At 33.6% G+C, this 245,084-nt stretch overlaps 2 protein-coding genes across 5 annotated transcripts; one reads left to right on the top strand and one right to left on the bottom strand.

The window, feature by feature from the left end:
- Positions 1-28,720: 28,720 nt before the first annotated feature.
- Positions 28,721-61,957, bottom strand: LOC118186468 (uncharacterized). Its single transcript, XM_035356572.2, has 3 exons — positions 61,833-61,957; positions 41,752-41,909; positions 28,721-40,518 (listed from the first exon to the last, which is right to left on the bottom strand). The coding sequence occupies exons 1-3, from the start codon at positions 61,930-61,932 to the stop codon at positions 40,240-40,242; spliced, it is 537 nt and encodes a 178-aa protein (XP_035212463.1). The 5' UTR covers positions 61,933-61,957; the 3' UTR covers positions 28,721-40,239.
- Positions 61,958-62,559: 602 nt separating this feature from the next.
- On the top strand, positions 62,560-181,967 carry LOC118186463 (coiled-coil domain-containing protein 6). 4 transcript variants are annotated; one of them, XM_035356568.2, is made up of 8 exons: positions 62,560-62,987; positions 63,499-63,648; positions 87,729-87,961; positions 90,074-90,231; positions 106,730-106,886; positions 144,867-144,970; positions 155,004-155,077; positions 161,547-161,666. In XM_035356568.2, exons 1-7 carry the CDS (start codon positions 62,775-62,777, stop codon positions 155,045-155,047), a joined length of 1,059 nt encoding a protein of 352 aa, XP_035212459.1. In that variant the 5' UTR covers positions 62,560-62,774; the 3' UTR covers positions 155,048-155,077; positions 161,547-161,666. The 4 variants fall into 4 exon arrangements, with proteins under 4 accessions (XP_035212459.1, XP_035212458.1, XP_035212457.1 ...); XM_035356566.2 differs by lacking the exon at positions 155,004-155,077 and adding an exon at positions 179,191-181,967 and having other exon boundaries at positions 62,562-62,987; positions 161,547-161,695; XM_035356565.2 differs by lacking the exon at positions 155,004-155,077 and adding an exon at positions 179,191-181,967 and having other exon boundaries at positions 62,562-62,987; positions 161,547-161,699.
- The last annotated feature ends 63,117 nt before the right edge of the window (positions 181,968-245,084 follow it).

Genomic DNA, 245,084 nt, shown 5'->3' with positions numbered 1-245,084 from the left:
GCACTTGGTTGAAAATATCCAAGTCACCCCTCTGGAATGGATTAATATTCATAATTATCCTTCCAGAATTATAATTTTTGCATTACACACTTCATTATTCATCAAAATGCAGATGGATAATGTTATGAAAATAGTAACTAAAACAATAAACTTTATTCGTGAACGAGGTCTGACACATCGAAAATTTTTGCATTACTTGAAGAAATTGAAAGCGAGTACAGAGAATGATTACTGTAACGAAGGAAGGGAGTAAAGTCGAGGAACTGCACTAAAACGGTTTTTTGATTCAATAAATGAAATCAAAATTTTTAATTTTGGTTAATTTTTATTCGTTGTTGTCAAAAGGCCAATGCTCTCAGTTACAAATTTTTGCAATAAAAGTAATCATTTCGCTTGAGAGATCATTTAAATTATTACATATTTCGTATATATGTAAAAACTTTTAGTGAAATTATATGTAAAACTGTAGTATCGTTTCTATAATGTAACTTAAAATGCATGGAAAATCGAAGTTTTGCCAGAAAAGTAAGGTTATAGAGAAAAGTCGGGTTATTTATCACGTTGGCAAGAAAGAAATTTAGATTTCTTAGGCTGCTATCACACGTCACCTTGTTTCGAAAGAACAACTGTTTGGAAAAGTTTTTCTGCTTTGTCACAACAGCCAATCACCACAGATCGCTTTGGGGTTAACACAGGGGAAACTGGTTCTCCATTACAAACAAGCTAACAGCATTCGACGCTGATAGCTGATTGGTTGAAAACGAACAACTTGCAACTTTTTTCGAAAGGAAGGAAAAAGTTGCACGTCTTTCTTTCAATAGTAAGGCTGCTATCACACGTCACCTTGTTTCGAAAGAACAACTGTTTGGAACAATTTTTCTGCTTTGTCACAACAGCCAATCACCACAGATCGCTTTGGGGTTAACACAGGGGAAACTGGTTCTCCATTACAAACAAGCTAACAGCATTCGACGCTGATAGCTGATTGGTTGAAAACGAACAACTTGCAACTTTTTTCGAAAGGAAGGAAAAAGTTGCACGTCTTTCTTTCAATAGTAAGGCTGCTATCACACGTCACCTTGTTTCGAAAGAACAACTGTTTGGAACAATTTTTCTGCTTTGTCACAACAGCCAATCACCACAGATCGCTTTGGGGTTAATACAGGGGAGACTGGTTCTCCATTACAAACAAGCTAACAGCATTCGACGCTGATAGCTGATTGGTTGAAAACGAACAACTTGCAACTTTTTTCGAAAGGAAGGAAAAAGTTGCACGTCTTTCTTTCAATAGTAAACCAGGCAGAAAAATTGTCCGAAACAGTTGTTCGTGTGAAGCAAATGCCGTGTGATATGGGCTTTAGTGTGAAATAAAACTCGGCTTTATCTGTATATAAAATTAACTTTAATAGGTCAAATAGCTTCCATTCTGTTTTGCCATCTTTCTCGAAGCTTTAGGATTCGGCACTCATAGAACCTTTGTTCTTTATCAGTAAAAAACTCAATCAAGTGCGGTTTGAGGTCATCCTTATTACTGAAATGTTTTCCAATTAAGTTTTACAAACTTCAAAATGAATGATATTCCGATTTTGCAAAGTTGGGGCTGTGTAGTAGATGCGACAACACTTCCCAACCAAGCTCTAATAATTTCGTAGTTGTTGCTAAAAATGTGTGAGGCCTCTCATTATCAAGGGAAAATACGATTGCTTTGCAATTTTATAATTCTGTCCTTTCCTCTTTGATCCTTTCCTCCACCAAGTTGTCGGTAGAAAACATCAAATCAGACTACCCTCTACATTTCTCCATTCTTCACTGAATAATCAAGATATAACAACAATAGCTTTAACAGAAATTATAAACAAGGTATTCAGACAAGACGCTCCATCCGAAGATAGCTTAGAACAACTTTCAATTAGAACTGACAATTCTATTCCAACTACGCCAGATGATATTCCCTTTACACCTAGAGAAATATGCCACATTATTAAGAATCTTTCAAAAAATAAAGCGCCTGGCCCTGATGGCATTACTAACCAAATCATTAAACTAATACACTCTATTGACAATAATCTGTTTTCAGATATATGTAATAATTGCCTTAAATTAAATACTTTCCCAGACTGCTTCAAAATAAGTCAAATTGTATTATTCAATAAACCGGATAAGAACCCAGATAATGCAAATTCATACAGACCAATAAATCTTCTCCCTGCCATAGGAAAAATACTTGAGCAATAGCAGGGCGTTTGCGGCACGACTTTACGATCAATAACTCCATAAGAGATAACCAGTCTGGCTCTACTCGTAATAAAAGTACAACAAACGCAATAGACAATGCTCTCAATCAAATAAATATTAATAAATCTGCAGATTATCACTCAGCGCTTATTTGTCTTGACCTTACGAAAGCTTTCGACTCTTTATGATGGTCAGCAGTCTTACAAGCACTGAGAAAGTCAAACTGTCCAAGAAATATATGCCTAATACTACAAGACTTCTTACAAGATAGAAAAAGATTACTCATTCATAATAACAAAATAATAGAAAAAGTTCAGCAACGAGGTTGCCCTCAAGGATCATTCATCAGCACTGATCTTTGGAATATAGCCTTTAATTCTATAACATCATACATTTGGCCAACTCATACCAAAAGCATAGTTTTGCTGATGATGCATCATTTGTTATATCAGGAAAGAACAGAAGGGAACTGGATAGAAATGTCAATGAAACACTTACCCTATTCAATATACAATATTCAAAAATCAAACTCAAAATTAGTGAAGGAAAATCAAAAGCAATGATATTTCACAAGAAATTACAAAATATCTCAAGATTCCCTGCTTTCAAAAAAGATGGCAAAAGAATCAAAATTGTTCGAAAACTAAAATTCCTCGGCCTTGTCTTATTATAGACAAGAAATTAAATTGGATTGAACATATTAAGTACATAAGAACAAGAACATCAAAATTATCTAATAACCTTCGTAAAATTTAAGGATTAAATTAGAGCGTAAACCCTCATATTCCAAAAATTATCTTCCGAACAGTCATACAAAAAATAGTTTTATATAGAGTTGAAATTTGGTCTGATCCAATGACAATAAAGAAACAAAAGATACTACAAGCAATTCAACGACCATTCCTTCTTCGAATTACAAAATCATTTAGAACTACTTCAAATGCAGCCCTTTGCATACTTGCCGGAATCTCGCCACTATATATCACAGCACAGACAGAAAATGCAAAGGGTACAATTCTCAGATTAAGAAAACCAGTTAAAATCTTAGAATTCCTCGACCCTTCCAAATACGAATCATCAATAAATCCATACAGCAAACATTCGGCAATAAACCCAAGAATCTACTGTTCAATAAAACCACTTCCTACAAACTATACGTATCCAATAATTTATACGGATGGGTTCAAAAATGGAAACAGGAGTTGGAAGTGTATGCGTTATATTAACAAATTCAAATGAAAAAAGTATACTCAAAGAACGTTTAACAAAGGAAAATAGCACCTTTCAAGCTGAACTAATAACAATAAAATTAGCAATAAATTATTCAATTGAAAATCCAAGTCTATTCCCTAGAACAGTGATGGCGAATCTATGGTACGCGTGCCACAGTCGGCGCGTAGAGCATGATCAGCCGACACGCGACTAAAATCTTAAATTCTTAATCAATAATCACAATAAAATGAAACTATGTAATTTAAATAAGTGTTTTAGTCTGTTCTTGGACGTTTCACTTACTTATCGCATAATATCACTGGCACATGGCCTAAGCCTAGATATAAGATTTTCATTTATCGCCATAGAAATGATATACGTATTTATTGGTCCAATTTATGATGTTTCAACTATTTGGGCCAATCGTATTACATGGCAAAGAATACGCCAAAGTTGAACAACTTCAGATTTATTACAGACTGCCGGTGAGTTTTAATACTTTCATTGTTAAATAGATTCCAGTTCTCAGATCTAAGCATTTTGAGGTTACTTATGAATAATTCTAATTTAATATCTTAAACGGAATGGCGCACGGCCGTTCCATTTTGAACACGCGACCCCAGAAAGGTTCGCCACCGCTGCCCTAGAACCTCATGGGTTAAAGCTCATGTAGGCATCCAAGGTAATGAAGAAGCTGACTCAGCTGCCAAACAAACCATTGCAAGTGAAGACACACAATTTATTTCTCATCTATGGCCTAAATCATACCTAAAATTTCAACTTAACAATATAAAATTTAACATATGGAAATTGGAGAAACAGGCAGAAGACTGTATCAGTTTAACCCACAAGTATCTGAAAACTGTATAAAAGCTAACCATCATATTAACTGGATTCTCACAGGACATGGTCCATTCCCCACATACTTTCACCAAAAGAATATTCAACAACAAACTGGTGTGTATGTGGGGAAATAGGAGATCCAGAACATTATATTAGTACATGCTCCTTTACAAGAGCATTACACATCAGAATCCCTAATACAAACATTAACGCTTTCATAAAATTTGCAATAAAAAATAAATACTTCCGGAGGAAAAATGGAAAAAAAAATTTATTTTTCATTAAGAGGATAACTCTGTTTTAATTAACCAGATCAATGTTATGGTTTTTTTTAGGTTTTTTTCCCATACGAACACCATTTGATTTATTATTAATTATTATTTATTATATAATTCATTGTTATACGCTAAATTATTATTATTATTATTATTATTACAAAATTTTAGTGCAAGTAACATTAGTATGAAATATTCTAAGTATTATAAAACTACTGGATATGTATCCAAAGTATGTAAGTGCAATGGCACCGACTGTTAACATTTCTTGTAATCTCTTTATTCATATGTTCTTAAATTGCGTATTATGTAACTCATATGCCTAAATTTTAATAAATAATGGGAGTTCAATTGGACTATACCCATTTACTCATAGGAAACATTAGGTATCCTTTTGCACTTCTACATAAACATGAGGTAGTAAACATCTGAATTGATAGTTTGATTTCTTAGAAGCGGCTCAAAATACACAACACCTTTATAATCCCACCAAATTGATAGCATGATCTTTTTCTGATGCAGTATAGCTTTTAGTATGACTTGTGCTGATTTATCACGCTTCGAATATGATATTTTTCGGTTAAAGTTATTGTAGAGATCCTTTTTTCATCACCAGGGATAATTCGTGTTAAAAAAATGTCGATTGCATTACGTTTCAAATAACACACAAATACTGATTAGGTAAGTTACGTGAATGTCTTTCAATTCATGCGGAACCCAATATCGAGCTTTTTAACAAATTCAAGACATTTTACATGATTTTCAACTTTAATGTGTTAATTTAACTTTTGCAATCTTTCGCTCAGTTATATGACGATTCGATTCAATTATGGCTTTAATTTAATCATCATCAGCTCCAGAAGGTCGGCCAGAACAGTATTCATCTTCAACTAAAAGATGTCCAGAATGAAATTTTTAAACCAATTCCGACACATGCACCCTGTTAAACAAGAAACACCATAAACTTCACATATCTCTTTGCGAACCTCAGCCGCTTTCTTGCCTTTATGAAAATAAAAAAGTAAAATATATGGAAAATGTTTATTTTTGCACCTCATGTTAAAAGCGACCTTAAACAAACAATTCTAAGCAAAAATATCTGCTGCCAAATCTCAAAAGATAAAAAAAAAATTCTGAAATTGACAGACGAATAACAAAACGAACATAACGCTATCTATCTTTCAAACCGAAATTACTTTCTTGTCAACCCCATAGCATTGAGTTAAATTGCTGTCTCACTAAATTGCCGAGATATCGTCAAGCTGACTCTAGTTTTTGTTGCCAATTTTGGCGAGAAATCGCCAATATTCGACAAACTTAGCGAGCATTTGCCGACATTTTGTTTCCGTCCCTGTATAATTGCAATTAGTACTGGACTTGAAACTAATAATAACTGTAATTCATCCATATATGTGACTAGAAACGTATCTGGCCCTTATTACATAATTTTAACCGCATATGCCTTCCACTAATTCCCAGAAATAGGAAGTATTAGAGATTTCTACTCAGACGGGGAAAATCTATATAAGACCGGAGACAGCTTTAGCTCCCAGTTATTATTTTAGAGCTGACATCGGTGAATTGAGATCTCCATGAGAGCTTCGCTTTTAGATACACAGTGCATTGAGTTCTGTTTACATTCTCAGCAGTTTGAGTTGTAATTACTCATTGTACTCTGTCATAGATAAGAGTTGCACGAGCACTGCAGAGTAATACGAGTGCTTTTATGGACTGAAAAGGGTATCTTTTAGGAAATAAATTTTATCAAGCTATCATCAGTTCTGTATGAATTCCACCCATTACGAACCCGTACGCAGGCAACAATTTTTCGTGTCAGACGTGGGACTGAATGCCAATGACAAGAACGATGGATGAACAACTAAGCTATTTGGCAACAGTTTTTATTGCATTCCAGGAAGAGATGAAACGAGACAAGAATACGTGTAACGGGCCATCAAATCATTCAAGAGAATATAGCAGCTGGCCAAGAAAGGCTTGAAGGAGGTCAAGAAGAAATGAAAAAAGAAATTACTGCCATAATGGAAAACAAGTTTGAAGCTATGGAAGGCAGAACAGACACGGTTGGAAATAAAGTTGAAAAACTGAAGAAAGAGTTCCTGCTGCTGAACAAAAAATTAGAGAAAGAGTTTGGGCTGCCGAACAACAAATCAATTACAGAAATTTTGCTGCAGTTGCCAAGGAAGCCGACAGCTTAAAGAAATCTATAGCTACTGCAGGGAGCAATTCTGACAAATGTCAGAATTATGACATTGTCTAGCCATGTCTAAATGACAAATTGTCTAAATGACATTGTCTAGCTATGTCTTCTCATCCCTCTCTAAAGCTATCCAAGTGATGGAAAGACCTTCTGGGAAGTGTACAAGATTCAGTTTTCTATAGTGGCAGACGCAAATGGATGGGATTTCCAAGCTAAGACCTGCCATCTAGCTGCTTCTCTTAGAAAGGACAAAATGGATATTATCCAACTAGAGGTTAGGTTTCCAAGCTCTATCCCGTGCCTTAGAGGTGCGATTTCAGGAGAAGTGTTTAAAAGGATGTTGAATATCTGAATATTTGGTGTTTTATACTTTTTTAAACTTTAACTTTGACTCATGGTGCCGAACACACTAACTCAAATATATATATATTCATATGAACATTCATATATCATATCGACATTCTTATAAACATTCGTATAATGGTAGTACAATTTAACTTTTAGGTTCGCGTTGTGAGTAACCTATGCAAAAGGAAAAATCAATAACCTAAATTCAATAAAACTCCATGTTTCTTTAAAGCCTCCCGGCTCAAACAAATGGAGGGACATGACAGACCACAGTAAATTACACACTAAATTAAACAAATAAAACATAGAATATATATCAAACACATTTATTAATTTCTAGAATATTCAGACATATGATAAATAGGTAAACTGATCAGTCCTCTACAAATTAACCTTAAGATGTAAATTAACATATATATCATTTTAAATCTTATACTCATGTTAAGTGTAGGTGTATTAATTTTTTTAACATTCCATAACTCTCAATTTAGGTGGTTGTACCAATTTTCTAATCATTCGTTTACAGGTATATTTAAATAACTTGTCATTACTTAAATCTTCAAATCATTTCGTTTACAAGTACATTAATATAACTACTCATTAGTTAATTCTTCTATTTACTTCGTTTACACGTATATCAATATAAGTATCATTACTCGATTACAGTTCAAATAGAAAAGACAGAAAAAAAATCACTCACAGGGTGAGGTTCATACATAAAATTCATATTTTCTCACGTGTGCCATCATCGACGGATAAATACGGAGTTTTAAATAGTTCAACAGATAGTCCTGCTTATTTCGTTGACTGTTTAATACGGAGTGTTAATACGAGTAGTTCAGCAGATCGTTCAACTCATTTCGTTGACCATTCGGAAGAAATCCACAAAACCCAAATCGTGGTGCTTGCCGGATACAGGTCAATGATACACACTGCATTCAGGAACACTTCAATCAAGTCAAAACCCCAGGAAAATACTGGTATCAGGTAGCTTTTTTTTTAAATCAGAAACACTCTTAATCAGGAACGCTAACGCTTGAACAAAATCAAGACCCAAGGAAGATACAGGTATCGGGATACATCTTTTAAATCCGGAACAGACTTTATCAGGAACGCTTCAATAAACCAAGAACAAAAAGCCTTGAAAGGAACCAAATTGGAAAGCTTAAGCTACCATATAACTCAAGACAATATCATAGTACAAGCATGACAAAAATTTTTACTATTTGAATCCATAGCTGAAAACAGAAATTTCATGTATAGCATAATTAATAGCGTAAGAACTCATAACAGCCGAAAGGAGTGCGAGTAGCACAGGCACTCATCGACCTGTCGAGGATCGTCATCCCGGTGAGATTGGCCAACGTAAATGACAAGGCAAAAGTCGTTAGGAAAGGCGAAATACTTCCATCATGTACTCTAGTGACCTGCATTACACGAAACAGTAGTCCTACAGGTTCTGTTACTTCAAACAGCATAACACTGAAGTTTTGCAGAATGCACATCTAAGTGATTAAGAGAGGCGTGCTGCAGAACTTGTTCAAATTCAAGATGGTTTCTCGCCCAAGTCTTCTAACGTAGGTCGAATTAATTTGGCATAACATACAGTTCATACGGGGCATCATAAATCAATCAAGAAACATCTAAATCTTTATCGATTACTTAAACAGAAAACAGTAAAAAGACTTCTAAAGAGCTTGCGAGCAAGCGATGTTATCGAGCCTTCAGCAAGTTCTTGAGCCTTTTTCTATCGTTCTGGTTCGACTATATTTTCCATTAACTACCGTCGGTTGAACGAGGTCACGGAGGAAAACAGATTACCCTCCTCCTATTATTGACGACATTCTGGTCATGCTTTCTGGAAGGGGGTGGTTTTCGAAACTTGATTTAAAGAAAAAGTATTGGCAGCTCGATACATACCTTGATAACCGAGAAAAGGTAACATTTACTACAGGAAAAGGACTTTGGCAGCTCAAGGTGATGCCGCTTCAATTATGTAATGCACCGGCAACATTCAAACGCTTTATGAATACCCTGCTGACAGGTCTTTCCTATCTCATATAACTGACGACGTCATCCTCATCGAGAAAAGTTTTGAAGAACATTTAGACAACATTAGGAAGCTTATTCAGAAATTGAAAGATGACAATCTAGAGTCCTCCCAAATATATATTGTTCTGATACAACGCAAGACCTAGAGCCCCTCGTTCTAGGTCCATCTGGGGAACTGCCTCTCGGGGTTTTGTTCCTGAGAATCTCGTACATGCTAGCGCAAGCACTGGACAAAGCAAGAAATACAATGCGAAAATAGAAACGCTAGGCACCTTTGCCTCCCAGCACCACTCCACCGGCAATCATTTAGTCGACTTAGTGTTCTATCCAATCTGTCAGTCCCCGTCACGAGAATTGAATGGGCTCAAACCCCCCGATGACTTGGTCGGTGATCTCCGATCTGACTCCACAACAGCCGAAGGAACGGACACGACAGTACCAGTACGGTCGCTGCCAAGAACGAACCAACGTCCGAATGAATGGGAGCTCTAGTCCTGGGCCAACTGATTTTATATCTTCGTGGTTGAAACTGCCTAGGTATAGATCCTAGCCAGTACTTCCCAGGAATTCTACTAAGTTAACCTTTCGGGGGCGGGAGAATTTTTTCAACAGAAAGTGACTAGCCTTGGACATGTTATCTCCGACGAAGGTTTGTGTTCAGATCCAAAAAATATCGGCATTTTAGGACTAAAGACGCCCCAAAATAATATGCATTAGCTGAGGAGTTTCCTGGGCCTTTGCAGTTACTACGGGATATTTTTCAAGGATTTTTCTTGTATCGCAAGTTTTTCTTGTATCTCTTTCATAGACTGGCAAAAAGCAAGCAAACGTTCTTGTGGACAAATGAACTTCGGGCCTCATTTTAAAAACTGAAGGAAGTTTTAATATCTGCTACAATCCTGACGTATTTTCAACGTAACAAACCAGTTATTCTTGATAGTGTCGAGTCTTGGAAATGTTGCGAGCAATATCGGCGCTGCTTTGACCCAGCAATAAACGGTTATGAACGTGTCGTTGCATACTGGAGCAAAGGTCTATTTATAACCGCAGAGAAATTATTATATCAACCACGAATTGTTTGCCATAGTTAAAACCGTAGAACCTTTCCACCATCAACTCTACGGCAGAAACATCCTGCTCCGTACAGATCATGCATAAATGACCTTGATCTTAAATTTCAAGAATTTCGAAGGCCAAATAGCCAGATGGATACTGACACTCCAGAAATATAACATCACTATCTGATCAGGATACTCCAGGAACTGGATCTCTCCAGGAATATAACATCATCATCATAGAACATCATAAAACGGAAACTCGGACGCCCTGTCTACATGACCCTGCCCATAAAGTTGCCGATATTGTTCCAGGGTCGAAGCGAAATACGAGCTGTTTAATCCAGTCGCACGTCAAGTTACAATTTCAACTTCGCCTGATCGAGACCTATGAAGTGATGAAGTCAGGAAAGATCATTTGAAAGACCGTGACATTGAACCCATAACTATCTTAACGGAGTTATCAAATAGAAAACCTACCTAGCAGGACATTTCGATCTATAGTCATACGACAAAATATTGTGCTTTCTGAGATTAACTTATTTGAAACGATATATTATTCGAAACGACGTCTTTTACCGAAAGTGTGAATAGGATTATGGAAAGGCATTCAGTTGGCAGTTGATACTTCCAAGATCCCAGACGTCCTTAAAGAAATACATAGCCGTGCAACAGGAGGACACTTTAGAATAATAAAGACTTTGCTTAGAATCCGAGAGCGCTTCTGCTGGAGTAAAGCAAGGGCTGAAGCACAAAAGTGGTACTAATCGTGCGACACCTATGCGAATCAGAAACGATAGACAAAACGCAGCTGACACAAGCTTCAATGTTACAGTATAGGAGCGCCTTTTGAACGCATCACCTTTGACATCCTGGAACTTCTGCCAGAGTGCTAATGGCAACAAACACATCATCGTTGTCAGTGATTGCTTCACAATGAGACCTGAAGCAACTTCTATTCCTGATTCAGAGACTGTCACAGCAGCAGAGCCAATGACACCGCATTCATTTACAGGTTTACAAAGCCTTTTCAGTTACATTCCAATCAAGGAAGGAATTTTATCTTCATTGTAATTAAAGAGCTCTGCAAACTACTCGGCATACCCAAAACCTAAACGACATTTTCACAACCACGGTCAGACGGCACTGTAGAGTGGTTTAATCGAAACGTCCTTAACAACCTCTGATCCTTAACAAGTGATAGTTTCCGGACAGAAACAGGACAGCGAACAGAATTTATCTCTTTCTTAAGGGCCTCCTATTGTAGTGCCGTCCACGAGACAACTGGTTATTCCCATCCCATATGCTCTTCGGTCTTGACCTTCGTCTGCCTTGTGATCTCTTGTTTGTTGCCCTTTGAATGCCCTTCATCGCCTGAGTAGTATATTCAAGATATCCGAGCACGATTTAAGCGATGCACAATTCTGCATGACAGCGAATAAACGTGACGACAAAAAAGATGGTAGATCCGATACGAACAAGTGCTACAGAACGTAGATTCAACGAACGTGACAAGGTGGGGGTCCAAAATCCAATTCCACATAAAGGACTTCTCTTAAACTACAGTTATCATGGCACGGTCCTTACCCAGTACTAAACAGGCTAAACGACATCGTAGTTCGGATCCTAAGCCATCAATTTCTAAGGCTAAAATCTCTCATTAAGACAGGTTATCCCGTTACTATGCCCATAGTGTATCTAGTGTAAATACTAAACTAAGACCATGGACCTATTTGTATGCAAATTTTTTAATTCATGCATTTGATGATTGATTACATATTTTATTTGTTGCATATTATTTATTGAAATTATTGTTTTAGTATTGCATTGATTTGCCTTAGTTCTATGTATGGTTGTAAGTTCTATGTATTCCCCAGGACATGCAATCCTTGAGAAGGGGGCAGTGTTACGAATTTCGCATATATGTATATAATTTTAGTGATGTTATGCTTGAAACTGTAGTATCTATCATATATCATAACATGAAATGTTTAAAAAACGAAGCTTTAGCGGAAAAATAAGGTTACGGGAAAAGACAAATTAACATTGAGGTAAATGCCTATATCGTTAATTTGGCGAGATATCCTGCTCCTGGATAACTGTAATTGGTATTGTAATTGATCTCTATACGTAACTGTAACCATATCTGTGCCTTATATGTAGCTTGAACCATATATGCCTTCCAGTAATTTCGAGAAATGGAAGGTACTACAGATTTCTCAGCGGTCGGCGGAAAAACTATATGAGACAGGAGAAAGCCTCACCTCTCAGTTGTTATTCTGAGTATATACACTTCGCAGTATTTTCACCTCGCACGCCACAATCCACTGGCCAGAATACAGACGTGTGTAACTGGATAGTTGACATCCAACAAAAAGCTGACGACCTTGTCAAAAGCCATCGTAGAGTGTTTGTCGGATTCAGCTCCTGCGCCTTCTATCCTATTTTAGAATACTCAGATGCTTCAGTTGTCAAACACTGGGACATTTGAGCTACTTTTGCAAATCATCGCCAGTGTGTGTCACTTGTGGGCAGTCCCATACCACAGACAAGTGCACAGCGCGAATACCCTACTATTAAACTGTGAGGAAAGTAACAAAGGCACAGTACATGAAATAACGCAGGCCGCAAGAGCCAGATTATGTCCATCTTACAGAGTTGAATTTCATCGGCTGAAGACCTTATTCCAACATTAAACGCAAAATGTAGCACAGAAAACAGCAGTTCATTCTTAAGTCTTAAAACACTACAGGATAATCTGCAAAGATGCCCGGCTGCGACGGACAACGCTACCGAACCAAATTATTCTTGAACATAAGTTTGATATATCCCTGCTGCAAGAATACTATGCCATAAATGGAAAAACTTCCAGTTTGAATTCGCTTAAGACCTTCCAAACGACTAAAAATTTAGCGGCTACCCTATTCAGCGGCCTGATCAATCCTCTGTTAGCATACAAGGATGATTATGCCCTGACTGGTTTGTATTCCTCTCTCTCATGAGGTCACGTCATTATTCACAGAACTCGAGCAAATATTTTGTGTTTCACCGCAAAAGACAAGAGAATTACAGGCAACTTCAATGCTGCCAGCCCGCCTTGGGGAGCTCCAGCAGAAAATCGACGAGCAATACCATTGCTTGATTTTATTACATCGAATAATTTAGTCGTAATTAATGCAAGCGATGGCCCTCCAAACTTCTTAATTATCAGGGCCCAAGGGTGGCCATATATAACTTTAGCTACAGCTAGCATTTATTCTTCAGTTCATGACTGGGCAGTTAGTCAACATCCCTCGCTCAGTGATCCTCATTTCACCGAGTTCGTAGTTCCCCAGAGACTCGCAGCAAGTCACTGAAACTATATGGAAGACGAAATTTATTAATCTCCTACACTTCGGCAATGCTCCACATGTACAAAGGATAGCCTTATACGTAATATCATTCACTCAGTCTGCGATTAAGTCTTAAAACTCGTAAATATCATTCACTCAGTCTGCGACCAAGTCTTAAAACACCGCAAAAATGTTATCTGGAGTAAAACACCGTGGTGGAATAATCAGCTGATAGCCGAAAGCAGCGAAGTAAACGCCCTAAGGCGCTGAATGCAAATATGCTACATTCCTGAGGAAAGAACTATCCTGGTCATGACTTTTAAAAAGCATAGGGCTGTGTATAAGCGCCACATTAACAAAGCCAAACTTGCCTCATGGAAAACTACTGCACCACAACACTTAAAAAATATGGTGCCGCCTTTAAAATCGCGCGTGAGAAAGTGTTCAAGCCAAACAGCCTCGCCCTTGCAATTGAAAATGGCACGAAGTCCCCCAGACAAGTTACTGCTCATATCCTTAGCAGCATTTTCAAACAAGACGCCGTAGTTTACAACACTCCGGCACAAAAAGAAAGTAGACTTAATGTCTCCCAATATTTTCAGTCAAATTTACTAGATTCAGAGCCATTTCCGACAGACAAGGAACTCAGCAGTGTTATCAAAGCTCTGAATACTAATAAGGCCTCTAAGCCAGATGGCATAGATAATGTTATCATTCAGGCAACATTTAACACTCATCCTGCACTTTTGTTCGCCTATATTACGGCATGCTGGAGGGTGAGGCATTTTCCTGCTAGCGCAAAGATTGCAGAAATAGTCCTATTCTTAAAAGGGCAGAAGGACCCCAATATAGCATCATAAAAGAGGCCAATCTGCTTATTATTCGCGCTCGGTAAAGTTTTGAAAAGAATCATAACTTCAGAGGCTACAGCATCACATAACAAGAAGACCACTGAACAGCCGCCAGTATGGTTTCATTGCAGGAAAATCCGTTGACCATGCTTTAAATCACCTTTTTAGCACAATCATGCTCAATAAAAGGAAAGCATGCACTCACATAGAATTTCAATTGACATTCAGGGTGCCTTTGATCGTTGTGGTGGCATGATGCTCTAAAAAGATTGAAGGATATGGAATATCCAAAAGTACTCTACGATTTAGTTTACAGCTACCTAAGCGCCAGGTACGTTCAGGCCACAACAGACGAAGGCGTCCACTTATCAAGTATTAATAGAGACTGTCCGCAAGGATCATCTAAAACCATTTCTTTGGAACCTCGTTACGCGTGCCCAATATGCGTTGGATGAGTTCGTCAACTGGGCAGGAGATCACAAACTCGCAATTTCAGCGGTTAACACGCAGAGACAGTTGATAAACTACGGAAGAATATATAATCGCATCCCAGGAATTAAAATAGGCAGGATTAACATTAAAATCGTTCAACACCTAAGATACCTAGGTGTAATTATAGATGACAGATTCATGTGGCACCAACACATTTCCTACACTAAACAAAGACATCATAAATAATCAAATAAATCATCAAATTTAATTCTCAGTGCTACAATAGCCCAATTGGGATAGCTTTGCAAATACTTAGGATTTGGTATTCCGCAGTTGCAGAAAGAGTAGCATTGCGTGGGGCCTCCATGTGGGGCTCACATATGAACATGCACATGATAACTCAGATCGATCAACTCAGATCGATGCAACGACCATTTTTACTAAGCAGCTGTCGGGGATACCGCAAAACCCCCACTAATGCCCTGAATGTGCTAGCTGGACTGCCCCAGTTCATCTCGTGATACAAACACTGTGCAATTGTTCGGACACAGAAATTAAAATGCAACACAACACTGTGGAAGAGACTATGAATCGAATATCTCGTCAACACCCTGGCACCCAGCGAAATTTAACATTCAAGTTGAATTGAAACCTTCGACAGCACTGGAAAATCATGCTTTGTATACAGATGGCTCCAGAGAGCAGGTGCAGATGGAGAGCAAGGTACTGGCTGCGCTTTCTGTGAAATACTAGGGAAAAATATAATCTAGACATGGTGACGAAGGTTAAATTCCAACAACTCAGTCTTTCAATCCGAGCTAGTTGCTCTTAGAGCAGCTATACAATTCAGCAACCAACCAGAATACCCCTTATTTATATATAGTGACTCAGCCTCCAGTCTCCATGCCATCCAGGGTCAATGATGCAAAATAAAGATAATGAAGAAGATTCAGAGATTACTGCTTTCCTTGCCGGAGGAACAAGAGATGAAAACTCAAATGGGTTCGTGTAAATACTGGTGTTTTTGGTAATGAATTGGGCCAATGAAACAGCAAAACAAGCAGCCATGAACAGTCTTCATGGAAGCCCTAAGCTAGCTTATAAAGGTCGCAACAAATTTTTAACTCATGGTACAGTGGCAGACTACCTGGAATGAAGACTGCGGAGAAAGATGAGTGTACAAATATATCCCTAGAGTCAGCAGGAAACTCAAGAGCGGAACAGCGCGCAATTCCTCACTCGTCATGGCTCTTATTTGAGGTATTTAAACCGTTTCGGACTTCGTGGGAATGATCAATGCATCTGCGGAGCAGCTAAGGACTCAGATCATTACATCTTTAATTGCCCGGAAACAACCAGATTTCACCTTCGGAAGCCAGCTAATGAGCACTGCTACGCTTGGGCCCAAAATACTTTTAATAACCTATATGCCATTAAGCGTACATGCACTAACATTTCACTTTTGATTTGCAACAATTCCGAGCCATGCTATAATTCCCGCTCTAGTGCCGTGGTTGCATGACCTGTTGCCTTTCAAATTTTTGCCAGTTACATAGAACTGTATTCACGTATCTTCTCATCTCGTGTATGTTTTCCTACGGCTTCAAGTTCGTTCATCAGTTCCTCTTCGTTTTCAGTTTTCTTTCTTAAATGCATCACTTGCTTTCCCTTGCAAAGACAAATTTTGGGAAACTTGATCTAAGGCTATAAGAAATGATTAATCGTCGATGGGACTTAAACAGGACGTCACCTTTCCTAAGCGGACCGGCTGACCCGCCGGCGGAGTAAAGAAAAGAAAAGAAAAATAAGTTTAGATGACCTTTACATTGCGTTGTGTTTAACGTTCTTCGTAGTTTGAAGTGGTAATTATTGATTGTGCTCTGCCATACTGAGAAGGGCTATACGAATCTTTTCGTGAAAAGTTGTAACGGTAATGTTGTCCAGAACTGTAATGTATTTTATGGGGGGAAATAAATTTTACCAAGCTAACATCGGTTCTTAATGTGATGGAGTCCGTGATGAAAATAGTTTCTACCAAATTTTCTCAAAGGTAGAATATCAGAATTTAAATGTCGTCAAGTTCTAATAATAAATAAAGAAGTAAGGTGCTTAGTGGTGTTAAGGGGGCTCATACACCTTAAACCCCTTACGATCTTCGAATATGCGACTGTTGCAAGAATTTGGATATTTTATTTATTTTAAAAGCAATTACTTCCAACCTTTTACAGCTGACTACGTAATATAGCTGCTTTTGAAACTATTAAGCAGAAAGTTTGTGTTGCCACAAATATTTTTGTAATTTAATCCTCTTTGTGACAAAATATTTCGCCATGTTTCCACCTTACGCGCATGATATTTTAAAAATGGCTAATGGTACATCCTTGAAATTAGATGGAATTCTTTATATGGGCACTATTTTCTAACTGAACCAAAAATCTGATGAATATTTTAATATTAAAAAATTTTATGGACGAAAACATTACAGATTTTTTTAATAAAATACATTTTATAAACTCAACTCAAAATAAAATAAAAATTTAACATGACATTTTTAGAATTTTAGGTTCACAGTAGTTTCCAAATGTTATAAAAGTTATATATTAAATATGGAATTAAATTATGCAACAGAATGTTTTAAACTGTGCGCGCAAGGTGGAAACATGACGAAAAATTTTGTCACAAAGCGAATTAAATTATTAAAATATTTGTGGCAACACAAACATTATGATTGCTATTTCAGAAAGCAGCTATATTATGTAGTCAGCTGTAAAAAGTTGGAAGTAATTGCTTTTTAAATAAATAAGTTATCTCTATTCTTGCAACAGTACATATTCGAAGGTCTTGTTGGTTTTAAGGTGTATGAGTCTCCTTAAATAAATATATTAGAATTATTTAAAATAAATGTCAGACTGAAAATTTAACACACCGCTCTCAATGTGTTTGAATCGCTAAATGCAACCAAAAAACAATTTTCTGCATCTACCAACCTTTAGATTTCAGATTGAAAATAAATGTAAATGTTTTTTCTCCCCTTGTGTTATTATTATTATTAGTGTTTAAGTATGTTTTGACAAATATTTGTGAAGGACTGGGCATCTGAAGAAAGTAGAAAAGAAATTTGAACCCAAAGGAACATAATTTTAGCGAGGGAGAGAAAGAGAAAATTATAAATGTAAGAAATAAAAACTAGGTACAGAGAAAACGTTATACAAATACACAACTGAATATTATTGAAACTAAGTTTCAAATTTCCTATTCGAAGAAAATTAAGATTTTAAAACTGAAATGCATAACATCAGGCTTTAAAGAAGTGATATCCATACATCAAGAAAAAGCACAGTGTAATATATGGATTCACTCCCATAAAAAAGAAAGGACAAAAAAAAAAAAAAAAAAAAAAAAAAAAAAAAAAAAAAAAACCAGTTCGACCTCGCCAACTGCTTTCAGATCGTGTATGTAATTACAGCACACGATAACTAGCATTATATATTTATTACTCAAAATCTCAACTTGTTAGTTGTTAGTGGTCATACATGCCAGTGCTTTCTTCATACACGGGCGGTGTACTAAATTAAGATAATATGCAAATTATGTCTATTTTTACGACAAGTTCTGAACCAGAGTACTATTATACCCCCGAAGAATTACGCAAATATTCTGAGTCGAATACGTAAGCCTACAAATGCGTGTCTTCAGAGTTGTGATTGTGGTGGGAATATAAGCGCACGAGAGATTTTCGGCGATATGTGTGCTTGTATTCACTCATGACATTCGCCGTGTTCTCGCAAGAGTTGGATAAATTTTATGAGGTATCATTTAAAATGAGTAGTCACGGCCATATGGATAATGGATTGAGATGAAGAACCGTCGGTAGATTATTAAGCACACCAAGGTCCACCAGCGGCCGAGGGGTAAAGTCGCTGAACACTGGTAGTTCGGTCCGAGGTTCGAATCCCGCGAATGGGCTGGCTGCATGGGCGTTTCCGTGGTTTTCTCCATGTGTAATGTGTATACGAGCCAGTTTCCCTTAGAAAGTCCTCCACAAAGGCAGACAGCCCTCGAGGCTTTGCCATAATTACACACACATTAAGCACACCAATCACCAGTGCAGGTGGCTACAGAGCTCAATCTAATGCCCAATGTCATCTACAATTTATTGAAATAATTTCAGGGCACTAGATCCATACCCTGGAAAAGGTTGACCATGATTCACAACGATGAATGAGAATCGTTATACGGTACCTTCAGTGAGACGGCACAGGACTGTTACTTCACGTGAGCTGTATGCTGCCACTGGAACCTAAGTTTCACGGTCTACAGTCGCCTGAAGGCTTTGTGAGCGAGATCGTGTATGCCAGAAGAGCTGTTGATTGCGTCGCGCTCATGATCATAAGCACAAGTCAGTGCGTTTAGCATGGCGCAGATAACATGCGTCTTCGACCAGACTTCAGTGGGGCACCGTGCGTTTTACAGATGAGTTCAGATTCAGCTTAAATACTAATTCTCGGCGTGCCGGTATCTGGAAAAGCTCTCCCTCATCAGGGAAACAGATAATTATAGTTGTGAAGCTGTAAGGGTTTGCGGCAAGTCTTATATAGGGCGGCCGCACGCTCCTACACATCTTAGACAAAGGTTCCATGACTGCTATGAGGTACACAGAGGAGACTTTAAAGTCTCTATGTTCGACTTTTCAGATGCGCAGTTTGCTCTGTCTTCCTGTTGGATGACAACGCTCGTCCACATAGGGCTCAGCTGGTCGACAATTACCTAGAAAGTTAGGATATTTGCTGCAAGGATTGATCTGTAGGTTTAAGATCGCCTGATTTTAACCCTACAGGCCATGTCTGAGACAGTCCTGGGAGGACAAATTAATCTCGTATCATCTACGAGAACTATCCTGGAGATTAAAATGCCTTGCCTTGCTATAGGAGTGAGATCGACTGCCACAGGGACTCTAGACATCCTTGCACTATTGAGCTTTAGTGATAATCGTACATATACAAAAGACTTTTTCGTTTAAATGACTTTTGTACTTAAATTACTTTTGTAAATAACATGACTTTTGTATACTTTGACACCTCTGTGTTATAAATAGATATGCATACCAAATGTCATTAAAATCTGTCCGTTGGTTTTTCAGAAATTCGATATTATGTTGGGGTGCAAATAAATGGTTTTAATTTTTGCACACAAGTGTACTACTTGAAATAATAACTCTTTTACGAAAGCACGCAACCCGCTGGGATTGCATCTCATGACAAAATGCCTTATCACAAACATAGCAACCGGTTTACCAAAGTATGGCTGCAGACCTTTTTCGGGTACTTGAATACAAGTATTCTGCCTCAATTACAAAAAATCAGGGAACTTTCCCAGTTATCCCTAAAAAGTGTTCTTGGATTCAACATGACGAAAGTAGAAGTTCCTAACTAAACTAAAGGGAACTCTTCTGAAGAATCACGAGTACGAAGAAAAAAGAGGCAGCACTTTCTCTGTGTGAAGGCAAGTCCTCAGACTTTTTATCCGAATTCTATTTTGACTGTAGCACCGGACTTTGGCTAAATAGACAAGATAAAACAGACCAGTTAAAACAACATAATAAACAGACTGATTTTGAAGATTTCTCTGCCTGTTACCCGTTTACTTTTACTTACGCACAAGCTGAAGAAGGTAGCGTGAATGTAGGCTGTAAGTCATGTCTGGCGACTTTTTCCGTCGCAGATTCGGAGTCATAAGTTTCATTTGACATTACTTCTTCACGTAGTTACCTATTTTCATACCTATGAACGAGTTTAATATTCGCTCATGAAGATATTTTCTCCTCGTCGCACACACTGCTGAGAGGAAGAATTAGTAAATTCTAAATTGAATCCAATGGGAAATACAGTATGTCATTTTGCTTCAAGTCATGATGTCGACCAACCAGTGATATTTCAGTAAAAAATAGCTGGACAATTTGAATTCCTGCCAAGTTCTCCAGTATTCTGCCAACATGACGTCAAAATCTAGGGACTTTTAGCAATTTTTCAATATTTCACTTCCTTCGATGTCCTGTTCTACAACGAACTCGCGGATATCATTATGTGACTTGTGTTACTTAGGTTTCTTGTAACCAAATATGTATTTAAATTTCTACTACAACGTTTCTAAATTTCTAATACGGCTGCCTCGAATTTCATAGCATTTACTAAAGCGTTTTTTAAATCCTTTACAACCGCCATTCGCCATTCCATTTTCTATATCTCAGAATCCTGGATACCATTGATGAAGTACTGTAGGGACACGATTTCCCTTGCTTCTACAGGACAGTCCGAAAAGGCGATATAAGACAGCCTATAAACATCCGTGGTGAGCTCCTGGAGTGTTCCCGTGGGCTTCTGGTAGCGAGAATTTAACTGAAGTCTGCTACAGTCTTTTAAATGCTTCTTGCCAAAACGCAGCTCCAACGCACCGGAGAGAGCTTCGAAGTCAAGCCTCGGGTTTTCGGGCACAGTTTGAAAGATATTCGCTGTGTGTGCTCCCAGAGAAATAACGAAATGACAGGCCTTTGCTTGAGAATCCCACCTGCTTCCATCCGCCACTATAGAGAATCCAGTCTTGTGCATTTGGCAAGCAACCATAGAATGAGCAGCTGTTCCGTTTGAAAGACTTTCAACTTTTTCTGTTAGTTAAGCGGCTTTTATTAAAAAAAATATTTGAATACAAAATTTTGATATAGTGGTGATATAAATGTTATAGAGAATTTTTTACACTTTTACAAAGAATGTTACATTTTACACAGATTTTTCTGTGAAGTATAACAGTTTGTTACAGGTATAACGTAGATGTGATAAATGATTTCGACCCTGTAAAATTTTTGGCAAATTAAAGCAATGTTATATAATATTTTACCAAGAGTAATGCAAAGTTGATGAGCAGAGTTGTTAGTGAATACCTTTGACATAAGGTCTGATATTCTGAGAAGATAAGTGTATTCTGAGATTTCTTTCTAAAAGTGTAAGAAATTCTCTATAATAGTTATATCATCATTATATCAAATTTTGTATTCATAGATTTTTTTTAAATAAAAGCCGCTAAAATAACAGAAAAAGCCGAAAGTCTTTCAGACGGAACAGCTGCTCATTTTGTGGTTGCTTGCCAAGTGCACAAGACTGGATTCTCGATAGTGGCGGATGGAAACAGATGGGATTCTCAAGCAAAAGCCAGCCATTTCGTTATTTCTCTAGGAGCACATACAGCGAATATCTTTCAAACTGTGCCCGAAAAACCGAGGCTTGTCACTATTCTGAGAAAGTATTTTGTAAATTCTGAGAAAAATTAAAGAATTTAGGGAAATTTTTTTAACAAATTCCAATAATGTTACAAAAACAAAAATGAAACTAAAAAGAATAACTAAATAATACATAAATAATAAACAAAAAATAACAAACTAAATAATAAACTAAAAAATAAAAGTAATAAAATAACATTACAAAAGTAAAACTATTAAGATTATTAGCCCCTTTTGTGACTCCTACTTACATTAACAGCTAAAAATTATAAATAAAAATGAGAATTATACTGCTTTGAGATTGCCGCTGTTTATAAGATAGTTAATTAGAGTCTGAAGTTTCTGGCGAAGAAATTTATTCGTGAGAATCTGGAGAAACAATGCACAAGCATTATTTGTTGTATAGGGTCAAAAATATAGATCATTCGTTATTTGACACTAAGACAAGGAGTGGTATAATGTACCTGGTAATCCAAAAATGCAACCGTCTGTGTTAGGTAGCCCAAAAGGCCGAAATAAATAGGCCACAAAAGGTCCATGAGCTGTCAGAAGATAAGCCACTGCACTATTTGTAGAAACTAATTTATATGAGGGATTGGGTAAGAAGGTAAATGTTCTTCCAGCGACTTCTCGCAACCATACAAATTTCCATTGACATAAAAACCTTTTCTAAACGAAATTTTGAGTAAGAAATTGGATTAGGCAAGGAAATAAGGAGGTCTTTCCATCCTACCTGAATAACTTTACAGAAGAACGAGAACACATGTGTAGGAATTTAAAGGCATCCAAACTGTTTTCCGCTGTCAGAATGGAATTCTTCAAGCTATCGATTTCCTTGATAGCAGAAACTGTCATCGATTTGTTGCTCGACAGAAGAAACTATTTTTTTAATTTCTCCATTCCAAGCATGTCTATTCTGCTTTCCATAGCGTCGAATTTGTTTTCTATTATGGCAGTAATTTCTTTTTTCATTTCCTCTTAACCTGCTTCACTCTTTTCTTGAATTGACACCATGGCCCCTTCCATCTTTCTTGGCTCGCTTTCATTCTTTCTTGAACTGACCTGACGGCTCCTTTCATCTTTTCTTTAACGGACTCGACGACCCCTTCCATCTTTTCTTGAAATGCAGCAAAGGCTGTGAATAGCTGTCTTAGGTCCCAATCACATTAAGTTTCGGCTACACGGGACTTGACGTCGAAAGGGACAATTCTTAGAACCCGAACAATTCCAGGAAACACTCCTAGCTAGGTTTCCATTCTCACTTACTATAAAGACTTTAACGCCAAATAGTAATCGATTATCGCTCAAATTGGGATCACGTGATCCTTCAGAAGCAGAACTTTCGTCTGATTGGTTGTCTCTACCCAGGACCCGAGACATTTTCGGTCAGGTTTGAAAAAATCCCTCCTAGCCGCAACACCGCTTCCGTAGCTAGGGACTTCGCTTCGAGCGGGGCTCTTTTTTCTAGGAATCCTCCCGGTTAAATCAGTGCCTCCAGAATCTCGTTTCTCAGAAAAGTCCCGTCTAGCCGGGACTGTAGCCAAGTGTGATAAGGGTTTTAGTTGCACATCCATCGCTCTTCTTACCGGCATCCAATCCCGTCTTTGACAATAAAAATTGCTACGCGCGTATGGGTCCTAACTCAAATTTCTTTTATCAAAAGAATCTCTTTACAATTCTGGAACTTTTCCCAAAAGTACTTGCACAGCTCTTCTCTGTATGGCAGCGCACAATCAGCAGTTACTACTTCAAACTACTAAGACTGTTAAACACAATGCAATACAAAGCGCATTTAAACAATGAAGCTCGCACGGAGATCTCTCAATACAACGAACAAAAAACTGCGAATTGATGCTCTCTCCGCTCTTATACACGTTCCCCTCGCTGCCGAGAAATTTCCATTGCCTACGTTTTCTTGAAACTACACAGTTGCAGTTACGTAGGACCGGATATGGTTACAGTGACATAGTGTAAGATCAGTTAGTTTTACAGAGGGATCGGACTACACTGTGACCATCCGGAGATTTATCGCCAAATTTGGAGACAAAGATTAGTCGCCCAAAACCATCGCCAGGTTGGCGGCGAGATAGCCATTCATCTCCACGTTAAATGGACTTGCCCCTATAACCTTATTTATCCGGCGAGGCTTCAGCCTCTTGAGGCCTTTCATGTTACATTACACAAGAAATATTAAAATTTTCCATGTAAATTCACTAAACTGATTTACATATATATAGAATTCGTAATAATACTATTTTTCATTTGCAAGGAAGCTAATGTCTTCACGAATAAAGGAGATCTTCTATCTTTAATACAGTACAAAGTCTGTAATCCGAACATCCATTATCCAGACCTCAAAGCCACAAACTTTTTTGTATGCTTTACGCATGCGCGTTTAGCACAAAAAAAGAAGCAACTTAAACAACTTACATTGAAAGAAATGTTTATAAAGTAAACAAATAAATATTAAGCTTTTTTTTGTAAATTTTGCTACCCTTTAGATCATAATTGCTCTTTATTTCATTAATTACTGTTTCATATTTTTAATTGTATAATTTCTGCATGCCATCTTACCAGATTTAAATTGATGATCTATAATCCGGAATCGCCGAAGTCCCGACGAGTCCGGATTACGGACTGTGTACTGTACCTACTTATTACTACCACACAAATTTATTTCCTCGCATTTGCTTCATATTCCAAAGATTCTATCCAAGTACTTCAGCTCATCAGCATCTCGAGAGATCGATAGGGAGGGTTACCACCTAAGGCTGACTCTTCATTTTACTTCTTCTTATCTTTTTTTATTTCAGAATATCGAGTAATATAATGCTGGTATTTTTCCTTTTGATTAATTAAATTTTTGCTCGGGGAACTTAAATTTCAATCATTAATTTTCCCCAAATTAATTCGGATTTTCCTTAAAAACTATGGAAAAAACTTCCTCACATATTGCTTGTACAAACGTTTCTCATGCTACCCACAGCCAGACACCTTTCTCGTTGACTTCTGACTCCTGTTTCAGCACTCCCTGCCACTCAGAGCAGACCATCATGCCCGTCGTTAGTACCTTCTCTTCAGCACTGCTGCAAGTCCATTAGATTTAACCAATACCATTTTGAACTCCTGCAACATTCTGCTTTCGTATTTAGAAATACTCACTTAGCCTTACGAATTTTTCAAAACGCTTACAATTGTTACTGATTGATATGCTATACAAACTCGCATGCTCGCAGTAAAATAACTTACGCATTCGATGGAGATCGGGCATTCAGCCGAGGAGCCCGTGAACTTTTCATGTGCAATGTGTTTGCAAGTGATAGAAAAATGTTGATGTTAGTATTAAATAGACGGGACATACACCGAGATTCCGTAGGAATTGAAACATTTAGCATATATAAGTGAAAATAAAATAATTTTAAATGAGTGAGAGGTGCAAAAGAAAAATAACATTTTTGCTACTCTAATGCAGAGATACTGTTGAATCTTGGTCACGAAAAGTCACGTGGGTAGTACAGTGCTTAAATTGCGCCGGAGCCCGGCTCCGGTATCTCTCAGTTTTTAAGATAAATTACAATTTTAGCCGGAGCATACCGAGGCCCTAAATAAGATGAGCTCCGGTATTTCTTTTTATAAAACTGAACCACAATTTAAAGGGAAAAAATTTAGAATTCCTAACGTTTTAGTTTAACAATAAGCAGACGTTGCAATGTTCTATTTCCCTAGATATACGAACTCGTGAGAACATAGACGTTTAAGTAAAGTTCCTTCACTCACATGCGGAAACCTTTCTCTTTAAGAAGGACAATAAATTTGGGGCAGTTTGTTCAGGAACGCGTAAATTTGTCGCCATGCCATCGTATCCCGTGTATTGTTATCGATGCTTATAGTTAGTTATCCTCGCAGGAAGGAAAATTTGTGTTCTTAAATGTGCGTTAAGTGACAGCGAGTACAATAAGAGTGAAATACTGAGATAAACTGCTCAAGCACGTCCTATACATCGTCCTCAGACAGTATCCATAAATGGGGGGCAGTGCAATCAGCAACTTTACATTCATCCTTAGGAGTCACATTCAGGACTCATTTTACCCCTGACATGCATCTGCTTGATGGCTATAATTATATCAGCAGAGAGCCGCGGTCAAAGAGAACGTTCTCTCCCACCAAGATTTCCCTCATTTTTTTGTATTCACCCACTCATACTCTCCTTCTGTTTCGCCCTGGAAATTTCATCAGTTATACTTTAAGTGTATTTAATTTTTGTGATGATAAAAGAACCCCTTCTCAGAGCTTAAACTGGGCCGAAGCACACCGGATTTCGGTTCCGATGCTTCTTAGTTTTTGTACTAAATCATAATTCTAGCCGGAACGCACCGGAGCCCTGAATAAGAAGGTTGCGGTACTTCTTTTATGTAATTGAATAACAGTTTCAGTAGAAATTTTATCTCGAAAATTTTATTTTAACAATAAAATTATATTAAAAATCGCTTATTAAAGTTCAATTTATCTCTTTACATTTTATTTAATTTTAATTACTTAATTACTTCGATCTTTAATTATTTCAATAAATTTATTATTAATCATCTAATAATTATCAATTGAATTATAATTAATTATATATTAATTACGGATTAAATAATTTATAAGCATTAATTAAATAGCTATTAATTAACTTGATAACAATTAACTATTTAATTTAAAAATTATTAATGAGTTTAATAGTCATTTTATTTATTTATTTACTCTTGTTCCTCTTTTTTGCTGACGGTCTTCCATAGGGCTCCGACACTTCTAATCTTAGAAATTAAGCCCTGAGGTAGTAACACCCCGAAGTGCTAACCCCACAGAATGCTTCCTAACTTTTCGCTTAAAGTCCGACGACTTATCCTTTCCGGGCACGCGTTCTTGCGAACAAAGTTTGAATAGCAGTCTATAAGCGCAGAGAGACAGACTATATATAGGGTAAATCGGTGAATAAAGTGGGGTTAATTACCTAAAGCAAGGTTCCTAAGTTGACGCATGGCATATGATCTTAGATTAATGTTTATACCAATATGCTCATATTTGAAGTTATCGACACAATTTACTTGGTCATTATTTATAACTTTAGAAATTTCTATTGAATTTGTGGATAAATGATTGTTATCAAGATGATGCAAGTTACGATTACGATGTAATTGTTTATTGTGAACGAACGGGGTCTCCCGTTATTTTTTGTAGAAAATTATTTTGGAAAGTCTGGAGCTTATTAAAGTCGGTGTTGGATGCCGTGCTGCATGCCGGTGAGGGCGTAGATGAAAATTCGTCTTAATATTGATGCTCTAGATGCGTCTTTTCTTCACAAGGTCCAATGCTGATGTCTTTAACAAAAGATAATTGAGTTTTCTTGAAATTCCTATGGTTTTTCCGGTTGCAACTAAAATCCGTACACTCCACGTTAAGGTGGTATTAAAAATGCTAACGCTGCTATGATACTTCTTTTGTGGCAGCTTTAGCAAGAATTTTATCTTCTTACTATTTTCCGGATTACGGACTACCACACATACCTTAAATGACCCCAATTAGGCACTACCATGCATAAATTTCCTCATAGGAGACACCAATTTCGGTAAACTACAGGTATTGAAGGTAGAGACAATGAGGCCTAAAATGTGGACTTTTCATATGTGTAAATATATATTGTATTTCATATCTGATCGCGCATGCAATGTATAAATATTGCATGGGCGATCACTCTTTTATACATTTCATACTGAGAGTGCCGGGCGATTGCAAAATGCTAAGATTCGCATCTCTTGTTTCGTTCACATACTTAATCATCCCTAAAAGTTTCATGGCGACTACCATCGGTAAGTCATATAGCTTTTCTTTTAAATAAATACAAATTTAATACTCATACCACACATGATCATTTCAGTTTTAGGATCAAAATGAGTCTGATCAAAATATCCATATTTGTCGCTCAACATATTACGCTTCCATTCTCTATACCCAATGGCAGAAGAATTACACAGATAACATCAGTACTTAGACCTTCTATTATGCCTGAAAAACATAAACTGCTTTTTAGCCCTTAGAACGCCAATGCCTTCGCTCACCTGCTTACTTAAAATTCCAAAACGGATGAAATTCTATTTGAGATTCACAATAATTTCTCTCCCCCCCCCGTATATTAACGAACAAAGAGCTATGAAAATTTCAAATGATATGCCCTATAAAGTCCTCCCAATTCCTAACGAAACAGCTTCCATTATCCGATGAGTGTCTAAGTCACCTTTAACCTAAAGATAAGGAGCTTCAAAAGAATCATTTTAGGTCCAAACTGTCTACAATAAAAATGAACTGATATAATGCATTTGGGGAAACTGCACTTTTGGCTATTGTGTACTTTAGGAGGAGGATAGAACCAAAGCATGCGATCTCGGCCGTTCAAGCAGCTATTGGTTGTTTGAATAAAAGTCTGTTTCAGGCATTTCAATCGTTAGAGAGTTAAAAGCTGAAAGCTTGAAGCACTAACTGGAAAATTAAATGATACTTAAACGACAAAACGCTAAATATATTTAGAAAAAGAAAATATGATAACAACTACACCAACACTTATTATAAGTTAATATTTTTATTCAGTATTAAAACTAAATTGTTCCCAGTTTACAATTTTTTTCGGTCATAAAGACACAAATACATACATTTTCATATCGTTAAAAACAGTTTCATAATCTCCATAATAATACAGTTTTTAAAATACACTAATTTAAGATCAGTATTTATTTAGAAATTACAAATAAAGTGTTGAAAATGGCATAGTTATGTTTTAGTAAAATATAATATATAGGTTGCTCTGAAAGTTTTGAGAATTCAGCTTTATGCAGCTGAGTCTTTCTACATAAAATAACTTATGTTTTCAAGGTAAAGGAGCATCTGATGGTAGCATGTGAAAAAAAAAGGATTTATTAACTACTGCAGTTTCTCGAAAAGACCATTTAATTTTTGTCTAGCTGATATTTTATTGAAAAATTTCGTGGAAGTCAATTATGAGCACTTTTGTGCTAAGATTTTTATGACTTTAAAGTTAGACTAAGCAAAAAGCGAGTCTCTTAAAATGTTTGTGCGGTGTTTTTATGAAAATTTCTCCTGAAGACGCAATTACAGGTGGTTCAATCAATTCAGACAGGGGTAACATTTCTTGCAAGATGACAACTGCTGTGGCCGACTAGCCAAAGACTAAACAGATCAAACCATGATGCCCACCGAGAAGTTACCAAGAAATAACTTGTGCTCAAATTCAAGACATTCCAATATTGAATTGACAGCCATTAAGAGTATTCTTCATAAAGAAGCTAGGAAGTTTTCAAAACGCTGCAATCTCATCCTCTGATAATCCATCAAAAAGTGATCAATAAGCAAAATGCCTGTCTGCTATATGAGTTTTTCCTTTAAAGATTCTCTTATCAAGGTCAAGACAGGATGAAATGCTGGGAAGAAAATTACATGCTCTTTCTCCTCTAAAAGTGAGCATAATATCACTGCAATCAAAGAACAATGACATAGAATAGCACATCATATAATGATAAGAATTAAAACCGGAAACTGAAATGTCAGGAATCCTAGTATACCATTACAATGTGACAATTCCCTCAGAAAATACAAGTAGTTTAATTTCTAATTGATTCAGGGGTTCGGGTTCTTGGCCCCTAATTTTAAAATTAAATCAATTTAAAGTAAAAATAAATAAAAATTACATATAAAATAAATACATATTTTAAAATATATAAAAATTAAATATATTTTTAACAGTAAGAGATTATGTGAAGAAAATGTAATAGCAATTATTTTGATATTTATTTAGTTTAATACAAATTTTCAAGACTTTCAGAGCGATTCTTTTAACTAAGACTTTTTACAAAGCATAAGCTTTCATGTCCATACTTTAACAATAACACCAAGCTCTGTTATTCATTTTACATTACTACATAAATAGGTAATATAATTAAGAAATTATGATATATTTAAACAAATGTAATACACAATATTAATTATCAGTATACAGTTTATCAGTATTAATTATCAGTTATACTGAAGAATAAAAGTTTGAAAACAAATTTATACATATGACATAAATTCCTAATTCTCTGTATAAATGAAACAGGATTTTAAAACAGTTTATCCCTGCCCAAATGGCAAACAGTATCGATTTAGTGATTTTGATGTACCAAAATATGTCATTACTCAGACTATAAATCACATGTAATAAATGAATTTATACTAACAAGAAAGAAATAATATTTGCATATTACGAAGGCCTAATAATATTATGTGCATATAACTTAATTTGAAACTAATGATGATATTTTCCTGCAATTCCAGATAGAGAACTTAATTACAAACATAACCCCACTCACAAAAATTCTGTACAAATACTCTGTTTTGAAAATTTTTGTCCCATTACGTTATGGATTAGAAAGAATATACCCATGAAAGTTGACCAACATTTACAAAAAGAAAGACAGATATATAATAAAATTTATATAGCAGTAATAGCAGATATTCACTGTATTTAAGATCAATGACAATTACAGAAAATGCCATATAAAAAATACAGAAAATATCTTAATACTAACTTTACCAAATGAAAAATCAACAATTTCAATAGCAATACTTATTATATATTTTTTCATTATATAATACTTAGCAGATGTGTTTTTTGGACTTTAAAGCAAAGAACAGAAGCAATTTTAAAACAAATAATTATTTTATAGCATGTGTAATTTTAAGTGTGTAATGTTACAAATGATTAATTTACAACAGCACTCGCATCATGAGTCACCTACAAAATTTCAAATCACCACTTTGGTAGAATAAGGCCAAACTTGTATCACTAATATATTCCTTACCCATGTGGACCATGTGCTACTTACCTGCAAAGTTTCAAATTCTCAGGTACAGTAAATTTCAAGCCCACCAGTTGAGGTAGAGTGAATAAAAGCATTGAATAATAGTAGTTTGACCCAGGTTCAAATCTCAATGACTAGACTGTATGCATGTTTTTTTTTTTTTAAAGTCTTCCCCATGTGCAATTCAATGCAAGCCAGTTTTCTTCATGAAATCTTCCATGAATGTATCATTCAAACAAATAGCCCTTCAGTGCTTACCCATAACTAACTAATCAATCAGCTTATGAGCTTTAAGACTTTTTTTCAATACAATATTTTACATCAGAACTAATAATTATACATATAATAGATAATATAGAAATTTTCGAAGCTCCCAATTTTCTCCCTAAAATGCTCGGGACTAAATCGCCAGGAAAAAAGAAAGACAGTAATACAGCATGCATTACATAATGCTTTTGTTAACAAAGTGCTGACTTTGTTAACAAAAAGCAGATTTTGTTAAAGCAGAATTAAAGAAGGACACCACTACTATTGAAAGACGAAGAAAACTAGCATGACTAGAATACAACATTTTATGCAACATATTAAAATAAATTAAAGTTGATAAAATAAAATTACCAATAACAATATGTATCCATATATATATATATATATATATATATATATATGGTTAAAACTGATTGGATGAAATATATTCAATGGCATTCCCTCCCATATATATACACACACACACAAAAGAAAAACGAAATACAAGCTGATGGTAAATGCACTAAACCCCTTGTCCTGATCCTTTCATTGTTAGTTCATTGGGAATTCATAACTACTGGATCTAATTTTTTATTCCATAGAATTTTCATCTTCTAGCACCCTGACAACTTCATTACAATGCCCTGTCATGAAGATACCCGCACCTTTAAGCAAGTCAGTAACTATTCACCAAGTAAAGATCTTCACATGACCATGATAAAGGTTACTTTCTTCATGATATAAGCTGAACTTCTTAAAGAGTATTATGCATTTTCATGTTTTCATATCAGGGCACCCTTTTGTCTTAATGAATAATGAGCAATCGGTAAAAAGATGCCAAAACCTTTTGCACATTGACTGCACTTGTCAGACCATCAACCCACGGTTACTTCAAAGTTCACAATAGACACTGAGTCTGTCTATCACAAGACCTACTCTGAGCAATATAGTTAATGCTGACTATTTTCGACTTTCAAAAATTGTCACCCAACAATGTGGCTTAGCACCAATAATATATAACCGTGATGTCACAACACAATCATAATACCTTTCCCTCAGTTTCATGGAGACCTGATTCATTTTTGATAAGCTTTTTTAACTTTTGTAAAGAACAATACATATAAGTTAACTGTTATTTATTTCTTTTTCTGCCACATTTTGAAAAATGATTAAAATTTGGGATCTGTCTAAGGGGTGTAGCTAGGGGGAGCAAGAAGGAATATCTATAACTGAGCACAGTATCCAGATGGTACCAAATTTATAGTACGAAATTTTAAAATATATCTTCCATTCTTAGCAAACAAGAAAGACTCCAAAATCATCAGCTGTCCTTGGGTGCCGAAATTCCTAGCTATGGCACTAGCTGCCTTCAGTGGAACAGTCTTAGTAAAAGGATCACTGGATGTCTGTGATTAGCTTGGTAAATGCAGGATTTGTAAGTGCATCCAGATTCTTTATTGAGACTATGTATCAGTTTATCAGCAAAGTCTAGTTCATGAATTCATCAACATAAACACAAATTAAACCTAGAAATAATCCTAGAAAAATCAGTCAAAATAATGTGTGTCTTTATTAGTCTAACCCCAACAGGCCATAGTAAATAGAGCAAAAAATTACAAACTTATAACATCAAAATGAAAAACAAGCTTAAAAAGGCTATAAAACTGTTCAGTTCTTTTTATTTATTTATTTTGAGTAGTGTGAGTCCAAAAAAACAAAACATTTAAATACAAGACATTAAACACATGAAAAAAACAATTGCATACACAAATTTTGAAACCATACAAGATGGAATAAAAAAAAAATTACAAAATTATATCAAAATCAAAAACAAATTATTTTCTATTTAAGTGAACAAAAAAACAAAACATAAAGACGGAAGCAATCAAACGTAAGAAAAAATAATAAGAAATGAAAATATGACCTAAAAACAAAAAATAGGAGTTTTTATTGTCGGTAAAATTAGAGCAACAACGGTTTTGAAAAAAATCTTAATTCAACATGCCCAGTAGCAAATAATTGTTGTTAAGCTTAATATGTGCTAAGTAATGAAATCTTGTTAACTATGAATTTTAAACTGATTTAATAATAATAAAAATTAAAAAGAAAGAAGCTTTATATGTAACATTAAATATAGTGAATTAAATATGAATAATTTCTAAAAGGAAAAAACATCAAATTACATGGATTATAAATCCAAAAAGAAATGCTTCAAAAATGTCATCTGCCAAAAAAATGTATGACAAGTTATGTTTTAGTTCACTTCAGTTCAATGTATGTGAAAATTTGCAGTGCTTTGTATAAAAATAATGAAATTGTTGTAATGTTTATTGTAAAAAGTTGTAGTGCTTATTGTAAAAATATTTACAAAGTTATAATAAATTTTGAAGAATAAAGAAATAAATTCGACGAAGTAAAAAATAACTGAAGAGTGAGGTATTAAAAATGTGATGATAATGGGACATTGTCTAATAACTGTGAGCAGTTTTAGAGAATGAGAAATTTAAGAAAAACATTACAAACTGTAGATAACCTAAAAGAGAATTAAAGGGGGGAAAAAAACGTTGCCAAATATTACAGAATATAGAACTCACTCAAGAAGGCTTCCTTGAGAGTTCAAAGCTGAAGCAGCCCCATTTTGTTAATTAAAGAAAGAAATTATTATTTTAAGAATTAAACTTTATGTATTTTTTCAGAAACAGGCTGATGTTTTCACTTCTTTTGTTGCATCAACCCCCTGATGATGACACAGCGAAAGATGTAAATTTCTTTCTTTCCTTTTACATCTTTGGTTTTGGCCTTTTGTACCTTTTTCATGAAAGTTCGCCACTATGCTTCTGGCTTTTTTGATTTTGCTTATGGTTTACTCTGAATTGAATATAAAATGGTTTTTAAAAATGTATTATTTTATTTTCGATTTATTTTGCATTATTACCATCACTTGTTGCTTCTTTCAGGTAGAAAATGAATTAGGTTTCGAACTGCTTTTTACTTGTAATGTTTTTCAATTATATATATATATATATATAAATGAAACATCATGTAGTAGTTTTAACTTTGTGGAAATTGTATAAAAGAATATAAAACCTAACTGAAAATTACTGTTCAAATAAAAATTGTCTTATGACACCTTATTTGGCTTTGTAGTTGGAGAGTCACCAGTGGGAAAAAACAGTGTAGAGGAAGTAAAATACTATTTTCGGAGACCTTCTACTTCTCTTGATGTTGAAGGCCTAGGGTAGTTGCGGCCATTTTAGTTGTCATCTTGATGATGATGATGTGAGCAGCATCTTACAAATATTTCTTGTAGAGTAGAATGTGTGGTCACACACATTTTATCATCATTATTTTACCAAGACATCTCGAAGCTGCTAACACTCTCAAACTGCTTGGTTTTTCTGATTCATTAGCGACCTGTCTATCAGGTTAAAAACCTCAACTGGTTCATTTATTATAAATTTCTTACCATCTGGAGATGGCATTTCAATCGGCATAGTTTCCCTTTGGAATTGCCTCCAGCTAAATAAAGCTATTATTACCAAGCTCTTAATAGTGACTGAAAAGAAGCACATTCAATTCAGGAATAGATAATTTCTTCTTTTGTAATAAATATCAATGTGTTGGCATCCTCTCCAAAACAAAGCCATTTTGTCACTATTAAATATTTGTTCAAGCAAATATTCTCTCTCCTCAATTATTTCTACCAGATGTTTTAGAAATTTACTTGCTAAACTGCATCTGAACTTGCATCTCACTTGTGACTTTGACAATACCATTTTCTATGTCAGATCCTCAATTCAATGAAAAAAAAGTTTCTTCACCTCTAAAATCAAGTCCACACATTTCTTGTGTCCTTCACTATCACATCTTTCATGCTTTCAACAATGCGAACTTCACCCTCAACATCTTCTATGTTGAAATAACTCAATTTTTATCCCAAATTATTGTAAAAATAAATTTTCCCTCTTGATGTGGGGGAACCTTTTTTCTTTTTTACTTTTTTTCTAAAATAATAGTGTAAAAATAGTTTCAGATTACCAACATATTCACTTTTTGATTTAAAATCTACTTTACAAATAAATAAATAATTGACACCAATGCTAATAAACTAACTCAGAGAATATGGTTTAAATGGAAAAGTACAGTCAGGGAAAGGAAAAATTGTTTATGGAAGACTACTAAAGTTTCTAGCTGGTAGGTTAGTTATTATGGCTTTTTCATATGTACATAACTGCAAATTTACATAAGTAATATATTATGCAAGTCCGGGAATAACTGCAATCAGGTAAGATGTTCTACTTTCATGCAAGATCACATTTATCAGAAATACATCCCACTTCATAATCTCACTTAATTTAATGCAGGCTTTTGATATTCAGAGCTGGTAATTCTCTTGACAACATATAAAATGAGAGCTTTTAGAATTTTGGACCAGAAATTTCTTCTATCCTATTGACAACTGTATTTTTTATATACTCAACTATCCGGAATTGTCATCTATCTGACATCAAACATAGTCTAGCATTTCCTGTGTTATTTGTTGTTATATTAACACTCCTCAATTAATATTAAGGCTGTGCTTGGTGTTTTCCAGAGAATTTATTATGATGTATCTTACAGCTGACAGACTAAAGTAAAGACCAACTTAAAAAAGTACCAATCCTTTAAAGTGTCCACATTTTCCTATTTTCACTGTATAAATTGTGATTTACACAAGTTAGGCACTGGAAATGGTATAAATTTTTAAAACTTGTACTTAAATTCAAATTTTTCAACACAACTTCTGAGACTTCATAATACACCAGTACCCTGCACGGTTCTACTTGCATAAATATTTAAATCAATGTCCATCAAACCTTACCAAACAGACAAGTGAAGTTAACATACCAGTCTAAATTAAGATGAAAAAGGTCCTCCAAAGGTTAAAAAAACATTTTTACTAACTCTTTAAATTTAAAGGAAGACACCATTTATGTTTACAAATAAAATTCACCACTTATGGTTATACAAAATAACATAAATTGAAATTAAAATTCAGGTAAAGTAGTCAGAGACTACACAAAATAGTCTAATTGGTGGTCTAAGGTGGTCAAAAAATGTTAATCGTGGGTTTTTTACATCAGCTAGGAAATCTGCTAAAGCTATTACAACTAAAAACATACCTTTGGTATCCAAATCTCTCAAGAACCATGCCTGGTGGCAGCATGCCTGCATAATTATTACTCTGCCATCCCCCCAGACTCCAAGGTTCTACACAATTAAAACTGTACAGTTATTATTTCATGACACACATTCTGAGGAACACTAGATTATATAATTTGAATTTCCAAAGTATAGAAAAGATTTCATTGAAAGTGAAAAAATTAGCAAAAAGGGAATCATCAAAAACTCAAATTACTTTTAAAAAAGAAACTTTATATACATTTTAAACAACTTTTTTTCTTTAATAAGGAAATCTAGCATTTACCATTGATTTCTGAAATTAGAAACACATGCTAATTTGTAAGATAGTATAAGTTTTTTTAATTGTATATTTTCATTTGTATGTTCTGCATTTAAAAAATTATAAACATATTATTGCTTTCATCATGCATTTTCTCAACTCGTGGGACTATAAATAAATCAAATAAGTTATAAAAATAAAAAAGAAATAATAAGTTAAAATGTAACAAAATAAAAACGAATAATAACAAAAATAGCAACAAATAAAAATAATAAATAAAAAGATAATACATATTTTGATAATTACAGATGAATACAATTTTCTTTAAGTGATTTAAATTAAAATAATAAATAAATAAATAAATAAATAAATAGAAATTTTGAAGGTTATTTTATTTAAAATATATTCAAAAATAAATTCATCAAACAGAAGAAATATAAAAATAAGCTAAAGTGATGAAAATGAGATTGATCATCAGATATCCGAAAAAAAATCAATGCTAGAAATGGTTGTCTTCATTTAATTTGGATAAATGCATAATAATAATGCACATAAAACAGAGATTATTTTTTTAGATTTCAAAAATACTTTTTTAACCTGCTCTACAAATCTTTGAAATTAAAAAGTTAACTGCAAACTAAGATGTACTGTACTGACTCACTATTAACTTAGCATTTTCTTTAAGAATACTAATGATTTTCAGTAATAATGCTAATGTTAATATAATGATTTTCAGTAATAATGCTTTGTTATCAATGATTAACATACACTTATCTTCTACCAAAGCAGAAAAAGTAAATTCTTTTGACCCTTTCAATAGTTCTAGAAAATCACAGAGCTAACAATGAAAATAATGCATGAAATAAATATATTAACACACATATGCAGAAAGACACATATTATATGCAGACTGATATTACATGCAGATTTTTATATATTATATTACATTTCTGCATAATAATTCCCCCCCCCCCCCCAAAAAAACTTATAAAATAAATCTATTACAACTAGCTTAAATCTGCTTTTATATATATAGATACACAGGACTAAATAGTTTTAAATTGACTTTTAATAATACATTTTCAAATATAGTTAAGCATTAGTACAATTCAACAATAACTAATACCTATATTTAATAAAGATGCAGACTTGAGACTAGTTGTAGCTATACACAGTTGTGAAGTAAAAGCACACACATTAAAAAATGCGTATACAAAAAGATGCATTATGACACAATATAAGTACTGTGTAAATTAAAAAATTAATCACAAACAATATAAATATTAAGTGTATAATGATCAAACATAAATAAAATTTCTAATTAAAACAGACATGTTTAACAGTGTTAAGCTAAAACATAATAATCAGAGTATGTAACAAATAGGAACTGCTGAAACACTAATATAAAAAAAATGCAAAATTCTGTTAATGATATGAGAAATGAAGATCACTTTTTTTTTTGACATTCTTAGCAAAGAAAAGAATTATGAAGAATTCCGAAGGGTTAAAAAAAATCTGACATTTTTTATGAACTTTACATTAACTTCACTACAATTCCGCTGAATGAATTCGAACAATGTAACAGAGTTGAAATTTTACAATGAATAAACTAATGATTTGATCAGAAAATATTTTCCATGAACTCTGCATACATAAATGTACATTTTAGATGAAACTATTAAGCTTTATAAAAATTATTATAGGTAACATTTATGTTTATACATAAATCAGACAGAAATGACTAACTATAGCTTTTACATACAGGTGCTAGGAAATGGCATAAATCAAATTGCTTCAAAAATGAAAAAAAAAAAAAAAAAAAAAAAAAAAAAAATGAAAATTGCAACAAATCATAAAGAAAAATCTAATGCATGGATGGTATCAGTTCTTAGCAAAGAAATGTTAGTTCTTGACAGTAAAAATTGCCTTAAAAATAATAATTCTTTGTTTCTTGATATAATTCTTTGTTTCTTGATATAAGTCTTGTTCTTCTTAAAATATAAATAATAAACAGAGAATTGGCTTTATTTTCAACAAATTGTACAAGCCAGCTTTATCTCTTAGATCTCAAAGTCATAAACTGTTTCTTAATATAAAGTAAACACATAACTCATATGAAGGCAAAATTATTAGATGATAAATCAAAATGTATTTATGATAAAATGAAAAAAGTGTACTTACAATATAGAAAATGAAGCAGCAATCCATATAAAAAAATAGTAAGTTGTATGCAATGATGCATTTAAAACTGTAGTCACAACAAGATAAAATGATTATAGCAAAGGAAAGAGAACAAAGGAAAAAAAGTATATTCTAAAAAAAAAAAAAAAAAGTAGCAATGCAACAAATACAGAACCAGTTACTTCTCTTGAAGTATTAAAAAATATTTGGTAAAGATATGCAATATTAAGTTTTAATAACATTTGTTTAGAAAATCCTATTTACAAAAATAATAATAATAAAAAATTCAATGCAGAAAACAAGACAAATATTTTGTACTTTTAAATTAAAGCTGAAAATACAGATTTATGAAACTCTGTGCACAATTAGAAATATATATATTCAAGTTCTATGCTAATTTGCTTTTCTCTTATTTAATATTATGCTCCTCAAGAAATGGAAAATGTATTCTATAAATATGAATGAATTTTGGGTTCAAGAATTAGTTATCTTTTCAAACCATTCATATGCAAAAGCTGGAATGAATGATTTGAAATCATTTCCATACCATTATTATAGTGCTTCCAGTATTGTATAAACATTTATTTTCTCCTTATCCAATCTTTATATCCATGAAAAGGTGGCAAATCCAATTTTCATAATATGCTGGTATTGGGTACTTGCAAAAGTTTACTAGATTGTAAATGAGAAGAAATTAAAGTAAATGGTAATTTCTTTTCATTTGTCTTTCTTTTTAAATAGAGATTTATAAATTTGATAAGATCCTAACATTCTACAACGGAACTTGGTGTATCTGTGCCACTATAAACCTATTTAACAACAACAACAACAAAAAATGCTATAAAAATAAAATCATCTGTAAAACCAAATGATTTAAAAGTTTAGAGATGATGAATTTGTTAATGACATTTAGGAAGACTGAAAGATTTTAAGAATGATAAGTTGCAAGAATTTCACTAAAAGGTTCTTAACCCAAACATTGAAAGAGTTGGAAAATGAACAGGCATGGTTATTTTCTGACAGGTAAGTAAACAAGCTGAACTTCTGCAAGAACCTAATACATACTAAAAACAAAACTGATCAGCTCACAGAAGTACTAAAAGGCTGTTGTTCATAACAGCTAGAAATTCTGGAATTTTAGTTCTGTTAATTAGATCAGAGTATAAAAATTAAATAAATTGTACTATTTAGATATAAATGCATTTCAATATGCACACAGAAAGTCTGTAGAGCTATTCTTATCCTTAAAAAGAAAACAGATAGTATAATTATAAAGATATTTGATACACTTTCATATCAATAATGGGAAATATGTATCCATAAAATAACATTTTTATTTCTAGTGCCTCAGAAAGTTAATTCCATAACAGAGTTTCAAAACTTTTAAAAAATGAAAAATATCTATACAGGGCCATTCCCGTCATTAAGATCACATAATTTTCATCTGGTGTAGTGGATTTTAGAGCTGTATTACCATAGTTACATAAATATTTATTACAACATGATCGACAAAGGAAAAGTTTCACTCGTTCTCCAACAGTATTACAACCTTCCTGACAAGTTTCCTCGCAGCTTCGTTCCACAGACCAAAATATATACTCACTAGAATCTGTAGAATATCTAAATAAAACAACCTACAGGGAAAAAAGTTAAACTTCTTATATCAAAAAATCAAAAGAATTTTATATTAAATCATTTTTATCATAAAAATTAAACTGATTATCCAATTATAAATAAAATGAACAATTTGTTCATCACGTATAATATTGCTTACAAATTTTGTGAACAACATTATTACATGACGTAACATTTGATATACTAAAGGTAATAAAAAGCAGCAATGCAAAAAAACTTTATTCCTGATGATCACCTTCAAATATAATATTAATAAAAGGAGTTAAAATACTAAACAGATGTTACAAATAAGTTCTTCAAACTTTCTTATGAAAATATCTGCAAGTATCAAAAACAAATTTTTCAATATGTGCTTGGAAATTTATAAACTTCAAAAATTATCTAGCATATAATTTTTTTCACATGAAGTTAACAAAAGAGATATTATGCACTGGAAATGCATGATCATTATGTATCAGAGCACCTCAATCAAGACATAAGTCCCTTCTCCATTCATATGCTAATTCGTATGAATAGAAAAGGGACTTGTATCATGACTGTGAAGCTCTATTTTCTGGCTCTCTTGAAAGAGTGAGATCACATTTAATTGAAATAAGCTTTGAACATTTGAATGATTATGTCCAACCTCTTTTGGATTAGAGCAGTCTTATTTCAGAGCAAGTTAATTTAATTCTGAAAGCAAATTCTCTTTTATTTCTTCACAAAAAATTTACTAAAATAAAATGGGAAAACTCTAAAATAGTGAAAGATAGTGAATACAAAATTCATCTACTTCCTTTAACTTCCTCAGTTACAAGTTTCCTTCTGCATCTCATATAACTCTGATTTTTAACACTCATTGGCATTCTTCCTTCAACAAAAGGTGGTTCAGAAAAATTTTTAAACTAAAACAAAAAACTCAATTTTTCTAATTTACTATACTAGATGTAGGAGGATTATATGTAGAAATGTCTGCTTACCATAAACAGCAGATTTTGCTTTATGGGAGAATGTAATTGCAAACATTTGATAAAAGTGTAAAAGTAAATGAAGAAATTAAACCACCTTTTCTCGAGCAGACAGATTGAAGGTAAAATTTCAAGTATAAATATTAAACAAAATGCAAATGCGAGTTTTTTGAAAAATATTAGATTAACAATTACATGAATTTAGAGGAAAGCACTTCGTTTCTACCTATTTACTATTTTCATACTTAAAGGTAAACAACATTTTTAAAAATATATATTTCTTACAGAACAAAACATTTGATTTGGCTTGCATGATCTTTGGTTTTCTGTGTTGTTGAGTTTCAGATCACGACATGATTCTCCATCATTTAACGTGCTGCAGTGATAGCATGATAAGTTATGCGGTGGCCGAGAAAGATGACTTCCAGCTATAGCCTCAGTTTCTGAAAGAAAAATTTAATTCAGGCAAAAATACTCATACAAAATAAGAAACGTCTGAAGTTTTCATCAGGCCAATAAAGTTAAATTAAAAGCTACAAGATCCTAAGATAGAGAGATCTTAAATAAATCTGAAACAAGTAATATTTCCTCAAAAATTACAGGCTGGATATTAGATTTGAATTATATGCAACAATTCTGGCTTCACTTATTCAGTTATCACATCACTAATGTAATACAAACATTTTCAAAAACCAATTTTTAAATTTTATGCAATAATAAAAATAATATAGAGAAATTTTCCCCCTTCCTAATAAAATAGTGGATTTCACTGAACCAAAGATTAAAACAGTGCACATTTTTTTTAAAATTTTTTTTAGAAAATTAGTCTGCACTAAAATATTATTAAACATCACAGAAAGTCAGCCTATGGTAAATTACAGTTTTATGGAACTATTATTCACACAAGGTGAAAGATTATTTTTCAGTGAACTTATTACAATGAGACAAGTAAAATAAAATGACATAACAGAAGTAATATCCCTTATGATATTTCAAACATAATCAAATACTTTATAACAAGAACATGGATTACATTACTCAATGAACAGAAAAACAGATTAGCACATCAAAATATTTCATTTATAAAAATTGCATTTTGTATATGGCATTGTGTGATTATGGATTAAATTTGTCTTGGATTATTTAGATTATGACAAAGCAGCCTAATGTCACTTCCCTAAGGAGATGGATGCTTTCGGGTGGAACTTTTTAAGGGAAACTGGCTTGCATGCATGTCATGCATTGGTGAAACTACACAAAATTTCCTTCAGCCATGCTTTAGAACCAGGTCAAATTATCAGTGCCCAGTAGTTTTAGGGTTTGGCATGTAGAATCTAACTTTTTTTTTTAAATAACTGCAACAACACTAATAACATTTTATTAATTTTTTAAATTTCATAGAATTCTTTGTGCCTTAAAGGCATCATCTAATAATGATGCAAACTTTGATGTTAATAAGACCACAGAATATTGCAAATGCATTTTATTCATTAAACCAATTTTTTTAGCAGTTTTACTAACTTGGCAATAATTTTCAACTTCTTTTGTTTCTGATTAAAAGTCCGAGAGGATGGCATGTATTCATTTCTGGTTATGAAGTATAAATATGCATTTCTGGCACAAAATGCATACAGTCATATTTTCCCACAAATATTTATCATATTTTCTAATTATTTAATAAATACGTCAGCTTACAATTTTCTTAAACACTTCAAAGAGACTGATGTTAGCAAAACCTAATACTTAAAATCTATTTGAATGGTGAATTGAGATTTTACTGAACTTTAGTATCATTCTATTTCCCGTATTTTTCTATTTCTAAAATTAAATGGCATCAATTTACAAGCAAACTGTACTAAATATATGGCATGCCCTTAAACAAACTGTCATAAATATAATTAATTCTATTTTCCTCCAATAAATAGCTTTAAATATTGTCTTTTGAATTTTATTTCTCTGTACCTTCTATGATAATAGTTTCTTACATGCATGTTATTCCTTTTATATAAAGCATAAAGCTTGATTCATTTGGAGAATAACATCTATTTCATAACTCCAGATTTTTTACATCACTTAAAATATGAAAAAATAGCATATAATATAGTACAGTCTGAGTACAGGATTATTAGCAGATATATGTACATGCCCAAAATGTGTTAATAGTGCAGGCTATTTAGTAAGAGAATTTACAATAGATAAATTTAACATGTAATACCAGAAAAAAAAAATCCTAGAGTGCTCCTCCAGATGCAAATGGGAAGCATTTTCTTGAATCCAGAGATTTCTGCCTCCCAGTTACACAAAAATTCTTCTGTCAATGAATAGTTATTTTCCTAATTCCCTCTGTTATAAATACTGAAGAAGACAGTGTGTGTTACTCCAACATGATAATGCTTTATATATGTCCATTTGTTATATTATTGCCACTCAACAAACTATCAGGTATTCCAGAGTAAAAAAAAAAAAAAAAAAAAATGGTACAGTGCTGCATCTCCCATTCTAGTTGGCTGATTGAATAATTCTGAATATTTTTCACATCTCAAAAGCACATTATAAGATAAATGTTAGATTTATATATAGTGTTGATCTAACAAATGAACATACACAAAAAATTTTTCCAAGCTCTCATATTAATTTTGAAATTTGCATTTAAAACTTCAAATTTTCTGAAATTTTTCCTATGACACATAATCCAGACCTCAAAGCTACAAACTTTCTGCGCAAGCGTTGCGCCTAGGCATTTACGCATGCGCATAAGACCTTTACGACTGCGCATATGCGTGTGTGCATGCGCATAATACATTTATGCATGCACATTTAATGTATAATGGACAGTATAAGCTAAAATTATCTAATTATCTATTTCAGTTAATGTCGCAGATTGCGTTGTTCCTTAATCTTCGAATTGAATCCGGCTTATTATTTTTTGCAGACTGTTAGAGCAATTTTATAAAAGTAAGCTTGAACTTTCGAATATGTCAAATAAAATTTCCGATATATATTTACTAATACGTAAACGATCTACAAAGAGAAAGTATGTTTCGATGTCCATCAAAGAAAAAGTGGAATTGCTGCAAAAAATGGATAAAGGCATATCCTTTTTCTCTAACCATTCCGAAATCTGTTTTGTTGGAAAATATGACCTACTGTAACCCTTTTTCTGCATCATCTCTCCTTCTTGAAATGATTCTAACTTTTACATAAGTTATATATAGAACATCTAGTTTAGTTCTTATTTTAAAGGGATATAGTAGTTACTTTGTTTTTCACTGCCACTGTTGGTATTAAGAACGGATTGTTTCAGCCTAATTAAGATGCACAAACGAAACTTGATGTTATGTCATCTGGAAAGCCGAGTAGTGTCGTTAGCTGATTGGTTGCCGTGAGATGACGCCATGTCTACTTCAGGTATAAGTATCTCGCTTCGCTCTGGCTCATTCCTTCTAGTTCCTGTTTTCTTGGCTCCTTGGTGTGCAGTTTCCAGCCCCTATTGGAAGACGTCTTGCAATGCGTGCAGTCCGGTGATAAGTGCCGTGATTCCAGTCTACAAGATGACTTTTCCTGGATAAGTTCCGTGGTTCCAGTCTACAAGATGACTTTTCCTGGATAAGTTCTGTGGTTCCAGTCTACAAGATGACTTTTTCGGTGATAAGTTTTGTTGTTCCAGTCTACAAGATGACTTTTCCTGGATTCTCAAAAGAGGCTACGATGTGAGTGACTGCCGTGGGCGGCATCCATGTTCTTCATGAAGGCGGCATTTCATACAAGTTAGCGGCAATGTTTTTCTTCTAAGCTGTGATTCCTTGTGTTTAACTACAGTGAGCGGCGTTAGGCCAGTTTTAAGAGCTCTCAAGGATTTAATTTAATTTTAAGGTGCCTTTTTGACCATTAAGCATGGACTTATTGATAGTGTAGCTAATTTCATTAAAACCGCATAATTTCTATTTAGGATACGTTTTTCGCGTATTGAATGCCAGTATTTTGGAGATCAGGTAAAATATTATTTAATATATGAAATTTTTTTAAAATTGATTGTTATATTTTTTTCCAAGTTTCTGATATTGTTTAAATTTATTCATTATGTTTTTATTTATATATATTGTTAATAAATTGGTTAAGTTTAAAAACCTTTTATTGTCTTCAATGTCTGCACAACACATAACCTTAGGGAGCTTCTATTGCTACTGCTGCTAAATGTTTAATTTTACAACTTTAAACTTTGCTTTTGCATCATGTTTATCAATTTCACGCTGCTCTGGTGGGGGGGGGGGATCGTCGTAGTATGCAATGAGCTGGAAGTTGCTCTGTCAGCACTATCTTTATCTTCAGGGCAGATGTTTTTATTTTATTCAGCTTATAATTCCTTACTGATTGTAGTATTTCATCTCGATGTACTCCGTCTTTGATATGATTTAAATCAAATTCCTCATCATTATAAATATCACGAGTATACATCAAATAGTTTTCTGGTTGCAATTTCCCAATTGCAACTATGTGTAATGTATGCTTTACGCATGCGCGCTTTGAAAGAAATGTTTAATAAAGTAAACAAATAAATATTAAGTTTTTTTTTTTTTTTTTTTTTTTTTTTTTGTAAATTTTGATACTCTTTAGATCATAATGGTTCCTTATTTCATAAATTACGGTTTCATATTTTTAATTTCATAATTTCTGCATCCCATCTTACCAGATTTAAACTGCTGATTTATAATCCGGAATCACCGAAGTCCCGACGAGTCTGGATTAAAGACTTTTGACTGTATTAAGAATTTTTTTTTGTAAATTTTATACCCTTTACATCATATTGCTCTTTATTTCATAAATTATGGTTTCATATTTTTAATTTTATAATTTCTGCATGCCATCTTACCAGATTTAAATTGATGATCTATAATCCGGAAAAACTCCCCACTCCGGAATCGACGAAGTCTCGACGAGCCCGGATTAAAGACTTGTACTGTACCACATATTTTTCATGTGTTAGGTCTAAAATATGACAGTCTCGGCCTAAGCCGAACATTCTTTCAAGAGCTCCTCATATCCATTTACCTTTTTTTATGAGAAGAAAATAAGATTACAAATACAGTCAAAAGTCGTTGATTCGGACACCCATAATCCGGAATGATCTATAATCCGGACCTCAAAGCTATAAACTTTCTGCACATGCGTCGCGTGGACGCATGCGCATAGGCATTTACGTGTGTGCGTAAGACCTTTACGGCTGTGAATATGCATGTGCGCATGCGCATAATACGTTTACGCATGCGCGTTTAATGTATGACGGGCGGTATAAGCTAAGCTAAAATTATCTAATTCAGTTATTGTTGCAGATTGCGTTGTTCCTTAATCTTCGAATTGGATCCAGCTTATTATTTTTTGCAGACTGTTAGAGCAATTTTATAAAAGTAAACTTGAACTTTCGATTATGTCAAATAAAATTTCCGATATATATTTACTAATATGTAAAAGATCTACAAAGCGAAAGTATGTTCTGAAGTCCATTAAGCAGAAAGTGGAATTGCTGCAAAAAATGGATAAATGCATATCCTTTGATTATCTAATTATTCCGAAATATGTTTATCAATTTCACGCTGCCCTGCGGGGGGGGGGACAAGACGGCGTGCAATGAATTGGAAGTTGATCTGTCAGCATTTCAGCATTATCCTTATCTTCAGGGCAGATGTTTTTATTTTATTCAGCTTATAATTCCTTACTGATTGTAGTATTTCATCTCGATGTACTCCGTCTTTGATATGATTTAAATCAAATTCCTTGACATTAAAATTCGTTTCCGATAGTGAAGAACGTGACACAGAGGTTATTGAAAACGAAAAAATTTCGATTGACAAATTAGTCGGTATTCTCAACACAGCAATTATAGGTCTTGAACAGTGGAACTTTGTAACTAAACAAGAAATTATGTCCGTTTAATAGAATTAAAGAGAAAGTATTATCACATGAAACGAAGCAACTTAAACAACTTACATTGAAAGAAATGTTTAATAAAGTAAACAAATAAATATTAAGCTTTTTCTTTTTGTAAATTTTGATACCTTTTAGATCATAATTGTTCTTTATTTCATAAATTACGGTTTCATATTTTTAATTTTATAATTTCTGCATGCCATCTTACCAGATTTAAACTGATGATCTACAATCTGGAAAAATGAATAATCTGGAATTGCCGAAGTCCCGACGAGTCCGGATTAATGACTTTTGACTGTAATTGAATAATCATTTTGGGATTCATACAACTTGAAGCTTTGTAGACATGAGTAGTAGTCAGGCCATGCTAGCAAACACTGTGAAACATTTTTACTGATTTCAATGACTCCATTAACACATACATATTCAGTACCAAAGAGAGGATTATAAATCTCTCTGTACTTTTTTATGAACAGCTTAAAAGTATTTTTAAAGCTCTATTTTTCATTTCATGGCTAATGAGAAATTATTTAGACATATTCATAGCAGCATTAAATGAAAAGTTTTTCCATATGATTATGAAAATTAAAATACAAGGTGTGGCTATTAATATCCAAGACTGACGTCACAGCATGAAACTGATCACTTGCCCCAGAGAGGCACTGCTGGTATCTGGAAAGTAGTACATCTGCACCTACTCCCCGCAGCGCGCATCAGTTGTAGACACGAGCTTGGCTGGGAAAGACGCGTGGAAACGTATCTGATGAAGTGTTGTTGTCGAAGTGGGAAAATGGTGTTGTGGAAGTGCTGAAATGGAACAAAGGGTGAACATCAAATTCTACTTTAAATTGGGAAAAGGTGTGACAGAAACACATGTAATGTAGAAGCAAGTGTATGGTGAGTAAGCATTGTCTTGTTCCCGCATATTTGAATGGTATGGATGATTTTGGGACGGCCGTGAAAGTGTTGAAGATGGTGCCCACACTAGAAGGCCGATTTCCCTGCATACGCCAGAAACAATTGACACAGTTTGTGAGCTTGTAACAGCGGATTGGCGACTGACTATTCAAATGCTGGCCAGTGAACTCAACATCGACAAAGAGGTGGTTCACCAAATTCTGACACAAGACCTAGGGAAACACAAGGAGTGTTCCAGATTTGTAGTGCACTGTTTATTGGATGATCAAATGGACAGAATGGCGGAAGTCAGAATGGACACGTGTGGTGAACTCGTTGATAATGCTAATGCTGGCCCTGCTTTCCTGGATTCAATAGTGACAGACGAAGAATCATGGTGCTATCAATACAGCCCTGAAACCAAGAGACAGAGCACAGAATGGCAGTCTCCCAGCTCCCCTAAACAGAAAAAATTTTGATTTCAAAAATCAAAGGTCAAAGTCATGTTAATCGCTTTCTTCGACAGCGAAGGACTTATTCATTATGAATTTCTCCCACCAGGCACTACTGTTACAGTACAATTTTATGCAGAAGTGCTTGCTCGACTCCGACAAAGAATTCATAGAGTACGTCCCTGTTTTCAACAGAATGAGAGTTGGTTTCTGTTGCATGAACAATGCCCGCCCCCACATTACATTGCTAGTGAGGAGGTTTTGGGCTAAGCATGAGGTCATGGAGCTGCATCATCACCATATTCTCCTGACTTGGCCACCGCAGACTTTTTTTGGTTTCCCAAACTTAAAACTTTGTGGATGTTTAGGCATCAAGAAGAATGTGACATCAACATTGAAGAGCCTTCTGAAAGAAGACTTTAAAAGTTGTTTCCACACCTTATACAGACGAGCACAGAAGTGTAATACGGCAGATGGGGATTACTTCAAAATATATTAAAAGGTTATGCTTTTCACATCATCTGTTCTGGTGTTATTAGAGCAATCCTGGAAATTAATAGCCACACCTTATATGATAAATCATGCATTTGCATGTTCTTTCTTTTTGATGGATATATTGATTTGATACATAGGAAAATTAAATTTTCTACGAAGAAGATAAAATTTGCCATAGAGTAAGAATAGAGATAAAAAAGTAATCACATTAGTAGCATGCACACTAGTTCACATGAAAATCAGCCGGTATTACATGACAAAAGCAAGGTCAGTTCGACACTTCAACTATGGCTGTGAGAAATTAATTATCAGAGTTCAGGCAGCATTATGTCTTATATCTGGCTGCTTAACTAAGAGAGTTCTCCACATGCTATAAGTGTGTAAACAATCACAACATTAAAAATCTGGCTTGGGAATAGCTAATGGGATTTAATTAGGAAACATCCATTGTCTTTTATGTTCATTATCATTATAAAGGAGTCTGAAAAAAATAATATATCACACTAAAGGATAAACACAATTCTCGCATGAAGACCATGTTGTTTAAGTTTCCCTTATTTTTATTCACAACCCAACTCGTACATAAACACATTAGACTGAAATATGATCCAAGTATAATTAATGAGGTAATCCAAGAATAAAAAATAAACTAACCTAGTAAGCAAAAAATTTCTGTTACATTCAGAATTCTAAAGACTTTAACATAAACTTTTATCACAAGGCCAGCCAGGAACAAAGATATCAGACAATTGCAAATGCATGAGTGCCAGAGATCACATGATCATTTTCTTTTCAACAGACTTATTTCTCATCTCCAGTCAGCACACAAACAAGAAATGCTTCTGTGTTATGTCACTGCAACAACAAATTACACTTGACTTAATGATAAGTTGTTTTTTTCAGAGTGTGTGAAACCCAAACACCTGCTGTTATTCACTTTAACAATATGCTTCAAATGTTCTTGAATGGTCAACTAAGATGTATTAAAACCTTCTAGGTCAGATATGCATCTTACACGTTTGGTGTTTTTGTGCCCGTAAAGACGGCATCACATGCCATGCGACAAAGTGAAAAATTCTATCATTGAAACTGAATTCGTCGCTACTCTCACGTTGCTTTAAATTAAACAATTATTTTTGTATTTCTGAATATTGCTAAGAGATAGCGCAACTCATTCTCGTTTCTTCATAATTTTATCAGCGAGACCCACACATAGCGATCGACTTACCATAAGCACACGAATTATTCTGAAAAACTTAATTACATAAAATAGATTTTACATCGTAAGGTACAGGGTAAAGCATTCTTTGCATAACCCAACATTACACATTGGGCAACTCATATTTGTTCTTTTTTCTATGCTCATTTGTGTACAATGAGCACAGCTACATCTTGATTTTCCAACTTTTGAAAGATAATCCCCAACATTCAGAAGATTCAAAGTACTTTTTTAACCCAGCAGTAATTTTTTAAACTTTCTTGTGGGACATATATGTCCTGTTACATAGTAACAACATATAATAGGGTGAGGCAAATAAAAAGTGGCCCGGAAAACAAAGTAACTCTGTTCTCCAGGCCACTTTTATTTGCTCCACCCTGTATAAACATGCGAAAAAATCTCATTTATTATTAATCATATCAAAAAGTTCTATTTATTTCTGTTAGCAATATATTAAAAAAGCTAATTTAAATATGCCATAAAATTCATGGTTTTGCAGATTTTTTCTGGTGACTACAGTATAGCAAAAGTTGCTAACAGTGCTGCTACAGCTCAGCAATGCTTCAAATATCAATTAAAGCTTCTTTTATTTCGGTGATGGAGGATTGAAAATAGTAATTATAATGACTATTTTACAATAAAAAATTGCTATATACACCCAATAAAATTATGAAAAATTAATTAGATCATTAATTATTTGTTCCTAGCACATACGTAAATCGGTAACTTTGTTTCTTACAATTGTACAGATTGGTAACCATTTGTTTCTTGCCTATGCACACATTAAATCGAATTTCTGACCAAGACCGTTACAAAAGACAGGTACCCATTACTTTCGGGCCCACATTACATCACAACATATAAATAAAATAAATGGTTAAAAATTATATTAAAAACTGCACTTTTAAAAAATAACTGAACTTTTTTGCATAGCTTCAGTTACAGTAAACAAATGAAATTTTTCAGTGACTTTTAGTAACCCTTTTTGCGATCACCAACTAGTAGCTCGCCATTATGTTACTAAAACATGATGCCCTAAGATCACCAAATGTGGCAATACGTGTTCTGTGCTGGTTTTTGGAGCGAGTGCGTGTTGTATGGCAACCTTTTTGACTTTGAAAACTCTTTTCCTGGAGTGGTTTAATTGCTCTTTGGTTTGTGTCGTGCCTGTTTTGAAATGCCTTATGTTGCAATGAGAGACGTGGTTGCAAGAGGGTCTGGAAGATCATTTTTAGTCGCTGTGCATGATAGAAGTAATGAAACACTGATACAGTGTAGTAAAGAGTGGATTGAGCCTTGTATAACTATTTTTTTGGATGGTTGGAAATCTTAAAAGGATTTAGGAAAAGAAGGTTTTGAACACTTATTTGTGAACCATGGTATGAATTTTCTGGATAGTGTGTCTGGCTGTCATATAAATACGATAGTGATTACGTGGCAGTATGTTAAAGGCGGTATGAAATTGGTATTTCTGCTTTTCGAAAAAGAATTCATTCATGATAAGTGCATTTTATTTTATTCTTATTTTGTAGAATGTTATGTTCTTTTTTTTTTTTTTTTTTTTAGTATGAATTTCTGTAAAGCGAGGTGTGCGTACTTCCTAGATTCGTTCGTTGCCTAGATTGTGCAATTCACAGATTTTTTTTTTAAAGTTTAAACAGGATGCTGTGTACATGGTATTCTTTGAAATTTATTTTTGCTATGTTAATTTATTAAAGCAAGGTGTGCGTAGTTCATAGATTCGTTCTTTGTCTAAATTATGCAATTTGTTGATTTTAAGTGAAAACATATCGCTGTGTACATAGATTCTTGTCAAATATTTTTGGTTAGAAACTTTACATTTTTGCTATCTAAATTTTTGGGGGTTTTTTTCGGATTTTGAGCTTAGATTAATTAAATTTTGAGCCTAAATTAATTGGATTTGAGCTTTCAGATTTTGAGCTGTTTAAAATGTGGTTTTCGCATATGCGAAAACTGGGTTTTTGAGATACATTTTAGGCTTAAAGTTCGAAATGTAGATTCAGAAGCGTATGTATACATGCACGTATGTATGTATGTACATACATACATATATAAATGCATACATGTACATATCCATATATAAATTTCTGGACCCGGTCCCCTATATAACAGAACAGTACCAAAAAATGTCTTCTGAAGTCCGAGTTGTAAACTAAACACACACACAAAAAGAAGGTTCTATAAAAGTAACACTTTGGATTTCCCATATTTAATTACATCCATCCAAAATGTTCCAATTCTAGTATTTTCAGAAATGGAAAATTTACCCATTCACATAAATTAACTGCATTTCCTGGAGAAAAATCTTTTGACATATGGATGGCAGCTTTTCTATTCTTTCAATCTGATCATAAAAGAGCTTGTTTCCCAGAGAAAGACAGGCATACATTAAGAAGTCAAAATCAGTTTTCAAGGCAGGTTCATTAGTAAAATATAATTTTCAAGATCTGAAGAATTCTCTACTAAAATTGTGCTTTAATTACAAAAAAGAAGTGTCACAGTCTTTTTATGTAAGGATTTTAGCTAGAATTAATATTTATCTCAAAAATTTAGAAGTACTAGAGATGGACTTTGGCGTAACATAAGCTTTATTTGTATAGCATCCTGTATCTGAATCAATAAAATTCAACTTATGATCTACCTTTAAATGGTCAAAATTCTTCCTGCTTAAGCACTCATAGGTTTCCCAATTATCCAAATAAACTGTCCTTCCTGACTCGATCCACTCCATAATAATGCCCAATAATTTACTCTCATTCTTATACACTACCAAAAACAACTTGCCAATCTCTCCAAAAGCCCACTGTTCCTCAACAGCATGCCCTTTACTGTATTTCTGCTTTCCAAATTTATTTTCATCTATTTCGACTATCTTCCAAATACCCCCTACATTTTCCAATGGCAACAAATTTAATCTAAAATAGTTTTGTTAATAAATTACCTCGTATCCGTTAATCTATTCAAAGCCAAAAAAATACTCCTCCTGAATAGCCTGTCTTTGTTCGTCTGATAATTTTGTATTCCAAAAACAATATCCATCCCAGGAATGTTTTAAGGCATGGGTCTCGGCCTCAAAGGAGCCTGGTCTTGTTCTTGATTCGTGTTCAACAAGATCACAATGCAAATAATTTTAATTGACAAATGTTATGGTTGGGCATTTTCTCAAACTACGAATTTCCAACTATATGCTAATTGGCAACAGTGGTAAGATTATATTATTATGTCATGTCCCTCGTCCGTGTCTAGGCCTAGTCCTACCACCACATACCATCATTATTCATTTAGTTGAAAAGTGGCAGTCAGTTGAGTCAGTCTGTGCCTAGGTTGGTAAGATTGTGAGACAGGCACGTTTCTTATAGGTTAGCAGTTGTACGAGTATTTGACAGTGTATAATATTGTTTAGTTAAAAAATCTATAGGTGAGAACAAAATTATAAATACCTATTTTAAACTATCACAATTACTTTTAACATTTATTTGATGGAAAAGAAGAAATCCATTGATAAATTACAAAGCTGAATACAAATTCTTCACCTACCTCTACTACTATATCCAACAATACACCTGAAGTTGAAGAACAGGGAGAGCAAGAAACCAACTATTTAAATGTTCAAGAAGCAGCAATAAGACCTACTAAAATAGGTACAATAACTGGTGATATTATGGACATTTCAAATATTTTTCCTGAAAGTACAGATCCAGTTAGGGCCTTCATTATACTGACAAGAAATTTACAGTCATATTGGGTTGAGAAAGGTCCATCAGTTTGTTCCAACAAATATAATGATTTTAAAAATTCAGAACATACATACAATGAACGAAATGATAAAACTAAAATTAGATACCTTTCTGCAATGTTGTTCATGAAAGAGTTATGTAATGATGAGATTGTAGACTGTGAATGGCTAATATAATCTCCATCACAAGTACAAGTACACCGTTTCATATGTAAATTGTTTTCATCTACTAATTCTACATTCAACACTATTGAATTCAATGACTGAAGACATGCAAATATGGCTACTTCACAACACGAAAACTCGTTTGAACACCTGAAGCCTAATGTAACGATTTACTTCAATTTTGTCTAAAATCTCTACAATTTCTTCTCATCATCAACCCATTGTTGGGATATACTAATTAAATTTGGATTCTGATAAAAATAAAAATGTATTGAAAAGCTTATTAAGAACATGCTGATCTGCATGTACAATTGAAGCTTTAGGCAAAGGATATGCAGAAATTGTCATGAGCCTTGAATGATGAATCACAGGCAACAGATACTCGATTTTCTGAAAAAAAATTTAAACGCAAGATGAATGAATTGGTAACTACATTTTTAACTATCTTTTAGAATAACATTTTGACTATATTGACAAAGTGAAAATATTCAACCAAAGTAAAAATATGGATTTCTCGAAAGCATTCAAATTGTTAAAATCTTTAATGGCATATATAAAAACCAAGGGAATATTCTTTATAAAACAGTATCAAAGTGTTAACAAGCACGTAAGAAAATATAGTGCTAGGATAACTTTCCTTGAAGAAGATAAAGACACAGACATATCTTTTGAAAGCTACCACAGCCAGAAATTTTAAATAGAAACCTATTTACTAATAATCAACTATCTAATTTACAACATACAAACACGCAATAAAAAAATACGAGGAAGTATTTGAACTGTTTGGGTTTTCTGAAAATAATTGTAATTTAGATGAGAGTGAAATTAAAATAGCATGCCAGAAAATATCGAAATTTAATGAAAGATGTTTATGGGAGAAAATGAATTTGGAATGTCAACATTTCAAATTATATCTAATCATTGAAGGTAAAAAACTGAAGAAAAAACAAAGAGAAGACATGGAAAAAAGGAAGATTCATAAGATATATAATTTTACAAATGCTGATAATGATGAAGAACAGTTGATGGATGAGGAGATTAGGATTGATATTAACACACCCTATACATACATGTATGAAGATTGCTATTTATATTTCTGGCCTTGGCAATAGTACGTGTTGCAAGGTGACTGCAGAGGAGTATGATATTTTTAACCATTACTTCTTCAGAATGTTTTGCCATTTTAGCATGATTTTTATTGTTTACAGTAAATCGAAAAATTCAGCTTGCACAAAAAAATGGAATTGACTCATGAAAATTTGTGTGCCATTATTTTCCATAACTTTCAACATGAATTATCAAGAAAAGAGTGCTTCGATGAATTTAATTCATTATACAGCGATAATGCACCATCCTACAGCACTGTAAAAAACTAGTAAAATGAATTCAATCATGGTGGACATTCGCTCCAGGACGAATTCTGAAAAGATTGTCCAAAATCAGTTATTGTGCCAGAAAATATTTCCATGCTGTGTGTGAACTGATAAAGCAAGATCATCATGTGACATACTGAGAAATTGAAGCATCTTTGGACATTAGTATGAGTAGCATCAATAAGACATTAACATTAATTAACATTTAATCATAAAAAAGGTTTTTCTGCATTGAATCCCGCATAATCTGGCAAACACTCAAAAGAAGATTCACATCATTTGGTGAAAGGAAATGATGGAAAAATACTTTCAATGTGCATCAAAGACTGTGTATAAAATTTATGCACATGATGAATTATGGATCTATGCATATACGGCAGAAACAAAAAAGCAGTCAACTATATGGGTCTTCCAAGATTAGACAAATCCAACAAAAGTTGTTTGCGGAAGAAGCACATCGAAGCAAATGGTTGCTGTTTCTTCAGAATTACTTTCACATGGCAACAGTGGCATTACAACAATGCAGGGCAGTGAATTCCAAATGATACACAGCCCATTTGTTTGTAAGAAAACATCAGTGATATTAAAAAAAAGCAGAAAGCGGCAAATCATTCTTCATCACGACAATGCAAGCTCTCATGCATCAGCTGAAACAAGGAATTTTTGATGAGCCAAAACATCTACCATACATCCCTGATTTGGCACCCATTGACTCCCCCCCCCCCGCACATCAAAAATAAATTCCTCGGTGGTCATCGATTTGCGACACCCGAAGAAGCGATTGATGCATTCAAAATACAGTCAAAAGTCGTTAATCCGGACTCGTCTGGACTGGCGATTCCGGATTATAGATCATCAGTTTAAATCTGGCAAGATGGCATGCAAAAGTTATAAAATTAAAAATATGAAACCGTAATTTATGAAATAAAGAACAATTATGATCTAAAAGGTATCAAAATTTACAAAAAAAAAAAGCTTAATATTCATTTGTTTAGTTTATTAAACATTTCTTTCAATGCAAGTTGTCTAAGTTGCTTCATTTTATGTGATAATACTTTCTCATTAATTCTATAAACAGACATAATTCTTCTTCAGTTATAAAGTTCCGCTGTTCAAGTCCTATAATTGCTGTGTCGAGAATACCGACTAATTTGTCAATCAAAATTTTTTCGTTTTCAATAACCTCTGTGTCACTTCCTTCACTATCAGAGGCGAATTACAATGACGAGGAATTTGATTTACATCATATCAAAGACGGAGTACATCGAGATGAAATACTACATTTAGTAAGGAATTATAAGCCAAATAAAATAAAAACATCTGGCCTGACGATAAGGAAAGTGCTGACAGATCAACTTCCAATTCATTGTGCACCGCAGAGCAGCATGAAATTAATAAATAGATTTCGAAATGGTTAGAGAAACGAAGGATATGCCTTTATCCATTTTTTGCAGCAATTCTACTTCTTGTTTAATGGACTTCGAAACATACTTTCCCTTTGCAGATCCTTTACATATTAGTAAATATATATTAGAAATTCTATTTGACATAATTGAAAGTTCAAGCTTACTTTTATAAAAGTGCTCTAACAGTCTGCAAAAAATAATAAGCCGGATCCAATTCGAAGATTAAGGAACAACGCAATCTGCAACATTAACTGAATTAGATAATTTTAGCTTAGCTTATACCGTCCGTTATACATTAAATGCACATGCGTAAACATATTATGCACATGCGCACACACATATTCGCAGCCGTAAAGGTCTTACGCGCATGCGTCAACACGACTCATGCGCAGAAAGTTTGTAGCTTTGAGGTCCGGATTATGGGTGTCCGAATTAACGACTTTTGACTGTATGCCTGTTTTGGAGTTACCTCAACCGGAGTGGGAAAAATGCTTCGAAAATTCCTTAAAATGCATTCAAAAGAGTATTGATCTTCATGAAGAATATTTCGAAAAATAATAAAATCCATTTTGACAATAAATATTTGTTTTTTCATTATTAGGCCAGAAATATAAATAGCAACCCTTGTATAACGTGACTATTCACAGGGTTTTCAGATATTGATTATAGTTATGAGAATTTTCTAGTTGAGGATTACTAACATGAGTGGTAAGCATTCATTTTCAAAACTCAAACTGGTCAAAAATGAATTGAGAAATCATATGACTCAATTTTGCTTGAATAATGTAAGTTTGATTAGTATTGAAAATGAAACATTATCAAAATTTGATTTTGAAGACATAATTAATGATGTTGTGAATTTAAAATGTAGAAAACGAATTTCCTAATAAAACTTCATTTTATTATGGATTGCTTTTATTAAACCTTACATTTAATGAAATAAAAGTGACATGGGTGGGGGGGCCTACTTTTGCATAAGGACCCAGAGCCTCAAGAAGGCTTAAGACATTCCTGATCCATCCTCAACTTACTATTACATCACCTATGCTGAATTGACTTTTGATTTCTACATTTCTTCCTTCCCATAAATTTCTTACAAATCTACAAAAACCTGCATGACTTTAAATTTTTAACTTTAAATTTCATTACAGAATTACACTTCTCAAATACAGCTGCCCAGACGGTATTAGTGATTAGGAGAGCCTACTGCAGTACTCAAGGGCCAGGGTTCAAATTCTGGAGAAGGCATGGTTTTTAACTTAATAAAAGACAACTATGAAGCAGCCTATTAGATAGCTGCTACTTCACAGACTGCCTATTAGGTGCCTTCATAATAAAATGACTAGCACTTCTAGCCTTACAAGTGGTCAATACTGAATAAGCAAGTGCCCACCATTAAATTTTTTTTTTTTAAATTCTCAAATATAACCCTTTCCTTTATTAACTCTGCTTCTCTTAAAAATTGCAAAAACCAATTACAGACCCTGACACATAGAAAATACCCTATTTGCTATCCCCCATTTTCCTAAAGTCATCCTCCCATTCCAAAATTTAGAATTTAAATTACCCTCTAATACTTCCTGAAACTTTTCAGCTATACTTAAAGCAGAAGACGGTAACAGACAGCAGACAGAACCCAAAATAAAATGAAATAAAAGTAATCAAATACAAGCAGTTTACATCCAACAAAGAAGAAAGTTCATAATTCCAGAGTATGCAGCTCCAATGAAAAAAATGGCATCATTCAATTTAAAATACTTTGGACTGTGACAGAACTGAAAAAATGGAGTATTCTAGAATTCGCTGGTTTACTAAAAATGAAATAGTGCAAAAAAGTGTGCCAAATATAAGAATCAACAATGTGATCCTATACTCAAGCTGTGTCAAATATTTTAATAAGATACAAGAAAATTTTTGTTTGCTAGTTATGTATAAATGTTAAACATGTTTCCTAGTTAAGTATAAATAAAATTTTAGTATTTTCTGATTACCCACATCCCTATTGAAAAGTTGTGAGCTAGTTGGCAACTTTGGAAACAAATGTTTATTTGGGTATCTTTTTGTCTAATTATACGAGGGTTGGAACTTTAATAGTGGCAACACAGCTGAAAAAACGCTACGCAACAAAACCAAATAATATTGCATATACCACAAGTGAACTACATATCTACCTTACCTCTCAGCAAAAAGACTCTTCCTGCCTACGTCACGCGCATGTGGAGTGACGCGAAGAATGGATCCTTGTATTAGCTCGCGGTCTAAAGTAAGTGTTGTCAGGATGTTTTCAAAAGAAGAACAACGATGTTGGATAAAAATTGAATGTGCCAGAGATCGTACAGCACGACAGTGTCATCAAGGGCTTCATGAGGCTTGCGGGGAATCTGCATTGCCTTACAGAACCATAGCAAGATGGGTGAAAGCATTCAATGAAGGATGGCAAAACGTGGCAGACATGCTGTGGCCAGGTCGTCCGAGTGTCAGCGATGCAGACGTGCAAGCTGTTGCTACACTAATGGACAGTGATCGCCGCCAAACAATTCATCAGCTGGCCGGACAAACAGGATTAGCACATACGACTGTGCTGCACATTCTGAAGAAACGCCTGTCCATGAGAAAAATTGCTTCACGATGGGTTCCACATCAATTGACGGAAATGCAGAAATGGCTATGATACAATGTTGCCACTTGGAGTGCTATGAGCACGAAGGAGATGCTTTTTTACGCCGTATCATTATGCTGGATGAGACTTGGGCTCGATCGTACCAGCCAGAACTGAAACGCCAATCAAACGAATGGCGTCATCACGGGTCACCACCACGTTCGAAATTTCGTCAGAACCACAGCAATGTGAAAGTTATGGTGATTCTCGTGTACCACTGTGATGGTGTCATCCTAATGCATACCGTTCCCCCACAGCAGACTGTCACTGCGCACTATTACTGCTCATTTTTGGAGCACAATCTCCAACAGCTTTGAGAAAAAAACAGCGACACTTTCTGCAGAACGCTCCTCGCATTTTGCATGACAATGCTCGGCCACATGCAGCGCAAGCTGTGACTGATTTGTTCAAGCGATGGAGCTGGGAAGTGCTTTACCATCCGTCATACTTCCCAGATCTAAGCCCTTGTGACTATGACTAATTTCCTAAGATGAAGGAACCACTTCGTGGCACTCGCTTCCAAACTGTTCCTGAGATTCTTGCGGCAGTAGACCGGTCCATTCAAACTATCAACAAAACAGGTGCTGCTACAGGTATTCTGCGACTTCCATATCGTTGGAAACGGGTTGTACACAATGCTGGCGACTATATTGAAGGACTGTAAAGCATGGTAACATGAATCACTTTTGTATTCCTTGTAAATAAACAGTTGCTACTATTAAAGTTCCAACCCTCGTACAATGTATGCAATACTGCTTTTATTTTAAAATTCTTCTTGTTCCGTATAAGATACACACAGTTCTCTCTTTTTTGCACTGTTGTTCTCACGTACATAGTGATCCATTTTTACTAAAAAAAGCATCAGAGACTTGCACACACTTGGCAGAAAAATCCTAAAATGAAAGGGGGGGGGAAAGGTATATCATGCTTTTAAGCAAAAATATTATGTGCCACGCATGCAGAAAGCCAAGTCCAAGATTTCACCAAAGATTAATAAAACACTTCTTTGTTAGATGTAGTACACTGCTTTCTTAAAATGCTGAAATTTCCATAGAAAGGATTGTAATCTGTAATTCTACTAATGAATATGTCCTGAATAATAAAAGATTTTCTAGGAAGGGTTTTTTTTTTTTTTTTTTTTTACCCACAAAAAAGGAGTTTTGGGATATTTTTTACAATGGTGAGAAAGCTGAATGAGACTCAGCAAATTTGTCAAAACTGTATTTTGTATTTTTCTATGAGATAACTAAAAAAACTAATCTCCAAATTTTGGCAGAAAGCTGCTAATAATAACTGAGTCCCCTTTTCTATCTAGTCCCAGAATAAGCATAGCAAAACAGATAATGTATCATACTTTATTATCTTCTCTTTGTTAGCAGCAACTATTTAATAAAGTTACACTGCATACAAATTTCTTAAATTTACTAAAACAGATTTCTGTAAAGATTCTAAAGATATTAAATACTTCAGCAAAAACATTAAATGTTTAAATAAAAATTAAAGCTACATGTAAAAATAAACACATATTTAAATACACAGCTTTTTCAATCAAACGATTTCATAATTTTGATAAAAGTAATAAAATTTTAAATATTTTTTTATGAAACCGCATGAATTCACATTAAAACATTTTGGCAACACATTTAAATACCAAGACTGATGATATTATTTAGCATGAAGTCAGGGCCGTTCCTATTGGGGCTGCAGTGCGTAAAAGTACGCGGGCGGTTAAAATTAGAAAGGGCCGGACTTTCGGGATACCACGACAACTATTTTAAATTAATTAAATTGATTATAAGTACTTGTCATGTGTAAATATTTTTTATACAATTTGTTATATGTAAGTAATTAGTTTGTATGAAATACAAATTTTATTAATCATTGAGCTTTTTTTTTTTTTTCTTTTAAATTTAGTAGCGGGAATCCTAGAAAAGTACGAGGGCAGCCAATGGCCTAGGAACGGTCTGCATGAAGTTTTTCATTAAATTACACAGAAGAGAAAAGCAAATTTTGCTTACGATTGAATAAAAGAAATACTGTAAATGCACTTAAACTAAAAGTTAAGATCACAGTTTGCAGTAAGAAAGTAAGCAAAAGCTGAACTACATTCAACTTCATATTTAGACACACAACGAAAACAGATAAATTGTTTTGCACCGACTAAGTCTTTCTACAGGCAGAACGAAAATCAAGCTCAGATGGCTCAGATACATTTCAAAGGTGAAATGAGAAAAAGGCAGTTTTAGATAAATTAAAGAGAACAGCGATAAATTCTCTACTTTAAGAGTAAATTTTGAGAAACATAAATGGAGCTTTTTGGCAATAGAAGGCGTTGACCGTACCAATGGATTTCTGAATTCAGAATTACGGGTTGCTACTTTTGGCAGGACTCTCTCAGAGGTGAAAACGGAATTTTTTAGCCAAAGAGAGTTGAAGCCACGGAGTATAATGATACATCTATTCTAACCTCCCTGCTTGCAATGTATTAAAGAATCTTGTGCAGTTGGATTCGGTTTTGCCATGATAAGCGTTGCAATTTGGATTCAACCCCAAAACATGTCCCGAAACCACCGAAGTCTTCATTTTGTACTTAAAAACTAACATTATTCTATGGATATCAGTTTTAGGGAATTAGGTTTATTCATTATATATTAGAATTATCTAGAGATATTTACCGAAAGAAAATTGAATATTTTCATACTTTTATTCTAATCTCTCAGTCAGTATTAATTAGGTAAACTATAAACGGCAACAGGTTTGATGCTTAGATCAGAAATTTTCGGGTCCCTGATTGCGTATGAGGGATATAAATTTATATCTTTCCCATTGTCGTGATTTCTCTTTCTTATATATGGCTCTATGTTGTATTATAGATATGTTTCATATTAAGGTAATCTTACTTGATTTTAGAGCTAAATTCATAAGTTGGCGCTAAACGCTGCGTGTTTAAGTTCATTAAAATGGCGGATAGTGCTAGTGAAAGCGACAGTAGCTCAGTAGACGGAGGAATGTTGATTCCTTCATCTCCGGCTACTAGGGAACAGTTCCAGAAAAGAATAGAATCTTTGCAGCAGGAAAATCGAGTACTGAAGATGGAACTTGAGACGTTTAAATTGAGGGTTAAAAGTTTACAAGAAGAAAATAAAGCTCTTAGGCAAGCCAGTGTCAACATAGTAAGTTACCTCGTGTTGATAGATATAACTAAAATCAATAATATGTTTTTAAGATCAGTGATCAGTAAAGGATTTTTCATTCATAATATTTATAATATTTGTGTTTGAAATTGAACTGGCAAAGCATACCTAGCGTTCATGTTCTTGTTCAAATAATTGTTAAATTTATCTAGTATTAAATATTTAAAGTTGTATAAATGAAAATCATTGGTAAAATCTTAGTATACGGTGCAGCCTTGGCGTGACTTTGAAAATTATCGCCAACACTAAAAATGATCCAAAGAACGTCTATATATATACTATACACACGTAGTGTAATATATACTATATACATAGTATATACTATGTTTAACTGTATATTTTCTTTGAATGAGCGGTTAACTACTCGTCGTATATGTCCCGCTTTTACTGCTCATCATAAAGTCGCCAAATCCTGTGTGCACCGGATACTAGGATTAAACCGAAAATCATTCCCATTCCGATTTATTAACGTTTCTAAAATTTATTTCAGCAAGCTAAAGCCGAGCAAGAAGAGGAATTTATAAGTAATACTTTGCTGAAGCAGATAAAAACCCTGAAGAAGGAGAAAGAAACGTTAGCTCTAAATTATGAACAAGAGGAAGAATGTCTTACAAATGACTTGTCCAGAAAATTGAATCAGGTTTGAATTTTTCATGTGTACGTAGTACTTTTTTTAATTAGTCAGTAAAATATTAAAAGGAGACATTATTTTATGTTAAAATAAAACTTCATGTTATTCTATGTGTGGCATATAGCAGTACTAGTTTATGGGTAGAGTAAACTTGTACCCCTTGTATTATGGCGAAGTTGTTGTTTGATTTATCGCCAAGTTGCTGTTTCATTTATGGTAGCCTGAATAGTTGAATGTTATGGAAACCCTACTGTGACGTAATCAGGTGCATGATTCTGGGAAATTTTGAATCATGGGATGTTTTGTAAGCGTTTTTGTGATGTGTGTTGGTTTGATTCTTTAGACGGTAGGATGTAGTAAGATTAATTTGAAGTTTCTATACGATTTGGAGCGAAAGGGGAAAAGAGCTTTAATTGACTGGTGTGTAACTGAAGGTTTACTTAGTAGTTAAGTGTCCTGTATGTAGGAAGGATATGCGTCTAGTCGAATGTATGAACCGTTTAGATGGGTTTGTAGGAAGAAAGGTTCAGATGGTCACTATGTGAAGCATTCGATCAGAAAGAGTACCTGGTTTGAAAAAAGTCATTTGAGTATGATTGATATTTTGACTTTGACATGGTTCTGTGTGTACGAAGCGAACTCGAAAGTCGTGGTGACTATTTGCTTTTGGTAGTGCTTAAATGTATAACATGTTTTTCCTTTTTGTGTTATTTTATTGTTTGGTTTAAAATGTATTTTATTGAGATTGTGCATTTTTTGTTTGCCTATATTGTAGAATTTGGTGCTCCTTTGACTTTTTAAGTGAAAATATATCGATGTGTACATGGACAAAGTAATAGGAGTGTGCAATGCAAGTTTGTGCAATTCTGGGATTTTTTTAAGTGAAAATAGTTCGATGTGTACATGGATAAAGTTAAAAGAAAAGTGAAAATAGGTCAATGTGTACATAGATACCGGAGTCAAAGAATTACGCAAAATTGATATCCGTGTTTCGCCAAGGGGTACCCTAAACGATACTTTTACCCTAGTTTATTGTTTAAATGTAGTGAATACTGATTTCTGGGTTAATCTTTGTATTATGGTAACTTGGTGATTTTTTGGTGAAAATTTGGTGACCAACCCTGCTACAGCAACCTGCTAGTTTTTGTTTGGACGCCATTTTGTTTTCGCGAAGTAAAGACTTTTTTTTTAACTCAACATTTTTTTCCCAACAATCTGCTAGCTGAATTACGCTTATGCTAGAACTTTTATGGAACAAAAGTGCTTAATAATGAAGAAGATAAGGTGCGAAATTGGGAGAAAGTGCAGAATCACAAACTGCTTGCCACATTTTTAAGAATTGCACATACACGGTATCCATGTACACGTCGACCAATTTTCACTTAAAAAAAATATCCCAGAATTGCACAAAAATGGCATTGCGCACACTCTTGACTTTATCCATGTACACTGCTAAAGTCCTTGCTAGTAACCTTTATCGCCATACCAAAATGTCGCCAAACTACCTGTTACAATATTCCAAAGATTAGCCATCATCAGTTTAAATCTCGTAAGATGGCATGCAGAAATTCTAAAATTAAAAATATGAAACTGTAATTTATGAAATAAAGAACAATTATGAACTAAAGGGTATCAAAATTTACAAAAAAAAAGCTTAATATTTATTTGTTTACTTTATTAAACATTTCTTTCAATGTAAGTTGTTTAAGTTGCTTCATTTTATGTAATAATACTTTCTCTTTAATTCTATAAAGAGACATAATTTCTTGTTCAGTTACAAAGTTCTGCTGTTCAAGTCCCATAATTGCTGTGCAGAGAATACCGACTAACTTGTCAATCGAAATTTTTTCGTTTTCACTAACCTCTCTGTCACATTCTTCATGTCTTTATCCATTTTTTGCAGCAATTCCACTTTTTGTTTGAGGGACATCGAAACATACTTTCGTTTTGTAGATCCTTTGGGAGCTCCAGCACCGGAAATTCTATTTTACATAATCGAAAGTTCAAGTTTACTTTCGATTATGTAAAATAGAATTCAAGTTACAAAAAATAATAAGCCGGATCGAGTTCAAAGATTAAGGAACAATGCAATCATCACCATTTACTGAAACAGATAATTAGATAATTTTAGCTTATACCGTCCGTTGTACATTAAACGCACAAGCGAAAACATATTCTGCGCTTGTGCACACGCATTTCTGCGCGGTCGTAAAGGTGTGTCAACGCGGCGCATGTGCAGAAAGTTTTTAGCTTTGAGGTCCGGATTATGGGTGTCCGAATTAAAGACTTTTGACTGTATTATACCTTTCTGTTTTCTCCCCACATAGTGATCTGTTAAAAAATCATAATTTCTCAAACTTGTCACTGCACACCATTATGTAAAGTAACCAGATTAAAATCATTATCTAACAGCAAATTTGGTGTGTACCTTATACTTCATGTTAGTCACAGTCGTGGCTTTAAGGGGTGATAGAACATATGAAGTGGCAGCTACACAAAGCCAAAATAACAAGTCAAATAATTGCACAAACTTGTGATCCATCTATCGCCAATTTTCGCCAAACGGTTCCCATAAATATGCTTTTACCCTATTAAAGTGTAAATTTGTTGAATGCATGCTTTCGTAAATTCATTTCTGTATTTTACAAAATACTCCCAATAACTGTTTTAGCAAATCAGTGGACTTTTTGTTATCCTTTGCATAAAGATGTTACCATTAAGATTGCTACCCCAAATCATTTTCTATCGTATCCTTAGATTAAAAATGTGCTCTTTCATCTTTTGAATTTTCCTTATCGCTAAGTTGTATTAAAGAGTACTGATTTTTGCATTCTTACTTTGTACTTCACATGAAAACTACTCAGACAGCAAACAAACTGTATTTAAAAATTAAATAACCAAATATATGTATGTAAGATAAAAATGTATGAATCAGAATTATAATATAACTATAAACATTAATTCTTCCTCTCTATTCTAAAATCGTAATAACTTATCTGCATTGAGTCATTCAAATTAATCATGCGATCTTACGTAACCGTTAATACCAGATGCCTCTTTACGACCAATCACCAAATTGTAAACCAAAACTTTTCTCTTCGCGTGCTTCCATCTTTCATAACTACGCACTTCAGCTTTTGCTCTCTACTTTGTCAAGATGTAATTTCGCTGGCTTGCTTTCTGTCTCAACAATATCAAAAATGTAAATCTGTGGAAAGGCACGTGATTGTGGCCACAAATATCAGTTGAAAATAAAAATGGAATTAAAACTGCCTCGACTGCCAAGTTCTTTAAATACTACGCAATCAAATTCTTCTTCAGTATGGGTCTAATCATGCATCGACACTGCTCCATTATTTCCTGTGCTTTTATCATGACAATTAAGCCGGCAGGATAGTTTCCTGCAGCCTGAAACCTGAATGGAAAATTTAATTTAGCTCTTCAAATCATCGTTTTGTGATAAATCCAAGATAATGTGAAAGAAGTGAATCATCAAGTTTGTTTTTTCAGTGTGTAAAAAAATAACAGATCATTCTTCTGCTGTGGTGTTTTGCAAGTGCTTCAAAAAATAATCTCGTGTAGTGTTTACAGATTGAAAGTAATCTCTCGATAAATTGAGAAGTTCGAATGCCTAGTGAAAAGGAATATTGAATTTGCTTCGTCGATCTCTACAATATTTAGAAAAAAAGTGCTTTAAATCATCAGTGAATTAAGCATTACAGCGGGTTCAAGATCGATTTGAGTTAGTGTTTGCAAGTATGTGCGACAGAAAATTATTTGCACTCTCACTTTTTCAACAGCTCAAAAATTATTACATTAGTGTGAATCTAGCTCAGGAACTAAATTATTTAATGTGCTTCAGATTCTATAGTTTTCATTTCAACTTTGGTTAAAATTTCTGCAATTTGTTTTGAGAAAATCTGTAATTCTTGTTCATTAATTTTTCTAATTTTTCATAATTATGTGTGAGCAAATTAAGTAATTAATTTTAAGCTATTTTAAATTACTCATAGGGAAGGATATTAAGATAAGTTTGTATGTTTTGGAATTTTGTTGAGAATTTTGAATACGAATTTTATAATTATTCTAAAAATAAAGGTGTAAAAAATAAATGAAATTATTACAGATAAGTAATATGAAATTATGGTAAATGCATGTTAAATTTATGGGTGATTGCATGTTAAGTATAGTGTATGTCGAGGGAGTACTTGTTCCTTCAACAGAGGCCTGTAATTACCTCTGTACAGTTGTTCCTTTTACCCTCTTCATGCAAGATAATGTTGGAGGCTCTCATTTTATGAGTGTGTTATATTATTATTATTATATTTTTTTATTATGGAATGTATTAGTGCAGTTCTGAAAGGCCAATTACCTTAATGCAAGGAACGGAGGCCTTTTCAAGTAACTGTCTAGGCACCCTGGGACACTAGTGCAGAGAACACACTGGTTAGCCTATTGATAGATATGTTTGTTTAGAAGTATTGCGAGGCTTCCAGTTTCGTAAAATCAGGAATTGTAAATGAAAGATGATAACGGTGAAACCATAAATTCTGAAAATATTAATCCTATTATTTATGATGTTAAATTATAATTTATCAGTAACATTTAATTATAAGTAATGATTATGTAAAAGTTTATTTTGTGATATTCTGCGATAACAAGAACCTTCCCTGAGGAATTATGATTATGTGAACTCTCAAATAAAAAGACTTTTGGACTGAAATGCTGAAAAATTCAATAGGACTCTAAAAATTAAAAATTTATTTAAAAAAAATTGATATTTATAAATTATACTTTACAGGACAAAAATTTTATGATTTACTTATTTTTATTTATTTATTTTTTATTTATTTATTTATTTTTTTACATTTGCTAGTGTTTTAACTCTTTCTCTTTAAAAAGGCTTCTCTGTCGCTACGCCTTAAGCCTTTTTCTTTTTGAAGGGGGGAATATGTAAGATAAAAATGTATGAATCAGAATTATAATATAACTATAAACATTAATTCTTCCTCTCTATTCTAAAATCGTAATAACTTATCTGCATTGAGTCATTCAAATTAATCATGCGTAACCGTTAATACCAGATGCCTCTTTACGACCAATCACCGAATTGTAAACCAAAACTTTTCTCTTCGCGTGCTTCCATCTTTCATAACTACGCACTTCAGCTTTTGCTTTCTACTTTGTCAAGATGTAATTTCGCTGGCTTGCTTTCTGTCTCAACAATATCAAAAATGTAAATCTTCTGTGGAAAGGCACGACTAGAGTGCCAAGTGATTGTGGCCACAAATATCAGTTGAAAATAAAAATGGAATTAAAACTGCCTCGACTGCCAAGTTCTTTAAATACTACGCAATCAAAATCTTCTTCAATATGGGTCTCATCACGCATCTACAGTGTTCCGTCTTTCCTTGTGCTTTTATCGCATCATGCATCGACACTGCTCTGGGTTTTTCTATGTGCTTTTATTATGACATGTATATACAAGGTGTGGCTATTAATTTCCAGGACTGCTCTAATAACATCAAAACAGATGATGAGAAAAATGTATCCTTTTAATATGTTTTGAAGTAATCTCCCATCTGCCGTAATACATTTCTGTCCTCGGCTGTATAAGTTGTGGAAACAACTTTTAAAGTCCTCTTTTGGAAGGCTCTTCAAAGCTGATGTCACTTTCTTCTTGATGTCTTCAACATCCACAAAGTGTGTTACTTTGATCACAGTTTTGAGTTTGGCAAACAAACCAAAAAAAAAAAATGTCTGCAAGGGCCAAGTCAAGAGAGTATGGCAGATGATGCAGCTTCATGACCTCATGCTTGGCCAAAAACCTCTTCACTGGCAACGTAATGTGGGGGGCTAGTGTTGTCGTACAACAGAAAACAACTCCCATTCTATCGAAAACGAGAACGTACTTTTTTAATTCTTTGTCGGAGTCAGGCAAGCACTTCTGCATAAAACTGCCCTGTAACAGTAGTCCTTGGTAGAACAAATCCTGCACTATCAAAGAAAGCAATTAACATTACTTTGATGTTTGAAATCAAAATTTTTCTGTTTAGGGGAGCTGGAAAACTGCCATTCTGTGCTCTGTCTGTTGGTTTTGGGACTGTATTGATAGCACCACGATTTGTCACCCGTCACTATTGAATCCAGGAAAGCAGGGTCAGTGTTAAGTACTGTCGATGAGTTCACCACACGTGTCCATTCCGACTTGCTTCTGATCGTCCGATAAACCAGGGGTGTTTGTGCTCCGGGGAAACCCTGGAATTCCGGGGATTTTGAACTTCGATACCCGGAAATTCTGGGGATCGTCGTTCAAAAGGAAGTAAAAATAATAATGAATTATTTATTTTGATCTGGGTAATTTTGTTTGCTTTGAAAGCAGAAAACGCAAGGTCAGTGTGTGTGGTGAAAACTTTTCCTTTCTTTCTCCAAAGGCAGTGATAATGCGTGGAAGCTTCTGCACCAGTAAATATTACTTTGCTAGGTAGATGGAATTCTGGAAATTTTCTGTTTTACTGCAGCTTTTCATATTAAAATAGATGTCATCAAACAAATCTTAAGTATCTATCAAAACATGAAGCAAATTTTTTTGCACAGTTATTAGCTGCGTGACATGTGTCACCATCAATATCTAATAAGTAGAGTGCTTTGTTTGATCGTAGTCTGGTTTCAACACCCTTTTTTTTTTTCCACGCATGGTGTTACATGAGTCCATTAATACACTAATTAAGTTTGCCCATGGAATATTATTATCTTCAATAGTATTAACAACCGCTTTAAAAACAGCTTCTGAATTGCACGATTCCATCTTTAGAGATGCAAAATGATGAACTACAACTTCATTTTGATTGTTGTCATAAAACTGCACCAATATTGCCAGTATACTTTCTTGAGCATTGCTAGTAGTTTCATCCAAATTTAGAGAAAATGGAGTCTCCTTTAAAGTTTTAATGATATTTTCCTTAATAGTTTTTGCGAGCCCATATTTCATCTTATAACATGCAGTAGTCCTGGACATTTCCAACAAGTTTAGTGCCGTCTGATCGCGGCTCAACTGTTTGCAGAGTTCAATTAAATTGGGAGCTACATTGAAAGAAAGAGGATTCTCGGCGATAAACGAATTTATTAATACCTCTTGCCGTGCTTTTCTTGTCACTATATCCAATGGCCGAGCATCAGTCTCCAGTAGGTCATCAGTATTTTTTGAATTAGCATAATTACTTAAAGTCATTGAATGTCTAATGCAGTTTGAATGTTTTATGTGTGTCACAGTTTTAGAATGATTTGTGAAAGCCTTGAATCCTTCCCCACCATACTTCAGCAGTGAGTTACAAAAAACACAATATGCTTGTCCAGCAACATTTACTTTCTTGCACCATGTGCCGATGGTATCCCCATTACCATCTCTCCGTTCAATCCAATTCCACCTAAATGCATTCCGGACACCTTCTTCTAATTATATAATATCACTATTTATATGGAGAAATTTCATAGTGAAATTCTGTTGCGTACATAAATAAAAAAATATTTCAATAAACGAAACGAAAAATTTACATGTGCATCAATAAATGAAACGAAAATTTTACACAGCGGAGGAAAAAAAGTTGAGAAGCGATCAATGACAAATAGCTAATACGGCAAAAAATCCCCCTTCTCTACTTATTGGCGCCACGCCAGGAGAGATAAGACCTTTGAGCCCAGAGTCACGTGATCGCACATCTGGTCGAACGAAGTTTCTCCCTTTTTTTCCTGCCGCGCCTACTTGCCGAAAAGAATCCAGAAGAGAATGTCCGAGAATCGGGGGAATGAGTCGTAACTCGCAATAAGGAAAGAACAAAAAAGAAGTTTTTTCCCCCTTTTCACGCATTATCACTGCCTTTGGAGAAAGAAAGGAAAAGTTTTCACCACACATATTGACCTTGCGTTTTCTGCTTTCAAAGCAAACAAAATTACCCAGATCAAAATAATAATTCATTATTATTTTTACTTCCTTTTGAACGACGATCCCCAGAATTTCCGGGTATCGAAGTTCAAAATCCCCGAAATTCCGGGGTTTCCCCGGAGCACAAACACCCCTGGTTTATCGGACGATCAGAAGCAAGTCTGAATGGACATGTGTGGTGAACTCATCGACAGTACTAACACTGACCCTGCTTTCCTGGATTCAATAGTGACGGGTGACAAATTGTGGTGCTGTCAATACAGTCCTGAAACCAACAGACAGAGCACAGAATGGCAGTTTTCCAGCTCCCCTAAACAGAAAAATTTTGATTTCAAACATCAAAATAATGTTAATTGCTTTCTTTGATAGTGCAGGATTTGAATAAATTTTACAACTGATGCACGCTGCGGGGAGTATGTGCAGATGTACTACTTGTCACTGACTATAGAACCTCTCTTAAGATTGATTCCCTAGATGCAGTGCAGACTATTAAATATGATTTAATGGCTTCTAAAGAAACCTCATGTGAAAAATATGGCTCAAAAAATCCAATGACTGATCCAATTCACAAAGATCTCTTACTGAATATGAACAGAAGTTGGAAAACATATCAAGAGGACTTAAAAACATGTATTTCAGATGAGTCACCTATAAAAGTCTCTGAAAAACCTTCTACATTAGCAGAAAAGCAAACTGCTTCTACCTCTGCATGTGCAGTTCTCGAGGAAATTTCTTCAACTGTAAATGAGGAAAATAAAAGTCAACCTTCCTGCAATTATGAAGTTCACCACAAAAGAAAGACAAGCCCACAAACATCAGAAAATAAAAAACAGCAGCAGAAATTAGATAATTTTTTTTTAAAGTATTAATTCAGGTAATTTAAAATATTTACATAAAATGTAGTGGTTTATATGTTTGAAAATTTATGGTTATTAATTTTGCAAAAAAAAGTAATTCATTGAACTTTTATAATTAGGTCATTCAATACTTCATAATTGTAATTTTTCATTTCTCCCCCCCTTCTCGAAACTCCAAAATGTCCGTAAAAAATCCCCTGAAACTTTTACGGTAGTAAGTCTGTAAAAGTTTCAGGGGATTTTTTGGGGTCCCACGAACATCCCTGGATAAATGGTGCAGGACAAATCTGGAACACTTCTTGCGTTTCCCTAGGTCTTGCATCGGAATTTCTCAAACCACCTCTTTGTCAATGTTCAGTTCACTGGCCAGCATTCGAATAGTCAATCGCCAATACACTGTTACAAGCTCGCGAACTTTCTTAATTGCTTCAGGCATATGCACAGAAATTGGCCTTACGGTGTGAGCGTCATCTTAAACACTCACGGCCATCCTGAAAATGTTCGTACCATTCAAATATGCAGGAACGGGATAATGCTTGCTCACCATGCACTTGCTTCAACATTGCATGTGTTTCTATTGCACTTTTGTCCAGTTTAAAGCGGAATTTGATGTTCACCCTTTGTTCCATTTTAGCACTACCACTTTGACAATAACACTTCACTAGATACATTTCCATGCGTCTTTCCCAGCCAAGCTCGTGTCTACAGCTGATGCGCGCTGCGGGGAGTATGTGCAGATGTACTACTTTCCAGATACCAGCAGTGCCTCTCTCGGGCAAGTGATCTGTTTCATGCTGTGACGTTAGTCCTGGATATTAATAGCCGCACCTTGTAGTTACTTCCTTTAAAAATAATTTACTTAACATTCCGGCATATAACTTGCACCTTTCAGACCACATTTTTAAATTTTGAAGTATATTCGTGTGATATGATGTGCACCCCTTTTTATTATGAAGAAACTTGAAAGATACATGTACAATGCTGTTATCCTTTGAAGTTATTCATTCAAAGACTTTTTTGGGCTTTCGAACAATGGTATACTGAACTGGGAAGGGATAAAGGGAATACCATGTGTGGGGGAGAAATGTTTGAAGATGTAAATAGAGTTTGCTTGGAGGGTGGATTGTTTGCAATGCAGGTGTGCAAAAAGATGTCATTCTAAGGTGTTGAGAAAAGGAAAGATATAATTTGGGGTATGAATTCACGAAATTAGGAATCGGGTGTTTTCTCTTTCTGTAGTCATTGGAAGCCGAGATTTTGAAGTGAACAATACCGAAGGCTTTAATAAATCACATTTGTTTTAGTTGAAATACTTGATCTGATGTTCCTTTTAATAGAAAATATGGCTTCAGCCAAATGAAGCAAACAGTGTGCTGGTTTTAAATCCAAAGTCATTCAGTTTGTGTAAGAAAATTGGAATCATGCTGCAGCAAAAGTGTTTGGTGTTGCTAAAAGTTCTATACACGAGTAGAATAAAAATAAAATCACAATATTTAAAATGCTAAAGAATAAATATGCTTTGCATTTGGAGAACACAATAGAAAAGCATTATGCATTCTCTGCAGGGAAAGTGTGCGTCGCACATCTAGTGTCAGACGGCACTTTAACACCAACCACAAGATTGTCACCGAATTTGATGAAGCTTAACAGAAGGTGTTTATTGAAAGGAAACTGAGGAATTATAATTACCAGAAAGTTGGTTTTTGTAATTATCTTTCCAAAACAAACTATTTAACAACGGCCAAATTTCACTGTGCCTGACAAAACATGGTAAACCGCTCTTCGATGGGGAATTAATCAAAGAGGTCATGTTGTCTGGAAGTAATTCCCTTTTCCATAACTTTCCAAATAAGAATAAAATTAAACCATGCATCACTGAGATGACACTTAGCAGAAATACTGGTAAAGATCGAGTTCTGCAGATGGTAAGTGATATTAGTCAGCAGCTCATTACTGACAAAAGGCAGCTGGTTACTCAATGTGTTTGGATGAAAGCACAGATATGAATAACCATGCAAGGCTAACAATAATTTTGTGTTATGCTGTTGGTGATACGATGAGAGTAGAGCTGGTTAAATTGGCATCTTTGCCTGAAAGAACACAAGGAATAGGTATTTACAATGCTGTGATGGAAGCTTTTTTGCAACAAGACACAAGACCAGAAAAATTAGTTTCAGTTACTAGTGATGGTGTGCCTTGCATGTTCGGAACAAAATCTGGTTTCATACAGTTCTCTTTGTTAAAGCAAAACATCCATTTATGCAGTTTCATTGTCTCATTCACCAAGAAGCTCTTTGTGCCAGGGACAGCTGCAAAATATTAGGTGATGTCAAAGATGTCGCCAAAATGGTGAATTACATCATAGCTCGAACTCTTAAATGTTAACAGTTTCAAGCACAGTATAACACTTTGCTTATGTACAATAATGTCGACGTTGAGCAGAGAACATGTCTTAGATTTGTAAGCTGCTTGGATGAAATTAAGCTGTTTTTGAATGAAAAAGGGCAGGATTATCCGCAGTTCACTGGTACGCTCTGGCTTAGCAAAGTTATGTTTTTTATAGATTTTACACATCACTTCAGTGTACTGAACAAGCAACTGTAAGGCTTGGGGGGAAATGGCAAAAGGGATGTTTTGCAATATAAAATCATTTGAAAGAAAACTGCATTCACAAATTTGGTCATTTATTATTTATTGGAAATGCTAACAGAAAAAAGTTTCTCTCCCCCCCCCAAACATCCTTAATAAGTTTCAAAGTCATAGACGTGCACTGGTTTCACTGTACGATCACCAGTCACAGATCAATGGGCAAAAGTGGTTTCCCCCCCAATTTGTACATTTTTTGTCTCTAAAATCATAATATTTGATTTTTAGAGTTTTTAGTTAAAATATGAAAATAATATTGCACGCATCAAAGGCTGTTATCAATCAAAATTTTTTCGTTTTCAATAACCTCTCTGTCACTTTCTTCACTATGGGTAACGTTATTTTGTGGATCTAGAACAATACAATCAGATTTCACCCTCCGTTTATTGATTGATGATTGGAGCATTGCCATCACAATGAAGAACTTCTGCAATATCATCTTCATTTATTACCCTTTTCCACATTTCTTTTGAAAGTCCATTAATTGAAAAATTTCAACTTTGGTTTGCGATATCCAAAAACCTTCAAATTCACGGCTATCATCTTCATCATCCTCATCATGAAATATGGTAGCTGATCATAAATTATGCCAAGCATTTTTTAAATATCTGGAAACACATCCTCCCTCGATCTTGTGATGCTCCGCACAGCAGATTTTATGCTAAAATATTTCAGAAATTCTTGAAACGTCCTGCCATTATTCAAGAAATTTAACATAGGTTTTAAAAATGCCACTTTATGTTTGCATTTCAGTGCACACATTATTACTATATCCATAGGCTGAATGATGGATGTACAATTTGGAGGAAATAATAATTAGGATACATTATCTTTCATTAAAACTGTAAGTCAAGTATGAGCCAAACAGTTGTTTACAATCAGGGCAATTTTTGCATCATCAAATAAAGAAACCGAATTCAGATGTTGCTGAGCCTCATCTATGAAATGATTTTGAAGCCATTCATTCAAGAACGTTTGTGTCATTCATGCTGTTTTATTTTCACGATATACAACGGGGAAATTCTTTACTCCTTGCTCTTAAATTTCATTACATTTTTCATGCAAAGACATTTCATATTTTGGCACGTTGTTTTACACATTCATTTGACATATCCTTGGCCTCTTCCACTGAGCATTTGCAACTGACCGGAGAGGAATTTCATGGTCAGGAATATCTTCAGTTCTAAGCAAATCCTTAGGGCATAAAGTGAATTGCGATGTTGCATACACTTGCTTAAAAGTTGGTAGAAACCATCCTCTGTCACAGTCATTACAACTGCCAATATATTGCACAAATCACCTCTCTTCTTTTTGACATCCAGAATAGGTTCGTACAGTAATTCCCAAAGAAGCAGTAGGAAATTTTTTTTCCTGTATTTCCAGATTTCTTTTAAAATTTATTTTAACTTCAATAGCATTTTCACTTTTGAAACAAAAGGTGCACAAAATATCCATTTCATCACCTTTACTAGCAAGACCACAGAAGGTGAATTTTTTGACAATACTTTTTACGTGCAGGTGCATTACTCGTTTCCTTTAAACACACACAACAGGTATCGTAAACGGAAATATCTTCGATAAGCATGTCTTCATCATGTTGGTTTAATCCACTATCAATTACAATCTCATCCAAGGTTTTTTAAACAGGCTATTTTTCTTGTATAATCTGATTAGTTTCATCTATTTCCAAACTATTTGGACATTTTCTGTTACTTTTTCTAGCTGCTCCTCTGTATTTATATACGAATTGCAGATGTATTTCATATTTTGCCGGTTTCTTATTTGGCATTCTATAGAATGCCTAGGAAATATGTGAAACATGAATCATTTCATACATTGCCAGCTAGTTTTAGGCATTATATACAGTGCCGGATTTCAAACTTGCCGGTAACGAATTCATTTACAAATAGATCTGCTGCTTCAGAATTAGCTGAAGCCTTTTCACTTGAAATTTTTAATTGCCTTATAACATTGCAATATTTAAATTTGGTTAACAGACTTGTCGGATATGTGCACTCATTTTTTAATTCATTTCTTCATGAAATATTTTGGCTTGAGAAATTAACAATGTATCCATCAGTGGTACGCCCTCGCTGCGATGCTATCTGACCCATTCTGTCATTAGTTATAATGACCATCATTTCTAGCATAATGAATAATTTTTCTGTTATTCATTCCTGCCCTCAGGGGGCTCACTTTGGTGAGTACGGGTGTGGCAATCCTGAGGTACCCTGGCCCTTCAGGGGATCATCTTCTTGGTGAGACGGGTGTCATGATCCTGGAGCCCCAGTGATCTATCCTCTTTTCCGTCTCCTCTCCTCTTGGCTGGAACTTTTTCCCTTCCCTCTCCCTTGTGGTTTCTCTCTTCGGAGTTTAGGGCTCATCACGAAAAACTGGAACAGCTCTTGTCTCTAGTTTTCAAGTGGCAAGAAAACTGCCCACGTGTTTGCCGTGCGTGGAGACTCGTGTCGCTGGAAAGGAGGGTCCTGGTAGTTGAGGGGCGAGGTACTGCCCCAACATACTGCTTTGGCCTCTGCTTCAGCTAAACGGGAGGCACCGTAGTCGTCCTCAAGGGTGTCAATCGGCTGGTCACTAGTCCTTGTGTCAGTTGCTTGGGGTCAAGCTGTCGGGAGTACCTGCTTTCGGGGAAGCCAACTGTGGGGCTACAGTTTGCATATAGGTCCAGCTAACCCTAACACAGGAATCTGTGTTCCCTTGTTGGGCTCCGTGGTGGGCGGGGCCGTCAGACCCGAATTTTTTCTCTTTCAATCATGGCTTCTCTATTTATTCTTAAAAAACCCGAGTCGAATGAAACCAACCAAGATATCAAGATTGTCGACAAATCTATTAACAAGAAGATCCATACTGAAGCAAATGCCAAAGATATTGAAATTGTTGACAAAACCATTAGCAAGAAGATCCGTACCAATGCAAATGCTAACGAAACTACTGAAAATCCTCGCTTTCTTGTTGTCTCTAGTTCTTCTGGTGAACTGCAAAAGATGTCTCCTTTTCTCGTAAGCAAATATATACATTCATGTATAGGTGAGCCAAGTAACATAACGCGTCTCCGATCAGGAGACCTACTTATTGATACCATATCAGCCACCCAGTCTGCTTGTCTTTCTCGACAAACCAAATTTGGAGGTCCCCTCACCTCACTGGATTATCCCTCAAATGTACTTTCTTTGATGACATCCCTCCAAGTTGTCACTACTCAAACAAATTTTGATATTGTTGTTTCATTTGTTTCTCTGTATTTGCCTCCAAATGAGCACATTGATCAGCAAGATTTAAATGATGTTATAGAGCAGCTGCCTGAGCCCTTTATCATAATAGGAGATTTTAACAACCATAGTCCGCTCTGGGGTAGTAAAGATGCAAATTCCCGCGGAAGACAAATAGAGCAGATGATCGAAGATCATAGCCTTTGTCTCCTGAATAATGGGCAGGATACTTACTTCCATGAGCCTTCAAGGACATTCCACGCTCTCGACCTTGCCATCTGTTCACCATCTCTGTTGCCATTTTGCACTTTTAGTGTCAGAAATGATCTGTACAGCAGCGATCATTATGCCATTTTTGTGTCTCTTGCACGAAGAGGAGCAAACCCCCATGTCGAGATTCCCTTGGTTTATACTGGACAGGGCAGACTGGGAACTTTTCTCTTCCGTTGCAGAGCTGGCAGATGAAATGGTAGAAGATGCGCATATCGATGATGCTGTTGAAGCTGTTACTAATACTATTATTCAGGCAGCTGTACTTTCTATTCCTAGAACGTCAGGAAAAATACTAAGATATACGAAACCATGGTGGAATCGCGACTGTCATGAAGCACTGAAGAAACAAAAAAAAGCGTGGGGAATTTTTCGTAGATATCCTACTCTGCGAAACCTCATAGCATTTAAAAGAGCCAAAGCAAATGCATGAAAGGTAAGAACGCAATGCCAGAGGGATTCCTGGATTACGTATGTGTCCTCAATAACATCCTCTACGCCTAGTAAGCGGGTTTGGGAAAGAGTTCGAAAAGCATACGGAATATATAAAGACCACTCACTTTCCTTTCTGGAAAAAGATAGCCGAGTCATTAGCTCCATAGAAGAAATTGCGAATTATATTGGTGAGACATTTGCTGTCGTTTCTTCCAGCAGAAACTATTCACCTGCATTTCTCTCTGTCCAGCAGCACTCAGAAATAAATCCCATCGCATTCAACTCTTCCAAATCTGAGCCTTACAATAGAGACTTTACTATGCTTGAATTAAGGAAAGCTTTGTTGCAGACACATAGGTCTTGTCCGGGTCTGGATGGCGTGTATTATGAAATGCTAAAGCATCTGTCCTATAAGTCACTGACTGCCCTTCTCACACTTTACAATAGAGTGTGGAAGGAACATACTTTTCCCAGTACATGGAGGAGAGCTGTTGTAATTCCTATTTTTAAGCCAGGGAAAGACCTGAGGAATCCCTCCAACTATCAGCCAATTGCCCTTACCAGTTGTGTTTGCAAATTATTTGAAAAGATGGTAAACAGCCGCCTAGTCTACTTCTTGGAAAAGAATAATATTATATCGCCTTATCAAAGTGGTTTTCGAAAGGGGAGAACGACCGTAGATAATATGCTTCTTTTAGAGACATCTATTTGAAAAGCCTTTGTCAGAAGAAGTCACCTTGTCTCAGTATTCTTCGACATTGAGAAAGCTTATGATAAGGCATGGAGGTATGGTATATTTTGGGATCTTCACGAGAGTGGCTTGCGTGGCAACCTACCAATTTTGATTCAGAATTTCTTGAACGCTAGGACTTTTCAAGTAAGGATTGGCTCTGTTTTGTCGGATATATTTGAACAGGAAGAGGGTGTGCCTCAAGGCTGTGTGCTTAGTGTAACCCTGTTTATTTTAAAAATAAACTCTGTACTAAAAGAACTTCCTCCCACCATCTTGGGATCCCTATATGTTGATGATCTACAGATTAGCTGTCGAGGGGCAGACATGAGATACATAGAGACGCAATTGCAGATGGCTCTGAATAAGATCCAGGAATGGTCAAACAAACAGGGATTTACTTTTTCGAAAGAAAAAACTGTGTGCGTGCACTTTTGTAGGAAGCGAGGTCTCCATCCTGAGCCTGAGTTATATCTGAATGGTACAATTATTCCAGTTGCGCCCGAAGTAAAATTTTTAGGAGTGACGTTCGACCAGAAATTGTCTTTCCTTTCTCATGTTTTAAACCTGAGAAAGAAGTGTTTAAAAACACTAAATATTTTTAAAGCGTTGGCAAACACCTCCTGGGGTGCAGAGTGTTGCTCTATGCTTCGCATTTACAGAGTCCTTGTTCGCTCTAGACTGGACTATGGCTCAGTTGTTTATAGATCCGCTCGGTCATCAGTTTTGTTAAAACTACATCCTGTTCACCATCAAGGCCTGTGGATTTGTTCAGGAGCTTTCAGGACTTCTCCTGTCCAGAGCCTGTATGCTGACTCTAACGAACCATCACTTTATCTGAGGCGTGAACAATTGTCCCTTTTGCAATATTTTAATATTCTATCCCAACCTGAACATCCCAATAAGCTGTGCTTACTTGATAATATATGTAACACTTTATTTGAAACACGTCCATCCTGTGTTCCTATGTTTCCTTTAAGAGTTCGCCCTATCATTGAGGAACATTCCCTCTCTGATATGCACCCCCAAGCAGTACAGAATTTTGAAATCCCACCTTGGGAAAATTCACGGATTCAGCTTCTTGATGTTTTCAAACATCACGTGAAGGCAAGCACTAACGAGATCGTATACAGACGACTCTTCGCTGAGCACAGGCGCAAATATAGCAGTTATCTTCCAGTCTATACAGATGGATCCAAGTCTAAAGATCATGTTGGGATGGCATTTGTAATTGAAGATCACATGGAGGGCAGATGCTTGCTCTGTGCTTTCTCTGTCTTAACATCCGAACTAACTGCGATATATTATAGTCTTTTGTACATTTCAAGGCTCTGTCCCAAAAAGTTTATAGTTTATACAGACTCGTATGCGCTTAAATCATTAGAAGCTTTTTCTAACACTCAAAATCCAGTAATAGTGGATATTCTGAAGTTACATATAAACTTAACAAGTCGTGGATATGAAATCCTGTACTGCTGGGTTCCCGGGCATGTGGGAATAAAAGGGAATGAGCTGGCAGATATCACAGCGAAATGTGCTGTTGAACTTTCAAGTCGTCTCATCCCTTTTGGAGACATCTGTTGTGTTGTGAAAGAGAACATCCGAAAAAAAAAATGGCACAAACTTTGGGATGTTCAGCTTCAAAATAAGTTAAGACAAGTAAAGCCTAGAATTGAGCATTGGCAATTAACTAAAAATCGTAAAGAGAAAGTTCTTTTGAACTTCCTCTTTACGATTGGTCACACTAGAGTGACACATAACTACATTTTAAAAGCTGAGAATGAGCCTGTTTGTTCAAATTGTAATGTTTGTCTATCTGTCCGTCATATTTTAATTGAGTGTCCCTGTTTTAATAGTCTTCGTCAGAAATATTTTAATAGCTGTGACTTACCTCTCGACCGTTTAATCGGAAGAGAGGTCAATTGTAATTTATTTTATTATTTAAAAGAGACTGGCTTTTATTATCTAATGTAATTTGTTTTGAAGACTGTGTCTTGATTTTTAATGCGTGCTTTTAACTTGTTTTTATATGACTTCATCCTCTGGATGTGGTACATTTGTCTACTTGTTTTTATTTATTGTATTTTAATTTCATCATTTGTAATCATCCCATCCCGTGTTTGGCGTGCCATAATCATCTTTGGTTTTCGCGCCATAATCTCTCACTCACTCACTGTTATTCATTCCAGTTGGGGAGTCAGAATCACAAAAAATTAAAAAATTTGTTTTTCTATTTTCTTATGTCATATGCAGTTGACTTTCCAATGTCGTACTTCTTGCATAATTGTGTGACACTTATACGCTTATCCTCCCCCCCCCCTTTTTTTTTTTTTTTTTTTGTTTGTTTAATGGACTGAAACATGCTTTCACTTTGTAAATCTTTTTGAATCTCTGATTTAATTGAAAGTTCAAACTTTAATTTTCATAAAATTGCTGTAATAATAACAGCCTGCAAAAAGTAATAAGCTGGATCAAATCAGAAAGTTAAGAACAGTGCAATTTGCTATATTAATTGAAATTCCTTGGAAATCAATAAAGTATAATTTTAACCTAGCTTAATAGCGTCCGCTATACATTATTGGCTATGTATTATGAGATTGGCAACGAAAGACGAGTTCTTCTAAATTTTGTCTTGCTTCTATCACGCATTGAAGCAGTTAAACCTGAATTGTATTAATTTAGTTATTTATTATACTTATGTCTATTTTTTGCACATGCTTAAGGCTTATCCGAGTACTGAATAAATAAATTCGCACATATACTTAAGATATCAAGAGCCGGCACTAGATAACTTACCGTCTTCTGGGGGTCCTAAAATTCTACTGTCAAATGCCTCTTCAAGTTCTAAATTTTTGCCAGCCCTGAATTCTGAGTCCCAGTGCTTTCCCTAAATTCTAAAAATCTTGTCATCCTTTAATTTGGAATTTGGTTCTCTTCCGTATTCCAAAAATTTTGTCTTTCCTAAACAGTGGCACCGGTTCTGGGTTTATGTGAGTAACAAATCAGCTATTCTTAATTCAAATAGCACTAAATGTAATCTTTTGGACTATGAGTATCATAAAACCATGAGCACGCAAGCCAAAATTACGAACAAGAGAAGGCGCACTGGGTATGTCATACCCGAAAGCAATTAACACGTTTTAAATTACATTAATAATATAAATATGAGTGTAAATGTGGATTAACATAAAAAATAATAAACTTTAGAATATTTTAAAGAAAATAATAAATGAATTTCTTAACATACAATTATTTTGCACATCTCTGGCAGACTGAACACATATGCTCTATACAAATACCGATACAGTCAAAAGTCGTTAATTCGGACACCCATAATCCGGACATCAAAGCTACAAATCGACGCATGCGCGTAAGACCTTTACGGTTGCGAATATGCATGTGCGCATGCGCAAAATACGTTTACGCATGCGTGTTTAATGTATAACGGACGGTATAAGCTAAGCTAAAATTATCTAATTCAGTTAATGTGATGCAAAAGCAAAGTTTATAAAATTAAACGTTTAGCAGCAGTAGCAATAGAAGCTCCCTAGGGTTATGTGATATGCAGATATTGAAGACAATAAAAGGTTTCAAACTTAACCAATTTATTAACAATATATAAAAGAATAAAAACACAATGAATAAATTTAAACAATATCAGTAACTTAGAAATTATAATATAACCATCATTATTATCAAAAATTTCATATATTAAATAGTATTTTACCTGGTCTCCAAAATACTGGCATTCAATACGCGAAAAACGTATCCTAAACAGAAATTATGCGATTTCAAATGAAATTAGCTACACTGTCAATAGGTCCATGCTTAATGATTAAGAAAGCACCTGAAAATTAAATTAAGTCCTTGAGAGCACTTAAATCCGGCCTAACTCCGCTCACTGTAGTTGAACACGAGGAATCATAGCTTAGTAAAACATCGCCACTAACTTATGTCGAATGCCGCCTTCATGAAGAACATGGATGCCGCCCACGGCAGTCACTCACATTGTAACTTCTTTTGAGAATCCAGGAAAAGTCATCTTGTAGACTGGAACCAAGGAACTTATACGGGAAAAGTCATCTTGTAGACAGGAACCAAGGAACTTATTCAGGAAAAGTCATCTTGTAGACTGGAACCTCGGAACTTATCCCCGGACTGCACGCATCGCAATACGTCTTTCAATAGGGGCTGGACACCGCACACCCAAGAATTAAGAAAGCAGGAACTAGAAGGGTTGAGCCAGAGCGACGCAAGATACTTATACCAAAAGTAGGCATGACGTCATCTCACGGCAACCAATCGGCACGACTCGGCTTTCCAGATGACGTAACATCACGTTTCGTTTTTCCATCTTAATTGGGTTGAAACACTTCGTTCTCAACACAAAACAGTGGCAGTGGAAAAACGAAGTAGAAGTAACTATATCCCTTTAAAAATAAGAACTAAGCCTAATAAATATTTCAAGGAGGAGAGATGATGCAGAAAAAGGGTTACAATAAGTCATATTTTCCAACATAATGTTGCAGATTGTGTTGTTCCTTAATCTTCGAATTGGATCCGGCTTATTATTTTTTGCAGACTGTTAAAGCAATTTTATAAAAGTAAGCTTGAACTTTCGATTATTTCAAATAGAATTTCCGATATATATTTACTAATATGTAAATGATATACAAAGCGAAAATATGTTTCGAAGTCCATTAAACAAAAGTGGAATTGCTGCAAAAAATGACCTAACCATTCCAAAATCTGTTTATCAATATCACGCTGCTCTGCGATGGGGGAGTGGAACGCGGCGGGGCACAATGAATTGGAAGTTGATCTGTCAGCACTATCCTTATCATCAGGGCAGATGTTTTCATTTTATTTGGCTTATAATTCCTTACTAAATGTAGTATTTTATCTCGATGTATTCCGTCTTTGATATGATTTAAATCAAGTTCCTCGTCATTATAATTCACTTCCGATAGTGAAGAAAGTGACAGAGAGGTTATTGAAAACTAAAACATTTCGATTGACAAATTAGTCGGTATTCTCGACACAGCAATTATAGGACTTAAACAACTTACATTGAAAGAAATGTTTAATAAACTAAACAAATGAATATTAAGCTTTTTTTTTTTTTTTTTTGTAAATTTTGATACCTTTTAGATCATAATTGTTCTTTATTTCATAAATTACAGTTTCATATTTTTAATTTTATAATTTCTGCATGCCATCTTACCAGATTTAAACTGATGATCAATAATCCGGAATCGCCGAAGTTAATGACTTTTGACTATTACATTTCTTGCACAGAAACTGTCTTTTTGTCCTTGTTTTTAGGGCACTCAGCGCATCTTCTGTAAATGTTTTTCATGTTTTTAGATGGTGTTTCCATGTTGTAATCTCCTGAAATTATTTATTCTTTTAGTTTCAAAGGGAGCATGATTTGCTGCCGCCGTTGATTTGAGTAATCTTCCACTTTCGAATAACCAGTATTTCCTAGAATTTTAAAGATAATGATTTTAGAACTAGTCCTAACATTCGTTCAGAATTTGTTTTTCTTCCATGCCAAGCCATTTTTACCAACATAATTTTCATCATTTCATTGATTTTCTAATTCACTATCTAATTCAGTGTCTGTTGATGAATTACAATTGCTGTTGTGTTCTTCATCTATTAATTCTTCCTCCTAATCTCTAAACGATTCATCATCTGTTAAAATGGTTTCTAGAATATTTCTCAACCTTTTCCATTTCATTATCATAACTTAGATTCCATTCCATGCTGACTAAATAAGAAACTGAGGGTGAAAATCTGAGACGCTAGAAAGCGTGTGGGTGTCACATACCCAAATAGTATAATTCCTAGAAAAATATTCGAAGAATCATTCCATGGATTTCCCAGCTTCATTATTGTGACCTTAAATTCAGCTACAAAAGGTTTCGTCCATTTCCAGGAAAGGGGTTATGAGATAAGGGACAAAGAATATGCCCGGGTATAAGATATCCGGCGTGCATGCTCGCAGGTTAACACAATCTATTTTTAGCATATGGAAAGAAATTTCCGTTAAAATTTTTTCTCATCAACATTTCTGGAGCATTTTAACTTAAAACTGTAATTATTGCCAAGCGTAATGTCTGTCCATGTAAAAGGTTACAGTACTTTTTGCTCTTCAATTACGAATAGGAAAAATTTATTTAGGCATCGCTGCATGAGTCATTATTCAAGTTGTCATGTATTGATAAACGTGCAGTGATGAAAGAAAAATAATATAACGATTCGCCACTTTATGTCAGGGATATGAAATGTTAATGTAAAATCAGTAATGTTTGTATGTAGAATGTTTTCGTTTGAGATGTATGCTAAATAGATTCTTAGTCAAATTATTGATGATGCAAATTTATGCTAAAGTGATCGCTTCTTGAATAATAAGGTATTTTATTTAGTGCCGCAGTGAAATTAAGAATTGAAACTCTCTACGTTTTATTATGGGGGAAAATCAAATGTACATGCTTAAAGCATCCAAAAAGCAAAAAAAAAAAAAAAATCTTAAAGAAAAAGAAGAAAAAAGTGGTTTGCTGCCAGATTTTAGATCATTCCGGATATTTGATGTCCGGATCTCGACTTTAAGAAATACTTGTGTGAGAGAAATGAAAATAAACTTCAATTGTTGATTGTATTTTCTCCGAGTTGAAGTGCAAGATGATTTTCTGTGTGCTTAGTAAAGAATAGATTTAAATTCAGTATTAGTGATGACATGTTGGAAAAACTTGTATTGGCAAAAACAGCCTTTATTGTTGTGAGTGAAATTAAGGTGTTTCTTTCAAGAAGGACCTCTTCTGTTAACAGTTATTGTATTGAGAAAAATGAATTCACTGTCTGTTAAAAAGTACAAATAATAGAAATGCTTTTTTACTTATAATTTTTATAATATTTAATGCATTTAATAATTAGTGACTGCACTTTCATATATTTGATGCATTTAAAGTTAGTTCACTATTTCACTAAAAATATTTTTAATTATTTAAAATTTTTATTTCTGAAAAAATCTCATAATTTCTTTTTTTTTAAGAAGTCATGTTTTAAATTTCGTAGGTTGGCAGTTCTGTTATTATAATCAACTAAGTAAAGCAATGAAGATGATAGCCTAACTTTTTATCAATTTCAAAGCAGATGGTCAAGTTTTAAATATCACCGAGAATGCAATACAAACTTAATATTCCTGCTGTAAAACAGCAATGAAAGTAAGTAAAATTTCAAGCAGTAGAAGGAATAATAAACAAATGAACATCTTAAGCATTGCAAAGGATTATGAATTATGCAAGTTAGGATAAATTACACAAATTCCTTGGCTTTGAAAGTTTCTTTTACATAACTTTTTATAAAAGACCTATAGTAGTATTTTTTCTCATTAAAAAATTGTGGAAGAAGGAAAGCAAAAGGTAATGTTTGTTTTGCAGTGAGCAACCTAATAATACAGGGTGGGCAGAGAGTGTTACTAAAAAAGAATTTCATTCATAAGCAGGAGTTTTACTTTTTGTGAAATGTGAGAAATTGCTTGTTATTCTTTCCTTATTTTCAAAAATATCACTAGAAGTGGGAAAAAAAGTAAGAGAATAACTGGAAAATTTTATAAAGAAAAGTATTAAAAAATGGAAAAGAGGGATGGAAAGTGGATAACAGCATAGAGGTTTTAAACATCTTGATGCATTTTTCCAGCCATATTAGGCCTGAGAAAGTTGCATTACTTTTATTACTGTTATGCGATAACAACAGTATTGTAAAATAATAATTATGAATTTGCAGAGGAAAGGTTGGAAACTGAGCAAATAGAAATGATAAATATTGCAAGGAAGACATCATGCAATATTCATCATGAATATTCTGTGTACATTATTTGGCATAACAATAAATTAGCATATGTTCTATAATAAACTATTATTTTTTTAAATTTTCCTTTTATGTATGGATTTTTTTTTTTTTTTTTCCCCTTTTAGCTGAGACAAGAGAAGGTGCAGTTAGAACAAACCTTAGAACAAGAGCAAGAAGCTCTTGTAAATAAGCTTATGAGGAAAATAGAGAAACTTGAAGCAGAAACTCTTGGAAAGCAAAGTAACTTAGAACAGTTGCGACGTGAGAAAGTTGAACTGGAGAACACTCTAGAACAAGAGCAAGAAGCCCTAGTTAATAGGTTGTGGAAAAGAATGGATAAATTAGAAGCAGAGAAGAGGTATACTTAAGAATTATGTGTATATATTTTATCTATTTATCTTACTGCATGGTTTTTTTTAACGAATTAAAAAAATTTTATTCTTTGTAAACTATGTTGCGAAAAGTGGTTGCAGATTATCATACACTGAAGTGACAGGTCATGGGATACATCCTAATATTTTGTTGGTCCTCCTTTTGCCCAGCGAAGTGCAGCAACTCAACGTGGCATGGACTCAACAAGTCGTCGGAAGTCCCCAGCAGGAATATTGAGCCATGCTGCCTCTATAGACGTCCATAATTGTGAAAGTGTTGACGGTGCAGGGTTTTGGGCACAAACTGACCTCTCGATGATGTCCCATAAATGTTCGATGAGATTCATGTTGGGCGATCTAGGTGGCCAGATCATTCGCTGGACTCGTCCAGAATGTTCTTCTAACCAATCGCGAACAATTGCGGCCCAATGACATGGCACATTGTCATCCATAAAAATCCCATCATTATTTGAGTATGTGAAGTCCATGAATGGCTGTAAGTGATCTCCAAGTAGCTGAAAGTATCCATTTCCAGTCAATGATTGGTTCATTTGCACCAGAGGACCAAGTCCATGCCATGTAAAAACAGCCCAGACCATTATGGAACCACCACCAGCTTGAACAGTGCTTTGTTGACAACTTGGGTCTATGGCTTCGTGGGGTCTGCGCCACACTCAAACCCTACCATCAGCTCTTACCAACGGAAATCGTGACTCATCTGACCAAGCCATGGTTTTCCATTCGTTTAGGGACCAACCGATATGCCCACGAGCCCACGAGAGTCGCTGCAGGCGATGTCGTGCTGTCAGTAAAGGCACTGTATAGTCGGTCTTCTGCTGGCATAGCCCAAGGAAGACAAATTTTGCCGCACTGTCCTATGGGACACATCCCACATTGATTTCTGCGGTTATTTGACGCAGTGTTGCTTGTCTGTGAACACTGACAACTCTACGCAGACATCGCTGATCTCGGTCGTTAAGTGCAGGTGGTCGGCCACTGCGCTGTCCATGGTGGGATGTTATGCCTCAAATTAGATACTCTCTGCACACTCTTGACACTGTATCTCGGAATGTTGAATTTCCTAACAATATCCAAAATGGAATGACCCATGCGTCCAGCTCCAATTATCATTCCGCGTTCAAAGTTTGTTAATTCTTGTCGTGCGGCCATAATCATGTCAAAGCCTCTTCACATGAATAACTTGAATACAAATGAAAGCCCTGCCAAAGCACTTTGCATTTATACATTTTCTATGCGATACTACTGCCATCTGTATATTTGCATATTGCTATCCCATGACTTTTGTCACTTCAGTGTACGTATGAGTGCAGTATGCTCATATCTTCTTGATACTATGATCTGTTATAAGAAGTAAGCTCATCATGATCAAAATCGCAATAACAACCTTGTGTTTCTTGTACATTTATTAAAACACTTAATCGATTTCGTGAACTTAAAATCATTCACTAAGCATGCTAAATCTTTGTGAATATGAAAAGCCTCAAGAAAATCCAATTCACCAATGGAAGAAGCTTTTTGGTTAATTTTGCAGATCCAAAAGTAAAGTTATAAGTCAAAATTATGATTAAATTTAAGAGATCCTTAATTTCGTACATCTGGCATTTGTGCCACTTTTCTGTGAATTTGGAATTCAAACCGCATAGCTGGTAATGGGAATTATCACAAATTAACACTATAAGCAACGAACAATCAGCCACTGCAGAATGGAAATTTCGTATGTCAGTTGGTCGTCTTGCTAAGGCCATGCTTTGACCTGCTGTGATGAAAGCATGACCTTCAGGAAGATGGCATTATAATCATACACTAAATTATAACATAATTTCTTAAGTTTTTCATGAAGAAGAGTTCAATAATGTTTTTTCTGTGATCAGCTCCCATTAGGTTATAAAATCTTCAATCTTCTAATTATTGTTAGTTGTGCTTGTCAATGCGAATTTAGTTATTTGTTTGATTTCAAAACAAGGAAGAGATAAATTTTCAGTCACTAAAATGTTAAACTTGCTTTATAATACATTCTGATGTAAATATGTTATGCAAATTATTATGTAATTATTGCTTTCTATATATGTGTGTACTAGGATGCTGCAAGAAAAACTTGACCAGCCAGTATCTGCACCACCATCTCCAAGAGATATTAATAATGGGGACCTTGCTGCTAATCTAACAATGCATGTTCAGCACCTTCGGAATGAAGTGGCCAAACTAAAAACTCAGTTATTGAATGCCCAACAAGAACGTAAATATATTCAAACTTTTATTTTTATGTTTATAATTCTCTAATATTGGTTGCTAAGTGCTTTAGGCTGACTGACAAGATAGTGCAAGTGTTCACTGAAACACATTTTGGCACTTTAAAGTGTTTCAAAATAAGCAATCATCATATCTTTATGCAGTATTCCTTCATGGTGCTATTCCAAAGCACACTTCTTCTCTGACCGACCCCTCATGACATTTATTTTCAGTAACCCTACTGAACATTAAATTTTAACTCTTTTAAAAAATATACTTTATGTATCTTCATGAAGTTAAGATGTAAACAGAGTTGGTGAAGCCAGACGTGATGAATGGCTCAGTTTTCACATAATGATTTTTTTCTTTTATCGTCTCTTGTCACTCTCTTATTTCAGTGCAGTATAATTGGCATTGATGATGCCCTCGACCATTTTTTAAATTTAAAACAGTACAGTAGTTTATTATTCTATTTGATGCATAAAAAACTTAGCATATAAACTTCCACTGATACTCCTTTCTTATATATGAAGTAATTTAAATTTTCCTTTCAATTTGTATTTTTTCCTTTTGTGTGTGTGTTAGAATTTTTTTTGCATTGTTGTTTTTGTTCTGAAAGTTATCTGTTTACATTGAGGATAAGATAATACGGAATACAATGAATGTAATATTATTTCTTAAGATGAAAAAGGTATTTAATTTTAATTATAAATTGCTTGAAATTAGTTTTTTGTTTATTGAAATTAATATTTTTTTGCAAAATAAAACTTTATGAGAAAAGCGGGACTTATGTTGTATCAATTCATAGAATTCAACTTTTTGAATTTGTTTTAAACGAATTCTATCAAATTGTCTTGATAAACACACAAGATTTAGAAACTAAAAATCAGATAGTTTTTATGTTGTACGTTAATGACTGGTTGATGATGATCATAAAATATGAATAAAGTATGTTTTTTAAAAAGTCATATTATTTATTATTTCATAAGCTAAAATGAATTTAGAAAATTTTAATTGTTAACAAGCTATTTAAATAATTTCTAGAGTTGGGTACTTCCTTATTATTACAATTTTATAAAGTTATTACAAGTTGGTTTCAGGATTATTGCTAATTCCATGATTACTTCACATATATTTTATGGCTGCCATGTTTTGCAGTTGTTTTTAATGGGCTTATCAGAAGCATTTTTTCATTCCAAGGACTTTTGCCACATGAACTCTGCAAGATGTAAAACTGATGATACTGATGAACTGTTCCTCATTGATTTTTTTTACTGCAACTCACTCTTCCTCTTCTCTGGAACTGTGTTCACCTGAGACAATGCATATATAAACGGATGAAAGTCAATGGAACAGTGTGTTCCTTCAGACAACTATTAGACTATCAAAAACTTAAGATTGTTTTGTGACTGCTGGTTATTTCATCTTTCCGAGAATTCGTTAAAAAATACTATTTCCATGGAAACTCTCAGTGTGGCCTTTCATTTTCTCAGAACTTGGTCGATAGATTAGGTACAGCTGTATTCCTTCCCCCTTTGGAAGAGCTTTTCTCGAGTTCAGTCGAGAGAAAAGTTAATCTCACTACTGCACTAGTTCGCAAAAACACACGCACAGGAGGTCAAGATTTCTATCCTCTAAATAATATCCTCAAAGCACATTTATAGTGGAGCACAGCTGCATTCAGTAATGTCACTAATAGACAGTTCACATATATGTGAATTAGGCATTACCCTTAGAGGCGAGAACTTAGTAAATTCAAGTGTGGGTTCTTTAGTTTTGAAATCACAATTCATGTTCAAACAAAACACATTTAATGAAACATTAATACATCTATAAGATCATTCATCTATTAATACAGCATCTTTAACATTGTTTATCTATTCCACAACATCTTATATCTATTAACATGACAACTGTAACATCTTACATCTATTAATACAACATCTATATCATCTTGCATCTATTAATACAAAATCTATATCATCTTACATCTCCTCTCATAAAACAAAGTGGCGAGAGTTCTATCAATTTCACTCGTGCAGTCAACAGCTAAAATTTAGACAGCATGCGAGGAAAAATATTAAGCTGTGGATTTAAAATCCCACATTCGGCCTTCCTGCTATGCATCAACCTCGACATTATTTTACTCTTGGCATCATAAATCATTGGCCATCTTACATCATCGTTGTCTTCGGTAAAAGAACCATCACCATGAATAAGCCGAAACCTGAAAAGAAATACCAATGGTGATAGGAAGATTGTTTGCTTGAAAGGAAGCATCTTAATTGTCCTTCATCTTTGCGACTATAACATCGTCAACAGTTCTTTTTATTTTTCAGGAATCTTCATATTACCTAATATTGCTTTAGGAAATCTTGTTTTGGGAACAGAAGGTTCTTCAAAGAAAGATTTACGTCTCATATATATAGTCCTTATCTTAGATTTAGTTGATTCGTAAGTTGAAGTCGCACTAGAAAATGCTGTTGGAACAGCATCAGCATCACCTAGGTCTCCATAATGTTCCCAATCATCAGCATCAAGAATTTCTCACAATTGACAAAATTTTTCATCAGTGATACATATTTTTCTTTTCAGTTCTGCTTGTTTAGCAAATAATCTCTTCTCCATCATTTTTCTCATACGATGCTTTTCAAAAGGTAGCTTTTCTTGCATTTTCAGTTTAACGTGTTGAACTTCTTTTTCTTTCTCAGACAGGATTTTATTGTCAGTCCTCATCTGAAATTTTGCAGCTTCTACTTCATTCTTTGCTTCTGATAATTGTTTCTGTAACATTTTTGCAGTCTGTTCTGATACAGAAACTTTTCTTTCCAAAGATCTAACTTGTTCAGGAGCATCCAAATCCATTTGTAAAATAGTTTTTTCCTGCTTTAGTTGTTCTTTACCTATAATTGGTAAATGTCTGGTCTGGGTCTCGAAGAAATAGTTCGGTCATCTTTTAAAATAACATGCATTTCAGTATTAGTAGATTTTCTTTGGCTTGTGTTCCCTTAACTTTTTCAGGCGTACCAGGATCCAGTTCTTTAGCTGGAAATTTCACTTGCTGTTTACTCTTTGCTACTGTTGATATTCCTGTTTCACCAGAATTATCTTCAACCAGTTTCTCAAATTCTGAATTCTTTCTTTTCCTAGAACTCTTTGGTTCTGAAGTGGGTTTTTTTTTTTTTGGAATCATTAATTTTTCCATTACTCTCTTTGATTTCCTGAACTTTCTTAGGTGGATTTTTTTCTTCTTCATTTAGGAATTGAATTCTTTCTTTCCTCTACATTTTGCAATTTTCCTTTTCCATGTTTAACATCATTTTTTTCTTCCCGAGACTCCTCTTCCTTTAATTCATCTTCAACAACATCTCTTTCTTCTATAGGTTTTCCCTTTTATTAAGAACATGATTTTCAATTAAGTGTTTTACTTTGGACTTAACATACTTTATTAATATCCAAACTATTATCTAACTCATTTTCTTGATCAATACTTATATACATTAAACTCAATTCAGTTTTATCTTCTACTTTCATAGATATCCCGCTCTTGTTTATAATGATTTCCACTTTCGAAAGCAATTTATTGCCAATAACAGCATTTTCTTGCATTGTTCCTTGAGGCACAACATAAATATTTGATTTAATTTCACAATCATCAATTCTTATGGAACTTTTAAAATAACCAATAGGTTTTACTTTATTGTTATCAATACGTACTAGAATCAGTTTGGAAGAATTAATATTAGGTGAACCAATTACTTTATAAATGTTTTCCGATACTATATTTATATCACTTCCTGTATCAATGAGAGCTTTTACTTCTACCTTATCTGTCGATACAATTTTATGCATATCATTTAACTGCTTCTTTACAAATATATGATTCACTCTGGCAAGATCTTTTATATTCAACTTATTTTTTGTACATTCTGCACCTATGTGTCCAAATAAATTACAACGAAAGCATTTTTTTCCCTTGCTCTTATTTTTGCAAAAATTCTCTGCGTGACCAAGATTTCCACAGTTGTAGCAATGAATATTTGTTTTTATTTTACTTTCAAAATGGTCGCTTCTGGTTTTAGAATTAGGCTTAACAGATTTGTTTTTATCATTATCTAATTTAATTTTTTTATATATCTTAAGTTTTTCCTGAAATTCTGCCACTGTTTTACAACCATAAAGAATAGCTTTATTAACTGTAGAATCATTTATACCATTAATAAGATATTCAAATAAAGCAGCGTTTTCCATATTACCTTTGGAACATAGATTTTTAATTACCAAAAAATATTCAGATAGAGATTCTTTTTCCTGCATTTTACGTTTTGATAATAATTCATGTAACTGAGCAGAGTTATACTGAACACCATATTCATTTACTAATAAAGCCTTAACTGCATTCCACGAATTAATTTTCATTTCACTTTCAATAAATAATTTTGCTTTACCAGTTAAAGATCTTTTGGCCAATATCAGTTTCTATAATTCATTTAGTTTTAACAAATTAGATACATCTTCAAAGTTTTCAATAAATTTGTCAACCGAATTATACGGATTACCATTAAATTTAGAAATCAAACTTTCAATATCATTAAAATTTATATACATATTTGAAAACTGTGATAATGGAAATTGAGCTGATGACTTACTAATATTTTGTTTTAGCTCATGATCTTCATCAACAGCAGCAAAAGAAGAGTCGTTGAAAATTCGAGCAGTTGATGCATCGATTTCACTATTATCAGAAGTATTTCTTCTTTCATCCAATATTGCTTCATATTCCTCTATTTGTTGTTTGTAATTTGATCTCGATTCTGACACCAATTTTGTGGGTTCTTTAGTTTCAAAATCACAATTCATGTTCAAACAAAACACATTTAATGAAACATTAATACATCTATAAGATCGTTCATCTATTAATACAGCATCTATAACATCGTTTATCTATTCCACGACATCTATAACATATCTATTAACATGACGACTATTAACGTCTTACATCTATATCATCTTGCATCTATTAATACAACATCTATATCATCTTACAGCTCCTCTCATAAAACAAAGTGGCGAGAGTTGTATCAGTTTCACTCGTGCAGTCAACAGCTAAAATTTAGACAGTGTGCGAGGAAAAATATTAAGCTATGGATTTAAAATCCCACATATATATATATACATACATCTTAATATGCTTAACAGGCAACAAAAATAACTTGTATACTAATCTGGTATAATGTTTACACATTATAAAAAATACATATTCAATAACCGAACGGGAACAATCAAACCCTAGGCATATAGTGCTTCCTCCAGATGACTCAGCCCATCTGTGTTTATTTAGCCTCCCTGGACAGTAAACAACCTCATAAGTTCCAAGGCTGCAACTGTACTGTAAAGATAAAGAACACAATAAATCCTATGTATTTTTAATAGGAGCAACACATAATATACAAATATGAAGTACTACAACAAACAAAGCAAACAAAAAGTATTGTACTCAAAACAAGTACTTGCCTCCTATTGGAACATAATTCAGATGGAATCGCAATTTATTTGGTGCATTTTTGAATTTTCGAGCCTTCATTATGTCAGTGGGTTTTCTACTTATGACTAAATATTTTGTTCATGTCTTTAAAACTGCTTTGCCAGTTATCTGTTTGATTTCGATGTTCATTTGCCGATTCTAGGATAGCACACCTTGCATGGAAACGCTCCAGGGGTCTTCCTACACTCCTTTCTTTCCAAGTTCTTTCTTCCGGGATTCATGACAAAAATTTGTCCCCGCGGACCAGCGTCCTTTCCTTTGAAAAGTTTTGCTTTCTTCGTAAATCTAAAGAAGCCCATTCTGTTTGTGGGTTGATGACTGCTTTTGTTATCTTGGTTTGTCCACTTCTTGACCTGTTTTCCGAACAGTGAGGACACTTCACCCTTTCTTTGCTTTGGGCCTTAGCTGACTCAACAGGGAAACTTCCCTTTTTCATCTGTGCGAAATCCCTGACTTTCACCTCCCTTTTTTTTGTTTGGGTTAACGGCTGCATTTTGTCGGGACATCTTCACTTGTACTGCATTATCGTTACCAAAGATCTTTACATTATGCTCAATCAACTAAGCTGTTTGATTACCCAATAAATAGTACTCTTGATTGGGGTCTTGGCTAATTACTGATGCGTTGGTAATTACCTTCCCAAAATTCTCTCAAGTTCTACTTGTGCCAGAGGCAACCGAACCGGTTGCATGTCCAAAGGTCGCAGGTTTGAAATTTTTGTTTATGTACAAATTTTTTAAGGGCCATCTATTTACTTATTTGGTTGTCAGATTAGATGTAGAAATTACATTGTTTCGTAAAACTGTTCTGTTCATTACTTGTATTTTCTTAAAAGTCTGAGTTGTGTCTCCCACTGTCAGTTCTGCTCTTCAACAGTAAATAAAATTGCTGCACAAACAGTATTCTGAAACCTACATTAGCGTGCAGTATTCTGAAATCAGTGAACCAACTGTTGAAATATATTCTTTTCTTCTATTTGCGACCTTTTTATATTGCGCTTCTCTATATTGCCCTCCCCCCCTCCAAAAAAATATTGCATCGTCTAAATACTTTTGTTGATATGAAATTTTATTTAATGGTGATTTTCATATATTAGGAAAACAAGGTAAATTGTGTCTTTCTTAGAACAGGGTTTGTATGGTCCTTAACACCTTGACTGCCATGTGCATCACTGGTGATTCACAGTGACCTTAGTTTTTGAACAGGGTTCGTAACGGTCCTTACAAGTGCTTATAAGTCCTTATATTTGAAAATAAGATATAAAGGCCCTTATAGGTGCTTACTTTTTCTTTAAAATCCTTTGTTTTTTGTGCTTTTTTTAATCCTTTCTTTTAATGAACACGCATTTTTTCCCCGTAACTAATAAAGCCGAAACTAAATAAACAACTTTTCTTCCTTATATGCAACGTCAGATGGTGAATCATACTCCCGGAAATTGCTCCCCCCCCTTTCTCTGCATTATCGTAACCTATGGTGCGCGCGAGAGTACAGACAGGTGCACTTCATTCAATTGGTCAAAGAATTGCGAAAACGGTAGAAAATTCCAGTACATTCGGTATTCTTTTCCTTCCACCCAAATAATACACACGTTTGGATTTCTATCAAGATTTTAATAATTTGCATTCTCGTTCGGCGGGGCAGTTCTTTTTCGTGTTTATTATGATTGTTATGCTTATATTATGAGCATATGCATGAATATTTATAATAATATAGTTGCAGTAACTGCTGAAGTATAAATAAACTTCCAAAAATGGGTGTGTTTTTACACAGATTAGCTTTTTAAGGAATAATATTCGGAGTGGCTTAACCCATTAACCGCTAAAACTACAAGGAACGTTTCTTTTCTCATGAAAATAATAACAAATATTAAATTAAGCATTTATAACATAAATTTACATTGAAAATAAAAAAAAAATGCTCTTACCTGTGGAAAAAGCGACTGTTGTGTTCGCGCAACGTCAGCGGAATAAGACTACGGATGTTTAGTGAGTAGGATTGTACTCGTCTGATGTTTCTTTTGAGTGAAGCGCAGGATTACTTTTTAGCTGTATAACATTTTATAAATCTACAAATCACTTGTAAATAATTTAATATTAAAATGTATATTATATTTCTTTTACAAATACAGATTATTTTAATTGAAAGATTCAAGCATGAAAAGCTTGATTACAATCATGATGTAAAGCTACATTACATACTTTGCATCTATAAACAGTCTGGCTGGTACTTTTTACAACAAAGTCTTTTGTTATCAACGGACTTTACGATACAATGTCTACCATCTCCATGCAATGATTTTACTGAATTTACTAGGTCTTCCTGTTGCTGATCTATTTCTGGCTAATTCTACACTCTCAATAGGAATTTGCAAAAGGAATAATGCATTCTTGCGTCTGAAATCTAAAAGAGACTTATACCCAGTAGTAAAAAGTGGTGATATTTAGTAAGTTTAGATACAGTCTCACCACATATAATTTATCAGTTTGTCAATTTGACTATTGTCAAATGCAAATTCTGCTTAATATTCCTGTACTGCAAACGTGATATCGATTCTCGTACAACAGGAACAGAAATGTCCTTATCAAAAGACCAATACATTTTTTCTTGGGGTAAATAACGATATCCTGTAAGCAATAATATTCCAATAAATCTTCTCAAATAGGCTTCAGATGCAATAAATTCCGGCCTTTTTTTTTTTTTTTTTTTTTTTTTTTTTTTGGCTGAGTGTATATATTGTCTGTTCAACGAGAAGAAAGTAAATGTCTAAACAAAAATCGAAAATCTGTGCACTAGTTTTACCTTGTGTTTTGTCTTTTATAATTTCTCTTCTATCTCTTTCTTCATGTTTTTCGTGAGACATAACTAACAGTTCCTTTTTTATCCACTTCAAGATTTCAGTCTTCTGCTTTTTAAATTTTTTAGTATGACTATAACTGCTTTTAGAAAGCTGAAACTTATTTCTTACGTGAATTTCAACTTCCCCAGCAGTATCATTTGGTAAAATATCATTATTTAAAACATTGCCATTTCTTTCTTCTTCGTCACTAGCCTCTGCAATTTCTGGGGGAACAACAACAATATCAATTTCATTCTGGTCATTATTAACATTATCATCATCTGGCATTTTTAAACAACATTTTTAATCTAGGCATTTTTAAACAACCAGAACATCAAAAGGAATGAGTGAAAAAGGAGATTGACTACCCGTTTCTTGCTGATGTTGCGTCAGCGCAACACCTGTTTCCCCTTCCTTCCCAACACAAATATAAACATCTGACTGATATAATGTTCTGATAAACGGTGACCTTGACTAAAAATAGATCACTTATAAAGACAGCGATTCTTTCGTTAAATGTTTTCAGCAAAAATACCCGGTCAAAAATTTTGCTTAAATTTTACTTAAAGTATGATATTAATTATTATAAACAAAATGATTGTTGAAGGCAAATATTTTATTACAGAAATAATCTTCATAATATTCTCTACACAAAATCATCTGCTGGTATAAAATATCTTTGGTAGCTATATTTATATACGCATTTATTTTGACCGTTGCATCAACGCAACACCAGCGGCTAATGTGTTAAATAAAAGGAAAGTAATCGAATAGTCAAAATAATCCCCCCCCCAAATACATTATTCAGTACGGAGGTTGGGAGGTTCTCCTCTTTCTCTGCAAAATCTCTAATATTGAAGCAGCAGACTTTTTTTCTTGTCACTGTCTAATCTGGATTGAATAGGACTAAAACTTTTTGCAGTCTACACAACCCAAGCGAAGATTGATTCTATTCCGGAAATTTAAGGCAGTCTGTTAAAAATTAGAATCAGAAACACCCCAGATTAGTTAGTCTCTTTCTTTTCCTTTATTTAGTTCTTTACTCTCCGAATACCGGCAGCTGTTGATTCCAATTGCGTAATATCACATGTGGAAAAATTACGATGCACGTATTGAGCAATAACATTTGCGGTATTTTGCAGAGATAATTAATTTTGGTGTTCAGTCTGAGATTTGTTTATCAACACTTAAAAGAGTTTTACTGTGCTTTCTAAGCAGAATATTTCTGAGTTCCATTGGTCTATTTTTATATGGTGCACATATCGAAATGTCAAAATCATTTATTTAGCTGAGAAATCTAAAGAACAGCTACAATATCCTCGCACTCCTCTTCTTCCAGTCACTATCCAGAATATTCGGCAATTTCCAAGTATGCAGGTTAGTTAAGCTTTTACTGTTAAAGGATGACTACATGAAGCAATTTCCAGTCTTCTGATTTCAGAAATGTGCCTCTTTTTTACTTAAATTACTTTGCTTGGAATATATGTTAAGGGAAAACTGTTATGCAATGAAAATTTATAAAATGTTCAGAATTTTGATTTAAGTTAAATTATTTAAATATTAATATGAGTGTAAAAAATAAATTGTATTTATTATTAGGTGCCAAACGAATACAATTAATATGGCTTATTATTTATTTTCTATATTTTGAACCGAAATTTTATCATTAAATCTTGTAATATAATTTAGTTCTGCATAATTTTTTTCCTCTCATTGTAAACTAATTCTGTAAATTGAACTGTCATTTAAAATTTAAAAAAAAAAAGTTAATTGTTTTCCATGGTTGAGGTAATGCTCATTCTCTTAATAAATATTGCATTGCTCATATTTTAAATTACAAGTCTAATTTTTCTTTTAAGGTTATGCAGTTGTGTATAATGTAATTAGACGGATCCTTATTTTTTCCTTAAAATGTGCTTGAAAAGTGCTTATAGGTGCTTATTTTTTTAACTAAAATGTGGCTACGAACCCTGTTGAAGTCATGCGAGTCACCTGTGCTTTACGGACTGGTTTATACAGTTAAATTACTTCTACAGCCTGGTCTTCTACACCTCTAGAAAGTTGCTCTATTCTTGGTTTCTGGCTTCTGAAAGCTGTTTTCCATAACTTCTTATATGATTTTAACCCTCTGAGTGGCCAGGGTTTTCGCTAATAAAACACAAAATTTCCCAAAACTACTATGAGAACTTTTTTTTTTTTTTTTTAATGTAAAAACTCTCCTGGTATTTCATACCTGGATTTGTTTTCTTTTGATATATTGCCTTAATTTCTTTGACATACTTGAATATGCACGTATATATACGTTCTTACAGATATCACAAAAAATATTCTATGCTGTGTATTATACCGCTAGCTTGTATAAGTAAGTGCTATTTATGCCTAAGTAAGATGACAAAATTATAATTAAAGGGAATTTTGTTATTTATTGGAAGAGTTAAGATTAATTGTACATTTTAAGATGTTCATACATTCAGTAAGTTATTCGTTTTTGGTTAAAATTACATTGTAATACATTAATAAATACAAAAGATTTGAAGTTTAGAATCATGTAACTGAAAGTGAAGTGTGAAAATAAACAAAACAATAATGATTTCAAATGAAAACTAGATGCAGAGCTGATTCTTAGGATAAATGGGTTGAGAAAACACTATAGTTAAAAAATGGTCTCATAGGCTATTTTACCAGATTTTGCTGTGGCAGTCAATGTCCTTATGTCAGAAGTTCTTATAGATTTTTAGTCCTTAAAAGTTCTTTATTTCAGCCTAAATCAGGAAAAATCCTTAATTTTTCTCATCTGATATTTCTGTGTTTTTTATGACTGCCATTTTATCTGTGAATTAATATTTTGGAGGAATAATTTTCAATTCTTTGATGAATAGCAATTTGATGGGTTGTCATTTCAATTCTTTCTTTTTTCTTACTAGGCCTTGATTGAAACATTAATATTTCAAAATTATTTCTTTTCAGAGAATGAAAAATTCATAAAATATTACGTCAAAAATATTGGATTTCTGTTGTAATGCAGTACTAAATTTGGCAATTTCAAGATCAGACTATGCAAAAAATTTTTACCTGGATATTTGCGAGTTTTTCGACTTATAAATTTGTAAAACTTTTCATGAGGATTCAACAGGAACTTGCCAGTTAAAATTTATATGTTTTTTTAACATCAATAATACAATATGTTACTAAATTTATCCATGCAATGTGCCTTAATTGTTAGTTTTATTTTCATCATGTGCTTTGATAAGCTTTCCTTCTCTATTCAGGATTTGCATAGTTTAAAGGTAAGAAAATTATAAAATAAAATTAGATGAAGAATATAAAATTTAAGACTCTAATTAAATCTTAATATGTTTTGCATCCGAATCATATTATGAATACACCAGTTCTTTAAAAATTGTTCTTCCACTCAATGTATAAACCTTCCAAAAACTCTAAGCGGTAATTTTTCATATTTTGAGATTGGCAACTGCGGTTTAAATGCAGTAACTGGAAAGATGATGCTTATTGATGTATGCTGCAGTTTGTTAGATAAAGTTTGTTTTCTTCTCAGAAAACAATTAAATATTTAATAAATACATTTCATGATGAGCAGGTTTTAGTTATGATGAATTTTCATCTTTCTATGGTTTTCTCTCTCTGTAAGTTTAATATGCTTTTAAACTTTATAATACTGAATATTGAAGAATAATTGTTAGTAATAAAAATGTTCTTAAGCTATGTTGGTTGAAATTATATTTCAATAATAGGTTAATGTCCTTTTAGCTAGACGTCAGTAATGCGAAATGAAGCGTGTGCTCATTTTGATGAATTATTTGTGAACTGAACTTATTTAGGTATGTACAGTCGATTCCAGTTAATCGGACCACATCGGGAAGCAATCGTTTTGGTCCTAATAATCGGCCGGTCCAATTACATGAACATGTCCTATGTTGTAAGACGGGACGTGCTATATGTAGCAAACAGTAAATGTACATGTAAATCATGTACTAAAATGTAATTATGAACTTTATGATGTGGTACACATGTATGGCAAACATACATGTACAAACAAGAACTACAGTCGAACTTTTTTTCATTGAGAAAATTAATTTAAAAAATAGAAACGCATAAAAGAAAAACCATCGTTTCATCAGTGAGACATTATAGTATGTTTCTGCTTTGTGTATGAGATCACATGTATCCAGAAACATCATGTTCCAGTTTTTCAGTAAGCATCAAATGCTGCTGCTGGCTTCCTGGCATACGTTAATTAGCCAAAGAGCACAAAGCAAGATCGAGGTTGTTATTTCATTCATCTAGCTGCTGAGCACTGTGTGTTTCACATGCTTTTAAGAAATATCTTAAATTGTGATTCTACAAAAAAAAGTAAAACATCCATGTACCCATTAATTTATAGTATTTTTTCGCAACTGGTATTTTTTTTTTTTACCATTTTGCAGCTGAGGATGATGGTTTGGTAAAACCATTAAAACTAGTCCTGTGAAAATTTGAAAATATAACGCTGATTTTTGTTGTTGACTTCTAAATTAATATTTTTTCAGCGTGTTATATTATCTTAATTTATATACCTTTCAAAAATCATACACAGATGACTTTCCTTCTATTATTTCGTCAAGGGAATGTAATACATTTTCATGTTCACCATTTGTCATTGTGACTTTTTGATACCTCATGCTAGAAGGGCTGATATTCTTAAACATATGTGTGCACAAGGACAGTGGGGGGGGGGAGAAAAAAAAAGAATTCTTCAATGGAAACAAAGAACCAAAGCGTTATTATTGCAGAATGCCTGTTCCCTGTCTTTTTACTGGAGCACAACCTGCCAATAAATACATCGGATCATGCCACAGCTTTATTTAGAAAAATGTTTCCCAATAGCAGAGTTGCCAACTCTCCCAATTTAGGCGGGAGACTCCCGATTGTCGACCGCTCTCCCGCCAACCCGATTTACAATATATTTCTCCCGACCTTTTCTTATTCTTAAAATTTCTCACGATTTTATGCAACTTGACTTAATACTTTGTTATATGAATTTTAAAAAAAAAGTGCTTTTGGACGTCTGAAAGCAATTGAGTTTTCTCTACATTATATCTAAAACAAAACCTTGCGAATCAGATAACTTCTGCTTTTTGAGTAAGAGCATTATACGTATCCAGAAACGTCATTCTCCAATGGGCGTCGAGCTCCACTGCGTGTCAGTTGGCATATATTAGCCAATGAGGACAAAGCAAATTGTTCTTTAGTTATTTCGTTCATTTTGTCCTGAGTTTTGTGAGTACATATGCCTTAGGGAAATAGTTTTAGAAATTATCATCTTTTGTGACATCTGAGGGAAAAGTGAAACACTCGTGTACGTTTCAGAAATCGTACACAGTTGACTTACCTTCCATTATTTCCTTAAGGAAATATAATTAATTTGCGATGTGCACTGCCTGTCGTTGCAATTTTTTGATTTCGCATGGTGGAAGGGCGGATGTTCTCAAACATGTGAGTACACAAAAACACATGAGTTGTATTTAAAAAAATGAAAAATTTAATTTTTCTTCGGAAACAAAGGACCAAAAAGTTACTAATGCAGAATGTCTGTTCTCTGCCTTTTTTACTGGAATACAACCTGCCAGTGGACGCATCGGATCACACTGCAGCTTTATAGAAAAATGTTTCCCGATAGTGAAATCGCTACGAAATACTCAAGTGCAAGAATCAAAACAGGTGCAATTGTTAAAAAAATGGGTTTGAAAAATAAATCTTCAGTTATTGATTGCATTAAAACAGCTCCGTTCTGCCTCTCTACGGATGGAAGCAATAATACCGATTCAAAACTGTATCCAATTGTTGTTTCTTTTTTTAATCCAGAGTCTTCAGAAATTGAGTGCAGTTTACTTTCTGTTTTCACTTTAGAAGGACATTTGACAGGCTTTAATATAGCACAGCTAATTATTAAAACTTTAAAAGAAAATGCGGGCCCTCTGGGTAATTGTTTAGCACTTGGTGCCGATAATGCACACCAGTATTGGTAGGCTTGGAAGACTGGTGTTGCAGGCATCTTAAGAAAGGAAAATTCAGATTTGCAGATTATGAGGTGCACCTGTCACTTCTTAAATTAACAGCTGAAAAAGGGGCAGCTTCTTTACCAATAAATGTGGATGAACACATTGTTGATATTTATTATCTTGAAAGGAGTTCTAAAAGGAAGGAAAAATTGAAACAGTTCCAACAGCTGCATAACAGCAGTTTACAATTAGAAAACTTGGATGAAGTTATAAAATCAGCTAGGATTGACACCCAGTGGAGTTTAATTGGAAAACTGAAAGCTGCTGATGGAATTTTAAAATATAGTGAACTGTCTAGAATTGTGTTGGCCATCTTGACAGTTCCCCATAGTAATGCAGAGTGTGAGAGGATTCTCAGTGTTGTTGCGAAAACGAGTATTAAATTTAGATCTAATATTAGTGATGACACATTAGGAAAACTTTTATTAGCGAAAGCAATTATTACGTGGCAATTGCTGTGAACAAAATTATGAAGTTTCTTTCGTAAAGAAAGCAAAATCTGCCACTGTTTATAACATTTGTGCGAAAACTGATTAAAGTGTCTTCCCCCCCCTCTTAAACGATGCAAGTAATAAAAATGTTTTTTATGTGCAAGTTATTTTTGTGTTGCTTGCATTTAAAAATTAGTTACTATTTAAAGTTAATTCATTATTAAAAACTATATTTTTATCATTTAAGAAGTCTTTTTAACATCATGAAAAATCTCCTGATTTCTTAAAAACATCTGATTTTCGAGTGTCATAGGTTGATAAGTATGCAATAGCCATGTTAGCCAATGTCTAAGAAATATTCAGATACAAGGATAAAACTGGCTGCAATTGTTAAGGAAATGGGTGTGAAAAATAAATCTTCATTTATCTGCATTAAAACAGCTTCATTCTGCTTCACTGTGAATAGAAGTAATAACACCGATACAAAACTGCATCCAGTTTTTTCTTTTTTCTTTTTTAATTCAGAGTTTTCAGAAGTTGAGTATAGTTTCCTTTCTATCTGCATTTTAGAAGAAGACTTAACGGACTTTAATTATAGCACAGCTAATTATTAAAACTTTAAAAGAAAATGCAATTCCTCTGGATAATTGGTTAAGCACTTGGTGCTACCAATACACCTGTAATGGTAAGTTTGAACACTGGTGTACCGCATTTTTGAAAAAAAGTTCAGATTTCCAAATTATGAAGTTTCCATACCTGTTACCTCTTGCATTTAGCAACTGAAAATTGGCAGCTATTTACTAATAAATGTGGAGGAATGCATTGTTGATATTTACTGTTATCTTGAAAAGACTTCTAAAAGGAAGAGAAAATATTTGGAATATGTATGTACGTGCTGGTTATCTTTAGAGATAAGTTTATTTAGAATCCTCGACCAATGGAACTACTTGCATTTAAGAATTAGCAACTGCACTTTCAGATATTAATTAGTTACTATTTAAAGTTAATTCATTGAAAAATACATTTTCCTCTTATGTATTTTTATCATTAAAAAATTCTCTTGATTTTTGACTATCGTAGGTTGGCGATGTTCTCTAGGTTTCTTAACAACTGGCAGTTCTGTGATATTGTTTGGGCCATTCCCCTCATGTTCACCAAGGAAGTCTGAGATTTTTATGTGATATATTGCAGAACTTTATCATTTTTATTGTAAATGTTTTTGGGGTGGGGGGTGCTAATGAGGTTGATAGTTTTATATGTTGTCTGTTATAATTTTGCTTGCAATGTAATGTGATACAAATGTTACTCAGAAATTTGATCAAAAAGTACAGACTTGTTAGTTCCAGCTGTCATGAGCTGTATATCTTCAACTATTACTTTTTCATTTGCTTTGGTGGCTCAGTACTTTTTAATATTAATTAATGTAATTTGTTTTTATCTTTGCCTTCATAATGCTGGTTGCATGCATCTGTATTTGTCTATTTTGATCAGAGGAATTTGGGGTGACATTTGACTTGTGTGATATGTATATTAATTTAAATTGCATAATTATTAGTGTAAAACAATAATAATTAAACAATTTTAGAAATTTAAAAAATATATTTTCTGTCCTTATGTTAAAAATCTTTTGACAGATTCAGAAAAAATGGCTCAGTTTGCTATGGAAGAAAGGCATGGCAGGGAGGAAAATATGAGGCTTCAGCGAAAACTGCAGATGGAAGTAGAACGACGTGAAGCTCTGTGCCGACACCTGTCAGAAAGTGAATCTAGTCTTGAAATGGATGAAGAAAGGTAGATATTCCTTACAAATCATACTTTCTCTAACCCCCTCCCCCCCTTTTTTTTTTAATTTGCAGTATTTGAAAAATGCAAAGTATCATTACGGGGCATTAAAATATGAAAAATAAATCCTTATTTTAAATTGGTAAACATATCTGTATAAGTATATTCAGTGTTCTTGTGGTAATGCCTAGATATACATATAAATTTATCAGGTTTGACCTTTGAATTTACTCTTCACAGTTCTGTATGTAAATGGTGTGCTGAAGGTAGATAAATTTGTTTTATCCTATGAATTCAGAAGATATGTTTCTTCATTGATAATGAAAATGATAATTTGAAGCATTCTGTTTTATTTTCTGGAATAGTTGTATTCGCAACTAGTAATATCGATTCTGATGAAATTTAACAGTGGAATAGAAAGAATGTAAAATATAGGCCTATTTTTGCATCAGAATCTTGTAGTTTTTCTGTGACTATAGGGGGTAAAAGCAAGTGTCATATGTAGATGAATGCTTTTCTTTATGTAATTACTTGGAATAGAAATTTAAAATGTATAATAATCGTACTAGTGTAATGATCATGTGAATAATAAAAAACTGTCGAAATATATCTGAATCAGCATAATAATCGGCCATTATTTCTTTGCGTTTAAAATTACAACAAATTGTTTAATTTTTGCAAATGATGTTGCTTATAAATTAATAAACTGTTAATTTAAAATTATTATTTAAAAAATTTGTATATGGACATAGGTGGTGCCTAACCAGGAAAGTGGTTAATTATGCTGACTGCCGTAAAATGGTCTTGGGTTCAAATCCCAGGGAAGGTATAGATGTTTGTAACCATATACTGTCTGTGTGGCAAGGGGGTACTCAAAATACATGACGAGATAAAAGTTTTCTCAAGACCTTGGTGGTAGGGAAAGATGGGTGTGAGCTCCTGGGGTATCCTTTGAAACTGGTGTAAAACTGCACAAATAGTATGGTGGGACTATACCTGTAAAACCAATGTTGAAATTCTGGTTCCTGCCCAGTTATGCTTATATGCATAGGTTACTTGCAGTTAATTTGAGTCCAGTTGATTAGATTTAAGTATTTTTATTTTTAATCTTTTGTCTGATGAAATTCCATCTTGTGACTTCATGTGCAAATTGACTTGATTTTACCAACTCGTAAAGAGTGCAATTAAGTTCGTAAAAACATGAAGTTTGTAAATTTGAAGTTTTGTATGTACATGAATTCAGATTTCATTTTCCATGATGTGTTTCCTTTTCTTACACGGAATATGGAATTGGGTCATGTTAAATTTGTTAGATGAAAATAACTATGTTAGTAAAAAATTATGAATGTCGTAGGAAATCCTGACAATAAATCAGTAAATAAAAAGAGTATTTTATGATGTTGAAGGGAATGGGTGTAAAGTCTATGTGCATGTGAAAATTTAAATCTAGTAATAAGAGACAAAAGGATAAAATTAATACCTACTCTGACGATAGATAATGCAATTTACACTATTAACGGAATAGTAGGAAGTTAGTTCTACACTTTGAATTCTAGTATGTGTGCTGTTGCTGTTTACAGATACATAAATGTCAAAATGCTCTTTTTTTTCCCCCTCAGGTGGTAAGTTCTTTACTACAACATTGTGTTAAGTTTCACATCGAATTTTAATGTACTTTTAACGTTAAAATATTTGTTGCAGGAAGTTTTAAATAATGTTTTATGATTTACTTATTTATTAAATCTAACAATATCAAGGCTTTAGAAAAAAACCTGTTCAAAGTGAGAAAAAAAAAACCATATTAGAAGACTAGATGTCCATCGAGGTTTGTATCCAAGGTTAGAGTTGTGCAAATTTCAGGTCATAAATGAAAGTCATTCGATTAAGACTGAATACAAAAATAAATAAAAATAGATTATAAAAAAATGTGAATGCTATTTCTTTTTATAGAAAAATTCATATTAAATAAATAATAACTTTAAACAAAAAAATATCAAAAATTATTTCCAACATAATTTAAACATCATCTTGAAAGATTGCTGTTGAGCTGATACTTGAGTTTTATGTCCTACAGCCCTAAGAGACATTTAGCAAGTTACTACCACATCTGAAAATTGCAAGACAATCTTAAGAAGGTTTAAAGAACCTTATTATGTTTAACTAAACTTTTTAGCAGAAAGGACTTGTGCTGCACATAAAAAATTACTTGTGGCAATAAACTATAAGCTGGCTCAACTAAATTTACCAATGTGTAAGTTTAAAGCAATCATTTATGAGAGAATGCAGAAACTGAGATGATTACTTTTAGATAGAGATGGCGAGAGTAATATGTCGAATAATGATTATTGGAGATGTTAATTCACAAATTTGTAGAACTAATTTCAAATGTTTATATGTACAACCTACTTCTCCTGCTGTAAAAGTGCAAATGATGAAAGAGAAGCTTGTGCTCAAGCAACAACTAGAGACAAGAAGTAAAGCTCCTGGTGCCATCTGTTGATAAAAAATGAAAACAAGTATGAAATAATTCCCTTAGAAGCACTGAGGATAAAGATGGATTTAATCAATTGTTAACTAGAACTAAAAGTTTTTCTATGAATGTGAAATGTTTCTACAAAATTTAATTTGCCAACAGAAGATGTTTTTTGAATAATTTTGGTTGCAGAAAATATAAAATGTGATTTTTTTTTTTTACTAATAATGTCGGGCAACAAAGGATTTTTATGTGTTTCTTTTTTCTTGATATATGCCTCATGTTCTTTAGTGAGCAAGTTTAAAGCTCTTAGTTTAAAAAATATAACTTAAAGTATATTTGCAAAGAATCATGTATACACCCCAGGAGTTGATACCTGGAGTACAGTCTTCTTAGAAGATCTGAAACTGGGATAAAGATGGATTTAATCAATTGTTAACTAGAACTAAAAGTTTTTCTATGAATGTGAAATGCTTCTACAAAATTTAATTTGCCAACAGAAGATGTTTTTTGAATAATTTTGGTTGCAGAAAATATAAAATGTGATTTTTTTTTACTAATAATGTTGGGCAACAGAGGATTTTTATGTGTTTCTTTTTTCCTGATATATGCCTCATGTTCTTTAGTGAACAAGTTTAAAGCTCTTAGTTTAAAAAATATAACTTAAAGTATATTTGCAAAGAATTATGTATGCACCCCAGGAGTTGATATCTGGAGTGAAGTCTTATTAAAAGATCTGAAAGTTGAAATGTGTGCAGTTTTACAGCTAATCAATGGAGAGGGAAAAGTTTCAACAGAAATTTTATGATCTCTTAAAATGAATGTTTTTTGATAAATAGGAAAAAATAAGTTGCCAGTATTTATTCTCAAGTTTTATCCTACTTGGAAAGTTTTCATATTTTAATTTTAGTTCAGGTTAAAAATAAGTTATTTAGTGATTAATTCAACATATTAGAATTATTTGAAATCGGTGTCAACGTAAACATTTAATATTTAACACATTGTTCAATAAGTCCCGGGCAACCAAAAGATGGCGTTAGTAATATCAACTTTACTTTATTGTTCGAAAGAACTAACCTTCAAATGACACGTGTCTAATTTTATAGGCATTTGGACCAGAAACAGCGAAGCTACTGTGGTGAAAGTGACACTACTTGTGCATTTGGTAGACAAAATGGAGAAAAACGAATTTCGAGTGTTGATCAAACATTGCTATTTAATGGGCAAAAATACTGTGCAAACTCAGCAATGGCTTAAAAAATGTTATCCATACACAGCTCCATCGAAAACAACCATTTGCCATTGGTATGCTGATTTCAAGCACGGTCGCACAGATACAAATTATATAGCACTCTCGGGTTGGTCAAATGAAGCAGTCGCTCCGGAAAATGTGAAACAAGTGTTGAAAATCGTCATGAATGACTGCAAAGTGAAAAGTTCGTGAGATTGCTGAGATGGTAAACATATCAACTGGAAGCGCGTGTATGATTTTACATGAAAAGTTGGGAATGAAAAAAGTGTTTCCCAAATGGGTGCCGCATGTGCTCACAATGGAACAAAAGCAACAACAAGTCGATGATTCACAGAGCTGTTTGTCACTGTTTACTCGCAATAAACAGGATATTTCTTGCGTTGATATGTGACAATGGACGAAAAATGGATCCCCTATTTCACTCTGGAGTCAAAGCAGCTGAATCACATGTAGCCGGTGAAAGCCATCCGAAGCATCCAAAAACGCAGCAGTCGGCTGGCAAAGTCATGGCGTCTGTGTTTTGGGATACGCAGAGAATAATTTACATCGACTACCTTGAAAAGGGAAAAATCTATCGATAGCGCCTATTACAGTGAGTTATTGGTGCGTCTGAAGGACAAAATTGGGGGAAAAAAAGATAGCACATGAAGAAAAAAATCATCTTCAGGCAAGACAATGCCCATGCCACAAGTCAATGCAAACACTGGTTGCATTGAACAAGTTGGGCTTCACTCTGCCTCTCCACCCACTATACTCCCCAGATCCAGTCCCCAGTGACTACTGGCTGTTAGTTGATCTCAAAAAGATGCTCCAGGCGAAAAGATTTGGCTTAAATAAGGAAGTCATCGCTGCCACTGAAGCTTATTTTGTGGACAAGGACAAACGTTTAACAAGCTTAACAGGACTTAATGTTTAATGTGACTTATTGAATGATGTGTTACCTATGAATATATTAATTACAAAGTGTAAACAGCAAAAAATTCTTTCTGATATTAACCTTTAGATTTCAGACAGAAAATTAATATAAATTGGAATATTTTTTCTTTTGTGTCATCATTATTACTTTTTCTTGTTCTTAAGTTTTAAAAAACTGATAAATATTTAGTTAGTAAATTTTTTAAATTCAGTTAAAAATTTTGTTTTGCTAATAAAACCTTTTCATTTTAGTTTTAAAATAAAAATTGGCCCATCCTTAAATCATAAATAGTTTGAGAACACTGTTCTGCATCATTCACATCAATACTTTCATTACCTGTGTATTCTCTTTTGAAATAGTTTCCAAATATTCTTCATTTTCCTTTAGAAATCATTTGCCATTAATAACAAAATAGAAATTTTGGTTAAAATAACATCTGAATTAATGTAATTAACTGCATCCACAGTAGTAGGGTACTCTTTCGTTATTAGGACCAGAATCAGAAATGCATGTATGTATATATGTGTTTGTGAGTACACACACACATACATACATATGTACTTATATACATATCCATGCATACATTTCTGAATCTGGTCCTAATAAGAGAAAAATATTTATTTCTTAGACTAGAAGAGAAACACGTAATGTGACAATCAAAATCGTAAAAAACAACCTTATTTAGCGTAGGTATAATGAAACACTCAATCGATTTCGAGGGCAGCTAAAGGTCCCTCCTCATCAGGAGAAAGAAATACATAGAAAGAAGAAAATAGGAATCACAGAAACACGTGGTGCTTATCAGCACTGCACGTGGTTATAACTAGATTTTTAATCAAAGTTGCACTGGCCGCCTACTTTTACTGAGCCAGGCTGTCTGATCAAGCATAAAGAAATATTAGCGAAGTTAAAATAGGGAGCGAGGGGCAAATGCACATTACGCTCAAAATCTGAACTTCAAATAATGGAAAGCAACCACTGAACGGATTTTTATACCCTCTGGTAGTACCAAGTGCGAGGAGGTAACGCCATCTATCGGCAAAAATAATTGAATTAAGACAGTAGAATTTTAAAGGCATTAGGAAGGACTGGATTGGACTTCAAATCATTAACTAAACTTTCTAAATCTTTGTGAATGTGAAAAGCCTCAAGAAAATCCAATTCGCCGATGGAAGAAGCCTTTTGGATGATTTTTGCAGACCCAAAATCAAAATTATGGTTAAAAGTCCAGCTATGATACGCTATTGAAGACTTGTTAATTTCCCCTTTTTTGACATAAGATTCATGTTCCTTGATACGAAACTTCAACGCTCTTTTTGTTTGGCCAATATATCTTAAACCACACTGACATGATATACTATAAATTCCCCAAGAATTCAAGACAGAAACGCAATCTTTTAGAATCGAAGGGTGAATTTTATTAATAGGGAATAATTTCTATTTCCACATTAGTACAAATTTATACATATCTGTTTAGTAATTTACTTGTTTTGATAGGCCTTTTTCACTTCACTGTAGGATTGAATTTTGTAACAGATAATAAACCAGTATATGATTTGAAAAATTCTATTTTTGAGCATGTATCAGTATTTATTCAGTGTTAATTTTCAATATTGGCACAAAAAATTCCATGCATTTAAATCATTTTCAATTAGATTACTATTTTTTAAGAATTTGTAATTGCATCTTTCTCAATAACAAAAAAGGAAAATTGCAAAAATTCAACAAACTTTACACTTGTGTGGAATTCAAAATTCTGAAGTTTCATTTATATCATTTAATATCCCTTTTGTTTAATAAGTACATATATAATTTTCTTGTAACTAGTAAATTTTTGTTTCTAAAAGCATTCAATTATAACTTATCTGAGAATTTTTTAGCAAATGATAAATATGAAGTTAAAATTGGTATGCACTTGCTGGAATTTTTTTAATAAGGATAATCAGTAAAATTTTTTAAATAGATCAAATGCCCTGAATTCTTAAAATTGTAAGGAATAAGAAGTTTAATGTATCGCCTTATTAGAAATCAAAACCAATGTAGCACATTTGTTGTATTAAAGTAAGATTTAAAATTTTCAGAATAATTTCAGATCTTTATTAAAAGGAAAGTAACATAACTAGGGTGCAAAATGCATTAAAAGGGATTTTTATTTTTAGCTTAAAAATTTTTCTACTGGTAAAATTATAACTAGAATTAGTAGGAAATGACACCACATATTAGTGAGAAAAAGGGGGGTGAATGTTTATTTAGTCATCTGGAATTGTATTTGACTACAAATTGTACGTACTTCTTTCTTTTAGTTTAAAATTAATGTAACAAACACGTCTGTTTCAATTAAAATAAGATTTAAAAATTTCAAGATATTGATTTCAAAATATAAACAAAAGTAATATTAATTGACAAAGTATTTTATCTTTAAAAATGAATATTTCTTTAGTTTATGATAAATAGAGCTTAGTTTACACATAATGTATGTTATATAACAGACAGCAGCTTTAGCAATTTTCTGTGATAATTGCAAATACCGTAATTTCCGGAAGAAACGCCGCGGCGTTTACGTGTTTAAAACTTATATTTTCAGCGGGTGCGGCGTTTAGGTGCACTAAAAATAAAATATTTCCTATGATGGTCATTGTATATAGTTTGGATGGCCTTGTCATTGTGCATAGACTGGTGCTGTTCCCACACAAAAGACCACTCAATTGCTTTTCGCGAACGTTATTTTGTTTACATTCTTTCCCTTGAATGGACCTACATGCCTTATTCACCCTAAACGAGATTTCAGAACAATAACATTCTTCCCCCTTTCAAATCAACATTCTCATCAGTTTGAATAGTCTCTCTTTTCTGCCATTCAATGAATCTTCCAGGACCCATCCTCTCCCCAGTCCTGCCTTTTCTGCAATTTTTTTCAAAGGACGACTCCACCTGCCTCGAAATAAGGAACTCTGACGTATTTCCCCTTCAGCATGAATGGATTTTTCTTGGCATTCTGCCAAATACAGATCCCATCAGTTTGGGTACAAGTACTTGTTGGATAGTTTTTAATTAGGGAGCGGAAAAGTTTTGAAAATGTCTCTAAACGGCACAGAAGCTATACATTTCTTACCTTTAATTTATTTTTGAGTTATGGTTTCATTTCATGCCTTTTTCTTAACTGGTTGTCATATATCAGGACTTAGGTTGAGTTTTTGCATCTATACGGCCCACGACGATGTCACGCGGAATTTAATCTATTGCGGCGTTTCTGTGTAATTTTAATTTTTTCCCCACCATTTTTCTCGAGTGCGGCTTTTACGCTGATGCGGCCTTTCTTCCGGAAATTACGGTATTTCCCTTTTTGTGTGTGTGTGTGTGCGTGTATGCATTTTGGAATAGGTGGCAAAAGATTTCACAACACAAATAGAAAAAGCACATTTTAATTCAACATATTATACACATTCTGCAGAAAATATTCATTTAAAAAAATGAATTACAAGATAAGTCTGAAAATATTGAGAAAAAATAGGTTAGTTTCACTCTGTTATTTTGTACCTGAAACACATAATATATTTCATTCCTGCTACATACATAAATTTTTCATAATGTTTTCAATTTCTATTGCTTAGTTAAATTATTACTTGAAAAATTATCATTTAACTTTTTGCAGTAATTGTTTAGAAAAATATTTGTTAACGATTGTATGATATTTTTTCAAAATAATCTGAGGGTCATAAAGTAATTTTACACACTGTAACTCGTGGATTAGACGAAAATAAAAATTTTTGCTCATATTCGTCTGAAATAAGTTACTTAACAATAATGAAATTATATATAACGGCATCTAAAATATCGGGATGAGGATACATTAGTCTATCAAACACATTTATCCATAAGTGAATATTTTAATAATTTTTGAACGCTAACTGCTTATCAATAGTAATGCTGGATTTACATACATCACATTTGAACTTTTAACTATATATGTCAAAATAGGTATATCCAATTTTATGTCGTGTATATCACTATCATCAACTGTTCAGTCCATGAATGTTTGAACATCAGTGTCATCAAAAGCTTGTTCTTTGGTGTCTTTAAAATCTGATATATGAAGAGGAATTTTTCCAAATTTTGAAGTACGAGGGCTATCCAGAAAGTAGGTTACGTTTTGGAATAAAAAAATAAACAAAGTATAGGAAACAAATTTTATTATATACAGATGAAGGCCACACTCAAATACTACTTTTCTACATAGTCACCATACAAATTAAGGCATTTATCATAGCGATGTACGAGCTTGGAAATTCCTTCGTCGAAAAATTCGGCCGCCTGCGCCTTCAACCACTTTGTTACCTCCTCTTGCAGCTGTGCGTCGTCATCAAAACGTTGCATAGCCAGCCACTTCTTCATTGCTGGGAATAGGTGGAAGTCGCTCGGTGCCAGGTCGGGACTGTACGGCGGATGAGGAAACAACTCCCACTTAAAAGATTCAAGAACTTTACGAGTGACATTTGCCGTGTGGGGCCGGGCGTTGTCGTGAATCAACAAGATCTTAGAGCTCAACATTCCTCTGCGCTTGTTTTGAATTGCTCTTCTGAGTTTTTGGAGAGTTTGGCAATACCTTTGAGAGTTTATTGTAGTGCCTCTTTCCAGGAAGTCCACCAAAATTACACCTTTTCTGTCCCAAAAAACAGTCGCCATCATCTTCCTTGCCGACATTGTTTGCATGCATTTCTTGGGTTTTTGGGGAGAACTTGTGTGCCCCCACTGCATTGATTGCAATTTCGTTTCACAGTTCACATGTTTCACCCATGTTTCGTCACCAGTAACGATGCGATCGAGTAAAGAGTCACCATCCTTATGGTAAGCGTCCAAAAAGTTCAACGCTGCAGCCATTCGCTGTTTTTTGTGGTCCTCTGTCAAGATTTTTGGAATCCATCTTGCACAAAACTTGTGGTAACCAAGCTTTTCGCTGATGATTTCGTGCAACAAACTTCGCGAAATTTGTGGAAAACTCAAAGAAAGTTCCGTTATTGTGAAATTTCGATTTTCACGGACTTTAGCATCGACTTTTTCGAGAAGTTCGGCGGTCACTATGCTGGGTCTCCCACTTCGATCTTCGTCGTGAACATTGGTTCGGCCATTTTGAAATCTTATGACCCACTGACGCACTCCACCTTCAGTGATGATGTTGTCCCCATACACTTCACGAAGCTGCCGATAGATTTCTATCGGTTTACAGTTTTTTGCAGTCAGAAACCTTATTACTGAGCGCAGCTCGCGGGATTTTCAATTAACGCAGACATTTCAAACCGTCACAGTATCTGAACAGAGCACAGCACGAACCTCTCACTAGCACGGCTAGATGCAGACTGAGCTGCGCAACGCTCTGACCCCAAGATGGCCGCGCTAGCCCCGCCCCTAGCGGACACAGGCGGAAACGTAATCTACTTCCTGGATGGCCCTCGTATTTATAGGTTGGTAAAGTAGTCTGAAGTCTTAATTTACCCTCTTATTTCATAAACCTGTCTGATAGAAGCATTATAGTGAGCTCCAGCCAGTGCCTATACTTATCAAATCTACCCTCTAACGTGTGTATTTTGACAAGTAAAAGGTATTTAAAACCCAGTTCATTTATACAATAACTTGACATCTCAAGCATATGTTGTGTGGGATACTGCAAAGTGAGTTTCTTTGGTTAGGGAACCAGATGTTAAATTCAAATTTTTCCAACTATCTGACGAATTAAAAAATTTATTCATAAAAACATTTTTTTCATCATTGTCTGCCACAGTGAAAGGTGTTTCAAATATATTATTTTTATGAAATAGATTTTACATTTACAATTGACCACCAGGTGTTTATTATTTTAATAAATTTTACAGTTTCTTGAAAGTTTATTATTTCTTTCTGCTGCCCAAAAGAAAGCAATGCTTCAACTACATTATCATTAAAAATCTACAATGCAAGCTTTACACTTTGTTCTTAGTTGTATAGAGAGCTTTTATTGTCAGACCATAAGCATACTTTAATAATTTACCAGTTTCAAATTCATGTAATTTTTTAATACAAGAAAAAGATGCAGTTTCAATATGTGAAGCATCATCAAAACTTGGAAAAAACATACTGTGATTATTATTTTTTTATTTACCCAGTTATTTCTAATACATTTTAAAATATGCACTGTATCAATAATAAAAAAACAATGGCCTAGATTTGTCAACAGGATTTGGATAAACGATACTAACTTTAAGTGGTTCTGAAAACAGAGACATACCCTTTTCATTAATTGAATTATTGTCTGTGACAACAGCAAGAATTTTAAACCCAATATTTTCTAATCCCACTACAATTTTTTTAATATAAATATGCAAGTTATCTGCACTAAGTGTTTTCACTGGCAAAATATGTACAACATCCTTATAAACAGATAACAGGCTGCGAATCATGAAAACACTTGCACTAGATGCAGCATTTTTACAATTACATGCCATTCCACACAAATTATCACCTTTATAAGCAAATGCTTGATTTAGGTGAATTTCGTCAATCATTAAAATAACAGACAGATCTTTTTCTGATAATTCTTGAAATTTAAATTTTATGTAACTTACAAATTTTTGTGTGAATTGTTCATTTATTGGATGTGTATTAAAATCTGAAAAAATTTTCTTTATGGTCCGTGAATGTGGCATAATAAGATTTTCAGAATTTTGAGTAAAATTACATGCGTGTGGTGAAATCGTATGAAGTAAAGTAGAAAATATTAAAAAATCTGCGGAATACCTATATTGTTGTTTTTCAGAGTTAAAGTTTGATATTTTCTCAAGGATAAAATTTATTTCATTGCTTTTATATGGAATTCTCTCTTTTAAGGTCATCATCAATTCACTTACAATTTGTAAATAATGTTGAATATTGTCTTCAGATGAAGCATTAAAGACAAATATGTCTACTCTCTTTAATTAAAAGATCTTTAAGGTTATTAATTTTTGATGGGATTAGGTCTTGCTTCAATGATTTAATTAGTACATTTCTAATGGCTACAGATATATTCAAATTACAATCAATAATTAGCGATTTTAGAATTCTTGGATGATTGTCATTAGAAATATTAAGAATCATGGTATGAATGGGCCTCTGTATAACTATTCAGTTATTTGGTAACATCACAGTATCAAAGACAAATTTTTAGTTCATCTAAGTTATATAAAACATTTGTTTTCTTTCATTCTCTTCCTTTTCAGCTAAGCTACAGGCTACGGCTTTTTCAAGTGCGTCTCTTTCTCCTTTAAGTCTTTTATGCTGTGGTGATTCCCTTGATGAAACACTGGAGCTAAGATGACTCGGACCATCAGGAAACAGAACTGCTCCATTTTTTTAACCGTTCAGTACGGGCGTGTCATACGTGCGTCAGAGCAGCGAACATTACCTCACGCCCGGGTGTGTCATATTTGAATCGCCATTTTATTCACTCTACGGGCCAGGAGTACCACATTTGACTTTTTAGATAGAACGTTTAATTAATATAGCTGTGTGCCTGTTATGGGGAAATATATCAAAAGTTAAGTAGTTTACCTTCATTCCTATGCAATGATTTTTATTTTTGGTATTTTGTTTTGGAATGAGAGTGAGATTCGTGGGTGGGTGTTGAGCAATGTGCAACCTTGTACTTTGGGTACACCCATGTTTCAAAGAATATCATACACTGTCTCATTTTGAAACATTGCTTACTTTTCGTTGTTTGCTCGTTGAATTTTTATGAAAGAGAATTTTAATATTTTAATTGTGTGTTGTGTTAAATAAAATCTGCAGTTGTTTGGATATTTTTCCGTATATATTTATTTGTGGGATAACGGAAAATTATATTCTTCTAGAATGAGTATTTTATAAAATTTCTAAGGAAAATATAATAATAAAGGCTTAAAGTTAATTGTGACGACTACCGGAATGTTCTTCTCATAATGTACCCAAAATTGAATTACAAATTTTTTTCCAAAGTTAGGCTTAGCAGCGTAAATTGCCCGTCCCAACAGGACGACGCATCCGGTTAACACACAGTCCAAAGAAAACGCTTCGGTAACAGAGGTGCCCGTCACGAACGGGTTAAACAAGGAATGTTTTGCAATACCTAACTGAATTTGCCATAAAAGTCTGACCCTAGTAAAATATTTATTTCTCGTTCATGCCCTGTATCAGCAGGATTAAATCCTCTCATTTTCAAGAGTTGAAACAAACCTTTGTCTGGAATTTGGACTGTAGCGCCAGTTATTTTTTCAACTACCAAGGCTTCAGTATTTATGGAATTGCTTGATTGCGAAACATTTTATAATTCAAGAGAAACTACATCAAATGATGATTCTTGTGGTTTTCGTCGCCAAATGAATATACTAATAAATGTTCTTTTCTAATAGGCTTTAAATTCAGTTTTCTTACTAAATTTTCTTTTATAAAGCACATTTCTGAACCACTATCACACAAAACCCTTGCATGGATTCTGTTTTCACCACCAGAGACACATACAAAACAAGTTTGGAGTAATGAAGAAATAGTTTTATTTTTCTGTTCAGAAACGTAAGATACTAAGGTTGTGGATTTATCTGTGTTAATATTTTCAGGACTTTCATGTTTTTCTGATCTATTGCAGAACAGCTCATTGTGAAATTTATTACCACGTTTCGAACATGGGGTTAATTTACTTTTACAGTTAGAAGACAGGTGTGATTTTAAGAAACATTTGTAACAGCGTTGTCCGTTATTTAATTTAAAACGTTTCTCTTGGTCTGTATTCCTTTTACAACCCAAGCTTGTATGATCTGAAGAAATATTTTTATAGTAGTGTTCAAGGCAGCAGCCGAAGGAACACTTTTCTTAAAGAAACGTTCCGATTGTATTTTTGTTAGGAATTAAAATTAGTGTAAGTGTCATATATTATTACTAGAAGAATTATTTAATAATAATGTGGCCTCATGGGCACATAAATCCTCTCTTATAAATTCCAACAGGTCATTGACCTTATACTCATTTTCTGTATTCTTTTTCTTATGAAATTCTAGAACCATGTTTTCTGGTAACAATTTTAACAGTATAGGCAAAAGTAGATGCCCATATGAACCTGTTGTTACACCCTTTGACTTAAGACTTCCGATGTGTATTTCACATTTATCATACAGATTTCTAAGCCCCTATGTATTATTTGATGATTTTACTGGCTCTAAGTTCAAAATTTTATTTATATGACAATTTATGATTATATCCCGCCTACCATATCTTTCGCTTAACAATTTTAGGCATTCGTCATAATTTTCATCAGTTAGATCAAACCCTGATACGACATTATGTGCAGTACTTGTCAAAAGAGATTTCAGGTATTGAAATTTACGTATTTTTGACAAAGAATCATTGTTATCCACAGCATTCTTGAAACAGTTGATAAATTCTAAATAAGTGCTGGGATCACCAGAAAACTTTTCAATATTTAATTTTGACAACTTAACTGCCGCAACAAATTGATTTTCGATTACAGGAGTTACAGGTACATTTTGAACTACGTTAACTTCAGTATCTGCTTTACATTTTCTTAACCTATTCTTAATTTTGGATTTCATACTCAAAATTTTATGAGAGTATTTTTCAACAGATTTTAATTCTTTTTCATATTCAGCTTTATCTTCAATAAATTTAGCTATCTCTTTATCAATTTCATTTAAAGAATTTTCTTTCCGTGACAAAATATCCTGACACTCTAACAAGGAATCTGTGTCAGTTCGTTCAATCGCTGCTACCAGCAAATCTTCTGCTTATTATATTTGTTTAGTTATTGCAGATCTGAACAAAGCAGCTCTTTTTGACTTTAATTTATCTATATTTTCCATATTTGAAGTAATAGAATTATAACCTTATAAAATTCAACAAATAATTGTAAGAAACATTAAAGTACAGTATTTCAATATTTCAAGCACTTAGTTTAAAAACATTTATAATCCACAAATTTCCTTCGATTAAGATCAATTATTTTTTCAAGCATCAATGAAGTATTATTCTTTCAAGTAATATTTCAATAAATCAACATAAATATTCAATATTTTTATTTAAATCAATCATTTTTTTTTCAAGGTTGAATACTTCAAGAATGAAAAGAAAATGGCTTACCTGATATTTTCAGATATCCTTCCATTACTCCAGCATAGAATGAATCAAGAACTATATTCACTTTGGATTTCGTAATAGCTAAAGGTTCAGCACCAAAAAATATGTATAAAACTTGTACGTTATGATCATGATTCTATTTTATTCATGAGTTGGGAGAGCATCAATTAAATCAAGAATATACTAGTATATCAAGAGTCAATATACCATATGAAAATAAATTTCCAGTATTCCAGAAGAAACACAAAAATATTTAATGAAGAGCTTATGTACATTATTTACATTATTCAAAACACAAAATTTACATATAACATAAATTTCCCCGTCATACAGCCAAGATTAGTTTATCAAGAACAATTATTCTAATTATATCATTCATATATATCATATATACCATAGCATATCTGTGATTGTTGACATACACTGCTGAGGGTCCGAATGTAAAGAAATATTCAATCTTTCACTGACGTATTTGGTGAATGTTGACATTCTCCGGTGAAAGTCGCCATTCTCCAATTTCGGTCTTTCACGGTAACATATATACCAATATTTAGTATTGTGAAGAAAAGTAAAATTTTATATAAGGGTAATTATATTATATTTATATAATTTTATATAAGTTCTGATTATGCTCCTGATTGTATCTTTCAGCTATGCGTATGAGCATAAGTAACATTAAATGCTTTTAAAGCATTTTATTGCTTTCTATTTAGAATCATAAGATTGTATAGTGTTATGTCTCATTATTAGTATATATATGACTTCTTATATTTTTACTGCCTTCTGTGATGAATCATGCACCATACTGATTATACTGTGGATAATTAAACCCAATGATATCTGAGAATTTGCAGAAAAGTGATGATTTATGATTTGAGCAAAAAAAAAATTGTTTGTACAAAGGTTTAAAAGGTTGTTTCATACCCCTTATTGTGATTTCTATCAGTCCTGTAAATGCATTAAATGCTATCAAAGCTTTTTATGACTTTCTGGTGGAAATTTTAATGACAGAGTACTTCTTTTGTATTTTTACTGCCTTCTGTGATGAATCATGCACCATACTGATTTATTCTGTAGATAATTAAACCCAGTAATTATCTGAGAAAAGACAGAAAATGCTGATATTTAATATAAATATCATAAACAAAATGATAATATTTGTATGGCTTTGTTTTGAAAATCATGAGATTGTTCTGCTTCTGGGTTAAGTGCAAATGTCTTGCGTTATTGTTCCGATTCCTCTGGGATGAATCATGCACCATACCAATTTATTTTGTGGATAATTAATCCTAAAGATTTATGAGAATTGACAGCAAGGTCCTGGTTTGTAATATTATGAGTGAGACCTTTTTTCAATGCAAAAAAATAATTATATCGAAGTTTTTTTTTTTTTTTTTTTTTTGTTTTTGTTTTGTATCATGATTAATACAAAACACCTCTGTTATATGTGTGCTGCCACCTATAATGAATCATGCACCATGCTGATTTATTAATTTATTATGTGGTCAACTAAACCCTAGTAATATTTGAAGATTGTCAGAAAGGTGCTGATATACAGTACAAAGTCTTTGATCCGGACGTCCATTATCCGAAATGATCTGTAATCTGTACCTCAAAGCCATGAACTCTTTTTTTTTTTTTCGCCCTGTGTGTTTTATGCATGCGCGTTTCTTATTTACGCATGTGCATTTAGCACAAAAAATGAAGCAACTTAAATGACTTACATTGAAAGAAATGTTTACTAAGGTAAACAAATAAATATTAAGTTTTTTTTTTTTTTTTGATACCTTTTAGATTATAATAGTTCTTTATTTCATAGATTACGGTTTCATATTTTTAATTGTATAATATCTGCATTCCATCTTACCAGATTTAAATTGATGGTCTTTAATCCGGAATCGCCGAAGTCCCGACGAGTCCGGATTACTGACTTTGTACTGGATATACCAATATTTAGTATTGTGAGAAAAAGTAAAATTTTATAAAAGAGTTTAAAAGTTTCTGATTCTGCTACTTATTGTATCTTTCGGCTCTGTGAATGAACTTAAATACCATTAAATGATTTTAAAGCGCTTTATTACTTTCTGTTTGAAGTATTGAAATTGTTCAGTGTTCTGTCTCATTATCTGTATAAATGACTTGTTATACTTTTACTGCCTTCTGTGATGAATCATGCACCATACTGATTATACTGTGGATAATTAAACCCATTGATATCAGAGAATTTACAAAAAAGTGATTATTTATAATATGAGCAAAAAAAAATTGTTTGTGCAAAGGTTTAAAAGTTGTTTCATACACCTGATTGTGATTTCCATCAGTTCTGTTAATGTGTTAAATGCTATTAAAGCTTTTTATGACTTTCTGATGAAAATTTTAATGACAGAGGACTTCTGTTGTATTTTTACTGCCTTCTGTGATGAATCATGCACCATACTGATTTATTTTGTGAATAATTAAACCCAGTGATTACCTGAGAAAAGGCAGAAAATGCTGGTATTTAATATAAATATTATGAGCAAAATGATAATATTTTTATGGCTTTGTTTTGAAAATGAGATTTTTCTGCCTCTGGGTTAGAACAAATGACTTGCATTATTTTTCGCTGTCCTCTGGAATGAATCATGCATCATACCAATATATTTTGTGGATAATTAAACCTAAAGATTTATGAGATTTGGCAGCAAGGTCCTGGTTTGTAATATTATGAGTGAGAACTTTTTTCAATGCAACAAATAATTACTTCAGAGGGATAAGATTTTTCTTTGTTCTGTCTCGTGATTAGTACAAAGGACTTCTGTTATATGTGTGCTACCACCGGTAATGAATCATGCACCATGCTGATTTATTCTGTATATAACTTAACCTTACTAATATTTGAAGATTGTCAGAAAGGTCATGATATATATATGTTACAGTGAAACAGTGAAATCTGGAGAATGTCAACTTTCACCAGTGAATGTCAACATTCACATAGTTGCTTGGTGTATGTCCGAAATATTTTCCAAATACTCTTATTTTTGACTTACACCAGTGAATGTTGAGCATATAAGAATATTATATTTCCTTCTCCGTAATTCATTTGCGAAAAAACTCACTTGAGACTCAGAATAAGAACTTAAAACACACAGTTCATTCAGAATGAGAAAGGAAAATAATAGAAGTTTTAAACTTACCAAATTATGTGGTTCAAATCTTCTTTATTGCAACAACTTAAACTATTATGACACTTTGAATTTCACAAGAGGCCCTTGCTCTTACAACTTCATTTATTTGTATAACACTTCCTTTTTAAATGGCAGCGTGTACCTATACTCCTCTGTTTTCCACCTACACCAGAGCATAACTGTGATTGTTGACATACACCAGTGAGGGTCCGAATAACAAGAATGTAAAGAAATATTCGATCTTTCACCGACATATTTGGTGAACGTTGACATTCTCCGGTGAAAGTCGACATTCTTCAATTTCGGTCATTCAGGGTAACATATATACCAATATTTAGTATTGTGAGGAAAAGTAAAATTTTATATAAGGGTTTAAATGTTCTGATTATGCTCCTGATTGTATCTTTCAGCTATGCGTATGAGCATAAATAACATTAAATGCTTTTAAAGCATTTTATTGCTTTCTGTTTAGAATCATGAGATTGTTCAGTGTTATGTCTCATTATTAGTATATATGACTTTTTGTATTTTTACTGCCTTCTGTGATGAATCATGCACCATACTGATTATACTGTGGATAATTAAACCCGATGATATCTGAGAATTGGCAGAAAAGTGATGATTTATAATATGAGCAAAAAAATTGTTTGTAAAAAGGTTTAAAAGGTTGTTTCATACCCCTGATTGTGATTTCTATCAGTTTTGTAAATGCATTAAATGCTACTAAAGCTTTTTATGACTTTCTGGTGAAGATTTTAATGACAGAGGACATCTCTTGTATTTTTATTGCCTTCTGTGATGAATCATGCACCATACTGATTTATTCTGTAGATAATTAAACCCAGTAATTATCTGAGAAAAGGCAGAAAATGCTGATATTTAATATAAATATTATGAGCGAAATGATAATATTTTTATGGTTTTGTTTTGAAAATCATGAGATTGTTCTGCCTCTGTGTTAGTGCGAATGACTTGCATTATTTTTCGCTGTCCTCTGGTATGAATTTGCACCATACAATTTATTTTGTGGATAAAGATTTATGAGAATTGACAGCAAGATCCTGGTTTGTAGTATTATGAGTGAGAACTTTTTTCAGTGCAAGAAATAATTATTTCACAGTTTCTTTTTTTTTTTTTTTTTTTTTTTTTTTTTTTTTTTTTACTGTCTCGTGTCTCGTACAAAGGACTTCTGTTTTATGCATGCTGACACCAATAATGAATCATGCACCATTCTCTCTTATGTAGACAGCTGAACCCTAGTAATATCTGAAGATTGGAAGAAAGGTGCTGATATACAGTACAAAGTATCTAATCCGGAATGATCTATAATGAGAACCTCAAATCCACAAATGTTTTTTTTTTTTTTTTTTTTTTTTTTTTTTTTTTTTTTTTGGTATGCTCTCTACGCATGCGGGTTTAGCACAAAAAACGAATTTAAGCAACTTACATTGAAAGAAATGTTTAGTAAAATAAAAAAAATAAATATTAAGCCTTTTTTTAATTTGATACCCTTTAGATCATAACTGTTCTTTATTTCATAAATTATGGTTTCATATTTTTAATTCTATAATATCTTCATACCATCTTACCAGATTTAAATTGATGATCTATAATCCGGAATCGGCTAAGTTCCCACAAGTCCGGATTATCGACTTTGTACTGTATGTACAAATATTTAGTATTCTGAGGGAAAGTAAAATTTTATATAAGGGTTTAAAAGTTCTGATTATGCTACTGATTGTATCTTTCAGCTCTGTGGATGAGCATAAATAGCATCAAATGCTTCTAATGCATTTTATTGTTTTGAGTTTAGAATCTTGAGATTGTTGACTTGTTATATTTTTACTGCCTTCTGTGATGAATCATGCACCATACTGATTATACTGTGGATAATTAAACCCAATGATATCTGAGAATTTACATAAAAGTGTTGATTTATAATATGAGCAAAGAAAAAAATTGTTTTTACAAAGGTTTAAAAAGTTCTTTCATACACCTGATTGTGATTTCTATCAGTTCTGTTAATGTGTTAAATGCTATTAAAGCTTTTTATCACTTTCTGGTGGAGATTTTAATGACAGAGGACATCTCTTGTATTTTTACTGCCTTCTGTGATGAATCATGCACCATACTGATTTATTCTGTAGATAATTAAACCGAGTAATTATCTGAGAAAAGGCAGAAAATGCTGATATTTAATATAAATATTATGAGCAAAATGATAATACTTTTATGGCTTTGTTTTGAAAATGAGATTTTTCTGCCTCTAGGTTAGTGCGAATGACTTGCGTTATCTTTCGCTGTCCTCTGGGATGAATCTTGCAGCATACCAATTTATTTTGTTGATAAATAAACCTAAAGATTTATGAGAATTTACAGGAAGGTCCTGGTTTGTAATATTATGTGTGAGACCTTTTTTTTTTTTTTCCCCAATGCAAGAAATTATTTCAGGTTTTTTTTTTTTTTTTTTTTTTTGTGTGTGTGTGTGTGTGTACTGTCTGGTAATTAATACAAAGCACCTGTGTTATATGTGTGCTGCCACCTATAATTAATCATACACGATGCTGGTTTCTGCTGTATATAACTGAACCCTAATAATATCTGAAGATTGTCAGAAAGGTCGTTATATATATATATATATATATATATACCAATATTTAGTATTGTGAGGAAAAGTAAAATTTTATATAAAAGTTTAAAAGTTCTGATTATGCTCCTGATTGTATCTTTCAGCTCTGTGTATGAGCATAAATAGCATTAAATGCTTTTAAAGCATTTTATTGCTTTCTGTTTAAAGTCGTGAGATTGTTCAGTTTTCTGTCTCATTATTAGTATAAATGACTTGTTATATTTTTACTGCCTTCTGTGATGAATCATGCACCATACTGATTATGCTGTGGATAATTAAACCCAATGATATCTGAGAATTGGCAGAAGATTGATGATTTCTGATTTGAGCAAAAAAAAAAATTGTTTGTACAAAGGTTTAAAAGGTTGTTTCATACCCCTGATTGTGATTTCTATCAGTTCTGTAAATGCATTAAATGCTATTAAAGCTTTTTATGACTTTCTGGTGAAGATTTTAATGACAGAGGACATCTCTTGTATTTTTATTGCCTTCTGTGATGAATCATGCACCATACTGATTTATTCTGTAGATAATTAAACCCAGTAATTATCTGAGAAAAGGCAGAAAATGCTGATATTTAATATAAATATTATGAGCGAAATGATAATATTTTTATGGTTTTGTTTTGAAAATCATGAGATTGTTCTGCCTCTGTGTTAGTGCGAATGACTTGCATTATTTTTCGCTGTCCTCTGGTATGAATTTGCACCATACAATTTATTTTGTGGATAAAGATTTATGAGAATTGACAGCAAGATCCTGGTTTGTAGTATTATGAGTGAGAACTTTTTTCAGTGGAAGAAATAATTATTTCACAGTTTCTTTTTTTCTTTTTTCTTTTTTTTTTTTTTTTTTTTTTTTTTACTGTCTCGTGTCTCGTACAAAGCACTTCTGTTTTATGCATGCTGACACCAATAATGAATCATGCACCATTCTCTCTTATGTAGACAGCTGAACCCTAGTAATATCTGAAGATTGGAAGAAAGGTGCTGATATACAGTACAAAGTATCTAATCCGGAATGATCTATAATGAGAATCTCAAATCCACAAATTTTTTTTTTTTTTTTTGTATGCTCTCTACGCATGCGGGTTTAGCGCAAAAAACAAATTTAAGCAACTTACATTGAAAGAAATGTTTACTAAAATAAAAAAAATAAATATTAAGCCTTTTTTTAATTTGATACCCTTTAGATCATAACTGTTCTTTATTTCATAAATTATGGTTTCATATTTTTAATTGTATAATATCTTCATACCATCTTACCAGATTTAAATTGATGATCTATAATCCGGAATCGGCTAAGTTCCGACGAGTCCGGATTTGTACTGTATATACAAATATTTAGTATTCTGAGGAAAAGTAAAATTTTATATAAGGGTTTAAAAGTTCTGATTATGCTACTGATTGTATCTTTCAGCTCTGTGGATAAGCATAAATAGCATCAAATGCTTCTAATGCATTTTATTGTTTTGAGTTTAGAATCTTGAGATTGTTGACTTGTTATATTTTTACTGCCTTCTGTGATGAATCATGCACCATACTGATTATACTGTGGATAATTAAACCCAATGATATCTGAGAATTTACAAAAAAGTGTTGATTTATAATATGAGCAAAAAAAAAAATTGTTTTTACAAAGGTTTAAAAAGTTCTTTCATACACCTGATTGTGATTTCTATCAGTTCTGTTAATGTGTTAAATGCTATTAAAGCTTTTTATCACTTTCTGGTGGAGATTTTAATGACAGAGGACATCTCTTGTATTTTTACTGCCTTCTGTGATGAATCATGCACCATACTGATTTATTCTGTAGATAATTAAACCGAGTAATTATCTGAGAAAAGGCAGAAAATGCTGATATTTAATATAAATATTATGAGCAAAATGATAATACTTTTATGGCTTTCTTTTGAAAATGAGATTTTTCTGCCTCTAGGTTAGTGCGAATGACTTGCGTTATCTTTCGCTGTCCTCTGGGATGAATCTTGCAGCATACCAATTTATTTTGTTGATAAATAAACCTAAAGATTTATGAGAATTGACAGGAAGGTCCTGGTTTGTAATATTATGTGTGAGACCTTTTTTTTTTTTTTTTTCCCCCAATGCAAGAAATTATTTCAGGTTTTTTTTTTTTTTTTTTTTTTTTTTTTGTGTGTGTGTGTGTGTGTGTGTACTGTCTGGTAATTAATACAAAGCACCTGTGTTATATGTGTGCTGCCACCTATAATTAATCATACACCATGCTGGTTTCTGCTGTATATAACTGAACCCTAATAATATCTGAAGATTGTCAAAAAGGTCGTTATATATATATATATATATATATACCAATATTTAGTATTGTGAGGAAAAGTAAAATTTTATATAAAAGTTTAAAAGTTCTGATTATGCTCCTGATTGTATCTTTCAGCTCTGTGTATGAGCATAAATAGCATTAAATGCTTTTAAAGCATTTTATTGCTTTCTGTTTAAAGTCGTGAGATTGTTCAGTTTTCTGTCTCATTATTAGTATAAATGACTTGTTATATTTTTACTGCCTTCTGTGATGAATCATGCACCATACTGATTATGCTGTGGATAATTAAACCCAATGATATCTGAGAATTGGCAGAAAATTGATGATTTCTGATTTGAGCAAAAAAAAAAATTGTTTGTACAAAGGTTTAAAAGGTTGTTTCATACCCCTTATTGTGATTTCTATCAGTTCTGTAAATGCATTAAATGCTACTAAAGCTTTTTATGACTTTCTGGTGAAGATTTTAATGACAGAGGACATCTCTTGTATTTTTATTGCCTTCTGTGATGAATCATGCACCATACTGATTTATTCTGTAGATAATTAAACCCAGTAATTATCTGAGAAAAGGCAGAAAATGCTGATATTTAATATAAATATTATGAGCGAAATGATAATATTTTTATGGTTTTGTTTTGAAAATCATGAGATTGTTCTGCCTCTGTGTTAGTGCGAATGACTTGCATTATTTTTCGCTGTCCTCTGGTATGAATTTGCACCATACAATTTATTTTGTGGATAAAGATTTATGAGAATTGACAGCAAGATCCTGGTTTGTAGTATTATGAGTGAGAACTTTTTTCAGTGCAAGAAATAATTATTTCACAGTTTCTTTTTTTTTTTTTTTTTTTTTTTTTTTTTTTTTTTTTTTTTTTTTACTGTCTCGTGTCTCGTACAAAGCACTTCTGTTTTATGCATGCTGACACCAATAATGAATCATGCACCATTCTCTCTTATGTAGACAGCTGAACCCTAGTAATATCTGAAGATTGGAAGAAAGGTGCTGATATACAGTACAAAGTATCTAATCCGGAATGATCTATAATGAGAACCTCAAATCCACAAATGTTTTTTTTTTTTTTTTTTTTTTTTTTTTTTTTTTTTTTTTGGTATGCTCTCTACGCATGCGGGTTTAGCACAAAAAACGAATTTAAGCAACTTACATTGAAAGAAATGTTTAGTAAAATAAAAAAAATAAATATTAAGCCTTTTTTTAATTTGATACCCTTTAGATCATAACTGTTCTTTATTTCATAAATTATGGTTTCATATTTTTAATTCTATAATATCTTCATACCATCTTACCAGATTTAAATTGATGATCTATAATCCGGAATCGGCTAAGTTCCCACAAGTCCGGATTATCGACTTTGTACTGTATGTACAAATATTTAGTATTCTGAGGGAAAGTAAAATTTTATATAAGGGTTTAAAAGTTCTGATTATGCTACTGATTGTATCTTTCAGCTCTGTGGATGAGCATAAATAGCATCAAATGCTTCTAATGCATTTTATTGTTTTGAGTTTAGAATCTTGAGATTGTTGACTTGTTATATTTTTACTGCCTTCTGTGATGAATCATGCACCATACTGATTATACTGTGGATAATTAAACCCAATGATATCTGAGAATTTACATAAAAGTGTTGATTTATAATATGAGCAAAGAAAAAAATTGTTTTTACAAAGGTTTAAAAAGTTCTTTCATACACCTGATTGTGATTTCTATCAGTTCTGTTAATGTGTTAAATGCTATTAAAGCTTTTTATCACTTTCTGGTGGAGATTTTAATGACAGAGGACATCTCTTGTATTTTTACTGCCTTCTGTGATGAATCATGCACCATACTGATTTATTCTGTAGATAATTAAACCGAGTAATTATCTGAGAAAAGGCAGAAAATGCTGATATTTAATATAAATATTATGAGCAAAATGATAATACTTTTATGGCTTTGTTTTGAAAATGAGATTTTTCTGCCTCTAGGTTAGTGCGAATGACTTGCGTTATCTTTCGCTGTCCTCTGGGATGAATCTTGCAGCATACCAATTTATTTTGTTGATAAATAAACCTAAAGATTTATGAGAATTTACAGGAAGGTCCTGGTTTGTAATATTATGTGTGAGACCTTTTTTTTTTTTTTCCCCAATGCAAGAAATTATTTCAGGTTTTTTTTTTTTTTTTTTTTTTTTTTTTGTGTGTGTGTGTGTGTGTACTGTCTGGTAATTAATACAAAGCACCTGTGTTATATGTGTGCTGCCACCTATAATTAATCATACACGATGCTGGTTTCTGCTGTATATAACTGAACCCTAATAATATCTGAAGATTGTCAGAAAGGTCGTTATATATATATATATATATATATATACCAATATTTAGTATTGTGAGGAAAAGTAAAATTTTATATAAAAGTTTAAAAGTTCTGATTATGCTCCTGATTGTATCTTTCAGCTCTGTGTATGAGCATAAATAGCATTAAATGCTTTTAAAGCATTTTATTGCTTTCTGTTTAAAGTCGTGAGATTGTTCAGTTTTCTGTCTCATTATTAGTATAAATGACTTGTTATATTTTTACTGCCTTCTGTGATGAATCATGCACCATACTGATTATGCTGTGGATAATTAAACCCAATGATATCTGAGAATTGGCAGAAGATTGATGATTTCTGATTTGAGCAAAAAAAAAAATTGTTTGTACAAAGGTTTAAAAGGTTGTTTCATACCCCTGATTGTGATTTCTATCAGTTCTGTAAATGCATTAAATGCTATTAAAGCTTTTTATGACTTTCTGGTGAAGATTTTAATGACAGAGGACATCTCTTGTATTTTTATTGCCTTCTGTGATGAATCATGCACCATACTGATTTATTCTGTAGATAATTAAACCCAGTAATTATCTGAGAAAAGGCAGAAAATGCTGATATTTAATATAAATATTATGAGCGAAATGATAATATTTTTATGGTTTTGTTTTGAAAATCATGAGATTGTTCTGCCTCTGTGTTAGTGCGAATGACTTGCATTATTTTTCGCTGTCCTCTGGTATGAATTTGCACCATACAATTTATTTTGTGGATAAAGATTTATGAGAATTGACAGCAAGATCCTGGTTTGTAGTATTATGAGTGAGAACTTTTTTCAGTGGAAGAAATAATTATTTCACAGTTTCTTTTTTTCTTTTTTCTTTTTTTTTTTTTTTTTTTTTTTTTTTACTGTCTCGTGTCTCGTACAAAGCACTTCTGTTTTATGCATGCTGACACCAATAATGAATCATGCACCATTCTCTCTTATGTAGACAGCTGAACCCTAGTAATATCTGAAGATTGGAAGAAAGGTGCTGATATACAGTACAAAGTATCTAATCCGGAATGATCTATAATGAGAACCTCAAATCCACAAATTTTTTTTTTTTTTTTGTATGCTCTCTACGCATGCGGGTTTAGCGCAAAAAACGAATTTAAGCAACTTACATTGAAAGAAATGTTTACTAAAATAAAAAAAATAAATATTAAGCCTTTTTTTAATTTGATACCCTTTAGATCATAACTGTTCTTTATTTCATAAATTATGGTTTCATATTTTTAATTGTATAATATCTTCATACCATCTTACCAGATTTAAATTGATGATCTATAATCCGGAATCGGCTAAGTTCCGACGAGTCCGGATTTGTACTGTATATACAAATATTTAGTATTCTGAGGAAAAGTAAAATTTTATATAAGGGTTTAAAAGTTCTGATTATGCTACTGATTGTATCTTTCAGCTCTGTGGATAAGCATAAATAGCATCAAATGCTTCTAATGCATTTTATTGTTTTGAGTTTAGAATCTTGAGATTGTTGACTTGTTATATTTTTACTGCCTTCTGTGATGAATCATGCACCATACTGATTATACTGTGGATAATTAAACCCAATGATATCTGAGAATTTACAAAAAAGTGTTGATTTATAATATGAGCAAAAAAAAAAATTGTTTTTACAAAGGTTTAAAAAGTTCTTTCATACACCTGATTGTGATTTCTATCAGTTCTGTTAATGTGTTAAATGCTATTAAAGCTTTTTATCACTTTCTGGTGGAGATTTTAATGACAGAGGACATCTCTTGTATTTTTACTGCCTTCTGTGATGAATCATGCACCATACTGATTTATTCTGTAGATAATTAAACCGAGTAATTATCTGAGAAAAGGCAGAAAATGCTGATATTTAATATAAATATTATGAGCAAAATGATAATACTTTTATGGCTTTCTTTTGAAAATGAGATTTTTCTGCCTCTAGGTTAGTGCGAATGACTTGCGTTATCTTTCGCTGTCCTCTGGGATGAATCTTGCAGCATACCAATTTATTTTGTTGATAAATAAACCTAAAGATTTATGAGAATTGACAGGAAGGTCCTGGTTTGTAATATTATGTGTGAGACCTTTTTTTTTTTTTTTTTCCCCCAATGCAAGAAATTATTTCAGGTTTTTTTTTTTTTTTTTTTTTTTTTTTTTTTTTTTTTTTTTGTGTGTGTGTGTGTGTGTGTGTGTGTGTACTGTCTGGTAATTAATACAAAGCACCTGTGTTATATGTGTGCTGCCACCTATAATTAATCATACACCATGCTGGTTTCTGCTGTATATAACTGAACCCTAATAATATCTGAAGATTGTCAAAAAGGTCGTTATATATATATATATATACCAATATTTAGTATTGTGAGGAAAAGTAAAATTTTATATAAAAGTTTAAAAGTTCTGATTATGCTCCTGATTGTATCTTTCAGCTCTGTGTATGAGCATAAATAGCATTAAATGCTTTTAAAGCATTTTATTGCTTTCTGTTTAAAGTCGTGAGATTGTTCAGTTTTCTGTCTCATTATTAGTATAAATGACTTGTTATATTTTTACTGCCTTCTGTGATGAATCATGCACCATACTGATTATGCTGTGGATAATTAAACCCAATGATATCTGAGAATTGGCAGAAAATTGATGATTTCTGATTTGAGCAAAAAAAAAAATTGTTTGTACAAAGGTTTAAAAGGTTGTTTCATACCCCTTATTGTGATTTCTATCAGTTCTGTAAATGCATTAAATGCTACTAAAGCTTTTTATGACTTTCTGGTGAAGATTTTAATGACAGAGGACATCTCTTGTATTTTTATTGCCTTCTGTGATGAATCATGCACCATACTGATTTATTCTGTAGATAATTAAACCCAGTAATTATCTGAGAAAAGGCAGAAAATGCTGATATTTAATATAAATATTATGAGCGAAATGATAATATTTTTATGGTTTTGTTTTGAAAATCATGAGATTGTTCTGCCTCTGTGTTAGTGCGAATGACTTGCATTATTTTTCGCTGTCCTCTGGTATGAATTTGCACCATACAATTTATTTTGTGGATAAAGATTTATGAGAATTGACAGCAAGATCCTGGTTTGTAGTATTATGAGTGAGAACTTTTTTCAGTGCAAGAAATAATTATTTCACAGTTTCTTTTTTTTTTTTTTTTTTTTTTTTTTTTTTTTTTTTTTTTTTTTTTACTGTCTCGTGTCTCGTACAAAGCACTTCTGTTTTATGCATGCTGACACCAATAATGAATCATGCACCATTCTCTCTTATGTAGACAGCTGAACCCTAGTAATATCTGAAGATTGGAAGAAAGGTGCTGATATACAGTACAAAGTATCTAATCCGGAATGATCTATAATGAGAACCTCAAATCCACAAATGTTTTTTTTTTTTTTTTTTTTTTTTTTTTTTTGGTATGCTCTCTACGCATGCGGGTTTAGCACAAAAAACGAATTTAAGCAACTTACATTGAAAGAAATGTTTAGTAAAATAAAAAAAATAAATATTAAGCCTTTTTTTAATTTGATACCCTTTAGATCATAACTGTTCTTTATTTCATAAATTATGGTTTCATATTTTTAATTCTATAATATCTTCATACCATCTTACCAGATTTAAATTGATGATCTATAATCCGGAATCGGCTAAGTTCCCACAAGTCCGGATTATCGACTTTGTACTGTATGTACAAATATTTAGTATTCTGAGGGAAAGTAAAATTTTATATAAGGGTTTAAAAGTTCTGATTATGCTACTGATTGTATCTTTCAGCTCTGTGGATGAGCATAAATAGCATCAAATGCTTCTAATGCATTTTATTGTTTTGAGTTTAGAATCTTGAGATTGTTGACTTGTTATATTTTTACTGCCTTCTGTGATGAATCATGCACCATACTGATTATACTGTGGATAATTAAACCCAATGATATCTGAGAATTTACATAAAAGTGTTGATTTATAATATGAGCAAAGAAAAAAATTGTTTTTACAAAGGTTTAAAAAGTTCTTTCATACACCTGATTGTGATTTCTATCAGTTCTGTTAATGTGTTAAATGCTATTAAAGCTTTTTATCACTTTCTGGTGGAGATTTTAATGACAGAGGACATCTCTTGTATTTTTACTGCCTTCTGTGATGAATCATGCACCATACTGATTTATTCTGTAGATAATTAAACCGAGTAATTATCTGAGAAAAGGCAGAAAATGCTGATATTTAATATAAATATTATGAGCAAAATGATAATACTTTTATGGCTTTGTTTTGAAAATGAGATTTTTCTGCCTCTAGGTTAGTGCGAATGACTTGCGTTATCTTTCGCTGTCCTCTGGGATGAATCTTGCAGCATACCAATTTATTTTGTTGATAAATAAACCTAAAGATTTATGAGAATTTACAGGAAGGTCCTGGTTTGTAATATTATGTGTGAGACCTTTTTTTTTTTTTTCCCCAATGCAAGAAATTATTTCAGGTTTTTTTTTTTTTTTTTTTTTTGTGTGTGTGTGTGTGTGTGTACTGTCTGGTAATTAATACAAAGCACCTGTGTTATATGTGTGCTGCCACCTATAATTAATCATACACGATGCTGGTTTCTGCTGTATATAACTGAACCCTAATAATATCTGAAGATTGTCAGAAAGGTCGTTATATATATATATATATATATATATACCAATATTTAGTATTGTGAGGAAAAGTAAAATTTTATATAAAAGTTTAAAAGTTCTGATTATGCTCCTGATTGTATCTTTCAGCTCTGTGTATGAGCATAAATAGCATTAAATGCTTTTAAAGCATTTTATTGCTTTCTGTTTAAAGTCGTGAGATTGTTCAGTTTTCTGTCTCATTATTAGTATAAATGACTTGTTATATTTTTACTGCCTTCTGTGATGAATCATGCACCATACTGATTATGCTGTGGATAATTAAACCCAATGATATCTGAGAATTGGCAGAAGATTGATGATTTCTGATTTGAGCAAAAAAAAAAATTGTTTGTACAAAGGTTTAAAAGGTTGTTTCATACCCCTGATTGTGATTTCTATCAGTTCTGTAAATGCATTAAATGCTATTAAAGCTTTTTATGACTTTCTGGTGAAGATTTTAATGACAGAGGACATCTCTTGTATTTTTATTGCCTTCTGTGATGAATCATGCACCATACTGATTTATTCTGTAGATAATTAAACCCAGTAATTATCTGAGAAAAGGCAGAAAATGCTGATATTTAATATAAATATTATGAGCGAAATGATAATATTTTTATGGTTTTGTTTTGAAAATCATGAGATTGTTCTGCCTCTGTGTTAGTGCGAATGACTTGCATTATTTTTCGCTGTCCTCTGGTATGAATTTGCACCATACAATTTATTTTGTGGATAAAGATTTATGAGAATTGACAGCAAGATCCTGGTTTGTAGTATTATGAGTGAGAACTTTTTTCAGTGGAAGAAATAATTATTTCACAGTTTCTTTTTTTCTTTTTTCTTTTTTTTTTTTTTTTTTTTTTTTACTGTCTCGTGTCTCGTACAAAGCACTTCTGTTTTATGCATGCTGACACCAATAATGAATCATGCACCATTCTCTCTTATGTAGACAGCTGAACCCTAGTAATATCTGAAGATTGGAAGAAAGGTGCTGATATACAGTACAAAGTATCTAATCCGGAATGATCTATAATGAGAACCTCAAATCCACAAATTTTTTTTTTTTTTTGTATGCTCTCTACGCATGCGGGTTTAGCACAAAAAACGAATTTAAGCAACTTACATTGAAAGAAATGTTTACTAAAATAAAAAAAATAAATATTAAGCCTTTTTTTAATTTGATACCCTTTAGATCATAACTGTTCTTTATTTCATAAATTATGGTTTCATATTTTTAATTGTATAATATCTTCATACCATCTTACCAGATTTAAATTGATGATCTATAATCCGGAATCGGCTAAGTTCCGACGAGTCCGGATTTGTACTGTATATACAAATATTTAGTATTCTGAGGAAAAGTAAAATTTTATATAAGGGTTTAAAAGTTCTGATTATGCTACTGATTGTATCTTTCAGCTCTGTGGATAAGCATAAATAGCATCAAATGCTTCTAATGCATTTTATTGTTTTGAGTTTAGAATCTTGAGATTGTTGACTTGTTATATTTTTACTGCCTTCTGTGATGAATCATGCACCATACTGATTATACTGTGGATAATTAAACCCAATGATATCTGAGAATTTACAAAAAAGTGTTGATTTATAATATGAGCAAAAAAAAAAATTGTTTTTACAAAGGTTTAAAAAGTTCTTTCATACACCTGATTGTGATTTCTATCAGTTCTGTTAATGTGTTAAATGCTATTAAAGCTTTTTATCACTTTCTGGTGGAGATTTTAATGACAGAGGACATCTCTTGTATTTTTACTGCCTTCTGTGATGAATCATGCACCATACTGATTTATTCTGTAGATAATTAAACCGAGTAATTATCTGAGAAAAGGCAGAAAATGCTGATATTTAATATAAATATTATGAGCAAAATGATAATACTTTTATGGCTTTCTTTTGAAAATGAGATTTTTCTGCCTCTAGGTTAGTGCGAATGACTTGCGTTATCTTTCGCTGTCCTCTGGGATGAATCTTGCAGCATACCAATTTATTTTGTTGATAAATAAACCTAAAGATTTATGAGAATTGACAGGAAGGTCCTGGTTTGTAATATTATGTGTGAGACCTTTTTTTTTTTTTTTTCCCCCAATGCAAGAAATTATTTCAGGTTTTTTTTTTTTTTTTTTTTTTTTTTTTTTTTTTTTGTGTGTGTGTGTGTGTGTGTGTGTGTACTGTCTGGTAATTAATACAAAGCACCTGTGTTATATGTGTGCTGCCACCTATAATTAATCATACACCATGCTGGTTTCTGCTGTATATAACTGAACCCTAATAATATCTGAAGATTGTCAAAAAGGTCGTTATATATATATATATATACCAATATTTAGTATTGTGAGGAAAAGTAAAATTTTATATAAAAGTTTAAAAGTTCTGATTATGCTCCTGATTGTATCTTTCAGCTCTGTGTATGAGCATAAATAGCATTAAATGCTTTTAAAGCATTTTATTGCTTTCTGTTTAAAGTCGTGAGATTGTTCAGTTTTCTGTCTCATTATTAGTATAAATGACTTGTTATATTTTTACTGCCTTCTGTGATGAATCATGCACCATACTGATTATGCTGTGGATAATTAAACCCAATGATATCTGAGAATTGGCAGAAAATTGATGATTTCTGATTTGAGCAAAAAAAAAAATTGTTTGTACAAAGGTTTAAAAGGTTGTTTCATACCCCTTATTGTGATTTCTATCAGTTCTGTAAATGCATTAAATGCTACTAAAGCTTTTTATGACTTTCTGGTGAAGATTTTAATGACAGAGGACATCTCTTGTATTTTTATTGCCTTCTGTGATGAATCATGCACCATACTGATTTATTCTGTAGATAATTAAACCCAGTAATTATCTGAGAAAAGGCAGAAAATGCTGATATTTAATATAAATATTATGAGCGAAATGATAATATTTTTATGGTTTTGTTTTGAAAATCATGAGATTGTTTTGCCTCTAGGTTAGTGCGGGGCCCACCAGCGGCCGAGCGGTAAAGACGCTGAACACTGGTAGTTCGGTCCGAGGTACGAATCCCGCGAACGGGCTGGCTGCATGGGCGTTTTCGTGGTTTTCCCCATGTGTTACGTGTATACGAGCCAGTTTCCCTTAGAAAGTCCTCTACGAAAGGCATCCCTCCCCTTAGGCAGATAGCCCTAGTGTGCTTTGCCATAATTAAATACACTACACACTACACTAGGTTAGTGCGAATGACTTGCATTATTTTTCGTTGTCCTCTTGTATGAATTATGCACCATACCAATTTATTTTTTGGATAAAGATTTATGAGAATTGACAGCAAGATCCTGGTTTGTAGTATTATGTGTGAGAACCTTTTTCAGTGCAAGAAATAATTATTTCAGAATTTTTTTTTTTTTTTTTGTACTGTTTTGTGATTAATACAAAGCACTTCTGTTTTATGCATGCTGACACCAATAATGAATCATGCACCAATCTTTCTTATGTGGACCACTGAACCCTAGTAATATCTGAAGATTGGAAGAAAGGTGCTGATATACAGTACAAAGTATCTAATCTGGAATGATCTATAATGACCTCAAATCCACAAAGGTTTTTTTTTTTTTTTTTTTTTTTTTTTTTTTTTTTTTTTTTGTAGTATCCTCTACGCGTGCGCGTTTAGCACAAAAAACGAACTTAAGCAACTTACATTGAAAGAAATGTTTACTAAAGTAAAAAAAATAAATATTAAGCCTTTTTTTTTTTTAAATTTGATACCCTTTAGATCATAACTGCTCTTTATTTCATAAATTATGGTTTCATATTTTTAATTGTATAATATCTTCATACCATCTTACCAGATTTAAATTGATGATCTATAATCCGGAATCGGCTAAGTTCCGACGAGTCCGGATTTGTACTGTATATACAAATATTTAGTATTCTGAGGAAAAGTAAAATTTTATATAAGGGTTTAAAAGTTCTGATTATGCTACTGATTGTATCTTTCAGCTCTGTGGATAAGCATAAATAGCATCAAATGCTTCTAATGCATTTTATGGTTTTGAGTTTAGAATCTTGAGATTGTGACTTGTTATATTTTTACTGCCTTCTGTGATGAATCATGCACCATACTGATTATACTGTGGATAATTAAACCCAATGATATCTGAGAATTTCCAGAAAAGTGATGATTTATAATATGAGCAAAACAAAATTGTTTTTAGAAAGGTTTAAAAAGTTGTTTCATACACCTGATTGTGATTTCTATCAGTTCTGTTAATGTGTTAAATGCTATTAAAGCTTTTTATCACTTTCTGGTGGAGATTTTAATGACAGAGGACATCTCTTGTATTTTTACTGCCTTCTGTGATGAATCATGCACCATACTGATTTATTCTGTAGATAATTAAACCGAGTAATTATCTGAGAAAAGGCAGAAAATGCTGATATTTAATATAAATATTATGAGCAAAATGATAATACTTTTATGGCTTTGTTTTGAAAATAATGAGTTTGTTCTGCCTCTGGGTTAGTGCGAATGACTTGCGTTATCTTTCGCTGTCCTCTGGGATGAATCTTGCAACATACCAATTTGTTTTGTTGATAAATAAACCTAAAGATTTATGAGAATTTACAGGAAGGTCCTGGTTTGTAATATTATGAGTGAGACCTCTTTTTTTTTTTTTTTTTTTTTTTTTTTTCAATGCAAGAAATAATTACTTCAGTTTTTTTTTTTTTTTTTTTTTTTTTTTTTGTGTGTGTGTGTGTGTGTGTGTGTGTACTGTCTGGTAATTAATACAAAGCACCTGTGTTATATGTGTGCTGCCACCTATAATTAATCATACACCATGCTGGTTTCGGCTGTATATAACTGAACCCTAATAATATCTGAAGATTGTCAAAAAGGTCGTTATATATATATATATATACCAATATTTAGTATTGTGAGGAAAAGTAAAATTTATATAAAATTTAAAAGTTCTGATTATGCTCCTGATTGTATCTTTCAGCTCTGTGTATGAGAATAAGTAGCATTAAATCCTTTTAAAGCATTTTATTGCTTTCTGTTTAAAGTCGTGAGATTGTTCAGTTTTCTGTCTCATTATTAGTATAAATGACTTGTTATATTTTTACTGCCTTCTGTGATGAATCATGCACCATACTGATTATGCTGTGGATAATTAAACCCAATGATATCTGAGAATTGGCAGAAAAGTGATGATTTATGATTTGAGCAAAAAAAAATTGTTTGTACAAAGGTTTAAAAGGTTGTTTCATACCCCTTATTGTGATTTCTATCAGTCCTGTGAATGCATTAAAGCCATAAAGATTTTTATGTCTTTTAATGTGAAGGATAATTATTTTTAAAGTTTTATTTTTTTAAGATTTTTCTTTGTTCTGTCTCGTGTTTAGTACCAACGATTTCTGTTATATGTGTGCTGCCATCTACAATGAATCATGCACCATGCTGATTTATTACAGTCAAAAGTCGTTAATCCGGACTCGTCGGGACTTCGGCGATTCTGTGCATGTTCTGCGTTGGCACATGCGCAGAAAGTTTTTATCTTTGAGGTCCGGATTATGGGTGTCCGAATTAACGACTTTTGACTCTATATGGATAACTGAACCCTAGTGATATCTGAAGATTTGCAGAAAGGTGCTGATATGTATACAAATTTTTAGTATTCTGAGGAAAAGTAAAATTTTATATAAGGGTTTAAAAGTTCTGATTGTGCTACTGATTGTATCTTTCAGCTCTGTGGATGAGCATAAACAGCATCAAATGCTTCTAATGCATTTTATTTTTTTGAGTTTATAGTCTTGAGATTGTTCATTATTCTGTCTCGTTACTAATATAAATGACTTGTTATATTTTTACTGCCTTCTGTGATGAATCATGCACCATACTGATTATACTGTGGATAATTAAACCCAATGATATCTGAGAATTTACAGAAAAGTGATGATTTATAATATGAGCAAAAAAAAATGTTTGTACAAAGGTTTAAAAATTTGTTTCGTACACCTGATTGTGATTTCTATCAGTTCTGTTAATGTGTTAAATGATATTAACCCTTTGATGGTTATGAACAAGTTCAGCTCGCAATCGAATCGTGCACACAAACGAGTTCCGCTCGGGAGCAAGATTTTGACCGAAATGGTTAGTAACGAGCACTACTCGCGTTGTGAAATTTTTCCCCAATACACGCTGACGAGCTGACTTCGTTCGCCATTATTATTCTGCACTGATTGTGTTTCAAACGAATGCTACGTGCGAAATTTAGTTAGTTTTACTCTCTACAGATGGCAGTACGAGTTCCATGAATTTCTTTGCATAATGAAGGTGGATTTTTTGGGGGGGGACCTTGTTCATTTTATACGTATTTTGGCGCGGTTTTTAGGGTGTTTGTACAGTAAAATGGTTCAAAAGCGAAAGTTAGATAGGTATGATGATGATTATGATTGTGATACAGAAAGCTTATCAAGTTTCGAATCTGATGAAGACTTTGTTCACAGTATTTCAAGCTCAGAAGACGATTCAAGTGATGAGGAAGATTTTTCGAGTGTTCGACAGTGGTGTATAATTGATTCAAGTTCTCACGCTCCTAGCCGATTTAGTTTTACTGGTGATGTAGGCGTGAAAGCTTGCGTGACAAATATTTCTGAAATTCTCTATTAGAAAGAACCTATTAGACAATGTGTGGTATGTTGTAGCAAAAATGATGCTAATGGAAAAAGAATTCACCATGAAATATGTACGTATTGCAAAGACTGTAATGCCCCATTATGTGCAATTCCATGTTTTAAAGTATATCACACACAAAAAGATTTTTAGGTAATTACTGTATTTATACTGTGCTTCATAAAGTTTTACATTAGTTGTATTTATTTAGTCCTTTCAATTTAATATTTGTCTTATATTTATAATTAACTAATATTTATATAATTGGTTACAATCATTTATAATTTACTGGTTAATAATTATTTTAAAGTACATAAAAACTGTTATTTATGTACTACAAATACTTTAAGAAATTTTTTAAACGCGCGATGCGAGCTATCTACGGCATCGCTAGAGAAAGGTGACATTTTCGGAAGAACGGCGGGGAAAAACAGCTGCCACTTTCAACTACTGTTTACTCCTAATGCTCCGCGAATTAAGTAAATGGAAACTGCTCATTTCCATAACCGTCAAAGGGTTAAAGCTTTTTATCACTTTCTGGTGGAGATTTTAATGACAGAAGACATCTCTTGTATTTTTACTGCCTTCTGTAATGAATCATGCACCATAGTGATTTATTCTGTAGATAATTAAACCCAGTAATTATCTGAGAAAAGGCGGTAAATGCTGATATTTAATATAAATATTATGAGCAAAATGATAATATTTTTATGGCTTTGTTTTGAAAATGAGATTTTTCTGCCTCTGGGTTAGTGCGAATGACTTGCGTTATCTTTCACTGTCCTCTGGGATGAATCATGCAACATACCAATTTATTTTGTGGATAAATAAACCTAAAGAGTTATCAGAATTTACAGCAAGGTCCTGGTTTATCAGTTATTTCTTTCTATTTAAAACCTCCTCCACTACTTTTAGAATGATGTAAATATGAACTTGCGGCTTTTAGAAGATCTAGATGTGGCTTTTGAACATTCCTGAATTCAAATGTGTGGCTGTTACTGGCATGAAGTGTGGCCAATACTGATATTTAATATTAATATTATGAGCAAAATGCAAATATTTTTATGGTTTTCAAATCTAAAGATTTTTGACAATTTGCAGCAAGGTACTGGTATTTAATATTATGAGTGAGAACTGTTTTTAATGCAAAAGATCAAGATTCCCCCTCCCTAAACTAAGAAACACAGAAACAGACTTAAGCCTGTCTTGACAAATCATAATTTGCTTTTAAAAACGTGTTTATTCTAAATACTATATTTTTATAAAAATATATTTTCCTTTGAAATAAATTATCTTTGATTATAATTACGGGCTCTGCGAAACATAAACAACAGTTTATTTAAGAAATTTCTTATGCATGTTCAGAAGTATCACAAAATTTAAAGTCAGGAATCTTTGAGCATGTAATTTAAAAAATTCATAATTTAAATCTGGGTTACTAATCAGTGTTTTTTTTATTATTATTATTTTTTTATTTAGGCATTTTAATGAAATGAGTAGTGCTTTACACACTCGTCCTAGGGCGGCATCCAGTCCTGTTCCTCATAATCCCTCTCCTAGCTCATCTAGGCCTCTTAGTCCAGGTAAATGGATTGATAATTTAAAATATGATTTTAACTTTCCTGATATTTTAATGACATGGTATTGTGTAGTTTTGTAATTATTTTTTATTTAAATAAATATATATTAATGCTGTAATAATATTATCTAAATTTTCTTGTAAATCATTAAATTCCTTGTAAAACCATTCTATTTTTTCCTTTAGGTACATGTGTAATAATTTTTTATTAATTCTCACATTTGATTAATATTGAAAGTCCCCTTTCCTAAAATATTGAAAGTGAATAATAAATGGTATTTAAGTTTGCAATACTGTAATGAAATTGTTTAACTGTGGTAATTTAATTAGTTATTTTGTGAGTTAACCTGACATTACTTGGACCGGGCTTCTGAGGCTCGATGAGTTTGTCAAATCTTTGTAGACCTAATCCCTTAATACTGAAATGCAAACTAAATGACTAAATGTCTTAAATTATCTTCTAAGTAAATGCTTCATATGGTGTTTAATGACCTGCATAAAATATAAATCTATAAACGTTGTCGCGCAGGCCCGGCGCAAGTAGTGCTGGGTTAAGGAATTTTATTAAATGATCGTGTGATGTTTACTGATACCGATAATTAAAACTAAACCACTCTCACCAGTAGCTAGAGAGATAAACCACAGTAATGAAATTGCTTAGGTATATTTTTCATGTCATTCACATGTAAATACAAGCAGAAAGGCTTTTGTGGAAGCATACAGCCTTGACTGTCATAAATAACTTCTCTAAATGCTAATCATCTTAACCAGAAATTGTTTGCAGAAGATAGTGTATAGCGTATATAATTTTATGTTAAAAATTAGTAGGTTTACTTCCACCCATAAAATAATATTAGCTGGAAATTAGTTTTTTTTTTTTTTTTTTTTTAGTTAGCACAGTAATAATGTCTTCAAATTATATTAACCGCTTCCCTTACAAATTTTTTTGAAAGAATTTGCAAAAAATCATCACATTTTTTTTATTTTATTATTAAATACAACAAAACGAAACAAATCAACATTTGTAGGTTTTATGTTGAATTTTTAATTTTTTGAAGATGTAAAAGAATTTATTTTTAATTTTAGTTTACTATCCCGAGTTATCTCGGGCAAACAAAAAAAAGTTAAAATATTAATCTTTGTATGATAGTTTTTGAAACAAGGGACACCACAGAGTGATACCTGACGTTATACACTGGTATCTGGTCTCTTTTCTTACTGGCTTACTGCTGGAATCTCTGTCACGGGAGCAAAGAATACCCTGTCTCGTTGGATTTTTTTCCCCCCACCTTTTCATAATCACTATCTGAAAAATCATCGCTTTCGCTATCTTCCATCATCGCCATTATTTTATTTTTTTCCAACGCATGCATCCTTCTTTACACATTACTAATCCACAAGCCAACGTATACTATACATTAGAGAAACACGCAACCAGTCCCTCCAAAAGAACCGCACAACCAACAAAATTTTCCAAACTGCCAATCAAAGCTGAATATTTCCTTTCATTTCCTCCAGACCGAGTAAAACCGTGATAAAAGAAATCGTACGAACAAATTCTGCTTCACCCGATTTTTCTCGGGATAATAATTAACTGCAATATATACGAACCCGAGATAACTCGGGATAATCAGGCAAGCGATTAATAGGTGTTGACCTGCGATTTGTATGCATCATCATGGATTTTCTTGGATGAAATATAAGTGCATTTAGGCATAAAATTTGATTTATATGCTATATAATTTCTACAGCAGAAAAAACATTTATGGTAGAAAGCAAAATTGTAATTGGATTTTTGCTGCAAAACAAGTGAATTAAAATTACTTCTACCATTGAAAATATTGTGATTTTTATCTTATCAAAACTGATTTACAGTGAAGCCTCTCTGAGCAACCTCCTTTCCAATATGACCATTTATGAAAATTATCAGTAATGATTTTGAGAACATAATAACATTATCAAATGACTCTTTTTTTAAGTCCACAGAAGATCTTTTTAATCATGCCTTATGAAAGTTGAATACTGATATCCTTGATTATTTAAACAAAGTTATCGAATGTGAATGTAGCATAAATATCAAATTTATATGATGGGTAGGCTGAGAAACATGTTTTTAGTATCTTATGATCATTTTAGCTAATGATTGTTCTCAGAGATGCTAACAATTGAGTATTGTAACAGAGGTATTTCTATCTGAATCAACATTTAATGTAGTTTAAAAGGGAACTTAAAATACCAAATGAATTATTCTAATCTAGAATCTATTAAACATCTCATCAGCAGCATTCAAGCTGTGTCAAAGCAAATCGAAAATCAAGTTCAGGCTGTTGCCATGCCGAGGCAGAGAAGTGTTTCTATTCAAACCAGAACATCCCAGTGGACGGTTGTCCAACATCATTTGGGAATGGAAGTGGACTGATATTCGAGATGGCTTGACAAAAGATTCCATCTGGTGTTCTGACGTCCATGCCTCGTGCTAGTTAATCCATAACATAAAAGGTCTCAATGTGAGCTAGTGTCCTCGTCATGGGTGTCTTGTTTTTATCCTTCAGCAAAACTAGTTCTTCTGCCTTGAGATTGGATTTCATTTGATTCCATTTTGAACAGGTTTGCAGATGGTTAAGATATTCCGCACTCCAGAAAGCTAAGTTTTTGAATTAAGGTCCACATAGAAGGCAAGGACAAAGAATCTACAGAATCATTCAGTTCTGGTATCGACAAAAGTGGAGCTCCTATTAGGAAATGACCTGGAGTCAAAGGTTGAAGATCTGTTGAATCAGTTGAAATGGGTGGTAAGGTCAAGAGTTCAAGCAAGCTTCTGTTTGTGTAATTAATGTATAAAACTCTTTGAAGTTTAAAATTGTTGTTTTCCTGACCTTTATCAAATTTCCCTTCATTGATTTTGTATTAGCCTCCTATAATCTGCCAAATGCGGGGAAGAAGGATGAATAAATTTCCATGTTATACCTTCTTTGGAACTAAAGTGTTGGATAGAATCCGATTAACGATTAATAAAAATATTATCAAGAACATTCTTTGTTTCTTTGTAGTTTATGGCATTGTCACGCCAAACAATGGAGGTTTTGTATCGTCTGGCTATAAACTTTCTAAGACGTGCTAAAAATGCTTCAGTAGACAAATCCGGTACTATTTCTAAATTTTCCTTTTTACTGAAGCAAGTAAGTATCGCAATATGTATTTTAAAGTAACCCTATATCTTTTCAAGTTAGGCTTGATGATAACTGGTCCTGCAAAGTCTAGTCATGTTTTTTTTTTTTTTTTTTTTTTTTTTTTAATGTTTTAGTTATTACAACTCTATCTCTGGTTAAGTCTCCTGTCATTTGGCTTTTTGTTCGAAAACAAGTCATGCATTTATAACACGCCTAGCTCTGCCTTGTCTGGAAAACATCCAGTATAATTGTCTGATAAGGGAAGGTGTTTGAACACCCTAATGATGAGATTTTTTGTGAAAATAAATGAATGAAAATTTGTGATAATAATTCAGTGAAATGATGTCTTTTTGGTAAAAGGAGTTTAAGTTTCTGGATTTCTTAAAGATTGGAAAGAATCTCCCACCAACTCGTAAAAGTTCGTCTTCACCAAGAAATACGTTTAAAGATGAAACCTTACTATTACTTGGAACTGGTCATTTCAACAGCAGGCACCGAATTTCAGGTTGAAGTTCAGAATGTTGTACGCATTTGACTAACACCTTTGCTGCATTATGCAATTCAGAAGCACTCAAAAAACTTTATTTTCTTAATGGTGGTTTGATTCAACTGTTGCTTACAAACTTTAAATACCACACAGTAGTTCTAATCAATATGCTAAATGATGAATACCTTTTAATAAATTCGTTCTCAATGGAACTTTAACCTATGACTGTTGAGTTCACACAACTTCCTTTGGAAGTTCAAGCCTTTCATTAACTTCAAAATCTTTTACTGATTCTGCGAGCTTATGCCACAAATCGATGCTCTGTAATAACCGCTTAGGTCCATGCCACCACATATCACTATTTCATAGTTCAGCTAATGTTATTCCTTACATGGAATTAGTCGTCTTCATTCCTCTGGTCAGCATGTCGGCTGGATTTTCATCTCTAGGGCAATAATTCCAGGACTCTGGTATGTTTTCTCTCGTATTTCCGTTACTCGATGTTGGATGAATGGCTTCCATTTATTTAAATTACCCTTTATCCAATGTTAACATCACAGAAGAATCAGACCAAAAATATACATTTATCTGGAGCCTTTTCTCTAACTGCTGTTTCACATTTGAGGCTAATCTTGCTCAAATGAGTGCTCCCTTCAGCTCTAGTCTGAAGAGACAGTTTCTTCAGTGGAACTACTCTGGTTTTGGAAATGACAGAACTACTTCCTATTTCACTGTCCTTCGTGACATATCGCAAGTATATTACAACTCCATATGCCTTCTGACTTGTGTTAGTAAAGCAATGCATATCAATAGCTTTCAATTCTAACTTGTTAGTCTTTCAGAAGTAATATTGTGGAATGATAGACCGCAATATTGATGACAGATGTTAGACCATTTTTTCATTTTGTTTTCAAAGTCCAGTTGCAATGGATCATCCCAATCTATCCCAAATTGCCGAATTTCCTGCTTTAGTATTTTTGCCCTAATAGTGAATGGACTTATTAATTCAGTAGGATCTTAAAGCTTTCCAATCGTTTTAAGAACATCTTTTTTTGTCATTAGCTTTATTTTCCCTCGAGCTTATTAGTTAGATTTTCTGGTAATTTCATTTATATCCCAATACCTTCTGTTCCAGAAATTTCTGTGTTTCACCATTTTTGTGTTCGTGAAAAACTTCCTGCAGATTCGCACAATTTGTTTTCCATTTTCGCATGTTGAAACCCGCAGCTTTAAACATGTATCTAATGTCTTCATATAAGAGTTTAGCTACTTCTTCGTCTTCATCCGCACCTATTATATAGTCTACGTATATAGTTTAACTGCTTTTTGATTTGTTTCCTTAAAGGTATTTATGTGGTGTTTGATAGAAGTGGCAAGTAAAAATGGGTTAGCTGTAGCACCAAACAAAACATGAGCCATCCTAAGTACTTTCGTGTGAGACTTCTCATCCTTATCTGCAAGGTTATTTGCCCACAAAAATCTTACAGCATCCCTATCTTCAGGTGACAGAGAAATTTGAGGAAAGGCTTGTTCAATGTCGACAGTAAATGCTATATTAAGTGTTCAAAATTGTATTAATATCTATACCAACGATGGATTTATATTAGGATGTAATAGAGACAATCATTTAAAGAATACTTGTTTTTCGAATTGGCTGGATGCATCAAATACAACTCTTATCAACTTAGGGTTTATCAGGGTGAATAATTGGCTGGTGAGGCATGTAATGAATTCTTCCTGTTTCTTCAGAACTTTGATTAATTTCCTCTGCTATATCCATTCTTAAATGCTGTTCTATAGCTGACTGATGCTGCTGATGAAGTAGTAAATAATTTCTCAACCTTTTAGACAGTCTATTAAGGCGAGCTTCTGCTTTTACGTAATTTGTATTTAATTCAGATGAATTTTCATTGCAAGGGAATTTAAAGATTAATTTCATATTGCTTTTCCTTAAATTTGATAGTTCTGTTAAAATTCTCTAAAATGTCATTATCTATTTTATTACTTTCCTTCCTTTGTTCAATTCCCAGTGCTTCTAATTCCCAAAACTGCTTTAACTCTGCTGAGATCAATTTTTCGTCACCAGTAATGTCCATGTTTAACAGTTCCCCATTAGATTCAGTCCGGCCTTGAAGGCACCATCCAAATACTGTTTCGGAAGCTACAAGTTTATTTTTAAAACGTTTAAGTCTACCTGTTATTACTTCATGATAGTAATCTGCTCCGATCAGAACAGCAATGTTTTTGTCAGTGTATTCATAATTATCTAACTGTAATCCTGTTAATTCTTTGTTAATTTTAGAAACTGGGATATCAGGAAAAGGTAAATTAGTTAAATATAAATATATTTGATTAGTTTCTAAAGCTTCAATTTCTGTATTTAGGGATGGTTCATTTCTGTTTTCAATTTTAACTTTCACAACATTATAAGTATGTTCTGTTGATTGGTTAACCAGGGTTCGTATGGTCCTTAAAAGTCCTAAATTTTTTTTTTTTTTTTTTTGAATCAACTTTTGGTCCTTAAGTTCTTAATTGTGGGTAAAATCAGCAGAAGGTCCTTAATTTTAATCATCTGAAATTTCTGTATGTTTTTACGACTGCAATTTTGAGTCTGAATCAGCATTTTGGGGGAATATTTTTGTCGATTCACTGGCATATATGGATACCTTTTGAAAGGGTTCTTGGGTTATAATTTGTTCCTATTTCAAATATAAAAGATGGGATACTCAAGTTTCTAAGCAAGAAGTGAAACATAAGCATTTAGAAATACATTATTCCTAATGAAGAGGCTCTTTAACAACTTTTCGCTTTTGTGAATGTGAATTCTTTTATTAAACAGTTCTAAATTTGGTGACCTATCAACTTTTTGGTGATTTTATGATCAGTTTCAATAGAAAATTTTTAATTCCGAGATCTGGGAATTTTTCAACATTTTTTTTTAAACATTGTAACATTAATAAATTTCATTAAAATATTGGTAATATATAAAAATAACATTAAAGCATTTTTATTTTTCGCTGTGTCTATTTTGGAAAATTATTGTATAATATTTTGAATCTGAAAAATAAGCAAGGTATAATGATATAAAGTGCAATTTACCAAAGTTCTTAGCAAAAGCAAAACTAGCTTTGTAATTAATTAAAAATGTCTTCTTTTTAGTTTTTTCCATGTAACTGCCTCAGTATATGCATCAGTTTTCTGTTCAGAGTTCATCAGTTTCAGATCAGAACAAACCTAATGTAGGCATGGCTGGCAAGTTTTGAAATTTAGTTGTGCTCCATCCGTCTGACGCAGTTAGTGTTGTAGCTTCATGCAGAGTTTCTGGGATTGTAACCCAGTTAATATACTTTAAGGTTCCAATAAGCCACTAATACACTAGAGGTGGTAAGTTGTTTTGTATTATTTTTAGTCTCACTAGATGCAAAGAATAAGTTTTACATGAACTTTTACATTTTTGTGTTTTATCTTGTGACTACAGTAAGGATTAATGAAATTTAATAACTTGCTTTAATATGCAGTATTTAAGGGTAAGCAGTGTAAGTTATAAATAATTAAATGAGGTTGTTAGATAAACTTTAGTCATTACGGATGTACATGGCCACTATTAAATTTATTTTTTAACAATATTTGTTTAAAAAGCCGTATTAAAACCACAATCTAATAAAATTTCACAATTCAAAATACATGTGATTTATGACACTGGTTCCTAAACGATATTAGGATAATAACACATTAAAGTTACCAGTGCTTAGCTAAGCAGAAGCATTGGCAACAGCCAATCTTCTGTTATGAATCATGCTGATTATGATTTTATTTCTCTTTTTAACCTATGCCATATGACATAAAATCTTACCTTTTATAAGTTAGGAGATAAAACATGCAGAAACTAGTGGGAATATTGGTTTGCATATTGAAACATATTTCTAATTGCTAGATAAGATGCTTAAAGAAAAGGAAATTGGTATAAATTAGCCAGATTGTCTGGAAAGGCTTCAAATTAAAAAGATGCACAAATATTCATATACGACGTATATATACGCACAAATATTTGTGTAAAACATATATATGTTGCATATATTATTATACGATAAAACATAAATGTCTTCTAGCTTTTAATGTGTAATATCAATAATAATTAAGAATCAATGTCATAAATTACATGTGCAAGGTGCGGCAAAATGATAGGCAGGTACTATTTGGGATGTCATTGAAAACCAAACCACATGAAGCAAAAATTTTTTTATTTCTTTTTGCAGTTTACATTTCATGCCATTTAGGAACGTTATTTTTTTTTAATGATATCTTTTAAATGATGGCCATTATTGTCGATGCACTCGTGTAGGTTCTCACAAAAGCGTGTCATTACCCGATAGATCATTTTTGGGGGGATTGCGACAATTTCTTGTCTTATGGCTGGCTACCTTTAATTCTTCTAAAGTCGTTGATGATTTGTAAAAACTCTCTATTTGAGGTAACCCCAAAGAAAAAAGTTGCAAGGTGACAAATTAGGCGAACACGGCGACCAGCCGAGATCACCCCGTAAAGACACCGCTTTGTTTGGGAACATTTCTTGAAGAAGATTAAGTGAATGGCACGTGGTATGCGATGTAGCACCATCCTGCTGAAGACAAAGATGATCTCAGTTATTATCAACTTGTTAACTTTTGGATGCAGGAAATTGTTAAGGATATTAAAATATTGATCTCCGTTGACTGTTACTGTTATTCCATCTTCTTCAAAAAAGTAAGGACCTCACACGCCGAACTCAGGTATTGCACACCAGCCATTAACCTTTGGACTGTGAAGTGGTTGCTCAGGAGTTCCTGTGGATTATTTGTCAACCAATAATGGAAATTTTGCTTATTTATGGTACCCGATAGGTGATCATTGCTAGACATGAATACAATGCCTCGGGGAATGTTTTGAAGAATATCCCAACATGAATTTGTACATGTTTCAAAATCTCTTTCACTTAATTCCTGCACTGCCATCATTTTGTACAGATGCATTTGGAGCGAGTTGTGTAAAATTCTTCGAACACTTCTATCGGAAATTCCCAAAACAGCTGCATGCTTACGAGTTGAACGCCTTGGAGGCTGTTGTACGGAAACTCTTACTGCATTCACATTTTCCAGTGTTCTTACTGACCTCGGTCGACCAGTAGATTTTTGTTTAAGCTCAGATCCTGTTTCCCTGAAGTGTAAAACCCACCGACGAATTGTTCTTCTATCCGGAACCTCGCCATGCCGAACAACATCAAACTGATTACGGAAGGCACGATGCGTCGCTATTACAGATTACCCATTTCTAATAAACTCCTCAACAATGAAAGCATGATGTACTCCAGTCCAAGCCATGTCAATAACTGACAATTGCATACTTTTGTCTACCTAACGCGAACCCGTGCACAGTGTTGCCGATTTTACAAACCGAACAAACACTATTTGAAATCCTGTTTACCTTTTTGCCGCACTCTGTATATTAAATGGTGACATGTTAATAGATTGTGATTTTTTTTAAATAAATTTAATGGTAGATTTGTATAATGACTACAGGTATCTAACTTGCTAATTTAAATAGTTGTAACTAACTGGTCACCCTTAAAAGTTATCTCTGCATGTTAAAGCAAGCTATTGCCTTTCATTAATCCTTACTATGGCCACAAGAGACAGCACGAAAATATAAAAAATAATGTAAAACTTATTCTCTGCTTCTACTTGCTCTATACTGCCGACTTGAAATAAAACAAATTATCACCTCTGGTGCATTAGTGACTTATTGGAACCTTAAAGTATATTAACTGGGTTACAACCTCTGGAACTCTACACGAAACGACAACACTAACTGCATCAGATATATCCCAACTAACTTTCAAAACTTGTCAACCGTGCCTACATCAGGTCTTTCAGATTTGTTCTAATCAGCAAGTCTTACTGTACGCAAGCAACAGCAGTGACAACATTCAATCTTGTTATGAATCATGCTGATTATGATCTTACTTCTCGTTTTAATGTATGCCACTTGACATAAAATCTATTTGGTATTTGACAAAATGAGACTTTAAAAAAAAATAATAAATAAATAAAGCTGTTAGTAAAATGTAAATAAAATTTCACATATCTTCTTTCAAATATGTCCAGCTGTTGTGAATGTAAAATATTTAATGCTACTTCATAAATTTTAAAGTTTATTTTATTCTCAAACTTATTAATAATTATGTTAATTAATTCATGTTTAGTAATAATGCATCCTACTTACGGATCTATTTTTTTTTTAGGAGTGAATTACAAAAGTTCAGGCATAGATAATAATTTTAATTGAATTTATTCATTTTCTATTTGCTCTCATAGGTCCTTAATTTTTTCATTAACCTTTTCCAGCATGCTACCTTTTAAAGCTGGAATTTCAACTAAAAAAAGGGTAGGCAGTCTAATCAGGCCTGAAGGCAATACAGGTAAAATACACTTATACATAGTATGGTATACAGGTGAAATTTTGCGAAGATAGCACTTATCGTTTTAATTCTGTGGGTATGTCTGAAGCGGGCGCACTGAATGAATAGAGCTTCGAAAAGAGTGCTGAAATGAGCATTGCTGGGAAGCAAGCAAAAGAGTAAGAGATTTTGCCTACGATTAAAAAACACTAAATTCTGAATACCCTAGCAGATTCTGCCACAGGAAGACCTGCTACTCTATATCCCCGTGAAAAAGCTCTTCTTGGTTATATGATGAAGGTTTATGAATGGAAAAAAAAGTAACTTGGGTATATGATATTTACATCTCATATTTACACTTTCGGCAATTTTTTTTTCATGGTGGTACTTTTCAAAGAAAGGTGACACCACCTTTGAAAAAGGCAAAAACCAATATTGCATGTTTTGCACATGTACCAGATTCCATATCAGATTAACTATCTGCAAATAATTCGTGTAGCACTTTCAGTGCTTCAGAAATTGCCAGCCCTTTCCGATTTATTTGGAAAGTAATTAATAATCCGAAAAAAGTAAACTAATATTGTATCTTCAATTTGAAATTCTAAAATAAAATTAAATAAATGTTTGAAACTCAAAATTGTTAAACAAACAATTGCTAACAAAATTTCTTTGAACGAAAGCGAAAAAGAGAACTGCTGTAGTGAAAAACCAAACAGCTAACTGATAAAATACCGCTGACCTTCAGAAAATCACCCCAACAATTGCTTAATTGATAACAAAACCTCGTCTTCCAAAAAAAGGGGGGGAAGAAAAGAAATAACGGAAAATGAAACACAGATGTGAACCCACCTTTCAATTGTGAATGAGTTGACCGATGACCTGTAGAAAAACAAAGATACAATTTTTGGTCTTGTCCTAGTCTCTCAGTGGACTCTGGTCACACCTGATGTTTTTATGCAAGTTTTCCAGGTAAAAATTTAAAACTAATTGAGAATAAGGAGATTAGCATACAGCCAAGAAAATAACATATAAATTTCTTTTCAAACAATTCCTTTTATATCAAAAAAATCTGGAAAATTTCTTTGAAAACTGAGGGTCTTTAAAAACTAAGCATGGCTAAGATAAATGGACTGTTTTGTGTTGGGCTGCCATCTACTTACTATAAATAAAGAAGGTTCAGAGTAACCTATAAATTTTTTTTCATTCAATTTTTCTGTGCGTATAGAAGGAAAATTTTAGGTGTGCCCAGACCGAGCATACTGTACCCCAATGGGTCTAAAAGTCCTTAAAAGTACTTAATTTCCATGTGCAGAAATGTGTACAAACCCTGTTAACCCCAAAGCCAAATACGGACAAAGTCTTCTTTTGAATAACAAGTACTTTACATCTTTCTGATACATCCCAAATTATAGCACTTCTTATCGAACCATTGAATACGAACTGATTCTAAATTATCCTTATGAGAAAATGGATTTATCACGGTGCACATTTGTAGCAATGTACTGTGGAAAGTTTCCGTTTTTCATTGACTAATCTGAACATCTTTTTTACTGAGTACAATTGCCAACATGACTTTGCTTTTAAAATATTTCTTTTCTCATCCACAGTTTTCATTTCACAACGCTCAAAATCCTCTAGTTTGTTAATTATACACAATTATTCCTAGCGACTGGAGCGGTATATTCATAAGTTTTAGTTAAATTTGTATCAAACTGTTTATTGCACTTGTTGTCTACATTATCATGCATGGAGTGGGAATGATCTTTTGATTTATGCTTCCAGTCATGAATCATTTCTGTTGGGTGTTTTGTTTTTGTTTCTCTACTGCCATTTAATTGTGTAGCTCTTTCACAGCTTTCGATTTCTTTACGAATAAATTCCATTAATTCATTAACTTTCCATATTTGGTCATTTTTTTCTACTGCGGCTGTATTCTAATGTAAACTCTGATGGAATTAATTTTAACAAGATTAGGCAAAGTAAACGAACATAAGCTTCTGATACCACATTTGTTGACTTTAAGCATCTAATTTGTGTTTCACACGAATCATAGATATTCCTGAGATTTTCTATATCCCTTACATTCTAACAGGGGATTGATTTAACAGTTTATTCATGTGAGCATTTATTATGAAATATTTTCTCCCATACCTGTTAGTGAACAATTCCATAGCTGAATCGTAATTCTCATTAGTAAGCGAAAGTCCGGAAATGACATTATAGGGTACTCCACTTAACGACTTTAATAATTGAATTATTTACTTTTGATTAGGTGTCTTTGTTATGGATAGCTACATTATATTGACTCCAAAATTCCTGCCAATTGCTTGAATCACTAAAAAATTTAGATTTAGTTAATTTTGGAAGATGAATAAATGTATTACTTTCGTTTTTAGAATCTGTAGCGTAGCGGTTTCATTAGGAATGTTCATGTACTTGTCCAGATTTTCGAGTTTATTTGATTTCTTCAATTTTTCCTTCACTCTAAATTGGCACAGTTGGATTTTCTCTCTTCGTATTCAAGAGCGGATGTATCTTAAAATTCATCCGCTTTGACTTTCAAATCACGTTCTATTTGATTGTCTAAACAGGGTTCGTACGATCCTTAAAAGTCCTTAATTTTTTCAAAAATGATTTTTGGTCCTTAAAAGTCCTTAATTTTGCTCATTTGACATTTCTTATCATTTCTAATGATTGCCATTCTAATTGTGAATTATGATTTCTCGTGAATATGGTATTAAAATAACACGGCTCTTAACCAATCTGTTGGCGGATTTGCGTTGCAAACGATTAAAAAAAAAATTAGCTACCCGAATAAAAGTATCGGTGTCTAATTGGCTATTCACCCAATCTTTCAAAACAGGTGTTATCCATAAATTTAGGCAGATTGTGACGAAAGCGTGAAGCCGGAAGTTCTTTAAGAGGCGAAAGTGATGATGAAGGTGCTCGAGAAAAAAAAGGGGGGGATTCTGAAAATATTTGCCAAAATTAGAGCAATCCCAACCTGGAAAACCACAACCCTTCCGATGCCAATAGGAACGAGATGCCTGGAAAGTGCATTTTCAATAAACTGTGGCTTCATCAAGCTGACTACAAAGACTGGATATTGATGGATGGCAATCCTTAAATGTGGTCTTTGACTGAAACAAATTGAAATTTCTAGAATGGGAGAGTCAGCGCTGAAAATTCACATGAAAATTAAGTTTCGTTTTATCATTTCAATTTGTTTTTACACGGTTTTGCTTAGCTTAATTTCTGTGTTTGTTTCAATTAAGCCATAAATTAATTTTTTATCATTCTTAATTCAAATAGCACTAAATATAATCATTTATCCTATGAGTATCATTAACAAAATCTATTTTTAGCATAAGGAAAGAAATTTCTGCTGAATCTCCCCTTGTCAACATTTTAGCACATTAAACTTGAATCTGTAATCGGATAATACTCTGTTATTTGGCGTCGCTGCATGATTCATCACTCAAGTTGTCATCCGTTGATAAACATGCGGTGATGAAAACAAAATACAATAAATAATGATTCGCGATTTTGGCATCAAGGATATAAAATATTGGTGTAAAAATAACAAATGTTTCGGTTTGAGATTATGCCAAGCAGATACGCAGCTATGGAGTCAAGTTACTAATCACACAAATTTGGCTAAAATAATTATTTCTTCAATAATGAGATATTTTATTTAGCGCCAAACTGAGATTAAGAATCGGGATTTCCGAGATGTTTTTTTATGATGAGGAAAAAAATCTAATGCGTGTGCTTAAAGCATACCACTTCCCTTCAAAAAAGCTCTAAAAAATTGGTTGGTAGTGGCTTTGATGTCCGGATTTTAGATCATTCCAGATATTGGATGTCCGGATCTCGGACTTTGTACTGTAGATATATATATATATACACATCTTTCAAAATATAGCTTACCAGTATGGATTCACTCTTTTAAAATAATTCTACTTTAATTAAACTTAGGAGATAATATAATCAATTAATCAATATTGTTTAGGAAATAAATTATATATATATATAGTAAAAAATGTATATTTTCACTATTCAAGTATTCACTGTGACAAGTATTCTTATCTTGTCACATGAACAGGCCTCTGTGGAAAGGGGCTTCTCTGTAAATAAAGCAATTGAAATTGAAAATTTAAGTGACTCATCATACATTTTTCAACGCACAGTATTTGATTACATAAAATTTTCTGGAGTTGTTCTTAATATCGAAATTAATAAAGAAATGAGATCAGCAGCAGCTTCTGCAAGGTCTAAATATATGCAGTATTTAGAAGAACAAAAATCTTTAACTAAATCTGAAAATTCAAAGAGGAAAAGAAATATCATTGAGGAAGAAATTGATTATATGAAGCAGAAGAAAAAATTTCTTCAAAGGAACATTAAAGATATTAATGAAGAAGTAGATGCTTTAGCAGATGATGCTGAGACCAGCATGAACATTGATTTGTTTATCAAAGCAAATGAACTTAGAAGAATAGTTAAAGAAAAGGAAATAGACATAAATAAATTAGATGTTAAAATAGCTGAAAAGATTTCAGATTTAAAAAAAGCCCAATTTTTTTGTATCTTTTATTGTACAGTTTATTATTCTAGTATCTTTCAAAAAACCAAGGAAATAAATTGTATGTTTACAAATCAATTATTTTAATCTGCAAAATATTCTTACATTGTAATTATAATAGTAGTTGACTGTGTTTGAATAAATATCAAATAAGTTAATAATAATCATGTAAATCTCTAAAATAGTGATTGTTATTAGTGTAAAATACATGTTTTTCAAGAAATTATGTTCCTAATTTAATGTTATCTACTTCATAACTTGTAGGGAGTTAGATGGTAAGTATTAAATTGAATTTGATAATAGTGCATAATACACACTTCTGTTAGTTTCTTAAAGTGAAATTACAAGCATGAAGTCGGTTGTATGGATAATTGCTTTATTCTATTCATTTTTTTGTTCGCTGATAGGTCCTTAATTTTTTCTTTGATGGTCCTTAAAAGTCCTTAATTTTCATGTAAGGAAATGTGTACGAACCCTGCTAAATGACTCAGAGTTTTTTATTTTTCGATTAATTGGTCTAAAATTTCTTCTAGTACATGTATACTAATATCATCTTTGTTTAATTCTGTCTCAGTTTTTTTTTAATATCTTGAATGCTGTGGCCCTTAATACTTTCCATTTCAATTTAAATTTAGCAATAGGATCTTCCGTAATTATCGAACTTTAAAAATAGAAAACTTAATCCTACCTTAGCAGTCTTCACACACTTACTATATGCTAGTTTCGAATATTGCTGGATTCCGAGAGCTGATGCGCCAAAATATATGCTAGACTAATAGACAAATGGTTGCATATCTAACCGAATTCTGCTTTGAGTCTAAATGCCATATCCAAATTTCTATATGTGCGATTCAGAGGTATTTATGTCTAAATCAACATTCATTCTAGTTTAAAAGAGAATTTATTAAAATACCAAACAAATTAATATAGAATCTAACATCTCATCAAGCATCATTGAAACAAATTGAAAATCAAGTTCAGACTGTTGCCATTCCGAGGCAGACAAAAGTTTCTATTCAGGCTGGAACACTAGCTATAAGTAGTTTACATTTTTATTGCCTATATTTTCAAGTGTGGTGTATTTTCAAATATATATATTCAGTTTTAGAATGCTAATTTTTTTATTCATTTCTTTTAATTGAATAACTTTATTTGCAAGTATTCTGTTCAATAGAGAAGTTGTTACAAAGCAACATGCTTTATTTTCTCAAAACACATGAATCTGTTCAGATCTATTAAAGGTGTTTGTGCGAAGCTTGTGATGTTAAAAAAACTGCAGCTGCAGAATGCTGTATGCAGAAATGTGCCAAAATGAAAAGAAATAATCTGTTTCACAATAAAAGAAAACTTCAAAGAAGTCAATGTGATTAAACAGAAATACAGTATCCTAATTTTGATTATTTAAAGCATTTTCAAATTATTTATTACTAATTAAAATGTATTTTAAATTACTGGTAAGTTATATTTTGAAAGATGTATATATATATATATATATATACACATATATATATCTACAGTACAAAGTCCGAGATCCGGACATCCAATATCTGGAATGATCTAAAATCCGGACATCAAAGCCACCACCAACCAATTTTTTAGAGCTTTTTTGAAGGGAAGTGGTATGCTTTAAGCACGCGCATTAGATTTTTTCCTCATCATAAAAAAACATCTCGGAAATCCCGATTCTTAATCTCAGTTTGGCGCTAAATAAAATATCTCATTATTGAAGAAATAATTATTTTAGCCATTTATTATATTTAAATTATTAGGTATTTAGAAAATATGAGTAAATAGTGTAACATCAAAAGTAATTAGGAAGAAATGCTTTATTTTAAATGTGAAGTCTGGTTTCTGTTCCTCTTAGTAATGTATTTGCACCTATTGCTGATTTTGATTTTCTTGCAGGAGGAAGAGAAGCTTTTAGTCCACCAAATCCTATTATAACGCGTTGCCCTCATTGTAGCCAGCCTCTGTATCCTCCAAGTTTGTCATTTTCAAGCAATCAGCATCTTCCAAATCCTAGTGTAGGTTCTGGTATCATGGCTCACACCTCCGTAGGTGATGTTTATATTATTGATATATTAAAAAAATCATTTTTAAGTATTTTTTAATTTATTATAATTATATTTGCATATTCCTCACTGTTTCTGAAGGTTCTAATTGATTCATTTATATTGATATTATATCTGAAGTGTTTAATAATATATATCTTTTAAAGTTTCTTTTTATTTGGTAAAGCATCCCATTACATAAGAAATTCAGAATCTAGCAGTATTAATAAAAACCCAGTTTGGATGTTTTTCTCTCAAGTGTAAGTTTTGTTGGTATATTTCATGAGTACTATGTTGTTAAATTTATTGGGAAGAGGGAAACTGAGGAATTGAGTGAAAAATCAGAAGGTTGAATTACCCGGTGTCATTAATAGGAATGTAACCAAAAATATGCCCACGTTATCATCAGAAATCAGTGTGCTAGCACATAGCATCAGCGAAAAATGCTTTGACACCTTCAACGAAAATGATCTTGTCGAAACGATTAAGAACGAAACAGTTAGTGATAGTGACATTATCAATAACTTCACAGATTATGAAGACAGTCAAAAAGAACCGGTTTCTGTGACAGAAGATATTCAGAGATCCAGCTATGTAACAATTCCGAAAGGAGTTTAAAATTCCAAAAAATGATCATGTATATCTGGCTTTCGTGACGTTTACAAGCAGCTGATCAAATGATCATCATCACAAAAACTTATCATCAGCTTTAAGGTAACATAAAATAAATCAGTTGTAATATCTTCAAGTAATAAAAGCAATTTATGAACCAGTTATCACAAGAAAATGTGTGTTTTGGACTATGATGAGTAGTAGTGAATTATATGCTTTTTCAAAATTTCTCCATTTGCAAAATGCGAAATTAAATTTTTTATAATGTTTCCGTGTGTAATTAGACCAAAGAGGCAATTTGCCCTGAAGGACTATTAATTTTGTTTTGGCATTTTGCATTGAAAACTATAAACAGCGAATCACTTTCCAAATTGTTGCCATCAAATATTGTCACCCTGTATTAAAGAAATTAAATAATGAAGAATGTGCATGAATGTATGTATGTTTCTCACAATGTAATAAAACAACGGTACCTAGAGCCATCAAAATTTGAATAACGTAATCTTCCATAAAATATGAGCATGTGGAAGCCCTAATTTGAATTTGAAATTTGTTTTATTATCGATTTCTTATTTTGTAACACTTCAACGAATTTTTTATTAAAAATTAAATGATTTCAGAGCGAGCAACGGCAACACTGTATGAAAAAAGTCATTTTTGTCTCCAGCGTGCTAAGCTCTGTATTGGAAATTCTAAAGATATGCTAATTTTAAAATTAATTTGTGATATTGCTGTTGAACTGAATTTTATAGTTTGAGTACGTAGAATATGATGTTTAATAAATAAAGGTAATACTCGAAACGTTAAAAATAAAAAGCCCCTTTGGATATAATTTAAAATCTGAAACTTTCAGAATCCCCCCCTCCCAGAATATTTCTATCTTTTTACTGTTACAGAATTAGTAGGGAATAATTTTTCTTTAGGACTTTAGACATTGCAGCTTGTAAAATTTAGAAGGATTTGAAGGTTATAGATGTATAGACCGATGATTCTAGAAAATTCCAGAAATATGTGACAAAATGAAAAATGTCTCCATGGTTTTAACACATAATGGATGTATTTCCAGAAAGCTTGTGATGAATTTCTTACTTTTTGGAGAACGTATTTGAATTTTTTACTTCTGATACTAGAATCTTTTTTAACATGTTTATCTTCCCTTTATTTTCTCTACTTTTTACTAGACATGGAAAATATAAAAAATGCTTCTAATTTTAAAAAATAAAAGGAATAAAGGAATTTTTTATTAATAAAGAAATTGAAAATTTACAATTTAAAAGATTCATCTAATATGCTTTAATACATCATACACAGAGCTAGAGCTAGGCATTTTCCCATCTGATGCAGTTTCTGTGGATCCTAAATTCTGCTGTTTAGTGTCTTTCTAAATTTTGCTTCCAATGCCTGCTCCTAAATACTAAAAGTTTTGCCATTTCTAGATTTTGGTGCTTGGTGTGTCACTAAATTCTAAAAATTCTGCTACACTAGCTCTGTAATGGCCCTTACCTATCTGCCACACAAAAACAGGTTTAACTGTACTCATGTAATGCACAAAAGTTCATTTTCCAAAGTGCATCCACATAAAAATCGCGGCAAAAATTAAGTTGCAATAAAATTTATACGGTTGTTCTGATTAATAGAAAGTTATTCATTTTCAATCTAAATGACAATATAGATCCAATAATAGCTTTGGAAAAAAAAAAATGTCTACTTATTTTATAAACAAATGATTCTATGATTTCTACAGCATTATCTGGAGTAATATTTACCACTATTTGTAACATTTTGAAAATGTACATTTATGCATGCTTAAGGTTTCTACTATTTTCTAAATCCATACACATAATCCAGGAAAAGCTATTAAATATGAATTTTGATTGTCAAAAGTAAACTATAGCAAACTTTAATCACTTTTTGAAATTTTGGAAAGACAAAAAACATTACACTGATAAATGTAGTAATATACAAGATATAACTCTGAATCCCTGTTTACAGCCAATTTAGTGACTAATATCTTTAACAATGTTTTTGTTAAATCAACAGTTTTCTGTGTACTACTTTATCTATTAATTTCACTGCTTTATGAAAAACATTTATTCATTATCCAATAAAATTTGTGACATTATTGCTTTTAATTGTGCATATATTTACATAAAAGCAAACATTTATCACAATTAAATTGGCATTAGAGAGGTAATTGTTAATTATTTAAAATTGTCAAATTGATGCTTTTATTTAATGAGCTTTAATTCAGATAGATCCTTTTATATTTTATGGCACCTGCCATAGAATATATTGGTCTTCTGATTATTTTTTCCCATTGTATTATCTTTGTTTAATACCTATTCCATAGCTGCCAGATCTTAAAAACTAGAAGTTTTTTCACATGAAAATGCTGCATAGCGACACCATTTCAAAGGAACTCTTTTTTTGGGAGGGGAACCCCAAGTAGTGAAAGAAAGCTTTTATTTATCAAAGTACTTTTAAATACCATGAAAATAAAATTAATAATTAATGTACATTGTATTTTTGTGGATAAACTTTGTAATCGACATTCCTTGAATCTTCATATAAAAATCCAGAAATGTCTAGATTAGAATAAGACAACTAAGATTAAATGAAATTTAGTAAGAAAAATTCAGTAAGAACAACAAAATATAATAAAAATTACAATTCAGACAGAATTTAATAATAAAAATTACTCTGAAAATCATTAGAATTGGAGGAATGGAATTTTCCAAAAAGTTTCATTAATTCAATAAATTACATTTATTGCTCAAAAGCACTTTTTTCTTTAAAGGCTAAAATATAAAAACCGGGAGTCTCCCTGTAAAATCAAGAGAGTTGGAATCTATGCTGTTCCTACAGTAATTTTAGCGATTCGTTTAATTCTGGCCAAAATATGTAAGTTACTTTATAAACTAAATAGAGCTAATTAAATTAGCTTTGTTATGTTAGTTTGTATTGATAAAGAGAATATATATAATCTTGTATAAGCCACTGTAATAATGTGAGGAAACACTTGACAGAAAACAATTAAGAATAACCGTTAGTAATAAACATATCTGAATTTATTGAATGCATTCATATATATGAATTATCACTCCTTATCTACATATTATATACTAGATATTGTATTTTTGCTTTGAGAATTTATCATCATCTGGCTTTTGAACATTCACAGTTCAAACAAAACATCACTTGAAATCTTAATAAAGTTCAAATCATTGTCCAATATTACTATTTTTTACATTTTTTATTTACTTATGGGCAACGACCTAGCATTTTTTCCCTCTTACATACTTTTAGATGAACAAATGCATATGATGTTTTTAAAAATAGAAGACTCTCCTTTCAAAATAGAAGGCAATTATTGGTGTGTATTTAATCATTTAACTAGTCAGGAAACATCTCTGAGATTGTTCCATTTATAAATCTATGTTTGTCAACATTTCAATAATAAAAAATAAATGTTTACTTTATGGCCATGTCTACAAATTTTATTAGTATCTTCTTTTTTACAAGATATTAAACAGCAGTCTCACAGAGAGCAGTTAGCTTTTGTATGCCCAAAACTCATATGATCAGTAAAGGGCTGTATTGAAATTTCATATAAATTTGATACTAATTTAAGTCATGGTTAAAACTTATTTCAGTTGCCATAACAGATATGGTTTTGAATACCTATTATTGTTATAAAATTCATATCTGCTTCAGAGTTCTGGAGGCCTACGGAAGCGCATTGTCTTTCAGCAGTGTGTCGTGGTTGTCAAAATATTTTGTCTTAATTGCTCGTTAACGACAGCTCAAATTTGTCACAGTATCAGTTTACGTCAAGCTGTTTGCCATGGCAGAAAGGATACGGTAGTTTACTAGTTAATTTCAGATGCATCTGATAAAAAGTGCACCTTCAATATGTGGTACACATATTCCAGCATAACTCTAACAGCATTTGTTACCTTAGCTAGGGCAGGATATAAGATAATCATGCGTTAATGAACGGAATTGTTTTGAACATTTCAATGATCTATTAGTTTCATTTTTACCCAAATTATATTATATCCAGCAGAACAAAAGAGGAATTCACATATGCCATGCAAATCCTCATTAACACATTGCACACAATCAAATTGTAATGCATGGCAAATATACATTTGTCTAATACTATTTTTACATACTTAAAATTATATTTCATAACGTAACCGGTATCAATATCAGGGTTTCTACAATGAAAGTTGGTTGAGATAAGGTGATGCCCTTGCATGCAAGTTTTTTAATATATTTCAGAGGTGTATACAATTGCTAGTGTATGCCGATGATATCGACATTATTGGCAGGAGTAAAGAGGCAATTGTGGAGACTTTTTAAAGTCTGCAGCCAGAGACATTGAATTAACCACTGATGAGTGCAAAACAAAATTTGTGGCAGTAACTAGTAGAATACATAATACCCTCCCACTGCAAATAAATTCCTATACTTTCAAGGGTGTTTCTCAGTTTAGTATCTTGGTACTATCATTTCTAATGATAACAGTATTAAACTTGAAATTGGCAATAGATTGTTTACAGCTAATAGATGTTATCATAGTTTAAAGAATTTGTTAGTGGCTAATTAAACCTCAAGACAAAAATAAATCTTTATACAACTCTTACTAGACCTATCATACTCTAGGGTAATGAATGCTGTCCATTATTAAAAACAGACAAAGAAAGACTGCTAATCATTAAAAGTAAAATACTGTAAAAAATATATGGCTCAGTTAGAGAAAATAATAGAGTTAGAGAATTTTGTTTAACCATGAAAAATATAAAAGATACAAACAACCTAATATTATTCGAGTTATCAAATCTTTTTATATCAGGTGGCTTGGACATATTTTTAGGTGTGTTAACTTGAATCCTGTTAAAAAGATAGGTGACCGTTACATGTGTAGAGAGTTCTAAGAAAAGAGGAAGACGTCGTACAAAATGGATAATTTGTGTGGAGGCAGATCTCAAGGCTTGAAAAACCACTCGGTGGTGGACTGTAGTGACTAATCAAATGCTTGTTGAGATGGCCTTGGCCTGTGATAGTCTGTATTGCAATTGAAGAAGAACCAGTATCAATAACTTAATGATAATCTGATTTATCAATCTTTCTGTTCAAATTCTGTTAGTATATTTATCTCTAAAGGTAAATTTACCTTTAGAGATAAATACTGTAAAGACATAATCCCTCTATTAAATATGTGATTTTATTGACAATTATAGCTTTTCCTTTGCAAGGCTTTATTTACTTGATAGCATTCATAAAAGTTTTTTATTAATTTGCTTCAAAGTGATATTTCATCCCACAGCAATGATTTAATATTTGAGATGTATCTTTTAATAACCAATATACCTCAGTTATTTAAAAGTATGCTCTTGATGCATATCACACATCCATGCTACATTTTATGTTGTTTTTAAAATGAACATATATCCATCCCATCTACTTATTGAAGATACAAAAAGGTTAAAGTTCTGCATACCTCAAAAATGTAAAAAAGTACTAACATTTTTTAATACATAGAAGCGGGTTTTTGCTTACTTGATATAATCTATAAACTGAAACGGAATGTTTTTAGTTTAATAATTTTTATACAAATAATGGCTTCTGTGTCTGCCTGTATATGGTTTAGTTTTATTATCCAAATTATCAAATCCTTTTACCTTAAAGATTTCAAATGTCAAAGCCATCTTTTTTTACCTAACGAAAATTTTGTTTGATAAAGTCTTTACCTCTTTTCTTATATCTCATATTTATTGTTTGTATAAAATCAGCAAAGTTTTCCTTCTTTAGTCATAAATTTGTTTTTATGCATATGTGTATAATACTTTGATACAGTTGCTCATCATGTAAAATACTAGTGAAAAATATTTTGCTTTGATTCTAGAAAGAATTTCAAATCAAACATGATTGTGTCATTTAAGATACAGTTTTTCTAAATATAAAAATAAAGAATGAAATAGAATGGCATATGTTTAAAAACTTTTTTTATTGACAATACTTTGAAAACAAGAGCACTGTAAGATAGATTTAAGGGTGGATGAAAGGCAATACTGTCACATTCTTCTGTCTTTAAAAAAGTGTTTTGTGCTTGTTTTTCTGTAATTAGGAAAATATCTGCAGTCTGTGGTTTTGTTATATATGTTTGCAATAATGTGCTGCTGTAATTAATTTATTAATACAGTAGAAGTCTAGAAATCCACAAAGCTTGGGACCAGAGGTTGTGCGGATTTCAGGACAGAAAAGATAAAGCATAATATTTGGACTAAAAGTGCAAAATAAATAAGGCGTATTAGATACTTTTAATTAAATTATTATATACATTATTGCAATAATTTATTATATGCATTAAATTATTATTACATATATAAATTGATTATATTATTCATTGTATTATATGTACACAGCATCGAGGATTGCCGATTTTGCCTCGTGCAAAGATTTCCGGTGTTAGAATCACAGTTGCTGTAAAATTTCAACAGCTTTTCTTTATTTTACCATATATCATACACAATCATGTTGCAATACCATACCATTCTGCTATAAATCAAGGAGTAGTACTTGCCTCCATCTTTTGCAGAATTTGCACTTTTTGCGTTGCCGTCAATGCAACGTGTTTACGTTTTTCAACGCTGCAAGAAGTAAAATCATGAGTGCGTTTCTTATCTGTCATTGTATTAAAAAGGGCTGAAATTTAAAATATTCTTAATTTATCCACAAAACATCAGGATTAAAAAAAAAAAGGCAGCACTAAACAATCTCGTGGAATAACAAATCTCTGAAATTACAACAACGTGAATCGTGAACTTGAATGAAGAGTTGAGTGAATCGTCTGCTTTTTTACCTCGATGCAGAGATTAGAGGGGGAAAACTTTTATCTTACTTTTTTAAATTTTTTTCTGTCAGTAATTTGGTATTTCCGTTATAACTCATTATTATTTGGTAATTATGATGTCATTATTCGGTAAGTATTTTTTCTACAATATTTTGTACTCAGTGTTGCGGTTTCCAGAACATATAAACTGAATGTTTATATTTTGAGAGGCAACACGGATTTCAGGTCGGCGGATTTTTGGTATTTGACTGTACCTCAAAATCCATAGCAACTCAGATTCTTTTAAGTGTAATATATTGTGTAGCTTCGAATTTTCTTTTCACATTTAACATAAATCAATAAATAATGTATTTCAGTATTCAATTATATATTCTGAATTTTTCTTTAATGTTGATGTTCGCAGGTGGCTGAGTAGGTAATGCTGGAAGCTTGTTCTGATACATTTCATAGCAAATGGATTGACTTGATAATTTTCGGACATTTTCCTATAGGCAATTAGATGCAAGTGTGAATATTTTCCACAAAAGTGTACCTCTTAAAGCAGATTAGTCCTGATGCTCTGCTATTATTGATTAATCTGTGACTCGGTCTTTAATATTCTTATTGCTCTTATCAGCCAAATAAATTGGTGCAGGTGGTTAGAATACAGTAAAATATTTTAGGCTTGCAGATGCCTAATGTGGTTTCGGCATGTAAACCTGAAATACTTCATCACATTTTAACTAGTCTTAGATGAGCTTCAGCACAACTTTATATGCCAGATAACTCTCCTGGTAGCAGGTTTCCTAGTTTTACATCATATCTCTCAGTCTCTAGGCAGATTACCAAATCTCCTGGTTTTAAATTTTTTAAATTCGATGAAGATTAAATCAATGTTCAATAAGTTAATATTTGTATTTACTTTTGTTTTACATCAATATATGGTACATTCCTAAGTTTATCAACATGATGGTATGTATGTTAATTTTATTTTATTCATATTTTAAAATAATAAGTAAAAGCTTTTCTTTCCTGTTTAGAATTTCCACAATATAAAAGTATGGAAAATTACAAAATGATATCAGCCAGTAACACATAATATTTAGGTTTAAATACCTACTTAAATAATATATTTTACATTATAAATAGTTTAGTAATCTGAATCGTGCATTATAGAGTGAATTTAAGTTAATTTGGAATTTGAAATAATGTCATTATTGTGCAGTGGATAACTTCAACTCCCAGTTTTATATATATATATATATATACACAGTCAAAAGTCATTAATCCGGACTCGTCGGGACTTCAGCGATTCCGGATTATAGATCATCAGTTTAAATCTCGTAAGATGGCATGCAGAAATTATAAAATTAAAAATATGAAACCGTAATTTATGAAATAAAGGACAATTATGATCTAAAGGGTATCAAAATTTACAAAAAAAAAGGCTTAATATTTATTTGTTTACTTTATTAAACATTTCATTCAATGCAAGCTGTTTAAGTTGCTTCGTTTTATGCGATAATGCTTTCTCTGTTCTTCTGCTTTCCGCTGTTCAAGTCCCGTAATTGCTGTGCCAAGAATACCGACTAACTTGTCAATCGAAATTTTTCTTTTTCACTAACCTCTCTGTCACCTTCTTCATGTCTATCCATTTTTTTGCAGCAATTCCACTTTTTGTTTGATGGACATCGAAACATACTTTCGTTTTAGAGATACTTTGGGAGCTCCAGCTTCGGAAATTCTATTTGACATAATCGAAAGTTCAAGTTTACTTTTATAAAATTGCTCTTACAGTCTGAAAAAAGTAATAAGCCAGATCCAGTTAGAAGATTACTTACTGAACTTACTGAATATCAACACTTTTTACTACTGGAAATATAAAGTCTCTTTTAGATTTCAGACGCGAGAATGCATTATTCCTTTTGAAAACTCCTATTGAGAGTGTAGAATTAGCCAGAAATAGATCAGCAACAGGAAGACCTAGTAAATTCAGCATTCAAAAACCATTGCATGGAGATGGTAGACATTTTATCGTAAAGTCCGTTGATAACAAAACTTTGTTGTAAAGAGTACCATAGCCAGACTGTTTATAGATGCAAAGTATGTAATGTAGCTTTACATCATAATTGTAATCAAGCTTTTCATGCTTGAATCTTTCAAATGAAATAATCTGTATTTGTAAAAGAAATACAGTGTATATTTTAATATTAAATTAATTACAAGTAAAGTGATTTGTAGATTTATAAAACATTATACCGCTAAAAAGTAATCCTGCACTCCACTCAAAAGAAACATCAGACGAGTACAATCCTACTTACTAAACATCCGTAGTCTTATTCCGCTGACGTTGCACGAACGCAACACTTGCTTTTTCCACAGGTAAGAGCATTTTTTTTTTTTCCAATATAAATTTATGTTATAAATGCTTAATTTAATATTTGTTATTATTTTCATGAGAAAAGAAACATTCCTTGTAGTTTTGGCGGTTAATGGGTTAATTTTCAATTTGCAGCAGTAAACAAGTTTGCCATCCTTGGCCTAATTGATTTTTTAATATTTTGGTTTCAGCTTTCCCTTAAATTAGCTGTTTTATTGTGTTCATTTTTTCCTCTTTCTCTGCACGTATTGTCATAAATTACACCATGTGGAGATTTTTGCATTTACATAACTAACACATTGACTGCCCAACACAAGATAATTTGTATTAGATCTGTTCTGCAGGACACCCAATATGAATTATCTCGTAGTTTCTTGACTTGCCACTTTTGTGCCGCTGCAAGTTACTCACTTAGCACTTGTTTTAGCTGTACTGAGGCAACAAGTTGAAGCATGTCTGTACGGAAGAGAAGTCATGGCTTAACCTTATATGTTTACATTCCTGTCTTGACAAAGAATGTGATGGACTAATATGACAATTCATTTAATTTATTCACAATATATGTTAACTCAATATGGTGAATAAATAACTAAAGAAAACCAACTGCATGGTCCTTTCACAAATTAGATATGGCATGTCTTTCACTAGCACATTTTCCGCAAATGAAGCAAAAGACTTTACTTTCAAATTAGAGGGAAATATAATTATGTATATTGACAGCATGGTGCATTCTAGGCAAATTAGTCTGTGCAGCCCGTTGTAACAAGCTTAAATTAACTTATTCGATGTTAGTTAATTCAGTTAGACTGTTTTATAACCTAGAACTCTTTTCATATCTTGTTGGTGCGTGTTCCGAAACTGAAAGTTAATAATCATGATTTATTTTTTAAATTTTTATAGCTAATTTTTTTTTTTTTTTTTTTTTTTTTTTTTTTTTTTTTTTTTCTTTTACATGAGGCAAGTGCCTCATCCTTGTTGTGGCTCTATCAGTTATGATGTAACATCAAGCAAAAAAGTGGTGCGTTTCTTAAGATGATGCTTATTTAGAATTAAAGATTTTCATTTTCTTATCATTGTGGCATCAATTTGAATTTATAATGTGGAGTTAACTCCACCTTTCCCTTCTAAAGTTTCACAAAATAAGAGCAAATATATTCTGAGTCTTCCTAGGAAATATAAAAAAATTTTACTTCTCATACCTAGAAAGTTCTATAGCCAAGTCTGTTGCAGAAGCAATTTCGTTGGATTATTAGTAGATAGAATTTAAGAATATATGAAAGATTTAAATCAAATGTTTTATAAACCCAACAGTACTGCAACATTGCTATGCCATTGCAAACACGTCACACCATGACATGAGATTGTCACAGTAACATTGTATGCATGGCCTTAATGTCCTTTTTTCTGATGTTAGTATGGTGTCATATTGTTATGTTAATGTGAAGTCTAATGCATAATCATGCTGCAATGTTGTTGTGAGGTCTTGATGTAACATTTCATAGAGTGACATGAATGTAATGTCACGGAAAACAGCATTACTTTTTAAATGCCTAGTGAAATGTTGCTGTCCTCCTATTTTAGATAACTACTTCAGGAAAGCATTTAACTACAGTAATGTTTTATTAATCCAATAAAAAACCCCTTCTCCCCATGCAACATGAGAAAATTAAGGAACATCTTTTGCTATCTACAAATTTCTGCAAATATAGAATGAAATCAGGACCCTTTTTTTTTTTTTTTTTTTTTTTTAACTCGGGCATTAGGAATTATTTTTATATGATTTCACAGACCAAAGATGAGGTAACACAACATTCACAACTTCTTTCTATTCTTCTCGTTCGACGTAAATATGAAAAGAGAGGAATGCCAGTTACCCGAAATAAGGTATCCAGAGTTCTAGTTATTTTGATAATTTTTGTGTTATCCAAAATTAATTTTGTCTTTTATATTATTTCAATTTTTTACTCTGATTTAAATAATGTGAAGGTATTATATTTTACAATGCATACTTCTAAAAAGTTAATAATTTAATCTAGAAGAATAAGAAAAAAAATCGTTTTTTATCTACTTTTAACGCAGTAAATATAAAAACATGTTTGTCTTTCATTTATTTTAGAATCTGCGCAATTAAAACTTTATTTCATTTATTTATTTTAGTTCAAATAGAAATTGTCTGTATATTTTGGGGGGGAAAGTAATTCCACTACTTAATTTTCTCAGAAAAATGGCATAATTTATATTGTATTACAGGCAAAACAACTTTTGTTAAAATAAAAAAATAATGAAAATATAAAATTTCTTCTAAAGGAAATGTTTGTCTTACAGTGAAAGGCAGCACCATTATCCATAGTTGTAAGATATTTTGGCTAACTCTTCAGGAAGTGGCTTTGTGATTCAAATTTCCAATAGAAATTTACTTGTTTGTATGAGTGTGGCAACTAATTTGAGGTCTGTCCCAATAAAAAGAATTCTATAAATTTATGATTTCCCTTCAAATCAGTGTTTTATAATATGCAAATTTCAGAGTTCTTTGTGAAATATTTTTTCTTAAATTTTCTAAGCTTTTTTTAATACAATTATCAATATCTTTTTAATGTCCGTTTCTGCAAATGATGCATCAAAGCAAAAGTAGATGTGATTAAGTTTGATAATTAGACTAAATATAATTTTTAAATTTCTTAATAACAAAATAACGTATCTTGTTTGAAGAAGTGAAATACATTAATTTAAAACAAAAATGTTTTTTCTGATAAAGTTTGTCGATTTGATCAATATTTTGCTGTATAGTAAGTTTCATTACATTTATTAACCTTCCAGCACTTGCACTTGGCAATTCTACATGAGCACGCACACGTCATAATTCTTTACATCTGTTATTTTGCTGTTTTTGGCATGAAAAACAACAGAAATGGGTGAATATTGATAATAAATTTGTTAAGAAATGAAATATTCACTTTATTATTGCAAAATAAAAATTGTGTCACATTCAAATGAAAGTAAATTATTTTTAAATACTTATATTAGTCAGGTGGAAAGGCAATGATGTATTTCATTATCGAAAATTTAAAATTTATTCTTTAATAACTACATGAGCACACACGTGTTTTAAAATCCGAGCTAGTTTTAATATTCGTCTGTCCTGCGTTGTTAATTTACCATCGAATCGAAGACGACTTGTGAGAAATAAAAATCTCTCTTAGCTCATCACAGCTCTTGTTATTTCAGTTCCAGTCACTTGAGAACAATTCTTTTACATTTACATGCTGTCCTTTTTTTTTTTTTTTTTATATTTCTATCATATATAATAATTCATATATAATAATTCAAAGTATGCCATCATTTCCACTCTTGAAAACATTCATTCTCTGTCTCATTCATTTCCACATTCAGTCTCTGTCTCTTGAGTATTTGCCTTTTAGCAAACTTATATATTTATTTGTACATTCCAAAATTTCATCAAGCATATTTATATCAATTATTTTAAAAAATGATCCTATTTCATCATCTGTATCCTTGCCATGGTGTTTTAGGCCTGGTAATACTTTCACAATATTCATCTTATTCGACTTTAAGCAATTTGCACATACTTCTATTTTCACTACTAAAAAAATTTTTCCTTACATAGAAGATATCATTATTATCCAAAATTTATTGTTCAGATTCACTGCTGTTATTATTTATCTCAATATTTTCCTCACTAAAGTCGTTATTGTTGTCACATCCAAAGATTTCCCTCTTCTTTCTTTTCTTCATAAGATAATTCTCGAAGAATGCGAGCAGAATCGGCTGGCCATGAAGCTGTCTTCACCATTATAGCCTGAATGCCGTGTTGCTGATTGTTTCGCCGTGCTTGTCATTAGTTTTTTTGCCGACTGTAAACGTGTTTTTAGAACTGTCCTGAGTAATATTGGCAAATAAATTATGTTTTGACACTTCATTAAGTGTTGTCACCAATCACTTCAAATCCATGAACCCGTAGAACAATATTGAAATGAAATTTCCTTATTTTTATGTTATTATTTAAATAATTAATGTAGCTGTTTAAAACTTTAATAGTGTAATTATATTCCCTTAATCTCTAAAGTAAGAAATACTTTTGCATGGTTGGTTTTCTTAATCTATTTAATTTGAATACAAGCCAGTAGTTCCCTTAAAAAGTTTTCCACAGAGGCATCTCTTCTTTTAGATAGGTACTCATTGTGTGTTTTGCCATATTCAAATAACCTAACCTAAACTAAGAAACATTTTTCTCTAACTAAATCTCTTAATCAGGCAGTTGGGTTACTTGAACAACAGAGATGTGATGTAATTTATGGAAAGAAAAGATCTAATGCAGTAAAAGTTTACCTAAAGGAAACGTGCAAAGAAGTTCAGCATTTTAAGGTAATATGCCAAATGTAAAATTGTAATAATTTAAAATCTTTGTATAACTAGACCCTGGTTATGGAAATATGGCATCATTTGTGATGTGATGCAAAGTATCAAAAATCAGTTGTCAATTTCATAGCTTTTATTGTTATGAATTTAGTATTACTGATATCATTCATATCAATATACAATAAACAGAACTTAGCTGAAAATTTAGCTGTGAAGATCCAGGTAACAGAAGGAAAACAACTTTTAACACATTGACTGCCAACTACATGATAACTAGTATATTGCATTCTTTTCTAGGACGCTAACTACAAGTTATCTCGTACTGTGTTTATTTGCCATTTTTGTGCAGCTACAATGAAACTCGGAGTGTTAATATCGATAAATGGCTTCTGGGGAAAGAACAAAAAACCAGTGCTGCCTTGCATAAACAGAAAATTTATTAAAAAATGAACAAAAAATATAATTATAAAAATTAATAACATAATATGATTAAATCAATTTGGCTTCTTGGACCGGAATCCGAAAAGTGCGATGGCAGTCAATAAGCTTGTTTAAAAATAAAAAAAAAGCTTTTGAAAATTTTCAAGATACAAAAATGCTATGTTTGGTCAGTCTCCCTTGGTAACCCTAGATATAGTAAAATGTGGATGCATTCATCACAGAATATAGTTCTATTATTTCTTAGTATCCCATTAAGCAGAAACATGCTATAAGCTATCACTATTTTTAATAAAAACAAAATAACTAAAATCCCAAAGCTGTTATCATAAAAAATAATTTTTTTCAAAGGTTTATTGAAACATTTAACAATGAATTGGGAAGAGGCAAACTCAAAGTACAGGAATATCTTCATTAAAGAAGAATTACGTAAGAAAGCTGAGGATGGGGGAGACTGAGAAATTTCTTGTAGTCCTATTAAATGTTTGCTGTGGTGTTATATCATGGTCGGAAATTTCATTTGATAAAAATGCAGTATTGAGAAAACCTTTAACATCGCAACTAAGTATGGTATATAGAAAAAAACTTTTAAAAAAAATTATAAATATAAAAAAGTAACTTATCAACTTGTTAAGCTTGAAAATGAAAATGTAGCTTTTTTTTGCATTTTTGTCTTCTATAGTTGCAGTAATCAAGTAAGTGGCACTTCATCTAAATTTATTTATAAAATTATTATGATTTATTAAAAATGAAATGAGACCATGTTTTTTTTTTTTTTTCAATGCTCATTTTTGTGTTTAATGCTCATCAGAAATGTGTGGTGAGCAGCATGGATGAATGCTGCAATATCCAATAACAGCATCCTTGTATCAGTATATTTAGTGATATCAGCATTAAAGAAGTAGAAGTACATAAGTTATATATGTACACTGTGCAAAAAAAAAGGGGGGACAGTTCTGTCTCCCGTTCTATTGGGACAATTGACGAAAGTCAAATTGCATTTTTCATGTCTCGAACGAAGGCTCAACGTTGGATATATGTTAGATTTATATATAACATCATTCTAACATAAGTATTTTGACACAAATGTCATGCCAATTTTTTCACATTCTATGACATTCATTCGATTCTACAACTCAAATTGTGCCTTAATATTAAATTTTTTTAATTTGGTGTGAAATTTACAGAGAAATTCAAAAATCTTGGCATATTTTTTTAATTTTTGCCAAGAATTTACTGGGCAAGCTACTTAATTTATAGCAACCAATTTTCTTTTCGTCATTGTAGCTGAGTGGGAAAAAGTCATCATTCATACTTTCAAATAATGTTAACAAAGTGTATTATCGTTTGGCGTTGTTATCGCTCCAAAAAAATATGCCAAATTTCGAAAACGCTCCAGTATGTAAATTCATGTGTATCTTACAAAAATTTGAATAAAAAAATTCTAATAATAATTTTTTGCAGGTGTGCCTAGAAATACATCTACTTTAAAATGAAGTTAAAAATTTTATAGGTTATAATACAAAATGTTTTTTGAAAAATATTTAAAAATACAAATTTTTAAAATAAATCAAAAAATGTACAAATTATATTTGGATTAAGGCAAAATTTCAAATTTTGGAAGAAGGAATCAAGTAAGTTTAATAAAAAAAAGAGATATAAATAAATATATATTAAATTCAATTAACATTGAGGAGCTAAGTTTTTAAAAACTACTTATGCAGTTTTTAAAAAACTTAACAGTTTGGCATAATTTGAGTTGTGTCACACTTTTAAGACATGAAAAATACAATTTGAATTTCGTCAATCGGCCCAGTAAAACAGGAGATATAGACCCCCCCATACTGGCTGAGTACCCAGTGTACATAAATACTGGCTGATTTCTGGTATGAGCTTGGATATCAAATTCTGAATATATGGCTACAGCCCAGAAACCAAACAGCTTTCATCATTGTATTAGTGCTAATTAATAGTAAGTTTACTGTTATTCAACTCCAAAAACTGACGCTAGTAACCAGGGCTGCAGATGATGTGTTGTGTAACAGCTATCCAAATGTCTGGCTGTATAGTATGACTTCACCTAGACTGATGTGTATTGTCAGAAATTATTAAGCATTTATTGATTAAAAGAATAATTAAGCTAAGTAATTGAATGCTAAGTAAGCAAAAATGCCTGTCCGATATTACCTGATCATGTGTACCTTGATTTAGTTGGTTTCCTGCTAAGCATTTAGAATTTGTGTTTAGGATAATCTAAAAATATAAAAGTGGTTAGAATTATCTTTTCATAGTTTTACCTCTGTTCAAATTTCATGTGTATCTCCCACCCCATCAACTACATTTTATATAAATGGTGTGCCCGTCCAGCCTGTTTTACAAATAAATTGATCAAGATCAACCATACTAATTATATTAGTGTTTATGGTAAGGTCACATAATTAAACAGTTTTAAATAGCTGCATGATACTTTTAAGGCTAAAATTACTCAGGAGGACTAATTTCTCATTAATATTTTCTTTAGGGATATAACCGAAAGCAAGTGTCTGTGAAAAAACTAGTTTACATCTTTAAAAAATTTAGAAATCTTATTGTACATTAGATTCTAAATCTAATTAATTAAATAGTGTTTACCCTTAAAAGATGTGCAGTGGGGGGAAAAAATAGCCTCTAAAATATCTCTGAAAGGAATTCTAGTTTCGTGAATTAAGTATTGTGTGTGTATGTAATAGCTCAGGAGAATTTATCTCTGGATCTGTTACCAGTCTAAAAACATAGTAGACACACTGTATATTTTTAAGTTTTAATTGTTTTGTAATTTATGCTCAACTAAATTATAATTTTATTATTTTTCAGGGTGCAATTCCTATTCCAATGAAGAATATGCCACTGGGCACACACGAGAAATTTGTGAAGCCAAATGCACCACCCCCAATCCACCCAAGCACCCACTTAGCCCACAGTCCACTGAGCTTTCTACCGGGAGAAAAGAGCTAAAAAAAGCGAAGTATGCTGAAATTGAGGCAGATGAGCCAAAAAGCAAAGAACGTAAAAACGAATGATGTGCCTCTAGAGTTTCAAATACCTGATGGTATTCTGGAAAAATGTAATTTCCTATGCTGGTCAAACTTTGAGATAATTCACTATTTCCCGTGCTTTCATTCATTTTGCCATAATGGAAGAGGGGTAATTTAACAGGGTTGTGCCTTTTCCTGCAATTGTATGGTGATTTACCAGTCTCAAATTATGGAAAATTGTGTTTGTTTGACATGTAGCTTGTATGTTCATGAAGTTTCTTTGCTTGCTGATTTGTGATTTCTTCTTTCTGTTCAGTAATGATCTGTAACTTGTGAACTTAGTTTATTATCATGCTATAAATGTATAAAACATTATAGTTTATAAAAAGAGAAAATAATACAATGTACTTATTTGCCATTGACATATTCAACATATAAAATCGAACTATTTTTGCTGTGTCGTAAAATATGTATAGAAGTTACTTGACGCAATCAAAATATTTCCATTGTTTTTCTATATTTTTAAAAACCAAAAGAAATGTAATAGTTTTAAATTTTAGCTTTCTAGACAGTGTCTGTTTTCCTCTATTTATGAATATTTTACTCATAAGCTATGTTTATTAATTCAGTTAGTAAGTATTTTCTTTGCAGTTTCAGATTAGTTCGTTTACTCTGAACTTTAAAATTTATGTGGAAAGAGGTTTTTTTTTTTTTTTTTTTTTTTTTTTTTAATGTTCTTCCTTTTTAAAGCCCTGATAGATGTTATAAGGACATAGGTTTTGTTAACTTTAGATTTCGGGAAACTTTGTAAGAAAGAAAATATTTTAAGAAATTAATCACTTGAATCATTTTATGGCCTTTAATTTGGGCAAGCTGTTAACGGTTTTCATAAATGTGAAATGTGATATGCTGTAACATGCCTTTTTCCTCTGATCAATGCTTGTGTGATTTTTTTTTTTTTAAACAAATTAACATATATGTTATGTTAGCTATAAATAGATTTGTTGAGTTGTATTATTTATGCCTAATGCCATTGCTCTGCTTGGAGCTACTGTTGATTTTTATTGGAATCTCTACCTTTATTATCAGAAACCATAAATAGCTTTTAATCTTAAACTAATAAGCTGTATTTGATTTAGTAATGTTTTATTAATAACGGAAAAAATATATATTGCCTGGTCGATATGAATAAATCAAAATTGCACACAAGGTGTTTATCTTGTATATTGCAATAATTGTATTATATTTTTGTATAAAAAAATTCCATAATTTTAAATGTTTTTATTGCTAAAATTGCTTTCTTAGGACATCAGAAGAAAACAAGTCAAAAGAAGATTTAAAAGTTATAAAAACTGTTATATATAATTGAGAATCAGATTGCTTAAGAAAATGTTGTCACTATAATGAATCGTGTAAACCATAAATTATTTCTATTATTGTCAGTAATTGTTTTATTATTTTACATAAGCTTTCATGTGTGATATGATTTATTTGGTTCAAGTTCCAGTGCAAGTGCCAAAATCTTATAAAATATGTTTAAAAGCTCCATATTTTGCATTAAGAATGCTTTAAAAGATCTAAATATTGGCATTTTTGTACTAGAGGCATGTCTTGTGCATTTAATCTTAAGAAAATGGAAAAAGTAAAAAAATATCAGTTTCTCTGATTTTTCTTTGAAGCATTTGATTTGTATTTTCTAAGTTAGAATATATAATCAGCAATATAATGTATTCTATTTTAGTAATATTAAACTGAGGAAATGACTACCTCAAATTATTAGTCAATGGTGATAATTATAAAATTTTAAAAAACTGGCATTCAAAGAAATTGTGTTTTACTTCTGTTTTTGGTGTTTAAATTAATGGAGTCTTTCGAGTACAGTCAAACCTTAATTTGAATTATTATGAAACTTGTGTACTATTATCATTAAATCAAAGAATTATCCTAATCCAGTTACGTGATATAAAGTGCTAAAGATACTATAGCCAAAAAAAAAAAACGTAATTTTCAGGACTGTAGTTTCAAAGGCTAAATATACTAGAACCATATTCTGTACTGTTGGAATGCATGTCCTGCAGCTGAAAAAGAGGTTCTGCTTAAACTTTGAAACTATAATCCTGCAGATTTACACGTTATGCTGATTTTTGTTGTTATACCTTTAACATTTGTTCTGTTTGTTATAAATGATATAAAGTGCTGAAATATTTTCAGTAATCTCTTACTTTTTTTTAAGAAAAGGTAATTTTTTATCAGTTTTTATTGTTTTAGATAAACCAAATGAAAACAATCATTTAGTTATGGTTGAACTAACTGTACTTTATTTTTACTTGTAAGAATGTTTTGTGCCCTCTTTTTGAACCTCAAAGCATTCCTGTTTTGTTTCATTAATGAGCGATTGTGTAATTGGCTTGTTTGGAAATTAAATGTATCTTGTTTTACATTGCAAAAAAGAAATCTAGTGTTGGACTTGAAAAAGAAATTTATGCCTGTGTATATGTACATAATGTGAACTATAAATATTGTTGCTTTGTTTATAGTACTATTAATTAGTACAACTTATATATGCTTCTGTTATTGTGAAATGAATGTTTATTAAAGAAGTATAAACTGATTAAAGTTTTTTAATTTAGAATAACCATTACATTTAAATAAAAATGTGGATTCCTAATATTTTGATTATTAAATAATCGTATGTCATTTATACATTTACAGAAAAAGCATAAACTAGAATTTTCTTTAAAAAAAAAACAATGTCAAAAAGGAGTAAAATATGAATCTTAAATTAAAATTGTCTGGATATACAAATTAGAATTCTGATGATTATTAAAATATTGTAAAGCATGCAAGAGCTATCTGCCTAATGGGAAGAATGCCTTTGTAGAGAACTTTCCATGGAAAACTAGCTTGTATTCATGTTAAACATGAGGAAACCATTCTTTTGCCTGAGGCTGAACCCAAATCGATCTCCCAGCATTCATGGGACACTGGAATGCTCGTGAATTTTCATAAGTGAAGTTGTAATGAAATTAGTTGTATTCAAAATTACACCAACAAAACGAGTAAATGTCCATAATAGTTTTATTATATGTATTTTATACCCTTTTAATACATTACATATGAATAAGACATATAATGGAATATTTCTTTTGTTTTTCTTATCAAAAATTGGTGTTAGTTCTTTCGAGATGTCGTACCTTTGCTTGAAATGTTTCTTTGGAAGAGGAGATTTGAAAGGAATGCTCCCACAGGACCACGGTTTTGCATTGCTAAGCCTAACTTTAGAAAAAAGATCATTAAAAAAGTCGTAAGGTCATAATTTTTGGTACGATATTACTTAAGCTATCATATACGTTAAAATTAGCATATAATAGTCTTTTTCTCTACATGAAAATATATTTTTAAAAAAAAACTGCTGACTTTAAGAATAATTTGTGGATAAGCTATCGAAATTATTCCAAAGTTTTCATTGACAAAACACATTAATAAACTTAAAAATTAATTTTAAAAGTACAAGAAGTAACAAAATTTTTCATAGAAAGTCGAACATAGGCACTCGGAGAGCTCAATCTATGACAAATGCCTCTATCAATATCACTTTAGAAAATGAATCATTACTCATATATCCCAATTAAGTAGCTCATTCACTATGGGAGTATATCCATCCTCTAAATAACGCTTTCTCACCATATTAAACTGAAGTGAAGGCTTTTTAAAATAAAAAGAAGTACGCAAAATAAAAGCAATACAAAGCGTAGTAACCATAAAATACCCTACATAGTAGCAAAAGTGAAGAATGTGAAATATAGCCGAAAGCAACGAAAAAAGGATTTGTTTGGATCAGAAATGCAAATGTTTATATCGTGCCGAGTTAAGAAACCAACCCTAATTTGTTTATATTATGCATTCCTTTATCTCATTTCGAGTAGAAATATGTTTCTCAAATCCTATGGATATCCATCTTGTGGCAAAAGTTATAGTTTTTAAAACATTCCAAGACACTGGCGCAAAATATGATGGGGGGGGCAAGAAAACATTCTGGCACGCCAGCCTGCCGTCCGGGAAATGAGTACATTTCTTGTTGGTATGTACATGTGACAATCTGCCCGAAAGGGTTAACCAAGCAGAATTTGTTTTTAGTCGTTAAGTTGCTTACTGTAACCTATATTCTAACTCTAAATAAATAAGAATTCAAAAGAAGAGAAAATTGGAAATAATCATACTGAACATTAATCTTAATTATAGTATGTAGTTCATGTGAAATTTCGAAAATAGCTCATTTCTACTTTACAAGTTTTAATGTGTTACAGATGATATCACAGTTAAGATCTTGAAAGTGATGTATTTTGAGCAGGGTTTGCAAGTTTCCATGGTAGAGAAATTTTAGCTGGCAGAAAGGGATTTTTTATATACATTATGTTATATTAATATTATTATACTCAGCAATTTAAATACTTTCGTTATATGAATATTTAGCCTTATTTGTATGGATTTTATTCACTTTGATAAAAGGTATGTTTTTATTCCATGAACAAAGTAAAATATTGTGATCTCAAAAAATTTCGCTTATCAGTTTAGTACAGATGTATCCATTTTGACTATTTTTGCGTGAAGCCTGTGCATACGGCCAGACTAAAAGAACTCATTGTTTGAAAATGGATTTTCTCGTGACGCCGGTACATGCATACGAATCTGTCTTGCATAAATCAAAAACGAATAGCCGCAGAACCTTGAAATTTTGCTTATGAGACTGCTTAACATAATAGCTTTACACCTCCCTTATATCGTAATCAGCAATTCCAAAAGTATATTCCGTTGCGAATTTTCAACATACGCAACTAAGTTTAGTGAAATTGTACGGGGTTTTTTTTTTTTTTTTTTTCAGAGGGGAGTGTTCTTCGGGGAACCGCATTCAGATATCGCCGAAAGTTGACGATTTGGGGGGAAATTTGAAGCATAAAAATAATTGCCAAAACATTTAAGATTCAGCTAAGTTAAGGAAAATTCTAAGGGAAAAAATAACCTAATAGATATTTGTAATCTCAACGTCGACTGATGTTATTGTTCTGGATGCAAACAGTGGTCTTGATATCAAGGTCATTGGAGTTAACTGTGGTGATCTGCAAAGAAAAAATTCACATGATTATAAGGATCTTATGCAGCTAAAAGAACTGGTTACTAAGGACATAATTGGTGAAAATAGCCTTCTTCCAACGAACTAAACAAGACTTCAAAGGCTCCCTAAAACATGTGCAGGGTTTCTTGAATTACAGTATCAAGAGGCAGAGTGAGTCATGAAAATATATACAAGCTAAGATTGTTTCTTTAGATTCCCTTAGTGGTGAATGTGTTAACACTTAAAAAATTTATTTCATGTGGGCATATTCATATTACTTCTGAAAATGTTATTCCTAGTGCCAGTCAGCCGAATTGTACAAGTTAAGAAATCTGTGATTGATTCTAAGAATATTGACGAGTTTCGGCAACCGGATAAAACCGCGTGACCCGCTAAAATTTTGAAGTGTAATGTTGATTTAAAATTACAAAATAGATATGAACAACTTGCTAATGAAAATGTTGATTCTGTAAGTGATATTGAAATGTTAGAATCTACTGAACAAGGTAACTCAACAACCGAAAATAAGGCCAATAATGGTCCAACCGGGAATCAAATTTTATGATTTTGTTAAAATTTAAAACACTGAAACTAAATCTGATTTTACAAGCAGTCAGTAGTGGCGAATTTCTTAAGGTGTTTCCTAAAACTGACTCAGATCATAGAACAATATCGCGTTATTTGAATTAACGCGTAGTAGATCATTATGTCATTACATCTAAAATAGAACGACTTATTAAAGTCGTATGTAAGGGACTTCCTGATGATACTCGAGTAGATGAATTCAAAGCATTGGAATTTAAGGTAAAGAAAGTGGCAAATATGGTCAGGCTAAAAACAAAGGCCCCGATGCCCATGCATCAAATTCCAATTATGTATGAACCGGATGTATAAAGGATATGTGACATGGTGAATATTATGTATTTTGATGTAGAAATTGTGCCCTACAAAGTTAAAGGGGGATGTAGTACAGTGTCACAATTGCATACCTGCCAACTTTTACGAATTTTTCCTAATTTTTACGAAAATGCGTTTGTCTTTACGATCGTAATCCATTTTTTACGATGTTTTTCCTCTTCCAAGTGTTTTTAGTGATTTTTGTCGAAATTTTAGAATTTTTCGCCAATTCAGCGATTTTTGCCAATTGCATCGTGTTTTACCGCCAACTACTGACTACTTTGAATCCAGTAACCTGCAGTTTCTCCCAACTCGCCGCTTAACCAGCCAATCCAATGCGCTGAACTTGTTTCTCCCACTCTTTTCTTTGTGGGCACTAGATTATTTTTTTTAAAAAAACAGTCTTCTATTAGCCGGGAGGAAAGGATTTTCTATCTTCTTTCTTCGGATTTGAACAAAGCATATTTTAGTTTTGTGTTAAGTACCATTAAGAGTTTTGAAAGTGTAAATACCCTTCTACAATCAACTTCGCCAAAATCTCCCCTGCTTATCCAAATTCTTAATGATCTTTTGAAAGAACTTCATACTAAGTTTGAAAAACAGTGTGTTGATTCGTGTTGCCTATAATAGTTTGGCAAATCAAAAGGATGACAATGATCTTATAATTGGAAATCAAACCAGGGAACTTGTAAATTCTTTGAAAGATCATGAGAAAAAAGAATTTTTTCAATGTATTAGAAAGTACTTTTCCTCAGCCTGTGATTACATTGTAAGGAAGTTTCCTTTGCAAAATGAAGTTCTTTTAAATGCTGAAGTGGCAAATTTGAAACAAATTGAAAATTCATCTTTTGAAAAGATTCATATTTTTATTGATAAATTTCCATTTTTGTTAACAATTAAAGAAAATGAATGCCATAATGATGCTTTAGATGAATTACAGAACCAATTTTCTGCTGCACAATTTGAAGACTTTGCCAGTTCTGGAGAAGATAGACTTGATGTCCTCGTTGGTACCTTAAAAAGAGCTGATGGAACACCAAAATATGATAGACTAGCAAGAGTTTTATGTGCTACTCTCGTAATTCCACACAGTAATGCTGAGTGCGAGAGAGTCTTCAGTGTTGTGAAGAAAAAAAAACTATGTTTTGTTCTTCAATTTCACCAAAAACTCTAGAAAACATTTTAATTGCTAAATGTTATGTGGAAACTAATTGTTATGACAGGAAATTTTCCAAAGAATTTTTGGATAAAGCCAAAAAATGCACTCTAAATTCATTGCAATATTTTTTTTTTTTTTTTTTTTTTTTTTTTTATTGAGTGTGTATAACATTAAGTTCTTGTTTTATGTTTCCTAACAAAATTTTTAGTTACTACTTAATTGAGATTTACTAATGTAAGTACATTTTTCTTTTTTCTATTTGTATAAATTGTAATTTTTTTATATCAATTATGCAAAACTGAGATTCCAGATATTAATTCTGCGTGTTCTTCTGAATTTTTATCTTTAGAGGTTGGCAGGTATGCAATTGTCAGCACTTTAACCACTCTTCTGTCCACTTGAAGTCGGTAAGCTCAAACCTAGATGCGCGAAATGCGCTGGACCGCATAAAACGGAAAATTGTACAGCCAAGCGTCTAGATACGGTACAGTGCTGCAATTATGGGCAGATAGGATATACAGCCAACTATCATGGATACCCGAAATTTCCTTCGAGAAATGTACCTAACAATCCTAGTAGTGTTCAGATAACAAAACCTAAAGTAAATATTAATATAAATACTTCTAAAATTATCCCTGGACTATCTTATGCTAATGCTGTGAAAAATCAAATGCTAGTAGGCATTTCAACCAAAAATGTTCTGAATGAAAATCGCATTGTTAAAAATAGTTCTAAGCATAATGAGTCTTATGCTTGGGCCATTGTTAGAGATATTTAAAGATGTTCAAAATTTGTTCTGTGAATTAAAATGTATGTTTAATGGCATTTCTCTGTTACAAATGATTAGAAAAATTTCTCCTCGCCTACCTTAGTTACAGGTGACAGAAAATACAATTGATAAACTGTTTGTACTTTTCTCAATTTTCAGTTCCAATGTAAATAATAATCATGACTAATTTGTCCAATAATTTGAGTATCATTACATAGAATGCTGATGGACTGTCCCGAAAGATTAATGAACTTCGGGATTTTTTAAATGAGAACTTCCCCGATATCATGTTCATACAGGAGCATAAGCTTAGCCCTAATCATCCTGTTTATGTAGGCAATACAATGTTTACAGGTCCTTCAGATCCACTGCAAACAGCTATCCTTGTCAAACGTTACATTCCTCTACAATTCCACAGCTTTTAGCCGTTGAGGCCACAGCAATTACACTCACAATAAACACTTCAAATATTTGTAATCTCAATTGAGGTACAATTTTTCTTCCTTCGCAAAGTTGAAGGTTGTTCCAATTTGATATCAGCACAGAAACTTCATCTCTGCTATTTTTATGTGTTACTTTTTTCCTTTTCAAAGCAACCCTAGAGGTCCACAGTATTTACATTACATGAGAAAGCGAAAAAACGGCACCCAAGAATTGTTCATCACAAATATTTTTAACACTGTTTTGGGTACATACACATTTATTTCCACCAACATTCCCTCAAACTGGAACCCCACAAATACACGATCCGATTTGAATTCTTTACTCACACTTCAAAATCGTGTTATCATAGTTGGTTATCTTAACGCTAGACATCGTGCGTGGAACTGCTACAACTTAAACACCAATGGAACGTGTAATTTACGATTTAGCCAACTCGGTTGCATTACGCATAGCAGCTCCAAAAACTCCAACACGGTATGGTACTGAGTCTTCAGGAATTAAAGATATCTTCCTGCTCAAAAATTCCAGTGATCCCTTGGATGTTTGTATGCTGGATGAGCTCTCCTCTGACCATAATCCGATCAGAAATCTCCTGGATATAAGCTATTATAACACATCAGTCAAAAGAGCCATTGTTACTGACTAGCCTAAGTTTGCCAAAGCTCTAAACAACATACATTAAACGCTGCCAACAGTACATAATGAGAGTGACATTGATAGTTTGGTTCTATCAATGTCGCTCTCATTATGTACTGTCGGCAGTACGAATTCAATATTACATACCCACGGAAATGCCTGTAAAATTATCAAAAATTCCAAACCTAAAAGAAGTATGGAACTTAAATATCTAATTAAAAGACTAAATGCTGCAAGAAGACAATACCAATACTCTAAATTTCCTGCTTACAAGCAACTGCTCAATAGATTAAATGATGCCGTCAGGTCTCAAACAAATTTTCAGTCACAACAAAACTGGACTAATTATCTAAGTCTGCTTTCTGCGGATGATAATTCCATCTGGAGAGCATGCTCTAGATATAGGAAATGCTGTAATAATAGCCCGCCCCTTAAAGGCCCTACTCAGAAATCATCTGGAATCTCAGTTTTGCATAAACAACATGTATGACACAACAGAACAGAACACCTCTGACTTTCATAACAATTACACAACAAACCCACTCAATAACAACATCGTTCCAGTCCGACCGTCGGAAGTTATTGGCTATATTAAGAACTTAAAGACCAAGAGCCCCAGTATCGACCAAATCAACAACAAGATAATGAAGATGCTACCACTCAAGTTAATATTCAAGCTGGCCAGCATTTTCAACACTATTCGATGGCAATACTTTCCAAAGGAGTGGAAAACAGCTAAAATCACCCCTATTCTCAAACCAAAAAACCCTGGCTCGTACAGACCCATTAGTCTACTTCTTTGCATAAGTAAGCTTATCTAAGCAGTTATTTTCAAAAGAGTACGTGATCACCCGGAAGCAAACGATACACTGATCCTACAATATTTTGGATTTCGGAGACGTTGTCTACATCCTGTCAACTTTATCGTGTTGTGGAGCACATCTCTCGAGGAATTCACTACAAGAAATATACTGGGAGTTTGTTCCTGAGCATAGTCAAAGCTTTCGACCATGTCTGGATGGACGCACTAATATACAAAATTCACAATCTGGGCTTTCCAGATTACATTACACGCATAATTGAATCCTACCTAACAGGTAGACACTTTGTCGTTCACCTTTCTAACACTTACTCCACTAAACATCTGGTTTCAGCTGGCGTCCCCCAGGGTCGCTACTAGGGCCTACACTTTTCAATATTTATATGAATGATATACCCAACACTGTAGCAATGTATGCTGACGACACAGTGATCCTTGCTCAAAATGCATTTCTTAGCCCAGTCATACAACATTTTCAAATTATATACATGCACTAGAGGCCTGGCTGCTGGAATGGAAAATTCAGGCTGCTGGAATAAAAAATTCAGGTCAACTTCGAAAAAGAAATTGTCATAGTCTTCACTAAGAAGAGAAAAGTTGAACAAAACTTGCAGTTTTATGGAACTTCACTGCCCTAGGCTAAGCAAGTCACTTATCTTGGAGTTATCCTCATAAATTCTCTTACATCGTCCCCACATATGAACTCTATTATTCAGAAGTTTCGGGTTCGTAAAGCTAAACTCAACCCCTTAATTGCCCAAAACAGTGTTCCCTCTATAGATAAGTTACTCATTTATAAATCCATTTTGCGTTCCATGCTCTGTTACGCTTATCCAGTCTGAGTGTATTCATGTAAAACTCTACGTAAAAAAACTGCAAACTGCCGAGAATGTTGTTCTGCAGCAAATTACAAACGCACCGGATTATATTAGAAACAATGCAATTCTTGCAGGATTAGGCATAATTCCACTGAGAAGTTTTTACTAAAACCTGCCCAGACAGTTTCAAATTCGTTTACGTAATATAAGTAACTCTGAACTCGGTATTTATAAGAACGATACTAATAAAAAAAGGCCAATGTCCATTCTCAACCCAAATGTAATCAGGGAATTCTGAATTTTTTTATTTACTTTGTCATGTTATTTGATATTCTTTTGTTTTTATTTATATATATTTATATCCTGTGTGTATTGTATTTACCACATGAGACCTAGTGATTCAAATTACCTCGATAAGATAGATTCAGTTAGACAGCTTTGACGCATGAATTTATAGTGCGTAAATCTCTTTAAAATTTAAATTTAAAAAAATTACTATATCTGAAATAAGTTACCTTGTAAAATATTTCAAAACTTTCAGCTATGTTCAATTTGGAATAAGGCTTCAGCCTAGGCACCCAGTTGTATCAAACACCGTTCCACGGAGAATAGATATTCGTAAAATTAGAAATTCTTGATGCAAATTAAAAAAAAAAAAAAAAAAAAAAAAAACTAATAAATGAGAGGGATAAAAATTCTGTTATAATAAATAAATGAGTGAAAAAAATTCTGTTAGCGAATGAAGATTTAAAACGGAGGCATGAAACTGCGGACATTTAAAATGACTGAAAACGCTTACGTTTTAGGACGCTTTTATCGCCATATAAACTGAATTAAAAAAACAACCTAATTGGTTACGGTTACTACCGCGTTGACGTTTATTTTGCACTGCTCCATAATCTTTCAATAGTTTGAGTATGATAACCAGTATCGGGATCGATAAAATTATATTTTATAGTTAACGCAGAAATGTTCAAATCCGACCTCAAATCAGTGTTATACTCTTTCCAACAATTGCAGTATATTAGTTCCACCAATAATATTTTCTTTAATAACTAGTTCTGGCAAAGAGATAAGGCATAGCAACTAAAAAGTATTCTTTTGTTTCTCGGCAAATAATCACGTCCTACACCAAATGGGGCGGAAGGATACAAGGAACGTTGTTTTTTGATGCGAAAGCAGACTTTTTTCATTTCAAGATCAGTTTCTACAGAAAATTTTAAATTCAAAAATCTGGGAATTTTCGACATTTTTTTTTTAAATTGATCAGTTTCATTAAAATAATGCTAATGCTAGACTAGAAGAGAAACACGCTAATGTGACAATCGAAATCGTAAAAAACAACCTTGTATTTAGCGTAAGTATATTGAAACAATCGATTTCGAGGGCAGCTAAAGGTCTCTCCTCATCAGGAGAAAGAAATACTTAGAAAGAAGAAAACTAAAGGGGAAGGAGTCTCAGAAACAAGTGGTCCTTATCAGCACTACACGTGGTTATAACCGGATTTTTAATCAGAGTTACACTGGCCGTCTACTTTTACTGAGCCAGGCTACCTGATCAAACATGTAACACGAAGGACAAAGAATTAGCGAAGAAGCTCAGATTTTGAGCGTGAAGGTGCAGTTGCCCCTCGCTCTCTATTTTTAACTTCGCTAATTCTTTGTCCTTCGTGTTACATGTTTGATCAGATAGCCAGGCTCAGTAAAAGTAGGCGGCCAGTGTAACTCTGATCAAAAATCCGGTTATAACCACGTGCAGTGCTGATAAGGACCACGTGTTACTGAGACTCCTTCCCCTTTAGTTTTCTTCTTTCTAGGTATTTCTTTCTCCTGATGAGGAGGGACCTTTAGCTGCCCTCGAAATCGATTGAGTGTTTCAATATACTTACGCTAAATACAAGGTTGTTTTTTACGATTTCGATAATGCTAATGCATTGAGACTGTAGTCAAGAAATAACATTGAAATGAAATATTTTTATTTTTCGTTATCTATAAAGAAAGTCTGTTTGTTCGTTAATAACTTTGGGGGTCTAAATAACTGCTAAATACCCATTTATAAAAATAAATTCTTATAATAAATCAACATATGTACATAGCGTAAGAATAACATTAATCTCAGCGATGAATAAAGTGTGCCAATGCCAATGATTATAAGCTACGGAGTGCATATGGTTCAAAACCATGTACCTCCACATCAGAAATATATCTAAGTAGTGAGCAGAAATAGGAAAATTGCATAATTGGTAATCATGATGCACACTAGAGGGAGCTGCATTAGCTCGAGAAAGTTTATGGATGGGAAAAATCAAGTTTTGATTTTTTTTTATGTTGTTTTATGATTTTAATTTTTTTTTAATTTATTTATTTTTTTTTGGTATTTTTTTAAAATTTTATACCACATAAATACAACACTAAAGCAAAAAGCGGAAAGGAAAGATTTTACAGATTAATAGGCTCATTGGCATATGACACTAATCATATTGAAGTAAAGATTAAATTTTTGCTACGAAATATCCAGGGACGCCACTTAGGATTGGACGGGAAGCCGAAATGATAGAATTAACTCGTACTGAGAAAGAACGATTAGTGAGATACGAGTTAATTATGTGAATAAGTTGACCAGGAATACCAAGTCGCATGAGCTTGATAATAATACCAGTATGCCAAGTCCTATCAAATGCTTTGCCTATGTCAAGAAAAGGGCGCCAATAAGCATTTTGCTACGAAAGCCTTTGTGAAGGAACTCCACTGTTCTCAGAAGCTGGTGCTTTGTGCGGTGTTTTGCTCGGAAACCAAATTGCTCGTCAATAAGGACTTTTTGGCTCCGGAGAAAATCATTCAGGCGTTTAAGTAGGACAAATTCGTAAATATTTGATAACGAAGATAGGAGGCTGATGGGTCTATAATTTTGAGGTGGTACTGGCCAGGTTTCGGAATAGGCAAAATAAGTCCTCTCTTCCAACTTTGAGAAAAATAGCAATGCAGTAACATATAATTTTTGAACATTACTAAGAAAAATAGATAGCTGGTGGGTATTTATTTAATCATGCGATTAGAAATAGAGTCTAATCCCGGCGCTTTCTTAGGATTTAATTTAGGGATATATTCGCTAACTTCGTGCATGGTTGTATATTGTATGCATGCGCGAGGAGGAGGACTGAAGGAATGTTGGGGGAGGGAAGGTAACCCCACACCATCTCCCTGGAAATAAAACGCGCTAAAATCTGAAAAAGAGAAAAAAATTAATCTTGTACAAATCGTTTTGGAAAGTGAACATGACGTCCTGAACGAGTAACGAGTTTGGTAATTTGTTTTCGCAGGAGCACTTTTTTCAGGTGCCTGTTCGTTTACTGGATAGGCTGGTTGCTGTGCTGAGGCCTTATCCACATGAGTGAAACTAGAAGGTTCAGATACATCGTCTGCGACTAAATAAGCAGGTTTTACTCTGTCGATAGACACAGTGATATCATGTATTTTTTAGAGATGGTAAAAGCTTTATCACTACCTTGAAGCTCTTTGTAAGGACCAGTGTAAGGTGTATGCAACGAGGGTTTTACTGCATCTACACACAGAACAACATGAGAACATTTATCTAAATCTGTACACAAAGATCTGGTCTTTGGAGTTATTTGTAGTAGCAGTCAGTCGAAAGGTATTCTATATGGTCATTTAATTTTTGTAAGAAGTCATTCTTCGGATTGTTGCCTTCAGGAGTCAATGAATTGTCCTGGAAAACGTAAAGCTTGAACATACACCAGTTCGGCTGGAGAGCAATTAAGTTTCTTTTTAAAAGCGGTCCGCAGTCCTAAAAGAACAATAGTGCAATGTACAGATGTACACTGGTGTGCAAAAATTAAGGACGAGACGGTTTTTTTTCAATATAACTTTGTACAAAAGCTTTCCAACTCAACACATTTAATACCGTAAGATCCCCAATACGTAAGGACATGAGTAATGTAAGCAACACTTACTAAAAGAGAAATCAGAGGGATAAAAAGAAGCTTTATTGAAAAAGTAGCATGGAGCGCAATGCGACTGAAGGCCGAAACATCCCTGTGATGGGTGTCCAGCAAGAAACATCCGGTCTTTAGTAGGGGATATGATCTCCCCTGACTGCTAGGCAGGTTTCACAGCGTCTGCCCATGCTGAGAATGAGGGTGTCAATGAGTTGTTGAGGCATTGCTGCCCATTCGTCTTGCAGCGCCAATCGAAGCTCCGGAATCGTTACTGGTGGTAAGGTACGAGCTGCCAAGCGTCTGCCTAGAAAATCCCATACATGCTCGATGGGATTGAGATCCGGAGATCGCGCCGGCCGATTCATACGTTCAATATCCTCACTCTCTAAGTGCTGTTCGGCAGCTACTGTGCGATGACATGGTGCATTGTCGTCCATGAAAAGGAACTGCGGACCCATAGCGCCTCTAAAAAGACGCACATATGGAAGAAGAATCTCGTTACAATAACGGGTCCCATTGACTGAACCTGCGTCGAAGATGTGAAGGTCTGTACGACTACCAAGCATGATGCCTCCCCAAACGAGAACACCGCCACCTCCATACCTGTCCCTTTCAATCATGTTCGAGGGATGATTGCGGCTTTCCCGCTCTCTCCAGATGAGTATGCGATGAGAATCACTACTCAGGCTGAATCTGCTCTCATCTGTAAAGAGTACTCGTCCCCATTCATTGTCTCTCCAATTCCGGTGTTCCCGGCACCACAGAGAACGCCTTCTCCGATGGGCAGGCGTTAGAGGTACACACCGTACAGGGCGTCGTGCGAACAGGCCACCACCGTGCAGTCTTCTGGCCGCGGTAAAACGCGATATCGGTCGTCCAGTCGCCTGTGTCGTGTGTCTAGTCATTTCTCCCGCTGTCTGCCGCCTGTTTCTTCTGGCCTGTAAGGCAATATACCGGTCATCTGCGGGTGTGGTTCCTCGTGGACGACCACTACTAAACCCCCGGATAGCTGTTCCTGTAGTTTGAAATTGTCTCCAAAGTCGTGAAACGATGCTGTGAGCAATTCCGAACTCTGCAGCCACACTTGTCACACTGTAGCCTTCCTCCAACTTCCCAATGATTCGACCTCGGGTAAAAGCATCCAGATGTCGTCTAACAGATTGATTATTCGCCATTTCTCGGTGAGGCATCAACTCGGTGTGATTTTAACTGCTATACGGCGTGCTATCTCTTTGCCAGAAATACTGATCTTACACCGACAACATGCTTTATACTACTCAGACACTCCCCCATTACGTCTACCTGCGTATCTGCGCATGTGCTACCGTACATCACCTTACTTAATCTCCTGATTGGTCTTTCTGTCCGCTCTGCCTCTTCGTTCAGCTGATATGCTATTTTTTCGACTTCGTCCTCAATTTTTGCACACCAGTGTATGACACACTATGAACTGTTTAAGCGATCTGTGCCATCTTTCAACGATGCCGTTGGTACGCGGTAGTATGAGAAAGGCGAATATCAAAGTTTTTAGATTGTTCTCGAAAGAGTTCACTTCGAAATTGACTACCACAATCAGTGGTGATCTGGGCAGGCATATCGAATCTTAAAATGCAGCCTGCATAAAAAGCAGTGGCGACGGTCTCTGCCCGTGTATTTTTCAATAGATACACTTCAGGCCAGTGAGTATAACCTGTCGACGCATGTCAAATCAAATCTATATAGATGAAGGAAGAGGTACAATCAAATCTATATAGATATAAGAAAAACGTTCATCTGGAACTATATAAGTAGTTAAAGGAGAGTGTGCATGACCAGATACTTTAGCTTTCTGACATTATATGCAAGTTTTAGCGAAGTTCGTGATATCCTTCTTCATTCCGGCCCGGAGAAATCGGTCACTAATTAGCGTCAGCGTTGCTTTAGGTCCAGGAGGGGAAAGATTATGCAGAGCTGAAAACACAAGTTTTCTATGACTGTCTGGCACAAAAGGACGGATTTTACCATGTGAAATGTCGCAGTACAGTTCTACAGAACTCTCAGGCCGTTAATTGCAGAACTGGATTTTCTTTGTCTAGAAAAGATTGGAATACATAGTCACTCTGTTGTGCTTGCGACATAAATTCATAGTTAATAGGAATGACATTAGCAATCATTTCGATTCGAGAAAGAGCATCGGCTGGTCCATTTTCTGCATCACTCACATGTTGAATATCAGTAAACTAACTGACTGATGAAATTAAGTTGATTAATTTGCCGAGGTGAGAGCTTGTCATAATTTGGGCAAAATGCTTTTGTGAGCGGCTTATGATCTGTAAATACTGTAAAGTTCGTACTTTCAAGCAGATATCTGAAGTATTTAAATAGCGGCAAATATTGCTAACAGCTCTCTATAGTAGGTACTGTACTTTTGTTCCACATCGCTCAATTTTCTGGAGAAACATCCTAATGGTTCCCATGTTTGTACATTAAGCTGTTGGACGCAAGCGCCTATGGCTTTGTCTGATGCGTCGCACATGACGGGAATTTTCTTTTTGGGTCTGGATGAACTAAATTTGTAGCTTGTGTCAGAAGCTAATTATGTGACTCAAAAGTTGCTTCAGTGTTTATTGACCAATTTAGGGGTGTTTTGTCATTTTTTCTTACAACTTCCCAATATACCATTTAAAGGAAGTTGAACTTCAGCAGCATGATTTAAAAATCTCCTATACAAATTAAGAATTCCCAAAAAAGTCTGAGTTCGTTAACAATTTTGGGTTTGGGAAAATCTTGGATAACTTTAATTTTTTTCTGGTTAAAGAATGATTCCATTTTTGTTGACAATGTGACCTAAAATTTTACGTGTTCTGCAGCAAATGTGCATTTAGGAAGGTTGACAGTCAAATTATGACTTTTTAATCTCTTAAAAACTTCCTCGATATCAAGTATATGTTTATCCATCGAGGGATGATGAAGTAAGCAAAATATCATCTGTATATACGAAACAGAAATTTAAATCTGACAAAATTTGATCCAGTAATCTTTGCATGGTTTGCGCAGTATTGCGTAAACCAAATGCCATGTATTTAAACTATTGTAATGGAACTATTGCCTTTTCGGAATGTCCTCTTTATTCATTGGTACCTGGTGATATGCCGTCTTGAGGTCTAATGTTAAAAAAAAAAAAAAAAAAAAAAATTATCTCTCAAATTGGGTGTAAAATCATATAGATGTCTAATTGGATATTTATGTTGATGAATGATTGAATTTAATTTACGGTAGTCCCCGCAAGGCCGCTAAGACCCATCCTGTTTTTTACCATGTGCAGAGGACTACTCCAGCAGCTTTTTTAGAAGGGTTACAAATGCTTTTTTGTACTAAATAAGTGAGTTCTGCTTTTGAGGCAGCCAATTCGTCAGGTGTTAGGCGCCTAGCATTAGTTGCTACTGGAGAACCTTTAGTTTCGATTACGTGTGTAATACCAAGAGTATTCTTATTCAAAGACTGTTTAAAAACATCTTGAAACAGAGGATCGTATTTTTTAAGTAAATCATTAAATACATGTAACGGTTGTAAAACTGTAATTTTGTGTACAGTATCCCGGGATATCTTGCCATCTGACTCAACGTTAGTCATGCTGTCGATTAATTTTACAGATTTCAAATTAACAATAATGCCATAATTACTTAAAACATCTGAGCCCAAAATTGGTCGCGAAACATTAGCAATAGTAATAGTCTATGGGAAAAGTCGGTGTAGACTTATGTCTAAATTGACTAAACGTTTTCCATATACATCAATTTGGGTATTATTTGCTGCAATTAAATTGAGTAATGATGTTGGTTTACATCAGTCTTGTGGAGTAGGAGGCAAAACAGACAGTTCAACTCCTGTGTCAACCAAAAAAATGTGTTCAGTTAATTACTTATTTTTCATATACCATGAGGTGACAATTATTCTGGCCTATTGTCGTTCGTCGCCATAGTGCAAGGTTTATTGTATTTAACGGCTTTTTCGTCAAACTTGGTGTGGTACCAACACATGCATGCGTTTTCGGTTTGCTTATTCGTGGACAAGGATCTAGATCTAGAATTAGAACAATTACGAAAGTGAAATCGAACACGAGAATACAACGTAAAAAATTTATCTACTTTTATATTTAAATCAATTATTTCTTTCTGTGAATTAGTTACTTTCGATTTGACGTCCATTTTATGAAGCTGAGCAGGACTTGTGGTGTCAGCCATAGCTGCTAATTTTTCAAGTACAATATCAGAAGAGGCCAATATGGCTTGCATCTAGGCTGGAAGGCATTGAAGCCACAAAGATTTTAGTAATTCAGTTCCGACGAGAGGTCTCGCCAGTTCTTGCATTTGTCGGAGTAAAACAGATGAGCGTTTGTCGTCTAAATCAATGTCTCTCAAAAGTTTTTTTTTTTTTTTTTAATTTTTATTCTTTAGAGTCAGAAAAAAACTTCAATTAATCTTTTAAGAGTGTCATAAGCCCTGGCCTACCGTGTGCGCGACAAAGACCCATTATTTGGAACAATATCTAAAAATAGTGCTGATGAAACAATATTTCATTCAGAATAGACTAAATTATTGTCCTCAGGAGGCTTGACAGCACCTCCCCACTCACGGATGAACATAGTTTATGAGTACGAAAAAATATTTTGTGCAATTCATGGTACAACTTACTATAAAGAGAAGGATGTAATTGGCTATTTAATTATTAAACTAGAGAGACGCTGTCCTGAAGTAGAGATGTAATTCGTTTATTTTTCAGAGTACGAACTTTTATTAGGATACGTTTCTTAAATTAAAATGCATGTGTTTCTTCCCAAAGAAAAGCAACTCAACAGGCAAAAAAGCGGATTGCTTCTAATGTGGCAACTAACAAATAATATTTAAACAACTTTTAGTTGCAAGTGCGACTGTTCAAGTAAGTATTTATATGATTTTCATTTAAATATAATATGTTTATAGTTATAATATATAACATTTCTGGATCACAGTTTAGATCAGCATATTTCAAACGAAAATTAATTTTGTTAAGCACTTATTAAAGTATTGTATTATGTTAAATTATTATGTTGTATTATGTACTTATTAAAGTATTTTGTTAAGCACTTATTAAAGTATAATTCGTATTGTATTCTTTGTAAAAAATTATTGATTCGATTTTGTGGTAGCTGAGCATTTTAGATAAATTAGAATAATATAAACCATCAAAGTAATTGCCATAAAAAGACCTGCCTTCTTAGATCAGACTTCTTAGACCGCACTTTTGAAAAATTAAATAATTCTTTTTAGGTACTGTGAGTAAAGCTGTTTTGTCGAAATTCAGACCACAATCTTACATATTGTATTTATTCAAATGTAATACATGTAAATTCAAATGTATTCAAATATAATAATGTGGGAGTATAAGTTACAAAATTATTTTAAAAATATCTATTATTATATTAAATCGGAAAAGAAGCATGCCAATGTAAAATTTAAGATTAGGGAAAAAGTCAACTTTAGATTAGCAGAAATTTTGAATAAAGCTATCGATTTCAAGGGCAATTAAACATTAATTCTTTAGCAGCAGGAAAAATAGAATTGCCATGCGTATTTAAAACTATACCTATCTAAGATCTATCTCATTTCCTAACTTTAAATATATGTTATTATAGTTATCTTAGAAGCAATAATCGAATTCTCTCAGCATGCAGATAAAGAAATGATTGTAAATAAATGTACATTAAAAAAAATGGCAAGTTTAAAGAAAACGGAACTTTAGAGAGTAGCGCATTTTATCTATTATTTTAAAACTGAGTAAGTATGATTAATGTTTTTACTGTTTAGTGTAAAATGCATACAGCGGTAACATTGTCTCTCCCAGATTATAGCTATCTTTCACACACACTTCATTTTAGACTCCGGGTCTTCAAATTAAAAATTTTAATTTCTATATTGTTAATTGCATCTCCTCGGTTGAGTATCAACATGACTACACTTCTCACTTCTTGTTTCAGGGAAAATGCTCTATGATCTCAAGGTCCGTAGAAGAAAAGATTAGCTCTCTTTTTGGGTTAAGGCATTCTCTAGTAGCCTCTACCTTGGGTATACTAATAAAAATGCCTTCTGGTTCTGCTTTGATCTAACGTCACTGAAGTTCTCTCTCCTAAGATTAATACAGACTTTCGCACTGATTTAAGCTGAATGTAAATTTGTACACTCCACTGTGATAATTAATTTTTCTCTGTTACAAATATCATTAAATTTGGATTTTCTTCGGAGAATTCTTCGAATTACATAGCATAATGTTCCGTGCACACTGCAAGATTGCATTACGCAACAATAAGTTAGGCAAAATAAAAAATAATCAGCAAAGAGTATCATTCATAGGTATAGTAATTTATAGTGTGTATTGATTTAATATTTAAAGAAATGTAAATAAGATGTTATGTTAAAATAATTACGTTAAATGAATGCTCATTTAATGTTTAATAGCAGTGGTGCAAGTTTTTTCAATTTTTATATTACTTAAAGTAATTGATTCTTTAATATATGTATATATAGAAACTAACTAAACTTCTATACCCATTTTGTGTATTTAAATGCGAACGGTTAAGGTATAAGGTATTTTTTCCGCCTTCTTAGTGAGCCTTCGTGGTGTAGTGGTCTGCACGCTCAGCGAGTAATTAAGGGGTCCGCGGTTCGATTCCCGGCGAAGGCGTTGCTAATTTTTCATCTTGCCTGCTTCCAAAATACCCAGTGTGGCACAGCTTCAGTATAGCCCACCCAGAATTTTAACCAAAAAATATCGCCAAGAGCGGCGATCAATGATATGATGTGGTAACCCATACTATTCGCCAAACCAAAGCCCCCTCGGCTTTGGCCAAACGCAATGTAAACAAGAGGATGGAATTACGGTTACAGCTAATATAGTAGTCAGTTATATTTGTTCAATTTCAATACAAATAACCGAGATATCCATTTACTCATAGTTAAATGCACGTGCCAATGTATTCTTACTTTTCCGGTATAGCTTCTCTTACATATTTATCTCGTGCTGCATTGCACGGGGAAATGCAACAATTTTTAATTAGAATTGTACTAAAATTAACTATTTACACAAAATTCGTAACACTATTTTCGGCGATTGTTTAACGCCCAGATATTGTGGAGAATACTGTTTTGGAGATTAGATTTTTGCATTTAGTTATGGATTGCTTTATACCTGCTGTTAGTGATATTGTAATTAAATATCGAGAGATTTTAAAGGAAAATTGGCTAAAATTCCATAAGCAGGGTAAGTTGGCTCCAAACTATTTTGGCCTTCAAAATTTGGCGAAATTTTTAGGCGCACTAAATGAAAGCACTAAAATGTGATTTTTAAACGTAAGCAGAATAGTAACTTTTAAATTTTGCAGTAGTGAAACGCCGTTATTTTATGTAAACAGAATAGTAAAATGAGATGATAAAATACTAGATGAATAAAACAAAGTCCAACAGCTTTGCAAGTTAAAGCATAGTCCTATATATATGTAATTCATCATAAAATAGTAGAATCAACAATTCTTGTAAATAATTATTGAGTAAATAAATATATACACTTATCAGATCAAAGCACTGCGAAGTCACTTTTAAATGTAAACAGAATAGCAAATTATGCGTATTCAGCATCATAAACTAAATAAAATATTCAAGTTACTATCGTCGTGGAATTCAACAAACTAAACAACTTTCCTTCAAAGCTTTAAATGAAATCCAACATTCTCCCATCAACAACAGCTTAATTTTCTGCAAATATTTATATAAATATAATATTAAACATACATATAACAATAATATTAAACAATAAAACTTTTAAAAACAAACACAGTATTTCAAAATTAAATTTCAAAAAAAATCTGGCTACACTAAATTTGCGCTTTTACAGTTACCGAAATAAAGCTCTAGGTTTGCCACAAGAAAACATACAGCCGGAAACCACAACCAAATTAAAATCGCGCCAAATAAAAAACCTCTCGCCAAGCTTGGCGTTTACCCTGTACCTCCTACATACAGACTACCTACTCCAAGGAATATGTATTGTTAAGAAGGAAAGCTTCGCAGCAGCAGGAGTGGCTCCCTCCTAACGAAAAGGGACACAACTGCGCATGCGTGAAATATCTGTCGCCAAAAAACGCCAAAGCTTGAAGCTGATGTTGAAGTTCGAACAGGTTCGACGGTCACGTTTATCAAGAGTTTAAAGCTGTGCGACTCCATTTTTTCCCCCTACATATTGACAGATATAAAATCAGACATCAAGCTTCGATATGGATAATACAAGTTCCACTAGTAAAGCAAAAAAGCACGAAAATTCGAGTTTCGTGAAAAGTCGTGATTCGAGTATCGTGAAAAGTCAATGAACGATTCATGTTAACCCGTGTTCCTCAATTTCCTGTACACGTGGCGGAGGTGGAAAATCTCGACCAGGTACATCACAAAGGGGGAATTTCTCGCCAAAGGTTCCGTCGCCAAATCCCTTGGCGAATTGTCCCTCTTCTTTCTAGCGGCGTAGAAGACAAACTGGTTTACATTACGTCTATGGAGCTTTCCTTCTTTACATAGACTTTCTTTGCCTACTCTACCTTGGGTCTCCTACTGTATGTAGGAGGTACTGGCTTACCCCGATTATGAAATTTTAACCGGAAAATTTAAGGTGGTAGTTTTCAAACAAGCGTAAAAGTTTGGGAAAGCCAAGCATTCCAAGCAGATATTTTATGTATGAATTAACAAGAGAGTATGAACTTTTTAGAGGATTTTTCATGGATTGTGAATTATTGAAGGATAAAACTTGTGAAAAATGTAAGATACCATGCAAAGGTATCTTATCTTATTTTGGGAATCTTATCTTATCTTTATCTTATCTTATCTTGGGAAAGCCAAGCAAAGGTGAGATTTTCCGGCATTGTTTTTAAAATTTCATCCTTTTAACCTTAATCATTTTCATTAATTATTCCTTAACATTTCTTTCTTTTAAAATCGTATAATAGTCGTAAATTTATTTCTATTATCCACGATTTCTGGTGAAATCAAGATGGCCGCCATTTTTGAATTCGAAAATCTGGATGGCAATCATTTTTCAAAACAACGTATTTCATGTGCTTTGGCGCCAAAACAAATTCACCAAACAAAGGGGGGCTATACTGAAGCTGTTCCTCTAATGTGTCTACAAAGGGACAAAGAGCAATTGAAGATTTGAGTTTTGAAAAAGAGTATTGTTGCATGCGTACTGGTTCGTAATAAATTGAATGCACAAGTCCGATGAAAAGTGAATAAATTTTGTTATTATCACAACAAATAAAACAAAATGCTTAAATTTCCTCAGATAATCGTTCAATATTGCAAAATCTCACAGTAGTTATCTTTTAAACTACAAAACGTTCAATACGACTAATTCAAAACATTGCATTATGCAACAACAAGTTAGCCAAAATAAAAAATAATCAGCAAAGAGTATCATTCATAGGTATTGTAATTTATAGTATATATTGATTTATTGTTTAAAGAAATGTTAATAAGATGAGAAACGTAGAGAAAGCTAATCCGATTTTACCGCGAATTCGCTACAGTGAACAGCAATAGTTTTCTAAACAACTAATGACTTGAGAGAGTTTCCTTCTTTTATAAGCTTTTTAAATCACGCATTCCAATATTCCATATTCTGGTATTTCCTCGATTTTTCCCAAAAAGCAAAAGCGTGCAATTACGAGGTATCTATTTATAAAATGTGCGTGCTCCTCTATTTTTAATTTTTCCGGCGTAGCTTCCTCTTCAAATAAGTCGCGTGCAGCATTGCATGGGAAAATCAAACAATTTAATAACAATGCTATTAAAAATAGCAAACTAAATAAACCAATACAAAAAACCGTAACACTGCCCCCTTCCGAAGGACTGCACGTCCCAGGCAGCACAATCCCTGGACAGGAAGCTAAACTTACAAATAAGCATCAATGCAATAATAAACATTACATTACAATAACAAAGAACATAAACAGTAATTGCAATAGTAACTTAAAATAATTCAAATGCTATCAAAACTAAATACAAATTAAATTAAATACTTATTTAGAAACGAAAAGGACCATGCTCTTACACTATTGACAATTATTTACACTACGTACTATGGCCATAGTCATGAGTTAAGCTATCGTAATGAAGAATTTTAGGATTAGAGTTCGATGGCTTACGTATCCGAACCACGACGTCATTCAGCCTGTTTAGGACTGTGTACGGACTAACCCAAGGTGACTGTAATTTCGAGCAGAATTCTTTCTGTAAGGTCGGATTCCACAACCAGCGAAGGATTCCTCCTTCGTGGAATTTGATGTCCAGTAGCTCTTGCGTCGTAACAGGTCTTCATCTTCTCCGCCGCCAAGTTGACTTGCTCTCGTGCAAAGTTCTATATCACTTCAAGCCCGGCCTGGAGATCTTGAATGTATTCCTCAGGCGCTGCGCTTAAATTGCGCCGGAGCCCACCGGAGGTCGGCTCCAGTACTTTTCAATATTTAATATAAATTACAATTCTAGCCGGAGCTCACCGGAGGCATATTTCACAAGTGCACATCTGTGTAGCCACCGAGGGAGTGGCTTCTAGGATGGACCAATGAGCATCCAGTAATAGTTCTGTAATGTCACATGACCTTTCGCACGCTTTAAGATTTAAATAAGATGTTTGAAAATATTTTGCCACGCAATTTTCTGTACATCGTCTATTTCTGAAAATTTTTATTGCGAAGTTAGATCAAACCTAAGCAACTGGGAAGATTTCACTACCTGGTTGAAAGAATTTGAAATAAATACAAACACATGTTGGATACTCCGCAAAAATATTCATGCGAAATATTTCTTAATAAGTGATAAATAAGACGAAAGAAATATGTGATACATATCTGAGCCTAAATGCTATCTTTACATAAAACTATGCATATGAGAAAAATATTTACACCAGTTATATATGTAAATAGAAGTCAGCACTTTTTATTGCAGTCTATATAAAAAAGATGTTCTACAATAATAGCAAATGCATAATTTTATTCAAAGTTTTATTCATTCATTCACTTCACTAATTTGCATTCGTAATTCACTAATTTGCATTTAGTGTGTTAAATTTCACATTTAATAACTGCTTACTCTTAAATAGACTGTCTACGCAAGAAATACTCATCAAAGAGAATGAATTTATCTATTCGCAACGAATATAGACAATTTATTCACATATAACTTTTAATGTTACCAATAGTATCATTAAAATGATCTGATCAATGGTAATCAGATCAATGGTAATTACACTTGCTTTTATTATTATAGATTTACATGAATGATGTATCACACAATGCTGTGTAGGCTGGTGACCTAGCAATGATGACTCAATATGCATCTTTGCATTCAGGCATACACTCCTTATAAGAATATAACCATGCACTGGAGTCCTAGCTTCAGCAGGTACATTTTGTTATGCTATTCAATCTCTGTGGGTCCTAAATTCTAAAAACGTTTCACTCCTAAATTCCCAAAATTTTTTTACTTGATATTTCTGTAAATTCCAAAATTTGCACACCTGTCATAACTGCACTGGCTGTGGCCTCAGTTATCCAATGTTCCAACAAAATCAATTATTGTAACGTTATTTTAGACCAGACTTTCTTAAACTGTAGATCGCAACCCCCATCTACAGCAGGGGGTCGCAAAAAATTTTAGTAGTTTTGGTATTTCTTAAACTTAATGTAATAATTTTACAATTACCCAATACTTTTACACAATGTATCTGAAAACAAATAAAGATAAGACAATACAGACAAAGAGAAAAACAAAAATGTTTCAATGCATTCTCTTTATGATATAAATGTTCATTTTACTTGCTTTGCACGTGATGCTGTCATTTCGTCTGTTACTTGATTAAAATTTTCACATTGTTCTATGTCTTAAAATGAGAAATTAAAGATAATGACCTAAAACTGCAATACTATCTTGCAATACAAGTAGAATAATTGACAGTTTCACTCGCGCATGTGTCAGATTTTTGCAATGCTTTCGCAAAATTTTCATAAATATTTCGGGGTCATTGAAAAAATCTATGATAAGAAAGAGTCACGACTGAAAAAAAGTTTAAGAAGCCTGTTTTAGACCAATCAGTTTCCTGACGCCAACCCATTTTTCGGCCTGTTTTGTTTCTCAGCCGAATAATGTTTCTGTGGGGATTTTTCTATATTTTTACTGTTTCAGCTGAATGGAAAAACATGCTAAAATGTTTCAAATGACTATTAGGGAAAGAGAATCAAATATCCCACATTATTATTATCTCTATTTATCTCCTGTTTTGATTCTGAGTTATGTTTTTTGATAGAATTTTTCCATATTACATATTTCAGTTCAACAAAAAATCAACTTTTAAAATATTGAGGAAAAGCATGTACTAAAATGTTTCAAAATGAAAATTTGGGATAAATAAATATATAAATTAGTTTTTTCTAGGAGTGTAGTTCTTATATATAGTATATAAAGAATTTTCACAAAGACTAAAAAATTGAAGTTCAAATGATCTTCATAAAATCCTATAAATGTGGAACAAGAATAATTTAAAATGTAAAAATTAATACGTTGACTGCCGCGTGCATTTTACGTGATTTGCGCATGACGCCAACTTGAAATTTTTATTATGCGATATATACTATGTTGAAATATTATCTACAGAACATAATGTTATATAATTGTGCTTCATGCTGGGGGTCACCAGCGACCTCCAAAGATCTGTAGACCATTTTTGTGATTTATAATTAAAATTTTTATGATTTATTATTCTTCAAACCATTATAGTAACAATGGTACTATTTAAAAATTTATCAGTATCAATATTTATTTTAATTATGTATTTTACTATTGGTCGCGTTGCCAGTGGCACTCACAGGTGTCAACATGTTAAAATAAACCATCACAAGAAAAACCAAAAAGTAGTATAAAAGAACAAGAAAGGTGAGGAATCCAACCAACTTTAACATAATATCGTCAAGAGGAAGTATGTCAAATTTAATTACATTTCCCCTTCTAAAATAAAATCCTTGCTTTTCTGTATCCAGAATCAGCTGATGAACCATTTCAATATATTTTTTATCTTAATAGTTCACCAAAAAATTCTAGTCCTCCTCAAAGCGAAGGAAAATCATTGAAAATATCTTCCGATTTAAAAATATTTTTCTAATCTAAAAAGAAAACATGCCCTTAAAAATGTAGAAAAAGTTAAAATCCTGCAGTGGAAAATCTTTGAAAGTTCAAAATAATTTTAACACAAAACTTCACTAGAACCTCTTATCAAACAGCAGTAGCAAAGGAAAATGGGGGGGGGGGGAGTAAAATCATTAAAAATATCTTCCAATTTAAAAAGATTTTATTAGTCTAAACAGGATTTTATAAAGTTAATTTGAATTTCAATTTTTATTCTTTCTGAAAAATTGGTTCTAAATTTCTTTCTTTATATATTTACTGATCAATTTTTAGCAGCATAATGCACAAAAATTCTTGGAAGGATTATAAATTTTCCTTTTAAAAAATTATTTGTCTATACATAGTCCAAACACATCTGTATACAGTGGAATACGTTTAACGTGAAAACGCTTAAGGCGAAATATTGGTCAACACGAAATAATGCAACGGTCCCAACAAACTACTATGTATTTTCATGCAATTTGTTTCTCTTAACACGAAACAAAAATCGCTTAACATGAAAAGATATCCTTTCTGGAAATGAACAAAATACAGAAAACACTGGCATTGCTGGCGAAATTTAAGCGGGGTGTGAAATGAAAGAGAGGTGATTTCACATGTTTCATAGAAAAGAGGCCAATTTGGCTTTGAAATACCCTCGGAATAGCCTGTGACACAAGCCAGTTTTGTTTATCTACGGTACTTTCGCCTTTCACGTCTACAAACGCCACACAAACATTTCATCTCTCATCAGTTAGCTTTGGAATTCAGTGATGAGTACATGGCAGTGTGAGTAAAAATTAGTGAGTTTGGCTCATATGTTGCACTGCATAGAATTCAGCGACTCCAAGGATGAATGAAAATTATTTTCATTACACACAATTCTCAAAAGTATCAGATTCTTCGGCACCGAAAGAAATGGAGAAGTAGGATATTGAAACTGAGCTGACACTTAATGAAATGTTTGAGAAAGTTTATTAATGAACTGTCTACTGTACTATCGGAGCCCCAATTATGGCAGACAAAGTTATTTTGGAGTTTGTTCAAAGCTAAAAAATTATCATTGATGCAGATTCTGACGACGAAAATATAATGAATAATGCAGTTCCTGTTCCCACCTCATCCGAAATGAGGAACATCATAAAAAGTATGGACAGTTATTCAGACGCACATTCCAATGGTGAAATGAATAACAAAATGTTTGACATTGAACAATTTTATGCTAAAAAAGACAATGCAAAGAAAAATATCAGATTATTTTCCCAAAACTCAATAAATGTTTTGTTTTTCAAAAACTTGAAAATTTTGTATTAAATTCCATTAAGTTCTTGTGGATGTTTTAGTTTCATTTGTTTTTATTAAATACATGCATATATACATATCTATGTAAATAAAATGTACTCTAATAAGCTTAATTTTGTTGAATATATGCTTTTTTTTTTTCTTTTCAATATTCTTTAACAGGAAAAAATATTTCAGTCCCCTCAGTTTTATGTTAAATGATTTTCACTGTATATCTGTTGCACATAAATCCCTTTCTTACATAAAATATAAATATATGTATAGAATAACTAAATAAATTGTAAAGGAAGTTTAATTAGCAACTATGAAATCTTAAAAAAGTACATAGTATGAAATTTATAATGGCAAACATTAAAAATAGATGAAAGTAAATAAAATTTAAATTATAGAATGTACTTTATAAAATTAATAATAAATGGTTAAAAATATATTTTTTAATTACTTCAAACATGGAAGTTATTTGGCAGAGATTGTTGGATATAAAATTACTCCTTCAAATTTTCAGATTACTATTGTTCATATTTAAAGTCTCAACTCGCTGAATTAATCCACATAACAACCATTGTAAAAATCACTCGTTATCATATTCCAAAGATCAGCAGCATACATTTTTTTCAAAATCGTGCATAATATTAAATATTGGCTTTTGATAGTCAAGTTGATACAAATAAGATGAATTGTTTTTATGATTTTAGACTAGTAGTTTATTCTTCCATTCACTTATTACAATATTTCATTTTTTATATGCTCAGCTATCCAACATTTCAAGAGCTTTCCGGATATTTTTTTTTTTTGTTGAGTTTTTACTATACATACATTTCAGCATTTACATCGTCACAATTGCACAGACACATACTTGAAGTGAATTTACTTTTACAGCTAAACACAGGAACTGGAAAACAAAAAAGTACTTATTCGGAGATTGTATTTCTTTTTCGTTCATGAAAATCACAAATCACAAACAAAAAAATGAAAAAAGTTCATTACACAAACATGCATTTACACTGCACAAGCATGTATGGAAATTCTTAATACATTTAGTAATCCTGATAATTGATTACGCACTTAGTAAATAAATCAGAAAATATTTTAATGTATAACAAATGAATAAAGTAGTTAAGCTTTTATAAAACAGAGCATAATACCACAGTTACGAAGATATTTAATGTTATAAAGTTAGGTAATTTAGTAAATTTCAGTTGTTCACCCAAGCAATGAATTATGAAGTTCCTTGTATATCTTTATAAATGAACTTTATTGCTGTTTTAAGCAATTAAACAACTGTTCAAGTTATTTTAATAGTTTTGAAATATATACACTAAAAGAAACAATAAAATGTATTAATCTATTTGTCAACCTTGATTTTGGCACGAAAGTTTGCAGAATGCTTCCTAGTTTTTAAGCACATAGAGGCACTGCAATTCTTTCTTATTCCTTGATCTGAAGTTTTCTGCAATTTTTTTTTTTTTTTTTTAAATTTAAATTGCTTTATTGGCACACATACAATTTTTGTATAGTGGCTTCAGATGTGGATAAGTTTTTCGAACACTTTCGTCTGTTTTACTGGCGTCACTGAATTTTGCGATGAAATGCAGCACATTTATTGCCGAGTGTCACCTTCCAGATTTTTCGTACTGTTAATGTATACATCAGCAGTGAATTATTCTCCTCTTTCCTCAAATACACTACGGCGATAAACAGTAACCATTCACTAAAGATTTTGCGTAAATTCCCACTCATAATAATTTAAATTGCGAAAATCTCACAATTAACACCTAAACACACTATTCAGCAGCACAATTCTTTCGAAAGCGCGCCGTAGTAGTCAAAAGAGGGGTAGGCATCTTGCCAGGTGAAACTAGTCGATATTTCCGTGACGTCAAAAATTCGAAAAGTGGGGTAGGGTTTGGAAATACGCGGGCAGGCAGGATTCAACTAAAGGCGTTAAGAAATCACCATACTTCTCTTGCGTTCTTCCAAGACTTTTTAAAGCTCTAATCTTGGTTTCTAAATCATCGTAGAGAGTGGGAAGATCCGTCTTCACACGTCCACTGCTTGCATTACGCATAACCATGCTTAGAAGATCTCTGACGTATATCTGTACAAGTAAGTCTTCTCTTCCAAACCTCTCTCGAAGCTGGGCGATTGCTTTCGGATAATTCGAGGCCGTTGCCGGAAAGCTCTCCACTACCCGTGCGGCTTTGGACTGAGGAACAACTGCTTGCAGGAGGTACTGGAATTTATCTTCATCTGGAATCGTCGGATCTTCATGGATCTTCGAAAACTGGCTCCAAAACGTCAAAATTCTTTTGCTTCGCCGTTGAATTTCTTTAGTTCGATCTTCGGCAGTTTAAATTGGCGCTTCTCTGGTAATTCAGTAGGTAAAGGATTCTTCGACAGCTTTTCGATTTGAGAACACAGTTCAAAATATTTATCTCTATAAGGCTCAGACGAAATAAAATCTTCTTCATATAGCTTTTCAGCTTCTTTAGATTGTAGAATTAGCGACGTTACTTCCTTTTGGCAAATTTCAAGTCGATTAAACTTGTTTCTAAGCTGTTGTTCCAGAATCGAAAGTAGCTTCAAATCAGGAATATCTGATTTCAGTTCTGCATCAATTTTGTTTGCACATGTGGTAAAGGAAGTTCTTAGACATTTTCTTTCGGTTTTCAGCTGTGTAAGCTCCATTTTCAATTTATTTTAGCTGTTATCGCGCCCCACGTCTTGGCGCCACAATGATATGTTACGTAAGTCGTTAGGTTCGAACAATGGCTAGCTCAGAAGGGATTTGTAAGTCATCTACCCGATGAATTAACAGCAATCTTGTCATAAATGGAGCACTTCATTTAAACTTAAGCAAAAAGATTTATTTACAGATAAAGGCAAGTTAAAAGAATAAAAAATATTTATCTAGCTACAATAGCTATCTAACGACATCATGCAAACATCGTCCTTAGCTAACTAAACCGGCACTGTTCGTTTTCCTCCGGCATCCCATGACGTCAGTCTCTATCTGGCTTTTGATTCGTTGGCTTAGTGATGCCATTCCCAACAGTACCCTTCTAGGCTAGAACCTAAAAAAGGACTAACCCAAAATGTTCGTTGGAAAAAGCGAGATAATTGGTCAGTTGGAATGTGAAGTAGGTTTACTGTTGGTGACTTTGAATCTCTTTCAACAATACTGGTGATTAAAATTGTTTTAAACTTGAAGAAAATCTTATTTATTAAAAATGTAACTTCAAATTCTGGCTTACTAGAAGGAAAGATGAAAAAAGAAAGGGAGCAGTGAAACAGTTCTACACGCTAAGTTAGCTGAATTAATGACTTTCAGAGATAAAATGGCCTTTTTAGTCAAAATAAGAACCAAAGAAGAATATTACTAAAATTACACACATACAGTATGATACATATCTTACATACTAGAAATACTTTTCTATTTATCCGCCTCATTTTAAAAATGGGGCACCATTATGTAGATAAATATAGTTCGTAGACGATGCCAGCTTTTTTGAGCTGAATTATTTTGGAACTTGATTATTTATTTATGTCTCTAAGTAAGAAAATTTCTTTTTACAATTGCTTGACCCTGCAAATATTTTTTGATACGAACTAATTAATTAGAAGTAAACCTGTAAACTTTTATGGATGTTAGAATTGCAATTTATTAGCTTAATTGTTTGAAATTTAAATTGTCTTCTTTTGTCAAAATGTTCTTTGTTCTTGATAATCAAGGGTGCACTTTCCATATGGCCCAGGTCGCGTGGCGCCTAGCGGTGCCAAGGTCTTAAGAGCGCTTAGACTAATTTTATTATCTACCACTACCGACAGATGTTGAAATTGCACTGCACCTTTTCCTCTAGGGGTCTAAGTAGGCGCACTGTTCGGCGTTCGGTCAAACGTTTTCAGGTTTAAGCTTGCGAAATTTTAGGTATTCACTTAAGGGGACAGTGGACTTTAAAATAGCTAAAAATCAACCAATATATTGAATTTGTTTTTTACTCTCATAATATTCCACATACGTAACTACATCATATGCAAAAAAAAACCAAGTTCAAATATTCTAATTTTTAAAGAAGTTACCAAGCATTTAAAATGTGTAAACAGCGTAAACTTTGCCCTTTAAATTTTGGGGAAAATGTAAAGAAATATATTTCAAGAGTTAGTTAGTGATTCAGAAGTCAAACAACAAAAATCAGCGCTATATTTTCAAATTTTCACAGGACTAGTTTCGATGGTTTTACCGAACCACCATCGTCACCTGCAAAAGCGCAAATGAGCGAAATAAGATATAATGATCAGATAAGATAAGAAACCCTGGACAGAAAATAACCTAGTGGCGCCATCTGTTAATGAAACCAGAACTAAAACATAATTTCTTAAAAGGCCGAAGGTAAAGATGGATTGGAATTAGGATCGTTAACTAGAACAGAAAGATTTTTTTGAATGTGAAATGCCTCTAGAAAATCCAGCTCTCCATTGGAAGAGCTTTTTTGAATAATTTTGGCAGCAGAAAATTGAAAGTGTGATTTTCGGACCAACAAAATGTTGGGCAACAGAAGACTTCTGTGTTTCTTTTTTTCTAACATATGCCTCATGTTCCTTGACGCGAAATTTTCAGGCTCTCTTAGTTTGACCAATGTAAATTAAACAACACTGGCAAGGAATCCGATAAATACCCCAGGAATTCATATCCGGAATGGGGGTCCTTGAGTATGGAACTTGGGATTTTATTGATGGGAGAATAAACGATCCGTTAAATTTCTGCAAAATATGTGCAACGTTATAGCTAATTCATGGAAAGAAGGGAATGGCAACAGAATTTTTATAATCTCCTAAAACAAGAGTGTGCCTTTTAGTGTGCTGAGATGAGAATTTTTTAACTGCTTGATTAATAATGTTGGGTGAAAAGCCCCTGTCAATAACTATTGCTTTCAAATAATTTAGTTCTTCATCAAGGGATAGTTTGGAGGAGCAAACTTGAAGAGCACGGAAAACATAGGAATAAAATGAAAATTATGTTTTAGTTCTGGTTTCATCAACAGATGGCGCTACTAGCTTATTTTCTGTCCAGGCCTTTTTATCTTATCTGATCATTATATTCTATCTCGTTTATTTGCGCTTTTGCAGCTGACGATGGTGGTTCGGTAAAACCATCGAAACTAGTCCTTTGAAAATATAACGGTGATTTTTGTTGTTTGACTTCTGAATTAGTATTTGTTCGACGTGTTATTGTGTCCTAATTATTTACTGATGTTATAATTTATATATTTGACCAAAAGAAGTGTTTATTTCTTAAGAAAAAAGGCTAGAAATTTCAAGTATTGACAACCATTAATGAATTTAACTTTGGTTATGAAAATGCCATAGGCGTAGAACAGGAAGAAAACCAACTCATTTTTCCTACTCCTTGGTGGGGGGGGGGGGAGCAAAAAAGAGTGATCAACATCGCTTGAACCAAAGCAAAAAGAGAAGTTTACCTGCTTGGAAAAAACAGAAATAGTAGAAAATATTGCAAAGCCTTAAAAAATAATGTAAATATAACAAATGAAGGTAAAACATATGATGCGGTTGAATTTTAAAAGTTTCATTGGATATAAAGCATAAATTGTTTCTTCCTCTAACTTCGAATCACAAACCAATTTGCAATATGTTTATTTTTTTCAAATTGAATATTATGAGATTAAAAATAGTTAAATGATACGAAAATGTTATCTAGTGTCTATATATTCATATTTAAAGTTTATTTGCTGTTTCTTATGACCATGTATTAAAGGTAAGTTTGAAGAAAAACTTTAAATTCGGTTTTCTCAAAACAAATTTTTTCGCAGTTCTTGAAAATGCTCCATGCCTCTCATTTTTAGTTTAAAATGAATGATATTTGGAAGAAACTATATTGCTATATGTTACAGTAGATCCGTGTATGCATTTTTGGCTATGAGATTATTAAGGAGTTTAAACTTGTGATAATGTTTAACAAAAGGCTACCTTTTTTCCGAAAACTGGGTTTACGTTCACAAAAGTCTTTTTTAAAATTTCTGATCCATCATATTCAATAACGGATACACAAAAACCTTTTTCAAGTCTTTATAACTAATTTAAAGGAAAAATTAGAAAAAAATATCAAAAGTTAGCGCGCAAGAAGCATTTTAAATCTTTAATTAAAATAATTATTTGTTTAAAAAATTTTTAATTTAAAATAAATTGAAATTTTGAACATATATTTTATAAACTGATGTTATAATATGTATATGTATAAAATTTCTTGTTTAAAGCACAAAAACTTAAAAAACTAATTTTTAAAGTCCATCGTCCCCTTAAACGCTTTCGCCGTCGGTGCAGGTTTAATTTTTCATTGCTGCTTGCGAGCGTACCATATATATAACAGAATAGTAATACAATAATAGTAATAAAAATTTAATAGTAATTAATAATTACTATTAAATTACTAATTAATAATAATAATAGTAATAGAAATTTATGTATTCCTAAGTCCTGATTTGCTTATATAATGAACATGAAAAATAAATAAAAAATAAAGTAAGTGAATCTAGCTTTATATAATCAATATATATTATAAAAGTAAGTGTACAATGTGCGTGCCGCTAAAGCTCAGAAATGAATCCCGTTACGATCAAGGGAGTTATATGGTGTGTTAGGTTGTACGTTTCGCCCTATAGAGATTACTAGAACAGTTCAGAACATTCGAGATCATTCCACAACATTCCAGAATATCCCGGAACATTCTGGAATGTTGTGAAATGTTCGGGAATATCCCAGATCATTGTGGAACACAGAACACTATCGAATGTTGCGGAATGTTCTGGAACATTGTAGACCATTCGAAGCCTTTTTTGTAATGGTGGGACTACCTATTAGTATTGGTAGGGGCGTATAAAACAAGATCTGTTGTGGATTCGAAAGTCATTTCTTCTCAGTGAAGTGCAATGAGTAAATAAAAACAAACCGTGAAGTGTGACTAATCAAAGTGATACAGTGACTGGATATAAATCGAAAATAAAGTGTACTTAGTGTATTCCTTAATAAAAAAGTTGATTTGATTTATATTTTATAGAATGTCCAAACGTAAAAGATGAAGAGATCTTGGCAGTTCTGAAGTAAAACGGCGAAAACAAACAAGCAAAAAAGCGAAAAACAAAACAGTCGAAGAGCGCGAAGCACGTTTACGTACCCAATGAAGGAAAATGAGAAAACAGAAGCAGAGAAACCAAAGAACAACGAAATGAACGAATTGAAGAATCAAGAATTGCGACACAATCTTATAATACAAGACTGAGTGCAAGCCCGCCGTGAAAATATCACCCTACGAGAAGCGCGGACGAAGACAAGTAAGCAGTACAACCTAACAAATGAAGGATTCCACTACGACCGAATGAAAGAATATAACCAACACAAACACGTCGTAATCAGAAAAATGGATAACATCTGCCAATTTTGCAAAGCGAAAAAATGCAGTAAGGAAACACCAGGAATTTTTTGCATGAATGGAAAAATTCGATTACCACCTCCGCAAGAATTTCTACATTACATACCGGTGAAACTTCAGAATCAAAACATCTTCTTCAAAACATAAAAGCGTACAACGCCTGCTTCCAAATGACCTCTTTCGGTGTCACTAAGATCAACACTAACAGAGATAAAATTGATTATGTTTTTTCCATCCAAGGACAAATCTATCACGAAATGGGATCATTACTACCACTAACCAACTAAGACTATAAATTTCTGCAAGTATATTTCATCGGAAATGAAGAAAGAGAAATCGATCAACGATGCACAAACATCAGTGAATTGAGATGAGAAATACACTGACTACCAATAAGTATTTGGACACCTGTGATAGAAAAGAAAAACTAACTTTATTCAAAATCAATAGTTGGTAGAGCCTCCACGAGAGGTAATTACAGAGTGGACCATCCGGGGCACACTTTCCACAAGTCTTTGTATGACAGCTAGCGATATTTTCTTCCACTCGGCTTGGAGAAGACACAGAAGTTCCTTCACCGATTTTGCACGGGTAGTGCACCCCTGAATTCGACGATGCAACTCGTCCCAGAGGTTTTCGATAGGGTTCAGGTCTGGACTCTGGGCAGGCCAGTTCATTCGATGAACTCGATTGGCACCATACCAAGCCTTGGTTAACGTCGAAACATGACAACTGGCATTGTCGTCCTGAAAGTAAAAGGGGTCCAACTCGTAAAACTGCCACAATGTAGGAAGCCCATTGTCATCCAAAATAGGCAGTAGGCATCGGAGTTGAGCTTACCATGAATGGGGACCAAGGGTTCCAGCCCATACCAGGAGAAACACCCCAAGACCATAATTCCACCTCCGCCGAACTTGATTGTTGGCACAATGCATTCTGGCAGGAGACGTTCTCCAGGTAGAGGCCAGAACCAGACCCTGCCATCCGAACGGTAAAGGGTGAACCTTGATTAGTCACTCCAAAGAACCCGTTTCCACTGATCTAAGGTCCAATTTCGATGTCTTTGCACCACATTAACCGAGCAGCGAGGTTGGACTTTGTGATCAAAGGCTTATGGGCAGCAGCACGACCATGAAAACCAAGCAGATGTGCTTCCTTACAGATGGTATTCATTGAAACAATACTCCCGGATGCCTGTTGAAACTCCTCGTGGATGAGGGCCATCAGTTGGGTGCGGTTCTTCCGAATTTCTCTGAACAGCACTCGTCGGTCTCTATCTCCCAATTTCGTTGGTCTGCCGACTCGGGACACATTCCAACAATCACCGCTCACCTTCAACTTCTTAATTACATAGGCCATTGTCGATTTTGGGTACTTCAGATCGCTAGATATGTCCCTTAAGAATCGGACACATTTGTGATACCCAATAATTATACCTTTCTCGAAATCAGAGAGCTCCGAACTGCGAAGCATCTTGCATGCGAATAAAGCCAATGCTGTTTCCTACACGATATATACCGCGGAGTCCGTGACATACCTTAGGACCGCAGATATCGTCATTTGCATAGGTGTCCAAATACTTATTGGTAGTCAATGTAATCCAAGATGTACAAAGGATCTTGCACAAATACAATCAACTTGTTCACTTATTCAAATCAGTACTAGACCAGATGATTTCTGATGACTATAACATTGCAAGAGACCACCTGAAGAGCACGAACGTCGATTTAATTCACCTCAAACAGACGAAGTCGCCATCATAATTGTGGACAATGTAAATACAAGCCCTGTCATAATTGTACAGTGAAGAAGAGAAGGACTACAATGCATTGCAGAGACACACCGTTCATATGATGCCCTCCAATATCCATTAATATTTCTACACGAAGAGGACGGATGTTATTTTAATGTGAAACAAATCCAACATGAAACAAGCGTAGAAACAAACAAAAATGTCACTTCGAAGGAGTTCTATGCTTACCACTTAATGATCAGAGACAATGAAACATACAATCACATTCTCAACACCCGCCATTTATTCCAACAATTCCTGGTAGCTATGCATGCAGAAATACTTTGCATAAGACTAAATCAGAAGAAACTACGCACAGAAGATTACATCCACCTTCGAGACACGATCATAAATGACAGAAACATTGATGACATTGTAACAATGGTAATTTTACACTCATCATAACGCTTACATGCAACTCATTGTGGTCAGAAATCAAAGAACAACTAGATACAGGCGAGCCCTCTATGGATCGACACGACGTAATAGCCCAAGTTTTCCGACAAAATATCACATTTTTGGAACCGTTAGATGCTGGATGTACACAATCGAATTCCAAAAACGAGGACTGCCTCACTCCATACAATATCATACAGCTGCACTTCTTAATTCATCGCTTGTAGCATATCGATAAAAATCATGCAAGCTGAATTTAAGTTTATCTTTTATTCAACTACCACACAATTTCATATCAGCTCCCTGAGTAAAGCCGGGTACCCCAGCTAGTATTAATTATAATTATAATGATATCCAAATTTAAAAAAATTATCCAACTTTAAAAAAAACATACATAGTTTTAACTATACATTCAGTTTACCTAATTTTTATAAATATTTCACTAAATTTAGCACTACAGTAATTATAAAAATTTAAATTTTGAATTTTCTTTAATAATTTATTTTCATATAAAACAAATAAAACTTTGTATTTCCTAACTTTTAGCCATTTCCTTTTATTAGCCAAAGGAGAAAAAGAAATTGTCTGGTTATCAAAATTTGCTTGACAAATAAAAACATTGAGAAGACTTGAAGAAAAGCAATTTAAAAGTTATCAACTTTTTTCGGAAGCTCACACGTTTCCGAGAGAGTACTTCTACTGATGACAATGATAACAGTCGTTTTTCATTTCCATCAACACCAAAGTTGCTATCAGAATTAGGAAAGCAAGCCAATGATCTCATAGATTCAGGTTCTGTTAAATTACGTTTCAGTCAATACCATCATGTTCGAGTGAGCAAGCTGAATCCTCCGAAGATGCTATTTAGATGGCCTCGATTCACCCCTCTCTAACCTTCCAGGTCTTTGGGCGAGTTTATCTTGAATCCGAATGCAAGAACTAGTCGAAAAATGTCCTATGTATTAAATAAACTATATATACTATGTATTCTATGAATACTATGTATTTCACTCGAATTTTATCAAATGGTGAAACGTTTCAGCGAGATTGGTTACTATATTCTAGCAAGAAAATGTAGTTTTTGTTTTTATTGCAAAATTTTCAATGGTATCAATAATCTATTGATCTGTAAAAATACTAAGTAACCATGACAGTTTGAATAACTGGCATCCATGGGCGTAGCCAGAGTGTGCAGGAATGTGCACTTGCACCCCCCTAAACGAATGCAACTTTTTTATTTTAACTGTAGAGATATTAGGATTTTTTTTTATGTTGGAGAAATGAAAAATGAACCTCGCCGGCACTCGAACCTCGGACCTCTCGAATAAGCGCCGAGCGTGCTGACCATTACACCACGAAGGCATGCTAAGAAGGCGGGAGAAATACCTTATACAACTAACAAGTTAGCGAAAAGTTTCTTATATTATTCAAGCCCCCTCCCCCGTCTTCTGTAGAATCTCTTAGCCGAACGTTTTAATCTTTTCCCAGCTCCAAGGATTTTCACTGCCGGTCATATAAATATGGACCACCTAGTGTCGGGACATCCTTTTGCTTACGTTCACCTTAAACGATATAAATAAGTAACGGATGTTTGGTTGTGATTCCAGGGGTTTCCGATAAACAAGCTTTCCCTGTTTGTCCGGCCTAAGTGTGAATTTTAGTACCCTGGGGGCCAGTGCCGGATCTTTGATTTTTCTGATGTGGGACAAAAGCTAAAACTGCCGCCCTCACCCATCATCCTTTAAGTTTTTCTAACAAGTTTTAATTTATTCAATAAATACAGAAATAGATAGGGTTTGAGGTAAAAAAACCTAAGCTCCATTTTATACTAAATTCTTTACGTACCCCTTTTTTTAATAAAGGAAAAATACGTACCAAAGATACATAATTAGAGAATCGTCCCCTTGTAGGACAATCGCCTTTCCGGTGAGCTTACTTTCGGATTCAATCCTAATCCTAACTAATTCTCCAGTCCTCGCCGCCATTCGTTTTTCCGCTTTAGGGGGAACGGGCATCTCCTAAGCTTCTCACTACTCCGTATTATTGCATACTGGTTAAATTAGGTTAGGTTAGATTATATTAATATGGCAAAAACAGGATGGCTATCTGCTTAGAGGAGAGGTGCTTTCGTGTAGGAACTTTTTAAAGGAAACTGGCTTGTATTCACGTTACACATGAGAAAATCCACGAAAACAAACCATGTAGACAGCCCGCTCTCCTGGGTTTGAACCCAGGCAAGGTCGAACTACCAGTATTCATCGGTCTTAATCATTCGGCCACTGCTGAGGACATTTGTTTGATTACTTACTATGTGTTTCGCCATTGGGCATTGCATGGAAAGGGAGGAATACCCCGTGGAAAAATTGTTTAAGAGAAACTGGCTCGTATCTGCTAGAGGAAGGTGCTTTCGTGGAGGAACTATTTAAAGGAAACTGGCTCGTATTCACGTTACACATGAGGAAATCCACAAAAACAAGCCATGCAGCCAGGCCGTTCCGCCTGCGTTTGAACACAGGCAAGGTCGAACTACCAGTATTCAGCGGATTTGTCTGGTTATTTACTATGTATTTCGCCATTAGGCACTGCATGGAAAAGGAGGAAAGTTCCGTGGAAAAACATTTGTAAGGGAAACTGGCTCGTATCTATGCTACACACGGGAAAATTCGCGGAAATGCTCATACATTCAGCACCTTCACATATACTTGACCCTCGGACCGAACTACTAGTGCTCAGCGGCTTTTATTGCTCAGCCACTAATGGGACCATTGCATACAAAATATGGCATATTACTGAGAGTATTCATGCTTCCTGTCTTGTTTTTCATACTTCCCATTTCATAAGTAATTTTAAGTTCTTACTTGCCTTAACGCTATTAAAATATCACGGAATCAGTAACGAAGATTAAAATTTTACTCTGCAAGCCTTTTGTTCTGCAACTAAGTGCATGGAATCGTCATAATTTGATCTGCGGTTTGATTTTCGGTTGTCAGAATCGCGAGACTTGATAAACGCTCCCGGCTCACCGATGATCGTAGATATATTTTAATATGTTTTAATTTGTTGAAATTTCGATCTGAACAGGTTGAAGTGTTCGTGATTTGTCCTCAAACAGTTCATCAAATTACTTTTTGTGTTTTGGAATTCTTTCTTTGTCAGAATAGACTCAACTGCAATTTTTTCGGCTACTGTTTTAGACGCTTGTATCCAATATTCCATAGGATGTTTCTCTCATTTTTTATAATTCCTCAGTTTTGGTCAGTTCTTTCATTAACTACACAGAACGCGAAAGAGGAATTCGTTTTGAATTTCTATATTTACTCGATTGAATTCTGGGAAAATATTAGCTCGAATTTTTAAGTTGATGTAAATTCAAAATTTTTCACAGCATGTACCAGATGTCCTACCTAGCGAGATAATATACCTGTTATATGAAGTCGGTGGTCCTACGTCGTGCTTTGACTCCGCATCAAGAGAAATGTCTTTAATTTCTTTTAAATATTTTATACATCCGGTAAATTTATTAAAAGGACTTTCACTGCCACATATTTTGCCGACCATCTCGTCTGGCTGCTTCGTTTTAAGCTTTATTTTGAACATTTTTTTTTCATAATATACCATCAAGTAGTGCATCCGACAAAAAAGAGAAGTACTTTCTGAGTAATTCCAAACAGATTAACAGCTTTCGGGCACGAAGGAGGAGAATGCACACCGACAAGATACGAGCAGTGAGCCAAACAGGGCACAAATTCCTCCAGCTTATTCATTTCTGTAGTTCTAGCTTGTACTGTTTTAGAAATGCCAGCCATATTAGACCCGTTGTCGTAAGACTGACACCGACAATGTCCAATGTCTAAACCATCAAGTCTCAATTAAGACGCTAATTTTCTGCAATGCGTTCAGAAATACATTCTCCCATCTTTCCACCAACTTCTATGAAATCAATTAAATTTTCCTTTATCTCACACACATCACCACACGTTTTTACATATTGAATGACCTGGTACATTTTTATCTGTATGAGACACATATGGAGTGCAATCGAGCATTATTGTGTAGTATTTGACTTCTTTAATATCGTTTAAAATGCTACTTCAGACTGTTTACCTCAGACTGTTTTCATATTGAATTATCTTTGATAAATATGATTCCTTTCCCTTTGTTAAGTGCTTTGACTGATACTTAAGAGTTGAATTATGTTTGGCAAGCGGAGAGATTTTAAATTCAGAAAATACCTTTCGCTAGGTCGAGGACACTTTGTGAACAAGCTACTTGGGATTTCATCAGACCCAAAAAAAGAACGACAGTTTGTTGAAAGATACAGTACCGCACCCATAATTATATAGAATTTCTCTCCATTTTTCTTTCTCTGTGTGAATGAGTCGCTCAATGCCGTAGTCGATGCCTTGGCACAATTAATTTCGTTTGTTTTATTCGAATTTTGCACATAATCATGCACCTTTGTGGATTCCAGACACTTCAGGCTCAGTTAATCTTGCTAAAAATTTTTCCAATTAATGAATCCTGTAGTATGGTGTAGCGGAAGTACCAGGTTTCTCATAAATCTTGCAGGGTGTTCAAAAAATTGGATTCTTGTTTTTAGAATATGTAAACCAAGATCTTCTAAGCTTTTCATCATGTACTAATGTTCTGTATAACATTTCAAATGTCTGCCATCACGTTCAATGGGACTGAGGTTTACCTTTTCTGGATATTTACTGGCTAATAATACTGACTGACTGCTTAAGAAAGATTGTTGGTGATCGTTCAATTTTTCTATGACCAGCTAACTGCATGGGCCCAAGAGATCAAAACGTTTTAGATTTTTGTCTTTCTGCTGCCAGCCTCCATCTAAATGAAGAGATCTTTACATCATGGTTTCATGTTCTCCAGCTATTCGTTTGATGTCGATGAAGAAGTTTGTTCTTTCAAATGCTGACTTGTAGATTGCTTGAGGATGATATATGCAGTAATGTTTTGCCGCGCACATTGCAAGAAATATTAATACCCTCTAGAATCTCAACATAATCGGAATTGTGGCAACGTCTTACGGTTTACTTCTTCCGTAAAGTTATTTTTTCATCTTAACGCCACGAAGAATATGGGGAGGCGCACCATCCTGCATAAATATTGTGTCCTGGAGGCAGCCACGTTGTTGCAGTTCAGGGATGACAAACGTTGTCAACATGTCCTGATACCGTTTTCCTGTGACAGAGCAGGTTTTGAACCCTGTTGGAGTCACCTCTTCAAAAACATAAGACCGAATGACGAATGTTGCAGTGAAACCGCACCATACAGTAACCTTTGGAGGGTTCAAGGGCACTTGATGGATTGTGCGCGGGTTTTCACTTGTCCAAATGCGGCAGTTGTGCGTATTCACTTGACCATTCAGGTGAAAATGGGCCTCATCCGTCCAAAGGATCTTCCAGCAGCATCGACCAAGCAGCATCGACTTCCATTCTGGCAAGGAATTGCAACGCAAATGTTTCCCGAACTACAGGATCCCCGTCGGACAGCTGATGACGGCTATGGATTTTGTAAGAAAATAACCGAGGATTCGACGCATCACACGCCAGACGGTCGTATAGGGCATATCAACAGCACGAGAAACAGTTGGCACACTGACAACACAATGTGGCGATTGGCTAGTGGGGTCCACGACCGCCAAAGCAATGTCTTCTACGCGTGCAGATTCCACAACCTGTCGTCCTCTACCTGGTAAAATTCCCAGCTGTCCCGTTCTTTCGAACTTCTTCATCATGTCTCGTAGAGCACGTGGTGTCATTGGTCCTCGGCGTAAGATCTTCAGCCGACGAAATGCTCTTATCGCAGCACAGGAGTTCTCGTCATTCTGGTAGAAAATTTTTTCTAACAGAGCTTTGTCTTTCAAAGTCGCCATTGTGCATCAGCGAGCTGGATACAACTGCCTGTGCAAGGCCTGTCTTCCACTTTTGTAGGGCTCGTCTTTTGGATATGTTGCGCAGAAGCTTTATTTCTGCAAATCACGTTGCTGCAATATACACATTGCTAGTGTTACAGCGCCACCTATCTGCAACTTCTTGTACTAATTTCTTTTGTGTAATAAATCTCGAGCGCATGATCTGAAGTGTCTGTTTTTAAAATTTCCTCACATTATGACCCATACAACACTCTGCGCAGGCCTCTGAGTTGGGGAAGTTTAATTTGGATAAACCTGTATAACAATTCGTTTAATCTGTTCGAAAACCACTTGTACATGGATCAAGAAAGTTTAAAGTTTCGGAGTACTTAGGCACGAAGCCTTTACCTCCACATCATCAATGAGTTAAATTGTCATCAAAAGAGGCGTTCATTAAATACGGTAAAGATTTTGAAAAGCCGAAAACAAAAGCTTTAAAAAGAAAATGCCTTCGCACTGAAAAAAAAGTAAAAACTCAGAAGGTCTTATAAATTAAAATTTTTGCATCGAAAATTAAGGACCAGAATAATTTAGAAAATCCGCAGCAAATAATTTTGGAAAGAATAATAAAAGAGCTACGTTTCCTTGAACCTTGATAATCCTACTGTGCGATTGTTAATAAAGTGGAGAGAAAACACACGCGGGTGTCGCTTCAGAGCATAGAGGTAAGAAAGGAAGGAGTGGCCAACCGGCTTGGAAGCTTCGGTCACCAGATGGGGTGTTTTTTGTTTACATTCAGAAGCTCGCTAGTGTTCTGATAGTATTTTGACACACGACAGTTCCATACAAATCGAAAAAAGAGACACTTTCGCATGAAAGAAACATTCATAGTGTGATGGATAATAGCAATTTGTATAGTTTAGTGACATTTATCCAAAAATCATATCTTGGTTGTTTTTCGATAACTAACAACAGCGATTTTGATTATGAATTTGTTTTATAAAATTCTAAGCTGTTGAACTACAAAAATATAGATTTTAACAAAAATGTTATACTTAAAGAATGAAAAATACCTTACGGTACCTTTAAAATTGTATACGTCTTTCGATACCCTTGATAGAGTATTCGCTACTTTTATTTTATGTTTCAAACGCCGAAATGTTTTAAATAAAATAATTTTTTTTTCACATCCATATATTATTGTAACATGTATCTTTTAAAATTTTTTAGAGGAGAGGCTTTACTGTTGCTCATTTTAAACTCATCGTTTTAATTTTATATATCTGAAAAATAATCACTTTGGGCTTACGCGTTTTACTTATTTAATTAAAAATAAAATCCTTATTTTATTCCCTTTCAGAAATGTTCAGAGAAAGTTAAGTACTATTTAAAGTATTTCGCTAATTTCTAATAATTCTCTAATTTAAAATGAACCAAATAGAGCATTAATTATAAATTGACTTATATTTTTCGATTTAAAAGATGCCTCAGAAGCGAAAAAACCATGTCATATTTAAGAAAGTATTTTAGGAAGAAGCTCTATAAATAGAAAAGAAATAATGCATAATTTTAATATTAATAATACAATACACTTTGATCTTAATTTTTGTTTTTTAAACAAATCAAATCAATCACCTTACAATTTTTTTCTAATGTAATTAACGAAAACTTTCGAAAATATTTCATTCAAATTAGACCATTCTGAGAAAACTGTTCTGTGAAAAGTGTAGCATTTAATTCCGTTCAGGATGAAATGTTGTTTAAAAATATGTTGTTTTCATATACTTAGGGCTCTGAAGTGTTCTAGAAAAAGAAAATATATACATTTATACCGGGTGGCCATAATTAAACTGACAGTGCTCACAGTGTTCTGTAGCGCGATCTATTTGCGAGAATGACGCCACATTTTGTAGGGAGATTAAACAAGACGGGAGATGAAGGATTCCGCGAAAAAACAAATTACTTCCAAAAGTCACCGCTAGGGGACTATTTGGCGCTGTGTAATAGAAAATAGAGTGTTAACAAATGCAAATTAATGCGGAATAAAATTACCTTTTATTATGCACATTTTCTGATATAGTTCAAATGCAGTATGGCAAAACTTTTAAAAAAGCATAAAATCTACATAAACACCGATAAAGTCTGGTGATCTGCAATATCACGTACGCTGAGCAGAAGAAGTTCTTTATTCAAATTTCACGTTACATCCATTCGCACAGTGCCAGCTGCTTGGGTTTTAAAAGGCAATGTGTTACGTTTCGAATCAATCGGATTGAAAGTTTATGTGCAATGTCTTCTTCTTTAGTTGAGCGTGCATTACTGGTCAAATTCTTTTACCTCAACCAGTGCAACGCGTCAGCCGCTCTTCGTGCTTTTAGAACGTACAAAAAATGCGTAAAGGTAACGGTCCTGTGTCAGTTAATGGGCTAAAAGCAATGGTTGCGACATTTAAGAAAACAGGTTATCTGAAAGTTCAGTCAGGCAGAAGACGAAAACATGTACCACAGGATACAATCGAAACAGTTGCCACGGCGATTGTCGACAGAGGACCAGACAATATTCCTGTCACCTCTAGCGCTCATGGAGTAGCTCGGAATATGGATATGCGGTATGGAAAATCTTACGAAAGATTATCAACTTCTATCCGTACAAGATCAGCCATGTACAGGAGTTACTGTACCCCGACCATGATAAGCGATTGACTTTTGCTCTCACCTTTCTTGCCAGAATGGAGGTAGATGATGCTTGGCCGTGGAAAATCTTATGGGGAGAAGAGGCTCACTTTTACCTGAATGGAACTGTGAATACCCAGAACTGTCGAATTTGGGAGGACAAATCACCACATGCAGTCACAGCAATTCCCTTACATTCACCAAAGGTAACTGTTTGGTGTGGGCTCACAGCGGAGTTTATCGTAGATCCATTGTTCTATGAGAACAGGACCGGAAACCTGTTCTGTTACCGGAGAGAAATATCGCCACATGTTGAACAGCTTTTTCATTCCGGCACTTCAGCAAAGACAATGCCTGGGGGAAATCATTTTCTTGCAACATGGAGCATGATGTCCCACACGTTGCTGTACGGGTGCAAAAGATGCTACGACAGAAATTCACAACAGAAAGAGTCATTAGCCGCTATACTTTCCAACTGCATGGCCACCTCGGTCGCCTGATCTTACACCATGCGATTTCTGGCTATGGGATTACCTTAAGTCCAAAGTCTATCAAGGAGTGGTCCAGGACCTGGCTACGCTGAATGATAACATATTACGGACTGTACGGGAGATTCCTGCAGACATGTTACTTTCTGCTGTTGTGCATACTGTGCACAGAATGTAATATGTGGTCCACAACAACGGCAGCCACATTGAACCTCATTTGAATGCAAAATAAAATGTAATTTCCGTATTGATTTGCATTTGTTAACACTCTATTTTCTATTACACAGCGCCAAATGTTGCCCTAGCGGTGACTTTTGAAACTGATTTGTTTTTTCGCGGAATCCGTCGTCCCCCGTCTTGTTTAATCTTCCTATAAAATGTGGCGTCATTCTCGCAAATAGATCGTGCTACAGAACACTGTGAGCACTTTCAGTTTAATTATGGCCACCCGGTATGTATATTTACGACGTAATTACAAAATACTTACATCCGATCTTGTCAAAACCCATTGAGCTTAATGGTAAATGACCCAATGTTTTGGTCACCACGTAGGGATCGTCAGTGCTTCAGAGCAGGGTACAGGAGAAACCTGTTTAGGGCCACTCCATCTTACTTCCTACCTCCATGCTTCAGAGCTGGGAGGATGGGGTGAGGGGACTGAGCGCCGCCTGAGATAACCACTGACCTGACTTTGTTGTAAAAGTCTTACAGTGTTAGTAGTCATCCTGGCAGAAGGGAAAATTTTCTCCGTGTAAAAATATACATATAAATATTACATGGACATACAAGGCCTGTGTATAAGCATAGATATGTTGATTACAATCATTGTCTTGTACAAGTTACATATGGTAGATACATAAAATCATGACAGCTATGTGTACATTTAGATATTATATGAATTCATATTTACAATACTTTTACTGAGATAATCAAAATTAAACTTGTAATTCATTTACACATTGACTGGATTTCCAATATCATTTAAACTGCTTTACAATGTTATTTTTATCAAGTATATATAAACTGGATAGTAATATGCTTACATTACAATAGTTTTGCTCTTACAGTCCTGTTATTATTCTACGGGGGGAGCTATTTTCCTAGTGTTGATATTCAGTTGTTGTAGTATTTTGAATTGCTATTAAAATTATGCTGCGAAGATACAATTCTCAAGAGAGGGGGAGAATTTCTTAGTATCTTGCTGAGCAAAGCCTGATTACCTCCTCTATTTTAGTTTTCGTCTGCTTGTTGCCGCGTGTTTCTCCGCCCACTCGTTTACGAGTCGAAACTTGCACATGGAGCTCAAAGCTTTACGGCAACCTATCAGAGTTAATAAAAATGTCATATGAGCCATAATACACTCTAGTACAAGATGCAAGAAAAGCTTCTGCTTGCAGCATAATGGCAGACGAAACAAGCGATATATCTGGGAAGGAGCAATAGTCAATTGGTATTCGATTTTTTGATGAAGTAAGGATGGCTGTCCAGGAAGAATTCCTGAGATTTATCGAACTAAATGCTTTGGATGCTCATACTATAGCAAATGACATTTTTTTAAAAAAAGAAGGTTTTAATTTAAATAAATGTGTTGGACAGGGTTACGATGGATGTTTAACCCTGACAGGGAATATTAGTGGCTTGCAGAAGATCTTATAATAGAAGTATAAAAAAGCCTTGTTTTTCCATTGTGCCAGTCACAAACCAAATTTAGTTGTGAACGATTTGAACTGCGTATCAGAAATGCTATTGCTATTGTAAAGGATGTGATAAACGTTCTTCGTGAATCCGTTCTACGAAGAAGATGTATAGTAAATCTTCCAAACTTATGTCACACAAGCTGGTCTCAGAAATACAGAAGTATTAGTATATTTAAAGAGCATTTTATAAACATAGTGCAGGAACTGGAAATGTTATCAAAAGAAGGGAATGCATCTACCAGGGAAACTGCTTTCCAGTTGCATTCTGCAGCGACGAAACTGAATTTATCGTGCGCGTAGGACTAATTGCAAAACATTCGGCTCTGCTAAAACCTGTGGCTAATATTTTACAGGCCAAAAATTTAAATATGCTATAATGTGTAGACCACATAAACAGAATTTTAAATGCTTGTAAAGGAACATCGTAGAACAACAGATGTTTTATGCATGAAATTCTGTCTTTCGCAAGTGCCATGGCTGAGAGCATTGGCACTGAATTGCAAGCACCGATAACTGTAAAACCTGCAAAATCATCGCTTAAATCCTCCAGCATCTACAACCGATGAATTCTAGAAAAGATCTCTTATTATCCTTTATCTGGACTCTATATACTATCACTGGAAGAAAGATTTTCCAGAAATAATTTACTAGCATTTTCTTTGTTGCATCCTGTGGCTATGCTAAAGATGCCAGTGGAAGAATTTACCAAAAAAGCCGAGTGCTTTCGCGATTTTTATAATTTGAAAAATTTTTACAATGAGAGAGAACTCTGGTATAATTTCTGGAAAACAAAGAAAATAGAGATCGACAACTCGAAGGAGTTAGCTGTGGAAGGTTTGATAAAAGAAGCGACAATTTTTTCCAAGAAACGAAACGGGTTCTTCTTATGGTCTTCGTCTCAACCATGCATTACGTGTACTATTGAGCCCTCATTAAAACCCTGCGCAGAGTAGAAACTTGGTTACAATGACAGAAAACCGCTTAAATGGACTGTGTATATGTTAAGTGTGCATCGAAAGCTTGTTCAATCATCAAGAATAGAAACAGAAAAAGAAGTTTTAGAACGATTTAGTTCAGATAGCAGAAACATTTTTGCAAAATAAATTAATGACCAAGTAAAAAATATTCAGAAGTCTCTTTATTCCTATCTCCCATATTTCAACGATCTGTTTAAACTCATGTAGTCCAGTTCCGTTATTTATTTGCTCCTTTATTCGACTGTAGCAAAGAACATGAGTGCTTTCCCGAAGGAAAGCTGTCTTAGAGGAGAATTTTCTAAGATAAACTGGCTCGTGTGCAATAATACATGAGGGAAAAAAACATAAAAACATTCATGGTTTTACTCTTATATATGCCCTCAGGTCACCAAATGTGGCCATATGTGTTCTGCGCTGGTTTTTGGCGCAATATTGCTTGTATGGCAACCCTTTTGATGTTGAAAATTTATTATTTTGCGGGTTGGTTGTTTTGGCCGGCGTTTGGAAATGGCTTATGTTGCCATGAAGAACGTGGTGGCAAAATTTCAGTTGCGTATTTTGCATTGTGTGCAAAGTAAATTTGCTATTAAAAGGTACGATGTTGGAGTTGTTAACGAGTCTTTTGTTCAGGGGTGTGTTTATGCGGATCGAAGTGTATTTTTGGAATTTCTGTGGAAGTCAGAACTTCCGAAGCGGAATTTGATGTATCCGAAATTTTGAGCTGATATGAGAACTCGTACGAAGAATCGTATTTCTGCTGAACTCGTGTGGGTTTCTAAGCAAATGGTTGCGGATTGGTTGTTGTTTTGCTGGTGTTTGAAATTGATATTGCTACTGTTTGAAGAAGATTCGCACAATGGTAAGTGCATTTTATTTTATTGTTCTTATTTTGTATAACGTTACGTTCAATTTTTTTTGCTATAAATTTCTGTCGTTATTGTTATTTTTTTAATCGTTTGTAATTTATTTTAGTTTAGTTTGTTGATTTGTGCGCGATGCCGAGACTGTGCAATTCGTGGATTTTTTTCAAGTTAAAACAGTACTTGGTATTGTTTGAAATTTATTGTTGTTATGTTAGTTTATTTTAGCGAGGTGTGCGTAATTCCTAGATTCCTTCGCTGCATAGATTGTGCAATTCTTTGATGTTTTTTTAAATTAAAACAGATCGCTGTGCACATGGATACTTGTCAAGTATTTTTGGTTAGAAACTGTACGTTTTTGCTTTTGTTTCTGATTTTCGGCCTAAATTGTGTGTTAAAAACGTGGTTTTTGCAGACATTTTAGGCTTAAAATTCGAAATGTAGACAAATAAAATTAGATAGTAAAAAGCCGCCGTTTAGTTTCTCGCCAAAAATGTTTGGCGAAAAACTTGTCGCCAACCGAGGGCGTATACAGTGGTGGCCAAAATTGTGGACACTTTTGGAAATTTTTATGTTTTTGAACTTTATATACTTATAGAAAATGTTACGTTTCGCAAAATGCAAACTTGTATATATCATTCTAAAGAGAATTTATTACTGAATTCAATACAAAACACAAAATTCAATTATTTGCAATACAAAAAAGTTATATGTACTTTAATATAAATAAAAAACACAGTTATGAAGGGGTTTGTAATGTCTAGCTTTTCTGGCCAATCACTGCTCTTGTTCTGAGAACCAATCAAATGTTAGTAACTGCCAGTAGAAGCTGACATCATGTTTACACTTGAAACAATTCATTATTTTACTTTGTTTTGTAGAAGGAGGACCTGTTTCTTATACACTGTAATTACAAGTAGGGATTTTTGTAAAAATTTTTAATATTTAGTCAAGAAGCAATGACATCAAATAAAAGAGTAGATTGGACACCTAGAAAGAGATGTAATATTATTGTGTTACGAGAAAGTGGTCTTTCCTATGCTGAAATTGCAAGACAGGTGGGTGGCTCAGTGACTACATCTGGAGTCCGAAAGTTTTGTTTACGATATCAGGAGACAAATTCAATATAAAACAAAGACGGAAAAGGCCGAAAAAGGTGCACCACATCTATTGATGACAGAAGAATAAAAAGACTATGCCTCCAAGATAGAAAAATGTCATCAGCGGCCATCAGAAGTGATCAGAATGATGCTGGTGTTTCTGTCAGTTCAAGAACAATCAGGAGAAGATTAACAGATGTTGGACTGAGAGGTAGAATTCCATGAAAAAAGCCTTATCTTAATTTTGAGCAACGAAAAAAAAAGACTACAGTGGGCAAAGGAACACATTAATTGGACAGATGATCAGTGGTCACAAGTTATATAGAGTGATGAAACTAAGATATCGTTAGACTAGAAGAGAACCACGCTAATGTGACAATCAAAATCGTAAAAACAACCTTGTATTTAGCGTAAGTATAATGAAACACTCAATCGATTTCGAGGGCAGCTAAAGGTCCCCCTCATCAGGAGAAAGAAATACCTAGAAAGAAAGAAAATAAAGGAGAAGGAGTCTCAGAAACACGTGGTCCGTATCAGCACTGCACGTGGTTATAACTGGATTTTTAATCAGAGTTGCACTGGTCGCCTACTTTTACTGAGTCAGGCTATCTGATCAAGCATAAAGGACAAGAAAAATTAGCGAAGTTAAAATAGGGAGCGAGGGGCAAATGCACTTTCACGCTCAAAATCTGAACTTCAAATAATGGAAAGCAACCACTGAACGGATTTTTATACCTTTTGGTAGTACCAAACGCGAGGAGGTAAAGCCATCTATCCGCAAAAATAACAGAATTAACATAGTAGAATTTTAAAGGCATTAGGAAGGACTGGATTGGACTTCAAATCATTAACTAAACCTGCTAAATCTTTGTGAATGTGAAAAGCCTCAAGAAAATCCAATTCACCTATGGAAAGAAGCCTTTTGGATAATTTTTGAAGACCCAAAGTCAAAATTATGGTTAAATGTCCAACCATGATACGCTATTGAAGACTTGTTAATTTCGCCTTTTCTGACATAAGATTCATGTTCTTTGATACGAAACTTCAACGCTCTTTTTGTTTGGCCAATATATCTTAAACCACACTGACACGATATACTATAAATTCTCCAAGAAGTCAAGACAGAAACGCAATCTTTTAGAATCGAAGGGTGAATTTTATTAATAGGGGAGAAAATTGAATTCGAAAATTGAATTTCTGGAGAATCCGTGCAATTTTATAGCTAACAGAAGGATAAAATGGAAGCACGACAAGGTCATTAATATTATTTCGAACAGTGGAATGTCTTCTTTGATGGGAATCGGAAAATTTTTTAACGGCTTTATCAATAATCACGGGAGAAAATCCACGGTCCATCGCAACTGCTCTCAAATAATTAAGTTCATTGGTAAGCAAAGATTCAGAGGAACAAACTTTAAACGCGGGGAATACATAATAGTAAAAAGAAGCCATTTTTTGCTTAAACAGGATGGCATGACTTGGCATGGGGTGGTAAACAAACTGCAAAGGGTTTACGGTACACAGTGGTGCTAAAATCAGTTTCATTGCGGATTATAAGAATATCAAGGAAGGGGAGAGAATTGTTGGATTCTATTTCAAGAGTGAATTAGATGGCTGGATCAATTGAATTCATAATAGAAAGAATCTCGGATAAATCCTCTTTATAACCGTCAAAAAGTGCGAAAGTGTCGTCAACATACCGAATCCAAAAACGAAAAGATATTTTATCAAATAATTTCATCTCAAAATAGTGCATATAAATGTCAGACTGAGAGGATTACCCATAGCCAATCCTTCAACTTGACGAAAATATGCATTTTGGAAAACGGGTTTGACTCAGAGAAACTTTAGTAAGCGAAACCAACTCATTAATTTCAGTATGTGTTAAGTGAAATTCCCGAAGCCTAGTTTCAAGACAATTTAGTGCTCCTTCGACCGGAACATTAGTAAACAGTGATTTGACATCAAATGAAACCATAATGGAACCAAGTGAAGAAATATTTTAAATTTTATCAATGACATCAACAGAATTCTTTACAGTGTGAATATTGTTAGCAAGTAGAGGAGAAAATCTAGAAACTAAATATTTGGCCAGAGGATATGAAGCAGTACCTATGTTGGAAACAATTGGTCGAAAAGAAATACTGGTTTTGTGTACTTTTTGAAGAGCATAAAGCCTAGCTCAATTATTAATAGGTGGAATAAGTGATTTCTTCAACGAGTTAGCAGAATGTGGGAAGATTTAATAGCACTTTTAACTTTCGTGAGGTCCGAAGTTGAAGGATCTTTAGGGATCGAGAAGTATGGGCCTTCATTTATCAGTTTAGAGACTCCAGTAATATATGTGTGTTTGTCCATAACAACGATCTGTCCACCCTTATCAGCTTTAGAGTATCAGAATATTAGTATCAGAAAGAATTTCACGTAAGATCTCATTTTCCTTTTTGCTAAGATTCGAACCCAAAGATTTGTTGTTAAAATTAACATTATGAGTAATTAGGTGGCGGATTGTATCCTTCTGCGTTTCCGAAATTTTGGATAAAATTCACCCTTCGACTCTAAAAGATTGCGTTTCTGTCTTGAATTCTTGGGGAATTTATAGTATATCGTGTCAGTGTGGTTTAAGATATATTGGCCAAACAAAAAGAGCGTTGAGTTTCGTATCAAGGAACATGAATCTTATGTCAGAAAAGGCGAAATTAACAGGTCTTCAATAGCGTATCATAGTTGGACATTTAACCATAATTTTGACTTTGGGTCTGCAAAAATTATCCAAAAGGCTTCTTCCATAGGTGAATTGGATTTTCTTGAGGCTTTTCACATTCACAAAGATTTAGCAGGTTTAGTTAATGATTTGAAGTCCAATCCAGTCCTTCCTAATGCCTTTAAAATTCTACTATCTTAATTCAGTTATTTTTGCGGATAGATGGCGTTACCTCCTCGCGTTTGGTACTACCAGAGGGTATAAAAATCCGTTCAGTGGTTGCTTTCCATTATTCGAATTTCAGATTTTGAGCGTGAAAGTGCATTTGGCCCTCGCTCCCTATTTTAACTTCGCTAATTTTTCTTGTCCTTTATGCTTGATCAGATAGCCTGGCTCAGTAAAAGTAGGCGGCAGTGCAACTCTGATTAAAAATCCAGTTATAACCACGTACAGTGCTGATAAGGACCACGTGTTTCTGAGACTCCTTCTCCTTTATTTTCTTTCTTTCTAGGTATTTATTTCTCCTGATGTGGAGGGATCTTAGCTGCCCTCGAAATCGATTGAGTGTTTCATTATACTCACGCTAAATACAGTTTTTTACGATTTTGACTAAGATAGCGTTATTCGGTAGTGATGGGCAAAAATACAGTAGTACCTCGCGATATGATGGGTTTACGATACGATGTGTTCAAGATACGAAGTGGAATATCGCAAATATTCGTGCTCGCGAAACGATACGTTTTTCGCGATGCGATCCCAATATCTCTTGCCGCTTGAAATTGTTTTGAAGTTGGCGCTCTACGGGCAAACCTCACGCGTCACTAAGCAAGCCTCAATACGTCACTATTCAAGCTGTTCTGGTATTCGTCGACGTGACGTCATCTTCCTTTCTCTATACATCCTGTTCTCCTATTGGTCGGCATCACGGCATCGTAGGATACCGATTTCACACAAAGCGTCAATGTGATATCGTTCTCTCCTTCTCGAGACCGCGTGGCGTTCGTACAGTTCATAAGATGTTCTTGTGATTGTGTGATCGTAATATTATTTTGTGGTAAACTTTATTCGCCATGGGTCCTAAATATGCCTCTAGTGCTGGTGGTGATAAGGGGAAAAGAAAGTCATCGATAACCATGGAAGTGAAGTTGGAAATTATAAAAAAAATACGAAAGTGGCATGCGCATCATAGCTATTGCTAATGCATATGGACGAAACCAATCGACGATTAGTACCAGTATAAAGAATAAAGAAGCCATTAAAGCCAGCAAGTCTGCAAAGGGCGTTACCACCTTCTCATACAATAGAACTGCCCTTAATGACGAAATGGAGACTCTTCTTCTTATTTGGATAAAAGAGAAGGAAATTGCTGGTGATAAGATAACATAAGCTGCTATATGCCATAAAGCCACTGCGATCTTTGAAGACCTCGCAAAAGCCCAGAGAGACGAAGGAGGCGAAGGGACATCAACACAAGAGGCCCCAACGTTCAAAGCATCTCATGGGTGGTTTGAACGATTCAAGAAGAGATCGGGGATACATAACGTGGTCAGGCATGGGGAAGCTGCCAGCGCCGATGAAAAAGCAGCGCAAGGATTTATCGAGGCCTTCAAAAAGCTAATCCTCGATGAAGGCTACATCCCTCAACAAGTCTTCAACTGTGATGAAACGGGGATTTTCTGCAAGAAAATGCCCCGCCGTACATACATCACAGAAGAAGAAAAGAAACTTCCTGGACACAAACCCATGAAGGATAGGCTTGCTCTTGCCCTATGTGCGAATGCCAGTGGGGATTTAAAAATAAAACCCCTACTGGTATACCACTCAGAAAATCCTCGTGCCTTCAAGGCACATAATGTGTCGAAGGATAAGCTCGCCGTCTTTTGGAGGTCCAACGCCAAAGCCTGGGTCACGAGGCTTTTATTTGTTGAGTGGGTTAATTGCTGCTTCGGACCTGCAGTGAAAAAATATTTAGAGGAGAATGGTCTTCCTCTAAAATGCCTCCTTGTGCTCGACAATGCCCCTGCTCATCCTCCTGGCCTTGAAGAACAGATACATCCCGACTTCGACTTCATCAAAGTGCTCTGTCTGCCACTGAACACCACTTCTATCCTCCAGCCTATGGACCTGAAAGTCATTGCTAATTTTAAGAAGCTTTACACGAAGCACCTTTTCAAACGATGCTTCGAAGTGACAGAGAGCACGCAACTCACACTCCGTGAGTTTTGGAATAATCACTACGACATTGTCCATTGCTTAAAAATCATAGAAAAGGCATGGGGTGAGGTCTCAAGGCGCACCTTGAACTCAGCATGGAGGAAACTCTGGGCAGCTGTGGTTGCTGAACGAGACTTTGAGGGTTTCGAAATCCCTACTGAAGAAGAAGCTGTGGATGATCCTGCTCCATTGGAGGAGATTATTTCTCTGTCAAAGTCTTTGGGGCTTGTTGTCGATGAGGCTGACATTGACAACCTACTCGACGAGCACAAGGAGGAGCTCAACACTGACAACTTGAAGGCATTGGAGGCGATGCAAATCAGCGATCTTCAAGAGGAACATCATTCGAGTGTTGAGGAGGTGGTGGAGGTGGCATTGACATCTACAAAAATACGGGAAGCCATCGGTTGGTTTGAAAACTTAAACAGTTTTATTGAAAAAAAGCACCCAGAAAAAATACGTACAGCTCGTGCAATGGACAATGTGAATGACATTTGTATGAGTCATTTTCGAAACATTTTGAGGAGTCGTCAGAAACAGGCTTCTTTAGATAGATATTTTTCGAAGAGAAGTGCCCCAGAAAGTGAAGAAGCGAGTGTTTCTAGTAAGAAAACTAAACTAGAAAGGAAAGTGTAGACGATGATGTATCACCTCAAATTTAATTTCAGTTAGTTAAAAAAAAAAAAAAAAAAGAAAAGAAAAAAAAATTACAAAAGATAAAAATTATTAAAAAAATTGATTTTAAGTTTTCATTACTGTGTCTGTAATTTTACATAAGAAATTTAATTTTAAAAGAAATTTAATTTAATTTTAAGTTTTCATTACTGTGTCTAAGTTTTATAAATGCTGTGCGCAATTTATCAGTGTCGTAATAAAAACTATCCCTCGCTGACTGTACAGTACTTTACGGTAAGTGAAATTAATTTTTATTTTTATTTTTTATTTATTTATAAGGTTATTTTAATTTATAAATGTGGTATAAATGTTTATTGTGTGTATGTGGTACTTAATATACTATTTTGTGACTAATTATTATTACGTATAGACGATTTTGGTGTTTATATATGGGGCGTTGCACGAATTAATTAAATTACATAAGATTACATTATTCATTATACGATTTTTTTACGATACGATCCCGGTCCAGGAACGGATTAAGATCGTATCGCGAGGTACCACTGTACTATGTAAGACGTAAAATAGGAGAAGAGCTACATCCTGACTGCATTCAAGCAACTGTGAAGAACCCAGTTAGTGTTATGATTTGGTCATGCATGTCAGCAGATGGTATTGGTCGGCTTCATGTCATCGATAGGACACTGAATGCCAGAAAATACATTGACACTATTCTAGAACCAAAACTTCTACCTTCCATCAGAGATCTCTTTTCCAACAATGCTTCGTTTATTTTTCAGCAGGATTCTGCTCCTTGCCACACGGCCAAAATATCGAAAGAGTGGTTTCGTACAAAGAGCATTAAATTGTTGTCATGGCCAGGACACAGTCCTGACCTCAATCCTATCGAAAATTTGTGGCACCGTTTGAAAAATCTTGTCCGAATGAGGGTCCTATCAAATAAAAGGGAACTAATTGAGGCTATAATTGTTTCCTGGCATCATGTAATAACGAAAGAAGAGCTTAAAACTCTTGTCAGCTCAATGAAACGTCAATGTGAAGCTGTAATAAAAAATAAAGGCTATCCTACTAAGTACTGATAACTCACTGCAATCATCACTATCTAATGTATACCGATAACTATTATCGTTTAACTTTTTTGTATTGCAAATAATTGAATTTTGTGTTTTGTTTTGAATTCAGTAATAAATTCTCTTTAAAATGCTATATACAAGTTTGCATTTTGTGAACCGTAACGTTTTTTATAAGCATACAAAGTTCAAAAACATAAGAAGTTCCAGATGTGTCCACAATTTTGGCCACCACTGTATAAGAGTATTTCCACACTCATGCAACCAACCAATTAATTCGCTTTCAAATCGAATTACTGGTGCTCAGCAATTTAATCTACTTTACCACTGACGAATTCGTGTCATATCATAGTTTCGTTTTCTCGATCTAAGATCGTTTGCACCCCCTAGCTCCGATCCTGGCTGCGCCCATATATTGGCATCACTTAAGCAAACATCTGAAAATGAGAAAACTAATCGAACCGTAAACTCCGAAATGAAAAATTTACTAAAATATGAAACTAAACTGAATAATTTATACAATTCCATTTTTGATTGAAAAAAATTTAACTTTTGTAGCCCTTATAACAAATTATTTCAAAGTAATACTGGAATATTTTTTTAATTTTCAGAGATGATAGCAAAATTTGATGCAGTCATGTCTGTACACATTAAAAAAATATGCCACTTTATCTTGGAGATAAAATTCAAAACTAACTGATTAAATTAATAGGTTATAAGGTATTTCTTCCACCTTAAACTGCATCACGAAAGCACTGCTTGGTGTGCCTTCGTGATGTAGTGGTTCTACACACTGGGCGGGTATTCCAGAGGTCCGTGATTCGATTCCCGGCGAAGGCGTTTCCTCATTTTTCATCTTGCCTGCTTAAAAAAATGTCTCTGCAAGGTAATAATAGTAGAAATATTTTTAATTAAGTTACAAAAATTTTCTAAAAACTTTATTGCACTTTTGATATGACCCACCAGGAGAAAATTTCTGTTCGCATTAGATATGTTAATTTAAAAAACAATGAATTTATTGTTAAAAAACGTTTCTTAATATTTTACTCTGTAATTGATGTAACAACGTAGGGTTTATATTTATTTTAACTAACATTTATCTTTTCAAGTTATCTTTCCTGTCAAGCTTTTACTTTCCCCTAGAACTGCCAATGCGCAGAAGTTTAGAACCGCGTGTGTCGGCCTGTGTGCCTATTTCGGCAGATTTTGCTAGATCTCTCAACTGCTTAATTAGTAAGCTCGCTGAATCTCAGCGGTAATTTAGAACGCGGTTAGGTTAGTTTAAGATCTCAGAGCCTCGTGGATAGTGATCTCACTATTTATTCATCCAGTCATTATTTTTCAGTTCCACGTTCTGTTTCAGTTAAAGTGCCGGGTCGGCGTAGTTTGTGAGCGTCAAGTGGACGCATCTGTTATTTTAAAAGTTGAATAAAAACGGCTTTAAACCCTTCTTACATTTCTGTGTAAATTCACACTTAGTAGCAGTCACTACCACAGTTTGCTGGCAAGTTGGGGCCTCTCGATATCACATTGGCGCCCGAAAATCTTACGAACTCAGATGGCGATAATTGGATGGAAGCTCCTGTACAAGTCCAACAGCAAGAAATGGCCAACCAGTTAGAAGGGTTTGGATACTTGGTCCAAACTATAAGAGGATCTATCAAGCCAACCGTCAATTTTGACGGAAAAAATTCGGTGGCGATATTCTTAGAAGGCCACGGAAATCATTTTCAGTTATATCCTGTGCCCGAAAGGCAAAAAGTTGCCATTGCCACGTCTGCACTAAGAGGACAGGCCTCACTATGGTGGAAGAGTATAGGGAAATCTTTATTAAGAGAATTCAGAGGCCAAGCATATACGTTTGAAAATTTTAACGCATCATTATTAAAGGCCTTCCCCATAGTGAAGGACCGAGCAAAGCTAGAAGCCGAACTTTATAGTTTTTACCAACGTAATATTGAAGATTTGACGGATTTTATTCTGCGAAAAGTTAAGCTGACAAACATGCTGTATGGAAAGAAACACGACACTGAAGTAATTGAAATAATTTTACCAAGATTGCTACCTGCTATCCAAGATTACTTGGAAATCCGAAATCCAAGCACCTTGCAGGAACTCTTAGAGTTGGCGGTCAAGTTCCAAAACCGACGAATAGCGGAAAAATCTAGAGGGGCATCGTATTCTCAAAGTTCCCGAAGACAATTCTCAAATCCACCGGCCGGTAACACAAATCGCTCTTATGGGGAAAGAGCTATCAAACCAACTCATCGAAGCACGAAGGTCAAGGCGCGAAGAGGAAATCCGAAAAAAAAACCGTCCGCGTACCCAAAAGACTGAAGTTGAAATGAAATCTTTAAACGATTAGAGGGGCCTGTAAAAGCGAGGGTCCAGACCCCTGAAGTTTCGCATAATCCTTCAAGAAGATACCTAAACTCGGTCGTGGTAAAGAATTCACAGTTACCAGTCATCCAAGTCCTGGTCGGTGATGTACCGGTGGAAGCCCTCATTGATACAGGGTCAGTCCTCATTGATACAATTATCATTTAAGAATACAGATAAAGGTATTAATTTTTGTGGTGAAAATTTTACAGAAACCAGTCATTTTAGGTATGGAGTTCTTAAAAACAGCGAAAGCCAAGCTCAAATTTCAGGATAATTCGATCGTGCTGGAAATGGATCGGAGGGTGGTGGAACCGGTGAAATAACCTCATCTGAGTGTCGAGGAAAGCCAAGCCATCCAGCAAGTGGTGAGTACTTTTTCAAACTTGTTTTCACAACGGCCTGGTAACTGTCAAATTGTAACACATGATATACAACTAACTGCCGATAAAACCTGTAAGGCTAAACCCTACAGGTATGATCAACAGAAAGAACACATTATTGAGGAACACATTAAAGAAATGCTGCAGAACCAGATAATAACGCCCCTAAATAGTGACTACGCGAGTCCAGTCGTACTATGTAGGAAAAAGAACGATTTCCCTCCTTCAGATAAAAGGGCTTGGAGGTTTGCTATCGATTACAGAAAACTCAATAGTATTACTAAATTCCCGGTTTACCCTTTGCCGGTGATTGAAGAAATTATTAGAAAGATTAAGTCTACGAGATATATGACTACGTTGGACTTAACATCTGGCTACTATCAAATAGCTATGAAACCAGAAGATATACATAAAACCGCGTTTATCACAAAATCGGGCACTTATGCATTTTTACGCATGCCCTTTGGGCTGTGTGAGGCCCCGTCAACATTCCAGAGAGCTATGGGCAATGTCCTAAAGCCTGTCCTAGGAAAATCGACTCGAATTTATCTAGATGATATAATTATAACAAGTAGTACGTTGGAACAACATATTAAGGACTTTGAAGAGGTTTTTAAATTATTAAAGAGGCCGGTCTTACAATTAACGCATCAAAATGCAAGTTCGCGACAAAAGAACTTAAATATTTGGGATATAAAATTTCGCAAAAGGGTATAGAAACTCAGGATTCGAAAATAAAAGCCATCAAAAATTTCCCACCTCCCAATACCGCCAAGAAACTTTCTTCTTTCCTTGGGTTATGTTCTTATTATCGGTCGTTCATAAAAGATTTCGCTAATATTGTTGAACTGTTGTTAGTAATTAAAAGAAAAAAGCAGAAGTATGACAGCAGAAGTGATACAGCTTTTGAAAAGTTAAAAGAAGCGCTCATCAATGCCCCTGTTTTGAAATTCCCGGAAGAGAACGAAAACTTGGAAATTGCAGCCGACGCGTCGGACTATGCCGTAGGTGCGGTTCTCATGCAGAAAGGGCATCCTTTGGCATTCTTTAGTAAGACCTTACATTCTACTCAAAGGAATTATAGAGCTACGGAGAGAGAAACACTAGCCGTATTAATGGCTGTACAGAAATTTCGATTTTATTTTAGCAAAGCGCCAGTAACAGTCTTTTCGGATCCTGCGGCTGTTGGTAGACTTTATTCGAGGAAAAACCTAACGCCCAGGTTAATAAGATGGGCTTTAAAACTTCAAGAATATAATCTAATAATTAAGTATAAACCAGGAAAAGAAAATAATGTCGCTGGCGCACTATCCCGAATAAAACTGGATGTTGAGGGGAATGAACTCAAATGCCCTGTGTTGACTTCTAAAATTTTAGATTCTAGAGAAACAATTATTGCTGAATTGAAAGTTAATCCTGAATTTGTAAGTATTTATGCTTATTTAAAAGATCCCGAAATCTTTGAACATACAGATGTCGCCGCAATAAGAAGTAGAGCACAAAACTATGAAATAATGAATAATTTATTGTTTTATACGAAATCAACAAACGAAAGCTTTGAGTATAGGCCAGTCATCCCAGCCTCGCTTCGATTGAGCATTTTGAAAGAATTACACGACGCGTCAACATGGGTCATTTAGGGGTCAGAAAGACAATAAGAAGGGTACGCGAGGCGGTATATTTCCCGCAATTATACAAAATAGTAACTGCGTATGTCAGGTCCTGCAATCAATTTTAATTAATAAATGATATTAATTACAGCCCGGCCGGGTACTTAAATAGCATTCGCGATACATTTCCGAATGACATTTTAGGCATAGATCTCTTTGGTCCTTTTCCCCAGAGTGAGTTAAATAAAAATCGTTTTCTTTTAGTAATTGTAGATCATTTTTCAAAGTGGACAGAAATTGTTGCACTTAAACGTGCGTCAGCCAAAACAGTTGCAGATGCATTCTTACACAGGTACATTTTAAAATACGGTGCACCGATAAAAGTCATTAGCGATAACGGTAAATAATTCGTTAGCCAAATTTTTGAAAACATTTGCTCTGCACTTGGCATACGCCATATCAAAATGGTTCCGTATAGACCACAGGCAAACATCGCAGAAAGAGTTAATAAAAATATTGTAAAAATAATTCGAAGCTATGTTAGCACACATCACAAGCGCTGGGATGGCTACATAAATGAGTTAGCTTATGCTTTAAGAACAGCAAATCATGATACTACTGAAAAACTCCAGCAGAATTATTTTTAGGCCGAAAGTTAATTACGCCACTAGATAAATTATTCTTTGTGCAACAAAGGGAACAGGAATTCAAACAGAAAGATATTCAGAAATTTATTGATCAGGCGGTTAAAAGTTCGGATACGGCAAGAAATAGACAGACACACCAGGCGAAGAACCTCCATCCCAGGTCCTCATTTAAGGGACCCATTCAGAGTTTGAAATATCGAACGCCCATGGGACCTCGTTCTCGCAGGCGCAACCCCCGCAGTCCCCGTCCGGCTTTTACGAAGCATTGGGCAGAACGATACGTTGCTAGTTTAATACGCTGTCACCTTGCCTCCGGGTACCACTCCATCGGCAAAACCACATTGTATAAAGGTGCTCTGTCCGCTTTGTAAGTCCCCGCCACGAGAACTGAATGGGGTCAAATCCCCGGGAACTCAGTCGACAAATGTACCATGTAGCTCCACCACAGCCGAAGGAACAGACACGACAGTACCAGTACGGTCCCTGCCAAGCCTGAACCAACCTGAGTACAATACTCGGACTCTAGTCCTGTGAAGTCAAATTATGTACCCCCGTGGTTGAGACTGCCTAGGTACAGATCCTAACCAGTATTTCCCAGCCATTCGCCTGAGTCAACCCCCGGGGGGCAAGAAATAGACAAAAACTTTACTAATCGGAAACGCCGTGAAGCAGATTTTAAAGTAGGGGATAAAGTGTTAAAGCGGAAATTTTCTTTATCAAGTGCCCCAGACAATTTCACTGCAAAATTGGCTCCGAAGTTTGAAGGCCCCTATGTAATACAGGAAATCAAGGGAGTCGTATTGTACCTTAAGAACGAGAGAGAGGAAACCTGTAAAGCAAGTCCCGACCAGGTGAAAAAATATTATAATCAAAATGATTTCGAAATCCTTAAAAGTTTCTTGCAGGACTCAAGTGCAAATTCTAGGGTCCCGAAAAGAAGGAAAGAGAATGGTCAGACTCCAGCATTCAAGAAGTGCAGGAAATCAACGCCACCTCGTAAAGAATCTTTGGTAGACAGCAACAGGAAAAGACCAGGTACAACATCCCACAGCAGAAAATCTGCGTCGAGGAAACCACTTCCAGGGCCAGATAGTCAAAAACAAACAAGGCCGCCGTTCGTGAGAAGAAAGAGACATCAAGAGGAACAAAAAGATTTGGACCAGCAGAAAAAGTTCAAGCAAGAATCCTGACCGGAGGTCGCCAAGACCAGCCGTCCAGGGGCCAAGCGGAAAAGACAAGAACCCGAAGACTACCACCCCAAAAGGTCGACGTACAAGAGGGCGAAAGAGGAAAGTGACTGTGGAGGAAATTGGAAGAAATCAAAGAAGGAGGTTGACTTCCATGAATTCTGTAACTTGGGATCAAATCTGCCGGAAGAGGATGTCTGAGTTCCAAGCATCGAAAAGTCAAGGATAAGTCAAAATCTTCTATACATTTTTCTTTTGTTCTGAACTGTTATGTGTAAATACGAAGTTCTATCTGTTGACAGAAGTCAATTTGTCTCGGTTGAGACTTAGTTTTGTTTTACTGTAGTTAGCTAAATCAAAAGCATTATTTTCTTTAAGTGTAATATCTAAGAACAAGCAGCTCATGCTGGTCGAAAGACTGGTTCTGTTATGTTAAAACCAAAATTTGGCCGAATGTAAAATAGCTTCGTATTGTTGT

The sequence above is a fragment of the Stegodyphus dumicola genome, chromosome 8 (genome assembly GCF_044657685.1).
Source record: "Stegodyphus dumicola isolate Sdum_Otavi_A_Nest chromosome 8, ASM4465768v1".
In the NCBI taxonomy this organism is placed as follows: domain Eukaryota; kingdom Metazoa; phylum Arthropoda; class Arachnida; order Araneae; family Eresidae; genus Stegodyphus; species Stegodyphus dumicola.
Note: the sequence above shows the minus strand (reverse complement) of the source record. Positions and strands in the feature narration are given on the sequence as shown.

Coding starts and splice junctions, on each gene's coding strand:
- LOC118186463 (XM_035356565.2), top strand. CDS start 62,775: ATGGCGGATAGTGCTAGTGAAAGCGACAGTAGCTCAGTAGACGGAGGA. Junction 62,988..63,498: donor GGCAAGCCAGTGTCAACATA/GTAAGTTACCTC, acceptor AATTTATTTCAG/CAAGCTAAAGCCGAGCAAGA. Junction 63,649..87,728: donor TGTCCAGAAAATTGAATCAG/GTTTGAATTTTT, acceptor TTCCCCTTTTAG/CTGAGACAAGAGAAGGTGCA.
- LOC118186468 (XM_035356572.2), bottom strand. CDS start 61,932: ATGAAGTTGAATGTAGTTCAGCTTTTGCTTACTTTCTTACTGCAAACT. Junction 41,910..61,832: donor AGTATTTCTTTTATTCAATC/GTAAGCAAAATT, acceptor TTTTTCTTTCAG/AAACTGAGGCTATAGCTGGA. Junction 40,519..41,751: donor CAAATCAAATGTTTTGTTCT/GTAAGAAATATA, acceptor TTTTCCCTGTAG/GTTGTTTTATTTAGATATTC.